This window comes from Microtus pennsylvanicus, chromosome 22 (assembly GCF_037038515.1).
Source record: "Microtus pennsylvanicus isolate mMicPen1 chromosome 22, mMicPen1.hap1, whole genome shotgun sequence".
NCBI lineage: Eukaryota > Metazoa > Chordata > Mammalia > Rodentia > Cricetidae > Microtus > Microtus pennsylvanicus.
Genome location: NC_134600.1, coordinates 36,040,213 through 36,311,036, shown reverse-complemented (window position 1 = coordinate 36,311,036; position 270,824 = coordinate 36,040,213). Strand labels below are relative to the sequence as shown.

General features: G+C 40.1%; 3 protein-coding genes across 14 annotated transcripts; 1 reads left to right on the top strand and 2 right to left on the bottom strand.

Moving 5' to 3' along the window:
- The first annotated feature begins 32,973 nt into the window (after positions 1-32,973).
- On the top strand, positions 32,974-203,450 carry Srpk2 (SRSF protein kinase 2). Of its 9 annotated transcripts, XM_075955885.1 has the most exons (18): positions 33,036-33,096; positions 33,180-33,234; positions 106,786-106,849; positions 151,816-151,970; positions 169,682-169,790; positions 171,023-171,110; positions 171,830-171,917; positions 175,394-175,500; positions 178,799-178,964; positions 180,045-180,070; positions 181,009-181,255; positions 182,483-182,950; positions 189,626-189,726; positions 189,820-189,927; positions 195,085-195,154; positions 195,652-195,744; positions 196,117-196,209; positions 201,861-203,450. In XM_075955885.1, the coding sequence occupies exons 3-18, from the start codon at positions 106,812-106,814 to the stop codon at positions 202,043-202,045; spliced, it is 2,142 nt and encodes a 713-aa protein (XP_075812000.1). In that variant the 5' UTR covers positions 33,036-33,096; positions 33,180-33,234; positions 106,786-106,811; the 3' UTR covers positions 202,046-203,450. The 9 variants fall into 9 exon arrangements, with proteins under 9 accessions (XP_075811999.1, XP_075811998.1, XP_075812003.1 ...); XM_075955884.1 differs by lacking the exon at positions 106,786-106,849 and having other exon boundaries at positions 32,974-33,096; positions 178,799-178,937; XM_075955883.1 differs by lacking the exon at positions 106,786-106,849 and having other exon boundaries at positions 32,974-33,096.
- On the bottom strand, positions 157,601-157,995 carry LOC142839738 (large ribosomal subunit protein eL42). Its single transcript, XM_075956014.1, has one exon. It carries the CDS (start codon positions 157,964-157,966, stop codon positions 157,646-157,648), a length of 321 nt encoding a protein of 106 aa, XP_075812129.1. The 5' UTR covers positions 157,967-157,995; the 3' UTR covers positions 157,601-157,645.
- A 3,087-nt stretch (positions 203,451-206,537) lies between the features above and the next one.
- On the bottom strand, positions 206,538-270,039 carry Kmt2e (lysine methyltransferase 2E (inactive)). Of its 4 annotated transcripts, none has more exons than XM_075955879.1 (26): positions 269,899-270,039; positions 255,063-255,247; positions 247,585-247,699; positions 245,793-246,022; positions 242,588-242,668; positions 238,197-238,255; positions 236,830-237,002; positions 234,775-234,813; positions 231,859-232,089; positions 231,624-231,754; positions 229,929-230,046; positions 228,518-228,627; positions 226,175-226,439; positions 225,316-225,414; positions 216,764-216,928; positions 215,789-216,097; positions 213,221-213,475; positions 212,916-213,060; positions 212,252-212,502; positions 211,859-211,915; positions 211,173-211,736; positions 209,904-210,190; positions 209,357-209,445; positions 209,132-209,257; positions 208,912-208,997; positions 206,538-208,170 (listed from the first exon to the last, which is right to left on the bottom strand). In XM_075955879.1, exons 2-26 carry the CDS (start codon positions 255,131-255,133, stop codon positions 206,662-206,664), a joined length of 5,565 nt encoding a protein of 1,854 aa, XP_075811994.1. In that variant the 5' UTR covers positions 255,134-255,247; positions 269,899-270,039; the 3' UTR covers positions 206,538-206,661. The 4 variants fall into 4 exon arrangements, with proteins under 4 accessions (XP_075811994.1, XP_075811995.1, XP_075811996.1 ...); XM_075955880.1 differs by lacking the exon at positions 269,899-270,039 and adding an exon at positions 259,048-259,120; XM_075955881.1 differs by lacking the exon at positions 209,132-209,257.
- Between the last annotated feature and the right edge of the window lie 785 nt (positions 270,040-270,824).

Below are 270,824 nucleotides of genomic sequence, written 5' to 3'. Positions count from 1 at the left end.
ACAAAACATAGATGGATAGAAATGGGTTAATTTAAAAATAAGAGCCAGTTAGTAATAAGCCTGAGCTGTTTGGCCAAGAATTTTGAGTGATTACTTAAAAGTGGCTTGGGACAGGTTGGAACAGAGAAACATCTATTTACAATTAACAGACACAAACAAGAAACAAGACTCCTAGTTTTCCGAGGCTTAGCGATTATTTAATTATCGTTATCAAAGGGAAGGCAGGGAGAATATAAGAACCAGAAGATGAGGAGAAGGGCTATGAGGTTCTATCTTCTGGAATGGCATGGCCATTACAACCATAAGTCACATAGCAACTGTGTATGTCAAGGGCCAATCATGCAGTGCGAAGAGATTCACAGGTGGAAGGGTAACCAGAGATTGATCTATGAAGTAGTGAGAGTAATCGATGCATTTTTATGTATGTGAAATTGTCAAACAGCAAATTTAGTTCAAGTGTTTTAAAGATGGTTGATTTCAAATATTCGTGTAGGTGGCCATTAATCTAAAAAGAAAAAAACAATTCCTAGCAGATATGGGAATTTCTGTAGTTGAGGTACTGAGAAATTGAGGCAAGAGAATTGAGAAATTGAGCAAGAAAATTGCTTAATTACAGGAGTTTGGAGCCAGCCCAGGCAACAATAGTGAGCAAAATCCCAGCTCAAATAAATGGATAAATAAATAAGCTTCTGGTTGATTCCTAGATAAACCAGAATTTGGCCTCAGCTGCAATAGTACATGTAGTATTTATATTAGGATAGATTCTGTGGCCAATTTGAATGAAAAGAATGTGTGCAAAAACTAAGTGGAAATAAGAGTTTCCCAAGTACTGCATATAAATGTGATCTTGGTGCCAGACTATGCTGGTTTGAGGTTTTGTTTTATCTTGGTATTTTGAAACAGGGCCTCATTAACTTGTGCCCTAGGCTGTTGTTAAACACAGTTTCCTTCTGCCATAACTTTCCAAGTGCTAGAATAAAAAGTGTGTACCACCATGCCTGATTGTGTATGTGCTTTTTATTTGTTTTTCTGAGACAGGGTCCCTGGTTACACTTGAACTCGTGGCAATCCTCCTGCACCACCCCGCAAGTGTGGGAATTAAAGGCATGTGTCACCATGCCCAGATTTAGTATGTACGTTTTTGAAACATGAAAATGAGTTAAGATTAGGGCTGAGAATATGAGTCAGTTGTGGGGGGGCTTGCTGAACATACAAGAAGTCCCAGGTTCCTTTCTCAGCACCACTTAAAACTGGGTAATGTTGGGTAGAGGCAGGCGGATCAGAGGTTCAGGGTTATCCTAGGCTGCGTGGTGAATTCTAAGCCAGCCCAAGCTAGATGAGACCCTGTCTCAAATGAAAATAAAAGCGGTCAAGAACATGAACCATGTCTTGTTTCAGACATCAGAAGTGAGATGGGAGCAGAGAAGTTCCCAAGCTGTGTGGCCAAGGTCTGACCTGTTTATTGAAAGGGATTTGTGGGACTGGCAGGGTAATTCATCTGGCAAGGCATTTGCTACCAAAATGGCATGAATTCCGTCCCCAGAACCCACATGGTGGGATGCAAGAACTGCCCTCCACAAGCTGTCTTCCAGCCTAACACACACACACACACACACACACACACACACACTGTAAAAGCTGTAAGGAAAAAAAAGAATTTGCTTACATAGTGAAGGATAACAAAGCTTTTTCTTTATTCAGTGAAATCACCTTTCTCACTTCATGGTGCTGCATTACCACAGGATAGGAGTTTTTGGTTTGTGATCATGAACTCTTTGGAAAATCTAGTGAGAAGAATGATACACTGTCTCCAGAGAAGAATGAGAGAGGCTTGCTTTTGTATTTCTACTGACTTTAGCTCCTCTGTCCCAGCAGCAACAATTCAGCCCTTCACAAGCAGATATGTAGGCAGCGACTCCATATTGGAGTGTAGTGCCCTAGTTAACAAACAATCGGCCAAGACACATTTCTACTCAGGGCAGGTCTTACCTGTGATGCTGATGACTAAAGGCAAGTTCACTGAGTTCCAATACGGCGCTGTGCAAGTGGGATTCAATTGCAATTAGATATTAAGGCTCAGGATCTCCCACTTGAAATAGAGCTCACTTAAATTTCAGCACTAGGGAGGCAGAGGCAGGCAGATCTCTGAGTTCCAGGGCAGCCAGGGTTACACAGAGAAACCCTGTCTTGGAAAACCAAAAAAATAAAAGAAAAAAATAGACCCCAGCAGGGCATGGTAATGCACACCTTTAATCCCAGCACTTGGGAGGCAGAGACAGGTGGATCTCTGTGAGTTAGAGGCCAGCTGGCCTACATAGTGAGTTCCGGGATAGCCAGAGCTGGCTGTTACACAGAGAAACACTATCTGGGAAAAACAAAAGAAGGAAGGAAGGGAGGGGGGAGGAAAGAGAGAAAGAAAGGGAGGAAGGAAGGAAGGAGAAGGGACCTCACTTTAGGAGTCTCCCTTTAACACACCTTGCTTCCAGGCTGCTTTTCCGACTTCCTCTAGGATCACCTGTTAATCCTTCTGTCCACCCTTCCCACTAGATACCAACATCCACAGGTTTAGTCAAAGCAGATTTAAAGCTGGGTTGCTTTGCTCTGTACCGAAAATGTATTCTCCAGAAAATCTGAACTATTGAAATTAAGAACTTCTTCCCCCTAGCCAGGCATAATGGAGGCAGAGGTAAGAGGAGGCCTGAGGTGCAGGCCAGCCTGGTCTATATAATGCCTTCCAGGATAGCCACAGCCAGGGCCACATTGAAAGACCCTGTCTCAAAACAGAAACGATAGAAACTTCCTCTTTCACTGCAGTTGGAAACTGTGTCTAGACTCTAGGTCAATGGTTCTCACAATGCAGCGACTCTCTAATACAATCCCTCATGTTGTGACACCCAACCATAAAATTTGCATTGTGACCTCATAGCTAATTTTGCTACTGTTCTGAATCACAATATAAATTTTTTATTTCTGATGGTATGTGACCCCGTGAAGGGGTCATTCAGCCCACAAAGGGGTCGAGACCCACAGGTTGAGAACTGCCGCTCACAGGGACCATATTATGGTGGTGTCTTGGGAGAATGCAGTGCTGGCTTTGTGTTGTGACTTTTCCACCTGTGCTAAAGACTCCTGGGAACTCACCAATATGTGAAAAGAGACAACCGGAAACTGTAACCTTTGATTCCTGGGATATATTTACCACCCCACTCAAAAACATACATTTCTTTAAGCCGGCTCTCCCCAAGAGAGATGGAATGTGAGCCACTTGCAGTACCATCCGCAGGAGGATGATCCCTGACCCTGAGCCTTGGATGGCAGTGACCCTAGACACAGTGGGTTTTTTCTTATCCAAACATGAGGCCATAATTAGATTAGAAATAAGAGAATGGAACAATTTTAACAATATTACAAGATTTGGATGCATGTGCTCTTTCCTCCCACAGCATCTTACTGCACTGGACTGGACTTTCAGATAACATTGGTTTCAAATAACTGAAACCCAAGCTGAAGAAGAGGGGCTGCGTAACTGAGTTTTCCAGTAACCACATGAGAAGTGAAATTAATTGCATGTAATTTGCTCAGCATATCCAAAATGTCGTTTTAACTCGTAATTGATATAAAGGACTAAACATTTTACCTTGTCTTTTTTGTTGTTTTTGGACAAAGTCCTCAAAACCTAGTGTGTATTATAATTAAAGTGCATGCTGGGCTGGGGAAACGACTCACTGAATAAAGGGCTTACTATGCCAGAATGAGGACTAGAGCTCAGATCCCTAGAACACATGTAAAAGCCAAGCAGTTGTAGCGCTACCTATAGTCCCAGCATTCAGGGAGACATACAGGAACCCAGGGCAAGCTGGGCAACTAAGCTAGTAAGAATTGGAGAGTTTAGGTTCAGCAAGAGCACCTGATGAAGACAACCGATGTGTACTTTGGCTTCCAGTTGCACATCCACAGAGGTGCAGCCACCCTCGTGTAAACACAAGGATACATACACAACACATACAAGAAACAATACAAGACAATGAGCCAATAAATCTTAATTTGGGCCTGTCCTATTTCCAGTGCTCAGTAACAATATATTTGCTTATCAACTTCAGAAAGATCACTTGTTCTTGTCACATGTCACCAGTGTAAAGGTAAATTATCTTGAGTATTGAAGTTTAATTTGAGGTCTGGAGAGATAGCCCAGAGGTTAAGAGCACTGATTGCTCAGAAGACTTAGGCTCAATTCCCAGCACCCACAAAGCAGCTCACAACTGTCCGTTACTCCAGCTCCAGGGAATCCAACACCCTCACACACAGACATACATGCAGACAAAACACCAATGCATATAACATATTTTAACATTTTTAATATTTAATATTAAAAATAAAAATTTTAAAAATAAAGTTTAATTATTAAAACTTGGAATATGTAGATTGGAAGTCAGGCTAGGTAAATGTGAAGCTTTTTGTTGTGGTGGTGGTCGTGTTTGTTGTGTTTTGAACCTGGGTTTCACTATGTAACCGTAGTGTCTGGAATGCACTGTGTAGACCAGGCTAACCTCAAACTCAAAGAGAACTACCTTCTCTGTCTTCTGAGTGCTTGAGGTTATAGGTTTGAGCCACCACACCAGACCTAAAACTTTTAAATTATAATTGTGTGTGTGTGTGTGTGTGTGTGTGTGTGTGTGTGTGTAGGTGCAGGTATAAGTGTAAATGCATGAATGGGTGTAGAGGTCAAAGAAATTTTGGGAGTCAGTTCTCTCCTTCAGTTATGTTGAACTCAGGGATCAAACCGTGATTTCAGGCATGGCAACAAGGGCCCTTACTCACTGAGCCACGAATGTGGTTTCTATAATCTGTGTACATACATACATTTATGTTTATTTGTTGTGTGAATGATGACTTATGTGGAGGTCAGAGGACAACCCTTGGTGTTGATGCTCTTTTTCTACTGGTTTTTGCTACTATTTATTGCAGGCTAGCTGGCCCGTAAGCTTCCAGTGGATTCTCATTTCTCCACCTCCCACCACACCATAGGAACCCTGAGATTACAGAAATATGCTGTCTGCCTTTCCACGGATTCTGGGGATCCAAACTTGGGTTCTCATGCTTGCACAGTAAGCTCTTTACCTTTTGAGCCATATCCCCAGTCCTAAATGTAATTTTGAAATGCTTAATGGATTATTGAGATTTATTGTGGCTGGGATTAAATAAATTTGCTCTCAGAGCACATAAACAAACATGGTTGCTAGTTGGTTCTGAAATATTTTAGGAGGCTTCAATTCCTGTTCTACAAACAATACTGTGTTAATCCTCAGCACAACTTGTTTAGATTTCAGATTACAGATTCACGGACTGTGAATTGAGGTTTGGGAGGATGAAAATGAGGACAGCATGAAATAATAAAATTGTGTGAATGGCTAATGAAGCTAATAACTCAGGCTAAACACAATGGTAAAACTATTGGAGACTGAAGTGTTCATCTATTTGGTAATTACACCTTTAATTCATGTGCCCACAACTCCCAGATTTAAAATATAATGCTTAAATATTTTTAGTGATTTGGAGTTCTACAGCCGATATCATAACCATTATTACTATCGTTTTATCACATCCCTAGAAGGACCTCCGTACTCCACTCACTTCAAACCCCCACACATGGAAACCAATGCTTTCTTGGTAGGAATTCCTTAAGTCTGTAGAGTTGTCTAGTCATAAATGAAAATACGTGATATTTGGAACTAGAGAGATGGCTCATGAGTTAAGAGTATTAGCTGCTATTTCAGATGACCCGGGTTCAATTCCCAGCACCCACATGGCAGTTCACAACGGTCTGTATCTCCAGTCCCAGGAGATCCAGTACCCTCTTCTGGCCTCCGTGGGAATCAGGCATATACATGGTATACATACCTACATGCAGGCAAAATGCCCATACACATAAAATAATAAAATAAAAATGTCTCAAAAATGTAAGTGCTTCCTTCCTGAGCATCTCAGCTTCGTTAGGGTCCTGCACAGTAATTAGGAGAAAGTTCCAAAAGTGGAAATCTGAAATTAGGTAAGCTTCTTTAAATATAGCTCAACTTATTGATATATCTATTTAGCGTCCCCCTTTTTTTTAATATTTATTTTATTTATTATTCATACAGTATTCTGTGTGTATGCCTGCTGGCCAGCAGAGGGCACCAGATCTCATTACAGATGGTTGTGAGCCACCATGTGGTTGCTGGGAATTGAACTCAGGACCTTTGGAAGAGCAGTCAGTGCTCTTAACCTCTGAGCTATCTCTCCAGCCCTTAGCTTCCCTTTTTTTTAAAAAAAAGGCATGCATTACTCATCCCGTAAACATTTGCTGCATTCCTCATTTGTGGAAAGCACTGTGCACAAGAGGTAGAGGCAAGAGGACCATCACCAATTCAAGGCTAGCATGATCTCCACAGTGAGATGCAGGTTGGAACAGGCTACATAATGAAAGTGTTTCAGAAAAAAGGCACTGTATTCATATCTATAGGGACATCTCATCTCAGGGACTCCTGAAATGAATGTTTAACACTCTCTGGCATACACCAACAGATGATGGGAGAAAATCAGTTTGAAGGCTATTGACAAACCAGACAGGAAAGCCTGACGGTATAAGAGATTTCATTCATGAGTCACTAAGAGTGGAGATTAGTTTGAATGAGAAAGTAAGTTAAGAATGTAGCTCTCAAGTGTGTTAGATAGTTTTATTCATCAGTTTGACACAATGCAGAATTACCTAGAAGAAAGACCACTGAGAAAGCCTGTGAGAGATTAATTATATTAATTAACGTGGCAGAATCTGCCCACTGTGGGCACAGCATTCCCTGTGCTTGGGGTCCAGGAATGTATACAAATAAAGAAAGCTTAAAATATTAAAGAGGGGTTGTTGAGGAGATGGCATGTTTTGCTCTTGTTCAGTTTCTAGCTCTCAAGTTAGGCAGCTCACCGTTCCAACTCAGAGGGATCTAATGTCCAAGGGCATCTTCACTCATGTGAGCATGCCTATGTAGACACACACACAAACACACACACACTTAAAAATAATGAAGAAAGATGTCTGAGCACCAGCAAGTTGTATGAATCCCCTGTTCTCTGCTCTTGCCTGTGATGTAATATGGCAGCTGATTCCAGTGCCTGCCTCCCTGACTTCCCCACAATAAAGAACTGTAACCTGAAGTTGTGAATCAAATGAACCCTTTCTCCCTTTGTTCGGGTATTTTGTCTCAGTAACTAATGAGAAAGGAAACTGACCCCTCCAGTCCGACCTATTGGTGCGCTCCTATAACACCAGGACTTGAGAGGTGAAGGCAGGAAGATTGGGAGTACACCCCGTGCTGCGTGAGAACCTGTCTTAACAAAAGAAGCTTTGGGGACAAAGATGGGAGGGCTCTGTTTTGTCTGATCCTGTTTTGACTCACTACGGTTTGGTAAGACCAGTGGAGCAGGTACTGGTGGTACAACCAGGCTTACAAAGTGAGACAGTGTCTCACAAACAAAAGCAAGCATTTGCTTTGGTAGCATATATACTAGAACTGGAACAAAACAAAGAAGTTAGGCTTTTATGTTGGTGTACAAAAGAGTTCCACAATAACTTGTAATGAAGTATAACAAAGGTTATTTTATTTATTTATCTGGGGATAAACTCACAGAGTAATGATCCACAGTTCTCTGCGTGTGCAGCCAAGAGGCCAAGAGACCTGTGCGTGTTTTTCATCTGCATTTATAGTACATGCAACCACATCCAAAATTGGCCCGTATCTTAAAGGCTATTGACCGATGGAGTTCTTACAGCACCTCCCCCTTTTGTCTAAATAAGAGACTTCTGAGCCTAATTCAAAATTATATACACTAAGGACATGTATCAAGCATTGTCTAGGAAAAAGAAGAGGCAGAACCATATATAAAAATTAGAATTGCTGAGCGGTGGTGGCGCACACCTTTAATCCCAGCACTCAGGAGGCAGAGGCAGGCAAATCTTTGTGAGTTCGAGGCCAGCCTGGGCTACAAGAGCTAGTTTCAGGACAGGCTCCAGAGAAACCCTGTCTCAAAAAAAAAATTAGAATTACAACCAGCATGAACAACAGCAGACAAGAAACATATGCTAAATGTTTCAATAGTTATCTTATTCTAAGGAGTCTAAATCTTAAAAATGGCTTGGCTAGCCAGGCAGTGGTGGCACACGCTTTTAATCCCAGCACTCAGGAGGCAGAGGTGGTCGAAAGTCTGTGAGTTCGAGGCCAGCCTTGCCTACAAGAACTAGTTCCAAAACAGACTCCAAAACTACAGAGAAACCCTGCCTCAAAAACCCAAAAGAAAAAAAAAAAACGGTTTGGCTCAGTCATTCATTCATTTCATAATTCTTTGTGTCCATTTGAGTATTGAGTATTTAGGAGGAAAAGTCAGAGTACCTCTGACTCTGAGAGGTACTCACGATGCTAAGTCCTTTGCCTGTACCTCCTCTCCTTGCTTATCAGTTCTGATAAGTTCCTCAATCAATTCAAATCTTTTTATCGCTATCTTTTGTAAAGCCTGAATCTCTTGACCTGTGAATATTTGTAATGATTTCATCAAATAAATTAATTTCTGGTTCTCATTCTGCACATGTGATTCCAAGTTTTTAAATCTTTCCATTAATGATATCTTCTCATCCTTAGCTGTTATTTGGATGGCATGTGGATTGCCTTCCTGGAGGGATGTTCTGTCTGATAGCTTATAACTTTTTAGCAGATTTTGAGTGTCTATTTCAACAGTATGAATCCCTTCAGATACTCTCTCAGTACCATTTTGTAAGGTTTCATAACCCATTGACATGGATTGAATTTTGCCTGTCAAATTCAGGTTATCATTTTCAATAGTATCCTTCGGCTAAATAAATAGAATCCTTTCAGCTAAAGACTGTACCACTCCTAAAAAGTTCTCACTCATGACTCTGTTATTAAACCATTTCTTTAAGGATATAATATGGGCCAGGCAGTGGTGGCTCACACCTTTAATCCCAGCACTCGGGAGGCAGAGGCAGACGGATCTCTTTGAGTTCGAGGCCAGCCTGGTCTACAAGAGCTAGTTTCAGAACAGGCCTCAAAGCCACAGAGAAACCATGTCTCGAAAAACCAAAAAAAAAAAAGGATATAATATGAAGAACAAAGCTCTTAGCCACCATCGTCACAAAAATATATGCACAAGGTAGCTCATATAGCTCTTACAGAATTCCATCCATAGTAGAAAAAAAGGTTGTTAAATTCCTGGATGGTGATATTGCCTGCATTATATTGGTGTTGGTGTACAATTTTCAAATTGATTTATTAATCAAATTAACTTCCGCTATAATTTTCAGGAAATTATTGTAAGTGTAATAATCGTGATTGGCCAGCAGGTGTCGCAGTTTCGGCACTAAGGCAGGTCCTAGATTAGTACCTGAGACTTAGAAATACTAACAAATTTAGTTAATTACTTAAGAGCAACACGTCTGCATACTGAAGTTTTAATATCATACTGAGGGCAGAATATCAAGGAACCCAGAGCTTGCAGGCAGTAAAGAGCCACGAAGTTAATGGCCAAAGTTCACGTCAGGCATTCGCAGACAGAACGTGCTTGGGAATGCAAGCCTGTGTTCCAGGTACATGGTTAGAGCCCCTATTCCAGAGTCAGAGCTCGGCCTGATCAGAACAGGCCTGGCAGAAGCCAGAGAAGCTGTAGAAATCAGCGAGGCGGCAGTAGCAGGCTGGACCAATGCAGGCCATAGGCAGCAGTAGGTGGGACCAAGCTATGTTCCAATTCACCACGGTGAGCCAGCAGAACCAACCCTTGCACAGCTGCCCAGAGGGGTAGTTACCAGATGCAGAGGGGGAGTTCAGCCGCGTGGTGTGGAAGAAGGTCGTGGGGGCCTGGGCAGGACCCAGCAGTGGCATGGATTCAGACCACATTGGCACCAATTCGTTGGCGAACAGAAGAGTTCCACAATACTCCAGAATGGAGCATAACAAAAGTTTATTTATCTGGGGATAAACTCACAGAAAGAGTAGCGATCCACTGTCCTCTGTGAGTGCTGGGAACTGGAACCGAATCCAGAAGCTAAGAGACCCAGGCACGCTTTTCATCTGCATTTATAGTACATGAGACCATGCCCAAGGTTGGCCAGTATCTTAAAGGCTCTTGGCTGAAGGAGTTCCCACTACACCCGTATTAAACAAAGATGACACACAAATTCGCAACATGTTCAATAATTTTTAAAGTCATTATTCCAGATTTTTAAAATTTACAAGTATCCTTTAAAATTAATATTAGCATGGAAAATAATGAATTTCATTAAAACGTTTTCCCTTTACAATTTTTCCTTGTTATTTTAAATTATATGCATACGAGTGTATGTGCACAGGAGTGCTGATGCGCTCAGAGGCCAGAGATCCACCGAAGCTGGAGTTAGAGGTAGTTGTGGCCCACCTTACTTACAATAGGTTTCAGGATTCAAACTCGGTCCTCTCAAGAGCAGTATGCACCCTTAACCACCAGCCCCCTCTCCAGCTCCTCATATGGGGTTTCCATATCGCTGTGTCTTGTTTATATTTGCTCACCTCTGAGTCCCAGCCCTCCTCCTCCCCATCCCCTTTACACTGCCCAGCTCCCTAGTGGCACGGGGTCCTTACAGTCACATTCCCAAGCCCTTTCTGCTGTGTATTACAATTCCCCAACCTGATGTTACTCTTATAACTCGGAATAGTTACATAATAGACTAACTGCCAATAAGAAATTAAGGGAACTACTTTAAGTCATGGCTTCTTCCGCGTGTTTGTTTCTTACTGCATGCACTTTCAAGTTTCTGGCAAACATCGTGTTCCTTTTCCATGAGGAGCACAGCATTACTTAAGTGACACGGGAGGGCTACATATGGGCACTTTCTTCCCTGAGTCAGATACGACTCTGCCTGGCTTGAGCATGGGGAGCATGGTTCTCCTAATTAACAATTCCAATCAAAATATGCATCCTAGCCCATTCTAACACAGATCTCCCCCTTTTTTCTCTTCTTAAAAAATTACACCTGCAAGGTCTTTTGCTACTGTTTTTCCACCTGAATCAGAAAAGAGCCACTCTAACTTTTTCCCATGATAAATAAAGGATCACTCTATGAAAACAGGTGTTTGGGGTGCCGGAGAAAACCCCCACTGTGTAGGGTTGGTGGGGGTGCTCCTTCAAGATAAAACACTGGTTAAGTTTTTGCCCTGCTGAATAGAGCCTTTGTTATAGAGAATATTTAAATATACTTTAAAATACTCTTTAGTTCTTCCATTGCAGAATTATGGTGTTTCTTGCCTTCTCAAAGTGAGAAGCCAGTCAAATTCCTGTATCTAAAAAAACAACTCTACCTACTATCCACAGAAGTTCCTCATTTTTTTTGAATAAGATAATTGTTTTACAAATGGTCTTTATTTTTACAATGGACACTAGAGCCTTGTTTCAAGGATCAAGCAGCTCACAATACTTTTATGCAGAATCCATTGATTCCAGGGGTTTGATGATGCCATCCTTTATCATGGATGCACTGGGGTTGACAACACACTTCAAGAAATGAGTTTCAGGAGTCTTGATCAAAGAAATCAATCACAATTCCAATTTCCTTCATGGTAGTGTTGGATCTTGTCATTGAATAACAGCGGGAAAGAAAATATTGAACAAAATAAGATGCATCTCTTTGTAATCTATTCTCACAAATTTTGGGGGAGAAAGCACAACTGCAGCAATTACCCAGGGTCAAACACACAGAAGTCTTCATTTTAAGTCCAAGCATAGAGGAATTCTCCCAGATGGCAAAAAAAGAATACAATGGAGAAATACAGATACAGCACTAAATACAAAGAAATAAAATAGAAAAATAAGAAAAGAAAACTCTCTAGGTGTGACCGCTAGAGAGCCTGTCAGGCAGAGTGAAATTCATCTTCTTTTCAGCTAAGCCAGTCCAAATGCTTATCAAAATCTTTTAATTCTGCTTGCTACAAAACAAACACTGCATCTTCTGAAGACCCAAGTTCCTCATTTTTGTGTGGAGCTGAGAGTTCTTACATCTTGACTCAGAAGCAACAGTAAGTGGTTTGGGTCACTGGGTGTAGTTTGAGCATATATGAGACCCACAGTGACACACTTCCTCCAAAAAGACCATACCTACTCCAGCAAAGCCACACCTCCTAATAGTACCACTCCCTTTGGGGGCCATTTTTTCAAACCACCACAGTTTCCTTCCCTTCCTTTTCATCATTTCTTCTGTTAGCAAATACTTGTGGAGCACATCAAAGTACGAGGAACTGCTGCAAGTGCTTCTGCCTGCAAAGGGTTCTCTAAAGGGTGGGCAGGTGGCTAGGGAAGACATGCCCCCTCCAACGAGAAGCTCACACCAGCTGAAGAAAGTCAAACTGACCTCGAGACCTGCTGTAGGACAATGATCTTGTACCCTGAAAAGATTTGTCAGTTGTATTACTTTAATAAAATGCTGATTGGCCAATAGCCAGGCAGGAAGTATAGGCAGGGCAGCGAGAACAGGAGAATTCTCAGAAGAGGAAAGGCTGAGTCTGCATCCAGATGCAAAGGAAGCAAGATGAGAATGCCTCGTTGATATTATGAACTAATATAAATTATAAGTTAAGAAGTTTGAGCTAATAGGCTAACCAGTTTATGATTAATATAGACATCTGTGTGTTTCTTTGGGACTGAATGACTGCAGGACCCTGCGGGACAGAAACCTGTCAACAGAGACCCAGCCCCAAGTGGGAAATGCAACTATGCTTTCCAGAAAAACACACAGGACCCCTTCCATCCATAGTATGGCCCTCCTTAATTTAGCAACTATGGGGCTTCTCAGCTGCTATGGGCTTCCTGCTCCACACACTGTTTACTTGGTGAGCCATACAGCTTCTACCTACATGGAAATGCCAAGCTCTCCCCATTCAGGCTACCTGCTGGAGAATAGACCTTTTCCAAAGAAATTCACAGTCACTTTGTCCCAGACTAGCCAATCTTTGAGAGTATGAAGTTCACTTTGAGCCTATGTTGTGTATCTGTCTCCTCCAATATCGAAACTTTCCATCTTGTAGGAAAGTTCCTTTATCAAGAGGATGTCCCTGAAACTAGTAAGATTCATTAGGCCCCTCCCTGCCAAAGTAAGCATTAGAAGCAGAACTTCCAGGAAGACTCAGACAAGCTGAGCTGCAAAGAAGACTCTGAGGCTAGATCAGCTGCTTGGAAGAGGCAGAAACCAAGCTTCTTGTAAGAGTTTTAAAATAGGGCTGGAGAGATAGCTCAGTGGTTAAGAGGATTGCCTGCTCTTCCAAAGGTCCTGAGTTCAATTCCCAGCAACCACATGGTGGCTCACAACCATCTGTAATGAGATCTGGTGCCCTCTGCTGACCTTCAGGCATATACACAGACAGAACATTGTATACATAATAAATAAATGTTTTTTTTAAAAAAAAGAGTTTTAGAATAGAGTTACTTCAACCTGTTGAACTGTCTGCAGTCTGAGCAGTATGCTCAAGGTTCCCAGCTTTGTGAGCTGTCACTCATGCTGGGGTGGGCTTTTGTGATGCAGCTGTCTTTGAGTTTCTGGTCCTGTAGATAACCTCTCACCCATATTTCTGCAAATGACTGCAATAAAACTCATTGGCTCACCAAGTTGGACTGTGGTGGTATGTTTACTTTGGTCTGTTGTGAGATCCCTATCTGGGAGGAGTTGATGTGTGCAGCATCCATACCATAAAAGTTTAGGCACACAACAGCCCTAGTATCAAGGCACACCAGACAGAAGGAAGAAAAGCAGCAGGAAGTGGAGGACCAAGATGAGCACAGAAATAACAGGACCTCATAGGCAATCAGACAACTCATGAAGAAATGTCCAGTCTTCAAACTCATAAGAAGAAAATTTAGAGCCAACAATTCTAACACTTAAGAACCCTCTGGGAAAAAAAAAAGAAAAGAAAAGTTAAAAAAGCCAGGCATGGGCCTTTAATCCTAGGAGGAAGAGGCAGGTGGATCCCTGTGAGTTGGAGGCCAGCTTGGTCTACAAGAGCTAGTTCCAGGACAGGCTCCAAAGCTACAGAGAAACCCTGTCTTGAAACACCCCCCCCAAAAAAAAAGGAAAAGAAAACCTCTAATGGGGTAGAGTGCTTGCCTAGCAAGCACAAAGCCCTGGCCGTTGGGTTCAGCCCTCCGCTGGAGGGGGATCCCTCTGATGCACTCTGAGAGTACACTTGTGTACCCCGGTGTCGTTGGTAGGCTGGAGCTGCAGTGGTGGGGAATGAATCACAGAACTCAACAAACACATGTGGGAGTTAATTGGGAAAAGACGGGTAAGGGAGAGGAAGTGTGGCCAACTGGGAGGGAGTGGAAAAAGGACTAATTCATGGGGGAGCTGACCTGAGGAGCTTTATTGGGCGAGGGGAAGGGAGTGGGAAAAGGAAGGGAGAAGGGAGAGAGGGGAAGATAAGAGAGAGAAAGAGAGAGACAGAGAACGAGAAAAGAGAAGAAGCAGGAAAAGTGTTCGCCTACAGAGCCTTAGGCAGCCAGCATGACTTAGCGATGTGCCTTGGTTGGTCGCAGAGCCCCTGGGCTGACTGTTTGCCTGAATCCTGGTAGGTGGCCAGCCCAGCCGAAAGGGTCAGAGTAATGCTGGAATCCTAACAAGTAGGGCATCGGAAGAGCTCCCCGAAAATTATGTCCAGCCACCACTTGGCCCAGAAATCAAAAGGAAAAGCAATAGTGGAGAGGAAGGACAGGAGTTTAATCATATAACCTTACTGAGGAGACAGAAGATTAAGCATGTCACCTTCACCTTGGAGGGGAAGGCTGACTCAACACTCACAGTGTCCAGGGAGAGGATGGGAAGGGGGTATGCCTAATTAAGGAGTCTTGGTCCAACTGTGGTTTGGTTTATCATTATCTCAGGACTGGTCATTATATCAGGACCCTGTCCTGATAAGGGTCATTGCTGCCTAAGGAGAAGAAGATAAGACTGTTCACACAAGATGTTTATTCTTCAGATCTGTTGGGAGGATGACTAAGAACGAGGTGAGCAGATGCAAAATGAAGACAGAGATGCCAAGGGTTTGTCCCGATTTTAGTTAATTAGACCTAAGTGGAAAGTCAGTGCCTTTGTCAAACGTTGCCTTCAAGTTCTTGTGAGAAACTCACACCAACCAAGCTCTGACTTCCCCAGTATCTTACAGTATAATTCTAACTGTCCAGAGAGAGCTGGTGCCAACACTGACGGCTCCTGTTCCAACAGCACCACGAGCCCAGCTTTCTTACTTCTTACCAACTTGTTTTCGTTTGTTTTTTGTTTTTGTTTTTGTTTTTCAAGACAGGGTTTCTCTGTAGCTTTGGTGCCTGTCCCGGAACTAGCTCTTGTAGACCAGGCTGGCCTCGAACTCCCAGCTATCCGCCTGCCTCTGCCTCCCAAGTGCTGGGATTAAAGGCGTGCGCCACCACCGCCGGTGGCCCTACCAACTTGTTTTCAGTCAGGAATTTCTACGACTCCCACCCTCAGACGAAAAGTGCACAGGAGCAGCTCACAGCAGACAGGTTTATTACACAGGACATGCTTCAAGGACTGAAGAGATGGTTCATTGAAGTTACAGGGAGCAGAAGAATAGAATTTCCAGGCAGATCAGCCCTTCAGTGTCGTCACTGAGTCCAACAGTCTAGCGGTTCTACAGCACTCCTGTCACAGGAGCATGGATGATTAAATTAATGATGTTGGGTTAAGTCAGCCCTTCTTCAGTGAAGACAGTCTAAAACTTCAGCCCTCCACTCCAACCCTGGCTGGTTTCCATGACAACAACCCAAATGCTGTGGTTGTCTAAGAACCCAGAAAAGCCTTATTTTGAATAACTATCTTTTTATTTGTTTTTCATTCATGTCTGTAATTGTTTTGCCTGCATGGATATTTGCGCTTCACATGTGTGCAGTGCCCATGGAGGCCAGATGAGGGAGACAGAGCCTCTGAAAGTGGAGTTGAAGGCAGCTGTATACTATCAAGTGGGTGCTGGAAACTAAATCCGGATCCTCCGGAAGAACAGCTAGTGCTCTTAACAACTGAGCCGTCTCCCCAGCCTCCAATAGCTGTTTCTTGTCACTTAGGAAATTCATAGTTTTTAGGAACACTGTGCCAGAGTTGAAAAAGACCAAATACACAGTTTCATGGTGAATTATATCACAAATACATAGTTTTGAATCATGATAAATGCGTGAGGAAAATTCAACAAGTAACAGAGGAAGTGGGTGGGAGGAAGGGTGCCCTCCCCGCTGATATGAGAACCAAATGAGAGCACAGGCCATGAAGAGGTGAGGCAGAGCCCTGGGAGAAGAGTGCACAGCCTGATGAGGTGGCGAGAAAATTAAGGTTTTGGGTTTATCCAGGTGCTTCTGTAGGTAAAGGCACTTGCCACCGAGCTTGATGGCTGGAGTTTGATTCTTCAGACCCACACGGTGGAAGGAGAGAACCAGTTCCTGCAGGTATCTCCTGATTGCCACATGTAAGGCAGGGCAAGTAAAATCATGAACGTGAGCATGGGCGTGCACGCACGCGCGCACGCACACACACACACACACACAATTGAATTTAAAAATAAATAGTATAAATGTATAAAAAGCGTATAGTTGTAGCATGAATAATAAAAACCCAGAGACAGATATTGGAGTTCAACCTGAAGATCAGAAAAGCAAGGCAGCCAGGCCACTAGAGAGCTCTTACCTCTATGAAATCCTCAAACTGAAGCAGCTTGAGTTCCTGTCTCATCCCAGTTTATATTCCTCTCTAGTGCTGGGATTAAAGGTGTGAGTTACCACTACCTGAATCTCTTTCTGCATTGATCTTGTGTAGCCCAGGGTGGCCTTGAACTCACAGAGATCTCTCTGCCTCTGTCTCCCGAGAGCTGGGATTACTATGTGTCACCACCGTCTGTCTCTAGTGGCTTAGTTTTACCTTCTGGTCTTCAGGCGAGCTATATTCATAAAACATAAATAAAATATCATTTTATATATAATGTTTTGTCTTGATAAAGTAGCATGATGTCATTGTTATACCCAAGTTTCTGGTCCCCAGATGAATTCAGAGTCAGATTTCTGATGCAAATTACATAAGGGTTTTTTTTAAATATTTAAACTCAAGTTTGGACCAACATCTTTCCAGCACCCCAACATGGTGGGTGCAGAAAGTGTGGCAGGGGCAGTTTGGTCCAGGGGGTGGAGTTGGATTGTAGAGTCTGTGACCCAAATAAAAAACACAAACCAGGGGTTGCATGCTCTCTTGGAAGGTGGACAAATTGGCAGTAAGCCACTGAAGCAAAAATGGCTCACAGCTTGGTTCCTCATCCTCTTGGGGGTGAGGAGGTCACAGTGGTGACAGGAATGGAGATGGTCTATCAGCTGGATCTGATTGGCATAGCAACTTTGTTCTGTCTTGTGAGTGTAATACACTGATTTTATCTGTTAAGAAACTGTAGTGTGACCCCTTTGACTTCCTTCATTAAACTGTCAGATTAATTTAGCAAAAGTGGAAAATATTTGTTTTGGTCCAGATTGCTATATCTGAATACCATAGAGTATAGCATAGAGCGGATGTAGGAGCAGCTAGGGGTGGGAAACAAACTGTTAAGCTCTTACAAAGGCAGTAATCCCTTTATCTGGACTCCACCCTCATGACCCAATTACCTCCCAAAGACCCCAACACACATTTTAGAGAACATACATGCTCAGTCTATAATACTTAATAGAAAATCTGAAGTTAGCATAACATTAATGTTTAAAACATATTTAATCTATAACAGATCCTAGTCATCAAAAAGTTGATGATCTGCTGAATAAGCCTTGGAATTCCATCAGTTCTAACTTAGTTAGGGTTTAGTCCATTACCATCATGGTGGGAAGCACCACATCTGCCTGCACGCATAAATGTGCTCCCCACAAATTCTTTCCTTGGAGGTAGTTATCTGCTACAGGTGTCTGAGAAAATGAGCTTTATCATTCCAATCAAAATCTCTGATTGACATTTGTCAGTTTCGTTTGAAGTATGATCTGCTTTTCTAAAATTGTTGTAGATAATGAGTACCTGAAGACAGAGCTTGCCAAGTGTGCGTGTGTGCATTAGTGTTCCTGGGTGTGCAATGGTCACTGAGACTGCGACAACCCCTGCATCTCCCTAACCCTTCCCAACTGTTGACATTTAACAAATGCTCATTGGCCAGTAGTGGGAGACAATGGCTATCCACCCTTAGCTTTCCTCAGCCAGCAATCAGTAAGATATATCAGATGGCAGGTAAGCATTGAGAAGATCCTAGAAACTGTACAGACTAACTTCTCGGATGAAGAAAATGAAAGCCAGAGCCCAGAAGAGGTTGGGGCCGGAGTGAGCGCCTCCCGTTCTCTCCGACTCCTTTCTGCCTGGGCTCTACGAAGGGCCAACGCTATCCTCTCAGTGCCTTGCATGTGTGCTGGGGAATGATGAGGTAGTATTAGTCTTTCTCCATTTCTCATACTGTCTTCTGTTAGGAGGGGTATCATCTAGTAGCCCAAGCTGGTCTTGAACTTGCTACATGGGTGTGAATGATCTTGGTCTTCAGTCTTTCTGCCCTACTTCTCCAGTGCTGAGATTACAGGTAAATGCCACCGCACTTAGTCTATGCAGTGCTAGGAATTGAACCCAGTGCTTCGTGAATGCTAGGCAATCATTCTACTAAGTGAGCCACATCCCCAGCCCATTGTGTCTTGGACTAACTCTAAGCAGGAACATGTGAGTCCTCTAGGCCTCTACACTCAATGTTAATCCTTGTTGGATCTGCATCCCCTATTTTTAGGAACAAGTGGATGTCCTATTAGAAAGAATTGCTTTCTTCATGAGTCTCATTACTCTGAGATGTTATCTGACCTCCCTGACCTGCTTCAGCAAGAAGCCTGTAATGTCAGTTTGGTCAGATACTTATTCCTGGTAGTTTCTCTGGTCAATTTCCTATCCATTGACTGCCTATTCTGCTTCCTGGCTTTGCATCGCACATACAACCCCCTCTATAGCAGGATTCACTGTGTAGTCCAGGATGGTACAACTCCTAATGCTCCAGCCTCAGCTTCCCAAGTCCTGGGGATAGAGTTATGTATCACAGCACCAGCTTGAAATATCTCTTGTATGTAACTGAATTCAAAGTTCAGCCCAACCTCTCCTGTAGAAGGAAGTTTTGGTACCACAGCTGTTCAGAGGCTTATATTACTTATAAACTGTTTGACCTATTAGCTCAGGCTTATTATTAACTAGATCTTACAAGCTAAATTAACCCACAATTCTTGTCTATGTTTAGCTTTTTCTTAGTAAGGTATTCTCATTTGCTTCCTCAGCTTCTGAATGATGACTACATCTCTAACTTTCCTCGTCCCAGAATTCTCCTAGTCTGGTTGCCCTGCCTATACTTCCTGTCTTTCTACTGGCCAATCAGCATCTTATTAAACCAATATGAGTGACAAATCTTTACAGCCTACAAGAGCATTTTCCCACAGCATTTTCCCCTACTAAAAACTCTACAACATTTCCTTGAATAAAGTTCTCCTTACTGATGTCTGTAACAACTTTCACCTACTTTTTTCTTTGATAATGTCTCTGAGCAAATCATGAATTTGGATCCCTGCTTCACACCTTTTGTAAGACAAAAGAAAAACAAAATATGAAACAAAAATATTAAAATTCTTAGACAAAATCAAGAACGGTGGTGCATATTGTTAGCCAGACTGAGTTACAGAGTAAGGTCTATCAAAACCAAAACAAAGAAGGTCCCGGGGCTGGAGAGATGGCTCAGTGGTTAAGAGCATTGCCTGCTCTTCCAAAGGTCCTGAGTTCAATTCCCTGCAACCACATGGTGGCTCACAACCCTCTGGAATGAGGTCTGGTGCCCTCTTCTGGCCTGCAGACATACACACAGACAGAATATTGTATACATAATAAATAAATAAATATTTAAAAAAAAACAAAAAAACAAAGAAGGTCCCAAGTGATCAAAAAATGAAATCCTATCATGTCTTTGACTTACCAAGTTGGAGGAAATTATAGGTAACAGACTAAACAAGACTTCCCAAATATGGATAATGTAGAATCTAAATAATGGTAACATGGGAGTTTTATGAGACAAACACATATCTATCTATCTATCTATCTATCTATCTATCTATCTATCTAGATATAGGTATATACATTTATATAAATAGATAGATTAGATAGATCTATAGATTAGAGCCATTTATTTCTTCTATACATATTTATATAATACATATTTGGGTTGTTTTTCTTTCAAGGTTTATTTTTATTTTCAATTATATAACTGTGTGTGGCTATGTTCACATGTGAAGGTGCTTATGCTGGTCTGAGAAGATGTGAGATTCCCTTGGAGACAGAGTCACAGTAGTTGTGAGATGAACAGTGGAGGAGCTAGAAACCAAACTCCAGTCCTCCACTCGAGCAGTACTGTGAAATGCTGAGCCCCTTTTTTAGGCCCTGGGTGTCAGCGTTTTGTTGATAGTGAAGTTTTTCTGATAATTTCAGAAAGGTTATATTGGGAAGAGTGGCCTCTGTTCCTTCCACCCTTTCCTGAACACTGGTCTCCATCATGGCACCTGCTTTTCATTAGGAGCAGAACTGTAGGATCTAGAACACGTGGGGATTCCCTTCACCAATACTCACAAATATCTGTGTTGATATACTATTGGATGTACTGCTTTAAAAATAAAAACAGAGCCTGTGGCATATGTATTTTAAACTTCCTTTTTAACTTACCCAAAAATCTTACAAAAATACATGAGGGCTCTCTCCAGTGACTAGGAGGAGAAAAGGTGATCTGGTCTTTGCTGATCAGGTACAAGTTTCATTAATAATAATAAGAAACAGAGCCAAGCTATAAAATACCTGCACAGAGCCGGGCGGTGGTGGCGAACGCCTTTAATCCCAGCACTCGGGAGGCAGAGGCAGGCGGATCTCTGTGAGTTTGAGACCAGCCTGATCTACAGAGCTAGTTCCAGGACAGGCTCCAAAACCACAGAGAAACCCTGTCTCGAAAAACTAAAAAAAAAAAAAATACCTGCACAGACCAAGTGATTATGACAAAATGTTGTTTTCAGAAAGTTTAAAATATGGCTCACAGAAATGTCAATTTATTAAAGAGGGAATGATGATACTGGTTCAAACTGGCTATTGTCCTTGAAAAGGAGATAGTTCCTTTAGGTTTTCTCCTCCCTCCCTCCTTCTTTCCTCCCTCCTTTCTCTAACCTCTTTTGCCTGTCTTTTCCTACTCTCTCCTCCATCCTTTCTCCTCTTCTTCTTCCTTCTTTTCCCCTACCCCTTCAAAAGTTGTCTTGATATATAGCCCAGATTGGCCTTCAACCATGGGCCTACTTAGCCTTATGAGTAGAAAATCAGGCATGTACCACTGTGCCCAGTCTAGAAAAAAAAATTTCAAGAAAAAATACTTTATTTTTCAACTACATGAATTTCTAGAGAATTATTTTGTGTGAACAGAACAAACTCCAAAAGGTTATACCCATACAATTCACTTAAATTTTGTTCGAGACGGTCTCACTGTGTACCCCTAACTGACCTCCAGCTCATGAAAGTCTGCCTGCCTCTGCCTCCTGAGTGCTTGATATATATGGAATATGACAGTAGCCAGAACTTTTGATGTTACATTTCTACCAGGCAGAAATTACTTGTACCTCTATTAGACAAAAATCTATAAATTCACACATAATTTCATAAATTCTAAGTCTTAACTTCTTGTGGTCGGTGATTTAAACAAAGGAAAGTCTGAATGGGTCAACAAAGCTCCATCCAAAAGTCAGATCAGACACTGACCTGGTTGGTTAAGTTAAAATGTTAAAGGCAGGAGGATTTCTGTGAGTTTGAAGCTAACCTCTTCAAAAAAGAGAAACCAAGCAAAGTGCAAGAAAATGTACATGCTTATACCGTGGTGGGATTCAGCTAGGAGGTCCCTTGTCACGACCAGTATGTGCTGTTTGGACTGCTAGCCTCTGAGTCTGTGAGGGAATAAATCTTTTTCTTTTCTTCTTCTTCTTGGGAGGTGTCATGTTCCATTCTGCGGCCTAGGATAAGCTTGAACTCATGGCAATCCTTTTGCTTCAGCCTTGCTTCTTGAGAGCTGAGTGTTAAATTCCTAGGCACGAGCCTGAGCTTTATTAGGGGAAGGAAAGATGATAAGGAGGACCGTAGTTTATCAAGGCGCTAAGACAGGAGAATTACTGTGAGTTAAAGGTCAACCTGTGACCCTCCGTGAGTCAGGGGAATCAGACATGTTAGGTGTACCTGTAGTGCCAAGCACTTGGGAAGGAGAAGATTGTTGGGAGTCAAAGTCAGCTTTGGTTACATAACAATATTGAGAACAGCCTCTGAGAGACCTTGTTAGTTAACAAAAGGGGAGTAGGGTGGGGTGGACTGGGAAGAAAGTTGAGTAGTAGAGTGCTTGCCTAGTATTTTTAAGGCCTTAGACTCAACCCCCAGCACCCCAAAACGAAGCAGAAGTTGTGTTTTGCTCTTCTTTTGAGCACACTGTATTGCTTCTGATGTATAGAATGTGGCAGGAATAATGGATTGTGACTTCTGAGGGTAGGTCATAAAAGGCATTGTAGTTTCTTTCTTCCTTGTTCCCTCTTGGGTCACTCACTATGGAGAAAGTCAACCAGTTCAGCAGCCCTATGGAGAGACCTAGGCCGTGAGAAGGAGACAGAGCCTGTTAGGGTCTGAAGTCTATTCACAGTCATGTGAATGAGCCATCTTAGGAACAGAGTTCCCAGCCTCTGTCAAGTCTAGAAGACTGTAGCCCCCAGCGACATCTCTTCTCATCAGCTGAGCTGTCCTGCACTCCCAGACCACAGAATCTGTGAGATGATAAAGTGTTTACTGTTTTATTTTTAGGGTTTTTAGGGGGTGGGGGTCTGTGTGTGTTACTGGAGTTCAAACCGAGGGTCTTGCACACATTCAGCCTCTGAGCTCTACACTGAACCCTAAATATTTGTTGTTTAAAATAATAGATTTGGAAGAGATGTATGTAGGAATACATACATCCCATAATGCCTATGCGAAAATGTATAAGATTAGCTTATAGTTACTGAATGCATAGACACATCCTGAAAGCTTTGTATGCACTGATTCAACATTCACAGCAAACATGATTAGATACTTCTCCAAGTTTTTGTTGTTGTGAAAGTTGGTTGGTTGGTTCATTGGTTTGATGTGCACACCAGGCTAGCCGAGAAAGTACTTATCTCTCTGCCTCAGTCCTCCCAAGTGCTGGGGTTATAGGTAAGTTCCACCACACCCAGTGTTCTTCAAGTGGAGTTTTAGTGTATATATGAATTAATTCATTATCAGATTTACAGGTAGATAACAGTGCTGTCTGCAGCCAACAGGTTAGGAAACTAAGGCACAAATATCTTATTCCAGCCTTCTTGAGTTACTAGAGGGAGAAGCAGCGTGAAAATTAGTGGTCTGCCTCTGCTGTCTCCACACTGACATCTGTCTGTCCACTGCTGCTCTTACGGTGTCAGCGTTACTGGGAAATTCTCTCCAATGAAGTAATAGTTCCAGGAAAGCCAAGGCCACAGAGAAACCCTGTCTCTATAGCAGGCTTTCTCGGACCACCAGCCCCCAAATCATAGTTATGAATGCTCAACTTATCTAATGCTTGCCCCACTAACTCTTATAACTGAATTTAACCTGTTTTTCTGTGTTTCGCCTTGGGCCTTTTCCCTTTCATTCTCTATGTTTTCTACTTTTTGTGCTTCCTCTGTGTTTGACTGGCTGGTGACTGCCTGGCTGACTGGTCCCAGGTGTCTCTTTCTCTTTCTCCTTGTTCTCACCCCTCCTAGATCCCTCTTCTTACTTCTTCTCTCTGTCTGCCAGCCACACCTATCCCTCCTCTGCCTAGCTATCAGCCATTCAACTTTTTTTTTGAGAAGAATCAGGGCCTTTGACAGGCAAGGTAAAACAAATGTAACATATCTTTACATTTATATCTAAATAAATGCAGCATAAATACATGTAACATGTCTTTACACAGTTAAAGTAATATTCTGCAACAGTCTAGAGAAACAAAGCAAACAAATGAACAAAAAATAGGCATAAGATTCTCAATAGAAATCATGCACTGGAGATGAAAAAGCCTTCCTAGAAATTAGAAGTATTTAGAAAGGAACCTCAGCTCTCATCCACTGAGGCTCCTAGGTGAGCCCGCAAGTCTTTTCAAGTCCATCACATTGCAAATACCTTTCAGTATACATTGAAAAAGCAGAATGTAAATGGTTTTACAATATTCTTTTCATTTCCTATTAAATTTTGTAGAAATGAAACATTGTAAATGTCTTGAACTTCACTGTGGTAGGTTAGGGGAAAGAGACCTGCTTATGTCCTGAACTTCAATAATATGTAGGTGTCCTGAGTTTCACATTCTAAAATGAATAATTTGCATCCATTCTGTTTGTTTTTTTGTTTCTTGTTTTTTAAAACAAGGTTCTTCTTTGTAGCCTTGGCTATACTGAAATTCGATATGTAAGGCGGTCTGGCCTCAAACTCAGAAATCTTCTCAACTCTGCCTCTTGAGTGCTAGAATTAAAGGCGTGTGCCACCACCGACTGGCTATTCATTCTTAACTATATGTATTGTACTAACTTGATGTATGCATCAACAAATGTAGTACAAAACATATTTAGAAAATACTTTCCCTCTGTCTGGGTGTGATGGCATACATTTGTAATTCCAGCATTCTGTACGTAAAGGCAGGCAAACTTCGGTTGAGTTTGAGGGCGGCTTGATCTACATAGGGAATTCCAGGTGAACTAGGGCTGCATAGTGAGACGCTCCTAAACTTTTTCCTTTAAAATGTCATTCTGAAGAGGGCTGGAGAGGTGGTGTCTTGGTTAGGGTTTCTGTTGATGAGAAGAGACACCAGGACCATAGCAACTCTTATAAAGGTAAACTTTTAATTGGGTGCCTTACAGTTTAGAGGTTCAACCCATTATTACCTTGGTGGGACATGGTGTTTACAGGCAGACATGGTGCTGGAGAAGGAACTGAGATTCCTACATTTTGGCCAGTAAGCAAAAGGAAGTAGCCTGGGACAGTGGGTGTGGCTTGGGCATATATGAGACCCCAAAGACCACTTCCACAGTAACACACTTCCTCCAATAAGGCCACACCCACTCCAACAAAGCCACATTTCCCAATAGTGCCAATCCCTTCGGGGCCATTTTCTTTCAAATAACTGCATTCTACTCCCTGACCCCCAAAGGCTTATAGCCATAATGCATACATGTATTCAGTCCAAATTCAAATGTCCCTGTTGTCTATCAATGTCTCAAGCTTATTTAAAAGTCTAAAGTTCAAAGTTTTCTGAGAGTCATATACTCTCTTAGCTGTAAAATCAAAAGCAAAAAGCAAATCACACACTTCAGACATATACTGGTGATGTGGGAGGTCCTTCTGTCTATGTGTTGCTTTTATTGGTTAATGAAAAAAGAAACTGCCTTGGCCTGTTGTTAAGGCAGAACTTAAGCAGGCAGGGAAAGCTAAACTGAATGGTGGGAGAAAGAAAGGTGGAGTCAGAGAGATGCAGAGAGCTGCAGGAAACAGACACTGGGAATTTTACCCGGTAAGCCACAGCCTCATGGCGATACACAGATTAATAGAAATGGGTTAAACTAATATGTAAGAGTTAGCCAATAAGAAGCTAGAGCTAATGGGCCAAGCAGTGATTTAATTAATACAGTTTCTGTGTGATTATTTCAGTTCTGGGCTGTCAGGACAAACAAGTGGCATTCTCTAACATACTGGCACAGGATATGCAATACCATTCCAAAATGTAAAGAAGGGAACATAATGAGGAAACACTGGACCACAGCAAGATGGAAAACCAGCTAGGCAAACTCAAAACTTGGCATCTCTACGTCTGATGTCAAATGCCCTTCAGATCTCCAACTCACTTCTTTCTCTTGGGCTGATTCCACTCCCTGATAGCGACTTTCCTCGGCAGTTATCCCATGGCTCTAGCATCCCCAACATCTTGGGTTTCTCCAAGGCAATCAATCTAAGCTTCAACTTCACAGTTTCACACAATGGCCTCTCCAGGCCTCCACTCAGGGACACCCCTGACTCATACCTGACCTCTGTGGCTTTCTTTAGATGCAGAGGCAAATTCTGTAATCTGTTTATTCTGTCCTTGACTCTAAAGTCAGCACGTGGCCAAAGCTGCCAAGTTCTGCTTCTTGCTGAGGCTGGAACATGGCCCCATCATTCAAGTATATCTTTATCAGCTCTCTGTTTTCAATGATTTCCTTCTCTGCCTAAACCTGACTGTCTTGAAACTGGATTTGCAGACCAGGCTGACCTCAAAATCAGAGACCTGCCAACCTCTGGCCTTGGAGGGCTGGAATTAAAGGTGTGTGCCACCATACCTGGCTCTAACCTTTTCTTTAATTCCTTTTCACAATTTGGAAATTTAGCTGGGTGGGATCTTGCCCTGATGTCACCACTGTCTTTATTTTATTTCTTAATCTGTTTATCTCCTTAAATATAGAATTTAGTTCCATTCTACTTCTTAGTGATGATCTTCTCCTCAAAAAATTTTTAATTTACCCTGCTTAGCTTGTTCCTTTTCATTGTAAATCTTAATTAGAGCTACCACTAATAACCACAGGACAGAGTCTATACTAGGCTGTTTCAAGATTTCCTCTGTCAATGGAATTAATCAAAATCTCTTTTTTATTTGGCTTCAGACAGATTTTTTGGACAAAGGTAAAAGACGCCACTTTCTTCACCAAAATATCACTAGAATAATTGCAAGGCCATGTACTAAAATTCTTCTCCTCTGAAACCTCTTTAGACAGGCTCCCACAGTTCAAATCACCCTCTGTATCACTGTCTTCCATGCTTCTACTAGTATGACCCATTGAGTCCCACTTAAGGCATCCCATAACCCAAAGTTTGCTTTCCTAACCCAAACTCCCAAAGTCCATAGTACTCCAAACAAAGACGTGGTCCAGATCCCAGTCCCTAATGCCAATTTCTGTTTTTTTCAATTTCTGTTTTAATTAGGGTTTCTATTGCTGTGAAGAGACACCATGACCATGTCAACTCTTTTAAAGGAAAACATTTAATTGGGGTGGCTCTCATACAGTTTCAGAGGTTCAGACCATTATCATCATGATGAGATATGGTGACATTCAGGCAAACAAGGTGGTGAGATTCCCTATATCTTGGGTGTGGCTTCAGCATATATGAGACCCTAATGCCCACCTTCACAGTGACACACTTCCTCCAGCAGGGCCACACTCACTCCAACAAAGCCATACTTCCTAATAGTACCAATCCCTTTGGGGTCATTTTCTTTCAAACCACCACAGATGAATCAGCAGTTAAGAGCACACTGCTTTTGGAGATGATCCTAGTCTGGCTCCCACATAGTGGCTCACAACCACCAGTAACCCCAATTCTAGGGGATTCAGCAGGCATGCATGTGGAGCATACACATAAAGCAAAATTTTATATACATAAAGCAAAATAAATAAATCTAAAAAACTATGTAAATAAATATGTCATCCTAAATTGTGATACACCTAGAAAAAATGTTTAATTTTTAAACCAGATAATGTAATGTATTGTGTAATATATATTCTTCTTTGAAGTATCTAATATGGTATGTGTAAAATCAATGATGAATTTGGTGTACTTTAATTCATTAAATTCAAAGCCATTTATAAATATTCTAGATAAGAGTATAGTCCTCTCTGACCTTATGGAAGTAGAAATAACTGATAAGGAACACCAAAGGACTTTCATTAGCTATTAGCATTTCCATCAAGACCCATCTTCTCAACAGATGAACTTTGTGTGTGTGTGTGTGTGTGTGATTTTAGGTGTGTGTGCACACGCATGTGTGTGCACATATGTATGTACACAAGTGCATATGTGCCACATGTACTAATGGAATCAGAGGACAGCTTTCCAGAGTGGGTTCTTCCCCTCCAATCTGGGTTCTAGACCTCAAACTCAAGTAGTCTGGTCTGCATGGCAAGAACTTTTATTTGCTGAGCCATCTTTCTGACTCTGCTTTTGTTTTATATAAAGCCTAGAGTTGTGTGTCTTAGGCTGGCCTAGAAGTCACTGTGTAGTCCAGACTGACTTGAACCTGTGACTTCCCTTCTGTTTCAGTAATTCTCTCTGATCTCTGTGCTGGGGATATGGGGGTGAGTCACAATGCTCAATTTTGGTTGCTTTGTTTCTTTCCTCTGCTCCTCCTCCTCTGCTTTATTATTTTCTCATGAAAATGTTAAGGTCCGTGGTTACAGCTGAGTGGCAATGTGCTTGTATAGCATCCATACAAGGTCCTGGATTCAATCTCTAGTAACCATGTGAAACAGCAACAAAACCAACCAAACAACCCTCAGACTCTACCATCCACATAGTATAGATTCACATCTTTTAGTTTCTGCCTCCTGGCAGTAGAGCTAGATTCCTTAAGGGTGGGATATTTTCCTATGCTTCCTTGACTGATTTGGTGAGCATTTGCTTAACAATAAAGTCAGGGCTGGAGACATGGCTTAGCATCTAAGAATGCATACTGTTCTTCCTGAAGATCCAATTTCATTTCCCAATATCCATGTTGGCTATTTCACAACCTCCTGCAGCTCCAGCTCCAAGGCACCCAAAGCCCTCTATTGGATTCTGTGGGCACCTGCACACATGTTGCACTCATTTTCATACATAAATACAAACAAGGATAAATAATAATACATTTTAAAAGGTTGAGGCAGGCTGTAGTGGCACATGTCTTTAATCCCAGCATACAGGTGGATCTCTGAGTTTGAGGCTAGCCTGATCTACATAGTGAGTTCCAGGACAGGCAGCTTTCAGGACTATGTAGAAAAAAACCCTGTCTCAAAAAAACAAAAAAAACAAACAAACAATAAAACCAGACTTTAGTGATGGTTTGTCAACCTCGAGAAGATACTAAAAATTTTAGTTTGTTGTAAGTAGTTTCTGGATAAAAAACTTACACTATATAAAATAGTCATATAAATGGTTAGTGAAATATTTAAAATAATTAATGAAACTGGTTTAAAATTCAGATCTTTATTTCAAAGCTTATAATCATCTCCTAGAAATATGTAAGAGTTGTAATGGTAAAATGCTGCGCAGTTTCCTGAGGGGTGGCAGCAGCAGGCAGTGGACCACACGGGGCAGCCGGGCAGATGAGAGACCTTGGCAGGTTGGCGGGGCAGCTGCTCCCACAAGGAGCTGTGGTGGGTGGGAGAAAGAGATGGATAGGACCTCCATGCAGAGTGAGTTTGGATATAGTTTATTCAGTAAAAGGGAAGGGGGAGAGAGAGAGAGACAGAGAGACAGAGAGACAGAGACAGAGGAGGAGAGAGGAGATGGAGAGGAAGGGAGAAGAGAGGAGGCCACAGCCACCTCTTCTGAAGAGAGACTGGACAGAGAGAGAGCTCTCAGGCTGGAAGTGGAAGGAAGATCTGCTTGCCTAGGCAAAAGGGGGAGTGGGCGGGGCTTGTCTCTTAAAGGGTCAGGACAGATCATTAGAAGATATATGCCTGTTTGCATGAGGGTGAGCCAGAAAGAAGCTCTAAATAACAAACAGGATACTGTTCAAAGAACACTACAAGATAGCCTGGAATTGACACTGTCAAGTTGTTATTAGTGGTCACCCTTATGCAGGTCTACCATGAAAAGATAAGCTGGACAAAGAGAAATAGAAGATATACAGTTTGATGAGAAAAAGAAGACCAGTGAAGATGATGTTGTAGACAAATCCTGTGCTCAAGAAGATAAGGCGTTTGAAGAAAAGCTGGTGCTAAGTGGAATAAAGGGAGTGGTGATCTCAGGGCAGGACCTCACCCAGCTAAACTCCAACCTGTGAAAAGGGATAAAAGGAAAGCTTAAGCAGGGAAGGAGAACCACCAACAGCTGATGCGAATGTACTCGAATAAGGGGGCCAAGTTCCAGTTCCAGCTAAGAGATACTCTAGCAGCTTTGGTCACATGGTTCCTCTTTTAGAGTCAAGCATACGAAAAAGAAAAAGGGTTTGTGTAATCTCCCTTTGAGGCTGACAGGCGTGTGTCTCTGCCTGGAGGCCCAGAAAGGCCACTGTGTAAACTGCTAAGGTGAAGCCTAGATTTTGTTGGAGACCCAAAGGTTTTGGAGATGCAAGAGTGGTAAGGAGAGATGTAGACCAGAAATGGGCCAGCCCAAGAGAGAGAAGTGTTCAAAGATTGATTGATTTTTTTTTTTTAATTCAGGAAATTGTCAAATAGCCCTGGTTGGTTTAGAACTGAGGCAGGCCTTGAACTCGTTTGTTTACCTTTGCCCCCTGAGTGTTGGCTTCATAGGCCTGTGTCAAAGATCATCTGTTTTTGTTAACTTTTGTGGAAACGCACCTGTGGATGAGATTGTTGGCAATTCTATGATTAGTTTTTGAGAACCTGACAAAGTTTTCTATAGTGAACACACCATTTTGTAGTTTCACTAGCAGCTGACAAAGATTTTAGTGTTTCCAATATGCAAGAGATCCAGAATGCTCATTTATATGTATTTTTTTTTCTTTTCTGTTTCTGGTATCTGGGAAGTGAACCTGGATAGGGCCCCGTAATAAACACAATAAACATCCTAGCCCCCCACCTTTCTGTTTTTCTGAGTTAGGATGATGTCATATGGCTGAGGCTGATCTGTTATGTTCTGGGTAGCCTAGGCTGTTAAGACAGCACCCCTACTTAGTCTCCTTAGTGCTTCAATCAAAGGTGTGCACCACCATGCTTGACTTTGTATTTTCTATTTTAAATAATGTGGTTTGCGAGGTGTGCAGTGGGATCTCGTCTTGTCTCGCTTTACACGTCTGTAATGATGAATGGTTTTGCACATCTTGTTATGCACTTGTTGGCTCCATATCTTTGAAGGAATGTCTATGCAAGTCCTTTCCACTCACACTTTACAATATAGACTTTTTTGCTTTTGTTTTTTGAGACAGCGTTCTCTGTGTAGCTTTAGAGCCTGCCCTGGAACTTGCTCTGTAGACCAGGCTGGTCTTGAACTCATAGAGATCCGCCTGCCTCTGCCTCCTGAGTGCTGGGATTAAAGTTGTGCGCCACCACTGCCCAGCAAATATATATATATATATATATATATATATATATATATATATATATGTATATATATATATATACACTATTTTTTAATACAAAATGGAAAGTTATCTCTTTTCTGGAGAAATGACATACTGTATTACCCATAATGGAGTAAACTGATATCTTAGCCTTATGTACTGAGACAGACACACACCATCTATGTGTATAGTGTACTTGACAAATGATTGAACTTGACGGTAATAGTAGGAAAACAAAATCCAAACTGAGGAACATTCTGCAAAACAGAACTAGAGTCTTTACAATGGCCACTGTTTATGGTTCATGCCTGTCTTCCTTGTACTTGAGAAGCCAAGGCCTTTATGTGCAGATAGACAAACTCAAGGTCAGCCTTTGAGACATTGTGAAACTCAGTCTTAAAAAATGTCTCAAGTAGAGATTTTACTTTATCTGGCATCTGAGAAATGACCCTGGGTAGGGCCCCAAAGATTAGGTTAAAAAAAAAAAAAGATGGCTGCTAACAACAACTGATGACATTGGATTAGAAAAAGATGTCACCAAATAGATTTTATTGGAATATTTCAGAAACGGGAACAATGGCTTGTAAATTACACATGGGTAGTATTGGATTTTCTCGCAGTGATGACAGTCTTTATATAGGAAAATATCTCTGTTCCTAATAGATAGCCAATGAAATGTTTAGGGATCGGGTGTAATAGAGTCTACAAACTACTGAATGACTGTGCAAAATAAACCTAATTAAAAAAACTAATGAATGTGGGCTAATAGTGCCGATCACTGCATTTTTTTCGTATGTTTCATATTTTTTTTTAAAAATAAAAAATGGAAGTAAAGTCTCTTCAAACTCAAAGCGGCCTTTTCCTGTTTGCTGGGACATGTTTATAGTAAGACTCAATGATACAATTGTAACCAAAGAAGGACTTAATGCTCAGGACCAGTATCTTTCAAAAACACTTTGGACAAGAGAAAACAGAGGTGATAACGATGTGCCAGTCAGCTTGATTCACGTCTTAGGTAGCCTGGGAAGATGGAAAGAAAAAGAAACCAGCCAGGCCTGAATAGGGATAAGGACTGGTAGAACTGTTTGACCTATTTAGGGTTCAATTTCCCCATTGTAGGAGGAAGGGGAAAAAAGGACTGCTTGGCATAATCCCTGTTTTAAGCTCTCGTCTCATGGTTAAGAAAAGTGGGCTTCATGCGCCAAACTTTCCTTTCAAACTATGTGCAGCTTTTCCTTCATTAACCTCACAAAGTCCTGTGGGAACAGGGAAATCACTTCTCCAAGGTCACACACTCAAGGACCCAGGTTCTCCAGCTCTTGGTCTCGTGCCCTTTCCACGCTCGCCAAAAGGGGAGGAAGCTGTGCTCATGGGGATGCAAACGGAGAGAAGAGGCCGCGGGAAGAGAGGTGGCGCGGGACCCGCGAAGGCACAGGCCACGGAAGGGCGCACGGAGAGGCGTGCAGCACGACCGGCCCGGGTGCGGAGCGAGGCGTGGCTGGGAAGAAGGGTCGTGCGACAGGACCCGCGGCGGCCGCAGAACCGAGGAGGCGGAGGCGGGCTGTGGGAGGACGAGAGCGGGAGGACGTGGGTACGCGGCCGCCTTTCCACACAGAGGGGCCGCGGAGCTGCCGCTGCGAAGGGCGCGGCCGGGGTCCCGACCCCTCCACGCGGGAGGTGCGGAGGGGGCGGGGCCGCGGGGCGGGGCCGCGGGGGCGGGTCCCATTGGTCCCCGCGGGAGCGGCCGCGGCGGCGCAGGCGCGGTTCCCGCCTCCTCTGCCGGCGAGCGAGTGGAGGCTGCATCCCTGTGCGGCTGGCTGTCGCGTCGCCGCAGCCTCCGCCGCGGAGCCCCCCGCCCCCGCCCGGCCGCCCCGAGTCGGAATGAGCTCCAGGAAAGGTGAGCGGCGCGCGCGGCCCCTGCCCCGCCTCGCGGCCCGCAGGCGGCCGACCCGACCGTTAATGTGTCTTCTCTCTCCTCAGTGCTGGCCATTCAGGCCCGAAAGCGGAGGCCGAAAAGAGAGAAACATCCAAAAAAGTGAGTCCGCGCGGCGCCCGGGCCCGACACCGCCCCGCCCCGCCCCGCCGAGGGTTGCTTGCGGCCGCGCAGGCAGAGCTTCCCGGTCCCCGGGCCGCGGGTCTCCCGGGACGCGGCGCCGGCTCTGCGTGCCCTGGAGGGGGAGGGGTGGGGGAGGGGCGCGCGGCCGCGGGTTCCGGAGCTGCGACCTGGCCCAGCGGCCTGCGAGCAACCCGGGCTCCGCGCTCGATCCCGCGCCTCGCGCCCCTGAGCCACACCCGCGATCCGCATCTCGGTCCCTGCCCTGCATCGGTCGGCTGGGGAGCAGGAGAGGGAGGCGGCGGCGCGCTGACACCTGGACTGAAGGAGCCAGTGCGCTGCCGCCTCTGCCACCTCCCGGTCCCGCCGCAGCCATCCAGCTGAAAGCCCGAGCTGCTTGTCAAGTGGTTTGGCCTCGGGTGTGTTCCTGGCACGACTTCGGCTCCGAGACCAGTGCGTTTCGGCTCTCGGGTTTTTCATTCGAAACTTTCTGCTCGGGTCGAGCGTTACTTGGGTGCTGCGGCTGCGCCCAGGTCGCTCTCCGCAGCGGGGGAGAGCGTGTGCGGGGGCAGGTCCCTCCCGCGTGGTGCTCGGGACTGGATCCATCGGCTACTGATATTTCAAATGTGCCAATCCAGCCACCTCCATCCTGGACGTGCAGCCCGGTTTGAGCGGCAGCTGCTGGAAAAGCCTTTCGCGGAGAAGTAGGCGCTCCGAGGCTTCAGAGCGCCGCCGAGTTTTCCTGTTTCCTCTCTCTTTGGGTTTGCTGGACCAGCGTTAAACATCTTTGCTCACACTGGTTGCCTCGTTCTTTCTTTTGTGCAAGAAATTTGTGTGTTGTCTTTGATACTTTGGAGAACAACGGAATTGCCTTTATTTAATAAAATCCCGAAATACTGTTTATCTATTTTGCAAGGGGTGGGATGCCCCTCAGCCCTCCTAGGTGGTGGTGGTTGTCACTCATATTGGCCCTAGTAGCAGCCTAGAGGATTTCCCTCCCATTTGGTGGCATCTAGGAAAATTGGCAATCATTGTTAGTGTGGAGGTAATTTTACAAGATTGTCCTCTTTCAAAATTGAATATAACATGACTGTATTTGTAGGTCTTCATAAGATGTGGACAGCTACATAAAAATCTTTTATTAGGAGGCAAAAAGTCTTGAAAACCGGAAAGTAAAAATTGAAAATGAAAAAACAGTTTTTATTATTCTGCGAGTATTTGGATTTGGGTGTGACACCTGTGGAAGTCAAGTAACATCTTTCAAGAGTTGATTATCTGCTATGTGGAGACCCAGTGATCAAACTCCGGCTGATAAGTAGCTTAACCTGTGAACCATCTCCCTGGCCCACATATGGGGTATTTAAAATATTGAAACCCAATGTCTGATAGTTTTAAGATGCTTTCTAAAGGCCAGTGCTATTGCTGGGCTGTGGTGGCGCAGGCCTTAATTCTAACACACTCGAGGCAGAGTCAGGTGGATCTCTGAGTTCAAGGCCAACCGGGTCTACAGAGTGAGTTCCAGGATGGCCGTGAAATTTACACAGAGAAACTGTCTCACAAAACTAAAAAGGAAAGAAAAAAGAAACAATTGAGAAAGCAGGGACCTGCCTTTTAGGATAGCTCTTTTTTCTGTATATAAACATGTTTATCTGTGTATATTACATGTGCACAGAGAAAAATCATTTTTTAATTGAATAAGCATGTATTTCATTTTCCTGTTTCAGGGTCTTTCATAATGGTCAAGGGTCTTTGCTCTATTATATTGGGATTTGTGGTATGTTAATAATTAGGAATAGCCGTATAAATTATCTAATCTTATGTCACTTTGCAGTCTCTTCCATTGTGTATTGTGTTTAAAGGAAAACACAGTTAATGATGGGAAGAACTGGCTTGATGAAGTAGGCGGTTATCAGTAAGAACCAGATCAAATCAGCGATTGTGTGGAGGTGTCACTTTTCACTTAGTATTTTTTTTAAGTATTTATTTATTTATTAATTATGTATACAGTGTTCTGGTGCTGGCAGGCCAGAAGAGGGCAGCAGATCCAGATCTCACTACAGATGGTCGGGAACCACCATGTGGTTGCTGGGAATTGAACTTAGGACCTCTTAACCACTGAGCCATCTCGCCAGCCCCTCACTTAGTATTTTTTTTGAATCAAGATATTATTATTTAAAATAATTTCTGGATATAATTATTCATATGTTCAGTATGTATTTGTATGCCTTAGAAGATGATATGAGAGCTTTGTACATAGTAATATTCCATGACACTTTAAATCTAAGGAGGTTTAAAGATAGACATCAAGAAAGTGATTTCAGATAGTGATACTATGACATTTGTGCTGTCAACAGTCATTGCTTGCTGTTCGCATGCATTTCCACGTGAGGTGGATGCTGTTCCCATCACCATTTTCAGATGAAGTAAGGACATAGCAAGTAACATGCTAGCAGTTAGGTTGTGTCTAGGCAGCCAGGGACCAGAGGCCACCTCAACTCTGAGGAAATGACATTTGGGCAGAAATTAGGGTGAAGAGGGGGAGGGATTGGGCTGGGGTTCTGTGATAAGGTGGTTAAGTGATAGATTCAGAGGTGGATAAGAGGCAAGCGAGACACACATAGGGCTCTGTAGGTCACTGGAGGCTTATGTCTGTGTAAGACGGTGTCATTCCTGCCTGAATAGTTTTGGCCGTGTGTGGGGATGGGGTGAGAGTGAGAACAGCTGGTCTGTGGTAATGGTGCGATAAGCCGGCAGCTGCGTTCTAGGTTCAAGGAGTGACACTGGTCAGAGGGGACTTCATTTCACAGACGTCTCTAACAGGTTAAAACCATACAGCCTTGTTTGGATCAACTCGAGTGTCCTGTGGCTAGTGTTTATGCATTTTAAGTCTGTAAGAGACTATTTTAAACTGGTAGAGACTGGCAGACTTGAGCAATGTGACAGTGTGGGCCTGGCCTCATGAAGTGTGATCTACTTTTGTCATTTCTTCCTTGTTATATGCAAATGGACATCTTTCTTCCTTTCTCCTTCCCTCCCTCTCTCCCTCCTTTTCTTTCTTTCGACAGGGCTTCTCTGTGTAACTTTCGTGGCTGTCCTGGAACTGCCCCTGTAGACCAGCTTGCGGAGAATACCTACCTCCTCTTCCAGAGTGCTAGGATAGTAAAGGCTGCTCATCAGACTTTTCATTAGGCTTTTATGAATTGAGCATGTGTCCACACCCCTCCTCCATGTTTATATAGTACAGATCAGTCTCAGAATGGAGGTCCTCTTATTTCAACTGAACTCCATATTGTAGGACATGAGGTGTGGGAAACTTTGCTGAGGTAAGAGGTTACTTTTTTAGTATTTCAGAATTTGTAGTTGTTAGGAATGTTTTCTGCCTAGTTGAGTCAAACTTTATTCTTTTGTACATTGTTTCAATGAGTGTACTTTGCTTATTAATTTTATTGCTTTGAGAGTATAGGTAGCAGGGATTTACTGTATTGTCATTCAGTCATGAAGTTGATCTAGTCCCTTCCCCCCATTTTTTGGGGTGGGACAAGGTCTCTGTGACTCAATCCTCCTGCCTCAGCCTGGATATTGTTGAGAATACAAGTAGGCACCATCATACTTCAATCTGTGTAAACTGTATTCATAACATACGGATTTTTGCCCTAGGGCATTTGTATATGTAGGTAATTAAAACAAATTTTTTAGATGGTCTTAGGCAATTTGGCTGACCTTAAACTTACTATATAGTTAGCATTAGTACTCCTGCCTCCACCTCTACATTGCTAGACACACAAGCCTGCATCAAGACATCTGTCTTGTAGATAAATTATTTTTAAGGTCTCTTCCATTTGTTGATACTTTTGTAGGGAGTGCAGGGATCAAGCTGCAGAGCCTCGTGAATGGTAGGCACATTCTCTGCTAATGACTGTGCCCAGCCACAGTACTTATTGAGACATAGTACTTAAAGAATAAACATTATCTTTTAGAGATCTGGGTGTGGTGGCATACTTTTATAGGCCCAGCTGCTTTGTGGAGGCTGAGACAGGAAGATTTCGTAAACACTGGAGTATGTGATTATCCAGGGTGGCAGGGAGATGATGGTCTAAGAAAACATGGTTGTAAGCTCCGTGGTGGTGGTGGTGGTGGCACATGCCTTTAATTTCAGCACTCAGGAGTCAGAGACAGGCAATTTTCTGAGTGCCAGGCCAGCTAGGGTTGTTACACACAGAAACCCTGTCTCAAAAAACAAAATTAAAACCAAAAACAGCAATACAAAAAACAACCCCCCCCCCCATGGCTTTAATGTTTTGGTGCTAGAGATGGAATCCAGGGCCTCACCCATCCTGATTTATGGTCCTTTTATGTAAGGTAGTATAACCATAACCATATTGTCAATATATATATATGACTTTGTTTTGGGTTTCTTTCATTTAACATATTTTCAAGATTCATCCATGTTCTATTGGCATTTACTTTATATTACCAGGTAACTTCTTTATATTATCAAGTAATCAAATAACAGTTATATTGATAGAATTTTATTTATCCATTCAACCATTATTGGTCATGTGGGTAGCTTCTTTTTTTTTTTTTTTTTCAACACAGGTTTTCTCTGCAGCTTTGGAAGCTTGTCCTAGAACTAGCTCTTGTAGACCAGGCTGCCCTCGAACTCACAGAGACCTACCTACCTCTTCCTCCTGAGTGCCACCACCACCTGGCTGGGTAGCTTCTTATTAAGAGCTATAACTGTATTTTTAAATTTTAAAAGTCTTTGGAACAATTCATTTGAAATAATTTGACTTAGACTGTTTTAAAAAATACTGAAATTGCCAGTGTACCCTTCATTTGGTCCTATTCCACAAAACTATAGAATAGTGTCAAAGTAGGAAGTTGACATTGACAATACACACACACACTTTTGTTGTGTACTTCTATGTTTGGCTTTTACATGAGTTCTGATAATTCAAACTTAGGTCTCTACCCACTGAGCTGTCTTCCCAACCAATATAAAATACTCTAGATAAAATCTACTTGAGAGTTAGGCTAGCTTTTCAGAGGCTGAAGATGTGTTTCAGGCCAATTGGGGCTTGTTAATGATACATTGTTTTAAAACAAGCAAACAAATGGCAATAAAAAAGTATTTGACTTTCACTAGTTGTTATATGTGTCTTTTCTGCTGGGTAGTGCTATCATATATTATCATCACCTCCAAGGGTTTGTGTAATCACCATAAGCACTATGCAGAACTGTTTCATCAGCACAACTAAGTCTCCTCACTGGTTACTGTCCTTTCCCCATACAGTCCTATAAATCACTAAAGGTTTTTAATACTTTGAGAATGTTAGTAAACAAAGTTATACAGTATCAATATATAACTTTTTGACATTTAGATTTTTTTTCTCTTTGCATGCCCTTTTGTTGTTGTTGTTCAGACAGGGTCTCCCCATTTAGTTCTTGATAGCCCAGAATTTGCCACATGAACTGCCTTTGTCTCTTTGCCTCCCAGGAATATTATAAAGGTGTGTATACCACCAAGCAGGACCTCTGTACATCTTTGAGCTTCTTGGTATTGCCTATATTAGTAGTTCCAGCCCCAACCCCCCTCCATTTTTGGTGAGTACCTGATATGAAAACAGGGTCTTAGCTTGGTAACAAAGCATCATACCACTTAGAACACCCATTTTGCTCCTGCTTTTGAGACAGGATTTCGACCCGCCCAGCAGGTCCTAAGTTACTCCAGGGTCTTGAGGCAGTATTGAAAGACATGGCGGAGGAGAGAAACGGACTGAAGCAAGTTTCATGTCTTAAATACTCCTCAGTAAGGAGCTCGGGCAGGGGGAACTGAGGAAAGGGGGAAGGAAGAAGGGGGAAGGGAAGGAGGGGCTTGGTAGCTAGGCAGCTAAGCGGGGCAGTTTGGCAGCTAAGCCTGGCAGTTGCAAGGTCAGTGGCTAGAACACCTGCTGTTAGTGATGAGCAGCAAGCAATGAAGACACTCTGTGGTGCTTTCCAGAGCTTGAGTCTCCAAGGTCAGCACGTAACGTTTTGGCCAACTTTAAGTTTTCTGTCTCAAGATTTTTACTTCAAGGCCCTGTGAGATGTGAGAAAGGAGAAGCCTGAAATGGCTCCTGACAGGGTTTCCAGTAACAGGACTGAGGCTGCTGTGAGCTTTGTTTTGCAGTTAAGGATGACCTTGAATTCCTGATATTTGTGCCCCTAGCTCTGGAGTGCTGAGTTTAAGGGCGTAAGCAGTCACTGCCCGGCTTCTTACTTTTTCTAATGTAGGTTTTGAGAATGAACTCAGGTCTAAATGCTTACAATGTAACTGAGCTATCTCTCCAGCCCTTAAATTTACTTAAAATTTTATTATTAGTCCAGCTCTCAGGAGTCAGACTTTGTGAGTTCAAGGCCACCCTAGGTTAAATAGTGGTACTCTGTCTCCAAAAAAAAATACATAAAAAGAAAATATTTGTGTATGTGTGATGTGTATGTGTACCTTTGGGCCTTGGGTGCGTGTGGAGATAGAGAACAACTGGTCTTTTACAACAAGCACCTTTACTTACTGAGCTGTCTTGCTGGCCTGTATTGACCTCCAAATTTTTTTTTTATGAGTGTGTATGTCTGAGTGTTTGTATGTGTACTACATGCATACATGAGCCAATGGACACAATGTTGGGATCCTCTGGAACTGAATGTAAAGATAGTTGTGTGTCTCCATGTGGGTACTGGTAATTGAATCTGGGTCCTCTGTAGAAACAGTAGACTACTCTTCATCCCCTAAGTCTATCTTTCAGAGGGATATATAAAAGTTGGGGAGCCAGAGAGGTGACGCATCAGTTAAGAGCACTGGGTGCACTTCCAGAGGACCCAAGGTGTAAATGGAAGTTTCTGTCCTATCTGGTCCCTTAGCCATTCAGTCCCAACAAAACACACAGGCTTATATTAATTATAAACTGGTTGTCCTGTTAGCTCAGCCTTATTATGAACTAATTAATCCATGATTCTTATCTATGTTTAGCCACATGAGTTGGTACCTTACTCAGTGAGGCATTCTCATCTTGCTTCCTCTGTGTCTGTCTGGTGACCACAGGTGAGCCTTCTGTCTTTCCAGAATTCTTCTAGTCTGGTCGCCCTTGCCTGTACTTCCTGCCTGGCTACTGGCCAGTCAGTGTTTTATTAAACTAATACATGTGACAAATCTTTACAGTGTACAAGAGCCTTATCCCCCAGCACTTCTTTTTTTTATTTTCAAAACAAGAACTCTGAATCTAATCTTATTTGTTTAGCTTTTTTTCCTGACCATTATCCATAACAAACTGTAACCAACACACTAAACAAAGACAAATACTCATAATCCATTTTTTGGGAATGTGGGCATAGTTTCTTAGGATACTTCCTGCTGATTGGGGATGCTGATAATCTTATGGGGACCCAAAGAGAATTTAGAATTATGGCTAAGTCCTGACTGGAATATTCTCTGAGTCTGGATCATCTCAGCCAGCAGTCTTGAGGCTGCTCTGGATGTAGAACTCAGGGGAAACTGCAGCAGAGGTGCTCTGAGACATTGGATCATCTGGGCCATCCTATCCCATTGGAGATTTCTCAGGGCGTCTTCTTCAATCAATCCTTACTTTTCTTAACCCAGAATGAATGCCCAGCTTCTCATTTCCTGTGGAAACAAAAGCAAAACCTCTTCTCCAAAGTAACATATCTTTTGATTTAAATTTTGAAGTCAAGGCAATTTTTAAATATATAAGTTAGATTAATCCAGCAGCATTTATAATCAAGTATCTTTTTAAAAAAGATTTATTTATTTATTATGTATACAGTATTCTGTCTGTATGCTTGTTGGCAAGAAGAGGGCACTAGATCTCATTACAGATGGCTGTGAGCCACCATGTGTTTGCTGGGAATTGAACTCTGGAAGAGCAGGCAGTGCTCTTAACCTCTGAGCCATCTCTCCAGCCCTAATCAAGTATCTTTTAGCAGCTGTTGCTCCTTCCTTAGCAGTCAAGCAATTAAAAACAACACAATAACATACAGTATCCAGACTCTCTGTGTGTTTTCCATCTTTGTGACTTTAAAAAAAAATTCTATTTTATTTTTTAACTTTTGGTTTTTTTGAGAAAGAGTTTCTCTGTTTTCTTTGGCTGTCCCAGATCCCAGATCTCACTCTGTAGACCAGGCTGGCCTGAAACTCACAGAGATTCACCTGCCTCTGCCTCCCAAGTGCTGGGATTAAAGGCGTGCGCCACCACCGCCCAGCGCATGTGTATGTTTTTAAATACAGTGTAAACCAATTAGAGGTTTTTTTCTTCTTCTTTTTTTCTTTCCTGGAATCTGTCTTTGTATCTCTATCTTTTTCTAACCACCCAAGTGATGGAGGAAGGTCATTGGTTAAAATAAAAGAAGCTGCTTGGCTCTCATTGGTTAGGAGATAGGTGGGAGGAGTAAACAGAACAGAATGCCGGGAGGAAGAGGAAGTGAGGTCAGACTCCACAGCTCTCCTCTCCGGAGCAGACACCTCAGGGAGAGATGCCATGCTACCTGCTCCAGGGAAGACGCACGCTATGAAGCTCCGACCCAGGATGGACTTAGGCTAGAATCTTCCTGGTAAGACCGGTGCTCACAGATTGTTAGAGATGGGTTGATAGGGATATCAGAATTAGCCAGTAAGGGCTAGAGCTAAGGGCCAAGCAGTGTTTAAAAGAATACAGTGTCTGTGTAATTATTTCGGGCATAAACTAGCCGGGCATGCGGCTGGGGTTTTGGGGACATAGCCCCGCCGCCGCTCCATATTACTACACCCAAGTCTTTAATCTGCTAAATGGTGTGGCCAGGATTAAAGTTACGGCTTTGGTGGCTGGCTCCAGTCTATTCCTTAGCTTTTTGAGAGTCTACCTTCATGTCAGAGGTACTGGCTGAAGCCATGTTTTTTACCACAATTCTGTGGAGATTCTAGCTCCATGCCAGCATCAAGAAGCCTGATACTGGCTGCTCATAAACACCATTTAATGTTTAGTAGCAGAGCCTCTTAAAAGAGCTATGAGGTTTTTGCTGCTAACACTGAGTCAGGAAGCCTCTGGAAAACAGAGCACACCTGAGAAAATGCTTCTACCAAGAAATTGTGCTTAACTCTGTTGTTTTATGTGTAGAATCCATTTTCAGTCTCTCTCAGGTTTTATGTGGTTGTGGTTGCTCCATGTTGGGCACCAAAATGAAGCAAGAATTAATAAAAATTCAGAGACAGATATTAGGGTTCAACTTGAAGACCTGAAAAGCAAAGCAGCCAGCCATTGGCTCTTAACTTGACCCCAGTTCCTAAATGGTGATCCTGCCTCCTGGAAACTGCAGAATAAGACTCTGCCTGAGAGCTGTCTCCTCCTGTTTTACAACCCTCTCTAGTTCTGGGATTAAAGGTGTGCACCCCTACCAACTGGTTTCTGTGGCAAGCTAGTGTGGCTACTGGTATTAAAGATGTGTGTCATTTTGGCTACTGGTATTAAAGGTATATGTCATTGCTGGGTGGTCTATAAAGCTGGCCAGTGGGGCTGTTTTTATTTCCTGATCCCCAGGCAAGCTTTATTCATTAAAATACAAATGAAATGCCACTTCACCAAGTTCATTTCCCAGCATTGATATGGTGGCTTACAGCTATCTGTAATTCAGTCCCAGGGAATCTGACATTGTCTTCTGGCCTCTATGGGCACTACAGACGTGGTGCAGGTCATACAGTCAGTACCTTATTTATTATCTGTATTCATTGTACACAGCACACTCGAGGTTTGTGGTCCCAAGAATGACTTAATACCTAACCAGGCTTGGCACCTGGTAAACCTTCATTCTGTTATCAGTTTTGTGAGATGAAACATTTAAAATCCCATGTGTGAGTGAGATCACGAGAACTTGTCTTTCTGTGCTTGGCTAATTTTGTGTACTGATCTCCATCTATTTTGTTGCAAATAACAGAGTTCAGTCTTTTTATGACCTAATATTGTTCTACTGTGTATATGTACATTTTTTATCCTTTCATCAGTTGCTAGACACCCAGGTTGTTTCCATTTCTGGGCTGTTATAGATAGTGCTGCAGTAAACACAGGAATGCAGTTATTTTGGGTATAATGATTTAATTTTCTTTGAATACATGAGCAGCGATAGTATTGCTATATCATATAGTAGTTGTAGCTCAACTATTTTGAAGACCCTTCAAACTATTTCCCTTGCCTGTACTAATATCACCCCAATGTGCAAGGGGTCTCTCTTCTGTACTCTTTGCTATCATTTCTTGTTGTTTTTTTCTTTTAAGATTTATTTTCTGTATATGAGTGTTTTGCCTGCATGTATATATGTGTACCACATGCATGCCTGTTGCTCGAGGATGTCAGGAGGGGCCATTGGGTATCCTGGAACTGGGATTACAGACAGTTGTGAATTGCCGTGTGTGTTGGGAATCAAACCTGGATTATCTTGAAGAGCAAAAAGTGCTCTTAGCCACTGAGCAATCTCCAGGCTCCTCCTTTGTTTTAAATCCATTAGTTTTGGACTGGGCATTGGTGGCTATAGTTGTACCAAAGAGTTTCACAATAGCCTAGAATGGAGCATAGCAAAGTTTTATTTACTTTGAATAAATTCATGGTAAGGGTAGAGATCTGCAGTCCTCAGCATGCTTTGGGAACTGGAACTGAATCCAGCAGAAAAAAAGGCCACATACACTTTTCATCTGCGTTTATAGTACATAAGACCATGCCCGAAGTAGGCCAGTATGCCAGTATCTTAAAGGGTATTGGCTGAAGGAGTTCCCACAACAGGTGGCTCACGTCTTTAATTCTAGCCCTCAGAGGCAAGTGAATCTCTGTGAGTTTGGGGCCAGCCTGGTCTACAGAATTAGTTCCAGGACAGCCAGGACTGTTACACAGAGAAATCCTGTCTCAAAGAATGGAATAAAGCAAGATAAGACAAAAAAACAAACAAAAATCCATTCGTTTTTTTCTTATTTTTGAACTTTGTATAAATCACCCAGAATATACTCACATGTGTCTCTTCCCCTTAATCTCTTTTTCAGACTTGTCCATGTTATATGGACCAAGTACCATTAATCATTCATTTTTATTGCTTTAGAACCACCTATTGAGTAAATATGTCACAATTTGGTTACTCTTCAATTAATAGGTATATTTTATAGTCTTATTAAGTAATCCCCAATCCTTTTCTGTAGTATAAAGTTATTTATTTTTTAAAAATGAAACTATCTTTTTCATTTTACATACAAATCCTAGTTCCAGTTTCTCCCAGCCTCCCATTTCTTCCACCCCCCCATCCCCCCATCGACTCCTTAGTGAGGGTAGGGCGCATTGCTTTGAGAAGGGACCAAGGCCTCCCTACTATATCTAGTCTGAGCAAGGTATCCATCCAAAGAGAATGGGTTCCAAAAAGCCAGTACAAGCAGTCGGGATAAATCCTGGTGCCATTGCCAGTGGCTCTGCAGTCTGCTCAGCCATACCGTTGTCACCCACATTCAAAGGGTTTAGGTTAGTCCAATCCTGGTTCCTTCCCTGTCTGGCTGGAGTTGGTGAACTCTCATTAGCTCAGGTAAACTATTTCAGTGGTGTTCTCGTTATGATCTTGATCTTTTTGCTCATAATGTCACTCCTCCCATTCTTCACCTGAACTTTGGGAACTCAGCCCAGTGCTCCGCTGTGGGTCTCTGTCTCTATTTCCATCAGTTGCTATGGTGACATTTTAGATAGTCATCAATCTGACTACAGGTCAGTTCAGGCACCCTCTCCACTATTGCTTAGGGTCATCCTTGTGGATTACCTGGGAATTTCTCTAGTACCAGGGTTCCTGCTAGCCCGATAATGACTCCCTCAATCAAAATATAATATCTGTTTCCTTGCTCTCCATCTCTGTCCTTCCTCCATCTCGACTCCTGTTCCCTCACATTCTCCCCCCTTCACCTTCTCCCCTCGGGCTCTACTTCTAGCTTCTCTCCTTTCCCCATCTCCATGCTCCCGATTTTGTCAGGAGATCTTGTCTTTTCCTCTTCCCAGGAGGATCTATGTATGTTTCTCTTAGGGTTCTCCTTGTTACTTAGCCTTTCTAGGGTTGTGGACGTAGGCTTATTCATTATCCTTTGCTTTACAGCTAACATCCACTTATGACTGAGTACATGCCATGAACATCTTTCTGGTTCTGGGTTACCTCACTCAGGATGGTTTTTTTCTCATTCCATCCGTTTACATTTATTTATTTAGTCTTTGAGACAGGGTTTCTCCATAGTTTTGGGGCCTATCCTATAACTTACTCTGTAGACCAGGCTGGCCTTGAACTCAAAGAGATCTATCTGTCTCTGCCTCCGGAGTGCTGGGATTATTTAAGGTGTGTGACACCACAGCCCGGCGTAAAGTTATTTTATAACTTTATGTAAATATTTCTGTAGATTTTAATTAGATTTAAGGAATTGCTATTCTTTATTAGATCTATGTTGTGCATATGATTCTTATCATACTATGAATATAATTTGTAATCTAAAAATATACTGGAAACCAGGAGAGTGCTTTGACTGGGTCTTGAAGAACCAGTGATAGTAACAACAGTAAGAGAAGGCAGGGCTTGAGCCTTCTACCAAAAGCAGTACTGAGTGGGTGTCAGCATATGGAGATGTACAATGGCGTGTTTGTAGTCCTGGAATGTTAAGTGGTGAGGTTGGGATGCACAGTATGGTAAGCAGTGTGTGGGGTTGCTGATGAGGTCACACAAGGAGTTGGAAAGCACATGTGTGCCAGACTGACATCTCAAAAGAGTTCCTAGCTTTGAAGTGGGGTGGGACTTAGTGGCTAGGAGCTAACTGGGAAGCCTGCAGAAGGCTGGAGGAGATGGATGGGTCCTGAAGGGGTAGATTTACTGTAATTCATGCCCAGTGTAAAGTGGGAGGATAGAGGGAGGGTATGGGATGAATGCTGGGTCATTGACGTTTGTAGATGCTTTTAGTTATCCCTCACTATAGTGTTTGTATGGAGTGCTTGCTGGGGAAGTGAATGATGGCTGTCCTGGAATGTTTGGTTGCCTTTTCGTGACTTGGTCAGAGTTTGTAACTGCAGAGCTGTTCTTCAGAGTTTTGTCTTTGGGGCTGGCACGTGGCTGACTGTCTCCTGGCAGAAGGTGATCTAGGGATGAGGGGTTGGTTCCAGGAGGAAACTGTTTCACAGAATCACATCTTGTAATGTTTTCGTATGTTTGTTTTTACATATATATTTACTTATATCTATTTACTCATTTTCAAATCCTCAAGTTATCATTTGCCCTTAGTTTGAAATAAAGCTGAATTTGTAGATTAAGGTTGTCTGATACCTTGAATTGAAAATGTCTTGAGAAAACTTGCTGGAGACCTTCTTTGGTGGGGGTTCAGGTCCCAGAGAGGATGCATGCAGTAGAGGATCTGAGGGCAAATCACGATGGCTGCCAGCAGCGTTTAATTGAGAAAAGATTACACCTGTTTTTTGTTTGTTTGTTTTGTTTTGTTTTTTGAGACAGGGTTTCTCTGTATAGCTTTGGAACCTCTCCTGGATTGCCCTGTAGACCAGGCTGGCCTTGAATTTCTAGAGATCTGCCTGCCTTTGCTGGCATCTGCCACCACTGCCCCTCCCCCGCAGAAGATCACACTTTCTATACTGTTTAGTTGCACAAATGATTCAGTGGGAGACAGAGGAAGTCTGAACTGGGTGTGGCTTGAGACCTGGGGTTGAGATGTTGAAATAGGCACCAGTCCTGCATTAATGAAGGACCACTAGTTTCTCTTAGAAAGAGGAACTTAGAAAGACTGCCTGCTATATCAAGCAGGTCTTTCCTCAACCTACCAAGGGAATGGACACCTTTATCCAAATGCCTAATCTTGGGAAAAGGACTTCTGGAGAGCTGACACTGATGATTCTGTGGGAGAGGGATCTTGGCTGGTGAGAGCCAGAGGCCTAACTGCAGGGGTGGGGGTGGGGTGGGGAGATGGGGGTGGGGAGTGGGCGAAATGTGCCCTGCAGGCAGAGTTTCTGTGAGGAGTTATTTATTTATTTATTTATTTAAGATAATAAAGAGAATGGGGGAGGGAAGAGAAAAAGAAAGGGAGAGGAGAGAGGCTGAGACCTGCTTTCCTCTTCAGAAGAATTGCAGAAGAGAGTCGAAATGGGCCGAGCTTGTCTCTTAAAGGGCCCTTTTACACCTGCCTACAGACTATGTAGTGATGTATCCATAGGACCCTGGGCTGGCCAGGGTGCTGCCTGAGTGTGTCGTGCTGGATGACAACATAATGCCTGAATCCTAACAACTATGCTACAGTTTCTTAGTCTTACTTTGTGGGCCCGTTCCTCTCACAACACTCCCAAAAGTGAGTTCCTGGTATTTTACTCTTTCCCCATTATACTGTACCAGTCTGATTTCTCTGTATTTATTAACTGAGCTCTTGCCTTTAATGACCTCAGGCTCCGAATCTGAATTGTAGGCATTTCATCCTTTGGATCAGGTGTGTATAGTAAATCTCCAGCATTCCCATTTTTGGTGTAATTAGGAATTACAATGGAATTCCTGGTTCTGTGGTAGCAGTTTTTTCCCAAAGAATTATTTTGCTGGGGGCTGGAGCGATGGCTCAGTGGTTAAGAGCATTGCCTGCTCTTTCAAAGGTCCTTAGTTCAATTCCCAGCAACCACATGGTGGCTCACAACCATCTGTAATGAGATCTGGTGCCCTCTTCTGGCCTGTAGGCATACACACAGACAGAATATTGTATACATAATAAATAAATATTAAAAAAGAATTGTTTTGTTTAGGCAAATATTATACATTATCTTCTTACCAAAGCCCACACAAAATTTCCCAAAGGGAAAGGCAGAATCATTATTGCTAGAGAAGTGTGGTCTACAATGTTGAAATGCTGGAACTTTTTTTTCCCTATTTTTTTTTCCTTTTTTGGTTGATTTTATTGAGCTATAGATTTTTTTCTCTGCTCCCCTCCCTTCCTTTCCCCTCCTTTTCTACCCTCTCCCATGGTCCCCATGCTCCCAATTTACTCAGGAGGTCTTGTCTTTTCTACTTCCCATGTAGATTAGATCCATGTATGTCTCTCTCAGGGTCTCATTGTTTTCTAGGTTCTCTGGGATTGTGAATTGTAGGCTGTTTTTCTTTGCTTCATGTCTAAAAGCCACTTATGAGTGAGTACATATGATATTTGTCTTTCTGGATCTGGGTTACCTCACTCAACATGATGTTTTCTAGATCCATCCATTTGCCCAGACATTTCAAGATGTTGTTTTTTTCTGCTGTGTAGTACTCCATTGTGTAAATATGCCACATTTTCCTTATCCATTCTTTGGCTGAGGGGCATTTAGGTTGTTTCCAGGTTCTGGCTATGACAAACAAAGCTGCTGTGAACACAGTTGAGCGAGCACATGTGCTTGTGGTACGCTTGAGCATCTTTTGGGTATACCCAAAAGTGGTATTCTGGGTCCTAATTTTCTGAGAAATCGCCATTCTGATAATCAAAGGGGCTGTATCAATTTGCAGTCCCACCAGCAATGCTGGAACCTTGTGAAGCAGCAGTTGTCACCATGGTCGATGGCATCTCCTCTTTTATTCTTTAATTTTGATGTCTGAAATCATGTTGTAGAGATCTAATAGGGCTCGCTAGTCGTTAGAGGATGACTGGAACAAGGATGAGAATGAGCACGACAGCGAGAATAATGTCCAAATTTTTAATAAATGACCAAAAGGTTTTTCCTGTTACAGAGGAATTTAAGGAATCCATAAATCTTTCCACTTCCACAGAAGCTGAGAGAGATTATAATTTAGCATGACTAATTGTAATAATTTGGCAATGCTTATATAACCAAAATGTAAACAAAATATTTGGATTATACAGGGAAGAGCCTTTGAGGAAAGGGCAGCCCAGCCCATGGGCTGCAGACTTCAGGGTAGAAGAAGGCATGCTATGTGAGCCATACCCTGTAACAAGTAGGGACTGAGGAATAACAGGAGAACTTGGCAGCAGGTCCAGCTATGCTATGTTTAATAGGCACCTTAACCTTCTGTCCTGGGTTTGAAACTTAACATCTCATTCTTTTTGCTGATGCTAAATGTAAGATCAAGTATGACAAAATCCATCTATGACTACTTCCTGCTGACATTGAATCATCGTTGAGGACACAAAAAGCTGGAATGTTGTCCAGGCTCTTCAGGAACGTTTGGAGCTTGAAAAGTCTAGGCAGTCATTGGAGCAATGTGTGCCGTCTTTAATTGATTTGAAATCTGTTTGAACAGATACATATTAGGGGCAGAAAGTAAAGGTAAATTTTCCTTGGGGGGGGGTACATTTGAAACTTTCAGATCCAAGGTCCTGGTAGTTGGATTAGAGGAGTCCCCAAACCAGGAAAGAGACGAGTTCCCACCCAGTAAGGAACAGGCAGGTGGGGAAACAAGCTCTTGACTGACTGTACTTATCTGGAGTCCTTTTGAGAGGTGGATCCAAGTCGATTCCCTGAAGCTTACAAGAACCTTTTTAAGTTCACAAAAAGTTCCAGATGTATTAGCATTATTATTGCTTGTAATCTGTATTGAAATTCACATTGTAGAAAAGTCAGTTAACTGGTGTCTGTAAAACAGCTGGAGTAGATTGATGCCTTAGAAACCTGGCAAAAGCTTGCTAGCTAGAGCTTCCATCCAGAGAGACAGATAGACTGGACAGAGATGTCTTTAGTCTGTTGAGAAACACCTCTAAGTCTGTCCTTAGAGGACTTCCAAAGGGAATGTAAAATCATGAACTTTTAACAATGGCAGTAGTAGTTAGTGTTTACCAGAGCTAGAGTAATAGCTTACCAGGACTCTTTGATTGTAAAACTTTGAAGTTTTGAAGTCTCAAATAACAGTAGCACAGTGAGGGAAAAATCTGAACCATTTTTCATATAAGCCATCTTTTTGTACCTTCACAGATTTCACCCATCTACACATCTGAAAACACTAAAGCAGTTGGACAACTGTTTTTTGTGGGGACAGTTTTCAACATAGAGTTTCTCTTTTTAACAGACTGGGTTTGGTGGTCCTGGAACTCTCTTTATAGATCAGGCTGGCCTCAAACTCAAGAGAGATCCGCCTCTGCCTCTAGAGTGTTGGGATTAAAGGTGTGCACCACTGCTGCCCAGAAGGTATTTTCTTAATGGGATCATTTGATGTGGGAAGACTCACTCTAAATTTGCCACACCTGGTGGCAGCCCACATAGAAGAAAGAAGCTTCTGTTTTTTGCCTTGTTACCCTCTTGCTGGTAAGTTCATCTGTCCTGTTGCTGGGGTGTTTCATTGCTGATATTAGAACTTAATTTCTCTGTTATCCTGTGGTAGACTGAGGAGCAGCAGCTCTCTAAGGATCTTCCCAGACTCTAGCATTAGATTCACTGCTGAGATATCCAGTATCATGGATTGAGCAGCTATCTGATTCTTAGTTTCTCTCGTGAGACAGCTATTGTTGGATACACAAATCACAGCTTGTAAGCTACTCTAATAATTCCTCTTTAATATATGTATTGATATATTCATTGTATTAATTCCATTTCTTTAATACCTTCACCTGAGGTGCTGGGCTTTTAAAAGTAGCTATTGGGTTGTCTGTGAGTATTATCATTAGCATGCTGTGGGCATGACCAGTAGCAGCAGAAACAGTTTCCACCAGTGCTTACCACCTGTGATCAGATAAGCTTCTCTCAGAGCACTCTAAAATTTTTACTTTATACTCTTCTAAGTTCTGTTACTAACAAATTTGTACTTCTCCTTAGATGAGTAATAGCTCAGAGAGATCTGCCTGGATGGGATTAAAAGCCACTCGTGGCTCTCCCTTTTCTTGTTTTTGTTTGTTTTGTGTGTGTGCGTGTGCTCACCCGCACGTGTGCACACCCAAACTGGCCTCAAACTATGGATCCTCCTGCTTCAGCCTCCCAAGGGCTGGGATTAGAGGTGCACACACCATGCCCAGTTGTCAGATGTTCCTAAGGTAGCTCCTCTGTTTCATTTATTCCTTTTACCAGCTGTGAGTAAGAGCCTCAGGTCCTCCACACCTCCAATATCCTGACAGAGATATTCTTTTTCAATATCTTGCCTTTTTTGAGGCTGTGCCTTGCTATATAGCTTTGTGTGTATATTCTTGGGTATACCTTGGGCATGCAGTTTCCTGGGTGAGCTTTTTTTTTTTATTAATTCTTTTTCATTTTTTTACATGCCAACCACAGGTACCCCTTTCTCTTCTCTTCTTGTTCCCCTTTCCCACCTCCCATCTACACCCCATCCGCCAAATCCACTCCTCTGTTCAGAAAGGGGCAGGCCTCCCATGAGAGTCAACAAAGTATGTCATATCAAGTTGAGGCAGGACCAAACTTCCCCCTGCATCAAGGCTGGGCTAGGCATCTCAGCATGGGAAATAGGTTCTGGGTGATTTTTATGTGGGCATACCTATCTGTTGAATGTTCTGCTCTTATCACCTTTGGACAGGCCTCATTGAACCTTGGCACCCAGCAGTCCCCAGTAGTCCTATGAATAACACAGGGGTTAAGATTACTCATATGTCACTGCTTGGCTTTCTAAGTGAGTTCTGTGCTTTGTACTCAGGTCCTCGTGCTTGGGTAGCAAGTGCTTCTGAGTGGAGAGCCATTTGCCTAGCCTTACTCTGTCATTTGATTTCCTTAAAAGTATGTGATGTGTGCTGATAATTTGTCATGTGTGTAGCCTTTCATGAAGTGCCTCATAAAGATCTTTAGGTCCTTTTTTTCCCTTTGGCATTTTTGAGACAGGGTTTCTCTGTGTATCTGTTTGTCCTGGTACTTGTTTTATAGATGAAGCTGGACTCAAATTCAGAGATCTGCTTGCCTCTGCCTTCCGAGCGCTGTGCCCAGCAGGTCACATATTTTTATTCTTGGAGAATTTCATAAAATGAACTGGGTGTGGTGGCTCATTTATTTAATATCAGCATTTGGGAGGCAAAGGCAGGTAGATCTTTGTGAGTTTAAGGTCAGTGTGTTCTACAGAGTGAGTTCCAGGACAGCTAGGGCGGTTACACAGAGAAACCCTGTCTCCAAACCAAATTTAAAAAGAGAATTTTATAAAATTATTTGATCATGTCCACTTTCTACTCCTCTGGCTAACTCTTCCCAGATCCACCTGGTTTTCCACCTTCTTCCTTCTTTGTCTTCCTCCATGGTTGAGTTTTAAGAGTTCTTCACATATTTTGGATTACAACACTTTTATCTTTGTTTTATTTGTTTCTTTGCTGGCCTTGATCTTATAGCAATCCTCAGGTCTCTGTCTTCAGCTCCTGAGATTATATGCATGTGTTGTCACACCTGGACTACATCATAAACCTTCCAGAGTCCTCTTTTGAAAATAGTTTTGCTCAGTTGGTATTTTGTCATTTCACGGAGGACATTTGTCATCATAGTGAAGTGCCTTTGGTGTTGTAGAGATTTGAGAAAGTCAGCACCATGCTCGAGACCATTTAGAATTTCTCCTGTGTTACTTCTGGGAGTTGCGTACTTCTCATTTCGGTCTGTGACATTTTCAGTTAGTTTTTCTGAGGGTGTGAGACCCACCAAGATTGTTTTGCATGCCAAGCACCACTTGTCAAAATCTGTATCTCTATTCCATTGCCTTTGTTCTTCTGACTGTATTTATATGAGTCTGTTCCTGGGCTTTCTGAATTATTTCATTAATCTCTTACTTTCTTTTCTATTACCACTCTGTTTTGATTTCTGTAGTCTTATTTACTTATTTATTGTTCGGTTTTTCGAGACAGTCCTGGAACTCAACTTTGTAGACCAGGGTGGCCTCAAACTCATAGAGATCCATCTGCCTCTGTCAAAGGCATGCACCACCATGCCTGGTTGATTTCAGTAGTTTTAGAAGAAGTCTTTAAAACAGAATCATTTCTCCAAACTTTTTGTCCCTCTTTTAAATTTAATATATTTTAATAGCAAGCTTATAGGAATAACACAGAGGACAGACAGCATTAAAAGCTCCTACTTGCTTATAGGAAAACTCAGAAAACCATAGTGAATGGATGGAATGTTCTGTATGATGAAAATGTGATAAACATTTAATTTGTCAGTAAGAAATTTTTACTTTTAATTAAAAATATAAATTTATGATGTGTTTACATGCATGCTCATTCATATGTTCACCAATATGTTCTTGCATCTGAGTGGAATGGCGCATGTGTGGAAGTCAGAGAACAGCTTCAGGGAACTGACCATGTAAACTCAGGCTGGTCTCAGAGTTCCAGAGATCAGATTTCTTCTGCTTCCCGACTGCCGGGATTAAAGACATGTGCTACCATGCCTAACCCAAATCAGAACATTCCATCCATATAACTTTTAATATATTTTTATTATTTTATGATTTTGTATATGCATATTATGTATTTTGATCATACTCGCCCCCAGTTCCTCCCAGAGCATTCCCCCAACTTCATATTTTCCCTTCCCCTCTGTTTTTTTGAGATGGGGAATTTATATATAGGCTGGACTGTCCTAGAACTCAGAGTGATCCACCTGCCTCTGCTGCAATTAAAGACTTACACAACCACATCCTGTCTTTTAAAAACTAACTCATGGGGTCCAATAATTTGTGCTGCTCATAAACTCAAGGATGTTGGGTCTGGCTCATCTGTTGGAGGGTGGTTGTCTTAGGGGCTCTGTTACTGTGAAGAGACCATGACCATAGCAACTCTTATAAAGGAAAACACTTAATTGGGGCTGGCTCACAGTTTCATTACCTTTATGGTGCTGTGCAGCAGACATGGTGCTGGAGAAGTTGAGAGTTCCACATCTTGATTCACAGGGCGCAGAAGCAACTGTGTGTCACACTGAGCGTAGCTTGACCATGAGACCTTAATGTATCGCGCCCCCCCCCCATACAGTGAGACACTTCCTCCAACAAGACCACACCTCCTAATACTGCCACTTCCTATGGGGGCCATTTTGTTTCAAACCACTCCTCTTAAAAAGAAAAAAAAAAGCCCTGATCAAAAGTATTAGATTCTTAATTCTTCTATAACTCCAGTTTTCTGAGTATCTGGCATATGGAAACAGTTTAGTTGTTTATAAAAAAAATGTTAAAAATATCATTATTAAATAAGATTTTTATGTTTTTTACAATTTATGTGGCATTTAAAACTGTCCCAATACACTGATGAAAATTATGTGAGGATATTGTTAAAGCCAACATCTTATTAATGTTTTTATTAGCATATACTAATTAAATAATAGGTTTCATTATAACATTTTTATACATGTACATAATATATTTAGATTATATTTATTTCACATTACTCTCTTGTTACTCTTTCCCACAAATCCTCTTTTGACCCAGTGGATTTCACTGGGGTTGTTTATAGGAGTGGGTGAGTTTGTTTAGAGGAGCATGGGCACTTTAGCAGTGGCTGCATCACTGCAGAAAGTGTCTCCATCTTCATCTGACCATAGTGTAATTCCTCAGGAAGAGGATGGCCCCTTGGTCCCCTCCCAATCCATGTCAGGATGTTGATGGTCCCTTGTGGTGGCAGTCACGTGTAGGTAATCCTAGCTGTTATGAGCTCAAGAGTTCATCAGCCATCCATGCAGGGACATCTGCATCCCTCGTATCTCATGCTCCTCCAGCTCCTTGAGACTTCTCCTAGCACTGGAGGTAGTTCTGCTTACAGCTGAGTATTTAACAGTTGTTCATTCTCTGTTCTTGGAGTGTTCTTTATAGTCACTGTTGACAAGTTGCTGAAAGAAGCTGCTCTGTCTAAAGCCAACAGCACCACTATTTTGTGGGTTATAATCACAATTTTTGATGGGCAGGCACATCATGTTTGTTAGTGACATCTTGCCCAGAAAGTCCTAAAACCTCTAACCGTGGCCTTTTGACTGGGTTTACAGTACCAGGTACACATTGTGTCTTGTGAAGTTTATTACTTCCATAATAGTTCCAATGTTGTACCAGTGGTGGTTTTATATACCAGGGTATTTTTGCACAAACATTTAAAAATATTTTATTTCTTAATTACCAGGTATCAGATTTCTGTATAATTTTCATAGATAGTTTTGGTTGATCTCTGGTCACTCACCCTTCCCCTGCATTTCTGATCAATCCCTGTTTTTAGATAGGACCTCAGTCTGCAGATCCTCAGGTCAGCCTGGAACTTGTAAACTTTCTTCCTTGGTCTTCCAAGGACTGAGATTACTGTGTGAATGAACCACCATCTGGCTTAGTCAGTATTAAATCTGATGTAGCTTTAAAAACTCCCTGTAGAGAAGTTTACTAGAATGGTTGAGTAAAATGTTACAGATAAGAAGAGAATATTGAAAAGGTACAACTAAGCTTCTTATATATGATTTGTACTAAAATAAACTAGATTTATTTTTTTGTACCAGTAAACATCATGTGCTCATGCTCTTATAATATATGCTTTTTAAAAAGTGGATATAGAGTTTATTAAGTGATATGTCTTGGAACTCATGGAGATTCCCCTGCTTCTGCCTCCTGAGTGTGGGATTAAAGGCATACACCACCAAACCTGAGTTTGTATAACTTAATCTGACCTCAAACTTACTAAGTAGCTGACAACGACCTCCCAAGTGCTGAAATTACAGACATGTGCCATCATGCCCAAAAGGCATTTTTTTTTTGTTTTTATTTTTAAAAGACAGAGCATTACTGTGTAGACTAGGTTGGCCTCAAGCTCACAAAAGTCTGCCTGCCTCTCTGCTTCTCAGTGCTGGGCTTACAGGCCTACACCACGACACTATTTTGTTTTACTATTTTCTTAATCCAGTGTCTCACTGTTTATCTGAGACCGACATGCTACTCTAGACTAAGTCCATGAAACTCAGTATATAGATTACACTTGCCTTGAACTCTTGACAGTCTTCCTCCCTCTGCTCCCAGGTTCTGGGATTACAGCTTCAAACTGAGTGATGATGTAGCTATTTGGGGCATTACATGATGACTATAAAGTATTTGTCGTAGGCTTAGGATTCCCCCCCCCCCCAAGTTTACAGTGGTTAGGATTTTAAAAAGGTCTGCAAGCAGTTCTATATTCAGCCAAATGATTTATTAGCTAGTATTTATCAATATTTGATTTTCTTTATCTGATTAATATATTTTATTTGATCTTTAAGTTAGAAGGTAGTTCACGGCTATCATTTGGTCCTCCTCACCGTTAGAATAATATTCATTCATTTGTCCTTTTTTTATTCATTGGCAGGTCTTACTATGTAACCCAGGCTGGGTGTGGAGTCCTGCCTCTCTGCCTCCTAGGTGCTGGGATGACAGGCATTCATGCTGACTTTGTGTTTTGGCATTTCTGTCTTGTTTGATGCATGTGGACAGCATCTTGTATAGAATCTTTACAGAGGGATTCTACAGGCTTCAAGTAAAGTCTTGTGAGAGCTCACATGATACCTTGCTGAACAACTGGAGAATGAGGTTTCTGTAATTCTATATCCACAGAATGTAACACTTGCCTTTGAAAGGTGGTAATGAATTGGTAGCTAATTTAAAGGAGAGCTTTCTTTGTTTCTCTCTTCTGAGGGGGCGTTTGAGACAGGGTTTCTATGTGTATTCCTTGCTGTCCTCAGACTTGCTCTGTAAACCAGGCTGGCCTGGAACTCCCAGAGATCCGCCTGCTCCTGCCTCCTGAGCTCTGGGATTAAAGGTATGTGCCTCAATACTCAGTTTAAAGGAACGTTTTCATGGTGAGGTGAAGACTTTTTTCTTTGATTTTGTTTTCTTTGATTAGTTAGATATGTGGTTCTCAACCTATGGGTCGAGACCCCTTGGGACAATTGAACAACCTTTCACAGGGGTCATATAAGACCATCTGAAATATCAGTAGCAAAATTACAGTTATGAAGTAGCAACAAAAGTAATTTTATTGTTGGGGGCACCCCAGCATGGGGAAGTGTAGTAAAGGTCACAGCATTCAGAAGGTTGAGAATATTCAGTGGTAACATGAGAAATTGCCACATGCAGTGTCTGATAGATGCATTTCTTCCCAGGCACTGAGTATCACAGCCTTCCTATTCACACTACATACGCTACACTAGCTCTTGCTTCAGTATAAGTTGAGTGGTCAGAAAGCTTTTAAGGAAAGAAAGGCTCTTTCTAATAACTTACTTTTAGTGAACATTTCATATCTGGAAAAGGGCTTCTTTAGGTAAGTTGTCAGTATTTTAGCACAGGCCCACCACAGGAAAGATAGGAATTGCACGTTCCCAAGACAGTTGTGTAGTGTTGAAGATGTATTATTTCATATTTCATTATGGAACTTTGACACTGTCTCTGTCTCTGTCTCTCTCTCTCTCTTTGTGTATGTGTGTGTGAGAGGTTTCTCTGTAACTTTGGAGTCTGTCCTGGAACTTTCTCTGTAGACCAGACTGGCTTCGAATTCACAGAGATCTGCCTGCCTCTGCCTACCGAGTGCTGGGATTAAAGGCCTGTGCCACCACTGTCCAACTTTTATATTTCTTAAAATACTCTAAAAGGGTAAGAATCAGGTCCTGTTCGCATGTTATATGCATATAGTGTCTGGTATGTATTGGTGCTGAATAAATCAGAGTGAATTGCTGAGCAGAAAGACTTGGTTTATCATACTCTCAACGGTGCCAGTGTTATAGTTCCATTTTCATTAAGGGTCAGCCATGGGTAGGAGGTGTCCTGGAGACATTTCTATATGGTTTTGTTTTGTAGTTTGCTCTTGGCATTTTGCAATACTTGTGGGTATGTGGAATCTGAAGATTTGCTTTCACTTGGGTTCACAGAACACTTATTCATTAAAAAATGTTAAGGAAGTATTTATTTTGTTTTATTGTTATAAAATAGTGTCTTGTGTAGCTAGCTCATGGTAGTCTCATTCCTGTGTAGCCAAGGGTGGCCTCGAATTCCTGATTCTGCCAACATTTCTGGCAGGAAGTTTTTTGTTTTTGTTTTTTTAAGACAAGGCTTCTCTGTGTAGCCCTGGCTGTCCTGGAACCCTCTGAAATCAGGCCGATCTCAGACTTACTGAGATCCGACTGCCTCTGCCGACTGAGTGCTAGGATTAAAGGTGTGCGCCACCACTGCCAGGTTTTGGCAGGAAGCTTTCGTGTATACTTTTCTGCAGCAGTCCCCTCTAGCATGAACTTTCAGTGTATGTATAACTTCTTTCTGTAAGTTTGTTTTTTGCCCCCTCTGGTTATAGGGGTGGAAGCTGGTGCCTTGGTGGTGCTAAGCAAATTCATTTTCAATTTTATTTAAAAATTTCATGTGTATGTGTGTTTTGCTTGAATGTATGCAGGTGCACGGTGTGTGCATGGTGTCCTCAGGCCAGAAGGTGCACTGGATTCCCCCAGATCGGAGTTACAGACCATTGTAAGCTGTCATGTGGGTTCTGGGATCAGAAACAAGGTATTCCGCAAGAACTGTCAGAGTTCTTAACCTCTGAGCCAGTTCTCCAGCTCTGGCTAATGCAGTTTTGACCCAGTGACCTGGCAAGAGTGTTTCCTAGGAAATGAGACAAGCTGTGGCACACACCTTTTGTCTCAGCCCGTGGGAGGCAGAGGCAGGCAAATCTTTGTTTGTAGCTAGCTAGTATGACCCTGTCTTTAAAGAGGAAGAAAGAATGTAAGCACTTGAAGTTAATTTATACAACAGAATATAGCCTGTGTACCATTATGGTGAATAATTAATTGGCAGTTAGTACATTGGTGCTGTTGTTCAGCTATCATGTGAATCTAGTTTCTAATATTTTATTGTTCAGAAATGGAACTTTACTCATTAGTCAATTGCTTTCTGTCTGTACTCTGGGAATCACCAGTTGACCTTTAGCTGTATTCTGTACATTTCATGTTCATAGACTTATACACTACATAATTGTATAGCTTCCTTTTTTAATGTGCTGTTTCTAAGGTTCATTTATATAGCATAGAAAGTTTTTAATTTTAATTTTTTATTTTTGAGAATTTCATACATGGGTACTGTATTTACATCATTTCCACTACTGTCTCCCCTCTTCAACTTCTCCAGTATTCCCTCCAACTTCCTCTCAAATACATGACCTCTTTATTGTTTTACACACACACACATACACACACACACACACACACACACACACACTCACACACACACACACACGAGCGTGCGCACGCGTGTATATATAAATACACCTTGCTGAGTTCATTTAGTGTTGGTCATATGTATATGTATTTAGGACTGACCACTTGCACTTGTTAACATATCAGGAACCTTTGGGCTTGGTTATCATCAGGGACCGCATTCCTAGAGGATACTAAGTCTCCTCTTAGCAGTTATTAATTGACGATAGCTTTTTATTTCTCCCATCTGTATTGGCATGTCTACTGGTGTTATCATTCATTATTCAGGTCTTGTTTAGACAACTGTGTTGTTGACGTGTCATGGTGTGGCCTCTTGTCATATATAGATTTTACATCATCAGATGTCCTAGTTCTCCGGCTCTTAAAATCCCTGCGCTCTCTTCTACTTGAGCCTAGGTGTAGGGGTGGTGTTGTAAATGTATCATGGGGATTGGGCACCCCATGGTCAGTTGTTCTCTGTAACAGTCTCCGTCAGGCAAGGTCAGTACATGAAAGCTGCAAGTCTAGGCCTGGGCCTGTGGAGATGACTAGGGTAGATGAGGTTCTCAGGACGCCTTGGCCTGTCACCCTGCCTTTTCTTCTGAGTGCTGTGGTTACAGGTGTATGTTACCATCCGAGGCTCCCATTCTCTTTCTTGGCTAATGAATACTCCCTCTTATGTTCGTACTGTAGCTGATTCATCTGTTGGTAAATATTTGGGCTGTTTCTACTGTGGCTATTATTGTATTGTTACAGTTTATGTGCATGTACATTTATTTAAATACCAGTTTTCAATTTGGAATACGAACCTAGGAATTGAATACTAGATCAATTACTAATCTGTTTAACTGTTTGAAAAATCACCAAGCTGTTTCCTAAAGCATCAATATTATTTTATTTTTCTATCATCAGTGTGCAAATTTTCCAGTTTCACTTATGTTTGACAATACTTGTTGTAATGGTTTAAGTAAAATGCCGCAGGTCCTGGAGGGCCAGCAAGTCCCAGGTAGCAGTCCACAGCTAGGGCAGGTGAGAGCCAGACAGATAGGCTCACTATGCAGAGTGAGGTTGGATATTTATTTAGTGGGTTATGGAAGGGAAGGGGGAAGGGGAGAGGGAAGAGGGAAAAAGGGGGAAGAGCAGAGAGAGAGAGAGAGAGAGAGAGAGAGAGAGAGAGAGAGAGAGAGAGAAGGGAAGAGGAGAGGAGAGGAGAAGAGAAGAGAAGAGAAGAGAAGAGGGGGGGAGGAGAGGAGCCGTGGCAGCAGCTACCTCTTTGGGAGAGAGACTGAAAAGGAAGGAGCTCAGACTGGAAGCAAGTCCACCAAGGCAGGCTGGGGTGGGGTGTAGGGGGTGGGTGGGGCTTGTCTCTTAAAGGGACAGGACAGACCATTGCACTTGTTGGTTTTAATTTTTTAGCATAGCTATCGTTGTGGATGTGAAATGACACATCATTATTTTTATTTGCATTTGTCCAGTGATTAATGATATGCTTGTGTCTCATGTTCTGATCATCTTTTTATTTATTTTATGTAGAAAAAAATGTTTACTGTTTTTAGTCTAGTAGCTTCCCTTGTTTAATTCTGATTTTTATGTATTTTAGGGTCTAGACTTATACCACATTTCTCAGTTTGTTAATACTTTCTCCATAGATTGTCTTTTTATCACCCCTCCCACTCCTTTTTGTTGTTCTTGTTGCTTTTGGAGACACAAGGTCTTCTTTTTGTAACTGAGACTGATCTGGTATTAATAATGTAGTCCAGACTGCCCTCAAACTCCTTGAGGTCCTCCTGTTTCAGCCTCCCTAGTCCTGACTGTATGTGTGTACTGTGCCCTGTTTTTAATTTTTTTTTTGGATATAGATTTTGTTGTTTTTTTGAGACAGTTTCAGTGTATGTCCCTGCTATCCTGGAACTTGCTTTGTAGACCAGGCTGGCCTCAAACTCACAGAAATATGCCTTTCTCTGCCTCTTGAGTGCTGGGATTAAAAGCGTGCATCACTACTGCCTGACTACAAAAGATTTTAATGAAACATTATTAGTTTTTTCACTTACTGAGTTTTAGAAACCATTTTGTGTGTGTGTGTGGGGAGCATAATGTGTGCCATCATCCACGCATGGAGGTCAATGTGCCGTCATCCACACGTGGAGGTCAGTGTGCCGTCATCCACACGTGGAGGTCAGTGTGTCGTTATACACACGTGGAGGTCAGTGTGTCGTCATACACACGTGGAGGTCAGTGTGCCGTCATCCACACGTGGAGGTCAGTGTGCCGTCATCCACACGTGGTGGTCAGTGTGCCGTCATCCACACGTGGTGGTCAGTGTGCCGTCATCCACACGTGGAGGTCAGTGTGCCGTCATCCACACGTGGAGGTCAGTGTGCCGTCATCCACACGTGGAGGTCAGTGTGCCGTCATCCACACGTGGAGGTCAGTGTGCCGTCATCCACACGTGGAGGTCAATGTGTCGTTATACACACGTGGAGGTCAGTGTGCCGTCATCCACACGTGGAGGTCAATGTGCCGTCATCCACACGTGGAGATCAGTGTGCCGTCATACACACGTGGAGGTCAGTGTGCCGTCATCCACATGTGGAGGTCAATGTGCCGTCATCCACACGTGGAGGTCAGTGTGCCGTCATCCACACGTGGAGGTCAATGTGCCGTCATACACACGTGGAGGTCAGTGTGCCGTCATCCACACGTGGAGGTCAATGTGCCGTCATCCACACGTGGAGGTCAGTGTGCCGTCATCCACACGTGGAGGTCAATGTGCCGTCATACACACGTGGAGGTCAGTGTGCCGTCATACACACGTGGAGGTCAGTGTGCCGTCATCCACACGTGGAGGTCAGTGTGCCGTCATCCACACGTGGAGGTCAGTGTGCCGTCATCCACACGTGGAGGTCAGTGTGCAGTCATCCACACGTGGAGGTCAGTGTGCCGTCATCCACACGTGGAGGTCAGTGTGCCGTCATACACACGTGGAGGTCAGTGTGCCGTCATCCACACGTGGAGGTCAGTGTGCCGTCATCCACACGTGGAGGTCAGTGTGTCGTTATACACACGTGGAGGTCAGTGTGCCGTCATCCACACGTGGAGGTCAGTGTGCAGTCATCCACACGTGGAGGTCAGTGTGCCGTCATCCACACGTGGAGGTCAACGTGCCGTCATCCACACGTGGAGGTCAGTGTGCCGTCATCCACACGTGGAGGTCAGTGTGCAGTCATCCACACGTGGAGGTCAGTGTGCCGTCATCCACACGTGGAGGTCAGTGTGCCGTCATCCACACGTGGAGGTCAGTGTGCCGTCATCCACACGTGGAGGTCAGTGTGCCGTCATCCACACGTGGAGGTCAACTTGCCGTCATCCACACGTGGAGGTCAGTGTGCCGTCATCCACACGTGGAGGTCAGTGTGTCGTCATCCACACGTGGAGGTCAACTTGCCGTCATCCACACGTGGAGATCAGTGTGCCGTCATCCACACGTGGAGGTCAGTGTGCCGTCATCCACACGTGGAGGTCAGTGTGCCGTCATCCACACGTGGAGGTCAACTTGCCGTCATCCACACGTGGAGGTCAGTGTGCCGTCATCCACACGTGGAGGTCAGTGTGTCGTCATCCACACGTGGAGGTCAACTTGCCGTCATCCACACGTGGAGATCAGTGTGCCGTCATCCACACGTGGAGGTCAGTGTGCCGTCATCCACACGTGGAGGTCAGTGTGCCGTCATCCACACGTGGAGGTCAACTTGCCGTCATCCACACGTGGAGGTCAGTGTGCCGTCATCCACACGTGGTGGTCAGTGTGCCGTCATACACACGTGGAGGTCAATGTGCCGTCATCCACACGTGGAGGTCAGTGTGCCGTCATCCACACGTGGAGGTCAATGTGCCGTCATCCACACGTGGTGGTCAGTGTGCCGTCATCCACACGTGGTGGTCAGTGTGCCGTCATCCACACGTGGAGGTCAGTGTGCCGTCATACACACGTGGAGGTCAGTGTGCCGTCATACACACGTGGAGGTCAGTGTGCCGTCATACACACGTGGAGGTCAGTGTGCCGTCATACACACGTGGAGGTCAGTGTGCCGTCATCCACACGTGGTGGTCAGTGTGCCGTCATCCACACGTGGAGGTCAGTGTGCCGTCATCCACACGTGGAGGTCAGTGTGCCGTCATACACACGTGGAGGTCAGTGTGCCGTCATACACACGTGGAGGTCAGTGTGCCGTCATACACACGTGGAGGTCAGTGTGCCGTCATCCACACGTGGTGGTCAGTGTGCCGTCATCCACACGTGGTGGTCAGTGTGCCGTCATCCACACGTGGTGGTCAGTGTGCCGTCATCCACACGTGGTGGTCAGTGTGCCGTCATCCACACGTGGAGGTCAGTGTGCCGTCATCCACACGTGGTGGTCAGTGTGCCGTCATCCACACGTGGAGGTCAATGTGCCGTCATCCACACGTGGTGGTCAGTGTGCCGTCATCCACACGTGGAGGTCAGTGTGCCGTCATCCACACGTGGAGGTCAGTGTGCCGTCATCCACACGTGGAGGTCAATGTGTCGTCATACACACGTGGAGGTCAGTGTGCCGTCATCCACACGTGGAGGTCAGTGTGCCGTCATCCACACGTGGAGGTCAGTGTGCCGTCATCCACACGTGGTGGTCAGTGTGCCGTCATCCACACGTGGAGGTCAGTGTGCCGTCATCCACACGTGGTGGTCAGTGTGCCGTCATCCACACGTGGAGGTCAAAGGTTCTTGCAATAGTGGGCGTTCTTTCTACCATGTGGGTCCCAAGGATCAAACTTAGATTTTCAGTCTTAGTGGCCTATGTCTTTACCAGCTGAGTCATTCCCCCCGTCCTTTATTTTTATTTTCATGTATCTTAAGAATCTATTGCTGAACTCATAAGACCCTGGAGATTTACCCTTATGTTTGTGTTTTTGTTTTTGTATTTTCCCCAAGAGCATTTTGGTTTCAGCTGTTATATTAGTTGATCTATTTTGAGTTTATTTTGTGTATGGTGTGTAGTTAGGGATCAAACTTATTTTTGGTCAGGAGGGATTGGCCATTCAATTGCCTTAGCAACATTTCCTAAAGAGATTGTCTTTTTAGATGAGTAGACTTGTGTATGAACATTGTTGTGTCTATTAACATGTATTACCTGTAATTCACTTAAGAAAGAGCTGTCTGTATGTGAAAGTCTTAAGGGCCATTGTGCGGCTTTTGTTGGGAGATAAGCTTTTGTAATACTTAAGTGTGAAATTAGTTTAATAACTGAAATAATATAAATGGTTAAAATGTTATGATTTTTATTTAGACCTTTGTGCCTTTATAAGATATATTTAATTTGCACATTGATTTTTATTGTGGTGGAAGTAATCCTAGTGTCCTTTTCTGGCTTACTTAGCATTAATTTGCTTTCCTATATTGACTTCCCTCTTTCCCCCAGTTCAAACTTCTCTCACTTCCCCTGCAAATTCCTTGCACATTTTATTTGCCTGGGTCCTGCAATTACTCCAGGTTATAAGCTTACAGTTAAAATTCTGGAACCATAGACAACATGTGGTATTTGTCAAACATATTTATCCTTTTGGGTCTAGGTTACCTTATTATGATCTTTTCTGTTTCATCTGTTTACTTGTAAAATCATGATTTAATTTTTTTTACATCTAAATAGTATTCCATAGTGTGTATGTATCACATTTTCATTATACATCTTCTGTTTACGGACATTTAGTTTTTTTCCATTTCCTCAGTCTTGTGACTAGTGTGGTGATGAACATGGTTGAGTGTCTGTGGAAAAGGATTTCAAGTCCTTGGTCCTTTGGGCCAATGGGTGGTGTGTCTGGGACATATAGTAGATTTACTTTTAGCACTTTGAGAGTTCTCTACACTGATTTCCGGAGTGGCTACACAAGTTTGCGGTCCTCTCAACAGTGAATGGAGGTTCTGTTTTCCCCATATCCTTTACAGCATTTGTTTTATTGATTTTTAGCCATTTTTTTTTTGACAAAAGATGAATTCTCCAAGGTTGCTTTGATCGGCACTTCCCTAATTGCTAAGGATGATAAACAATTTTTTAGCTATTTCCTAGCCACTTTTATTTCTTCTTTTGAGAACGCTGTTCAGACGTGTAGCCCACGTTCTGAATGGGTGGTTTGCTTTGTTTTTTGAGACTGGGTATCACCATGTAGCTCTGACTGGCCTGGAACTTCCTATAGTAGATCATGATGGCCTTGAATTTAGAGAGCCACAAGTTTCTGCTCCTTGGGTGATGAGATTAAAGGTGCATAATAGCACACCTGGCTCCTTCTTTTTCTTTTTTTTTTTAAGTAGTAGAATATCGTTTATTCTTTGAAAATTTTATGCATGTAACAATGCACCTTGACCATATGTATACCAACTTTCCCACCTACTCCCTTCAGAAACAGGGTGGAGGTTGTCCCCTCCACCCTGTTACTTCCCCAGGCACCTCTTTCCCCCTAATCCCCCCCTTTTTGATAAAGGAACCATTGAGTTAATTAGTGCTTCCTGTTACAATGTTTACTGATTTTGTTGACTTGATTCTGCGCGGGTCTTGTCAGGTATTCATAGCTATGGTGAGTATGTGCAAGGGCCATGCCTTGTCCAGCAGACAGTATTTCAAAGGTCTTGTTAGGTATTCATAGCTATGGTGAGTATGTGCAAGGGCCATGCCTTGTCCAGCAGACAGTATTTCAAAGGTCTTGTCAGGTATTCATAGCTATGGTGAGTATGTGCAAGGGCCATGCCTTGTCCAGCAGACAGTATTTCAAAGGTCTTGTCAGGTATTCATAGCTATGGTGAGTATGTGCAAGGGCCATGTCTTGTCCAGCAGACAGTATTTCAAAGGTCTTGTCAGGTATTCATAGCTATGGTGAGTATGTGCAAGGGCCATGTCTTGTCCAGCAGACAGTATTTCAAAGGTCTTGTCAGGTATTCATAGCTATGGTGAGTATGTGCAAGGGCCATGCCTTGTCCAGCAGACAGTATTTCAAAGCGCCCTTCCCATCCTCTGGGTCTTACATCCCTTATCTACTCTTCTGCTTCATTCTCTGAGCCTGGGTGTGAGGAAGAAGTTGATAAAGTTGTCCAATTTAGTGCTGAGCCCTCAATAGACACTCTCTTCAGGAGTTTGCCTTAACTGCTGACCACTATAGAAGGAAGCCTCCTGGCCTTGTTGGGGGCGGCACCAATCTGTGGGTAAAAGCATAAATAGGGGGGCTTAAAGTCTGAGGGTAAAGAAGTCTGCTCACAGTAGGTTCCATCTATCCATGTTTCTTTATTCTCTCTTCAATCCATCATTTCTTGTTGTTCCACCTTGTTCTCCCTCGTTCTCCCTGTTACAAACATTCCCAGTTGTATATATCCTTAGAGCCGGCAATCCCCAGCACTAGCAGGTGTCAGCACCAGAATACTTTTATACTTTTGCCCCCACAGAAAATCAGATAAAGAGTTTTTACACACACACACACACACACACACACACACACACACACACACACACGGGAGTGGCTAGTACACATCCGGTGAACTCCTTAATGGAGAATGTTTAAGGAAGGATTTAAATTATCAAGGAATTCTAGAGGGGAAGGCTAGTGCTTTATGCTACATTCTTAGATGGTTAGTAAAGGGATAAATGGTTTATTTTCAGTAAAATTTTGAATAGGGCACGAATTGTATTTTAAATCAGCGTGCCGCTTCTTTTCTCCCCATATACATAGAGGGTACCAGGTAACCAGGCAACCTATATAAACAATCGGGGAGAAGCTGATGGTTCTTGATCAGATAGTTTCTAAGGACCTAGGTCTGGAGTTTTGCTTTAGGCAGTAGAAGTAGAAACAAAGAACAAGGGACCCAGGCCTCTAAATCAGTTCTGAGGTTTGCTGTTATCAGCTGATCTGGTTGTGGATGTTGTGGGTCCCTGGCCCAGATCCCTTCTGCTGTCCTTGAGAGTAAAACACAGGTCGTAAATTTCCTGAACTAAAACCATCAGTAAACCAAGGTGAAAGTGAGCATAAGGAGTTAAGAATCTTCTGAGTGGGGTAAAACCAGAGCAGCAGCTTGGGCAGTAGTAATTCTATGTCCTTGGAGATCTGTGGATATCTTAAATGAATGCTCTTGCCTGGACCCTAAGCGCTGACCAAATGCCCGCTGATAAAGATAATTGCAGAAAGGCAGATCTCTGGCTTTCCTAGGAGAGAGGAACAAGACCTGGCAGTGGGAAACTGTTTTCACATGTAGCCCAAAGGCATAGGAAGCAGTTCTGAACTGTGGCAATTAATCCCCAAATATGTAATAGAAAGGGAGTTCAGCTACAGCCAAACATCCACAACAAATGACAGCTACTTACTCACAAAGCAATAACGCCAAAAGCCTTGCCTTTTGGTTTAGCCTTTACCTGATCCTTTGGTTTTGATAAATCACTCGTGGAAACGATGACTGAGCAATTCCTGTATAATGTTGTGACTTGTACATAATTGAGGACTGTATTTCATTATGGCAGAAAAGAAATTGTGCCAGGAGCGTGAGATGGTGGTCATACTGACACTGTGGCCAGGAAGTAGATAGAGATAACTAAATGTTGGTGCCCAACTTGCTTTCTCATTTTTAAAAAATATTTATTTATTTATTATATATACAATATTCTGTCTGTGTATATGCCTGCAGGCCAGAAGAGGGCACCAGACCCCATTACAAATGTAATGGTTGCTGGGAGTTGAGCTCATGATCTTTGGAAGAGCAGGCAATGCTTTTAACCTCTGAGCCATCTCACCAGCCCCTTGCTTTCTCATTCTTACTGTGTCTGAAACCCCAGTCTGTGAATGGTGCTATCATCAGGTTGTCTTTTTCTCTCAGTTAAACCATATAGAAATCCCCAAAGGGTTATCTTTCAGTTGATTCTAGATCATCACACTCACAGATGTAAGTTATAGTTTATAAGTTAGTTTGTAATAATTTGATTTGCAGCACTGTTATTGTGGTGGTTTAAGAACTTTACACCCAGAGTTCCAATACCTCATTTCTCTCAGTGTGAAGATTGTACACCAGTATTTTTCTTGGAGTAGATAGTGGAGTTCAGTGTTGTTAAACCCAGGAAATCTATGCATGCATAGTGTGCTTGAAACCTGTTTTCTGTAGAGTATATTATTCTTTCTGGGACTGACCAAATACTGGAAAGAAGCACCGTTAGGGAGAAGAACTTTTTTTGTTTTTTTTGTTTTTTTTTTTGGTTCATGGTCTAAGGGATTTTAGTCCATCACAGTGGGAAAGGCACAGTGGCCAAGGGCAACTCACCCTGAGAGATGGGTACCTGAGGGCAGTGTCATATTGTGATAGCAGGCATGGAAGCAAAGAGTTAGGCCTGAGAAGGAGGTACACATAATCTTCTGAATTCTAATAGCCTCTGTCGCTGGGCGATGGTGGCGCACGCCTTTAATCCCAGCACTCGGGAGGCAGAGGCAGGCGGATCTTTGTGAGTTCGAGACCAGCCTGGTCTACAAGAGCTAGTTCCAGCACAGGCTCCAAAGCCACAGAGAAACCCTGTCTCGAAAAATCAAAAAAGAAATAGCCTCTGTCCACTAACAAGGGGTTACTTCCCACGAGCGCAATAACTTTCCAAAATAGTTCCAATATTTCCAGAACTGCAAAGCTCAGTAAACTGGTGTAGAACTCTGCTTACATTACTGATGGAGGGGTACTCTAATTTAAAAAAGTAGCACAAGGGAGACAGACCGATGCCATGCGATGGAGTTCACATGGAGGGGTTTTTACTAGGGGAAAGAGAACATACAAAGAGGGAAGGGGAGGAGACTGACCTCTGGTGACAGGAACAGCAGAAGAGAAGAGAAAGACCGAGGGGGGGGGGAGAAAGAGAAGGGGAGAGAGACAGAGAGGCAAAGAAACAGAAAGAGCAAGAGAAAGGAACAGATAGAGGAAGAGACGGGAGATGGGCAGGGCTCTTTTAAAAGGGAACGTAGTGAATGTGCACAGGAGGTGCTCTTAGTAGCTGCAGCTGAGGATGTATCCTTTCAGAACCCCAAGGGCAGGCCAGTACAGATGCCTGAATACTAACAAGACGTTTTAAAAATTCAACCTTGAACTGGTGGAACACACCTTTCATTCCAGCACTCAGACCCGCCTGCCTCTGCCTCCTGAGTGCTGGGATGAAAGGTGTGTGCCACCACTGCCCAGCCTTTTATAGTTTTAAAAAGTTGATATTCATTCCAAAATGAATATCAATAAGATTATGAAAAGGGAAAAACAGCTGATTTTCACAAATTAGGGTTTGATAATAGTTGAGGGTGTTAATCTTCCTGATTTCTTGTGGGGTTTTCTGTATTAGTGTGTACTATTTAATTCTCAGATGTTATTAACATTTTTGACATAATGTTGGTATGTATTAAGTACTATATATTTGTCAGAGAATAAGCTGTTTATTCACATTCTCCACTTTTAAAATAGTGTCTTTGCAGCAGAATGATTCCTGCTGCTATTATTTGACAATGCTGTAATTTCCTCTGTCTGTAAATAATATGTAGAGATCTTCCACCCTACTTTGTTTGATCAGGAAGAAGTCAAAATTACCAGTATGCCAGAAGACCTTAGTGACTCAAAGATGATATTCTGTGTCTCATTCCCTGGGGATGATTGTAAGACTCAGTCAGGTTCGAATCCCTTGCAGACTACTGTTAAGGATAGTACTAATGCAGTAAGTACCCCCTAGCTTACTCTGTCTCTGTCTGGTCACTCCGTGCCCCCACCCCCATCATACATACACACAGTTCTTTTCTTCTTGCCTTGGAGACAGGATGTTGCTATATATCCCAGGCTTACCTTGAACTCATGCTTAGGGCCATGGGAGTTACGGGAGTACATACAGGCCTTCATTACCATGTCCAGAATAATACTTGATCTAGCTATCACAAGGCTTGATACAAAGTGGCCAGCTTTGCTGAAGTCAATTCCTGGCCATGCCCCATTCCTGGACTGAGCCAGCGGACTGTTCTGGACATTCTTGCCCATGTTGGAAGGCAGGGAGGTAGGAACCAGGTGCAGGCACAGTGAGGAGAACAAATCACTGGGTAGTTGTTGGTTGTTTTTATTCTTTATTCTTTACTATATATATATATTACTTTTTTTTATATTATATATTTTACTTTTTGGGGGTTAGGGGGCTGCCACTCAGCTCCCAAATAAATCGTGCAGAGGATTATTCTTAGTTGTGAATGCCTGACCTTAGCTTGGCTTGTTTCTTGCCAGTTTTCCTTAACTTAAATTATCTAGACTACCTTTTGCCTCTGGACTTTTTCATTTTCCTAGTTCTGTATATTTTACTTTCACTATTACTCCTTGATTGGCTGAGTGGCTTGATGGCTGGCCCCTGATGTCTTCTCCTCTTCGTCAGTTTCCCTTCTATTTATACTCTCTGCCTGCTATCCCTGTATTCTTGCTCCTGCCTTGCTCTTGGCCATTCAGCTCTTTATTAGACCATCAGGTGTTTAAGACAGGCAAAGAATCACAGCTTTATAGAGTTAACCAATGTAGCAGAAACAAAAGCAACACAAGTTTACGTCATTAAACAAATGTTCCATAGCATAAACAAGAGTAACACACCTTAAAATAATAGTCCCAATATTTCCCCTCTTTTTCTTTCTAAACAAAAATGAAAAGTTTTTACTTTAACATAGTAAGACTGTATACAGTAAGAACAATTATCAAGTAAAGATTACATTCACAATGTACTGATTTGTAGTTCATTTGTGTCAGGTAAATTTAAACTCCATAATCTATTATATTTTAGTAACCCCACAATTTTTTACCTAACTTACTTTCTATCATATCTAAGGAAAATTGCAACTATGCTATCTAGTGTTCAACTCTATCAAAGGCACCAGAAGGTTATAATATTATTTAAGTAAACAAAAGTGCATTGCAAACAACTCTAGAAATGACAGATATATCTGACTGCTTGGACAGTTACCCAGAGTTCCTTTGCAATGTTGGGGCATCCATCTTAAGCCTACAGGCCCATAGTATCTGAAGCAGGAAATTTGAAAGACTGTTCTGCCTATATTGGCAGTTTGTCAATCACTTTCCTGTGTCCTGAAGAATATCTGACAGTTTCTTCTGGGAAGCAGGAACCCTGAAGGACCGGATTCCCTTTTTGTTCTGGCAAGGATCAGGGGTCACTGTTTTTTCCTTTTTTTTCTTTTTTTTTTTTGGTTTTTCGAGACAGGGTTTCTCTGTGGGTTTGGAGCTCTGTGACTTAGAGAACAAGCCTGGTCTACATGAGCTAGTTCCAGGATAGTTAGGGCTACACAGAGAAACCCTGTCTCCAAAATGAAATAAAATAGAGAAGAAGCCAGATCTCAGTTCTCAGCTGTGGGGAATAACCAGAGATGAAAGTCAGTGAAAGTAATGGAATAGGCACAGGGAGCTGGAAAATGGTCTCAGTCCAGGGTCCCCGGGGGCATGCCCTCAGCAAGCCCACTGCTGGCAGAAGAGCCTGGCCCAGTCACCCAAAATGTTATCATTTATAAACAGGTGGGTTCTGAGGCTGGTGCCACAAGGGGCGGAGGTCCCACGAGGGGCAGTGGCGGGTCCCCTTTGTGGGTGGGAGACTGCAGTGGGTGAGAGATAGACAAATATGTCATACCTCTGTATGAGCTGGGGTACAGAGTTTTCTTAGTGGGTTATGGAGGGGGAACGAAAGAGAAGGGGTGTAAGGGGAAGGGGGGGAAGAGAGAGGGATAGATAGGGTTGGGTTATTAAATAGTCTGTTCCTTACTAAGCATAGTTGTAAATAAGAGAATTACAGTGATAGAGGCCATGTGGTATTAGCCTTTGTTTCCATGTTTAGATTGTAAGTTTATGGTCAAACATTTCTTTTTTCAATATTTAGCCATGTCTCTCTCCTGTCCCCCCCCCCCCCGCCCCGACAGGATTTCTCTGTGTAGCTTTGGAGCCTGTCCTGGCACTAGCTCTGTGGACCAGGCTGGCCTCTAGCTCACAGAGATCCGCCTGCCCCTGCCTCCCAAGTGTGGGATTAAAGGTGTGTGCCACCACACTGGGCTGTCTCTCTCTTGTTGATGTTGTTTTCTTTTAAATAAATGCTCCCGTGTTAGCTTAGTTTTGAGAAATTTGAAATATCAAAATGGATTGCCGATGAGGACATCTTAGAATGACTAGACTAAATGTTTTTTATCTGAACATGGTGCTGCCAGCAAGAAGGCAGCAGTTAGTGTCCAGCATGCTTTTCTTTGTGACTTCCTTCCTTTGTTCAGTAAGATTAGCACCAATTCTCCCATGTTTGTTCTCAGACTTCAAAAGAACGCTGTCTGCCTGGTTTAACAGTATTGAGCAGAAAATGACTGGTCTTGGCTAATTTGTGTGAAAATTCCTACTTCTGGGCTAAAGAGATGGGTTAACAGGAGCATTGACTGTTGTTACAGAAGATCTGTGTTTGATTCCCAGCATCTCTATCAGGTGGCTCAGAACCACCTGTAAGTTCAGTTCCAGGAGCTCTGATGTCTTCTTCGGTCTTTCCTGGGCAGTTGTTCACATGTGGTATATATGAACTCATGCAGGCACACGTATGTACACGTGAAATAAACCAACCTTTGAAAATTTCCACCAATATACTGCTTCTAGGAGGTTGTCCTTTGCAAAGTAATTTATAGTTGCTGTGGCTTTTATTCTCTGAACCATCTGATTATTGTAGCTTGAGTAAATGTATTTAAAGGCAAGCCTATAGAGACATATGGCCTTCCAGGATCTGATTAAGTCCATTAGAATCCTGAGACCCTGACAAAGTGATAGTGTCTACTTTTGTCTCTGTGCAAAGTGAAAAAGAACAAGATGCAAACTAGTACAGAAGAGAATTCTTGTGCTTCTCATGGCTTCTGAAGTATATCAGATACCAGTTAAAAAATAGTACTTCCCCCCTCCAGAATCTGTGATTGAATTTAAAGCCTTTAAATATACCAAGTGCTAATCTTCCTCCACTGAACCACATCCTCAGTCCCTCCTAGTTGTTTTTGTATCTCCATGTAAAACTTTTATTCCCAGTCCCTTGAAGGTGATCAGAGATCCTGTAGTATGCCATTTTGGCTTCGGAACTTTGGAACTTGCACTTCTGTTTTAAAATAAGATATACATTGTCACATGTACCATGTTCCACATTTCTAATAAGATACACATTGTCACATGTACCATGTTCCACATTTCTAATAAGATACACGTTGTCACATGTACCATGTTCCACATTCCTAATAAGATACACGTTGTCACATGTACCATGTTCCACATTTCTAATAAGATACACGTTGTCACATGTACCATGTTCCACATTTCTAATAAGATACACGTTGTCACATGTACCATGTTCCACATTCCTAATAAGATACATGTTGTCACATGTACCATGTTCCACATTTCTAATAAGATACACGTTGTCACATGTACCATGTTCCACATTTCTAATAAGATACACGTTGTCACATGTACCATGTTCCACATTTCTAATAAGATACACGTTGTCACATGTACCATGTTCCACATTCCTAATAAGATACACGTTGTCACATGTACCATGTTCCACATTTCTTTTCTAGGTGTTTCCACTTTTGCTTTCCCACAAATTTTCTTCCTACAAAACCCAAAACTTACTTTGTTTAGCGTTTTCTCCAAACTTTTTAGTCCTTTATTTCCTTTGTTCAGTTTCTCACACCACCAAAAAAGGAAAAATATAAAACTCAAATTGCGCCAGTTCTAATGCTGTATCATTTGTGTATATTGTGAATAAGCTTTGCTTCTATTCCTGTTACTCTGTCAGTTGATTCAGGGACTAAGTTAGAGTCCTTGTGTTGGGGACATAGGAAGAAGAGTTTTCCTTTTGGTAATTCAGCATTGGCCATCCCTCCAAAACGTACAAAATAGTTTAAGTAACAGAGGAAGGAGGAAGGTCATAGATTTGTCTTGCAGATATTTCTAAGAAAAGTTATTTCCAGAACTGGATGTGGTGCCTCAGGCCTGTAATCCTAGCATTCAGAAGGCTGAGGCTGGAGGAATACTTTAACCATAGGGCTAGTCTACATAGTGAGAACTTTTTCTTACAAACAAAAGCCTGCTAACTGAATGAAAAAAAAAATGAAATAAAAGGAGGACATGACTACTGTAATGGTTTAGATAAAATAGTGTGGCTCAGTTCCCCTGGGGCAGCTGGGTTCCACCACCCCAAGGCCTCTGTGGGTCCCAGGCAGGTGGGAGGCAGTGAGTGAGAGAGAGACCTCTGCAGGTAGGCAGGAGACCAGTCCAGTGAGGAGCTGCGGTGGGCGAGAGATACAAACAGATAGGAATGGAGAGGGTTTGGGTATAGTTTATTCAGTGGGGAAGAGGGAGAGACTAGGGGGAGAGAGGAGAGGAGACTGCAGCCACCTGTTCCAAAGAGAGACTGGGCAGAGAGAACACAGGCTGGAAGCAACTAGGCTGTCGATTCCAGTGATTCTGTCCACTGTCTGGAGATCTTCAGTTTAGATGAAAGGTACTTTGCCCAGTGGTCAGCACTTGGCGGTTGAAGCGAATTGCAAATGGATATTGTTTTGCACCCATTTGTCTTTTGTCTTGTTGGGAGGAAATAGAGTGCTGCTGCTAGGAGCCAACCTGTCTCTTTTTGTTATGAAAAGTCTTTTTTAATAATTAAGCATTTAAATGCCACATTCCCCAGATCTCTGAGCAGTTGAGGGCTGTTTACCGGGTATAGATAAGTTATAGAATCTGCTTGGAGAGCTGGGTCCGAGCTTGACTGTACTAGCTCTCAATGTAACAGGTAAGATTTATACTTGTAAAAGACAGAAAAAAAAACTGCTTGTAATTGAAGCTTAATGGTAGAACTGACAACAGTAGATAACAGGTTAATATGTTTTAAGCAGGGCTTGATTAAATATATGGTATTTTTATAAGAGACTTAAAAGTACATACCAATTTAAAACATCACACTTATTGCTTTGTTAGTCTGGAATGAGATATAATGGGCAGACAATTATAATAGTAAACATAGGTTGTTAGGTTATTGCTCTTTATGTTATTCTTACACTGCTGTCTACCCATCTCTTCCTCCAATCAGTACATGTGGACAGTGCTTCAGGGTGTCCCTCTTTCTCCAATTGGTGTAGTTGGGGGCTGTGGCTCTGTTGATTGCTCCTTTAGGTGCAGGCAGGGCAGAGCCTCTAGTGACCGCTCATCTATATGCATTGAGGCCTAAGGTTCAAGTGGCTGCTCCTCTTGGTGCAGATGCTTCTGAGGCACCATAGGTCGTTGATGTGACTGGATATCCAGAAAATGGCACTGGAGGCTCGCTGGAACACAGGGGCTCTTTCTCAGAGGGACTTCTTACTATAGTTTTTGGAAGCTTCTGCTGGCATTCACACTTGTGCTCCCCAGCAGGGCTGCCTCGCTGCTCTGCTGCTCAGGCAACTCCTCCCCGGTGGGTTCCACAATCTTTTTGTTGATGATAGAGAGTGATGTGATTTCTTCTGTAACTACTTTCTGCTGAAATTGGCGTATCTTTGTCAGGACACAGGAAGACTGGAATGATGGTCAGAGGATTGGAAGAGAGGAGTGCAGGTCTTTGGAGCAGTTTGGAATGCTGGACCACCCGTTACTAGCACATTGGAGGCAGCCTGGAGCAGTTTGCAGTTGATGTGAAACTTACTGGGACAGATTTTGTAGGGAAATGTAAGGTTAAGGAATTTAGGGAATAATACTTTTTTAAATTTTGGTTGTGCAGTTTAAACTTCCTGGACAATGGTCCTGATAGTTACAATAGGGGAATTCAAAGATCAGAGGAGAAAAAGATTTCACCTTTGTGAATAGACAGGTGGGGAAATTTAGGCTGTAGATTAACAGGAATACTTAATCTCTGGAGTACTTTTGACCTGTGAGAGGTAGGTGGATCTGAGTTGACTCCCTGACCCTTAATTTTTTTAAGACTGCAAAAAGAGATAGGAATTTTAGATATGTAAGCATTACTATTGTTTGTAATCTGTGCTGAAATCCCTATGGTAGAAAAGGGAATAGACTCACATCTTTGAGTCATAGTAAAAGCTTGGGAATCCAAAAGTGATACTGGGTTAACATAAATACTCCTTTCTTAGAGCTGGATTTATAGATTAGGCAGATGTTTTAGCATAATTGGGAAGCACTTTTATGTCTATGCATAGAAGACAACCATAAGAAATTCAAAATTCTGGGCTTGTGACTATGATAATAGTAGTCAGTGCTTACCAGAGCTAGGTCAATAGCTTATCAGAACTCCGTTAATTAATGTTAGAACTCTGACCTTTTGAAGTCTTAGCATAAAGAGGGGAAAGAAATCTGAAACATTTAAAAGACTGTTTTGTGAGTTTCTCTATTTCAGAGTGAAGTCTGACAGCCGGGTAAACTGTTTCTGCCTTTTTCAGTTGGAGGCCTAACAGCTCTAGAAAAGCTTGGCCTGCTTTAAGTATAGAATGAACTGAACAGGGATATGTGGCCTTGGTTGGGAGCTGGTTCCCTTGCTGTTGTTGTTAACATAAAGCTAATTAGCCATTATTATCATCAGAGATATGAGGATACATTATAGCAGGAAGTATAATTCAAATGGGCTACATATCAATTAGAATAATAGACTTATCACTACCTGGACGCCTACCCTGGGCCCTTGTGATCTGGATGGCTTCTCTGCGGTTAGTGGTTATAGGTTTTCAGCCGTCCTATAGGACAGCATTGAGCTTTGACTGTCAGACCGAGAAGGTCTCAAAAGGTTCCTGTGGAGGAGGAACTTGGGAAAATTGACCTGCCTTGGCTTAGGTAGAGTAGGGCAGTCAACCCCAAAGTGTCCTGTTTGTCTACAGTTTGGATAGGTACCTGGTGGCAGGCAAGGCATGTTGTAGTTTAGCTCATTGGTTAGTGTTACTACAATCCGGATAGAATATCTGTGCCCCATAGTCTTTGGAGGCCTTAGGGTTGCCAGTAGGATATGGTGTTTCCATCTATCATGGAAATCTTTTTTCACTATAAATTTTAAGCTCTTTTTCACTAAAAAAATTTAAATGCCATATTCAGTAGAAATCTGAAACTGTACCGTAATCTGTTAAGTGTACCCGATTTTAAACAAATTTTGATTTTAGTTATGAGGTTTAGACTTACCCTTGCAAACACATATAGGAGACAGAATAAAGCTTGTCATTATAAATGGATTATGTTTGAACTTAGCATGACTATAAGCATAGTTCTGAGAACATTAAAGAATTTCATCCGTTATGAGGTGGCTGACTATTAATTTGCATATCTTAATTATCTTTAGCAGTTTACAAGAAGTTAGTAGCTATTATAAGATTTGAATTTTACAGCTTTATCTTTGTTAAATTTATTCATTAAAATTGAGTTGATGATTTAATTGGAGATTCTTTAATATCAAAATAAAACGCCATAAATATAGACTACAGAGAAAGTGGGAACTTTGTTAGACCATAAATACAGTCCACAGAGAGACTGGTAACCTTTTCTTATCCTTTTATAGTGTATCATTACAGAATAGCCGTGTTTTGTGTGACTCAGGTTATCCGAATAGTTAAAGCTTAACAAAGTTAGCAAAGACAAAGAGGTTAGGCATTTTAAGTCAGTTAATTTTAATTTAAATAAACCTTAATTATCAAATATGTATTATTTATCAAACATACATTGTTTTTTATTTAAAATTTCTAGAAGTCTGGTTTTGAACACAACTGGCAAAGGCATAAGTAGTTAGACATACTTTCCTAAGTCAGTTTTTTTAAAATTTGAGTAGACCATAATACCTTAGGAATTTATAAATATTGATTATATTTAGTCATAAAAATTCATCCTAATTCAAAAATTTTTGGAAACCTATTGTCTTCTTAGTCTAAAGAAAAGGAGCTACTAATCATCAAGGAGAGGACTCAGTAGGACTAAGAAGTTTTATAATTGTTGCTTTAGTTGCTTTATATCCCATGGTCATCTTAGCCAAGACCGTGGTGAAGTTAAATGGCATGTACCTCTTAACCTTAGTAAAGATGGCTGCCACTCACATGGTTTCCATTCTAATGAGGTCATCAGCCAAGATGGAGGCAAGTTACATGGTTGCTATTTAAAAACATCTGTTTTCCTAGTAGATCTATTTTTTTCTTCTTTCTTTTTTTTTGGGGGGGGGGGGGTTCCAAGACAGGGTTTCTCTGTAGCTTTGGAACCTGTCCTGGAAGTAGCTCCATAGACCAGTCTGGCCTTGAACTCACAGAGATTCGCCTTTTTCTGCCTCCCAAGTGCCACCACCGCCCGGCTTGTAGATCTATTTTTTTAAACCAAAGTTGAATCCAGGATATACATATCATCATCATACACACACACACACACACACACACACACACACACACACACGAGTTGAATTACATATACTATTCTGTAGCACATTAAAATTACCTAGGTGTGCTGGTTTGAATGTAAATGGGGTGTGGCCTTGTTACTGGGGTCTGCTTTAAGTTTCTAGATGTTCAGGCCACGCCCGTTATCACTGTCTCTTCCTGCTGCTTGCTGATGCAGGTGTAGAGCTCTCAGCTTCTTCCAGCATCATGTCTTCCACTATGTGAGCATGCTTCTTGCCATGTTGACAATGAACTAAACCTCTGAACCTGTAAGCCACCCCATTAAATGTTTTCCTCTACAAGAGGTGCCATGTCATGGTGTCTCTTTACAGCAAGAGAAATCCTAACTAAAACACTAAGGTATAGATTTTTTTTAAAACCACACTTAAAGAACTTATAAATCCTGAGGCAAAGAATGTCTTTGAATAAATAATATTCTTAGAAGATTTCATGAGAACACAGTATGGAAAAATCATAGGGATAAGAGCCTGTTGGGAGTGTAGAACAGAAAAAGTTTAGATCTAAGAGATTTTGGGATCATTTTTGTGCAGTGGCAGAGGTTGTTACCATATGAGAGAATTTAGAAATTGAGTGTGCCCATTTTGGCCTTTGAGCTGTACTGAGGCCAGTCTGTTTGCGGTAAGACAGAGCAATACTTTGATGAAGTTTCTGAGTTAGAGGAGAAAAGGAGGAAGGGTTTCAAAACAAACTCCCCCATAGCAAGGGTTCCAAAAAGCTCCAGTAGACAAGGAGGAAAGAGGAACAACCAGAAACTCTACCTGAGGGAGGGTTCTAGTATTGTAGAGGTCACAAGGAGGTAGAGAAGCTGAGAGACTCCCATGAGGGAGTCTGAGAGACAGGGGACTTAGGAAGCTGCAGTATTTAGCAGACAGTTCTTAGTGGGAGGAGGCAAGGAGAGGATCACAAGCCCAGGAGGACAAAGAGAAGAAGCTACAGGGACTTCCAGGATGGAGCTGAGAGGGACAGGGTCACAAAGTATAGGAACACTTCCCGAGGGAGGACTTAGGAGGGCTTAAGGAAGTGGCCGAGCAAGCAGCTCCAAAGGGAGGACAGGAGAGGAAACTTCCAGAGGGAACTGCAAGCATGTCTGAGGGGGCAGCCCAAGAGCATGCAGAGAAGCTGTGGGACATAGCAAGCAGCTCCTGGGTGGAATCCTCGAGGACATTCCAGGAAGGAGCTGAGAGAGGTTATAAAGGAGCAGTAAAAGTAGAGAAAACAGGCAAGCTCCTTGGCAGCACATACCTTCTACAGGGGGAGAGATGAATTGTCAGAGCAGGTAGAGGAGGAAATGGGGAAGGGGGTATTCTAATAGAGGGAGAAGATTAAATACCCTTATTCTTTCTAAGGTTTTGAAAAGTTCAGGAAATAGTTGAAACTAGGCATTTGGCTTACAGCATTTTGACTAGTATTTCTTGTACAGTTCTAAAGTCTAGACTGGAATGATTGTTAATAGATCATCTATCTGTCTTTAGCTGAGTGTTAGTCTGCTAACACTTTAAATGGCTCACTTTGATTTATCTCTAGGAAAGCTTTTAGTCTTGCTTTTAAGCAACAATGTCTTGGCTCTGGGGAGCCTGTAAACAAGATGTGGCAGTTACTCCTTCCTTGTAGCTAGGATAGCTCAGCTCTGTGGTGCTCATGTGGGTTGTCTGTATTGAGGCTCTGGACTTCTGTTATCATAATTCTATAGAATGAAAAGATGGAAGAGATAGTTTTCATATTTTTCTCTCTGCTGTTTATTTTACTGCATCATCAGTTGAGAAATGAAGGTTCACTACTCTTCGAATAACTTAATGATATTCAATAAGCGTACATACATATTTTGTGTTCCATAAAGGAATAAGGTGACCCTGTTTGTAGGCCTTATGGTCTGAGTGGAAATGAATCTTGTTTATGAATGATGTGCACTTACCACAATAATACCACCATTATACTTCAAGTCTTGTTTACACCTTTGGGGTTTGAATATTTTCACTGCTAATAAATCTGAACCCTGCGATGAGAGAATCAATTTTTAGAATTAGTCATTGGGTGCCAAGTCTATTGAATAACTTGGGAAAGCAATTGGGGTTGTTAGTGCTTTTGGTTTATTGTTTTTGACTCACAGTATGTTAGCCAAAAAGTTTTTGAGATGATGAAACCAGTTTTCTGAGCAACAGTTAAGCCCATGTCATATTCAGTTGCTTGAACAATGAGCTGAATTGACTTCTGACCCTCAATACCATTATTGTGCCATTGAGATCAAGTAAATATCATCTCTGCTGAGTTTGAACTGGATGCTCTCTTGAGTTTGGACTACAGTAAAGTTTTCGATTGCAATTTTTTTCAGGTTTTAAAATATTTTTAATACTACCTTTACCAATTTTCTCAGATGGCATTTCTTCAGTTTGTAAACAGATCTTAGAGAACAAGTTGTAATTTTTCTTTGTCTCTAGTGTAGATGTTTAGAATGCTTCTAATTTGTTTATTCTCTGTAGTAATTAATTGAATCCAATTATTAACAGTGTTTTTATCCAATGAGGGAACAGGCTTATGGAAACTGAGACTTAATTTGATGCATCAAAGATAATAATAAAAATGAAAATCTCAACTTTCTGACATGGTAATTTGTGTTTATTATATAATGCTGCTGTAGTATCTGTGTCAGGTATATTTAATTTTCCTACAGGAATATGAAAAGTAAGAGGTTTTGTTTTGTTTTTGGGGGAACGTTGCTGGGAATTAAATCCTAGGATCTTGTGCACTGAAGCAAGTACTCTACCCAGCAAATTAAGAGTTTTATTTATTTTTTTATTTTTATATTTTCTGGCTGGAGAGGTGGCACAGCTGGTAAGGTGCTTGCGCAAGTACAAGCACCTGAGTTGGATTCCTAGCACATGCGAAAAGCCTGATGCAGTGGCATGTGCCTCTAGTCTTAAAGGGGAAGTGAGAACGGATTGCTAGGCTTGCTGGCCAACCACTCTAGCAGTTGTTGAATTCTGTTCAGTGAAAGATCCTGTCTCAAAAAATAAGGTGTTGAACAAGTGAAGAAGATACTTTGTAGTGCCATTTCATTTGTATTTTAATAAATAAAGCTTGCCTGAAGATCAGAGAGTAAAACAGCCCCACTGGTTAGCCTTACAGGCAGTGGTGACACACACCTATAATCCCAGTAGCCACACTAGTTTGCCATAGAAACCAGGCAATAGTGGTACACGCCTTTAGTGTTCTCAGACTTCCTACTAAAAACCACAAGCAAATAGTGTGTGCCACTAATACAAAGTCTATGGGGATTTCTTCCTGCTCCAGTCTTCCTGAACTGAATGTGTTACTTTTGTATTTTGTGGCTGCTTGTGGTTTCCCTCCCCAGGTTGTGTTTTGTGTCTGTTTTTTTTTTCTCGTTTTATCTAGCACTCATCACCATACCCCCACCCAGCTGTTAGCTTTTGAGTTCTTTCACTTGTTGAATTTACCCTGTATTTTAGTGACTTGGTTGGTTTTTTGACTTTCTGTTTCTTTATCCTCTTATTTTTAATCCCAGACTAAATAGAGATGTCCAGAAAAATAAAACAGAAAAGGTGTAAACTGAAATCTACCCTTGAAGACTATAAGGTAGATCAATGGGGACTTCATGTTTGTCGAGTTGGAATGTTAAAGATATAAAAGCAGAACTTTATTTTCTTTAAGCACCCACCTTCTATAGCTTTCCTAATACTCCTACTGAGTTACCAAATTCCTTGCTTCTATTATCCCCAAAGCTAATTATTGTCATTAGAGAACACCATAGGAAAACGTTATCCACTGGCTGTGTTGCGCCTGCATCACACAGAACCCCAGTCAAGCCCACTGGTGTTTGCTGATTACAAGTTAGGGGGCTCCAGCGCTCTGACACAGAGGGTGGGGGAGAATGGCCATGGCTTCAGGGTGTAGCACATTCTGAAGGGAGAAACTGCAAGCAGGGTGGCACACGCCTTGGTGTTTGGGATTGGGGAAAAGCGTAGAACTTTTGGATTCGTTGGGGGAAATTTTAAAACAGTGATTTTTCAGGATAAAGGAATTTCAAAGCAGCAGCTAATCAGACACCTCCAAGGACGTTTGGAGCAAGCAGATGTTGTTTGGACACCCTGGTGGGTCACTTTGACCAGGGCTGGTACAGTTTCTTGGGAATGTTTATGATTTTGCTGAGTTCCGTTAACCCCCCTTACTTAGGTCCTGTCTAAAATGGAGTTCTTCCTCAAAATGGAGTTTGTTCTGCTCCTTCAGCTGTGTTCTACCTGTCTGATGTCCCTAGCAGCATATTTAGTAAATGCTTTGACTTAAAACTTTATTCTCTGACCATAAAGATTTATGTACTTACATCTTTACTGAAACTTGTTATTCAGGAAAATTTAGATCTGTGTCCCCAGACCATGCACTCATATTTGGCTCAGAATAAACAGTCTTGTATTCCCACTGAGGTGAGAGCCATGCATAGGATCAACACCAGTAAATGCCATACAACTTTGGAGCAAATAGTAAAAGCAAAAAGAGTAACTGATACCTTGGATGTCTTACATAATAGATAAAAATTAGCTAAAGAAGGATTAAACTACCAGAAGAAAGTTTTTGTGATTTTTACATTTAGCAAAGGATTTTTAGATATGATACCTTAAAATACCAAAACACAAATAAAAGAAAGGGGTGGGCAGATATGGTGTGTCATGCCTGTAACCCTGAAACTGGGACTGACAGATTTTGCTAAAGGAAACTAAAAAGCATGATGAAAGCCTTCATCTCTGTCTTAATTTTGTGTCTGTCTGTTTTTCCCTTTGGCTCAGATTCTTGATTGACGCTACCTAAGTCATTTCATCTTCAGAGCATAAAGCACAAATCATTCTGTTAAATCATTTTTGATTCTGGGAAAAGCACATCCTGGGGGCTCAACCTTTCCCCAGGCCATTCATCCAAGAGTGTGAATGGAGCTAAAGTTTTTACTTTCTAGGAGTCAGGTCTGTCTTCTCAGGTGGTAACAGAGTTTAACACTAACAACTTGCAGCTAAGGCAGTGACCAACCAAGATTTCTTGTTCTTTGTCTCAATTCTCCTTTTAAGCCAAACTCATGCCAGTTCTCCAAAGATGATCTTGGTAAGTGGGCCTTGTATGTGTTTCTTTTCTCTTTGGCCACATTAAGAAATAAATCTTCTCTCTCTGCTTTTCATCATTATTCTCAATTTGCATATTGGGTATGGCCAACTTTTTCTGTTGACTTTTGCCTTAAAAATTCTAGTTTCAATTCCACCACTTGGGAGGCTGAGGGAGGAGGATTGTGCTGAGTTCCCAGTCTAACCTGGGCTTCAGAGTGACACCCTGTCTTAAAAGAAAAAAGAAAAAGAAAACAAAGCCTTTTGAAGGCAGCATGGGTCCCCAGCAGCTCTGTTGGATGTGTCTTCAGAAAGTTCAGCCAGGGTTCTTGCTCCTGCTGTGTCTGTTCAAACCATTGTCTTCTGATCTGGAAATACTAGTAGAACATGTGCCTGCTTGTAGCTTCCATCTGCACACAAAAGACATAGGCTTCCTCATGTCAGAATAAGTGACCTTCCTACAGTGGTCACTTATTCAGGGCCATCCAGCTATTAAAAGAGAATCTTGCATCTCTTTGAACATAAATTAAAAAAAAAAACTTTAAAAAAGATAAGTTGAGCTTCTCCCAAAGTCTAACTGCTCTTTGGAAGATATTTGTGACATAAAAGATAAGTCACAAACTGGCAGATAGTGTTTGCAAATCTCTTAGTTGAGAAAAGACTTACCCATATTATATAAAAGTCTTTCAGACTCAACAAGAAGATAAAACATCAGTTTAAAAATGGAATGAGGACTGAAGAGATGGCTCAGCAGTTACTTTTCTGTGGATCATATTACTTTGGTAGAATTATATGTCATTTATACATAGAAGTACCCTCAGCAAAAACCTATATTGTTAAGGGTATTCTGAAGATGCTTGTTAAAGAGCACTTGTGGGCCAAATTGCACAAAAGATTCTGTTGTTCTTTAGATCCATTCTTAAGAAGTAGAAAATGTTTAAGCTTAATGGTAGAATGCTAGTTTACCAGTCCTTTCTCTGTGGGGTTAACTCGTCTAGTGTTCATTAGAGATACTCACAAACCATAAGCTCATTTACCAGCAGTGTGTGTGTATCTTCCGTTCTGAAGATGTAAGTTGATAATTGATCTTCTCCATGGCCACCTTGCTGTGGAGTCTGGGCATGGTGTCTAGAATTCTTGGCATTGTCCACTAGAACTATCCTGCCAGCTACGTATGTTAATTATGTTAAGTTTAAATTTTGTTACTATACAGAACACAAAACCTTAACCATCTTAACCATTTTAAAGTATATCATTTGGTGGCATTAAATACATTAAAATTTTTGTGGTATGAGCACTGCTTCTTGAAAATATGCATCATCTAAAATAAGTTCTCTAACCATCAAACAGTAACTTTCTATTTCCCTTTCCAGTCTCACTTCTTATCTTTATGGAATTTTCTTATTCTAGATACTACACATAAGTGGAGTTCAGTAATACTATTCATCCTTTTGTTTGTGGTTTATTTTACTTCCCATTATATTTTCATGGCCAATCCATATTGTAGCATGTGTCATATTTCATTCCATCTTATGCCTGACTCTTGTATGTATATATAACTTAAATTATAAATTTAGCTCAGTGTTCTCCAAACAACATCATACATGTATGGTAAGAATAATAATTTTAGGGCTGGGTGGTGGTTGTGCACACCTTTAATCCCAGCACTGAGGAGGCAGAGGTAGGCAGATCTCTGTGAATTCAAGGCTGGCCTGGTCTACAAGAGCTGGTTCCATGGTTCCAGGAAAGGCTTCAAAGATACAGAGAAACCCTGTCTAAAAAAAAAAAAAAAAAAAAAAGGAATTTTAGTGTACTTTGTTTTTTTATTCCCAAGGGTTATTTAAATAATAAATATAAAAAGAATATGAAATGTTAAATAATGTGATCAAAATACTTACATTATTGTATATTTGTATACTAATATAATATATACTTGTATGTTCGATACATGTTAAAATTATTAAGTACCAGTCAGATATGTGCTTCATGCATGTAATCCCAGCTTTTGGGAGGTTGAGGCAGGTGGACCACAGAAGATTGAAGTCAGCCAACTACATAGTATCTACATGGTCCATAGGGAGTTTGAAGCAACTTGGGCTACATAGTGAGACCTTGTTTTAAAAAAATAAGTAAAATTAATTAAAACACATTCAATATTAATTTAAAAATTAAAATATTTTCTATTTATTTCTTAGTCCTTGTTTTAGAGTTTTTAAAAAATATTTATTTATTATGTATAATGTTCTATCTGCATGTTAAGCCTGCAGGCCAGAAGAGGGCACCAGATCTCATTACAGATAGTTGTGAGCCACTCTGTGGGTCCTGGGAATTGAACTCAGAACCTCTGGAATAGCAGTCAGTGCTCTTAACCTCTGAGCCATCTCTCCAGCCCCTTAGTCCTTGTTTTAAAATGTTGTTAATTTCTTTTTTTGGGAGTGTGTGCATATATGCCACAGTGAGCAGGTGGGGGTCAGAGCACAACTTTTGGGAGACTCCTTCCATCATGTGGGTCATAGGGATCGAACTTGGGTCCCTAGACTTGGAGGCAGGTGCACCCCCACTCATTCAGCTTTTGTAGTAAATGTAACTCAGTATTACTTGTTGGCCTTTGATTAAGTTAAGTGCAGTGTTTCAATAGCTAAATATAGCTGGTGACTACTGGGATAATGAGTGTCTGGAATAAAGAATTAAGAGTTTTAAAAATAGTTTTAGAGAAAAATTTACTATCGGCAAGAGCTTAAAAAAAGGAGAGGGGCAAGCCGTGCCGTTTGAGTTAGCATGGAGGTCAACCAAATGGTGGCAAAGCAGCTGCACAGCACACAGGGAAGGGAGGGGAGCTTCGGACAAAGAGTAAGGAAGTCTGGAAGAAGTATACTTAAGTTCTGGCGGGCATCCCTAAGCGATAGATGAGAGTAGAAAGCAGAATTGGCAGGCCCAACTTTATGGATGCCCTAGAGCACTTGTGAGCTTTTTGTTGGTGGCAGTTGGTTTTTAGTTTTATACCTTTTTTTTTTTTAAAGGTTGTGGTGGTGCAAGGTCTTATTTTGTAGCCCTGCCTGGCCTAAAACTATGTAGCTTAGGTTGTCTTTAAACTTGTGGCAATCCTCCTGTATCAGTCTTCCTCTGCAGTGCTGGGATTACAGGGGTGCATCACCACACCTAGAAGAATTAAGATTACTAAACAGCATAGATTATTTGATATTCTAAAAAAATTAAAAACCAACATTTTCTGAAAGTATTGGGGAAGAATTTAGACATCAGGCATGGGGGGAAGGTTGAAAATGACATAGGTTGACATAGTGTTTCCTTTTCATCACAAGGAATAGGAGCTTTTGGAGGAGGATTTCACATTAAGTGTTTTTACCAGACCTTTTAAAGAGAGGATATAAGGAATTCTTGACAGTTTTGACACCTTTCAAAATATAGTTGTGGTACCCCACATTTTGAGCAGACTTTGAATAATGAGTAAAACTGGAACTATAATTTGCAGTTGGTATCTTATAGAGCTTAGTTAGATGTCTTGCCTAAACTTTGATGGGTCTCTTCCCATCTCTCTTAATTCAGAATTTTTCTGATTTCTGTCAAGCATTCTTCTAAAGTTTTGGCTGTATGCAACAAGGGACTAAATGGGTGGAGATGTGGTTTGTGGATTCCCTTTGGCAGCTGGTTGGGATGTAGCAGTGTTGTGTGCTGTGTCAAACCGGGGTTGGATTATGTGGTCTACAGGTAGCTTAGCATCTTGTAGAAGTTATAGTTTGCTAAGAAGCATGAATTGAGTTTATTCATTTTCTACATGAGAGTAATTTAGATTTCAGAAACGCAGATATTAATAGTACTGACTTTGAAAATTGAATGGGACTGGGTCTCAGTTGTGGTTTGCTACTTGTTGCTTGGGTGACATTATAGATGTTGTTAACGTTACCTTTTAGCTCTCCTGTCTGTAAGGCGGGGGATATTTATATTATATATCTACTCAACAGTGGGGCTTTTTGTTTGTTTCATGGTGATGGGAATCAAACCTAGGGCTTTGTAAATGCTAGGCAAGTATTGTGCCAACTGAGCTACCTATATACCAGCCTCATGGTTTTGGCATTTTAAGATGGTCTTGTTAGAATGACCTTGAACTTGTGTTCTTCCTGCCTTAGTCTCCTTGATGTTTGGATTACAGGTGTGCACCATTTACCTGGCTTCTAATAGAGTTGTTACAATGACTTGTAATGCCTGCCAAATTGAAATGTAATTGTTATCACCATAATGTGAAAATAGTTACTATTTTTTTACCATCACACAAAGAGACCTGAAATACTTTTGTGTTCCATGTGAAAACTGCAGTGACAGAGTCAGTCACTTGGGGGAAAACCCAGAGACTGTAGCAGTGGACCCTTAAGAGAGCAAGGACCAGCGCTTTTGTGTGAGCCTCTTGTAGGACTCACTCAGCTTCTGCCGCACAGTTTAAGGAATACTATATATCATGTGGGAAACTGAAGCCACCTGTTGGTTGTTTTTGCACCAAATCAATCAATTTGGCAGACACACAAGTGTTGTTGGAGGCCACTTATTTGTTTCTGGCTGCTCAGCCCTGGAATAATCACACAGAAACTATTAATTAAATCACTGCTTGGCCCATTAGCTCTTGCTTCGTTTTTTTAAAAAAATATTTATTTCTTTAATATGTATACAATATTCTTTCTGTGTTTATATCTGAAGGCCAGAAGAGGGCACCAGACCCCATTACAGATGGTTGTGAGCCACCATGTGGTTGCTGGGAATTGAACTCAGGACCTTTGGAAGAGCAGGCAATGCTCTTAACCGCTGAGCCATCTCTCCAGCCCCCTAATTCTTACATCTTAATTTAACCCATCTCCATTAATCTGTGCATCCCCACAAGGTTTTGTCCTACGCACAACGTTTAAACTTGTCTGTCTCCAGCAGCAGCTCCATGGCTCACAAGTCTGTAAAAGTCTGTAAAGATTGAGTCAAAAAGCAACAGGAATGTGTGGGGCGACTGTTGCAGAAGCTGACCTTCAGCTGTACTTCAGAGGTTGTGAGAATGTCCAGGTAGCACCTGTGATGGAAGATGCCGAGGTGCCAAGAACCCGTTTTGTCGTCTTTATCTTTTTTTTTTTAAATTTTATTTATTTATTTATTTTAGATTTTATTTATTATGTATACAATACAGTGTGATGCCTCCATGTATGACTGCATGCCGGAAGAGGGTACCAGATCTCATTGTAGATGGTTGTGAGCCACCATGTGGTTGCTGGGAATTGAACTCAGGACCTCTGGAAGAACGGTCAGCATCCTTAACCTCTGAGCCATCTCTCCAGCCCCCTTGTCGTCTTTATCTAATGTCAGTGTTTCAGTCCAGAGTGACTTAAAGACAATAGACTCTTCCCACTCTCACCTACATGTGACTCTCAATCTTGGCACTGCAGTTTTGTCTGTGTTTCAGATGAGGAGATAAAAAAAAGAAGCCCTGGCATGAGAGCAGTGGAAAAGCAGAGGTGACTGGGTAGTCATTGGAGGATACGTTACTCCACTTTTGCCTTGACACACTTTCACTTTTTCCCATTGAAATATTTTAAAATTTCAAGTTTCCTATGTGTATATATATATATATATATCAGACAGCTTAATTATTGAAATGGATATAATAACAGTATGCCTAGTTAACGTTGTTAGCAAACAGAAGACTAGATTTCTCTTTATTTTTTATCTGGAAACAGAATGCCAGTATGCATTCAAGACTGGTCTTGAATTCATGATCATGTAAGTGATCTTTATCTCTCTTCTTTCATTTCCCTCCCTCTCTTCTTTTTAGGCTTGCCTCAGACTTGCTCTATGGCTGAACTTGATACATAACCCACGTGGGCACTGACTTCCTGGTCATCCTGTTCCTCTGCAGTGCTGGGATTATATGCCTGTGTCTCTCATGTGTCTGTCTCTTAGGGTGTGTTTTTGCATGGGTTAAGCTTGCTCTACTCCTCACCGTCCTCTTGCCTCAGTCTCCTAAGTGCTGTGAGTTCAGGCGAATAGAACTTGTCAGTGATCTGCACTTAAGGCATTGCTTCAGTGTTAGAGTAACAGCTCTGTGTTCTTCCGGTGTAGCACTCAACTCCAGTGTCCTGAGCATGTCTTCTTTCTCTTCCTGGTCTAGCAAGATGTGTGTTCTGACTTACAGATATGGTTTTTATACCATGATCTCAGGTCCTGGACTTTGTGGGAGTAGAATGTTTTTCATGAACATACTTTATGTATTGTATAGCAGAGTTAACGGATACTTGGTACTTGGGCTGCTAAATCAATTTATGTATTTTTATATTTATTTATTAGTTCTTGATGTACTCTGGTAACTTTGTTTAAAAGACTTCTGTGGATGGAATTAGAAGGGACAGCCTGAATTTAGATTTTAACGCTTGTCTTTTTAGAAATGTCAAATGTACAAGCTCCCTGTGACTACCTCTTTTTGTGACTGAACAGTGTCAGGAAAATTTAGTTCTTTTCCTTCAGTATAACACTCTCAAAATTCCAACAGAACATTGCTTTGACCTTGATTAAACTGTGAATTTTATATGAAAGTGAAAATTGGCCTTTCAGAGAGGCTATTTATAATGGTGTGATGGCGGTGTTTGACTAGTGCCCTTTTTAAGCTGTGCAATAGAAGGGACATCTTTAAATGGGACATGTTTTGGTCTTAATATTTAAAAATTGATTTTAATTTATACAGATAATACTTATAAAAAGTAAAGTTTAGATGGAGTAAAACCTCCCTGACTACATTTCGCCATGTCTATCCCAGAAACAAGGATAATATTTTTATAATAGTTTAGGATATATTCCTCTATATTTTACTTTAACATATAAATACACTTGTGAAATATGTATTTATTAGAGAAATAGTGTCATTTTTGTTTTCTGCAAGCTTTAAATTTGTTTTAGTGCGTTATTGCTTTGGATGTTTTTATGATATCTACTTCATTCTTTTTAAATGCTTTATATTCTGAATGAGTATAGGTCATTTACCATTGGATGTTATCCATTACTTATTAGACACACTTTAACTCCTCTTTAGATTTTTTCTTAAGTTACATTGTGCGTGAATGAAAGTAGATGGGCATATGCATGTCATGGTGTGTATGTTGAGTGCATAGGACAGTCTGGGGGAGATGGTTCTATCTGTCCATTGTGTGGATTTTGGGGAGTGAGCTCAATTGATCAAGCCATTAGGCTGGATGGCAATCTGCTCTGCATCTCACTGGCCCACGATTGAACATCTTCGTATGATTCTCCTTAGACACATGATGTATGAATAATTTCCCCTCCCTCCCTCCCTCCCTCCCTCCCTCCCTCCCTCCCTCCCTCCCTCCCTCCCCTCCCTCCCTTCCTTCCTTCGTAGTAGACCACAAAGTAAGGGCTTTGTATCTGTTAGGCAAGCGCTGTGTTGCTGAATACATTGCAGCCATGTGAATATTTTTTAGGGTAAATTAGGTAAAAGTGAAATTGTGAGAGTATATATAGTATATCTAGAATCCTTCATATTTAATTCAATAATAAATATTGGCCTGATTGACTAATTGTTTGTGCCTATAAATTGAGTTTTTTATGTTTGTATTCTGTTAGAGAGGGAAGTAGGGAGGACAAGGTCTTCTACAAATTTACAAGTTATCTATACGACTTTATTGGCATCATTGTTCCAAGAGGATGGTTTAGTGGGACTGTGAATTAGTGCAAATTTATGATCCCACATAGCACTTGAGTAAGACTGACAGAGTTGATTCAGGGAGAGGGGAATCATTGCCTTCAGTTATGTGACCAGTGGTGACCTCAGCAGGCTCGATAGTCACAATCTAGTAGTCACACATATGACCCTGGGTAAAGCAAATGAGTTATGAAAAACAAAAACTATGAATCTGGAAAGGGGACTGGTAGGGAAAAGGGGGAGGTGACAGATGGGAGGGAGATTAAAGAGGTGTGTGAGGAGAGGAGAACATGATAAGAATGTAATAGAGACAAGGTTGTCAAAGACCTATTTATCTTAGCCATACCTGCCTAAGATGCTATTTTTATGTGGCTGGATATCAGCTTAATACCAACTCTGCCATGTTGATTCCAGAGAACAAAACTAAGATTGGGTGTATGTTGGGTCTTTTTAAGGCTATGCTGATTCTTTATTATTCAGTGAGTACCTTAGCTGGGTGTGGTGTTTGAAGTCCAAGTATTTGTAGGACTGAGGCGAGCGTTTTTTGAGTTTCAGGCCATTTGCTGATTTACTGCAGACCCCACAGACAACAGTACAGCAAAGTAGACTGTTTGCTGAGGTGTTTTGGGGATTGATTGTATTTTGTGAAAACAACAAAGCCATGGAAGTTGTCTTTCCTGTTGCTGCTGAGGAAGATTTTTGTAGAAGGGACTACTGACAACTTGAGGTGAGAATTTTAGGATTTACAAATAAGAGAAGTGATAATTGGTGAAATTCCTGAGGGGTACTGTGTGGGTGTGCTGACACAAAATGAATCTTGATAAATTGACAAGCTTTATAAATATTCTATACAGTTTAATATATTTCTTCAAGCATGGTATAAGATGTAAAAATTTTGCTTTGAATTTTATTCATTTGGAGAGTCTTTTAGTTCTCATTCTGTGATTAGTTGGATTTCTGCTTCGTGAGAAGCCAACACAGAACTTACTTACCTCTGACTTCATTTTTCATCAGTAGCTCCCCCCCCCTCTTTTTAAAGGCAGAATCTCATGTTAGCCCAGGTTGGTCTTGAACTTTCTGATCCTTACTCGCCCTCCATAGTGCTGGCATGCACCACCACCTCTGCTTTTGCCATGCTATGGACGCAAGCAGGCATGTTAGTTAGGCAAGCACTGTACTGAGCTACATCCGTAGCCCTACCTTGTTAACTCTTGGATGTCGGACAAAACCACAGGGACATGTCATTTGGGCTCTGCTTTCCTATTTTCTTTTCTGCTGGGAGTGGGCTCATTCTTTTGTTATTTCCTTCCAGAGTTCTCTTTACACTCACCATCAAGGCCAGATGCCTTATTTGGCCACTCCTTTTCCCCCAGTCAAATCCTTTTTTCCCTGCAGCAATGGATCTAGGCCTCTGGAGCCACACCGAATGGGTTCTTATTCTAGTGGCACACATATTTGCTGAACAATCTTGTGGTTTTGTTTTTTAAATTGAGAAAATGTTAAAAAGACTTGTTACTGTTTAAAACTATGCTTTAATAGTTTATTAGAGAGCGACTTCCAGTGTTGTACATTAATTTGAGAGTATTTTTACCCCTCCCCCCCAAAGATTATATTTTAGCAGATACTCCTGTGTAAGTACCAGTTTATTCTCTGTCTAGATGAATGTTCCTATGTAGGACATTTTGTAAAGATGGAGTTTATATAATGTATCTTGTTTCTGGATTTTCTAGCTTAGCATAATGCTTTCAAGGTTTATATAGTAGCGTGTAGCAATACCCTTTCTATTCTCTCTCTTACCCCCTCTGTATGTATGATTTTATACACACACACACACACACACACACACACACACACACACACACACACTACATTTATAAAAGATCATTCATCAGTTGATAGACATATGGGCTGTTTATTTTCTCTATTGTCTAGTATAGTCCCTTGTATCTCAGGCTGACCTGGCACTCATTATATAGTTGAAGATGACCTTGAACTTCTGATATTTCTGTCTTTACTTTCCAAATGCCGGGAGTATAAGTTTACCATTTAAAATTTTTTTAAAGAGTTACATTTGTTTATTTATTTATTTATTTATTTATTTAATGTACATATGCATACCTCAGTGTTGTGTTTGGAGGTCAGAGGACAATGTGCTAGTCAGTTCTCTTTTTCAATTGAATGGGTTCCAGGGATCAAACTCAAGCTGCTGTAAGACTTGGCTGAAAGTGCCTTTACCTTCTAAATAATCTTGCTGACCCTACCTCTATTGCTCGCTCGCTCGCTCGCTCACTCGCTCACTCACTCACTCACTCACTCACTCACTCACTCACTCACTCACTCACTCACTCACTCACTCACTCAGACAAGGTCCCTTCTGTAGCCCTGCTGGCTTTCCTGGACCTGAACTGTAGACCAGGTTGGTCTCATAGTCACAGAGATCCATCTGCCTCTGTCTCCTGAGTGCTGGCTTTAAAGGAATGCATCACTAAAGTTGGCAAAACTGGAGTTTTTAAGATACAGTTGGGGTCCTGTGGGCCCTATATAAGCTACATTTGACCACTTATCCTCACTCAGAGGCACGTGATGATGGAAAACAGGGCGAGACTTATTCTGTGTGCTGTATTTTTAGGGTAAGAAGAGAGAATTGAAGCAAGGTGGGTACAAAATCAAGCATCATAGTGTTGGTATCGTCATTTTCTCACTCCGAGTCCTACAGAAGGGCTATGTTGCTGCTACAGTAAGGTAGTTTTCCTGGACTCATTGTGATAGGCAATAAACACTCATTTGGGAAGTATGTCTGTCCTCCCAGGGTTTTTGTTTTTGTGTTTTCTGGGAATGCATGCTGACTGATCAGAACAGGAGCAGATATCCAGAGATACCAGGTTTTCACTTTACCGTGGGGCTCCAGCTGAGGACGGCATGCTTGTGGCATTTCTCATGACATGTCTTAGAAGGTGTGCTCCAAGCCAGTTAGGAAGATTATGCCTTTTTCCAAGTGTTTCATAAGCCGAGTCCTTACATTTATTTAAAATTTTGATCCACTTTTAGTTATAAAATCTTAGTATTTATTGTGTGTATCTGTGAGCGTGTGTGAGTGCAGGTGTGTGAATGTGGTGGCTGATGTGTCTGAGGAGAACTGTCATGGGTCAGCTCTCTTCCGTCTTACATGCGATTATCCACTTGTTTAATTAAACCTTTTGTTAAAAAGACTAATGTTTTCCCACTGAATAATACTGGCTTTTTTTTTGGGGGGGGGGTGAGAATTGGTTGATTGTACTAAGATTTTCCTCGGTTTCAGGTCTATTCCATGGACTTAAATATCCACCTGTAGTTTTCTCAATACAGCTTTGTAGTAAATTGGTTTCTTCTTTTTTCTTTTTCAAGATTGTTTTGTTTATTCATTGTCCTTGTATTTTCGAATAGGATTTGCCCTTTTCTGCAAACATGGTAATTTGAAATTTGATAAGAATTAATGATGGATTTTTGATAATTCTAATAGTGTTTCTGTTTTTAATTTTTTTTCTCAATGTTCAGGTTTTGTGTTTATGCAGTCCAGAGTCCATGAGTTCCCACTACCTCAAGTCAGTTGCCTCTGGGTTTCCCAATCATGATCTTGACACCCCTTGCTCATTTTTATCCCTCTCCCTCTCTTGAACTTTGAGCTCCAGGAGCTCAGCCTAGTGCTGCATCTGTTTTCATCAGTTACTGGGTGTAGGGTCTGTGTTGTCAATTAGGACGGTCATTATTCTGATTACCCTCTCCACTATTGCTAGGAGTCTTAGTTGGGGTCATCCTTGTGGATTCCCCGGGAATTTCCCTAGCACCTGGTTTCTCCCTAACCCCATAATGGCCCCCTATCAAGATATCTGTTTAATTGCTCCCCCTTTCCGTCCCTCCCCCAACTCAGCCATCCCAAGTCCTCATGTTCTAATCCTCCACCTCCCTCCTCTACTCCCCTTCCCAGTTTGCCCAGGAGATTTGGTCTGATTTGGATTAAGGTGCATCAGCAGAGGAGATGCTTATCGGGGTGCAGAAACTTTTCAGATTGTAGCCTGGTTATCCTTTGCTTTACATCTAATATCTACTTGTGCTTGTGTGCATACTGTGCTTGTCTCTCTGAGTCTGGGTTACCTCATTCAGGATGGTTTTATCTAGTTCCATCCATTCATCTGCACATCGAGATTTCATTGTTTTTTACTGCTGGGTAATACTCCATTGTGTTTATGTACCACATTTTTATGCATTCTTTATTGAGGGGCATCGAGGTTGTTTCCAGGTTCTGGCTGTTATGAATAATGCAGCTATGAACACAGCTGAGCACATGTCTTTGTGGCAGGATTGTGCGTTCTTTGGGTATATATATCCAGGAGTGTTATTGCTGGATCTTGAGGTAGACTGATTCCTAATTTTCTGAGAAACTGCCATAGTTATCCAAAGTCACTGTACAGGTTTGCACTCCCACCGGCAATGGAGAAGTGTCCCTCTTACTCCACATCCTTTCCAGCATAAGAAAGATGTCATTAGTGTTTTTGATCTTGGCCATTCTGACAGGCGTAAGATGGTATCTCAGAGTTGTTTTGATTTGTGTTTCCCTGATGACTAAGGATGTTGAGCAGTTCCTTAAATATCTTTTGGCCATTTGAGATTCTTCTGCTGAGAATTCTGTTTTTAGAACTGTACCCCATTTTTTAATTGTATTATTTTCTTTAGCAACTATTAATAAAAGAATTGCATTAAATAGTTCATTCTACTGAATATTCTGTGGTATAATTTCTAAAACAATGTATATCATTAAAATTTACAAACAATAAATTTTCTGAGAGTAATGCAGAGAATGTCTTAAACTTGGTTTCTAATTGAACAGTCTTTGCTGTCATCTTGAATGTAAGAGATCCCAGCATCAGAATTTGTGTGACTTCTGTCTTAGGGCCTTTGCCCTGGGGAATCATGGCCTTTGGCTGTGGTGAGAAACCTGTGACTGCGTTCCAGGATTACTTTACTTACAGTTCATTGACAACAGAGCAGTCACAGCGAGACATATACAACTAAGAGCTTATTTGTAAAATCTCTGTTTTTATGCACTAACATATTTTTGTATTTAGTTCTTCTGATTGCACAATACCTGGACACTGACTGATGAAGGGCAGGTTTTAATTTACCCAGCAGTATGAGGCTGAGTAATATGGCACCCTAGGCTGGCATATACAGGCTGAGTAGGGGTCTCTTTGCCATGTGGCTTATTGCTTATCTTTTTCTTACTTTATTGGTTCTCTTATTCTTGGAGATGGGAAAGGTTAGGAATTAAAATTAGATGTGACTGGACTCACTTTTCAAAAGCCAGAACAAAATTTTTCCTCTAATGCCAACATTTCTCCTAGCTTATACTTATTATAGCATAGTCATTTCAAAATGATTTAGGACTGAGGATGGCCGTACCACTCTATAGTCCCTGTACTTGAGATGTTGAAGTGCAGGGTCAGGAATGTAACAACACCCTTGGCTACACATTGATTCAGGACTAACCTGGACTTCATGAAACTGTCTTCAACAAAACAACAGCAAAAGCAACAGAAGGAAAAAGATTTTTTCTAGTAAATGATAAGTGGCACAGCCATTGCCTTGGGAATTCTTCACCAGAAATCTAACTGGCCTGGGCCAGTGAGATTGCTTGCTGGGTTGAAGTGCTCTGAGCAAGCATGGTGTCTTGGGTTTAATGCCTGGGACCTACAGTAGAGAGAGAATCAAAAGCTGAAAGTAGCTGTCCTCTTATCTAGTTACATATGCCACGCTTCCTGCCTGCAGCAGTAGCAGTAATGACGTAATAGTAAATATAAAAATTAAGACAACCAGTGGTCAGCGAGATAGCTTAGCTGGTAAAGGTGCTCACTCATTACTAAGGCCAGTGACCTGAGTTCAATCCCTGGGACCCACATGGTGGAAGGAGAGAGCCCTCTAACCTCCACAGGCATGCACACCACCAGATGAACAAATAAATGAGGCAATTTTAAAACAAAAAAGAAACCTAACCAGGGCGAAACTACTTCCTTCTTTCCCTGTTCCCATTACCCCCCACATCCTATTTCATTTAAGTTTAAAGTAAACCTTTAGGAGAAATATAACCCTGTGTGTCCATGATTGTGTGTGGATGTAGAGGTCAGAGGTGTCTCCCTAGATTAACTCTTTTTTTTTTGGCTAATTTATTTATTTTGAGATAAAATTTAACTGTGAACTCCTCAGCATTAGCATTGCTTCTTGAGAGCCTGTCTCTTCACAGCACGGGCACATAAGAACTCAGCTCGGGTCTTCCTGCTTCTTACCAACTGAGCCATCTTCCCCAGCTCTCCAAAAAAAAGGCTACTTTTAAGGAAAGAGGTGATATTGGGAATTTATTTTGAAAAAGGGAATTAAAAACCCAAAGATAAGCTTATTTTATTGAACAAAATTTCAGTTATGTCTTAGGATTTCTATTGCTGTGATGAAACACCATGGCCGTAAAGTAAGATGGAGAGGAAAGGGCTTATTATTCAGCTTACACTTTTTTTTGTTTGTTTGTTTGTGTGTTTTTTTGAGACAGAATTTCTCTGTAGCTTTAGAGCCTGTCCTGGAACTAGCTCTGTAGACCAGGCTGGCCTCATACTCAAAGAGATCCTCCTGCCTCTGCCTCCCAAGTGCTGGGATTAAAGGCGTGCGCCACTATCACCAGGCTTAGTTTATACTTCTGCATTACTGTTCGTCACTGAAGGAAGTCAGGACAGTAACTCAGACAGGATAGGATCCTGGCGGCAGGAACTGATGCAGATGCTATGGAGGGGTGCCACTTACTGGCTTGCACCTCATGGTTTGCTCAGTCTGCTTTCTTATATGCCAGAACCAGCAGGCCAGGGATTGATACCACCCACCATGGGCTGGCCCTCCCTCAATGATCACTAATTGAGAGATGCCTTACAGATGTACCCTGTGGAAGCATTTCATTATCCGAGGCTCCCTTCTGGCAACTCTAGCTTGTGTCAAGTTGATACACAAAACCAGTACAAATTACAGTAAAAGTTACAACTGGAAAATATTCACTAACTTTTTTATGAACAAATTTTCTTGACACACATTTGTATATTAAATAATACCGGGCTAGTTGTATAACAGCACTATTTAATGTCTTTTAGGTGGTAATGAAATTGTGGTGAAGAGCATTTGCTAATTACATAAAGGCTTTATTGTTTTTGTTTGTTTAGTGTGTGGTAAGTAAGTATTCTTCATGCTTATCATGTTCTTGTTGATTAAAAAAAACTTTTTAACCTGCGTCTCCTCATTTCTCAGTGGTTTTGCTTGAAGTTCAGTGTTTTTTTATTAGTTTATGAATGTATCATTTGCAGACTGTCTGTTTCTGTATGTTCTGGACTTTGATTTTACTGAAGTGGGCCTGACTAGGACCTGTTTTGAAGAGTGAGGATGGAGTTAGTGATAATCAAGGACAGTTGTTTCAGTGTCCAGTTCATTAGTGATACTTTTTTTCTTTTTTTTAAATTTATTTATTTATTATGGATACAATATTCTGTTTGCATATATGCCTACAGGCTAGAAGAGGGCACCAGACCCCATTACAGATGATTGTGAGCCACCATGTGGTTGCTGGGAACCGAACTCAGGTCCTTTGGAAGAGCAGGCAATGCTCTTAACCGCTGAGCCATCTCTCCAGCCCCCATTAGTGATACTTTTTACATCTGTATAATTTCTGCCCTTTTTCTTTTCTGTATTGTCATGGTGGAAGTGCTGAGCTTTTTTCTTTCTTTCTTTATTTTTAAGGTTTTGGCCTCTCAAGATGCAGGTCAATTAACCCATCTTCATTTTCCCCACATTGCAGAGCACTGGCTTTACTCAGCACCTTTGTAAGGGTCTCTTATGTGGCATCAGAGTAAGCATGGCAGCCAGCAAAGCTACTGCAGTCTTTTTCCATTTAGTGGGAGAGCCTCAGAGAGACTCCTAGGCCTAAGCTTACTACACTGAGAGCGTAGATCACAGATAGTAGTCTATGAATATGTGAAACAGAGGTAATTGTAGTGATTTCAGGAATGGAATTGGAATCAGTGAGGTATTGATTGAGCACAGGGGTTGGGAGATGTGTCTCTGAGCTAAGTTTTCGAAGCTACTCTGCCTTTTTATCATTCATGTACTGAGGTCTATTGATAGGTTTTCCTCTTAGCCTCTAAATATACTAAAAAACTTTAAACATTTAAAATTCTTTTACAATTTCATTATTTGGTTATATTCTTCTAAGTCCCCTGCCCACTTTTATTTCTTTTTGTGGGTGGGTGCTCCATTACCGTTAGCAAGGGTGGTATACCATTTTCTCCAACCCAGCAACCATTTAACTGCCTGTTTGTCTTAATTAGGGTTTCTATTTGCTGTGAAGGGACATGGCAACTCTTAAAAGGAGAACGTTTAATTGGGGTGGCTTACACTTCAGAGGTCTAGTCCATTATCATGGTGCGACATGGTGGCATGCAGGCAGACATGGTGCCCAAGAAGGAGCTGGGAGTCCTACATCTTGATCTGCAGGAGACAGGAAGTGAACTACCACACTGAGCATAGCTTGAGCAAAGACCTCAAAGCCCACACATTGTAACTCACTTCCTCCTATAAGGCCACACCTACTCCCACAAGATCATACCTCCTAATAGTGCTACTCTATTTGGAGACCATTTTCTTTCAAACCACCACACTGTTGCTTCTCAGAGAGGGGTGGCGCCTTGTGAACTTCCCAGTACATATGGTAGTAGGCCTAGACTTGTGCAAACCCTTTTCTGTTATTGTTAGCAATTTCCAGACTTACTTTTAACCTTCCCCCATTTTTAATTTTGAAACTTTTTTCTGTTTTATTCTCTCTCTCTGTGTGTGTATGTACACTCAGGCATGTGTGCCAGAGAAAAGCTTTTAGGAGCTGGTTCTCTTGTACTAATCCTAGGATTGAGTTCAAGTCTTCAGGCTAGCGTGGCAAGCAGTTTTACCCACTGAGCCATTTTGTAGGTTCAGACTCTTGATAAATACTACCCTATCATCTTAGGTTACTTCAACACACGTGTGTTTCTTATGGCCTAAAATGGCTCCACACAAATATAGGGCAGCAATCTTAAAAAATCTTTCTTTAGGGACTGGAGATATATCTCATCAGTTAAGAGAACTCTGCTTTTCCAGAGGTTCCGAGTTTTATTCCCAGCACCATATGGCATCTAACAATATTCTGAAACATAAATTCCAGGGGATCCTGTTTCCTCCAGTGGACTCTGTGGTACTAGGCATAAACCACGGTGCATAGACACGTAGGCAAAATGCCCATACCTTAAAATAATCTAGAAAAATCTTTCTTAAGTACTTCAAGTAAAATCAAGTTTACAGATGGTTATGTAAGAAATTTGTCAAGTGAAAGGAAGATTTTGTTAGAATCTAGGAAGCACTATATACCTGATTTACTGAGTCACAAAAGTCAAGGGTCTCATGTTGAGTTTGTGATGAAATTGGCAGGAGCACCTCATGTTTACTGCACTCTGTCTCTTCTGCTGTCGTTATTATTAGTATTCTGAGAGGATTATGTCTTCCTGTTTTTCTCCTATGATAACTGTGTGATCTTTGTGTGTGTGTGTGTGTGTGTGTGTGTTTGTCTGTTTCTGGTCTTTGCTATAGGCTCTGTTCTGAATGTAGCAGGAGTTTTGAATGTCTATATATTCTGAAATGGAAATACTAGAGGCAGAAGGCCATTTACTACAGAGTCACTCTTACGTCACTCATCATTACCCGCAATCTCAGTAACTTTTAAGGCGGTAGTAAAAATTGTACCTAAAAGGGTACGTATAAGCAGAAAAGTCTGTGGGTGCATCCGAAAGGATGAACATAGAGGTTGAGGATGTAGCTAAGTTGGTGGAGTGCTTGTCTAGAATGCTGGAAACCGTGGGTTCCATCCTCCAGCACTGGATAAAGGTGTGGTGTTACACGCCTGCTGTCCAATAGGAGAGTCTTCATGAGTTCAAACTCTCATTCTTGGAGCTAAGTAGCCAGTTCAAGCCCAGTCCTTCAGATACCCAGTCTCAAAAAACTAAGTAGGGAAAGCTTTAGTTACCTTTGTTTTGTTGTTTATGAGACAGGGTTTCTCTGTATAGTCTTGGCTCCCCTGGAATTAGTTCTGTGGACCAGGTTGGCTTCCAAGTCACAGAGATCCACCTGCTCTGCCTCCCAAATGCGGGGATTAAAGGTGTGTGCTGTCGTCACCCAGCTTTGCTCTTCTTTGTGTGTGTGTGTGTTGTATAATGTGTATGTGCTGGATTTGGGTTGCGCATGCCATAGCATGCATGTGAAGATCAGAGGACAGCTTTGTGAAATTAGTTCTCTTCCACGTTTATTTTGGGTTCTCAGGCTTGCACAGCATCTAAGCCATTTTGACAGCCCAGTGTGTTTCTTTGATTTGGTTTACAAGGTATACGTTAGAAGTGGAAGAAGAAGAATATGGTGTTACAGACCACCTTATTTTAATCAAGGCTAATTAGAAGTGGTATAATTTCAATTCATATAAGGCATGCTAAACCTACATTTTAAAAGCCAGTATACGAGAAGGCTGAGGAGTTGGAAGATGGCTAAGCAGTTGAGACCACCCACATACTACTCTTGTAGAGGACCTGACTTCAGTTCCCAGCACCATGTTGGGCAGCTCACAACTGCCAAGGAGTTCCTGACACCTCATGCCACCATGGGCACATACACCTTTTTTTTCTTTGTTTTAAATGAAGACCAAATGCTCAACTTTGGTTGCTTGAGTCTGTGATAATTTATTTGTTGGAACCAAGAAACAGTTTTTTGGAAAAAGTGGAGTATGATCAACTTGAACCACTCTTCTTCCTGTAGATTCTCATTATAAATTGATGCAGTTCAGCTATATGCGCAATAAGCTGACTAGCTCAGTTGGTTTATGAAAGTATCATTCAGTTAGTCTAATGTTATATGGCTGGCTCTGCATGAATTTATGAAAAAGTTAGTTATATGGGTGAGCGGGATCTCTTGGTGTCCAGGAAAGAAAACTGTGTAGTGGTTGTGGTGTGAGAAAGTGTAGCGTGTTTGGGGTCCCACATGGAATAGAGCTTAGGGCTTACAGAGGATAGCATCTATAAAAGCGAGAATGTGGCAGTTATATCCCAAATAAGACAGTGGGATGCATCTGGGAGTCCTCAAAAAATTATTGGCTTGGAAGAGCGATTGTGCTGTTCACAGTTAGACTGTAAAGGGCATGCTTAGTGGCAGATGACATACTGAAGGCCGAAATAAAGTAGACATGAGGCCGAGTAGTTGATGAGTTCAGTTTTAGATACTGTACACACTCAGTGACTATTTAATGGAAAGTATTAGGGGAGATTGGGGATTTGGGTTGCACAAAATATACCAGACTGGCAAATCATGTACAGTATCATTAATGCCTTTAGAGTTGTTGAGAATTAGGCTACAGACGTGTTAGTGAATGTGGAAGGTTCTTAGTGTCACCAATATGTGAGAATTGGGTGGAAGATGATAATCCTGTGATGGATTTAGATTCCAGAGAATCACACAAGTAAAAGCATTAAGAATAAACAGCTGAGGGGTGGTGGTGGCGCACACCTTTAATCCCAACACAGGGGAGGCAGAGGCAAGATCTCTGAGCTCTAGGCCAGCCTGGTCTGTATACAGAGTGAGTTCCAGGACAGCCAGGGCTATACAGAGAAACCTATCTCCAAAAAAAGAAAAAAAACAACCCCCCAAACAACAACAACAAAACCCAATCCCCCCCCCCCCAAAAAAAAGAAGGAAAAAGAACAATGTCTATGCTTGATCATATATATCTGTAGACCCAACTACTCTGGAGAATGAGACAATAAAACTTATATTCTCCTATAATTTTATGCAGAAACTAAAACTTATTTTCTGTGAGGTAAAGAAGCATATTGTCTTTCCCTCCCTCCCTTCTGCTTTTTTTTTTTTTTTTTTTTTTGAGATGGGATTTCTCTGTAACTTTGGAGACTGTTCTGGAATTCGTTCTGTGTATTAGGCTGGCCTCAAACTCACAGAGATCCTCCTGAAGAAGCATACTTTTAAGCTGTGAGTAGAAGTAGGATCATGGGACCATGCCAAAGGATGAATTAAAGGCTTGGAGATGTAAGGAGCTAACTGTAATACCGTTGAGCATTCTGAGTGTAGCAGTGTGTTACACAGATGACAGAGGTAACACAGATGGAACCTGAAGGAAAACAATTAGGTTGACGGACTTTTTATTTTTTAATTTTTATAATTATTCTTTTACATCTCCATTTTGCATTGAGAGTGTTCTGTGTGGGCCATGGTATTTATTTGGAAGTTAGAACAACTGCCAGGAATTGGTTCTTTCCTTCCAGTATATGGGTCCTGAGGTTTGAATTCAGGTAGCTTCAATAATAGCAGGTGCCTTATCTATTGAGTCATCCCAGGTTGATGAGCCTTAAAAAGATGGTATAGAAATACAAATAGAGAGTTTGAGTAATGGTTGAAGTAATAGGTATTCGCAAGGTTGCAAATATATGAGAATTCAGTAGTGGTGGTGAAAAAAAGTATTTTTTAAATTGTTGGAGATAGGGTGGGGGATAATGTCTTAAAAGGTAACTGTAAACACACGTTGGATTTTTAAATGTTAATTTGTTTGTTTTGAGACAGTGCTTCTCTGTGTAGCCCTGGCTGTCCTGGAACTCACTCTGTAGACTAGGTTGGCCTTCAACTCAGAACTCCACCTGCCTCTGCCTCCCAAGTTCTGGAATTAAATGTGGGTGCCACCACAGCCCAGTTGCTTTGGAAATTCCTAATAGCTAACCAGACCCAGTGACGGTAACAGATTCAGTAGGGATAAACAGGTCATGGTGTAGGTAGAAAGGCACATAGGGCTTCACAAGGTATGACACTAATGCAGAGTTTATAATCATCAATGAAACTTTGTTTTTCTGGAACTAAACAAATCTCATGATTTGGTGGAAAGGTGAAAGGGATATGGGAAATTGTTTCTTGTATTGGTAGAGTGTTTTTTTATCCCCACAGTTACAATAGTTAAGTTTTACCTTGAAGATTTTTTATACAGACAAACTAAAATAAGAAGCTCAAAAATAAAATACTTTTTGCAACAAAATATTGTTAAAGTGACTGTGTTTCAAGATGTTTCACTATGAAAACATGTAGGGAGCCTGAGGTAGAGTACAGTTAGCCTCTTCATACAATAACATACTGACTGCAACAACAAAAACATGTTAAAGTTGATAATTAAAGGGAGAAGAAAGTGAATATAAAAATATGGAAATGTCAAGAAAGACAGGCCTGCGCCTCATTAACTCTAGGAGTGAGAGAGTGCTGTGCTTCGCTAGGCAGGCCTTAGCAGCAGGCAGGGAAGGAAAGCTTCTACAGGCCAGGCACATTTGCTGGACTTTGCATGGATTATTTAATAATAACTTGGTAGTGGTCTGCCAAGTTAAAATATTTATCTCTGTTTTATAGATGAGAGAGGCTTTAGAGAGTGCAGGCAGTTTGCTGAGGTCCCATGGTTACTGAAAATGAAGAAGTCCCAGGCAGAGCCATTCTCCTTTTGAAATTGGGGGGGGGGGTGTTGACTGAACAATTTCAGTGTGGCCCCTTGTACTGGGCTCTGTAAACTACCTCAGAATTCTCAAAGTATGTTTTATTATTATGCCAGTTTAGTTAATTTTATATTGCCTATGGGATGAGAATATAGGCTTAAATTAGGGAAATCCCTTAACACTTGGAAAGAATTTTCCTACTGTGTTGTATTTATGCAGCTAGTTTTTTTCTTTACATTTTTCATTATTTTAATTTTATTAGTGTAATCAGCATTTAAAAACATTGTTTTACCTTGAGGAAACACGCACGCACACATGCGCGCGCGCACGCCACACACACACACACACACACACACACACACACACACACACACACACACACACACACACACACAGAGTTCCTGAGGCCTTATAGTTTTATTTATTTATTGTTGGTTTCAGAACTGAGGACCCGGCCCAGGTCCTTGCACTTGTTAGGCCAGTCTCCACCACTGAGTTAAAACCCAAATCCCGATAGTTTTATTTTTATGTGAACTTTTTAAAAATAAAAGTATCCTGTAATTTAAAAAATACAGTTGAAAATACTTCTCAGGAATAGGAAAAACAGCTTTTCATATGAAGTAATAATACTAGGTTTTATTCACTTGAAATTGTGAGCCTTGGCTACTTGACAGTGTGTTTGGTCAAGCGTTGTGTATTTTTCCTGGGTCTTTACCTTTGCTCTGTTCTTTTCATCTTCCCTTTAAGTCCTTTTTCTGACTAACTTGGTTCTAGCAACCATCTTCTCACCTAAATTGAACTTGTACTCAAATTTCTGATGTAGGCAGCATTGCCGGTCCTTTCCTGAAAGGACAAGAGTATCATCTCTGCTCGGTACCTGGGTGTTGCTGTGCACTTGTATACTGTGAAGGAGGAGGGGAGAGCTAAGGTGTAAAAAAAGAAGACTCTTTTTGAAGGCATTAGGGACTAGATATTAAATATATCTTTAATTAAAGACAGTCAGGAAATTGTAACAAAGATTAAGCATATTTTAATCATTGAATTGGGGTTTTGGTTTAATATTTCATTCTTAAGTGACAAAAATGATTCACTGAGCCATATTTTTCAGGGCTAATCAAATAGAAGCAGGCAGGGGTTGCAAATCTGTTCATTGCAGATTTAAACATTATAATTTAGGCTTCTTAAATTATTTAGTATATTGAGTTTAGATATTAGCGTTTCTTGTTTGTATTCTAATTTGTTCAAATTGAAGCCTTTTTATAGAGCTCGGGTAGTTCTGCCTTGGGGAAAAAAAAGGACACCCCTCTGCTTAAAAGAAATGGTACTTCCTGCTTTCATAAACAGTCATGTGCATAGTTTAGCAAGGCCTGATGCCTCTGGAGCGTTTTCCCTTTATAGCACCATTGAATCCGAGTCCTAACAGAAGTACTGTGAATCTTGTGGCCTCATTCTGAACAAAAGGGATTAGAAGAAGAAAAATCTCTTGATATAAGGCTTATAAGCGAGAGCAGGCAATCTTGGTTGTGAATATTTTCTGATTTTTCCAGAAATCAAGCAGAAGATTGAGCTGCTGATGTCAGTTAACTCTGAGAAGTCGTCCTCTTCAGAAAGGTACAGCTACATCTCTTGCATGAACAATTAATGGTGTAGCATTGCTAAGAAACAAATAGGACATATTCTTTTCCTTGTCAAGTTTGCTATATAATGTTGTACTGCATGCTGGCATTGTGCTGTATTGAAGATGTGTTTGGGCAAGCTGTTCTGCTTTGCGAAGGGTAATTGTTTTTTTTTTTTTTTTTTTTAAAGAAAAACAGTCAGCTTAATCAGCTGCAGCATGCACACCATAACACAGCAGACCGCTGGCTCATGTGTGACAGCTGCTGAAAACTGAAAAAAATTTAACCAAGGAAATCTTGTGCTTTTTAAAGGAACTATTATGGGATTTCTGTTCCTATTTTTTTGAGGTTGCTGCTACATAGAATTTTCAAGGATATTTATAATATCTAGCTTAAACATAGTTGATTTTTTTGTAATAAGTATTTTTTTAATGTACAAAGGGAGTGCCATTTGTACATAGCTTAGGAATGGCAAACCCACAGATTAGTCACATTCTCTAAAAGAGATGTGATGTTTCTTCAAGTCTCTGCTAGGCAATGGAACAGTCACTGCATGCAGTCATGGTTCATGCCTGCAGGTAAGGACAAAATGACTCAGAAGTATTTTTAAAGCAATTATTTTATCTGTCATTCATATGATTATACCTGTAAGCAGATATTTTATGAAAAGTACTATTTTCCCTTATAAGCAAAATGAAGATACTTTTATTTACTGTAAAAATGAGATCAAAGTTCCCTATTTTGATAAATAAATTCTGTGTTCACTTCTGTTTATCAAAATTGTGTATATTAAATATGTATCTAAAATGTTTTGAATTGAGGTTCTTAGGCAAAAAGTTGACAGTTACCTTTTCTTTTGCTTATCTTATCAATTTGTACTTAATGTTAATTGTATTTAAGCCATGTTGATTCATCTTTTCTAGGGCTAATTTTCAGGGCTGTCTTTGTTCATACATTGAAAATTTAGGAAAATAATATGGAAAATTACTTGGTGATAAGGAAATGATAGAGGAAAAATATTGTTAAAACAAGAACTAGCTGATCCTTAATGGCAAAATGTGTATGAGTTTCAGGGCATGATCTGATGACAAGATGATACTGACTTAGTAGAAATAGGTAAATAAGCTTCTGCTTGCAACTTTGGTTACAAATGAGATGTAGCTACTTTCTGTAGAGTTTGAAAATAAAAAATAGCTAAGAAGGTTTGTGTTTATTTCATTTATTTATTTATTTTTGACCTTTCTAACTTCTGGTTTGTGGCTAGCCACCTGATCACAATCATTCTGTTTGTTGAGCTGCAAAACAATCTTGAGCCTTGTGGATGTTCTGCCAGTAAAATGGTGGTGATGGAACAGCAGAGAGTAGGTAGGGTAAGCAGCGAGCAGGCCAAGCACCGGTATAGAGTTTTGTACTAGAGTGTACTTAATGAGATGACAGCAATAATCCTGCAGACTCTTGCGGTAGCATGAATCCTTTATTGATAAATTGCGAGATGAACACAGTGGATGAATATTTCTGAAAAAGAAGTTAGAATCAAGTGAGTTCTGACTAAAACTCATTGTATTTGGGAAAACACTCTAAAATATTTTCATGATTTTATTTACTTAGGCTCTTGTATTTGAAAGAAAAGAGTGTACGTGTTGTCATAATTATAAAGCTTAGAAACCAGCTGCTGTGAGGATGTTTTTTGGCATGGTTTACTGGAGCTTGCCTTGTTGATTTTGATTTTAGTAGATGCATAGAGTTCTACTGGGCAGTTGTGATAGTCTTGCTAAGGTGGTGAGAAACAATACTTTGTAAGCACAAAATTTTTTAATTAATATAGGTATATTAAAATGCCCCTTTTTTCACCATGTCATTAAAAGCCTTATCATTTGACCTTTTAGCAGTGATTCTCAAGCTTCATAATGCAGTTCTTTATGTTGTAGTGACCCCCAACCATAAGTTATTTTCATTCCTACTTTATAACTCTAATTTTGCTACTGTTATGAATCGTAATCTGAATATCTGTGATTCCTGATGGTCCCTGCTGACATATTGAAAGGGACATTTGACCCCCGCTCAAAGGTATCATGACCCACCAGGTTGAGAACTGCTAATTTAGGGAATCTGTAAAAGATAAATCTCAAGTGTAAAAAGTTCATTATCTAATACCAGTGTTTTGCCCAGGATGTAATATCTTATAATATTTACCACAGTTTCAACTCATTGTCCATTAGTTATTATATATATTAATATTATATATTAATATAATTTTATATATAATATAATAAATAATATATATATTTTTTGGTTTTTTTGAGACAGGGTTTCTCTGTAGTTTTAGAGCCTGTCCTGGAACTAGCTCTCGTAGATCAGGCTGGCCTTGAACTCACAGAGTTCTGCCTGCCGCGTGAGTCACCACCGCCTGTCTTCATTAGTTATTATATCTTAAAAATATTTTATCTTTTAAAAAGTAGATTTTGTCTTTTTTAAAGATGAAAAGAAATGATTAATGATTCTATGTGTAGTAGCTTAAGTGTTAGTGATTTTTGAGATTTTAATAGGGCCAAGATTCCAGATGCCTATCAGTAGGTAGGGCAGAGACTTCTGGTTTCTTTTCCAAAGAGGGAGAAACTGTTGAGCTCTGTGCACCACAAGGTATTATTCCTGTACTCACCTCTGTGCCCACAGTTTGGTGGATCTTCTGAGAGCTCTTGTAGAAACAGAGTGTGGTAGGTATGGGATTTGTGCTGGGGTGTTGTTAGTAACCCTTTCACTTTATACTTTCAGTCCACTATGTAGAAAATGCTCATCTTGTTGAAACTAATATTTACTGCATTGATTTTGTTCATATACTTTTCTAAAATGGGAAAAGTATGATAAAGAAAAAAAACAACTTAGCTTAATTATGTAGACTTTTGAGAAGACATCTTCAATGAAAAATGAAATTGGTCCAAAATGAAATGTGTTTAGATAATGCAATGTATGAATGGATCACAGTAGTTCTTGAAATTAATTTTAAAGTTATGCTTTTAGCTCAGATGAAATAATGGAGACTCATAAGGACGTAATTTGGTGAGGAGACATGGAGTACATGTGCTCCATTTAGGAAGGCCACTCCCACGCCAAGCTAATTCAGCTACACTCAGCTATAGTTTTTCATGTTGTGTTTAGAAGGAATAACATTTTTTTTACCACTTCACCCCCCAGAAGAAAATTTTAATGTACCTTTCTAAAGATTAAAATCGTTTAATATTATTGATATTTGATATTATTATTTGATATTATTGAATGCATGACAAATTACAAAACAACTGGTATGTGTTGTGGCCAGTTAAGAGGGGACATCTGCTGCAAGAGACTGCCTTCTGGAGGTTCCAGGAATAATCCCACCACAAATGCTTCCTTTTTTAATTGAGTGCTTGTTGAATGAATGAACATACTGATTTGTTAACATGGTAGCACTGGTGCTTAGACACAGTTTACGCGTTTGTCCACTCCCGTTTAGTGTAATAAAGTAAACAGGATCGTTAATGGCAACAGTTAAGTTTTCACCCATTCCCCCCACCCCTTTTGCTTTGTTCTGGCTTTGCCACTCCTGGAGTTCATGAGGTAGAGCATGTGGTTAAGAGGAGGAATAAAAATCATGCTAGGAGAAGGGTAGCAATTGCTCACTAAACAATCCAGATATTATTTCTCCTGTTGGTTGGTTGGTTGTTGGTGCTGGGAATTGAACCGGATACTACTAACTTCTTAATAGGGACGGTGCGGGGAGGGGGAGAGAGAGTGCAGAATAAGAAGATGTACGTCCCACAGTCACTTAAAGACTAGTAATTCAGTGCTCTGATTAGGATTTGTGTTTTCTCAGGACAAGCTTTTTGTACTTATAATGTGATATTTTTATTGTCATAAAGAGAGTCCTTGTAGCCTCACAGATAGTCAGCAAATACTGAATCCATAAGTTGCTTGCTGCCTTTTCATGAAGGAAGAAACAAGTACCGGAAAAAATCATAAACGTAATGCTGTATCCTGTATTTGACCAGTGCTGGATAAACAGCATTGGTGAGAAGTAATAGGGATGATAAATAGATCCCTGCCCCATGTGAGAGCATTTATGTGCACCACTTGTGTTTGTTCCTGTGTCTTTTAATTTCCTTTCTTATTTTGGAGCAAAAGAAACCTTGAAGAGTAATGAAAGGAGGAACTTGATGGTAACGGTGGTCCCAGAACAAGGTGCTCTTCATCTACTCCAGCCTGCTTGGTGAGGTCTGAGCAGGACAGATGGACAGCCAGCCAAAGCATCTCTCGTCTCCTCACACACACTAGGCTGTGCATTCATTGGTGGCCCTGCTCTTTCTTCCCTTTGCCAGGCCCCACCCTGACACTGCTTTCCTAGTGTCCTTGTTTACAGGATAGATTTTTTTAAGTTTTGTTCGTAGGGTTTTTGTTGTTACTTTTTTTTAAGTTTAGTTTATTTTTTTTTGTGTGTGTGTGACACATAAGAAATCTTTGCCAAGCCTAGGCCCATTTAAATTTTCTGCCGGATGTATTTTTTGGAAGTTATATGTTTTTTCCCCTCCTCTTCTTCCTCAATCCCCACCCCCTTTTTATGGGGGTGGGGATTTTGAGACTGTGTTTCTCTTTGTAGTCCAGGCTGTCCTGAAACTCCAGTTTGTAGACCAGGCTGACCTCATCATATGATCTGTCCACATATGCTTGGTTTAAAGACTTGTGCCACCATGCTCAACTAGAAATTATTCTCCTAATGTTTGCTCTACAGATCCATTCGGGGTTTTAATATTGAGGTAAGGATTGATAGTGATGTTTTAATTTTTTTTTTGCATATGGCTATTCTGTTTCTGTTTTGAATATTGTGTAAATAGAAACCTTTAAAACATTTTAAAACTCCGTGCTTGGTTACAGGAAGCTAAATTGGATGCTTGGAAAATGTTCACATTTATATGATGGAGTACAATATTCGTTGAGATTTTTGGCATAAACTCAACCTGATTGTATGGTTTGCCCCTTCCTGGTTGCATTTTGGCTGTGAGCTGTGTGGGAAGTCTCTGAATGAAGACGCTGTGGATCATGAGTGACAGAGCCTCCTCTCAGAGTTCTAGATGGAAAGCAGTGAGTTTCGTTTGTTTGGGCAGATAACTCTGAGAAGGGAGACAGGACTTTCTCCTGAAAACCCTGAGAGACATATGGCACCTGTGAACTAAGGATGCAGAGATCTCCTGCACATGCGCCGGATTTTGTGCTTCAGTGTCTTAAAGATCTGAGAAGTAGGAAGATGGCTGGGTTATGGTCCTCCCTTCTAGAATCCTTGAGTACAGTGCAGTAGGAGACCTTCATAAGCAGAAGTAGTAGGTGAAAAGGAAGATATGGGTGAAAGTATACTTCGGTGGTTTTTGTTTAAACATGTTTAGCTTGACTGGGTTCCCTGGCTTAGTCCCCAGAATTAAAGTGATATGAGAGAAGACACATGCCTTCCCTTTGTCTCTCCCAGTGCTGCCCATGTGCTTCATGTGTGTGGTCACTGCTCTTCAGAGTTGATAGCTTGGGTCTACTTTTATCCATTTCACCTGTTGATGAGTGTTGTTTGTGGCTGTGGGCTTAGGTATAGTGCTGCTTTGAGCATTTGTATGCATGTCTTTTGATAAATGAATCTGTGTATGCATTTCTGTTGAGTATAGGTTTATAAACAGACAGGGACTGTTTTTTGGAACAGATGTTATAAAGGAGATGAACATTAGAACTTAGAGTCATAAGGGAACCATCCCCACTGATTATCATGTTCTTTTTCTTTTTTGGTTTTTCGAGACAGGGTTTCTCTGTGTAGCTTTGGTGCCTGTCCCAGAACTAGCTCTTGTAGACCAGGCTGGCCTCGAACTCACAGAGATCCACCTGCCTCTGCCTCCCGAGTGCTGGGATTAAAGGCGTGCGCCACCACCCCCTGACTTATTATCATCTTTTAACAGGTCTAGAGGCCATGCATGTTAACATTAGTTTTTCGATTCGGTTTCAATAGCAAAATAATTACTGAGGTAAATCCTCTTAGAAGCCTTTGTATAAACTGCAAGGAAGAGCTTACTTTAGAAACTGAGGAAATAAATCTGTCTTGTGGCATTTTCATAATTTATAAACTGTTTTTAAATTGCACTTGCTCTTGAAAATTTCTTGAGCTAGCATAAAAGTGCAGTCTTGCCATTTAATTTTTGGTTAAAAATAGCATTTATCTGAGCTGCCCTTTTGTTGATAACTATGTGCTTTACTTCCTACATTATTATGTTTGTTATTCATTTAATCTTTGATTTTGTCTGATGTTAGAATTGTTGCTCACATCATAGCCTATGTAAACCATTTAAAACACAATCTGTTGGGAAGGCCATTCACTGTAAAAACCCTTCACTTGTATTCCCATGGTTCTTAGGATAAAGGTAATATGAGGTCTGGCCTACTGAGTACCCATGTTTTTAGACTCATCTGACGACTTTATGTGTAGAAAAGAACTTTGTGTGAAGGCTTTTGATACAGGTAATAGTCTGTTCTTTGCCACAGGCATAGGTTAAATTATAGTCACAACAAATTAACTCATGTAAGCTATCAAGATTTCAATTCTTAGTTCTTTTGTATCATGTAGTTTATAGTTACAATTTTTACATTTATTTTAATGTAAAATAGAAATTAAATCTGAATGCTTTCCGTTTCTTTACAGCAACAACAAAAAGCATACATTTTCTCCTAGTGCCAGTGTTTTGTGTGTCATTTGTTGCTGTACTAATAGTTAAAGCATCATGCCTTTCTGTTACATTTAGTTGTAGTTAAGCACAGGAAATATAACAAATTCTTTCAAAAGAATTTTTCTGTTTCTACCTGAGGTGGGGAAACAGTGTCCTAGGTTTAGTCCAGATGCTCCTACATGAAAGACTGGAACCTGAGCCATAGCCTCTGTTCACAGTGAATCTCAGTTGGCAAGTGTCATAAGTGAGACTTGTGTAGGATTCTCTGAATGTAAGAAGCTTGTAAAAGAAGCAGAATCCTGAGTATGTTACCAAGTCCTAGTAATAATTTCCTCTTATCTTGGAAGCTTCTCTTTGTATATCTAGCCAGATGGTGGTGGCTCACACCTTTAATCCCAGCACTTGGGAGGCAGAGACAGGTGGATCTCTGTGAGTTTGAGGCCAGGCTGGTCTACAAGAGCTAGTTCCAGGACAACCAGGGCTGTTACACAGAGAAACCCTGTCTTGAAAAGCAAAATAAAACAAACAAAAAATATTGTGCATCCATATGTGTGCATATTGTGGGTATGTGGCACTTATGTGCCGTGATGAACATATAGTGGTCAGAAGACCGCTTGGTGCAGTCTGTTCTCTTCTCCCATCATTTTGTATGTTCTGAGATCAAACAGGTTGTGAGGCTTGTACAGCAAACACTTTACCTACTGAATGAGGCACCTTGCTGACTGGTTGATTTTTGTCTTTGTGACTGAGGTCCTTCTCAGTAACCAAGATTGTCCTGGAACTTGAGATCATCTTGTCTCAGTCTCCTGATTGCTGGGATTACAGGCTGTGACACTGTGTCCAGTGTGAATCTTCCCTTAATTGGTAAATTATATGAGTTTACCAGGAATGGTTCAGAACATACTGTGCTCAGCAGCTATTGTAATGACAATGACAATGACAAAAATAACTGCTTTTAATGACTGTAGTTCAGATTCCTGATGCAGAAGAATCCTTTATATATCATGGGGCTGAAAAAAAATCATGACTGATTTTTATAGATTATATTTATTTTCTGTCTGTGCAGCATTTATCAGCAGCTGCTACAAACCATTCACTCTGATTTTTTTTTTTAAATCTGCACACCCCAAAGACAGCACAAAATCATAGATTTTCTACAGATAATTGATGTACAATATTTCTACAGCAGATAATATTGGTGAGTGCTTGTGCTCGTAGCTTGGTTTATTTCTTGGGCATATAGCGCTGAGCACTGTTTCATGGATGATGCCGCAGTGGGTGGACCTCGGCAGTGCTTAAAAGTACTGCATGTAACTAGTAATTGCGTTTCTGTTTCAAAAGGCATTTTCTTAACATGTTTTTATTATCTTTACATAAAGATATGTTTTGCCTACATATCTATCTGTATGTGTGCAGTCCACAAAGGAAAGAAGAGAGTGTAGAATCCCCTGGTCCTGGACTTACAGATGGTTGTGAGCTGTCAAATGGGTGCTGGGAATTAATTGAACCTGGGTGCTCCTGAAAAGCAGCCAGTGCTCTTAACTGCTAAACCATCCCTCCAGCCCTAAAAATTACATTTCTGGACATAGTACTTTAAAAGATGAGAGGTATGTATGACAGAAGGGAGCAGATAACAGCCACAGCACACGAGGGACTGCTGGCTGTGTGGAGATACAGGCCAAGGTTTGCTGGTTCTTCCACCCGGGACTGCTGGCTGTGTGGAGATACAGGCCAAGGTTTGCTGGTTCTTCCACCCGGGACTGCTGGCTGTGTGGAGATACAGGCCAAGGTTTGCTAGTTCTTCCACCCTTTTATTTTATTTTAGTTTTTGGGTCCTTATGTCAGATCGCTCTAGTGGGAGAGCATCTGATTCTCAGATGCAGATCACAGGAAACCCCTTTCTCTGTGCCACAACATACTGACCCACCTGTGCAGACCCACTGAGAGGGATTTTCTAATTGGCACTTGGCATCACATCAACAGGTAGAAGGCATACAATTAAAGTTGTTTGTTTTTTGTTTTTGTTTTTTTTTAGATACGGTTCTTCTGTGTAGCTCTAGTTGTCCTGGAATCGTTCTGTAGACCAGACTGGCCTCGAACTTATAGAGTCACCTGCCTCTGCCTCCCAAGTGCTGGGACTAATGACATGACCCCCAGCTCCAGGCTAAACTATATTCATTCCAAGGCTAGATTTCCAGATTGTAACATTTCAGGCGTTCTGACCCTGGTGACCACTGCTGAGAACTATATTCTAAGATACTGAGGCTTTCCTGTCAATTAGAGCTTACAAACATGTACTTCAGAGTGGTTGCACCATTGCCAAAACCAAAACACAGTATTGTAGTTTACTTCCTATCCTTGTGCGTTTTTTCTTACATTCTTAAAGAATATTCAATAGCCTAATCTTTGTAGTGTAATTTTACGCACGCACGCACGCACGCACGCACGCACACACACACACACACACGCAATTTAAAAATAAAATAAATTTTAAAAATATTTAAAATTTTGAGTTTGTGTATCTCTCATGTGAATGTGAATACCTGCAGGGTCCAGAGAGGATGTAGGAGCCGCTAGAGCTGAATTTACAGGCAGTTGTGAACTGTCTGATGGTGGTTCTGGGAACAAAAGGGTCCTCTAGAAGAGCAGAAAATGCCCTTAATTAATTAATCACTCAGCTGTCTCTCCGTCCCCATGTAGGGATTTTTAAAAGGTGGTGTTAAACTATATCTGTTTAAGAGGATATTCATTCACTTTGTTTATTGAGTCTTGGTTTTAGAAGTGAAATTATTACTATGCAAGTTTGTAAGGTTTTGCTGATGAACACTAAATTGTCCTCAGAAGAACGCACTTTACATTGTCTCTGCCAATACACACAAGGGTCCTCACCCACATTTGGTTTTGAGTGTTGTATTGCTGATGTTAATGAATACACTAAGTTGTGCAGACTTTTCAGTCTCTGTCTTGTGGCTTTTGCTCCAGTAAAGGCTCTCTGTGTACATGAATTAAAGTGAAATTAGTATAACTGACTTTAGTAAAAGACTTGTAGATTCTTACATTCAGTCATAGATTTTTGAAATACCTAAGGTGTCCTTAGGGTGCCCTTGACTAGCTGCTAGCTACCAACTGGAATAATTAATCAACGAGGGAAAAATTGTGTATTTTGTTTGCACTAATGAATCTTAATTTTTAAAAGCATTTCAAGAAGTTATATTCAAACTTCTCATTTCAGACAGATGGTCAGACATTCAATACAGATGGTTAGCTTGTATGAGGTCTCTTGCTCCCTTCTTTTCTTTCCTTTTTTTCTCCTTCTCTCCTGTACATACTCCCCACTTCTTCTCTTTATGTACCCCAGGTTGGCCCTCTCTTTTCTGTTATAGCCCAAGCTACCTCAAACTCATGATCCTTCCGTTTTTGCGTCAAGAAAACTTTTGGGGTTACACATATGCACTAGCACAGCTGCTTTCCCCCTTGTCTTCTCGTTCATGAAAACTGGCTGTTCCCTTGATGGGCTCCCTTTCATAAGTTTCACCCCAATTGTCTAACTCATTTGCTCTTGTGTCCAGTAGTATTATACTGTCTGGGTAAAAGTTTATCTCCTTAGTATAAGGTAGAGTAGTCATTTTTTTAAATATAAAATCCTTTTTAGGATTTCTTAGGAGATGCTAAATTTCTCTTCTTTTAGTGAGAAGGTTAACCTCCCACATCTTACTCATCGAATGTAGCTCCTTTTCCTAAAATGATACAGAACTGTAAAATTGATAATGAAGATAAGTAGATTATTAGTTTATACCATTCAAACATTACCCATCTACCTATTCACTCACCCCCTTAAATACACACTGAAGAGAATTTAACTTCAATTTATTCTTGCTATACAGTTTTAGCCAGTGCTTTAAAAAAAAATTAAAACTTGGATAGATTTTTAGTTCTTGTCCCCCTCACTAGCTTTTGTATAAAATTTATCAGAGGTTGTAAAAATATTCATTGGGGCTGGCTTCATGGCTTAGCTGGCTAACTCCCTGTCTGATATATTATTCCTTGGACCTAGAAAGAACATGTGTTTCATGGGGCAGAATAATAATTAGCCTGGAGGCTAATTAGTGCTTGAGGATAAGGAAGCTTTATAATTGTGAGGGTAGCTATTTTCATTTGGTGAAAGGGAAGTGTGATAGGATTAAATCTAGTTTGATGAAAGTAACTTTTTGTTTAATCCAACTTTTTCCAGTAGAAATTAAAAAGGTCTGCCATTTTTCTTAAGTGAAAAACTTCTCTAAGAAATGTTTTATGATAATGTGAACAAGGTTTGTCACACCTGACACTCCCCTGGGTTGGGGTTTTGTAGTTTAAGGAAGAACCTGTTGATGTGTTTCTTGCTGTGGTATCACACTGAAAAGCTTATTTCTCTTTCATAGTAGGTACAGGTATTCATTGCAAGGCATGCAAATGAAGGAATTGTATTTGCTTGAAATTAACTTTTCTTCCTTATTTCTTTCTCTTTGCAAAAAATCCCCTGAATAGCTTTTGGTTCTGGGACTCTGCCTGGCTGTCCAACTTGCTTTGAAAGAAAAGCAAAGTTATTATCTACCTTAACCAGAGTTTCTGCGCAAGATTTAATAGCAAATGACAAAGATGGGAGCTAATTTTCATAGTAGTAAAATTGACTTGCTTCACATACCTGAGACATTAAGGACAGCCACAAATTATATAGAGGGCATTAAAGGCTTCCTGATTTTCAGAAAAGGTGTTCATGGCATATTGGTGTATAGAAAAGACTTTAGATCTGTGCATCAATAATTTTTATGACAGTTTGACAAATTAATATTTTAAAATAATATTTATTCTTTGGGAATGCCATATTTTGAGATCATATAAATGCTTTCCTCACTCTTCCCAGGTCGTCCTTTACCTACAACTCTATCTGCTTACTGTGCTCTTAATTTAAAAAAAATTATTTTTATCTATTTATTTGCAGTTAGTTTTGAGTTACTTTTACTATGTACCTTTATGTAGGGTTTCTGTTGCTGTGCATAGACATCATGACCATACCATGTATAGTATGAGCTTATGAAGCAGCTTTTATAAAGGAGAACATTTAGTTGGGACTGACTGACTTACAGTTTCAGAGATTTAGGCCATTATATCATGGCAGGACATGGTGTTGTGTAGGCAGACTTGGTGCTGGAGAAGGAGCTGAGAGTTTTACATCTTGATCCACAGGGAGCAGAAGCAAGCCTGTGCCACACTGAGCATAAATGAGACCTAAAAGTCCACCCCAATAGTGACACATTTCCTCCAAGAAAGCCATACCTCCTTATAGTGCCATTCCCTATGGGGACCATTTTCTTTCAAATCATCACATTCCTTTCTCAGGCCTACAAAGGTTTGTTGCTGTATCATAATGCAAAAAAAATGCATTCATTCTAACTTCAGAAGTCCCATAGTCTGTAACAATCTCAAATTTCCTGATGCTCCTTTTCTCCTCAAGTTGTACATTTTGTACTTTATTTTCTCAGCTTGTTCCTTTTCATTATAAATCTTCATTAGAGTTACCATTAATAACCACATAACAGAGTCTATACTAGTCTGTTTTGGGATTTCCTCTGCCAATGGAGTTAATTCAAATCTCTTCACTTTAGCCTCAGGCAGACTCTTCAGATAAGGGTAAAAAGCAGCTTCATTTTTCACCAGAATAACACAAGACAATCTGTAGGCAACATAGTCAAATTCTTTTCTTCTAAAGCTGCTTTAGCTAGGCTTCTGAAGTTCCTTCAGCACCACTGTGTTGGCAGAAGTTTCTGTCCTGCCCAGTCCCACAGCTGTTTAGTCCAGGAAAAAAAAAACCACACAGAGGTTTACATCAATTATAAACTGGTTGGCCTATTAGCTCTGGAGTGTTATTAACTTTTATATCTTAAATTAGCCCACAATTCTTGTCTATATCAGCGAGGCATCCTCATCCTTGCTTTCTCTGTGTCTGGGTGACGACTGCAGAGTGCGCCTTTCCTCTTCCCAGAATTCTCTTGTTCTTGTTGCCCCGCCTATACTTCCTGCCTGGCTATTAGCCAATCAGCATTTTATTTATTTGTGGTACAGTTTGAGAGGTTTAGTCCATTATCATCATGGTGGGATGTGGCTGTGTGCAGGCAGACATGGGGTTGGAGAAAGAGCTGGGAGGTCTATACTTTGATCTGTAGGCAGCAGAAAGAGTGTGTGTACGACTGGCCATACCTGATCTTATAAAACGTCAGAGTTCACTTTCACAGCGACACACTTCATCCAACCAGGCCACACCTATTCCACAAAGCCACACCTCTTAATAGTGTGTCTCCCAGTGGGAAAACATTCAGATACAGTGGGGCCATACCTATTCAAACCTCCAGAGTAGCTCTGGCTGTCCTGCAGCTCCCTGTATAGACCTGGCTGGCCTGTAATTCCTTGTATTGATCAGGCTGGCCTGGAACTGCCTTTGTGTCCTGAGGACTGGGACTAATGGTGGGCGCCAATGTATCTGGTACAAATTGACTTAAAAACAAAGAAATAGGATCTCATTGTGCTGCCAAGGCTGAAGTGTTCCTACTTAGTCTCCTGAATATCTGACACCATACCACTATGTGACTGTTATCTCTGTCCATGACATGATTTATTTTGGGGTGTGTTAGAAGCACCTGTGAGACAAGGTCTCACCGTGTAGCTAGTTGTCCTGGAACTTACCGTGTGATCCAAGCTGGCTATAATTTATTTTTACTGTTTTTTTTGTTGATGTGTTCTCTTTCTAATTTATTAAATTTTTTTTTAGATTTTATTTATTATGTATACAATGTTCCTCCTGCATGTACACTTCTATGCCAGAAGAGGGCACTAGACCTCATCACAGATGGCTATGAGCCATCATGTGGTTGCTGGGAATTGAACTCAGGACATCTGGAAGAACAGCCAGTGTTCTTAACCTCTGAGCCATCTCCCCAGCCCCTTACTGTGTTTTTAAAAAATTAATTTTAATTTTTTTTTTAAGATAGCGTCTTGCTTTAAATCCAGGCTGACTTTCAGCTTTGGGTCTCTGGATTACAGAACTGCACCATCTCACCTGACTCCTTTTATAGTTTTGAACTTGAAATTTCTCATTGATTCAGTGTCATGACAGCTTGTATGTAATATGTAAGACCTGTGGAAATGTCTTGCAGTGAATGGCTTGGGATCCTCCATAAATACAGGAACGCTTCATTTTTACTGTTGATACAGGAAATCTTGGCTAGTCATTTACCTCTTTTGAGGTAATTCCTCCTGCCTTTAGCTATGTGAGTGCTGGGGTTACGGGTGTGTATCACCAGCCTTGGCCTGGCTTATTCTGGCAGCTCACATTCTCCACACATCTCTCTTTATTTAGTTTTAATCATCCATACTCTCTCAAGAACATGACATATGCTGAACAGCGCTGAATGCATATGAATTATTGTTTTGAATGTCTTCAGGGGTCCTTAAACATCAAAATATTCTCTTATCAACATGTTTTCAACCTTGTGTTCTTTAAGAACTAATAGCAAAGCTGACCAGTCTATAATGTGGCCTGGGGAGTTATCTCGGGGTACAGCTCTTGCCGTACAAACATGGGACTGAAAGTGTAAACTTCCGGTGTATATTTGACCCATCTATCCTTCCCTACATGGTTGGAAGCAGAGGCAGGACACTCTTTGTCTCTCAGGTCGGCTAACCTGGTATGCAGTAGTAAACAACAGAGAGACTGCGCCTTGAAGAAAGTGGAAGGCAGAAACTGACTCCCAAAGCTGGACACTGACTTCTAGGCACACATTGTCACATGGCCCTGCCTGTTCATTTGCTCTCACATAAAAATAAATGTATATTACACACAGATACCAAAAAACCCAGCCGTATTTTGCAACACAAAATTACTTAACATTTTGTCTGAAGAGAAAAACATTGTTGATAGAGAAAAGCAATTGACCACAGGAGAAACAACCTTGGGAAATTGTAGATGGAGGTTGCTCATCATTTTCCGGTCTCCCAGGCCAGAAAAAACCACACAGAAACTATATTAATTAAGACACTCTTGGCCTGTTAGCTTAGGCTTCTTATTTACTAACTCTTATGTCAGATTAATCCATTTCTGTTATTTTATATTCTACCACGAGGCTCGTGGTTTGCTGGTAAGGTTCCCAGGCACCATCCTTCAGAGGCTGCAAGGACTCTGTCTTCTTTCCTCCCCATCTGCTTGGAATCCCGCCCTACTCTATCCTGCCCTGTCTAGGCCAAAGCAGCTTTGCAATACAGATACAGAAGGACTTCCAACACCAGGATCATTATCTTCAGTTTGAATATTATTTATCTGCAATCTTATAACCAGATATTTTCAGACTTAGAATATTTGCATATACACAAATAGTTTTGGCATGGGGCCCAAATATAAAGTTTATTTTTGTTTCATGTATGCTTTATGTATGCTGTATAAAAGTAATTTAAGTGTTGTAATTTTGTACATGAAACAATTTCATGGTGTGAAATTTTCTAATTTAGCATATTTTAAATAAAGTATTTTAAATTTCAGATTTTGGACATTTTGGATTTGGGGTTTCAGATTATTGATCAATTTGTATTTGAAAAGTGTGTTCAGACATTATTAGATCTGGATCTGTGGATCTTCATTTCTATTTCATTCATGTAGCAGAGTCCTATATTTCCCCCTATAAAATACTGAAATTGAGTGTACATACATGCCAAGACATCCCAGACCCTGCTTTTCTGTTTATATCTTCTCGCCCATTTGATTCTTGAAGGTGCCTGAGTATAAATTATCCACGTAAAAGACCCTGCTTCCTTAGTCTGGAAATGCAAGTGAAACCCTGGCTTTCTTGACAGATTGGGCAAATGAATTATTGTTGCCACTAATTGGAAATCTATATTGAGATTGGTAAGATATATATAGTTAGTTGATTTTTTTTTCAGTACTCACAATACCTCAGATAGATTATGTATATTTATCCTTTAATAGAGGTTTCTGCCTTTGAGTCACACGAATCTGGCAACCTGAGTTTAATCCTTGCAACCTACTAGAAAGGTGGAATGAGAAACCCACAAATTTGTCCTCTGACATTCACATGGTATGGTGAATACATATATGTACATACATATACATGCATTCACATATCCCCATTTGTCAATTAAAGAACATAGAAATTAAAGCAGTGAATGAGGATACCTCCACTGCTGCCACCACCACCTCCATCCCCATAGACTCATGTATTTGAGGACTTGATTTCTGGTTGGTGAAACCTGGTTCCCAGTTTAGGAAGAATGAGGAGGTGTGACCTTATTGGAGGAGGTGTGTCACTAAGGGTGTACTTTGGTTTTGCAAAAGCCCATACATACCATTCCTAGTTAGCTGTATCTCTGCCTATTCTTATGGATCAAATGATCAAATGTAAGCTCTCATCAGCTATTATTCTAGTGCTATGCCTGCCTGCTGCCATGCTTCCTGCCCTTATGACCGCAGACTCTTAATCCTCTGGAATTGTGAGTCCTCAAATTAAGTGCTGTCTTTTATAAGTTGCCTTGGTCATGGTGTCTCTTCTCAACAATAGAAAATTAAAACATAATACCTTTCGGTTTGTATATTGCTCTCCTTGTCTGTACTCGCCCTGCAGATGACCTCATCTGTTTTAGTGCTATTAAATACCATCTGCACACTGGTGGTTTCTATATTCATGTCTGCTGATCTCCATATGAACTATAGATGTCTATCTATATCTAGCTCCTCTTCAGACTTCTAATGAATGTCTTTTGACATCTCAGATTTAAAATGGGGCTAAACTAAACTCAGTAATCTCTTCTTTCTCTAGTGGTTGGTGTGTACTGTACTCATTTTTCTATCTTGTAAACTGTTGCAGGAGGAGGGGCAGGGAATAAATAATTCTTTTGATTTATAGCTACTCTTAGGATCTCTGAGGTGACTGAAAATAACTGCTTGATGTATCTTGTCTCTGTGGGTTTACGTGGACATTGTAAATATCTTTCAGAGAAAGTAGAAGGCAGCAGGAACATTCCTGGGGTCTATTGAAGGATAGAAGAAAGTTCTCTCATCTTTGTCTAGTAAGTAGGAAGGGGATTTGCTGGTATATCATGTGTATCATTCACACTCTTTGTGGCCCTGGCCACTGGGGCCCCTGACACATTCCTGCAAGGTATCTTGGCTGTTACTTGCTTTTGCCACCCCTTTATCAGTGCCCCTCCTCCCACCTTGGGATGACCTTTGTATGACCCCTGCTTTGGCAAACTCTGACACATCTTCTTTTAGTTTTAAAAACTATGTCTAGACTTAGTCTTAGAGTTACCTGTTCACCTCTTTTAATGTCTTTAAATATGTCTGTTTGTTTGAAACAAGGTTTCTCTGTGTTGTCTTGACTGTCCTGGAATTCATTAGGTAAATCAGGCTGGCCTTGAACTCACAGAAATCCTCCTGTCTTTGCTTTCCAGTGCTGGGATTAAAGGTGTGAGCTACCACCCCTGGCCATCTTACTTTTTTTGTTTTTGTTTTTCTTTCACTGTCCACTTCTGGTTGGTCCTTCACTGTGCTGTATGGCTTCTGTTCAGTGTTTCCTGGTGCCACCCACAGATGCTGCACTTACTTGCCTGACGGTCTCTAACCTGTTGGAATCTTCTGGCTCTGTGCCTTCCCTCTCATCTGAAGTCCTTACATGTTCTGCCTCCCCCTTTTCTGTAAGGTATGCTTCCTGTGAGTATAATGCCCTCCCATCACAGAGCATCCTGTTTCTCAGTTATACCCTTTCTGCTTCTATCAATTAGTCAGTGAGGGATTGAACTTTGTCTGGCCTTTGTGTCACTGGTACCTAGCACATCTCTGGACATTCTAGTGAGCACAAGTGTATATTTGAATAAAGACTTTTTAAAAGTTTCTTTCCTAATTCATAAGGAAGCATTCACAAAGAAAACAAATGCTAATGTTATTTGTATGGCTGAAGGTGTTGGTTAATATTTTAGTATCTTCTGAACTACTTTGTTTCCATAAGTGGTTTTGCTCAGCATCCCAGTGCTCAGGCATTTTGGAGACTTAACTCTCATTGCTCCTTGGGGTGTTTTTGTTTGTTTTTTGCCTGCCTGCCTGCCTTTGTGCCTTCCTTCGTTCCTTCCTTCGTTCCTTCCTTCGTTCCTTCCTTCGTTCCTTCCTTCGTTCCTTCCTTCGTTCCTTCCTTCCTTCCTTCCTTCCTTCCTTCCTTCCTTCCTTCCTGCCTACCTCCCTCCTTCCTTCTCTCCCTCTCTTCCCCCCCCCCCCTCATTCTTTTTTTGCTGGAAGGTGTGCTTGGGAAATTATTCTGATCAAATTGCCTGGATGTGGGCCAGTGCTCCTGCCAGCATGTTTGTTCTAAGTGGTTTCATTTTGGTTTTCCCCTTTTAGATCTACTTACTTAATATTGAATTGCCTGTATTATAGCATGGTGAGTTGTAGTTGCCTGTCTGCCTGGGGTCAGAATACTAGGTAGAGTTCTCTGCATCATACTGGCAAAATTCTGCTTCTGTCAGTTCCTTTACTGAATCACAGATGTTTGCTAATTTAGACATAAAAGAATCTTCATAGCTGAATTTAAACATTTCTTCAAATTTATGTTATTAACATCCTCAGCTTGCTTGTAGTCTTGAATTTACCATTATTCAAAGTTGTGTTTGAAATTTCTTTAGGATTTTAACTTTAGAGTCACCACATTTGGAGTTCTTTTCGTCTCTTCAGGTGTAAATGCCATTAGGTAGATTTAGGAAATTGAGATTAGAATATAGAGATTCTCATGTTTTTGAGTCATACCTACCTTCTACCAGAATAAACAGTGTTGTGAAGTAGATTTATATTTGGAGTGCTGCTTGGCAAGCTGTAGCAGTTTTTCATAGTTTCCTGCTTTCATATTCAGCCTGGAGCTGTTGCTAAGCCCGAGGTCCTGTCTGAGGACTGGAGACAGACTTCACAGCTCAACCTCCTACAGCTGCCTGCTGTGGGCTAGCCCAGGGCATGCATACCAGTACACAGGTCCTTGTATATGCAGTATAATTCAGTAATGGCTATTTTATTTTATTACTTACTGTGGGGCTTATCTATCCTTACCAGTAATTTCTAGCCTCTTCTTAAGATAGGCAGAGGAAGTGGGGATGCATATCCACATAATTATTGAGATCATTTTCATTTTGTGGGTGAAGTAGAACAGATCTAGAAATGCTATCAGCAGTTTAGAACCAAATCACACCGTGACTGTTTAAGAAATGTGCAGAACTTGACCTCATCCTTGTCTTATTTTATAGTCAGATCATGGCAGAAGGTGATACTGAACTCAGTGCCTTTTTAAAAAGTTTTTAATAATTTATTATTTTTATATTTATGTGCATGAACGTTTTGCCTGTTTGCATGTCTATATATCACACACACACACACACACACACACACACACACACACACACACACACACACACACACACTATCTTCAACAGCCAGAAGAGGGCGTCAGACTCCTCCCACCTGGAGTTACAGACAATTGTGTGCTGCCACATGGGTGCTGGGAATTGAACTCGGGTCCTCCAGAAGAGCAGTCAGTGCTCTTAACCACTGAGCCATCTCTCCAGCCCAAACTCAGTGACTTTTCAGTAAGCAAATTTCCTTTTAATTTCTTTCACTGTTTGTGACCATCTGCTTGAGAAGAATGGTAGGTAAATGGTCTAGTCACTTTTCTGTTGCTGTGACAAAACCTTCTAACTAAAAGCAACTTGGGGAGTAAAGGGTTTGGCATCCACTTCTAGGTCACAATCCATTATTTATGGAAGTTGGGAGGAAGTCAAGGCAGGAACTGTGGAGGTGCTGCTTTACTTACTAAGTCAAGTATAGCTACCATTTTACATTTTTTATTTGTGTTTTTTTTAAACTATCTTTTCTCATTTTACATGCTAAATCCATTTCCCACTCTGTTCTCTCCTCCTGCCCCCTTCACCTTCCCACTCTCATCCCCCTTCCAACCCCCATCCACTCCCATGGGCAGTCAGCAAAGTCTAGCACATTGCTTTGAGGCAGGACCAAGACCGTTCCCACATATCTAGGCTGAGAAAAGCATCCCTCTAGAGATTGGGTTCCAAAAAACCAGAACAAGCAGTAGGGATAAATTCTGGTCTCACTGCCAGTGGCCCCACAGTCTGCCCCAAACATACAATTGCCACCCACATACAGAAGTCCTAGTTTGGTCCTATGCTGGTTCCCTCGCTGTCAGGCCAGAGTTGGAAGGCTTCCATTAGCTCAGGTAAACTGTTTCAGTGGGTGTCCCCATCATGGTCTTGACCTCTTTGCTCATATTCTCATTCTTCCCTCTCTTTGGCTGGACATTGGGAGCTCAACCCAATGCTCGGCTGTGGTTCTCTGCCTCTGTTTCCATCAGTTGCTGGATGTAGGTTCTATGGTGACATTTAAGATATTCATCAATATGACTACAAGGCAAGGCCAGTTCAGGCACCCTCTCCACTCTTGCTTAGCATCTTAGCTGGGGGGGGGGGGTGTGTGTCATCCTTGTGGATTCCTGGGAATTTCTCTAGTGCCATGTTTCTTGTAAGCCCCCTAATGGCTCCCTCAATCAAAATATCACTTTCCTTGTTCTCTGTCTCTGTCCCATCTCAACCAGAAGACAAGACCCCACTATGTTGCCCTTCCTGGCCCTTAGCTCTCAGAGATTCACCTGCCTCTGCCTCTTGTGTGCTGGGATTAAAGACATGCACCACCACCCCTGGCCTCTAGCTTGTTTTGATTAAAGTCCAGGACCACCTGTACTTGAGAAATGGTAAGAAGCACAGTGGACTGGACCTAAATCAATTAATAATCAAAATAAAAACCTCGCAGGCTTACCCACAAACCAATCTGATATAGCTAATTTTCTCAATTTAATTTTTTCCTCTCAGATGACTCTAGGATGTGTTATTAAGGCTAACCATAAGAAATCAATTTCGGGGGCTGGAGAGATGGCTCAGAAGTTAAGAGCATTGCCTGCTCTTCCAAAGGTCCTGAGTTCAAATCCCAGCAACCACATGGTGGCTCACAACCATCTGTAATGGGGTCTGGTGCCCTCTTCTGGGCTGCAGGCATACACATAGACAGAATATTGCATACATAATAAATAAATAAATATTTTTTTAAAAAGAAATCAATTTCATGAGAAGCCGATCATTTTTCTTTGAGAAACTGAAGTTTTAATTATAGCTATTCTCTTTTAAAATTTAGATATTAATTTTATTTTATGAGTGTTTTGTTTGTCACAGGCCTACTTGATGCCCATGAAGGTCAGAAGAGGGCATTGGAACTGCTAGAACTAGAACTCTAGTGAGTTTTGAGCCACCATTTGAGAGCTGGGTATCTCACTGGGTCCTCTTCAAGAGCATCAAGTGCTCATAACTCTGACATATCTCTAGTCTCAAGTTTTGATAAAATGCAAAGTCAGGTGTGACATGATCTTCCTGTACATACAGAATCATTTTTTTCTTATAAAGGGAGATTTGAACATGAGCGCCGAAAAGAATGTGATAAATTTCAAAGACCAAATGAGCTTTGATTCATGAGCTTCAAAGGTCAGTCCTTGCAAGTTAGGTAACCTCTGCAAGTCCTAGTCATCCTGATCATTAAAGTAAAGATACCAATCTCATTCAGGACTGAGTAGATCTAAGAAGGTGATGTATATAAAGTCGATGCTGAAGAGAGGTGGTGGGAGGTATGGGCAACCCAACATGATAGTGTTACATGTTGTAGAGTCAGACCGTCTTTTCAGCTGAGTGTAGCCAGTTACTTTGTTTACTTGGCAACTAGTTGACCTCCAAGTTGGTAGTTTAGAAGATATGTTATTGAGTATTTGTAATTTCTGAGTAATTGTAGTATTTAAATGAAATAATGTATAGAAAGTGTTTAGGGCAAGAAACTATTGAATAGGTAGACTGGGAGCTGGTAAATGCTTCAGAGAAGGAACATCTAAATTTAGCTTAGTATTAGTATATGTCTCAGTATGTCACTGTCTAATTTTGATATCAGAATGAGAGTTCTTTAGAGCTATAAGCAAAAAAAAGTACAATCTTTTTGCAAAAAGTTAATTTAATTTTTACTGACATCATTTTTGCTCTTTAACGTTGAGCATGCTTTTCTTTGCCTTTACGTCCTTTGATTCAATTTAGCAAAAATTATTCTTGAACATTATCTGAATAGCAAGCAAGCAGAATAGATGATGAAAACAAAGTGTTGCAGATCAGAGCTGAAAGAGCACTTCCAGAGGCTGCTTTCACAGCTTAGACTGTCATAGATATTTGTAAATAAATGCTTTTTAAATATCGGGCAAATATTTTTGTGTATGTGTGGAAGTTTAAGGCCCATAAGAAGTCAAGAGTTTATTTAAAATGCAACATATGAAGGCTGAGGAGGAAATAAAATATTTTTATTTTATTTCTACTTTGGAGACAGGGTCTTAGTTTTTATAGTCCTGACTGGCCTGATACTCACTATGTAGATTAAGATGGTCTTGAAGTTGCAGAAGTCCACCTGCCTCTGCCTCTCAAGTGCCGGATGAACCATAATGCCTGGCGAGGCGGGGGAGCGTAACTTAGTGTATTTTTTACCTTTATCTGTATTTTATTTAAATGGATGTTTACCTGTATTTTATGCGCATGCATTGCCAACAGAGGTCAGAAGATGGCATTGGATGTCCTGGGACTGCAGGTGGCTGTGAGCCATCATGTGGGTGCTAGGAAACAAACCCTGTCTTCTGGAAGGGCAGCCAGTACTCTGCCTGCTGGGCTGTCTGTTCAGCTCCAAGACAAACTATTTTGAGCATTGTTTCAAAGAATACTTTGACCAAAAGTATTTCCATTTTGTAGTCCAATGATTTTCAAAGTTGTTAGTTCATCCTGTACTTAACTGACACTATAGACAATTATGTTTGTGTTTAGGTTCACAAGTTTTATTACTTACTTTTTAATATCTGTTCCTCTGTTCATTCCTCTGCCCTCTTTTTTCTTTTCTTTTTGTAATTACTGTACAATGTTAATACTTAGAGAATATTTTAAACCAGGATAGTATGTAAAGTGCCTCACATGGTTTCTATACTTGCTCAGTAGTTTTAAAGAAACATTCTAGTAAAAGTTAGAATATTTCCACAATGCCTCTAGATAAAATAATTACTTTATCATCAAGCAATAAAAGGATAAAAATAAATATATAGAATATTTACTTCTGACTTGGCTATTGTCTAAGTGTTTATATTCCTTACAGATTCATATGTTGTAATCTAAGCCACCAATATGTAATATTTGGAATATGATAATAGGAAGTAAGGCTTTGTAACTCTTTACTTATCTGAGTTGAAATATTCAAGTTTTGAAATGTATATGATGGTCGTAGCAAAAGCTGTATGGCCTTTCTTAAGTTGTCTCCATCCCCAGCCGAAGATGAAGTGAGATTTAAGATTTCAGATAAGAAAATCAGGCCCCAGAGGAATTACCAGCTTAGCCTGTTTGTTCCTGAGCTTTGAGTTGTTTTAGTGAGGATTGTTTGATGAACAAGAATATTTGCACATTCTTCTCCTAAGAGAGCATTTAGTTGATCCAAGGAAGGTGTAAGTGAGCTTTTCTGAATGTGCATAATTTAATGAATCTTTTATTAGTAGGCTTTGCAGTAGAGAGTGGGAATATGCAGGATGTTATGACAAATATCACTTAGATTTTTTTCATTTTGCTTTTTTAATTTTTAACTCTAAGGAATTTCCATTTCAGAAATAATACTTCTCCAAATCATGTTGGATCAAAAGCCACACTGATGCTTTAGAGAGGTGTGTCCTGTGGTCCTGCGGAGACACATAAGTGTCTAATTGTCTCTGGGAACACTGGTAGTGTATGCTGTTTTGGCCACTCGCCAGGTCCAGTGCCTATACTGATACAGCCTCATTTCATGCTGTCACCGTCTGTAATTTGAATTGAATCCTCAAACCAACGTCTGTCTCTTCGAAGACATTATGTCATATTCTGTGTCTTGAAGTACTACCCTGATTTTATGTAGATATTGAAGAGATTGCTCCTTCTCCTTTGTCTGCTTTCTTTTAGTTATAGTGTTTCTTTTTTATTCTTGCTTACTAGATTTTTTTTTTTTTTTTTGTGGAGGCACAGTCTCAGTATGTGACTCTGTCCTGGAATTCATCATGTAGACCAGGCTCCTTGTCTTAAACTCACAGATATCCTCCTGCCTCTGCCTCCTGAGTGGTGCCATTAAAGGTGTAAGTTTCTTAATTGTGCTTGCTTAGATAATATTTCTTACCTACTGTTCATAAAATCTCCAGCTATTTATCTTCCTTCTGTTGGTATGCTCTTTCTCTTCCTCTCTTCTGTTTGGGGAGCCATACTGTGGGTTATCATAGGAAACAACATTATCTACTGGGAAGATGTTTGTTTTAGGTGGCAAAAGTTTTGGGGCTTTTTTTTTTAATCACGGACCTATCATCTACTACCCACGTGATTGTGAATGGTCTTGTGTATAGTCCTAAGATTCACCTCCACATTTGTGAAATGGTTTTTCCTTTCACTGTGCCATTGCACCAGAAGGAGTAACAGTGCTTTTCACTGAATCAACAGTCTGTAAATTATGGTTCACCCTGTTTGTCTTTTGTCCAAGAAAGTAGTCAGCTATCAGTTTATCTATGTATGACATTCCACATGTAAAAGTATGTGTTAGAATACAAGCTCCATTCTCCATATTTGTTTCAGTGTTATTTTAAAACCCTCAACTCTTGTAATGTTTTTCCCCAGCCAGAATTCTTTAGACATGAAATCTAATTATCAACAAGGACGATTAATACAGAACAGCCTGTGTGGCGTCGGCTGAAGAGTTGACATAAAATCCCCACCTGCCCCCTGGGGGATGTACTCAGCTCCTGTGGTACCTGAGATGCCAGGACAAACCCATAAGTCTGCACTTACAGTCCTGGAAGAGACTGCTGCTTGTTAGATGAGATGTTTCCTGGTCACCCTCCCCTTCTGTTGCTCATGTGGATGTTAATACTGTAAATGCTAGAATGTAGCTAGCTGAGAACCCTTGGGTCTCTCATCTTAGGAGGAACTGTATCAGTGACTTAATTCTGAACAGCAAAAGGACTTTGTGATGCCATCATAGATTGAAATAATAACTGTCTTTACTAGTTTTAGATATATTTTAGAAGAGGTAGATTTACTGGTGAGTTATGGGGTACCTCTGAATGCCAGGCTCAGAGTCCCCTTCAGGGCTCAGAAGAAGACTACATACAGCCAGTGTTGGACTTAGATCTAAGGGGAAATGAATTCCCCACTACATACATACTTTTTCTCCTCCTGTTCTCTTCTTACTTCGTAAAGTTTCCAGTTTATATACACATGTCAAACAAAGACAGTTCTCTGAGCTTGAATCTCCTTTTATCTCTGAAGGTCCCAAATATGATCTGTATGAAAGACTCCTTTCCTGACTGATGTCCTGCCAAATGGAAGACAGTTGCAGGGAGGTGCCTTCTAATGTATCTCAGGGAATGAAGCGGAGATTAGACTGTGGGAACCAAGGTTATTGACCGTGTGACTAAATTTCCCACTGGAGGTCCCACGGAGTGGGGGGGTGACTCAGTATACCAGTACATGGGAAAAAGTTGTGCCCGATAATTCATACTCTGCTGAATATTGCACCAAGCTTATGGCTTCACAAGATCTAAATGTAAGAATCAGCCGACATACAAAAGGTGATAGGCCCAGCGTCTTGCAAACTGGGTTTGCCTCTGTCAGAACACTGGTTCCTTCTGGTTGGTCAGCCTTCCTCTCTGTCAGCTGAAATCTCACTGCATGATTCCTGCAGCCACAGCAGTGAGTGCAGTGGTGAAAGATGCATGCCTGGGAAATGAACTTTGCCTTTATTTTATTTCACTGTAAAATAAAATCATCTAAAATCCTATATCATGATTTCAACACACACACACACACACACACACACACACACACACACACACACACACACTTACTTAAAATTCACTTATTAAAAACATTGAGTACTTTAGTCCTAAAAATCTGTGAGACTTTTAGGATAAGAAGTTGATAGATATTTATCACTTGCAAAATCCTTAATCGTTCTGTCTTCTGAGAATAGTCTTTGACTACCAGGTGAGTTTAGCATTTTGGCATTGAGAAACACATCTACAAAGTTCATGTTTGAGAACTACACCATCAAGTTATAAAACAAACAGAAATTACAATCTCAATGTTTTAAGCAAATTTTTACATTTTGTGGTATAAGTTTATGGCTATTCAGTTACTGTGCAGCCCTCATGCCATGGGTTGGACAGTCCTTCCAGAATTCCTGGAAGCTGTTAACCACTTCAGTGTTTGTGATGCTCTGTCCCTCTGTGTTCCCTTACCTTCTGAAGCATCTGGTGCACCTAGCTTTACTGCTTTGTTGTTGGTACTTCTGTTTCTCCCACCAAAGTGTAAGTTACTCTTTAGGGTAGTCTTGTAGCATAGGTAACCAAGTAAGGACATGAACTTTGTAGGCTGCCTTGCTTTAAAAAGATATCAACTATTTTCTTTTGTATCTTGGGCAAGTTACTTGATTTTTCTCAGTTTGAATCAATTGGTAGTAGTTTGTAGGACTTTCGTTTTTGTTTTGTTTTTCGAGACAGGGTTTCTCTGTAGCTTTGGCGCCTGCCCTGGAACTAGCTCTTGTAGACCAGGCTGACTTCGAACTGATAGAGAGCACCTGTGTCTGCCTCCTGAGTGCTGGGATTAAGGTGTGTACCACCATTGCCAAACAAGTAGGATTATTTTAAGGACTGAGTGAAGTAGCATTTAGTATCAGTAAATATATTACATTTTGTCTTTAGTTTAGAATTTCATAGAGACCCCTTACATATTTTTGAAATAGAAGTTTATCTAGAGATTCATTAAAAATAACTTATTCATAAATAAGATATTACTATAGAACTGTTAAAATTGATGTGTGCGTGACATACATGTGTGCATGTGCTTAAACATGATGTTCATACTTGAGTGTATACACTTGTATTCCTGTGCATGTGGAGGCCAGAGGTTGACTGTATTTCCCTAGTCACTCTCTACTCTGTTTACTGTAGCGGGGTATCTTGTGGAACCTGGAGTCTTCACTATCACGCTTGCCCTAGGGATCCTCCAAAGTGCTGTGGATTACCTCGTGTGTTTTTGTATGAATGCTAGGGGTTTGAACCATGTTCCTCATGTTTGTATGGCAAGTTCTTTATTTACTGTGAGACACACACACACACACACACACACACTTAGTCCTAACTGTATCCATTATAAAAACTTTAACCTACAAGTTAAACTTCCAGTGACAACTGCCACTCTAAATCTTTGCAGCTTTTTCTGGCCTGTTTTTCTCTTACTATGATTGAAAAACTGAAATGCAGTCTCACCCTAATTAGTATAGCAAGATAACCCTTGCATGGATATATTGCCTGTTTATTTAATATATGCAGAATATTACTCTTAGCTGGGTGGAGCTGGTGTATAATTTTAATCCTAGCACTTTGGAGCCAGAGGCAGGTGGATCTCTGTGAGTTCAAGGCCATCCTGGTCTACAGAGCGAGTTCCAGAACAGCAAAAGCTACACAGAGAAACCCTGTCTCAGTCCCCCACCCCACCAAAAATTTTTTTCCTGAACTTGCTTAGTGACAGTAATATATCTCCAGTTCAAGAAGGAAGAGGGTAGTTGTTAGATTTCAATAAAGTAGACTTACAGATATGGAACCACTCGAGATTTTAGTGGCAGTTCTAGCCTGACTCTTGAAAGACTCAGCCTGACTAAAGAATAATTTCACTTAATATTTTTATATTTGAGTTTACACATGTTTTGAAAGCATGGCTTTTTCTCATGAAAAGTTTAACTTTGTTTTAGCAAATATTTAAAATTTTTCTGGGTCCGGGAGAATGTTTGTTTTACCTGTCAGTTCTAGTTCGTTTTCTCATATTCATGAAATAAAATGGAAATAAATTAAAGACTGTATTTTGATAGTTTGGAGTTTGATTTGAAATCCTAAATGTTCTCTATAAATAAAAAATGGTGATAAACTGAAATGAACCAGTATGCTAACCTTACTTTTCTGTAAAACACAGGATTCTAAATTCTGAGGAATAACTAACAATATCAGTTTATGATGTTTATAGAGGAATTATAAAACATTAAATGACATAAAGTCACACACAAGCTTACACATATGTACACATGGGTGTGCTAATAACATGTTATTTCTTTTCAAAAATTCTTAATTTCATTTTCTTTTAAAAATATCTAAAGTCAATGTATATGAGTATCTCGATAATCTGATCTAGAAATAAATTGTGATTGTGACAATTGGTATCCCTGTAGAAGTTAGCTTGATTTGGGAAATAACCAGGCTAGCTAAAAGATAAACAATTACAATTTTATTTATTATAAGGGGAAAAACTCATGAAACAGGAACGAGAACTCCAAGCTCAGCTGTGCTGGGAGTGAACCACAGAGAGAGAGCACCTGGGCCGTACACCTGTTTTTTTCTCTGGGTCCCTGAAAACCACACCCTAATTTGGTCCTGTCTCTTAAAGATAATTGGTTAACAAAGCTTCCCCATCATATCTCCACGGCATTCAACTAATTTTATTAAACTAGAGCTCTGCCTTGTCACTTAGTGACATTTCAGGTAGAGAATTTGCAGACCTGAAGATGGGCATAACCTGCCCCTTAGAGTTAATGTTTGAATGCATGTCCTTGTTGTTTGTGTAAGCAGGGCGCACACACAGATTTGCTGTGTACTTTTACTATGTGAAATATACTTAGGCATTTCCCACTTTACTCATTAAAAACAAAGGCTACAGTTTAGTATGATTTCATGAATTGCTGGCTGTAGTAACTGACAAAGACAGATGTATGTAAAGAGGATGTTAGGATGAAGTTTTAAAATTTGGAGAGGAATATACACCAGGAACAAACTACAAGTTAGCCCCCCTTTATTGCCTGGGTTATGAAAACGTGAAATGAAATTTTGTGGCTTTTGGTAGCATGTTAAGAAATCTCTGGTGGTCCTTTCTTCTTTTGTTGATGCTAGGAAAAAGATCTAGAATACTCATTACAGTTGAAATTTGTTAGATATCATTAGGGAATTATTTCTTAATGACCCTAGCCTAGGGAAGTGGGTTGGATTGTGAGATCATGAATTTTGGATGGGGGTCATAAGGAGGGGGCTCTGGGCAGTTGCCCAGAGTTGTCTGTGCAGCTGTGGTAGGCAGGGCCTGTTTGTCTTTCACCTTATTTTGTTCTTACAGTTACTGTCTCAATAGTGAAACATTCTTCTGGGTCACTCGTGTCTTTTTAGTAATTAGTTTATCTTAAAAATGTTTTTTTTAAAAAAATATGTATGAATGCAAATAATATCTGACCCACAGCAAGTACTGGAGTTTAAATGGCTTTATCCAGCAGTGAAAATTATAATCTTGTCCTAATTCCAATATACTTCCACACAGTATGCCCTGAATTCAGGGACCACGTCACTTTGTTCACCATGAAACAGACAGATTTGTTGTTAAATGTACAGTATGATCATTTTGTCATAATTTTTATTTTTTGTTTTTGTTTTTCGATACAGGGTCTCTCTGTAGCTTTGGAGCCTGTCCAAGCCTGTCCTGGAACTAGCTCTTATAGACCAGGCTGGCCTCAAACTCACAGACACCCACCTGCCTCTGCCTCCCAAGTGCTTGAATTAAAGTTGTGCACCACCACTACCTGGCTTCTTACTATGTCTTGGTACTTGGTCCTTCCTATGACAAACTTCCCATCCTGAAGCTGCTCAGGACTGCAGATGTCTGTGAACTGATTCATAAATGTTAGTGCTTTGGAAAATCCAAGGAATTTAGTAGTTGTATGCCAGGAAAATGGAGATTAACACCAAACTACATCTTTCAATATCCCAGTTATCTCAGAATAGATATCAAAGTAGGCAAACATCAAAAATTTAAAACTTATCAGTCAATTTGCTATTAGAAACTTACTTTCTGCCTAAGGCACTTGATTTTTTACAATATTGTCTTCATTTGTTGATCATACTAAGTTTCAAGTATTTCCAATTATGGTGTCTTAATATTTTCATAAACTGAGTACTCTTTTTGTTTATTTGTTTGCTTTCAAGACAGGGTTTCTCTGTGTGTAGTCTTGGCTGTCCTGGAACTTCCTCTGTAGACCAGGCTAGCCTCAAACTCACAGAGATCCTCCTAAGTGCTGAGATTGAAGGCAGGTGCCACCATCACTTGGCAAGTATATTTGTAATGTGAAGAAAAGCACTACTTTTCAAGCAGGAAAATCAGAGATTATCTTTTTGTGTAGCTATCTGTAGTGAAGGAAGGAAGTTGAATAGGACAGGGATGGGCTGGTTTATGCAGTGGAATGGATTAGGGGTGCCGTAGAAGAATAAGCATCATAACTTAGGGATTGGGTAAGAATAATTAAAGAATGTTCTGTGTCAACCTTAAGAAGTAGGCTTAATGGAGAAAGCAGAATGCTAAGCCCCCATTTAAGCCAAAACTTTATTTGACATGTTTTCTGAATTGGAAGCCTAATGTATTAGGGTATAGTTACTTATATTTGTCTGATATTAACACACACTTGATTTTATTGGTATAATTGAAAACTATGATTAGTATGATTCACCACCTACCCCCAATCAGGGCTTCTCTGTTTAGTCTTGACTGTCTCCCTAGTGCTGGGTCTAAGGTGGGCTCCAACAAGTGTTGTCCTCTAGTATAACTAACTTTTAAAGAAACGTGTAAGGTTAGAAGTCCTCCTTCTGAAATCCTTTGGTCTGTTGTAGCATGATTAATAAAATCCCAGTTCAACCTTGAAGGTCAGAAAAGCAAAACAGCCACTGGCTCTTACCTCTGCCTTAGTCCAAAATGGTGATTCTGCCTCCAGAAATCCTCAGAATGAGACTGTGTGAGAGCTGTCTCCTCCTGTATTCTATTCCTTTCTAGGCCTGGAATTAAAGGCACGCACCACTGCTGCCGCCCAGATTTTATAGCAAACTATTGTAGCCACTGGGATTAAAGGTGTGTGTCCCCACTGCCTTACACTAGTCTGTAAGGCCAACCAGTGGTCTTCAGGCAAGCTTTATTAAAATACAAATAAAATATTGCATCTCCCTGTTGGTCTAAAATAAAAAGGCTATAACTAATATAAGAAAAACTATATACAATAAGTACTATAACTATATACAATATATACAGGCAATAAGTGCACCAACAATGTCTAGTTTTTTTACATTTGACAAATTCAAAGAAAATGCTCCATATCTATCCTATCTTGGTGAGTCCAAAGTCCTGTATCTATTACTTTCTATTGTTCCAATTTACTTTCTATTATAACTTGCTTTCTGCATCAAGTAAACAAGGAAAACTATTATATATATATATATATATATATATATATATATATATATATATATATATATATATATATATATATATATTGGTTTTTTGAGACAGGGTTTCTCTGTGGCTTTGGAGCCTGTCCTGGAACTAGCTCTGTAGACCAGGCTGGTCTCGAACTCACAGAGATCCACCTGCCTCTGCCTCCTGAGTGCTGGGATTAAAGGCGTGTGCCACCATTGCCTGACAAAAGTAGATAATATTAACTGTGTAAGCAGGAAGTACGAGCAAGTGACTTCAAAAGAATGTGAGAAATGACAGAAACAGATGGCTGCCTGGACAGTCACCAAAGTTCTCTGCAATTTTGGAACATCTGTCTTCAGCCTATAGTCCTAGCATAACCAACAGACTTTTTTGTGAAGCAGGATATTCTGAAGGGCTGTTCCTCCTGTCTTGACCTTGACAATGTTTGGCAGTCACTTTCTTTTGTGTCCTGCTTGTACAATTAGGACAGCATACTGTCAGCAGTTGAGGCAAGGGCATTTTCTTGCCCAGTGGCTTACTTTTGCCACAAAGAAAGTAAATTCTGGGTAGAGTCTTCAGTGCCCATTATCTTCCCTGCAGTAGATTAGTGCTACCAAGAGCGGACTTGTCTCATTGTCATAAAAAAGAGCCTTCTTTTGCTTCATCTGTATCTGCTTCCTTCATTTGTATCTGGATCGCAAACATGCTTCGATATATTGCCAATAGATTTCTTTAGAGATAATATGACTTTTTTTTTCCTTAACGATTTGCCAAAGAGTTTCATCATGTAGCCCTGGCTATCGTGGGACTTGCTATGTAGACCAGGCTGGCCTCAAACTTATGGAGCTCTTCCTTCCTGCTTCTGCATCCCAAATGCTGGAATTATAGATGTTTTTGCTATGCCCAGTAGATTATGACTCATGGTGATACATAACTTGGGTGTATGTAGTCTCCTAGTGACAAGTGCCCAGACCACATTCCAGACCTATTGGATCAGACTCTCCTTGTCTTGCTTTTTTTTGCATTTTTGAAAAAAAAAAAACAACTACAGATTGTGGTAGATAGTCCTAATTAGTACCTAGTGTACTACAACTTTCAAGATGAATTTAATTTTTGTGTTTTGTTTTATTTCCTACCCCAGGTGAACTTGAGATTTTTCATGGTAGAATGTCAAAACATGACCCAACCTTTCTAGTATTTTTGCCACTATTTCATGTTGTACTTAGTATATTGGCAGTGAAAAAGTAGACCCTTTCTGCTGCCATATATGCTTACACACACAGTTCTCCTGACTAGAATTTTCATTGCCTAGATCTGTTGGTACCTTATTCTTTCTTGTGTCCTTTCAATTCTCTATTCTTTCTCTAAGTATTCTGAAAGACTTAACAAGCAAGTGAGCATCCTCCTTTTTACCATGTTTTGTTATTGACATAGACCTTATAACAAGCTCTAGAAACTGTATGATAATTAAGTAATTTGTGGGTTTGGAGAGATGGCTGAACAATTAAAAACCCATGTTGTTTTGCAGAGGATATGAGTTTGGTTCCCACTACTTATGTCAGGTAGCTTACCACTTCCTGTAACTCCAGCTCCAGGTAAACTGATGCCTCTGACCTCTTTGGTAATTCTTATATGCATATTAACCACTCCCCCCATTAAAAATGAAAAAAATACTAAAAGAATTTGTTAAATACGTTCTGCCTTATTGATTTTGGTTTATATATTTGTCACAACTAATATGTCCAAGTCCTGGTGGCATGAGAGAAGACTTACTCAGTTAAGCAGTATAGTTTGAGCTTTGTAAATATTTCTTGAAGAAATAAGGAGAGAATAGCACAGCATTGAGTTTACTTGACGTGTCAATGGGATGCTTAGAAAAGACTTAGTTCTTGTTCTGGCAGGTCTATGGAAGACTTCAACTGTCAGATTCTCTGGCCTTCACACAAAATGTCTGTCCTCTGATTCTTAGAGATAGAAATTTTAGTTTCTTGGGTACCATTCTCAGCACCACCTTATGTCTTGAATTTGTGTTCCACCTAAGGCAAATCTCCTTTGTACCAGGCATGCCTGTGTGTCTAAAACAGGTCTTAAATCCCTGATTGTCCTGGAACACATTTTATAGATCACCCTTTCCCTTGCTCCTGGAGTGGTGGATCTATAGAAACATGTTACCATGCCCAGGAAAGGTTTTTTGAAGTCCAACTTTATTGTTTTGTTTTGTTTGTTTGTTTGTTTTTTTCAAGACAGGGTTTCCTTGTATAGCCCTGACTGTCCTAGAACTCACTTTGTAGACCAGGCTGACCTCAGTCTCATAGAGATCTGCCTGCTTCTGCCTCCTTTGTGCTGGGATCACTACTGCCTGGTTCTGAAGTCCAACTTTAAATATTTTGTTTTTTTATTTTGTTAATTACTACTCTCTCAAGGTAGTAAATGCTTTAAAATTTGGATGACCGGCAGTACTGTTTCTCATGTGTAAATGTAAATTGCTTGGGACAGTTTAAAGAATAATTCTTCTTCTTCTTCTTCTTCTTCTTCTTCTTCTTCTTCTTCTTCTTCTTCTTCTTCTTCTTCTTCTTCTTCTTCTTCTTCTTCCTCTTCCTCTTCCTCTTCCTCTTCCTCTTCCTCTTCCTCTTCTTCTTCCTCTTCCTCCCCCCTCCTTCTTCGTTTTTGGACTGAACTCGTTGGAATGTGATGGGAATGTATTATTACCAACTCACAGAAAACAACTCAGTGACGCCTATGTTTGCTTGTTTTACACGAATAATAACAAGGCTATATATTTTTAGGTATATAATTCAATAACGAATGTAACCACAATCATGAGTGAACATTTTGTGGTCAGTGATCTGACTTCCTGGTTCTTAGCACCCCTTGGCTGCTTTTGATTGCTAGAGCTGTACTAGTCTAAAATGGCTTGTTGTGGTACGTAGTTTTATTGTGTTTTGAGTTCCTGCTGCACTTGTTGTTTGTTGACCATGATAAGTTGCAACTTATCCCGTTTATGGTAATTTTTTAAAAATTTTTTTTCATGTGTAAGGATTCTTTGCCTGCATGTGTATTTGTGCACTACTTGAATGCCTGGTGTCTACTGAGGCCAGAAGAAGGTATTAGATCTCCTGGAACTGGTATTGCAGCTGTGACCTACCATGTGCGGCACTGGAAAGACAGCAAGTACTCTCAGTTGTTGAGCTGTCTCTCCACCCCTCATTGTTGTTATTTTTTTAAAAAGATCATTAAAGTTAAAAACACACACAGTATATTAGAATAAAGACGCCTGTGTAATGGTTATGGTACTTGCATGTGTCTATTGATTCTTTACTAGCTCCAGAACCACCTACATCAGAATCTCCTGGAATGCCGAGCCCGGACCTACTGTTAAACTCTGTTAATATTTTTGTGGTAGGAACCGTTAAAATCCTCGAGAGTATATGTGGTGCTGTCGTGACTCCTATTACAACCCAGTGGTTGTTGTGCCTGGTCCAAATTTCCGTTCATCCTGTCTCAGTGCCAGCAACCTGCTATTTACTGTTCTGTCCCAGGATTTGCTGGCCTAGAAATACTGCTCTCTTCCAGTCTAGCTGTTTGATAAGGCAAGCTCACTTCCTTCCTTTTCACTTACAGAGTGTCTTCAAGCACACCAACCCCCACCAATATCATTATTTCTCAGATAAAATAGGGTGAATAATTGATCTGTGTCACAGAGTTGTTTTGAAGATTGAGTTAATTTGAACAAAACACTTTAGGAGAGCAGGGTGGTAAAGTGGTGTGTTTGTGTTTGAGAAAGGGTAGCTCTGGTTAGCCTGGAACTGGCTGTTTCGACTGGCAAATCACAGAGGTCCACTCGTTTCTGCCTTTTGCTCTTGGGGAAAAAAGGCACATGCTGTCATACCCAGCAAGTGTTTGGTTTTAAAAATACTGTTGTTATAATGTGTTTATTGCCAGCCCAAAGATACATACTACATGTATTCAAAACAAGGTTTACCGTTTGCTAGTATGCTGAGTGTTACCTTGCTTCCTTGGACTTTAGACCTTCCTTCTTGACCATTTCTTGTTCTCCTGAAAGTTGTTTTGTATTAGTAGTTCTTTTAGAAGAGAGCCTGTGGATGATAAATTTAGTTTTTGGGGTTTTTTTTTGAAAATACATTTTCTTTATATATAAATGTTAGGCAGATGTTCACCAAACATAATTAGGTAGTTGGTCTTTATTTTTACTACATTGGGGACTTAAGCATTGAAGCAGCTTTTGTTCTTTGTTAATTCTGAACAATTCTGAGCTTTATTACTTCTCATAAAAGCCTCTGTTTTGTTTTCTATCTTTTCCAAAGCCTCTAGGAAGTAAGTAGGTAAAGGTTAGACCTTATCATTACCTACTCCAAGCCTTACATTTTCCTTATTTCATTTAATTTGTGTTTGAAACGCAGTCTTTATTATTGTAGTTTAAACTAGCCTCAAATTCATGGATCTTTGACCTTCAGCCTGCCAACCACTAGGATTACAGCTGTCCACCACCATGCTGGCTTCAGTTTTCTTTTATATTTTTATTTTCTGGTTCTATGTTCCTCCTAGATAGTGTCTTCAGATTCACTTTCCAGTTTTGTTTGTTGCCTGGACAATTCATGTTTAACAAACATCCCTCTACCATCCATTGATTTACTTTCATTTCTAATAGAATTATGAAGTTATTTTCTACTTATCCATGGACTTCATAATTGCTTATTTATCCATCTGTAGATTGAAAATTTTGGAATAAGAGGCAAAAAGATAATAATGCACTGTACCGAACACTTACAGATCATGACGCATAGCTACTACATAAATAGCATCTATGTTTTATTAGACATGATGAGTAACCTAGAGATGGTTTAAAGTATATGCACAGATTTACAAGCATATACTGTGGCACTTAACCTAAGAGAACTGAGTATTTGTAGAGTTTGGTATTCATAGATATTGGGGAAACATTATACTTTTTTTGTAGCTGTGTTGGTTGTGTTAGATAATGCTAGTATCTGATATCTGATTTTGGTTTTTTATTCTGTTAATTACTACTCTTGCAAGGTAGTAAATGCTTTAAAATTTGGATGACCGGCAGTACTGTTTCTCATGTGTAAATGTAAATTGCTTGGGATAGTTTAAAGGATTCTTATTTCTTTTGGCTTGCTCTTGTGTGGTTTTCATGTTTATATTGTGATTAAAAAATATTAACTCGGGCTGGAGAGATGGCTCGCTGGTTAAGAGCACTGGCTGCTCTTCCAGAGGTCCTGAGTTCAATTGTGAGCACCCACATGGTGGCTCACAACCATCTGTAATGAGATCTGGTGCCCTCTTCTGGACTGTGGGTATACAAGGAGGCAGAATGTTGTATACATAATAAATAAATAAATCTTAAAAAATATTAATTCACATTTATACTATATAATTACTTTGTTTTTACATTGCTAGGTCCAGTGGGATTACCACTAACCCAGAAATACTCTAAATTAATTTCTTGGTGTAAAGTCTGATACGTTAGCTGTGAATTTAAATGCCTTTTCCAAGGGAAGAGGTTTGGGATTGCAGGGAAAGTTTCTGCTTGTGAAGAAGTACAGATTGTATTCTGAGCATACTTTGTTGGTTGGTGGCCAGAGAGGGTTCATTCTGGGGCTTGTGTAGTTAGAATCTAAGCCTGCTCACATTGATGCATCGTGAATGGTCTTATGATGGGTTTTCGTGTGTTCACCATCTTCAGCTGGAGTAATAACGTTTATTTGCAGTTCAGAGATTTATATTCAATTTCTTTGGTAAGGTTGACATTAGTGTTAACTCAAGTTGATCCGAAAGTTGGAATGTATGAGGATCTTAAGGTATAGCCCAGTTTCAAGTGCAGCATCTATGAGTGACAATGGTTCTAGCCATTTCCTGGAAGAATAATTGGGCAAAAGGACCTTTGTTCTACAAACTTAAAAAAAATGCTCTGTCAACAACCCTCAAGTGGCAGGAGGTTCTGAGGCTCAGATAAGAACTGCAAACTCAACTGACACCTTAATTTTAGTCCAAGAAGAGAGCTGCCATCTCCAACACACAAAACTAAGTTAATGAATGGATGTGGTTTGAAGCAACTGTGTTTAGCAATTTTTTACTGTAACAGAAGAAACAAATACAGCTAACAAGTTCCTCAAGATGTACTGGAGCAGCTCATGTAGAAGTAGCAGTCTTCTCAAGAGGAAGATTGGAGTCTGTTTAACATAAAGGAAATGGCAGAAGGACCTCACCTGGGTAAGCAGGAATGAGAGCAGGTTCTCTTTTTAAAATGGGCAGGTTAAAAAGCAAAAGCTCTCCTCAAGACCAAACAGAAAAAGAGCAATGAGTTTCATATTTAAAAAAATACTAGCTTCCCTGTAGTCTAAGATGGCATTATTTCCTAGCAAGTGTCAGCAAATCAGACTTGCTTCCCAGGTCCTCTATATTTTAGACCCCAAAGGTGATCATTTCAGAGCTGGAGAGATGGTTCAGCAGTTCAAAGCACTGACTGCTCTTTTAGAGGGAAGGAGGAAATCTACCTACTCTAACTACAATTGAGGGCTTCACACGGCTCAGGAAATGCTGCAAGATATTCCACTTTGAACAAAACTTCTGCAGACTCTCATAAGTCTTAAAACTAAAGGCAGCTACAATTACTAACAAAATTACTTCAATAAAATTCAAATACAATTTATTTTCTATACTCTGAGACAATTCAAAACACATAAAGGAAATAAATGGAATGCTATTGTGGTTTATATAATGTAGTAGCCAGCAAGCACATTAACTGAATTATAAATTAAAGATGCAGTTGATTAATCACTCCATCACCATCTTAGCTTCACATACACATTGTCCGCAGTCTAAGAGCAAAACAGGACCATTTCCATCACCAGCTTCCGGACAATACTGCTTTGGGAAAATTTTAACAAAATGTATCACTTTTGACACATTTGGTAATGTGATTAATGTATAAAGAGTTTATAACACTTTTTAAATAACTTGAAATTTTAGAAGAGACAGTAAAATGGTAAGTAGACAGGATAATCAGTTTAAATTAGGCAACTCCAATATCTAAATGCTTATTGGTTCAGGATGTTTCCTTTATTGAAATTTGTCCTCCTGAAACAGTAATACTGGAGCATCATAATGTCCTTCAACAGAAGGTTCTATTTGGAGTAGTGCTTAGTATACTTAAGTAATACACTATATGGTTCTTTGAAAATTTGAAGTACTAGCAGAACTCTACTTTTAAATGTTTTGTTATTTAACTGAAATATACGGTTTCTTATATAAAAATGTGTTTCTAGTGCTTTATATAAACTGTACTGTTGGGTAGCATTTCATTCTGGCTTAGAGAACTGCTTAATGTCTTTTTTTACTGAGAACGTAGTTGGTCAAATATAAGAGCATATAAGTTGTTGAAATCAGAATATAGTCACTTTTAAATATCTTTGAAAAATACACTTCACAAATGTATAATAGAAAAATTCAAATAAATTATGTAGCTTTATATAGTTTTGTATTTTAAATAGCCCCCTGGAGTATAATTGACACAGAGTTTACTCACTTAATGTATGCAGTTTAGTCTCACCTCTTTCTTTCTTCCAGCAACTGTTTGTTTGGTACATCTGTTTTGCAGTGAAATTATAGAACCCATGGTCTTAGTGACTGGCATCTCTTATTTCCTGTCATGCTATACCGCTCTGTAGCATTGCTTATATTTTGAAATAATATTTCATTGTAAGTCTGTGACACATGTTTAGCAGTTGATAGACATTTGGATTGGTTCTGAACCGTGTTTATGATGTATAATAGTACCACTGAGGATAATAAATAGTTCCACTGAGAAAACTCTGGATAAGATTTTCTGTTGAGATATTTCATTTAGGAGCGAAATTGTTGGATCATATGTTACTCATGTTTAACCTTTTAAAAATTACCTTGAGCCGGGAGGTGGTGGCCACGCCTTTAATTCCAACAGAGGCAGGTGGAACTCACAGAGATTCTACAAGAGCTAGTTCCAGGACAGGAACCAAAAGCTACGGAGAAACCTTGTCTCGAAAATCAAAATAAAATAAAATAAAAATAAAAATTACCTTGATTAATCTTAGTTTTGGGAGCCAATTCATTGCAATTTTGATTTCCTTTATCTGAACACTTGTTCTAATTTCATTTCAATTTCTATGACAAAACTCCCTGTCATAAAGCAACTTAGGGAGAAAGGATTTATTTTAGCTTACAGTTTCAAGTTATAGTTCATTCCAGGGAAATGAAGACAGAAACTTGAAGCAGCGAATCATATCACATCCACAGGAGCAGAGAGATAGAGGCGTGTGTACCTCTTAGTGCTCAGTTCGCTCTTTTTTATTTTTATTTTTGAGACAGGGGTTCTTTGTAGTTTCTCTTCTACCTTTATCAAATAAAGATCATTTTATTGAAAAACCAAGCAGCAAAATGTAGTCTTAACTAATTAAGAAGTCCAGTCATTATCTTAAAACAATAAACAGTAAGTAAAACTTGTTCCTTTTATATTTACTCTTATTTTTTTTTTTGTTGGATTTTTGAGACAGGGTTTCTCTGTAGTTTTTGGTGCCTGTCCTGGAACTAGCTCTTGTAGACCAGGCTGGCCTCGAACTCACAGAGATCCGCCTGCCTGTGCCTCCCGAGTGCTGAGATTAAAGGTGTGCGCCACCACTGCCCAGCTTTTTTTTTTTTTGACAATTTGATCTTTTTACACTTGGAGTTCAGAATCTCTTGCTTAGGGAATGGTGCCACCCATAGTGGCCTTGGGCCTTGTTCAATAATGAAAATAATCAAGACATGTCCCTCCCTGACACCACAGACCAGTTTGATAGACAGTTCCTTATTGAAACTCTCTTTCCAGATAATTTTAGAGTCTGTCATGTTAACAGTTAAAGCAGTCAAGGTGATAATGAAATTATCTTTTTGTATTTTGATCATTCATATTTTTTGTGAGAAATATCCATTCTAATTCTCTGCTCTCTTGGTGTTATTGAACTTACAGCCTTGTTGGTGATGAACAAGTACCCTACAATTGAAATATATTCTTGGTTTCTTTACCCACTTTTATTAATATGTCTTTTTCATTAGTTGTAAGAGATTTTTTATATATTCCAGGATATAAACCTCTTTTCAGTTACAGAATTTTGAAATACTTGCTCTTGTTGAATGGATTCTTTATTTTCTTGTTGGTGTTTTCCAAGGAATATAAACTTTTCCTTTGAAACCCAGGCATGGCCGCGAGTGCTTAAAATTCCAGCAGTATTTGAGGAGAAAGGCAGAAGGATGTCTGGGCTTACTGGCCTGCCGGCTTAGCTAAGTCTGCTGGCTCCAGGTCCCAAAGTAGGGTGAACAACGTCTAAGGAATGACTGAAGATTAACCTCTAGCCTCTATGTACAAGTGTTCCTACACACACACACACACACACACACGCGCGCGCGCGCGCGCGCACTCACATACACACTAAAATTTAAAGAATTCATTGCATTTACTTATTGAAGGTGGGAAGATGATGTGTCACAGTGTATGTTTGGAGGCCAGAGGATAATTTCAGATTATTCATTCTCTCCTTCCATCATGTGTGTCCCTGGATTTGAACTCAGATCTTCAGGCTTGGCAGTAGGTACTTTTACTTGATGAGCCATTTTTCCTGTTTAGAAGTTTTTTAATTGTGATAAACTATAGTTTGTCTTCTTTTCTTTTATTCATTTGTTTTAGTATTGTGTGTAAAAGCACTGCTTAACTCAAGATCATGAAAATTATTCCTATTTTTTCTTTTCTGAGTTTAATAGTTCTGACTCTTTCATTTAGTTTTTAATCCGGGGGGGGGGGGGAGGGCTGGGGATGGAGAGGAGAGTCAGGTATTCGGTTTTTAAAAAGCATTTATTTTTATTTATATGTATACATCTATGTGATTATGTACCACATACCTGGTTGCTGTCAGAGTTTGAAAGAGGGCATTCGAGCCCCTGTAGCTGGAGTTATACCTAGTATGAGTACTAGGAACTGAACTTTGGTCCTAGAAAAGCAGCATCAGTAACCACCTAGCAATCTCCCCATCTAATCCCCACCCCATGCACCCTTTTGGTTATTTCAGCATCATTTGTTCTAAAGATTCTGTTTTTAAGCCATTTGTCTTGGTAATATTTAAATTGAAATATTTATAGTTCCTCCCCATTCATTTTCTAATATTTCTTCCATAGAATAGATTCATAGCTTTTTTTCTTTTCTTTTCTTTCTTTTTTTTCTTTCTTTCTCTTTTCTTTTCTTTTTATTTTTCAACAGACAGGGTCTCTCTACATGCCTCTGGCTGTTCTGGCCTAGATTCCCTGAGTTTGCCTTAGGTGCTGGCCTCAAAGGTGCCCACCACCTCGCTTGGCCCTGGAATAGCTTCTTGTTACAAGTTATCTTTTGATCTGTCCATACACTTCACAAGCCTAGGCTTGGTGAGATTACTTGACCCTCTTGGTCTTTTAGGTAGTTGATATTTCAGCACACTTTACAGTGCTCTTAGAAACTTATTAAAAGAATGTCACCTCAGCTGGGTTTGTGGAGCGTGCTGTAATTCTAGCATTTGAGAGACTATGGCAGGAAGTCTCTAGTTCTTAAGCCAGTCTCAAGCAAGTTTGGAGACCCTGTTCCCAAGGAAAGGGGAAACCCGCTTTCCTTCAAGTGTTAGGTCATACATCAGTGTGTATTAAAAACAAATAATTGGGGCATAATGTTGTATTTTACATTGACTCTTGCTGTTCTGAACTGATATGAGAAGTAGTGTCAGTTACTGTGAGGTGTAGGTCATTAAGAAAAACTTTAGAAGAAACTACCATCATTTTTGTAAGCAGGAGTGTAAATGGAAGGCTGAGCGACTGCTCTGCTTTGAGTGAGTTCTGCAGGGCAGTTCCATCCAGTAGAGATGCAATGTCACTTCCTTGTCACTTAAACTTCCAATGACCACATTAAACAAAGGAAAAAGAGTTGAGTGAAATTAATGTTAATAATATACTTTAACTCATATATAAAACATCTTAAAATGTAATACATAAAAATGCTAAAATATTTTATCTTTTTTGTACTACTTTAGAAATTCAGTATGTATTTCACAAAATGCACCTCAGTTCTGACTAGCCCTGCTGCCGGCTCTCAGTTTTGTGGCCAGTGGCTGCTGTATTGGGCAGCATAGTTCCAACTATTTTGATATGATAGACGGGGAACAGACTTTGCATAAAAAAGTCTTAACTTACTCATCATGGTCTACTGACCGTCTTCTAACTGATAGAACTAGATTTCAAGTGCTTTCTGTCTGTGTGTTCAATGTAGTCCTTACTGTCCTCTTAACATAGAAAGTCTGGGACATGTAAGCTGGGTAGGCAGTGCAGCGTTTGGGTGAGGAATGTAAGGCACAGACAGGTGCCTGGGGGTTTCAACTGAGAAGCAACAGACTCATTTTCTCCTGCAACCACAGGGCTTTCTGTTCTCTAAGAAATAGATAAGAAATGCCAGCACTCCTTAGTGGGATTGCTGTTTGACCTTCACTTTTGGACATTTGTCAGTGTCTAGATATGTTTTTGGTGTTCACAGCTGTGTGTATTGTCTGAAACCACTGATGGAAATGCATTCAAGGAATCTGTCTACACTAGTCAGATATGGCAGCTTTCTAAGTGTATCACTGAACAAAATCGGTCAGATGGATCTGTCCACACTCTGGGAAAATGTGTCATGCTTGCCGTTCTGACCGACTTCTCTGCTTCCCCACTTCCCTACGTCCTTGCGGATTCTAGGGCCCTGTGGTGGAAGGGAGGCCTGTGTTGATGATTCCCTTTCAGTGGTCCTGTAGTACAGCAAGTGGGAATGGCTGTAAGCTGTGTTTTACTTAGCGTTCTTGAGCATCCCGCTAAAGGTCGCTTGGTCGTGTTCCGTGCTCTTTGCAGTCCTACTCCGTTCTAGTGACACTGGGAATTTCCCCTGGTTTCTACTCTTCCTACCTTCATTTTTTATTTGTTTTTTGTTGTTGTTGTTGATAGGTCGTAATAGTTAACGCACGCCAAGGACACTATAGGACAGAAAGTGTGGTGGGGCTTTCCTATTCAGCCAAAGAGGTCTTATTCTCCTTTTTAAAACTGAATAAATAAAGTAATGATTTGAACATTTCTCTGGCCCTAGCTTTACACAGCATCTCAGTACAGCTAGCACCTTACCTCTGATAGCTGATCTTGTTAGGGTTCTAGGCTGGAGCAGGAGCCTGGCTGGGTACCTCAGGAAAGATTTGGAATTATCCTTCTACATGAAGGGAATAGTACTGTCCCAGAGGGAATCCATGTGCTTTTAGAAAAAGATTGTGTGTACCAGGCAGTGGAAATTACACTTACCCAGCACATGGGTGCTATTACAATTCCCCTTGCTCCTTAGCTGTGCGCCTCTCATGTTAGGGTTCTATTTGTTACACCTGGGAGTGACTTCCTCAGCCCGGCAGGGGTGATTCCCGCCAATACTTCCCCTACCCCTTGCAGAGGTCAGGGAAAACGATCAAAGTCCCATTTGGAAGATTGCCGAACAGCCAGGAGGGCTTTGACATCCAAACTGAGTTATGCTTTTTTTCTATTGGGACTTGGTTAGAAATATCCATTAACTTTTATGTAAGTTCATCCTTTATTTATTTATTTTTTTCTTGAGACAGGGTTTCTCTGTGTGATGTTGGCTGCCCTGGAATGTTGGCTTTGTAGACCAGGCTGGCCACTGCATTCCATTTTATAGACCCTCATTATGAATAGTTTACTTTTAAGTGAATAAAAATTGGTATTATGTATGTTATTCTTGATAACTCAAGGTTTTATGTGAGTCCTCTAAGCTTTTGCTTTATATTCTGAATATTTCTGTGCTTTATAAAAGTATATTATATATTACTTAATCTATTGGGAACTGCTAGAAATTGCAAAACATGTTTATATAGGCAACATATGATATATTTGACAGTAGTGTTTTTCCTTTATTTCTGGTTTTGCAGAATGGCTGTGATAAGCAAGGTTGAATTTTAAAATAAATGTAACTTTTAACCTAAACCTAATCTTATTCTAGTTATTTCTGTGGCAAGCAAATTCTGATTTTTTTTTCCTTTTCTTTTTTCTGGGGGAGGAGGTTTTGGTGATCAGGGTTTTTTGTTTTTGTTTATTTTGCTTATTTTGTTTTGTTTTTGAAGACAGGGCTTATCTATGTAGCTCTGGCTGTCCTGGAATTTGCTCTGTCGACCAGGCTAATTTCAAACTCAGAGATTTGCCTGTCTCTGCCTCCTGAGTGCTGACAAATGCCACTACCACCTGGCTAATTCTGATTTTTCAAGTAAGAGCAAACTAACTCCTTTACAAGCTGACGGCTGCATGTACTTGCCTTCAAATAATCTCCACAGGATATTTTCTAACTTATAAAGGTGTACATCAATGGCTAGGGTACTCTTTCATTACAATAAAATCTATAGCATTGACTAAAAAAATACTGAATCTCTGAATGAAAAGATGCTTGTAAAAGATACTCCTTCGTTAATAAAGGAGAAGGGCGCCACCCTCCCCCAGCCCATGTGGTGAAGCACTGTTTGAATTCAACTAAAATGAGTAGAATGACTTTAACTGTAATTTCTTCTTAATGTGTGACAGATTCTTTTTCCCTCATACTAAGAGACTTAAATTTTCCTGAAATGCATCATTTGCTTTTCGTAAATACGATTTTTTTTTTCTGCTGTTTCAGGCCGGAGCCTCAACAGAAAGCTCCTTTAGTTCCTCCTCCACCACCACCGCCGCCACCACCACCACCACTGCCAGACCCCATTCCCCCAGAGCCAGAGGAGGAGATTCTGGGATCAGATGACGAGGAGCAGGAGGACCCCGCAGACTACTGCAAAGGTGATGTGGTGGAGTGCAGGGTGGGCCTGCTCTCTTTGTCGGGCTGCCCAGTAAGATGGGGATGGGCCAGGGGAGTTAGTGCTGTAAGTACTTGATATTTATTAAATTGGTCTCCTAAATTTACTATAGAATGATGCCAGAAAGTGTAGGTCATAGAAATTGTAAGAGAAAGAAAAATATGTTCGTTTATACATACTCTATGCACCTTCAAACACATTTGATCTCTTACAATTAAATATAAAGGGCACAAGAAACCATCTAAGAATAGCGTAGGGAATAGAAGGTACCAGGCTCCTGAGAGAAGCTAACTATAACTTTTATATTTGGTTTTCAGATTTCTGCATGTTAGGCTAAAAGTAAAACTTTTCCTTTTGTCCGTAGCATTACATAGTGCTCATTGTTTGTGAAAAAAAAGCATGTATGTTGTTTATAGAGAGAGACTTCCTTAGCATTGTACTTAGTGAAAAAAGTCGTGCTGTGAGTTGGTTCTTCCGCTTTGTGTCAGAGTAGGTTTTACTTTTATCTGTCATTCCACAGAAGACACAGAAACTATAGATGTAGAATGTTCTTGTATTGATGCTTAAGATCAAAAGTGTGCAGTTAAAACTCCTAAGCAGCAAGCATGTTGCATGATCAGTATCGAGAACACCAGGAGCTAGAAGCTGGCTGTCCTTTAGAGACTGGAATCTGAAGGTCTCTCTTTGGCTGTCTCTCTTGTCTTGCTCACTTGGATTTTTATTCCGTGCAATTATGAGGTTCTGTGTTGTTGGTAAGATAGTTTACCTGCTGCCAGGCGGTGGTGGCGCACACCTTTAATCCCAGCACTTGGGAGGCAGAGGCAGGCGGATCTCTGTGAGTTCGAGACCAGCCTGGTCTACAAGAGCTAGTTCCAGGACAGGCTCCAAAACCACAGAGAAACCCTGTCTCGAAAAACCAAAAAAAAAAAAAAAAAAAGATAGTTTACCCGCTACAGATTTCAGCGTGTCATTCAGATTCTGTATAACATAAGGGTAAGATGTTCATGTGACCAAGCTATTCCCTTAGTGGCTCTCTGGACCTGTAGTGTCTTAGCAGTCAGTCGTGCTGTTGACTAAGGAACAGTGTAGTTCAGTTGTCTCCTCAGAGCATGACTCTGTTATATGGGTGTGGAAGTATAAGAACTAAGTTCCTGTAATCTTATTCTCTGATACAGACAGGTGTTTGTCCATAGAATTAATGTTTCCTTTCCTCCCTCTCTCTGAGATTTTAAAAATTCTGTGTATGAGCATGTTTTGCCTGCATCTATGCATGAGTGACACATGCATATCTAGTGCCCTCAGAGGTCTGGAGTTTTATAAGTGGTTGTGAACCACCAAGTGGGTGCAGGGAATTGAGCCTAGGTCTCCTGGAAGGCATATTAGAGATGGTGACCGTGTACACGCTTACAGTTTCATGCTCATGCTGGTGTGCTTTCACTATCTCTTATTCTCACAACAAATAAAGCTTGACTGAAGATCAGTGTGCGGAACTAAGCCACTGGTTAGCCATAAGGCCAGGTGGTGGTAGCGCTCGCCTTTAATCCCCGCACTCAGGAGTCAGATTGATCTCTGTGAATTCAAGGCCCCCCTGGGCAACATTAGATCGATCCATTCTCAAATTGAAACAGATTAAAGATGGTGGCACATACCTTTAATCCCAACATTGGGTAGGGGGAAACAAGAAGGGACATGGCTGGTGGAGAGAGGAATATAAGGCAGGAGATGATAGGATCAGTCTGTTTCATAGAGGTGCAGTTTGAAGATTCGTTCTGACCATGCAATCTGAGGATTCGTGTAGTCAGGATCACCCCTTCAGTCCGAGGATTCGGTAGAGGCTGTAAAAAAAATCTCTAGTGACTGGCTGCACTGCTTCTCTGATTTCTCACCTTTTACCCCCAGTACCTGACTCCAGGTTTTTATTAGTAAGAGCAACTAGAATCTGTGCTATATTCTTTTGCGGTCACTTTTGTTCATCCTTAAACTTGGTAAGTAGCTTGTGCCTTCAACATTGCATGTATCAAATAGATGTTTCTGAAGTTTTTTGTTAGGACTCCAACGGTTTGTCTAAAATCACTGATGGAAATGCATTCAGGGAATCTGTCTACACTAGTGAGATTTCTGTTCCTGTGGCACAATACTTGAGATAATGAAAAGGAAGAAACGGTTTATTTTAATTCATGATGTTAGGTTTCAGTCCATGGTGAGTTGCCCCTGTATTGTGTCAGGGTATGTCGAGAAAGTGGCCAGGAAGGAGAGAAAGGAAGATGTTAGGTTCCTAATAATCAGTTCAAGGATATGCCTCACAGTGACCCACCTTCCTTCCTTCTAAAGGTTCTTCTGTTTCCCAGTGGCAGCATGGTCTGGTGACCAAGCCTTTAACACCTGGCCTTTGAGATACATTGAAGATTAAACCATAACAAAATCCTAAGAATGGATTGAGGATGTCTGATGGAGAAACTATAGCTTTCTGTTCTTCTTCTTCATGGATAGAAAAAATGAACAATTCACACTAAAACTGGGTGAACTAATGTTCGTTGCCTCCTCTGAATACTTGTGAATATTTAAAATTTTTTTAAGGTTTATTTAACTTTTTTTAAATATTTATTTATTTATTATGTATACAATATTCTGTCTGTATGCCTGAAGGCCAGAAGAGGGCGCCAGACCTCTTTACAGATGGTTGTGAGCCACCATGTGGTTGCTGGGAATTGAACTCAGGACCTTTGGAAGAGCAGGCAATGCTCTTAACCACTGAGCCATCTCTCCAGCCCAATATTTAAAATTTTTGCTTGTAATCAAGTACATTCTCCTATAAACTATAGTGTAGCCATCGGATCAGGAAGTTAACACTAATTTTAGCCCTATTCAACCAACTATTACACTTCATTTTGAATTTGCTAGTTGCCTGATATCTCTCAATATATAGAATGATTTGATGATAGAATCATATTATACATTTTGCTTACCTGTTTATTTAATCTATTTGGAAGGTATTTGGTATTTGCTTGGATTTTGTGATCTTCACTTTATTTTTTTTTTTTTAGCTAATGTTTTTCAGAAAACCTCCAAAGTGATTTCTGTAATTGACAAAACTTTCATTGTTTACTTAGCTATTTTCTCAGTGTGTGGTAGACGACACCACTTTATCTACTGTCTTTTCCTTTTTTCTTAACCTGTCATGTACTTGTTGCCTGATCCTGACCAGTAGCTTTTAGACTGGCCTGTTAAGAAAGGGCTTCCTTCTCAGGGCAGAATTCTATTTCACCAAGCTCCATCTGCTCCTCTTGTTTATATTGTCTCTATTCACTTCTCCCCGAATAAAATAAGACATCAGGCAGCAGAGACACTCTTACCCTGGAACCCCATCACTCCACAGTATCCTCATGCCTTTGGGGTCTGCTCTTCTTAGTCGTTCATGGCCAACTATCTGATTAATCTTTTTATTGCCTCAAGTTTTCAGGTATACTTAAAAATCATGAACTATACATTTTCACATAAAGGCCACTAGTTACATTTCTGCTGTTGCTAAAACATATCCATTGCTTCTGTCTGTTTGCCTTGGCATTCTCTTTAGAGTGGGACTTTTCTTGCCCTTTCTCTCTGGCCAGCATGCTCAATTTTAGCTGTCCAGGGGATTATGGGCTGGTATCTGAAAGACCTGTGTCCTTTGACAAGTATTTTTACCTCTAGTCTTTGATTTTTCATATATAATATAATATAATATTGTCCCCTATGTAATATGTAGTATACTGTTTAATATTTTACAGGAATTAAAATGAGATAAGCATGTGAGGTATATGGTTTGCCACCTGTCACGCCGATTATTAAAGAATATAAATTTCACTTCCTTGTGCCTGTCTCTATCTCCTGCTATGTTTTTCTGATGGTCCCCATCGATAACTGGTTCCATTAGATTGTACCTGTCTGTCTTATGGAGGAGGAATTCCTTAGTCTGTAAACAGCTGTCAGCACTGGTTGTCTGGGCAATTTTCTGTAGGAACCATAGTGATAGGCTGTGCGCTTTATTCAGTTTCTTGTGTTTGTTTTAACAGAGTGATACATTTATTGAGCAAAACAAAGCAAAAGCCAAACATTACCAAGTCAATTTTCTGTCCATGCATACGTGGGAAGATTGACTTTTGTTGGAACAAAAGACAGATTTTATTTTTCTCATACATATGATCAGGATTATTTAAAAGATGCTTTTCAATTTTATCCTAACCTATAGAATATTTTACAACTGTAAAATATGTGGCTTGATATTTACCCACAGCATCTACAATACTGCACTTTCCCACACTCCAGGGTTTAACATTAAGAAGGCATCATAAGTTCTTAATGAAGACAATTTCTGAATGCTCTATTTACATACTCTAGTTCGTACATCTCAGAAGGAAAATTATTAAAAATTGCCTAGTAAATGTTAATGTTTTCAACTATTAGTGTGGGACTTCGTAAGGTATATTTTGTGTATTTTCAGAATCTCTTAAATCTGCACTGGATTCTCCTGAAACTAATTTTTTTCTCTCATTTTTGTTTGTTTAGTTAATTAATTTATTTAATTTCTTATATTCCAACCAAAGTTCTCCCTCCCCTTAGTGCACATCCTCTCCAACATAAACTGTTCTCAATGTTTTTGGTCTTAGCTATTCTAACAGGTGCAAGATGGTATCTCAGGGTTGTTTTGGTTTGTGTTTCCCTGATTATTTAGATTCCTTAAATGTCTTTTGGCCATTTGAGATTCTTCTGTTGAGAATTCTCTGTTTAGCTTTCTACCCCATTTTTAAATTGGAGTATTTGGTATTTTTTATTGTTTCTAAAATATATTTAAGTCTTGAACTGTTTTCTTCACCTGTTTGATTGCTCTTTCTTGGGTTTTTTTTTTTTGAGGGTTGTATTGATTTCTTCCAATATTTTGTTATTTTGTTTGTCTTCTTCTCCATTTGTCTAAGGGGGTTTTTCACTCTCTCTTTAAGACCCTCAATCATCTTCTTCAAGTTATTCATAAGGTTGTTGTCTTGTGCTTCATCTGTGTTGTCATGCTCAGGTCTTGCTGTTATAGAACCGCTAGTTTCTGGTGGTGCTGTATTGCTCCTCACGTTGTTGAGTGTCTTCTTGCACTGTTGTCTACCCATCTCTTTCTCCAATCGATACAGGTGGAGATACAGGTGAAGCACACCTGTGCCTCAGGGTGTCCCTCTTCCTCCAGTTGATGCAGTGGGTGTCTGTGGCAGGCAGGGCAGAGCCTCAGGTGATAGCTCCTCCAGGTGCAGGCCTGCCCAAGGCTCAGTGGTTGCTCCTTCAAGTGTAGGGGGTTCCTCTATGTGCTCTGGTGGTCACTGATGAGGTGGGATATCTTATACAGATGATGACACTGGACACAGGTGCTCTTTCCCAGAGAGACTTCTTAATGAGAGCCACTCCCACCATGCTTTCAGGCCACTATGGCCGCCACTGCCCATGCTCCTTCTCTGATGCTTCCGGCTGGGGCAGCTGCCACTGCTGCTGCTCTCCCTCCCTCTGACATTTCCTATCTGGGGATTAACTTTCTAAAGTTAGAATTTTATTGCTGTGAAGAAACACCATGACCATGGCAATTCTTTTTTTTTTTTTTTGAGTGAAATCTCATGATTTTATTGTCTTCATAACAAGATCAGCTTAGAACTGGATCACTTGGCCCTTTCTCTTCTTATCACCACCCAGTTCAAAATGCTTGCATCTCTTAATAGCCAGCATCCTCTTAGATCTGCAGTTGGGCTCCACACATTCCAGTCTCAGCACAATCTTCTTTGTAGTTTTTGCCTTTTTGCGGAAAATAGGCTTAGTCTGCCCACCATAGCCACTCTGTTTCCTGTCATAACGCCGCTTTCCCTGGGCATACAAAGAATCTTTGCCCTTCTTGTACTGGGTCACTTTGTGGGGTTGGTGTTTTCCACATTTCTTGCAGAATGTACGGCGGGTCTTAGGAACGTTCACCATGTTGGCGGGTGCGATATCGGCACAGAAAGCGGCAATTCTTTTAAATGAAAACATTTCAATTGGTTTATTCAGTTTCTACTTCCAAACCAAAGCACGAGTTGGACATGATACAACCTGTGAACAAACACTTTCTAGTAGGTCTTCTGTAATATGTACTTGCCTCATGAGACCTGCAGCAAAGCTCGTGTCACTGAGAGTTCTTAAGAGTCTCTAGAGTCTCCTGAGTTGGAGACCGTTGGGCATCTTGCAGGTCCTTAATCAAGTAATTTTAGTGTACATTGAAGGCTGTGGTTCGTTTACCTGAAGTGTGTAGTAAACTCTGTGTGTGTGTGTTTGTGTGTGCATGTGTGTATTTATATATGTGTACAGGTTGTTCATCTGTGTGTGCCTTTATGTGCATTCGTGGAGATCAGAGGAAGATGTTGAATGTCTAGCTCTGTCACTCTGCCTTGTTCCTTTGAGACCCGTCACTTACTGAACCTGGTGGCACTCAACTGTTTTTGACTGGACTGACTGGCCAGCTACCTTTTCTTCTGTTCTCCCCTGTAGTTAATAGGTGCATGAAACTACACCTTGCCCTTATGTGGTTGCTGGGATCTGCACTCAGAACCTCATGTTACCATTGCGAGAGCACTTACCCGCTGAGCCATCTCTCCAGTTCATGTACCATACTTCAAAAATTCTAAAACTGCAACTAAGCGTTGGCCTTTTATTCCACTCTACACTTTTTGTGAGTCACTACCTAAGGCAACACTTTAAATACAGTTCCTCATGGTATGGTGACCCCCAACCATAAATAAAATTATTTCCTTGCTAATTCATAACTTTAATTTTGTTATTGCTATAAATAGCGATGTAAATATCTGATATGTAGGATATCAGATATGCAACCGCCAAGGGGGTATCCACCCACAGGTTGAGAACTGTTGATCTAAGAGTAAGTGTTACTTTGAATGTTCTGATGTTCCTTTCTGGAACCTTCCATACATACCTGCTATAAAGCCCTATTGAATAGCAACAATAAGAACATGATTTTTTCTTCTTCTGTCTCACGATCTCTGCTCTGACTCTGCCTAGGTTCTCCTCTTGCAGTTCTTAAGTCATTCTTTGAGGAGCTGGCAGCTTTGTAGTGTTTCATCACTATACCATTTCTTGAGAAACTGTTTCAACACAGTTGTGGTCTGACTTGGTATGAAAACATGTTGTTTCCTTGGACACGTCTTCATGAGACCCTAATTAACTATTAGGACCTCCCCTTTACTCACAACAGTCCCCTCCAGCAGAGCACTGTCATGACTTCTGATCTCCTTTTTACTAGTATGAAATGTTCTTGTGGTTAAAGATTTTGTTGATCTGATAGCATTTGAACTACCTAAGTGCGCTAAATACTTTTCTGTTTTGACAAAGGAGTTCTCTTGAAATTGACATTGTGAAAAAGCCAAGAGGAGGTGACTCATACCTTTAATTCCGGTACTTGGGAGGAAAAGGCAGATTGATCTCTGAGTTCAAGGGAAGCCTGGTCTACAGAGTGAGTTCCAGGACAGTCAGAGCAAACCAAACCAAACCAAACCAAAAAATTCCAACAAATCAAAAAGGCGGTATGTAGATGCTCTGTGTGAGGGTGACAGACCCAAAGGACTTGTAAACTCTAGAGTCTAGGTTTCTTATTTCCTTGTTAAGTCTTAAAATTGTCCCCTGATGTTCTTAGCAGTGTTTTAGTGGCACACAGATTATATATCTGGAAATTGAAACAGTGTCTTTGAAAGCCTGCTATAAGTAATAGTTTGTGAACTTCCTTTCTGAACATTCTAACTTTGCACATGCATGTCTGCTTTCCATCTTTGGGAAGTATAAACTGGCTGGATTTTGATGTTCTAAATTTTAATGCGGTTTTACTGGCTTTATATTTCATTCGTTTTTTTCCCCCAGAGTACACAATTTACTTTATTACAGCATAAGCTTCTTCTTTACCATTAAGAAAAAGTAGCACTTAGATAATGTGAAAATTATCTAAGTCTGTCCTGTGTCAGGGACTTCATTAGGGAGGGGAGGGGTTTCTTGTTTGTGATTTTTTTTTTTGTTTCTGTTTTCTCTTTTTCTTTTCTTCCTTTTGCCTGCCTTCCTTCCTTCCTTCCTTCCTTCCTTCCTTCCTTCCTTCCTTCCTTCCTTCCTTCCTTCCTTCCTTCCTTCCTTCCTTCTTCCTTGTTGTCTATAGTAGAGGCTGCTTCATTGGCATCTACTGGTTAGAGGCCTGGGATGTTGTCACTGTTCTGTATTTAGTACAGTTCGTGTCCTTTGGGTTATCTGGTTTTATTTTCCTTTAAAATGGTGTTGTGTATTCTCCAGTGTGGAGAAGTGTGGATGAAACAAAGACCTTGTTGGAGGTTGGCAAACTCCTGAATTTTTGAAGACAACCATGAAGAAGCCTCTCAAGCCTGGTATCACAGTATCTGGAAGAGTGGTGCTTTGTGGACATTTTGCTTCTTAATGGACCCTAAATTACGAACTGCTTGTTATTTCTTCTCTGTTTTATCTTTTGTTTGCTCGACAGAAGTTCAGAGACAAATGTCTGTCTCGCTCAGCTCTGCAGGTGAGCAGAGGTGCCTTCTTTGTCAAGCCATAATAGCATTATTCTGTTGCTTTTCTGGGCCATTTCTTCCTTTAAATTTTGTGTTTTGTAAGCTACGATAGTTGGAAATAAAACGTTATATACATCAAAATGTTATTTTGTGTATATATTAAGAAACTAATATGACTTGTCAGTTAAATACTCTTTTTTTAAAAAATTTATTTATTAAAGATTTCTGTCTCTTCCCCGCCACCGCCTCCTATTTCCCTCCCCCAATCAAGTCCCCCTCCCTCGTCAGCCCAAAGAGCAATCAGGGTTCCCTGCCCTGTGGGAAGTCCAAGGACCACCTACCTCCATCCAGGTCTAGTAAGGTGAGCATCCAAACTGCCTAGGCTCCCACAAAGCCAGTACGTGCAGTAGGATCAAAAACCCATTGCCATTGTTCTTGAGTTCTCAGTAGTCCTCATTGTCCCCTATGTTCAGCAAGTCCGGTTTTATCCCAGGCTTTTTCAGATCCAGGGCAGCTGGCCTTGGTGAGTTCCCGATAGAACATCCCCATTGTCTGAGTGTGGGTGCACCCCTTGCGGTCCTGAGTTCCTTGCTCATGCTCTCTCTCCTTCTGCTCCTGATTTGGACCTTGAGATTTCTGTCCGGTGCTCCAATGTGGGTCTTTGTCTCTGTCTCCTTTCATTGCCTGATGAAGGTTAATATTCAGGAGGATGCCTATATGTTTTTCTTTGGGTTCTCCTTATTTAGCTTCTCTAGGATCACTAATTATAGGCTCAGTGTCCTTTGTTTATGGCTAGAAACCAAATATGAGTGAGTACATCCCATGTTCCTCTTTTTGGGTCTGGCTTACCTCACTCAGGATAGTGTTTTCTATTTCCATCCATTTGCATGCAAAATTCAAGAAGTCCTTGCTTTTTACTGCTGAGTAGTACTCTAATATGTATACATTACATACTTTCTTCATCCATTCTTCCATTGAAGGGCATCTAGGTTGTTTCCAGGTTCTGGCTATTACAAACAATGCTGCTATGAACATAGTAGAACATATACTTTTGTTGTATGATAAAGCCTCTCTTGGTTATATTCCCAAGAGTGGTATTGCTGGGTCCAGGGGTAAGTTGATCCCGAATTTCCTGAGAAACCGCCACACTGCTTTCCAGAGTGGTTGCACAAGTTTGCATTCCCACCAGCAATGGATGAGTGTACCCCTTTTTTTCCACAACCTCTCCAGCAAAGGCTATCATTGGTGTTTTTGATTTTAGCCATTCTGACAGGTATAAGATGGTATCTTAAAGTTGTCTTAATTTGCATTTCCCTGATCGCTAAGGAAGTTGAACATGACCTTAAGTGTCTTTTGGCCATTTGAACTTCTTCTGTTGAGAATTCTCTGTTCAGCTCAGTGCCCCATTTTATAATTGGGTTGATTAGCCTTTTATGGTCTAGTTTCTTGAGTTCTTTATATATTTTGGAGATCAGACCTTTGTCAGTTGCGGGGTTGGTGAAGATCTTCTCCCAGTCAGTGGGTTGCCTTTGTGTCTTAGCGACAGTGTCCTTTGCTTTACAGAAGCTTCTCAGTCTCAGGAGGTGCCATTTATTCAATGAGGCCCTTAATGTCTGTGCTGCTGGGATTATACGTAGGAAGTGGTCTCCTGTGCCCATGTGTTGTAGAGTACTTCCCACTTTCTCTTCTATCAGGTTCAGTGTGTTCGGACTGATATTGAGGTATTTAATCCATTTGGACTTGAATTTTGTGCATGGTGATAGATAGGGATCTATTTTCATTCTTCTACAGGTTGACATCCAGTTTTGCCAGCACAATTTGTTGAAGATGCTCTCTTTTTTCCATTGTATACTTTTAGCTCCTTTATTGAAAATCAGGTGTTCATAGGTTTGTGGGTTAATGTCAGGGTCTTCTATTCGATTCCATTGGTAGACTTCTCTGTTTTTATGCCAATACCAAGCTGTTTTCAATACTGTAGCTCTGTAGTAGAGTTTGAAGTCAGGGATGGTAATTCCTCCAGACAATCCTTTATTGTATAAGATTGTTTTGGCTATCCTGGGTTTTTTGTTTTTCCATATAAAGTTGATTATTGTCTTCTCCAGATGTGTGAAGAATTTTGATGGGATTTTGATGGGGATTGCATTGAATCTATAGATTGCTTTTGGTAGAAATGCCATTTTTACTATGTTGATCCTCCCAATCCAAGAGCAGGGGAGATCCTTCCATTTTCTGGTGTCCTCTTGAATTTCTTTCTTCAAAGACTTAAAGTTCTTGTCAAATAGATCTTTCACTTCCTTGGTCAGAGTTACCCCAAGATATTTTATGCTATTTGTGGCTATCGTGAAAGGTGATGCTTCTCTGATTTCCCTCTCTGTTTCCTTATCCTTAGTGTTAAATACCCTTTTATAAAAGAAAAATAGTTTGTGAACGGTTAGCAGAAACCGTGAATTCACAGTTATCTTGGCGTATGTTTGGTAAAGGTAATATTTGGTAGGACTTGTTGAGAAAGCAGCTAGAATTAAGAACCTAGAAACCAGAAAGAAATATAAACAAATAGTACAGTAAAAACTTTAACCTTGCCCAGAGAGAGGTCTGTGGTTCATTATTGTATTTTGTAAAATGAAACCTTTCACAAAATTTCAATGTCGTTTTTGAAAAATACCTTAGATCAACCAAATATTTTACCTAAAGAATATGAACGTGACCTCTGGAGGATGTTGTCCTCATTTTTAGCTGTTGCTGCCTTTTAAACTAAGGCTGTCCTCATAAGCAGCTGCAACTCTGTAGCTGTCAACAGGAGTTTGGCTGCAAGAGTTGCAGCCTGGGGAAATTCTGCCTACATAGGGAACTTATCTAAATCTCTTTCCCTCTAAAGAACTCAAGATTCAAAAGTTGAGGCGGAATCAAGCAGCTCACCTCCTTGCATCTCCCAGGAAGTTCTCATGCGGCTCCCCTCATCCCTCTCTTCATCCCTCCTTAAAAACCTCTCTCCATCTGACTCCTCCCTTAATCTTCTGGTCAGCTACTTGCCTACTTTGCCTCCTGTTCGCACTTGAATTTTATTTAAACACATCTTTGCATCATTAAAAAAAAAATGTTCCAGAGCATAAAGAAAAGTAACACACCATAAAATAATATTCTACAACAGGAGGAACTGAAGATTTGGTTTAGCTTGAGGCAGTCAGCCATGTCTGCATGCCAGAGCCCTAGGAGCAGAATCAGAATGTGAGGCTTCCGTGAGCAGTCCTGGTAGGAAACGTTCTGTGGTAACTCTTGACTTCACTAGGTCAGAGCATGTGTCAGGTTTAGTGTCAGAGCTCTCCCTGATTTCCCAGGCTTATTTTAATCCTTTTGCTGTAATAAATTGTATTATGATAGCTTTTTGTGAGTTCTTCTTGCCAATTATTTATCCTGAGTGCAATCTTCAGGCACCCATTTCTCTGTAGTTAGGATGTAAAGAGTCTCATGGGCTATTCTTGTGAAAGACTTGATAGATAGAATAGACTTGTAAAGGCTGGTAAATGCATTAAAATTGCCTTTTAGCGAGGCTGTTAATGATGAGTCTTTGAGAAATTTTATGGACTTAGAGAAAGCACAAGTAAAATGCAAGTGAAGTCAGGACAGCAGGAGAAGAGCCAAGCTTTGTGCTCACCTTTCTGTACACCAGATTCAAAGTACAGATAGCATTAGTATGATTCTGAGTGAAAGTTTGAGTGCATTCAACTGTATAGTCTGGGTGTCGGGTGGTTTTGTGCGTCAGCTTGACACCAGCTAGTCATCAGAGAGGAAGGAGTCTCAGTTGAGGAAATGCATTCCTGAGATCCAGCTGTAAGGCATTTTCTCAGTTAAGTCAGCAGCCTGACCCATGGTGGGTGATGCCATCCCTGGACTGCTGGTCCTGGTTCTGTAAGAAGGTGGTTTGGACCAGCCATGAGAAGCTATAGAAAGGAAACTAGACAGGAATTTATGCCAGGAGCTTTGACAACCCCAGCCATGTTGTTTTAGGAGGAATTGTGGAAAAACTTTAACTTTGGGCTGGAAAAGCTGTTGAGTGCTTAGAGCTTAATGAGCTGCTCTTTGGGAGCTTGGAAGGATGCTGAGAGCAGACCAGCAGGGTTCTCCCCTGATCTCTGCCCCAGTTCCTGTTTTCCAGGGTTTCGCCTTGAGTTCCTGCCTTGGCTTCCCTGGGTAGACTGTGACCCAAGACGCATAAGCCACATAAACTTCTTACTTTCCAAGTTATTTTTGATCATGGTATTTTTCACAGCACTAGAAGGTAAACCAGGACAAGTTTCAGAAGTCAGTTTTATATTCTATACATATGGGGAAATTTTTAATTTTAAAATAAAGAAAAATATGCTTAGTTTGAAAAGCCAGGAAGATGCTTTAATTTTAAAAGTTTTGGTTATTAAATGAATGTTTTTGATTTGTTAAAATCCTCAGTATTTCTCAGTATTTATGAACTGGATTTTCATCCAACTAAGACTTTTTTATTCTGAAGTTGGTTATGTTTCTCCTGTTCATAATTTGATATATTCTACTTCTATTTATCTAGAGCGTAATTAAGAACTAAGAAGTTAGCCCTAAGTCTTGGAGCTCACCCGTGTCCCAAGCTGATATTTATAAGTGTATGTTCTTAATTAATCAGTTGGTGATTAATTGCTTAATTATGTGAGGTTGTTTAATTATATAAAATTAATGATCTCTTATAATGCTGCTATTCTACTGTTTCCCACATTACAAGTAAGAGGAGGTAAAGAACAGAAAAGACAGGGCTGAAGTGATAGGTCAGTGCTTAAGAGCACTGACTGATCTTGTAGAGTCCTGCGTTCAGTTCCTAGAATTTCCAGGGAGTCTGATGCCCTCTTCTGTCCTCTGGGAATACCAGGAATGTTCGTAGCATGCACCCATGCAGATAAAACACTAATATAAATAGTAAAGAAATTATAAATTTAAAAATCCATAAAGATATTAAAATATGAAAGTTGCAAGGACTAACAAATGTTGAACCAGGTGTAGTGATAAAAATTTGATATAAAGGTGGCGTGATCATATATTAGATAAAATATGAAAACGCACTCACTCACACACTCCCCATCTATTTTTTTCCTGTAGATAATGTTTTTTCAGGCTAAGGACAAATGACATAACAGTGTTTTTCATAGAACAGTGCTATAGATTATTCTGTCAAAGGAATACTGAGAGAGAAATGGTTATATCTCGTATTTAAGAAATAATTGTTTAATCCGAGACTTGGAGGGAATTAACATACTTAAACATTCATCAAAATCATATATTGAATTGCATGTGGGCACATATAAGAAGCTTGTAACAAATTCCTATGTTAAAAAAAGAACAGAAACCTGAGAACTGTTGAATTTACATAGATTATTTGAACTAGAAAGAGATTTTAGAACTGGGCAACATTCCAGACCAAACATGGAACAGAATGCCCCACTCTGTCATATTTATATCAGGAAGAAAAGGAAGCGGCAAATAGAAATAGCCTGATTGCCTGCAGTTGGCATTTACCTTACATGGCCATGTTTGGCAGCCTTCAGCCTCCTGTTTCCTGAGACCCAGTTTTTCTGTTGCGTGGATGCACTCTTAGGCTGGGCTACAGTTTGGCTATACATCCATCATACGAGGTGATGTTTTAGTTTGTGGTATCTACTTGGGAAAGTGTAGAGAGACTGGTTTAGGATAAATTAATTTTGTTTCAATGAGACTCAAGTAAACCTATAGACAAGGGATTTTAAAAACCTACCCATTAGCCATTTATGAGCTGATGTTACCTAATGTGCATTTTTAGAATTCTTAACAGCCCCACCTGAGTTCCTTAAAAATGTGTCTAAAGCAGCCTGACTTTGTGGTACATGCCTGTGATCCCAGCCTTTGAGAGGTAAAGGTAGGGGGATATTTTGAGGGGGGAGGGGAAGAGGAGAGAGGTAGAGGAGAGAAAGAAAGAAAAGGAAAATAAACGTCAATGTGAGTATGTTTTAGAAAATTTTTATTGCATCCACAAAACTGTTACAATGACATATAAAACAAATTGTTTATTTAGCATCGTCTCCTGTCTAACCCTAATTTATAAGGACAGAGCCAGCGGAGTCCCTTAATTTCTTAAATGTTTGTGAATACCATGATCGCTTTTCTTGGGTCTTGTAATGTCACGCTCACTATATTTTCTGTTTTTCTTAAGTCCATGTTTTTTAAATTTTGCAGACTGGTAAAGTATATCCTGTGGGTTTCTTTTTTAGCATTATTATTGGATGATACTACTTGAGGCACATTGGAATTATTGACTTTCTCCTTGTCCATAGGTTTTAAGAAAAATAGTGTGGGAAATTCTTCTAAGAATTTGCTGTGCTAATTTCTCCCCCTAAAAAACAAAGTCTAAACTCTTTTATAATTGGGAAGAATCTCCTTAGCTGAACCCCAGTGTACCTTTTTTTCTTAACGTCAAACAGAACTACTTACTTCAGTTAAACATGTCTCCATGATTTCTTCATGCCACCCAGTCTTTTGTAAGGCCCCTCTCTTGTGGGGTGTGTGTGTGTGTGTGTGTGTGTGTGTGTGTGTTGTTTTCAGACAGTCTCGCTGTAGTCCTGGCTTGCCTGGAGTACTCACTGTGTAGAACAGGAAATTTCTACCTGTCTCTGCCATCCAAGTACTGAGATTAAAGGCACATGCCACTAAAACCAGCTGAGTTGGGGGCTGGAGAGATGACTCAGCGGTTAAGAGCATTGCCTGCTCTTCCAAAGGTCTTGAGTTCAATTCCCAGCAGCCACATGGTAGCTCACAACCTGTAACGAGATCTGGTGCCCTCTTCTGGCCTGCAGGCATACACGTAGAAAGAATATTGTATACATAATAAATAAATATTAAAAAAAAGACCAGGTGAGTTTAGCTTATATTTGAAGAGAGCACTCTCTCCAATTGTCATTTTACACAACAAAGCAAACCTCTGTCTCATCCATGTCTATCTGCTTGTTCTTAAGTTTTTATATGTTCTGTGTATCATGGTTCAAGTACCATGCCCAAGGTGCTGAGGATAGTGTCTCCATAGAAAGCCTGTTCTCCCAAGAGTTTACCATCTCTTGGGGAACCTAAGGGTGAAATAGCAGAACATAAGATGGCTTTATTGGGGGTGGGGTAAAGAAGAAAAGTGGAAATGCTTCTTAGATGTATACTTTGCATGAATTTACCCTGAGAAGAAAGTAGTGATATTCATATCTTAACACTTACTTAATCACATACTTGGGAAATTTTACAAATAAGTATATAGAATACAATAGGCAGGCAGATGAAGCAGTTATACCATTGAAATAATGCTAAGTCATTTAAGGATTAATAGAAATCTGTACAATTTGGGAAAGTATTGTTTCTAGGTTTCTTAGTCATCAAAGCAAGAAAGGCAGTATAGTTTTAAGACTGTTTTCACAAGACGGAAAACTAGCAATTTTTGTATGACAACAAGATTTTATTTTCTGGTGGAAAAAGGTAATAAGAACTAAGAAATTTTAATTCTTTTACCCTGCTATAGGCATAAAAGCTTAACATATTACAGTTTTATATACATGTTTGCAGAAGCAATGAGATTCCTAGATCAGAAGAAAGGACTTGGCTCACAGCTAGCTACTCGAGCTTCATGTTTATGGTGATACTTCTGGCTTCTCAAAACTAAACCTGTAGCATGGGGGCAAGTGAGCAGGATACTCACACAGTGGGTTTCTGCTACATAGAACTAGATTCAGGTTTAGAGATCCTTATCTTTTAAACAGTACTATACAGCATCTCCTTAGAAGAGACACTTCTGCCCTGTGGCAGTTCTCCAGTGGAATTGTGTCTGTTTTTCAGACTTGTTCACTGGAGAAGCCTTGGAAACGGACTAGAGATGGCCCTCAGTGTCTTCAGACAATGTGCACAAGTGAAACCATATACTCTTGATGCTCTTATATTTCATAAAATAACACCATAGTACTGCTCTTTAGCCTAGTTCACTGTAAATGTAAGGTAAAGCTAGACATGGTTGTGCCTGCTTTTAATCCTAGCACTTGGAAGGCAGAGGCAGGTAGATCTCTGAGTTTGAGGCCAGTCTGTGCTGGAGGAGAGGACCCCTTGTTTGTCCTGGCCACCCAGCTAGCTTACACCCAAAATACACAGAAACTGTATTAATTAAAACACTGCTTGACCCATTAGCAGAAGAACCTTCTACACCAAGTCTGGTCTATAGAGTTCTTGGCCATGCAGTGCTACATTGTGAAACTCTGCCTCAAGAACATAAGGGAGGGAGGGACTACAGCAAAGTGTTATTACTGTCGTTATTTATATCAGGTTCCAATGATGCACCCTTCCTCCCTTGACAGTCCCTTAACACAGGGCACCTACTATCTCTCTTCATTTTAAAGTGTTTCCAGGCAGAGTTTGAGGGTGGAGGAAGGGTACTGAGAAAATGGGTAGTTGGGAAGTAATTAAGATGTACAGTACACAATTCTTTATACACAAACTATTGATGTACACAAAAGTATGTAGAGTTGAAAATCTAATTCAGCAGCTGGGCGATGGTGGCACACGCCTTTAATCCCAGCACTCGGGAGGCAGAGGCAGGTGGATCTCTGTGAGTTCGAGACCAGCCTGGTCTACAGAGCTAGTTCCAGGACAGGCTCCAAAGCCACAGAAAAACCTTGTCTCGAAAAAAAAAAAAATCAAGTCAAGAGTACATCTGTCTGCACTTCTTGACTACAAGGGTTCTGCAGTTTGTTGTCTTTTTCATATTTCATTAAAATAATCAAACAAAAAGCCTAATGAGAATTTATAGGATATTTTTCTACTTAGAAAGAAGTAATTTTAGCTGTTTGGTGGCACACGCCTTTAATCCCAGCATTTGGGAAGCCGTAGGATTGAGTTCTATGAGTTCTACAGAACAAGTTCCAGGATAGCCAATGCTACAGAGAAACCTTGCCCCATCCACCACCCCACTCCCCATAAAATAATCTTGAAGCATTATTATTCAAGCATTTTAATCTGATTGTTATTCACTGCTTTCCTTAATGACATTAGGAACCAACAAAGGATGTGATGAGATAACATTGCTGATTTCCTGAGATGTGCAATTTCCTTTTTTCCCTTTCAGGTGGCTATCATCCAGTGAAAATTGGAGACCTCTTCAATGGTCGGTACCATGTCATTAGGAAGCTAGGATGGGGGCACTTTTCCACCGTCTGGCTGTGCTGGGACATGCAGTAAGTGTTCTTTGTTATTCTGTGCTCCTGAGTTTTAAGACAGTGTAGTCAAGAGCCATCCTGACCTGTGGTAACAAGTTAGGTACAATTTAGCAATTTAGCATTGGCCCCTGCCGCCAACTAGACTGGTCCCCTTCAACCTGATCTTACATTCCTTTGCTTGTATTTTGTTTGTTTGCTTGCTTTTCCAAGACAGGGTTTCTCTGTGTACCAGCCCTAGCTGTCCTGGAAGTCCAACTCTAGTAGATCAGGCTGACCTCAAACTCAGAGATTCACCTGCCCCTGCCTCCCGACTGCTGGGATTAAAGGTTTGTGCCTTTTGTTTATATTTTAAAAAATACTAGGTGAGCTTTGTTTGTGAGCTTGTTACTTTTCTAGTAGTTCATATCAGAGAAAATCAATACAAATTGAAAATGTATAGACCTTTCAATTCAATATTTTGTGACCTTATTTTAAAGCCACATTCTATATTAGGAAATGTCACTGTTTCTTAGCATATATATTTGTGTGTAGTTTCTGTTCATGCACATACATGAATTAAAACAATTGTAAAAGACTTCCCCTTAGTGTTTGTGTTTGCTGTTTTCTTGTCTACTCTATGTTAATTAGAATTGAAACAACAAAGCATAAAAGATATTGTTTTAACCTATGATCCTCTATTTGTGTCATCCAAATTTGAAAAAAGGCTATTTTGAATTAAAATTTATTACTGTATATGTGTGTGCATGATGTCTGTATCGAAGCCATTTGCCATTGCATAAAGACAGCTTTGTGGAGTCATTTCTTTCTTCCACATAGGTTGTTTACATAGGTTCTGGGGGATCAAATTCAGTTTGCCATGCTTGCCTGCAAATGCCTTTACGTGCTGAGCCATCTGGATGGCCTCCAAAATACCATCTATTTGTCCCTCCCTCCCTCCCTCCCTCCCTCCCTCCCTCTCTCTCTCTCTCTCTCTCTGTTTGTGTGTGTGTTTCAAGACAGAGTTTCTCTGAGTATCTCCAGCTATCTTGGAATTCTCTCTGTAGACCAGTCTGGCCTTGAACTCACAGAGATCCACCTGCCTCTGCCTCCCAAGTGCTGGAGTAAAAGGCATGTGCCATCATATTTTATAGGAAAGCTTATTGAAAGCCTCAGTGTTTTGGCTACTAACTTGGCTACACCTCACTGTAACAGTTGCTTCATTTGCTAATTTGATAATGTAAATAACAATGCTTTTTTTTCTTCTTCTAAAGAGGGAAAAGATTTGTTGCAATGAAAGTTGTAAAAAGTGCCCAGCATTATACAGAGACAGCCTTGGATGAAATTAAATTGCTCAAATGTGTAAGTAATCAACAAATATGAATGATGTAAAAAGGTGACTAGCTAATGCTTTACTCTTGTGATCTCTGGATTATAACACATTTTTTTTTTTTGCTTTTACTTCTTAAAAATAGTCTTATTTCTGGTGCCTATAAACTTTTTAACTCCTGCTGTGCCCCCTCTGTATAAAGTTTATAGGGTCATTAAAGTTATTAAGTATGTACCTCTCCTGCTCCGATTGGCTTAAAAGGTTTTTCTGGGTGATACTATATTAAAGAAGATTTTTTTATAAGTTCAAATATAAATCTTTTATTTGGGAAAAAAAAACCTTGTTGATTGGTATAGTAAAAAGCTCCATTTATTATCATCATCACCATCTAGACTTTATTTAAGTATGTGTCTGTACTCATCAGATGCTGGCTTCTTTGTAGCTGTAGTTACTGGCTGCTCAGCTGCCACACGTGGGTGCTGGGAATTATTGAAGTCAGGTCACATGGAAGGAAGAGCAGTACACATTCTTAACTGCTGAGCCATCTCTCCAGCCCCAACCTCCATTTTAAACTTCTGTGGTGGTTGGACATGTGGTACACATTTGTAATCCCAGCACTCAGGAAGCTGAGGCAGAAGGTGTGCTGAGATTTAGGCTATCTTTGGCTGATAAACAGCATTTCATTTGGGAAAACCAAGAATGGAAATAAGAAATTCAAACTCCTTTGTTTTTTATTTGTCTACCTGTGTAGGTTCGAGAAAGTGACCCCAGTGACCCCAACAAAGACATGGTGGTCCAGCTCATTGATGACTTCAAGATCTCAGGCATGAATGGGATACGTATCCTTTACTCTTTTGCTTTCTGAATTATAACACTTTTTTTTGTTTTTACTTTTTAAAAATGGAGTTATTTCAGGTGCCTGTAAATTTTTAATTGCTGCTGTGCCCCTCTGTATAAGGTATTCAGGGTTATTGTAAAGTTTTTAAGTATGCCTCTCCTGGTCTGGTTGGCTAAAGCTTTATTTTATTTTTTAGACTCTTTTGGATGTATTAACATCTTAGAAACATAAAAATACTGACTTGATTTGGAATAGAGTTAACTATTGTATTTATTAATTATAGAAAATGAGATTTTACATATTTTTGTAGCTGTATCTACTGTATGTAATCTAATAATGCATATAATGTCTTCATTCTTCTATTACTGTCCTTTCGTCTTGTTCCCACTATACTAATTTTTTTATTTGATCAATCTTTATTTTGGTTATCTATATATAATACTATTGACATTTTAAAATCATTGTAGTTCTTTCTTTGCAATGGTAGATTATAAAATATTCTAGTACTTTTTCTTTATAACCACATGCATGACTCATGAATATTAGTGCATGTTATGGCTAAGGTCTTCTGTCTTTTCAGGTCTTTTGTTATTTTTTTTTATATCTTTTTGGAGCAGATCCAACATTTATTGTCGTATTTGACTTTCTGAAACTTCAGAAACCTTATGTCAAGGCCTCTATCTCAGTTAAAGCCTAAGAATTACATCCAGGGGGCTGGAGAGATGGCTCAGAGGTTAAGAGCATTGCCTGCTCTTCCAAAGGTCCTGAGTTCAATTCCCAGCAACCACATGGTGGCTCACAACCGTCTGTAATGGGGTCTGGTGCCCTCTTCTGGCCTGCAGGCATACACAAAGAATGTTGTATACATAATAAATAAATAAATATTTTTAAAAAAGATTACATCCAATGTCTGCACCTTCTTTATCATGATCTTTTGGAGGAAGAAAATTCCTAGTGTAACAGGTCTTTCTTTATATTTCTCCTAGAAATCTCAAACCCAGCATGGTGGTTCATGGCCATAAATCCCTGCACTCTTCTTGAGGCAGAAGACTCAAGAGTGCAGGGTCAGTTTTACCACCTAGCTAGCTAGAAGCCAGCCTCAGTTACATGAGACCCTGTCTCAGCAAAGAAACCAAAACAAATACTGGGAAGTATAAAACCCTGCTGACATTATCTCAGCATTTGCCCCCAGATGACTCCTGGTAGCTGATAATCTCCTAAACAGTAGGCGAGCAGGTAGGCAGATGATCATCACCACAGTCTGAGTGCTCCCTAGTCCATAGGAGCCTTTCTGCTTAGGGCAGGGCAGCTACTCATTGAGTTTTAAACTTGTAGAGCTTTTCCTGAGAGGAAGAAGAAAGGAGAGATTCTTTAGAGAAAATACAGGATATTTAGAGTTTAAGAGAAACACACACACACACACACGCCTCCTTTTCCTAACAAGTAAAATGCTAAGAACCTATCCTAATCTGGGTACGTCAATGCTTTGAGGAGATTTGGTACTTATTTTGGAAACCCTAGGGTTGGGCCCTGTATCTAACTTTAGATTTTAGTTCCTATTTTTTTATAATGAGACTGGGAAGTAAGACTTCATCTTTTCAGCCTGTGGTGTATAAGTTCTTTAACAGAACAGAAACATGTACAACTTTTTCACCAAACTATTTATATAAATAGCTATCCATGGTAAATCCATGGGTATTATAAAAATTGAGTCAATAATTTTGTGATGCTAACTTCAGCAGTAAGCCTCTAGCTATGAACCAAACCAGAACTACTTGACAATTGTGAACATCTTCAATGTGTATGATCTATTTGCTGACTCATGTTCTAGAGCAGTGCTTCTTAACCTTCCTCATGCTGCAACCCTTTAGGACAGTTCCTCGTGTTGTGGGGACCCCAACCATAAAATTTTTTTGTTGCTACCTCATAACTATAAATTTGCTACTTTTATGAGTTGTAATGTAAATATTTGATACACAACCTCAAAGGGGTCAAGACCCATAGTTTTGAGAGAGAATCACTGGTTTAGAGGGTCAGGGATTGGGCCTAGCGCTACTGGGTTTGTTTTTGTTGCTGATTTTTTTTTTTAAGATAGGGTTTTTCTGTGTATCGCTGACTGCAATGGAACTTACTCTGTAGACTAGGCTGGCCTCAAACTCAGAGATGCCCCTGCCTCTGCCTCCCGAGTGCTGGCATTAAAGGCGTAAGCTACTACCACCCAGCATAGAGCTTCTGTTTTTGAAAAATCCACTGACTGGCGCTGTAAAGATAGATTCGCAGTTAAGAGAACTGGCTGCTCTTCTAAACGACCCATGTGTTTGATTTCCAGTGCCCATGATTCAGAACATAACTGTCTGTAACTCTGAGTCCCTCTTCTGGCTTCTGTGGACACTAAGCACACATGTGCTGCAGAGACACACATGCAGGCAAAGCACCCATAAAAATAAAAAAATAAAGAGCTAAACATATCAGTTAAAAAAGAAATAAAAAAAAACCCACCACTGACCACTTAGTCTAATTGAATCAGTGAACTCCAGTGTCAATAAAAGACGACATCTTTGAAAAATAATGTGGGGCTGGGCAGTGATTGCACATGAGAGGTGGAGGCACATGGATTTCTGTGAGTTTCAGGCCAGCCTGGTCAGTTTATTTAGTGTGTTCCAGACCAGCCACTCCAAAATAAATTAATTAATCCACTGCTCTCACAAAACTGTGCCAAGTATAGTTTGAGTGGGCTTTTAAAAAGGTGGTTGCATTTTATTACTGAAAAAGAAACAAAAAGCAGTACACATTTCTAATAAATGTGGGCTTTTGTTTCTAAAAAATCCACTGTTCTTTTGCATAAAATAATATTCCATTGTGCATATGCACATGCATATATTTTCTTTATCAGTTCACACAGTGGTGAATGGGTAGGTCATTTCTGTATCTTGACTGCTCGTGGTCATGCTACAGTGAACTTGGAGTTATTGATACCTGTTTGAGACCTTGATTTCAGTTCATTCGGGTGCTTGTATGGCCTTGAACGATAGTGATGTTCTCATAATTATATCTTGACCTCCAAATGTGCCAACTGTACATTGAAATATATTAATTAATTAATTAATAGATTTTCATTGAGACAGGTGTCTTATATTGCCTAGGCTGGTCTTGAACTCACTGTGTATCTGAGGATAATCTTAAACTTCTGACACTCCTGCCTTCACCTCCCAGGTATTGAGATTACATGTGTGTGTCATTTTTTATTTCCTGAAGGAGACTGCTATACACATTGAATAATATATAGTATATGATTGTCTGTAGTGGAAAAAGTCAGATCTTGTGTATTTAAGTGAAAACAGCAACTGATCACCTGATAGTATTAATATGGTATTTTATTAGGAAAACAATGTTTTACAAGTGATACAATGAAGTCGCTTTTAGTGACCACCTGCCTTGAGGAAGTGCATCCTCAGATGCTCCTTAACCTTATCCCAGATGTCTGCATGGTCTTTGAAGTACTTGGCCACCATCTCCTCAAATGGATCATCAAATCCAACTATCAAGGTCTCCCAGTTGGTTGTGTGAAGAGTATCATTCGACAGGTGAGATTTCAGAAAGCAACCCTACCCCTGTACAGAACAATCCCTCCCCTAGTAGCCAGTTTGGTTGCTTTCAACGTGTATTTTAGTTTTTTAGTTTTTAATGAAGAAATTAATGAATCAACAACTGTTGAGCTGTTATCAAATCGATTATGACATGCATCTCATGTTAGAAAGGAAGGCAATATGTGATCACTGCCATTCATCTCTTGGCATATAAGCCTTTGTAAAGATAAATGATGGGGGGATTTAATCAGAAATTATTGTATTCTCTATAGTTGGCACAAAACATTCACTTGGTTTCTGGGAATATAATTAAGAAAAAGCAATTTATTGTATTGCTTTTTTTGATAGATGAATTAGTTGTTTGTGGTAAGTATAACATAGTGTACCTGTATATGAAAATATTAGGTATCACACAGTAAATATCAGTGTTTTTGATCTTGGCCATTCTTACAGGTGTAAGAAGGAATCTCAGAGTTGTTTTGATTTGCATTTCTCTGATGACTAAGGATGTTGAACATTTCCCTAAGTGTCTTTCAGCCATTTTAGATTCCTCTTTTGAGAGTTCTCTGTTTAGGTCTGTACTCCATTTTTTTTTATTGGATTATTTGTTCTTTTGATGACCAATTTCTTGAGTTTTTTGTATATTTTGGAGATTAGACCTCTGATTGATGTGGGGTTAGTGAAGATCTTTACCAATTCTGTAGGCTGTTGTTGTGTCTTGTTGACTATGTTCTTTGCTCTACAGAAACTTTCCAGTTTCAGGAGGTCCCATTTATTAATTGTTTCTCTCCATGTCTGTGCTGCTGGGATTCTATTTAGGAAGTGGTCTCCTGTGCCAATGCATTCAAATGTACTTCCCACTTTCTCTTCTATAATGTTCAGTGTGGTTGGCTTTATGTTGAGGAGAAAAATCTTTCTTTAAACGTTTGCTGTTAACATGGTGTTTTGTTTTGTTTTGTTTTTTTCTTTTTTTTTTGGTTTTTCGAGACAGGGTTTCTCTGTGGTTTTGGAGCCTGTCTTGGAACTAGCTCTTGTAGAGTAGGCTGGTCTTGAACTTTTTATGAAAATATATAATGCTGTCTTTCTTACTTTTGGTCTTTTAGTGTTTTATTAAGGTTTAATTGTATTTTTCCATATGAGGTTTTACACGCGTTTATGCTAATGTGTGGCTTCACAGGCATGTTGAGGCCTGAAATTGATGTCAGAAATCACCCTATATCATTCTCCATATTCCTTGAGTTGGAGTCTTTCAGGTAAATGTAGAACTCTCCAGTCGGGCTAATCTGGCTAAGAATTCTGGGGAATTCCATGTTCTGCCTTCACAGGAGAGTCCTGCTTTCCCCATCTGACAGCACATGGGTTTCCAGGGATCCAAACTGAGGTCCTCAGGCTTACAAGGCAAGCATGTGCTAAGTCATCTCCCAGCCCAGGTTAAGCTTATTTTAATTGAGGATTTTTACCTTGGCTTTTGTTCTTTGTGGTGCTAGGGATTGACCAGGGCCTTACACAGTAGGTTAGGGCTACACAGCCAACCCAAGCCACTTACTGAAAGCACACACACACACTCACACACTTTTCAAGTCAGGGTTACTTTGTGTAGTTTCAGGACCTGTCTGTCCTGGAACTAGCTCTGTAGACCAGGCTTGCCTTGAACTCACTGAGGCAGAGATCATCCTACCTCTGCCTACTGAGTGCTGGGATTTAGTGTCTGGGCTACCACCGCCCAGCTTTGTCAACTTTTGGGGGTTTTGTTTGTTTGTTGTCTTATCCATTGCTCCGTGGGTAAGAACACTTGCTCTTCTCACAGAGGACCTGGGTTTGTTTACCAGCACTGAGTGGTGGCTTATGATCATTCTTATCTCCAATTCCAGTGTTCATGTGTTCTGATGGTACCAGGCATCCATAAATGTAATCAAAATAGTCACATACATAAAAATGAACAAATCTTTAAAAAGTGCCATGTCTCTTCATAGAGGAATACTGTTGAGCAACAAAAGGAAGTAAATAACTGATGTTTGCTACCCAGCATGAGCCTCAGTCTTTATGCTCATTACTAGAGTGCTTTGGGGTAGGGGGATGGCTCAGTTGGTAAAGGGCCTGCATAGGCTTACGGGCCTGAGTTCCGATTCCTAGCACCCTCATAGAGAAAGGGCCTGGTGTAGTGATGTGTGTCTGTGATCCCAGCACTAGTGAGTCAAAGCCAGGCCAGCCATTCTACCAGATTGGTGAGTGCCAGGGTCAGGAAGAAAACCCAGTATTTTTTATTTAAAGAAAGTAGAGGGCTGGAGAGATGGCTCAGTGGTTAAGAGCATTGCCTGCTCTTCCAAAGGTCCTGAGTTTAATTCGCAGCAACCACATGGTGGCTCACAACCATCTGTAATGAGGTCTGATGCCCTCTTCTGGCCTGCAGGCATACATGTAGACAGAATACTATTACAGATAAATTGTTATACATAATAAATAAACATTTAAAAGAAAAAGAAAGTAGAGAGCTATTGAGGGACATACCTGATTTTGAGCCCCTTGCCTCTGCACATATGCATATAAGTGAATGCACATCATGTGTTTTCCCAAACACACAGGCAGAGACCACTTGGTATGAGTCACACACATAGTTTAGTGTTAGGACTGTAGGAGTGGAAGGGGCATATGAAGTCACTGCTCAGAGTGTGGGATTTCTTTATGGAGGAGGAAATGATTCTGAGTTGTGCACTTAAAACATTAAATCATATAGATTTGAAAAATTTTAAAGACATATATAGATATTTATTCATTATTTTATGAGTGTTTTGCCTCTGTGTGTGTAGTATCTGCAGTATGTCTGCCTTGTGCCTGCAGAGGTAAGAGGGTGAAAGTGGACCTGTTAGAACTGGAGTTACAGATAAATTGTTATTAAAGACATATGGAGAGATTCATTTGGGTCTGTGAGCATGAGTCCCAAAGTGATGCACATTGGTTGCCTATAAGGAAATTCTTTTTTTAAAAGTAAACATCCATCTGTGCTTATAAAATTGTATTCCATTTTACACATGGAAATAATATGTGGAAAAATTGTAGATTTCGTGGTGAAATAAGTTACATAATAAAAATACTAATAAGTGCCGGGCAGTGGTGGCGCACGCCTTTAATCCCAGCACTTGGGAGGCAGAGGCAGGCAGATCTCTGTGAGTTCGAGACCAGCCTGGTCTACAGAGCTAGTTCCAGGACAGGCTCCAAAACCACAGAGAAACCCTGTCTCGAAAAACCAAAAAAAAAAAAAATACTAATAAGTCCTTTCTTATTTTACTATGACCAGGTTCTTCAAGGGTTAGATTATCTACACAGTAAATGCAAGATAATCCACACTGACATAAAGCCGGAGAACATCTTGATGTGTGTAGATGATGCGTACGTGCGAAGAATGGCGGCCGAGGCTACTGAGTGGCAGAAAGCAGGTGCTCCTCCTCCTTCTGGGTCTGCAGGTGAGGGAGCTGAGCCCTCATTGCTTCAGTCCACTTGGGGGCTGGAAGCTTTCAGACTTATGCCTTGGGGACAGTTGAGTTTGATGTGTACATATTAGTAACTTTTTCTAAGAGTTTGGATACTGAAAATAACTTTTTTTCCCCAAGAAGATGCCCTAGTTAATTTATTTTTAATTGTTTGTGCTATCTTTACCCTCTACTGAGCATGTAAATTCTCAGCTGTTGTTTCATCTACACAGGAGCATAGGTAGCAGGTTTCTTGTAGCCTACCTGCAGTCATCTGAGTTTTTTCTGGCTTAGGTTTTATAAAACTCTTTTTCCTCTCTAAAGTTAATGTAGTTGCCCCCATCTCAGTCTGACTGATACATTTGGTATTAGCTGTGAAAGATCGAGGGATGTGGAGTGGGAAAGGGGATCAGGTCATGAGCATTAGCATAGTTTTTCTTCTGAATTTCGTAGAATTTATTGGCAGTGAGGAGCTGGCTGTGCTTTCAGTGCAGTTACATTGCCTGTGTGCTGGTACATTGCTGAACAGATGTGCAGACTACAGGTCTTGTGACCTCGTCAACGGCCATCGTGATGGTCTTAGCTCATGCAAGCAATTCACAGTTTTTATGCTTGTAATGCTGACTTTTAGACTCATTGCTGAATGTGCTGTGCTGTGTGATTTAACTCTGTGATGCTTTCCAAGTAGTTTTTAAACATAGCTGGGTGCCTTCTCTTCTAAAATGTTCATTGCCTTGTTTGTGAAACACATTTGGTTCTATGACTGACTTATAAACTCTTCTTCCATTTCTTTTTCTTCTTTCTGCTGTTTTCTCAATTTTCCAGTCATTGATTTGAGAGAGGCTGCAAGATGAGTGACTTTATATATGAACAGCTTCTCCTGTGTCCTGGAAGAGTCAGTCATGTGCCTGCATTGCATAATCTTTTTCTAGGTTCCTATCTTTAGAAATCTCAAAGGTTTAAGTGTTTTGAAGTTGTGAAGTTGGGTAGTTATTAGAAGACAATATTATTTCATGTTACAAATCAGATTGTCTGTTTTTCTCTGAATACCCATTTTGTTTTGTTTTGTTTTAGTGAGTACGGCTCCACAGCAAAAGCCTGTAAGTATTTTTACATGTATATTCAGCATGTCAGCAGGGACTTTTTACTAGTTAGCTTCACAAATTATATAGCAAATGTTGTAGTCTTAACTAATTTAAAAGTGGACATATTTATAAGTGCTCCATATCTGCTACCCACTCCCCCAAAAAAGAAAAACCTTGGGTTCAGGTATGGGAATAGCAAAGCTACTGCAAGACCAGTCTCCTCCTGTGTTCTCTGGGCTGCAGTTGGCCAAGTTCAGTGAATTGCAAGGTTTTAGATCAAGTTTAAAAGAATCTTTTAAAAATTACTTTTGCTTGACCTCCAAGTATCTTATTTTATAGCTAGCTGTTATGTGTGAGTGGGCATTCTCTTTTGTCTTGGAAGAGAAATTCAAGTCTGATAAGTTGTTGCCAGAAAAATCTAAATCACTTTCATAGTTCTACCCTGATTTAAGGATTTGGACTATGATGCTTTAAAGGTTCTCGCTGCTGGTTGCCAGTGCTTTCTAAGGTATATGGCTGTAGCTGGAGGTTGACAAAACTGTGGCTTTTCCTTTTTTGTCCTTTTATATTATATCATTATTTATGAAAATTAATGTTATATTGGCTGTTGATGACAGCTTGGTTTAAGAGCCAAACTCAGTGCTGTTGGCCACCTGTCTTGGTAGGTGTTTGTGTTGTTGAGGAGCGAGAATGTCTGGATAGAAGAGATTCTTGCTAAGAGCAAGGTCTTTCAAGATGCTCAGTTCTCCTAGACTTTCTAATGGAAGTTATGCACCTTCAAGGGGAAGCCCAACAAAGTATAAGCACAATCCTACCCTAAGGCAGATCTTCTGACAGTTTGTGACTAGAACTAGAACTAGAGCAGGAATTTGCCGTGTTGCCAGCACTTATATTCTTGAATAGTGTTTTAAGAAGAAGCACCTGATATATGGTATTTTCTTACCATGTTGTAGATAGGAAAAATATCAAAAAATAAAAAGAAAAAGCTGAAAAAGAAACAGAAGAGGCAGGCTGAGTTGCTGGAGAAACGCTTGCAGGAGATTGAGGAATTGGAACGAGAAGCTGAGAGGAAAATCATAGAGGAAAGCATCACTTCCGCCATACCCTCCAACGAACACGATGATGGATATCACCCAGAGGAGAAACTAAAGGAAGCAGTGCTAGAGGAGGTGACAGAAGATGAGGCAGCAAAGGATAACGGTTAGTATAACTGAGCAGTAGGAAGGGCTGTTGGGCCGGTGTCCCGTACCCCACAGCTTGGCTCCGTGCTGCTGTCTCAGATAGGAGAGCGACTTTCTCTAACTCCTGTATTCCTTTTGTAAAGTATCTGCTAGGCATATGTTAACATTTCGAAGTAGGCTGTCAAAAAGCGGAGAAGGAAGTCTGAGAAACATAGTGTCTTTTTCCTGTTGATGATGACCCCCCCTTTTTTTTCTGTAATTAATGTTTGCCTAGCTTTAATGCACCTCAGATCTTATTCTGAAACGGCAGAGGAATCAGTTAAGGAATGGAAAAATGGATCGGTAGTCTTGGAAAGGAACCAAGTTTTGTTCCTAGTACCGCCTGGGTCATGTAACTCTGGCTCTAAGGGGATCAGAGGCCTCTGGCCTCTAAGGCCATGCGCGTGTACACACATGCACACCACACGTTTAAAATTAAAATCTTAAAGATCCAGTACAGTAAGCATCTCTGAAAAAAGCAATGGGGAGGGACTGAAACAAAAGTCCAGTTTTACTCAGAATTTTACCCCAAGAGCTAACTTGTTCCTGAAAATAGAAGGCTAATTATTAAATAAGCAGAAAACAAGATTTTGTGGTACGCTAAAAGCGTCTTTTAGTTGGATGTGGTGTTAATCGCACCACTTAGGAGGCAGGTTCAGTTCAGCTCCAGCCTGGTTTACATAGGGAGTTCCAGGACAGTCAGAGCTACACAGAGAAATCCTGTCTGTAAAAACCAAAACCAAAAAAATACTAAGTATCTCTTGTTGCAGAAGCTAACTAGTACTACTGTGCAGGAGAGTCATTATTCCTACTCTAACTAGTACTAACTAGTACTACTGTGCAGGAGAGTTATTACTCCTAAGCTGACTAGTACTAACGTGCGGGAGTCATTACTCCTAATCTAACTAGTACTACTGTGCAGGAGAGTCATTACTCCTAATCTTACTAGTACTAACTAGTACTACTGTGTGGGAGAGTCATTATTCCTAATCTAACTAGTACTAACTAGTACTACCATGCAAGAGTTATTACTCCTAATCTTACTAGTACTAACTAGTACTACTGTGTGAGTTATTACTCCTAACCTAACTAGTGCTAACTAGTACTAACATGTGGGAGAGTCATTACTCCTAATCTAACTAGTACTAACTAGTACTGCTGTGCAAGGAGAGTCATTACTCCTAATCTTAATCTGATATTTTTTAAGGTGAAGCTGAAGACCAGGAAGAAAAAGAAGATACGGAGAAGGAAAATGCTGAGAAGGATGAAGATGATGTTGAACAGGAACTTGAAAACATAGACCCTACATGGATGGAGTCCCCTAAAGCCAACGGCCATATTGAAAATGGTCCCTTTTTATTGGAACAGCAGCTGGAGGATGAAGAGGATGATGAAGATGACTGTGCAAACCCTGAGGAATATAACCTAGATGAGCCAAATGCAGAGAGTGATTATACGTATGGCAGTTCCTATGAACAGTTCAATGGTGAATTGCCAAATGGACAGCATAAAAATCCAGAGTTTTCCACGTCATTATTTTCTGGGCCCTTAGAACCTGTGGCCTGTGGCTCTGTGCTTTCTGAGGGATCACCTCTCACTGAGCAAGAGGAGAGCAGCCCATCCCATGACAGAAGCAGAACAGTTTCAGCCTCTAGTACTGGAGATTTGCCAAAAAGTAAGTATCCCTTTGCATCTGCTTTCCCTGGGCAGAGTCAGGCCTTTGATAAAGGGGAGAAGATATGTAAATAACCACCAACCCTTGAGTTTCAGTACTTTCATAGTCAAGAACACATGAAATGCGTTAGCAGCGTATCTATCGTGTGTCGTCAGGGTTTCTCTTACTCTCTGAAATCCTATCCCTGAACATTTTCATTTATTGCTTTTTCAGTGACGTCGGATACTTGAAACATCTTCACCACTAACAACCTCATAGCTTGCTACATACAACCCTTTTCTAGCTGGTGGTAGTAGTATCTTTAGGGGTTGTTTTTTTCTAGTCAGGGGAACACCTGCAGTTTTCAGCTATACTAAGAGACAAGTTATATTTTATTTGATGGTTGTCCTTGTTTATATGATTCTACTTTTGATAAAGCATGATGGCAGATTACAGATTGGATCTTAGGTTCTTATCTGTCAGGGGCCCTTTCTGCAGACCCATATTTTAGGAGCAAATACCATGTAGCTAACTGCATATTAACTTAAGGAAGGAAAGATTGGATATCACTGTTAATGTCCATTCTGACCCTTAGTGGAAAAGTTCAGAATCCTCCTCTGCCCTCTGCTGCCAAGAGTGTTTTTAACACATGGCAAGTAATTGAGCCAACCCACGAAATGGCAGAAGATTCTACAGCCTCTTCAGTTGCAGCAGGCCAGCACCTCTGTTACTCACGGGCTGTAATTAATCGTCCCACTTTGTGTCTTGCTTACGTGGCAGTGCATGGTTTATTGCCTCACCCTTGTTTTAGCCAGGGAGTGGTAGAGTTCACATAAAATAAATACAGGTTCATTCTGAGCAGGGACACTAGTAACTTGTATCTTCTCTGCTTTTATTGTGTCTATTGCAGCTTGATTTTTCACACATTTACATATTTATATGCAAAGTAATTTATGCAATAGCTTTTCATTATTTTGCGCATGACAATTTAGAACAGTGGTTTCAAATATAGAAAATAAAACCCCATCTTAAAATCTAATCATCGGGGCTGGAGAGATGGCTCAGTGGTTAAGAGCATTGCCTGCTCTTCCAAAGGTCCTGAGTTCAATTCCCGGCAACCACATGGTGGCTCACAACCATCTGTAATGAGGTCTGGTGCCCTCTTCTGGCCTGCAGGGATACGCACAGACAGAATATTGTATACATAATAAATAAATAAATATTTAAAAAAAATCTAATCATCATGGGACTTTAATTTCTTAACCTCTTTGTGCCTCAATTTCTTCTATTAAAGGGAAGCAACAGCCACATTTAGTGTTGTTACTATTGAAAGCAAATGCTATGTATTATTAAATTCAGTCCCTGTACCTTGGTTGTTTAAAGTCCCCTAACAGGCATACTCTTTACTGTTCTGCCAGATTGATGGTATCTGAGGCTCAGGCACGGTGGGCAGCTCATGGGTTTTGTTTACTTGTTTGATTTCACCTACCACGTTGTTATTCACTCATCTGGTGAGCAAGGGTAGTTAGGGATAGGTTAGGGCATTATGAAAAACAGAATTTATGCCGGGCGGTTGTGGCGCACGCCTTTAATCCCAGCACTCTGTGAGTTCGAGACCAGCCTGGTCTACAAGAGCTAGTTCCAGGACAGGAACCAAAAAGCTATGGAAAAACCCTGTCTTGAAAATAAAATTAAAAAAAAAATTTATGATTGTAATGAGTGAGTAAGGGATGGTTCTAATTTAGGCAAATCTAAAATTCCATTGCAAAAAGTTAACTGAAAATTGAGAGCTTTCACGTAAAGAACACTTACTTGCACACTGTCAGAGAACTAGTTTTATTTCTTGATTGGTAGGATAAGCTAGCTACTTTACCTCCTTTGTCTTGGAAGGAGTGCGAGGTGTAACTCCTGCTTGGGCCCTGCGGTCTCCACACAGCAGCCTGTCTTCCTCTATTTGCAGTTTCTGTTTACTTTGCTGTTCCTTTGGGAAGTTTACCAGGTCTATACATCTTAAGTGTTGATACCACCATGACCTCTGTTCTGACATTGTTCTTCTTATGCTGTGGTCTTTTTCTCACTTACTGTGCCTGTCCATGATTTCCTTTGGCTGCTATGGCATTGATGGCTCAATCCCTGTTGACTGACTCAGTTTCTACTGAATCATAGCAGCATGTAGGGCCCAAGGAGAAAGTGGTAGATCTGCCCCAGTGCTTCCCTTCCCAGTGAGAGTGGGGATGCTGTGGGTCTTAGCTAAAACATGCCTGTATTGTGTTGGTTATCTTCATGCCCATTCTTTTCTGTCATGTGGTGGTTTTTGTCAAGTTAATACAAGTCACTTGGGAAGAAGGAACCTCAATTGAAGAATTGCTTTCATTATATTGGCCTGTGGGCAAGTCTGTGGGGGCATTTTCTTAATTAATGATTGATGTGAGATGCCACAGTTCTGGGCTGTACTGGAAAGTTGAACAAACTGTAGGGAACAAGTCAGTAAGCAACATTCCTCTCTGGTCTTTGCTTCAGTTTCTGCATTCGGGTTCCTGCTTGAGTTTCTGTTGTGATTTCCCTCAATCATGGTCTGTATTGTGGAAGTATAAGCCAAGTAATCTCTTTATTCTTCCAAGTTGGTTTGCTCAGTGTTTTATTATAGCTACAGAAGGCAAACTAGGTCACCCTTGCCAGCCACTTCACACAATAGGATCTTACCTGCCTTGGCCCTCAGGTCCAGATGGTTGTCTGGCGGTATTGTTTCAGGGCCTTTTGGCTTATTTCTGTGTATTGTGCCTCCACCTGCAATTCCTGACTTCCTTCCGAATCACTCTTGCAGTTTTCAGATCAGTTCCTTTGTTCCTAATTCTTGACAGCTTTTCATGGGGTCCAGCAGTCATCTCCACAGTGCTGCCTGTGCCTGTGAGCAGCACAGCAATCAACTGAAGCACAGAAATGAATTATTAGGGCACCTCTGTGAAGTAAAGTAGTTACACTGAAAGTCTCGCTCAATAAATAGCTATACGTATAGAAACTGCATGCTATAAATATTAAGGATACTTTTAAATATTTAAGCATTTATTGTCTGAAGAATTAACTAAAGTTTTTTTGTTACTCAGTCCATTCTCAGTTCTCCTCTTTAGTTTGAAAATAGTTTTTTATTTTCCCTGATCCAAGGTGTGGTAAAACAGTGTACCTTCACCACCACCACCCCCACCACCACCCCGGAAGTAAGCAGTGATGTGAGTTTGTGCTGTTTTTTGCCATTAGAGCGAGATGTATACATTATAGAAGTGTAAAAACATGTCAGGGCCAAATCATGATGTTTGAAGAACTTAGATGCCAGGAGAAAGGATATAGCCTTCCAAGTACCTTGATAGCCCTTGATAGTTGAGATGAGGAGATTGTCTTAGCTGCTAGAACAGCCATGGCAGCCAATGGACATATCTTGTCTTACGAATCCGAAGGGCAAAGGCTCAGAGCAGAGTGATCTTGTGGGTTTGGCTGCTGGGTCTCTTTGGAGTCCTTACTCCATAATCCTTTTAGTCGATCCTGATCAGGTTGCCATGGAATGGACATTGTATTTTATCTCTTCATCCTTAGGATATTCTCTATCTAGAAATACACGTGTCTTTTAAAGCATATCCTATTATCTTCTCCCTGTTCCCCAAATGATCTGTCTAGCTTCTGTTTCTCACATACTTGATATTCTGAATCATCCCTCCATAAATACTGAGCATTCCTCATTGTGCTTCCAAACAGCCTGCTGATGCCTCTGGGCCACCCCAGCTGGCGGTCTTTTAAAACTTTTGCAGATTGTGAGCTGGACTGTGATAAGGGTCTCTGAAGTGCCTGCCTCTGCCTGGGAGTTCTTTCTCCTGTTCCTGCTTTGTTCAGTACCAGTCCTCCCAGAAAAGTTTTCTCAGGGGCTGGCAGAATGGCTCAGTAGGTAAAGGCACTTTTCCTCCAACCCTCGTAACATGGCTTCAGTCCCCAGAACACACAGTGTGCTTGTTCTCTGTGTGTCACCATACAGGTGCTGTGCTCCTCCCACCACACCACATGAAAAAGGAAAAATAGAAGAAAAGATTTTCAGCATCACTTTCGCAACCATATGTCTTCTTAGTTTTGTTTTTCTTTGTGGCAGATAGTTTTCTGGTATGTTAATATGAATTGCTTGTGTGCTTGCACTATAACCTATATCTTCTCTTTTTGTCTCTGCCTCTCTCGTCTTTATGAGACAGGGTTTCTCCATGTAGCGCTGGTTGTCCTGAAACTCAGTCATGTACACCAGGCTGGCCTTGACTCAGATCTCCCCGACTTTGCCTCCTGAATGCTGGGACTAAAGGTGTGTGCCATCACTGCCTGGTTATTACTGGCTGTATTTTCAACCAGTGTATGACATGAGTTTCCTAATTCTAGTGTGTCTTTTTACTGTGTTCTGGCACCATAATGGCATATAAAAAGGGCCTTGGTAAGTGTTTGTCAAAGGAATTGATCAGGTATCAGCATTGATTGTCCTAGTTCTGACCCTCGTCTAGACAGAGAGGCTGTTTGTACCTTTGTCCTAGCGTGTTTTAAACATGTAGTGCACAACCGAGTGATGTCGGCTGTCTCATCACCTACCATCTTGCTTGACAAAAGAGATCGGATTTTGAGAAAGTAGCTTCAAATTCCAGTGCTTCCTAAACTAAAACCTGCCATTTTTATTCATGTTCTAGTGGAGGCAGAGAAAAGTTAGCAGCTTTTCATTTTGGAAGGGAAAGAGTGCCAGTAAGTCATTTGTGTTAGCATCATCATCAGAAAGAAAGGCTCTGGCAGGTCACTGCGGGGTAATTAAATCTAAGCAGTGTGAGTCCAGACACACGTAGGAAGAAGTTTGCAACAGGTGTGGGTGTCTGTTTCAGTGCTGCAGTCAGGGCCCTCCCTCACGTGGAAACTGAGACACTCGAGAAAGAAAATCAGAGACACACAATTATATTTTATCACCTCTTGTGTTCTCATACAATTAAATTATTGAAATAAATTGCCTATAATTGTTTAAGACACATTGTAATCTGAATAGCTTAGTTTGAATAACAAAACTAGAGGATAATAGCATGTTACCAGATTTAGTTTAGTGAGCATTATAGACAACTGTTAGCTGCAAAGAAACTATTTAAACACGTGGCAATGTTGTCCTGAAAGTAGACTTCTTCTAATACATTTGAATCACACAGCTTAGGAGAAATTAGTAGATTACGAACTAGCTGCTTCCCTGGTACCGAGATCCGCCAAGCCAGCTACCTAACCTGAAGTCTAGCACCGAATGTCTATGTAGTTTCTTTACTCACTGACTAAAGCAAAATTAAGTCCTGGCCATTCAGGCAGGACTGTCTTTGGGGGTAGAGGTTATTCCATTTCTTTCCTTCCTGAAAATAGTCTCAAAGAATTTGTCATTTGCTAGGCTTGCAATTCATAGGTGTCGAAACTAAGATTTGAATTTGTTTGAACAAAATTGTTCTTGACGGTGACAGTGGGGGAGGTGGTGTTGCGGGTGTGTCTCCAACCAGTCTCCTCCATTGGTCAGAGTACTGTGCTTAGTTAGGTCGGAGCACTGCCTTCTCTTTCATTATCATTTTTTCCTGAGTGTCTGTGTTTCTTTTATTTTCCCTAGCTCCTACCTAGTCTTTGATAAAACCCGGTGTTTTATGTGACCACCCTCATACAGGGGGATGGGCAGAGGCAAGTGGCAGGAAGAGAACCTCTTTGCCTGTCTGGCCCAAGTTGATTCATAAACTCAGGGAAGGGTGTCAGAGTTCAAACCCTGACCAGAGTTGAGACCCTGTGGCCTGCCTCTGGATTATCTGGATGTTTTAGGTCCTGGTGGCCCTGCTTCAGTCTGCCCTGCTGTTATGTTAGCAAGATTGACCTTGCCTCCTCCATGGGATTTACCAAGAAACTGAATCCCCTTGAGCACCATGACTCCTCAGTTCAGTACACTGAACGACACAGTACACACAAGCATTAACCTGGCATGAAAAAAATGACTCCCCAACAAGGGCGTTAATGTTCTGCACTGAGCTGAGTTTTCTCAATAGTCTTAATTTTGTAAATTCCAATTCAATATGACCAAAAAATGTGAGCATGGAAGGGCTCAGATTAAGTACAAAGATGGACGTGCTGACCTGCGTTAACTGCTTACAACATAGCTAAGGCTGAGCCGAGAACTTTCCTGAATTCAGTGACCCTAGGCCTGGGCCTGCTATAGGTCATCGTGTGTGTGTGTGTGTGTGTGTGTGTGTGTGTGTGTGTGTATGTCAAATCATCTGAGTCTGCCTTAATGGCCTACTTCAGCTATTGAGACGCTGGTTTGGCATCTTCCTGTTCAAAACTAAACCATAAAAGATAGCCTCTGCCTATAATCTGCTTTTGCTTATCAGTTGTCAAATAACCCTTGATATCTTTGAATGTTCAGTTAAGGAAGCTGTAGTAGGGAATGCTCTCAGTGTTGAGGTGGTATTCATGGTCACATGGCATCGGTGAACTGCATACTGCTCAGAACCGACTGGTTACCCGTGTTTATCTTTAAGTGGCTTTAGTGTTTCCGCGGTAGTTGAACCTGCAGGATTCTAGGCTTATCCTACAGAGAGGCTGTACTTGGCAAGCACTGTGCTCACATGTGCTAGGCTCTCGTCCTGTGCTAACTGTCCTGCTGTTTGCTCATGGCAGCAAAAACCCGGGCAGCTGACCTGTTGGTGAACCCTCTGGATCCACGGAACGCAGATAAAATTAGAGTAAAAATTGCTGACCTGGGAAATGCTTGTTGGGTGGTAAGTAGGGTTTTCATTTTGCATTTTAATCATGATTTTATGTGAGGAGATGCTCTTTTTGAAACAGTATTTATCACATCTCTTCCTTTTCAGCACAAACATTTCACAGAGGATATCCAAACACGTCAGTATAGGTCCATAGAAGTTCTGATAGGAGCCGGCTACAGCACTCCCGCAGACATTTGGAGTACAGCATGCATGGTAAGAGCCCCCTTTGCCACTTTCTTCCCTAGAAATGACTTCTCTTTAATGCTCTTGATGGGGTAGAGTCTTGCTTTTAGTCTCTGGAAGTTTCTGTGCGTTTCCGGCTCCCTTTCACATCGAGGGGTAACGTCAGATGTCTTCTCACAGGAGAGGGTGACTGTACTGGGAAGCTTGTAGCACTGACAGGTGACCTCTCCCAGAGCTTCAGGAAGGCTCTTTCCTCTTCGTTGCTTTCTTTCTTTTTTTTTAAATATTTATTTATTTATTATGTATATAATATTCTGCCTGTGTGTATGCCAGAAGAGGGCACCAGACCCCATTACAGATGGTTGTGAGCCACCATGTGGTTGCTGGGAATTGAACTCAGAACCTTTGGAAGAGCAGGCAATGCTCTTAACCTCTGAGCCATCTCTCCAGCCCCGTTGCTTTCTTTCTAACTCAAGAGTTCTGCCTTGTTTTCTGGCTCTCCTGAGACAGCAATGATGGCACAAATGTCCTCAGTTTGAGTCTGTTTCCCCAGGAACACAGTGGTCCTCCCCTGGGGGCATTCTAAACTAAACCCAGAATCGGCACACATCATGTAAACAGGTGTGTGTAACTGTATGTACACATATATGCACGTGCATGTGGAGGGACAGGGATCCTCAGTGTTATTCTGGATAACTCATTCTAGAACTCTTGATTAGGTTCGGTTGGTCTGCTTCCCTAAGTGCTGGTTTTACAAGCACTGATATACCAGTTCTGGAGATGAAACTCATGGGCTTCTATGGCAGACACTTTACTAACTGAGCATCTCTTCATCATCTTCAGCTTAGTATCTTTTTCTTTGTTTCATTTTTGAAATGTAGCCCAGACTGGTTTGAATGCTGAGATTCCAGGATTGCTGCCGTTTGCTCTAAACTGTGAATTGAGAAGCATGTGTTGTTCCTCACTCATAAGCAAATACCAGGCTGTCTTTCACCAAGTTCAGCCAGTTTGGCACATTCCTCTCAGTCAGCTTCTTGTTGTTCTTTGGTGGGAAAGGTGGCATGTGTGTTCTTGTAGTTTCCAGTGCTACCATGTTTATCTTATTTAGTATTACTTAATTTTATTGTAGTTCTAGGGATGGAGCCCAGAGGTTCACACCCAATAGGCAAGTATTCTTCCTACTGAATCACTTCTTCAACTCTTCCAATCACTTTTTAAAGAAATTCTCTTTGAATATCTAAATGAAAGGGTTCCCATACAAGGCTTAGTGCTCATCTTCTGAAAGGGGAGAACAGAGTAAATATTATGTTTACCTGTTGTTCCGAACTTAATCATTGTTTTGAATCTTCTGTATTTTATGTCCAGTAATGCTAATATAAAAAGCATTTTAACCATTTCAAATTTTTTGGTCAGGTGGGATGGTCTTTAGTCCCAGCACTTGGGAAGCAGAGGCAGGCAGATCTCTGTGAGTCCAAAGCCAGCCTTGGTCTCCAAAGCGAACTCCAGAACAGCCAAGGCTACACAGAGAAACCCTTCTCGAAAAGCCATAGATGCCCCCCCCCACGTGTGGTATGTCTGTATACCCGTTGTACATGCCTGGTGTCTGATTCCCTGGGACTGGTGTTACCACTGATCTGCCTTGTCTACACTAGGAACTGAACCTGGGCCCTCTGTAAGAGCAGCAAGTGCTCTTAACCGCTGAGTCATGTCTCCAGTCCAGTGTAAAAGCATTTTGTTAAGCAGATAATGCTAGGTGATGTGAGAGATATGAGATGCTTTTATCATTATCTGAGATGATTGATGTGGCCAGTTAAGAAATACGATGCCTTCCTAGGTTCTTGTTCTAATAATTCCAGAAAATGAATTTAAAATTATTTTAAAATTTTGTTTTTCAATGAGATCCTAAAATCCAGATATAGTGGCTGAGAGAAGCTACTGGCCATGTGATAGTTAACTTTTATTTTCAGGGTCGGTGTGGAGAGGTTTTTGCTTTGCAGTGTGAGGGTAGAGGGAAGGCAAAGGCCAGATTAGAAGGAAAGGATGCCTTGACCAGATGGGCTGTGTGTGCTGGGCAGGCTCTGGCAAGGCCAGTTTCCATTTGTCCCCAGCAATACAGAAGTCCATGTGCCAGGGCTGCAGTGAGTCAGGCTCTGAGAACTCTGAACCCTGAAATCTTGTGCTTCTAATTTTGGATGTTAAGGTTGGTGATATAAACCAGAAAAGCAGGACATCACAGGTTATGTGGGTAGCAGTTGAGCTGTTGGCAGGCATCCTCTTATATCCTCTTTGTCCCTGTGCTCTGTGCAGCCTTCTGACCGTCGACCACGCTCTGGCTGTGAAGTGTTTATACATCATGAGACACTAAGGAAATGCTGACTCTGTCTCCGTTTGTCCCAGTGCTGTTGGGGCTGCTCCGAGGTTGTTGCCAGTCCAGTTCCCTCCTAACAAGTCACAGAGGAGGAGCCAGAGCTTGTTCACCTTTTTCCCCCTCTGAAGTTTAAATTTGCCCGGCATTGAAAAGGCCATAAGTAGTTACTGCAAAACTCATAGCCCTTCCAGTTTTACAAGTGGTATAACTCGACCAGAGGCTGCATTGGAAACAAGAAGTTCTAGGTGTGAGGAGGCCCCTACTGCTGTTGGGAGGACAGTTTGGGCTCTGTCGCTGGACAAGTACAACCAAGAAAGGCAGCAGGATCTCAGTTCATGGCCTTTGGCACCTTGTGGGTCTAAATGTGTAGTGTATATCAACATGAAGTCTGTGTGCTCACTGCTTCCTCTTTGTACAGTGTCTTTGTTTAAGTAGGGGAGTCCTCGTCACAATCAGAATGAAAACACAAAATTTTAATTCTGACAAATTTCTCTAGACTTCTCCAGCAATGGTCAGAGCAGAAAAGGAAGTACCTGTTCTCCCTGGAACTTAGAACAGTGATGAGGAAAGTCCTCAAGGGACTAAGAAGAGGAAGAAGATTCCAGAGTTGCCTAATATTGAATACTAATAATAGAACTTGCGGTGGAATAGCTTAGTATATCGATGGGCTGGAGAGATGGCTCAGCGGTTAAGAGCATTGCCTGCTCTTCCAAAGGTCCTGAGTTCAATTCCCAGCAACCACATGGTGGCTCACAACCATCTGTAAAGAGGTCTGGTGCCCTCTTCTGGCCTGCAGACACACACACAGACGGAATATTGTATACATAATAAATAAATAAAATATAAAAAAGAAGACATTTGATTTAAAAAAAAATAATGTTCCCTACTTCCACAGCTGCTAGCATCAAAACATGTTTGTGACCACAGTGGGGGGAGGGCTGTTTTTATTCTAACATGTATTTACCCTTATGTATGTCATATTTATTCTAACATGTTATTTGCCCTGCTATATGTCATATTCATCCAGGGATCTATTCTCCTTTCCTCTTCTTTTTTTTTAATTCTCTCTTTTTTGTTTCTCTCTTTTAAAAAAACATTTATTTTTATTTTATGTGTATGGGTGCTTTGCCTGCATGTATATCTATGCACCACATACAGGCAGATTCCATGAAGGCCAGAAGAGGATATCAAATCCTCTGGAATTGGAGTTACAAAAGGTTGTGAGCCTACCATGTGGGTGCTGGGAACTGAACCTTGGTCCTCGGAAAGAACAGCCAGTGCCCTTAATCCCTGAGCCATCTCTCCAGCCCCAAGCTCTTTTTTTATTAATAGTTTCATCGATAGTCATCTTTAAGTACTATACTGGAAACCTGAGTGCTGTTCAAATAATCATCTTCTTAAAAAAAAAGTATCTGATAATATCAATGCTGGGCAAAGAGAAGCACATTGAGGGTTCTCCTTAACCCGGATTCCAGTGGCTTCTCCAGTGTCTTTCATCCTGTTAGGGTTCCAAATTTCCCTCCTGGCCTGCAGGTTATTTAATGGTTTTTGCAAGCATGAAACAGTCTTGTCCACTTGGAATTGGGGCCCAATAAATAATTTTCTTTCTCAGAGGTTGTTTCAGCTGCCATGATTGTTAATTGGGTAGCTGGGTTGTGTGTGTCCCCCAACCAAGAGTCTGTGTGCACTGTGTGTTCTTGTTGCAGCTGCAGTGCTGGGCTGTCAGGTTGTCTTCTGCTGAGATGATATTGCTGTGCCCTCTCAGACCCAAGTTGCTTTGGGACCTCCTTCTCAATCAGGATGTAATTCATGTATTTAAAAATTAAGGGACTGTGGCTGTGCTGTTAGTTGGACAGCTGTTACCTGGTAAATGAGCCTCCAGGAGCCTGCTCGGCACCCTGGCCATTAGAAGGGAGAGAGAGGGGTGACTAATGTTGGGAATGCTCTTCAGCAGGGATGCGAAAAGCAGTCTTGCGAGAAGGAGAGACGTTGGCATGGTTGCCTGTTCACCAGCATCAGCAAGCAGGAAGAGTTTAACCACAGTAGCATTAAATCTGGGAGAAGCTAAAAATAGGAGTTAACCTTTAAAAAAAAGTTTTCATTATCTGCACAGTAGCGGTTGCTGTCTTTGCATAGCTCACAAAACCAGATTCCTGTATGTATAATGAAAAAGATAGTTTGTTTTCTTTCTTTCCTTCTTTCCTTTTTTTTTAAAAAAAAAATAATCAGACTTCTGGTCCTGAGCCTTTTTCTGAGCAAAGTAAGTAAAAATGAGTGGACTTCTCTTCACGCTGATGTTCTGAGGGATAGTAGGTAGCAGCGTGAGGGCCTGGAGGGTAGAAGAGAAGGGAGTCTTGGTTCTAGGTGCTCCTCTGGTTGAGTCAGAGATGAGTAAACTGATAACCAAGATGCTGGAACTAGTCCTTGATCCTAAGTGCATCGAAAAAGCCCAGCAATACCTGATCTGATGGGCCTTGGACTCACAGGCCTGCCTGAGTTCCGAACTTAGCCTTATTTCACTCTGTGTAGAAGCTGCAGTGTGCAGTGACCAGAGCTGCTGCTGACTGCTGGATAGCTCTGTTCCACTTCCTACAGTGGGAGGAGAGCCTCAGCTCTTCCCTCTCCCATGAGAAGACGTAAAAATATCCCTGTGGCTTCTGTGAACTTTTCTGGAAGAAAGGAAAACTAGGGGTTGGGCTTTTCTAGGATGTTCTTTGGTCTGCTTGTGGTTCTCTGCAAAAGTAGGCTTCCTCTAGCAAAGAACTGCCGGCTCTTGAGCCACCTCTGAAGTGTTCAGCTTGTCGTGTGTTGTGTCCTAGGCATTTGAGCTGGCAACAGGAGACTATTTGTTCGAACCGCATTCTGGGGAAGACTATTCCAGAGATGAAGGTGAGTGCTGTTGCCCAGTGACTACCTTGGTGTGGATCTAGAGAATATTGTTTACTGTCTGACTGAAGCAGAGACAAGTTTTGCTTTGAGTTTGAAGCCCCCTAAGTGCTGGTGAATGGGCAGCACCCACCACAGTTTTCCTGGTCCATTACGGTCACTCTGTGGCTCTGCTGCCCATTTCGCTGCCCTGTTTGGGAGCTCAGTTGAAAACCAGGGAATTCAGACTTGAATTCCTTCTGTGAACCTGCCCATCTTCATGCTTCCTTGCTTTCAATGCTGAGGTAGCCTGGGGTGAGCTGGCCTCAGTCACTGTTGCTGCTCCAGTTGGTGTCTGAGGCCTGCCATTCCTATGAACCTCTGCATGGATGTGCTGCAGACATTGTTGATTTGAATCTAGTTCTGATTTTTTACTAATTTCACTTTTCCCCTCTTCTTTTATCCCATCTTTCCCTTTGCCCTCCCCATTCCTATATCCTTTTTTTTTTCTCTCCTCATAGACCACATAGCCCACATCATAGAGCTGCTAGGCAGTATCCCAAGGCACTTTGCTCTGTCTGGAAAATATTCTCGGGAATTCTTCAACCGCAGAGGTAGTACCTCTTCTCTTTGAAAAGCGCCACGATGCAGACAGAAATGGAATAGCTGCAGGAGCAGCAGTAATGGTGACCAAAGCATTGCTTCTAAATTCCAAAAGCAGCTGAGCAGATGCCTGTGCTGGTGTACATGCCGACGAAGACTAAGTGTGGTCTGTGCTGTGACGCACTGACACTGGCCTCGTTCTGGCACTCAGGACAGCTGGTTGCCCTCTGGCTTTTAGTTTTGAATCAACTGGACAAATCCTGTTTTTGGTCATTCAGGTTGCGCTCCGTTTCTGTCTGCGCGGGCAGTGATAGTGTCTGCATGCAGTGTACTGATTAAACTGTCGTGTGTTTCTGTTTTGCTGGCAATGTTTCCCAATGCAGATCACATAGCATTGATCATTGAACTGCTGGGGAAAGTCCCTCGAAAATACGCTATGTTGGGGAAATATTCCAAGGAGTTTTTCACCAGAAAAGGTAACGGTATTTATGCAACACTGATTTTCAGCATAATCCTCTCCCAAAGGGAGAAGTAGTGCACTCATGTTTGGGCAGTGGAAAAGATCAAGACTTTGCAACTGAGGAATTCTTCTGAAGAAGGTACTCACGAAATAATCTGGAATCATCTGGTATCTGTGGAGCGAGACTTTTGTGAGAAAACAGGCTTCCAACAATCCTTACTGACTCCACACACTATCTGTTCAGATATCTGTGGAAAGGAGCTCGATTGAGCTGAGAGGATGGCTCCTCTCTAACCCCAGCACTCAGGACATGGGCATTTTCTTGGAGATGTCTGAGTTATCTGGCACTGTGTGGGGCTGTGCTATGCACATGGTGATTGGTCTTAAGGACACCGTTCTCACTGACCGTCCCTTGGCCGTGACGTCGAACCCTTGTTTGCCGTTTGTGGTCTCCAGTCAGTATCAATGCTTAAAAATACCAGGAAGCCCCAAGGGTCTCCCCACACCCTAAAAAGTGACTCCTCAGAAAAAGCTGGGAGGTGGGTGTAGAAGGTACGGAATTCAGGGCCATCCTCAACTAGGTTAGCATAGGCTACATAAGATCTTGTCTGATGACAACAAAACTCTCAGGTGCTGTTGCCTTTTGCGCCTCTTTGGTGTTGTTAATTGTTTTTACCATAGGTTCAGTTTTGTTTGCATTCTCCTTTAAAGAAAGTTTGAGTGAGGACTGGGAAGAAAGCTAGTTGGTAAAGTGTTTGCCACACAAGCTTGATCTGAGCTCAGTCCCAGCACTTACATAAGAAAGCATGTGTGTTTGTAATCCAGTGCCTGGAACCCTGGGGCTCTTCAGCCAGGCAGTCTAGCAATCAGCTCCAGGCCCCAATGAGAGACTGCACTCACAAGAAGTTAACCGCTCCTAAATAAATTCAGGGCTCCTATTAAATTGCTCACCAGGTAAAATTTGCCCCCAAGTCAGATAGCCTGACTTTGACCCCAGAACTCAGGAGAAGGAGAATGCCTACTGCTTGCTCTACGTACTCCTGCATGGCACATGTGTTCCCACACACAAAACAGATGCTTCCAGATGCTGCAGATGTAATAAAGGGACTAGAAGGATGACTCGGCAGTTAAGAGCACTGGATGCTCTTGCAGAGGACTTGGATTTAATTCTCTGCACCCACATGGTAGCTCACGATTTTCTGTAATTAAAGTTCAAGAGGATCCAACAACTTCTTTCAGCTTCCTTGGGCTCTAGGCATACATATGGTGCACAGATATGTATACAAGCAAAATGTTAATGCACAGAAGAAAAAAAAGTTAATAAGAAAGTAAAGATTTAATTAAATTGAACTGAATATGTCAGAAGTGCACCGAAGTTCACGTGCGACAGCGAGGGAGGTGAGTTTCACAGAAACCACCACGAGGTTCCCTGTGCGCATCTCAGGCTGGCCTCACACTCTGGAGTCCATATCTTTAATTTACATATTTAAGCTGAAACTCAAGAATGTTTTAAACTTAACCTCCAAGGCTTCCTGAAAAGTAGCTGACCTGTAAGAACTGTGAGGAGCAGAGCCTGTGGGCACAGGCTTCTCGTTGCTAGTACTGACAGGCTTCATGTTGGCAATGTTCTGCTCTGTTTTCTTGGTTTCAAGTTTTAAAAGAATCAAAAGATTCTCATATCATTCCAATTTTCCATCTGCACGGAGTGTGTGACTATCATAAGGCTTTAGGAACATGAGGAATACCTCTGGGAAGGAGGAGGCTACCTCAGAAACAGCTGGGAACAGAAAACAGGTCAAACCACAACCGTGTGACTGCTCTAGCACTTCCTCTTGCTCACACGGTTTTGCCTGGCAGATGCAGGACAAAGGCCACTGAGGCCGTGGACGATGGGAGCGCACGTGGGTGACAGCACTCACCATAGGCTGCACAGATGAGTGTGGGTGGTCTTAGTCACTGTGTTGTTTTGTTGTATGTGAGGTGTTGTTTATGTGCACCATATGTGAGCTTGGTTTCTGCAGAGATCAGGTGTCGGGTCCCCTGGAATTGGAGTTGCAGATGGTTGTGTATCACCATGTGGATCCCAAGAACTGAACCTGGATCCTCTATAAGAGTGACAAGTGTTCTTAACTGTTGAGTTTCTCTAGCTCTGATTGTAGGGGTTGTTTTTGTTTTTGTTTTTTTTTTCTTTTTCGAGACAGGGTTTCTCTGTGGCTTTGGAGCCTGTCCTGGAACTAGCTCTGTAGACCAGGCTGGTCTCGAACTCACAGAGATCCACCTGCCTCTGCCTCCCGAGTGCTGGGATTAAAGGCGTGCGCCACCATCGCCCGGCCTGATTGTAGGTTTTAAGGACTGTTTTGGTACTTAGTCTAAAGCTGTGTGATCAGAGCAGTGAAATTATTGTAAACTTGAAATAATTTCCACCATATAAGCAGAATGTTCCTTGTTCAAAGTGCTTCAGACTGAAAGTGTTGTGGATTCTTGAAGTCCTCAGACCTTGAAATATTTACATACCCATGATAAACTAGATGATTTGACACAAGTGGACGTGAAACTCACTTCTTTTTCATGGACATGTAAATGCACATAGGCTGTCACAGCTGGCGTTGAATGTCACTCATCATATGAGATCCAGTGTGTAATTTTCTTCCTTATCATGGTGGTGCTCAGAGTCTCAGATTTTGGACTGGGGATCATAACTCAATGATCTTCCTGTTCCTGTTAAGTACTTTTTTCACAGATGGTGACATGGTGCATCTTTTAGTTTCTCTTGTTCCATATCCAAAAATTCTGTCAATAACAGAGCAGAAATACATTTATTAAAAATTATGTATGTACTGTTTTCTTTGTCTCTATCCCCAGTTAGTAGAATATAACTATTTCTCTGGCTCTTGCATTGTGTTCAGAGTTACACTGTGGAGGTGAGTGTCTTGTGTAGTAATATAAAGCTGTAATCCCATCGTTGAGGATACGAAAACAAGATTGACGATTCCAGGTCAGTCTGGGCTACATAGTTATAATGCTGTCTCAAAAATATATGACATGTGTGTGCAGTGTGTGTAGGTTGTATGCAAACGCTGTCCTATTTTCTTTAGGAGATTTGAATATCCTTGGATTGTTGATGAAAGTACAGTTTCTGTGGGTTGAGAGATGAATGTACTAAGTTTGATGCCCATTGAAGGAAGGACCTTACCTTAAAAAGTTGGTAGATTGCATCAGTAAGTTCTGTTCTTGTGGACAGTACTTGCCAGCATTTGCATTCATTGGGAACTTATGTCAAGACAGAATAATTAAATGTCAAGAAAGTTTCTTCTGTTACCAAAGATTGAGCCTCAGTGTTGTGTATGAACTGTAATCTTAACCTGTTGGGCAGTGATGGCTGTCCTCGTTCTGTGGTTAGGCTACTGAAAAATATACCTGGGAGGTGTTTGCTGCCTGGAGAGCTGGGTTCTAACGTGCATCTGCTTTCCATTTTCATCAGTATATTTGAAGTCCTGTGACTCTGTAGAGCAATAGCTTTGAGACTTTTATCACATACATCACATCATATGTAGGTTAACTTCAAGAAGTATATATGTTTTATATTCAGCCTTTAGCCTCCATCCTAACCCTGATCTTATTTGATTATGTCCCTAGAGCTAGACTTCAATGATTTTTCAGATTTGTTTCTAAATTTTTCTTAGTTTATGTATGGTATGTGTGGGCGCCATGTGCCACAGCACATGTGTGGAAATCAGAACAACTCTGTGGAGTCATTTCTTTCTGTTACACTTCACAGAGTTCCAGTGATCAGACTCAGGTCCTCAGGCTAGCACCGTTTTGTGGCAAGCCCACTTACCCTTTGAGCCTCTAACCAGCCTTTGGATAGACCTGATCTTTACAAACTGTTTTTATTTGAAGGTCTTCCTTTTCCACTACTAAAATTGTGGGTCTGTTTCCTTACTAAGCCTAGAGATCTGATCTCCACTATTGAAGCAGCACTTAACTTTGTTGCTAGAAGTTGGAAGCTTCTTTGTTACTCACCTTCTTTTTAACCAGGAACCATCCCAAAAATTTCTTTGTGGAGTCCTGTGTATAGCATGGTGGTAATTCTGCAGACAGCCAAGAGTAGCCACTGAAGAAAGTATAGAAAGAAAAGGGCCATGGGTGGAGGTTGGTGTGGGATTGCTGTGATTCTTGACTTGTTTTTTGCATTTGTAGGAATCCTATCTTCTTTTTGTTTGGGTTTGAAAGTGGGGGGCCAGGGTATTTCTAATTGGTTTGCATGAGTGCAATAGTCCAGGCCTCTGATGCAAATCACCAGAGCACCCCTGCAGCAGGGGTTCTCAGCTCCTGGGGGGCAGGAGTGTTGCATGTCAGAGAACCTACAAATCAGATATTTACATTATGGTTCATAAGAGTAGAAAAATTACAGTTATGAAGTAGCAATGAAATAGTTTTATGGTTGGGGGTCAGCACAACATGAGGAACTGTATGAAAGGATCACAGCATAAAGGAGGTCGAGAACATATTACAGCAAGTGGCAGAGAAGACATACTGTTGTGGTACCAGGGCTTGAGTGCTGGGCTCCACTCACCTGGCAGTGTGCCACTGAAGGCCTGGTATGGATGTGGCTGTCAGTTGGCATAGTTCCTCGATGTGTAGGAGATGCACAGGGCCCAAGAGTGGACAAACAGAAATGGAGTTGTTCATAGAGTGAAAGTGATCTGGAATACATTTTTTTTTTTACAAGGGTCTTTCTAGCACACAGGCTACCTACTTACTGTTCATTTCCCTGCTGTGTCAGGGAAATTTGGGGAGCTAGTGACACTTTCATAGTACAGGTGACACATTAGAAAATTTTTAACTTCATGTTTTATAAGGAATTGTCCTTGAGGTCGTACAAAATGTAGAGAAGAACAGCATTTGTTTTGGGTCTCCACTAGCTCCTTGTGGCTGTTTATCTAAATTTAGACAAATTAGAGTTACTGTGTTCTTTAGTCACACTGGCTGTGTACATGTGCCTGTCAGATCGTGTAGCCCAGTGGACATCTGTACCGCCAGAGAAACTTATCAGCAATGTTCTAGGGGCACAGACTTCCTTCTCTTTGCATGGTAAAATGCAGTAGTATAAGGCCTTCAAATGGTAAGCATCGGGCTGGAGAGATGGCTCAGCGGTTAAGAGTACTGCCTGCTCTTCCAAAGGTCCCAAGTTCAATTCCCGGCAACCACATGGTGGCTCACAACCATCTGTAATGAGGTCTGGTGCCCTCTTCTGGCCTGCAGGCATACACACAGACAGAATATTGTATATGTAACAAATAAATAAATGGTAAGCATCATACAGGTTTTGCTAAGCAAGCTTACAAATTACAACAGCACCCAAACTGAAGTGAGAGTGGCTCTCGGGTGGTGGAAATGCAAATATGCTGTATACTTTTGTACCTCAAGAAGCTCAGAGCTGTTTATACAAACTCTTAATCCGTTTACATCCACCTTGCTAGCTTGGACAAAATCATTAGTTCTTCCATGAGACTTGCTTATGAGGAGACAACTAGTTTCCTTTGTTGTTTCCAAAGTTTTGAGAGTTAGATTGCCTGCTAAATTGAAAAAAGTCTTGTCTGGACCAGTTAAGTTCAGGGCTGTGCAAACCTGAGCTTTTGTAATTGTGTGCGTCTTTTTCTGCAGGAGAACTGCGGCACATCACCAAGCTGAAACCCTGGAGCCTCTTTGATGTACTTGTGGAAAAGTATGGCTGGCCCCATGAAGACGCTGCACAGTTTACAGATTTCCTGATTCCAATGTTAGAGATGGTTCCAGAAAAACGAGCCTCAGCTGGCGAATGCCTTCGACATCCTTGGTTGAATTCTTAGCAGATTCTACAAATATAGCGTTCTGAGCTAGCAAATGTTTCCCAGTCCACTGGACCTAAACAGTGGTTCTCATTCTTTAACAGGATCACAAGTGAGCTGGCTCCACACTCAGACCTTTGTTTGCTTTGAGGTACTGTTGTTTGACACTTGGCTTTCTGTGCACCATGATCCTGGGGACGGGTAGTCTCTGTCTTCAGCTAAGTAGTTTACTGGCCATCTTCTGGAAACAATAACATGTCTCTAAGCATTGTTTCTTGTGTTGTGTGACATTCAAATGTCATTTCTTTTTTGAACAAAAAATACTTTCCCTTTTGTGTTTTGGCAGGTTTTGTAACTATTTATGAAGACACATTTTAGCTGAGTATTATATAATTTACAATCTTAAGAAATTATCAGTTGGAACCAAGAAAGAATGAGGAAATACACAATTTTTTTCTTCTGGCAAAGGGAAATCATTCCTGTATTATAGTGTATGTAACTGTTATTTTGCATAAATAGGGGACGGATTCACATTCAGAAAAGCTACCCAGTCCTGAGTGCTTCTTAGCATACATTGCATGTTGCAGATTTCCACTGCTTCAACAAGTTGCACAAACTTTTCATTCCATAACAGTCCAAATGGCTCTGGATTCGGTGCCACTTGAAAGGAAGGCTTTAAATTGTGGCACTTTAAAGGAAGAAAAACTTGGTTTTCATTCAGAAATTTATGCTATAATCTAGCAGTCCCATTTGTATTTTTTCATATTTTTAAAACTACTTTTTAAGAATAAGTCATTCCCACTTAAAATGTGATGGCCCAGTGCCTCCTATCAGCACTGTAAGTTAAATATGTAGATTAAATTGGACAAGAGAAATATGTTGTGTGTGGAATGAAAATAATAATATATTTTTGGAAAAGCATGATCGTGTTTGTCTGAAACACAAGGTGTGGCTTATAGTTTGCAGCACAGTGGACAGAACACTCCTCACAGCTTAAAGGTAACAGTGATCATGTTCATTCCATAAGCAGCTTTACTCGCTACAGCAGTTTTACTCCTTTTCATTGTCTTTCCATGAATGATAAAATAATTTCCCCTTTGCAGGCCGCGTACAATTTTAGTTTATGCAGTTCCTTAAAATTAATTGTAGAATTCAGGATACAAACCATTAGTAGGCAATACAATTTTAGAATGTAACATAGAGAGGTATATTTAGCCTCTTAGAAGTCAGTGAATTGAATGTCCTTTTTTAAAAAATTTTTATTCATTAAGGTGCCTCGTTTTTCTTGACTTTGTTCATTAACATTTATCCATATGCCTTTGCAATAATTAGATTGTGAAAAGCTAACAAGTGTTGTAACAATAATCCTTTGTTTGGGGTGCTTGCACTTGTCTAAAAAATTAAAGTGTTTTGGGTTTTTTTTCCAGACATTGCCTTGGTCATTGCCCTGTATTTGCTCAGTAGAGTCACCAAAGCTGAAGGAGGCACAGATGAAGGCACAGGACACACTAAAGCTTACTATCAGGAGATTACTTGTGGATTTTAGGAATGTGGATGGTCCCCTTTTTAAAACCAGTGTTTCATCATAAGTGCTCCATTTTCTTCCCTCCTACCCCTTATCTTTCACTCTGAGCAGACAAGACACATATCTTTTAGGAGTTAGCATTGTTGTATCACACTCTTGTGAGGTAGAAGGTTCCACTCATTTATGTACTATGCATGCTGAGTTTTTCTAATGAGGCTGTCCATGTAGAGCCTATGACAGATGGTGGCAGTTGAGTGTTATCATCATAGAAACACGTGTATAAGAACCACAAAGTATATATTTATGTCTTCCCTATGTCTGAAAGACTTTTTACAATTTGAATGAAATTTGTCTAATGTAGATTTAGCTCATGTTGGAAAAGAAAGCTAGAATATAATTTTAAGGTGGTTTTCCTGTTGAATACCTTAGCTACTTTACATACAAGAAGTTCTACAAAGAAACACATTTGTGATTGGGTACCAACCATATCGTTATATCAGATTCTTGGTAGCATGCTGATAAAAAAATACAAAGATTGGGTGTCATGGTGCTGGACTTTAATCCCAGGGATGCAGAGATAGGTGGATTTCTGAGTTCTAGTCCGGCCTGGTCTGCAGGCCAGCCAAGGCTAGTGAGATCTTGTATGAAAAGTCTAAAAAAAGAAAAGAGTAAAATATTCAGAACACTATAACCAACTCAGTATTTTTAGTTCAAAGACCCTGTGAAATCCTCATGGAAAATTTATAAGCAGTAGGTCATGTATGATTCAGAAACAGCTAATCTGGCAGAACTTGCCAAAGAGAAAGTGGGTATTAAGAGTTCCAATGAAACATACTTTTTAGGTGAGATCTGCTTGGTTTTTCATATTCTCTGCACCATGAATGATTTATTGTAGATAAGGTAATAAGTAGAACTTTCATTGGAGTGGAAAACATGCTCAAATTATTTTCTTCCTTCTTTTTTTTCCCTTAACCCTGGCTGGTCTTAAACTCAAGAGATCTGCCTGCCTACCTGGGTGTACCACTCCTTCCCCCCGCACACACACTTCTAATTAATTAAAAGCTTGGTAGAGTGTCCATCAAAACTTGTTTCTAGTTAATATCCTTCAGGTAACAGCTTTCATTCTGAATTTCTTAATATAACGGTTTATTTTGACAGTATGTGGATTAAAGATGTTGAATAGAGGGTAGTCCATTATAAGGAGTTGAATATTATTGACGTTTTTATGCTAGTTAGCTTTGGTCTGTGTCTGATACTGTCTGGAGGAACAATGAAACTTCATTTTTTCAAACTGTTTCTTTAGTGAACATCCTAAGAACTTTGACAAATATGGCAAAGTTATGCTGGGCAGTAATGGCCACACACCTTTAACCCCAGCACTCAGGAGGCAGAGGCAGGTGGGTCTCTCTGAGTTTGAGGCCAGGCTGGTCTACAGAGTGAGCTCCAGGACAGCCATGACCGTTTCACAGAGAAACCCCGACTCAACCCCCCCCCAAAGGGGGGGGGCAATGTTGACTGATGCTCTTCAGAAACTTGAAGAGGGTTACTAGGGTCAAACCCTAAGGGAGCTGTCTGCCCATGTTCCATCAGCAGCTGATTTTCAAATGAAAATTAAATGATGATGTGATTTAAGTCACTACCAGAGCTCAGTCATTTTAAACGTTTACTTTTGTCCCTGGTGAACATTTGAATGTTGATAAATAGGATCACTGCTATTGATAGATTTCGTACTTCTGATAGGTAGACGGCAAAAACTGGAAATTAAAAAAAGAAAAAAATCACGACTGATATAATTTTCTTTCAGCAGTAAGATATTCACTGAGGCCCTCTTCATTCTACTTGACATATTTCAGCCTGCCTTTCCCCTTTGTTTTAAGAAATCCATTTTCTACAACTTAAAAAAAGCATTAAAGCTAGATAGTAAACATTACAATTTCATATCAATTCTGTTAGTAGGGTATTACAGTGAGATTCTAAAGTGCAAAATAAATCTTTTTGTGTTTTAGGTAAATTATTTCTTTTCAAACTGTTTTTTTTTTATTTTTATTTTAAGCTGCAGTGTGCATCTGTTTAGTGTGTAATACACGAATAATCTGGATTGATTGATTAATTAATTGAAAGTCACACACCTTGGCTATTTAATCTCCTGTGGCTCATGAAGAAAAGGAAATGATAGAAAGGACTTTGGGAGCCACCCAGATTCACTGCTGGAAGCCTGCCGTGCAGTTGAGGTAGCAGTTACTAAAGAAGATGGAAGGTTCTTTCCTCACAAATTATATTTGAAAATCGTTAACTTTTGTAAAATCATTAAGCAGATCTCAATCTCAGAAGTTGTACAGAACAGTTTAGTAAAACTGACATAATTGTGATTTATTAACATGAATTAAAATGCCCAACCAGTGCTTCAATGTGACAGCATATTTGAAATAAAAAGGAAAGGTCATATACTGTACTACTTTCACAGAGATCACACTTTTGCAAAAGACTTGCCATATGTACAATGCTATTACCAAATGAAAAGGGCTGGAAGGAATTATATATGCAAAAGAAATGTAGTATTTACAGTCTGTCAGGAATCACTAGAAATTATCTATACATTAAATTACATTTTGCTTGCAAAAAATTGATAAAACAAAATGAGCCATGTCCACACCAAATTATAAAAACCTGTATTGCATTTTCAGACCTAAGATGCACTCACAGAACTGCTGACCATAAAAAGAAACCCTCATAGTACTTTCCTTATTTAATGCATATGTATAAAATAATATAGAAAATACTCACTAAATGAATTTAACTGCAACAATAAAATTTAAAGGTCATGTAGCATCAGATCTATGGCCAGAAAAACAGATGGAATGTTCACCTACAAAATAAAGATGCCTATGACTGGCTTAAGAGCACATTTCTTAAGAAATCTTAAAAGCAAAAATGGGAAAAATACAATGAAAGAGCACTGGTGTTTTTTTGGTTGTTTTTTTTTTGTTGTTGTTTGTTGTTTTGTTTTTATACAAAGTTTCATGTACAAGCTTTAAAAAGTACCTTAATAGGTACATATGAAATATACAGTTTATCTTACAGAACATTTTAAAAAATGTTATTAGAGTCCATTTTAATGCCACCCTGAACCGTGGTAATTGTTTTGAAATGTTGGTGGCACCTGTGCTCTGTGAATTGGAATCTGTCCAGGCACTGGAGATGCCTGCTGAGGTCCTTGCACCCCATGTGGCAGGGCCACAGAGCCAGGATGAGGATGAGGACAGAACCCTGAAGCAGGAGGTGTTGGAATACTGTTAGGTCCTTGGGGCTGATGATGAGGACCTGCAACTGGTAATGGACAATGTGGCCCTGTTCCGGAAGGCTGGTGTTGGGGTCCTGGTCCCAGAGTGGTATGATGCGTGGCTTGTGAGGGATACGGTGGTACAGCTGGATGAGCACTTGCAGGAAAAAGTGGAGGTCCTTGATGAGGTGGGTGGTGTAAGGCTTGACCTGATGTTGAATGGTGCCCAGAAACCAGAACACTGGCTGGAGGAGGGGGAGGTGGTGGGGGTGCTGAGTTTACCACATGCTGGTGTTGTGCTTGTAGACTTGGTAGTCCTGTGGAAGGATGGGGCGGTGGTGGGTGGTGATGTGGGGCAGGACCAGGAGGTGGAGGGGGTGGTGGTAAATGATGTCCAGTAGTTTGAGAGTGAATGTGTGCCCCAGGGGTGACAGCATGAACTTGCCCGACTACATGTGCTATGGAGTGCTGCTGATGTGAGCTTGGCTGTTGAATGAGGTGTGGTCCTGGAGCAGGTGGTGGTGGAGGTGGGGGTGGGACCACAGCAGCAGCAGTTGGATGGTGAATGCTGGGGTTCTGAGATGGCAGAAAATGCCCTGCAGTAACGTGGTGTCCTGGAACTGATTGCTGGCTTGCGGTGCCAGGAAGTGCTTGATTTGGTCCAGATGTAAACACAGTTTGTTGGGAAAGACTACCTTTTAGCTGATTATAATTCTGAAAGTTTGCAGAGGGCTGCTGGTTTTGATAGTATGATGGAGGCGGAGGGGGCGGAGGGGGCGGTGCCGTGCTGTTGAGACTTTGTTGGTTAAACTGACTGTATGTTGCTGAAGATTGTCCTGAGGGTGTCTGTGTAAATAATGCTCCAGAAGTTGCCTGCTGAGTATTGGCTTGAAGGTTCTGTGCTGCTGGATAAAAATTCCTCTGAGTCTCTCGCTGAGGAGTTCCAACTTGAGGTGACTGTGAATGGTGAGGCCTGAAGGGAGACCCTAAGTGCTGTGAAGGAGGCTTTGGTGAGAGGTGACCATGCTGCACGGCTGTGTGAGGCGTGCAGGACTTGGCAGGGTTTTCTACGTGAGGTGATGGAGGACAGTGCAACTTTGTTGGTGCAGAAGGCAGCTTTTGTGGAAGTTGCTCGTTTGCATTGCGAACATGGGCCTGAGGAGGATGGTTCTTGGAAAGTGCTGGGGTGTTGTTTGACAGCTGTTTCTGCTGGAGCTCTGTTTTTAGGTGAGCGCTGTTCTCAGCTTCTGACACAATGACTGTTGCCTCCCAGTGGGAATCTGGTTTTGTGAGTATTTTCCCATGTGACTGAGCAGGATTTATCGGCCCCGGTGAACTAGGCTATGAAGAAAAAAAAAACAAAAACAAATCACAGAAATGTTTTGTTTACGTAAATTTTAAAGATATATAAAGTACCTTGAAGTTCACTCTCACTGCTTACTATATTTTAAAAGAGGGCAGGAAACTGTCAACATGACAAGTTCAGAGGCCCTTGACGGTGAAAGGCGAGGGTTTCTGAGTACATTTTGTAGGTTCTTACAGTGAGTTAGCTTAAACTGAATTCTTTCAATTTTGATGAATTAATGGTCTTTAATTTGCCTTTTCTTCTTCAAACAGAGAGGTGTCTTTCGACAACCTTAAAACTCAGCAAGTTTTAATTTCATAACTCTAATTTCTTGACCCAACTAAAGATAAACTGCTTTGGATAAATAAAAATTGTTCATAAAACGTACCATTTAGACCTTTAATGCTTTTTTTCAACTTTAGAAGGGTGACACCAGTGTAAGTTTATCTAAATGCCTATGATCCTTTAATTTAAAAGTCCCTCACCTTTAGTTTACAACAGTATACACACATTGGCTCAGCCTTCCTTTTGACTATCACCTGAGCTTTTGTTTGTGGAGTGCTGACTGGCAAGTCATAAAATTGTTTCCCATGAAAAGAGGAGTAGACACTGCAATGTTGAGCCAGAGCTGTTTGTCATAGCTGAGCATAAGAATAATAAACAGGAAGGGTGTGGAAGGCATAAACTAATACTTGATATAGCAGGAAAAAGTCTGATTTAAAGGTCATTGTTATTACCTTGCTCATTTTTGATGGGCTCTGAGAAGTGTCAGGGGATGGACATTCACTCATGGTTGTGGGTTCTGGATTTTCAGGATCGGGATCTGTAAAGCATAAGAAACCCTACAGTAAAGGAAAGGTTACAAGACAAGTAGTTCCTCCCATGCAGACACACAGTGCTTGCTGTGTATAGCTTCTTTCTAACTACAAAGTACTTTAAAGTCATCTACTTACTGACCTGCTATAAGTTCACTCAAAGAAGGGACTAGGCTCTTAGCGTGTACCGGGGGAATGTGATTTGAATGAGATGAAGGTGAAGACTGAACATGACTCGGTGAACATGAGACACATGGTGACTCTCCCCCTGGAGATGAAGCAGAGCAGACCCAGAGAGAGCATTAGTGCTAACAGAGAACAGGGGACAGTCAGCTGCACTTGGCAGAGAAGAAGCAAGCACGCTCACCACTGTCTTTATCTCTGCGGTGGTCACTGAGCAGCAATGCTCGCTGGTAGCTCCGTTCTCTCACTTGTTCCACTGAAGTGGAGGCGGTCCTTTAAGATAAAACACATCCTCAGGTCAGAGATGCTGCTGCCACCTAGATGACACTTTCTGTCTCTTGATGAATGAAATGTCCTTTAGATGAAGGGACAGCATCTTGGTATTAAGCTTTGAGAAAAGCTGTCTCATTGTTAACCACACTCCAAACTGAAATTTTTATTTCTATTTACTTGAAATTAGACTAACATTAGTCTTTGGCAATTTCCTGGTAAAAAGGAAGTATGTTGGAAATACTGTGTTAACATTTATAAGGTCATGTCAGTTTAACAAAGGGAGCAGAAATACTGTAGTGAGAAGCTACATTGCAGAGGTAACTGTAGGGATGTAAAGAAATAAACTGTAGGATGCTGACTGGGATGGCAACTTCTACAGAAAGGAGTATTTACATCTTTCCAGGTCATGACAATAAACAACCAGGAGGAGTAACTCTTGACCTTGTGGAAGGGCTTACCACTGAACTTCTGGGTCTTTCTTCTCAGTGGCATTGGCGTCTTTAACAGGACAGGTACTGCCGCTCTCTTCACAAGAGGCATTGTGAGTGGCAGTTGGCGGTGGCAAAGGCAAGCTGGCCTGGTTTTCTCCCGGCTCGCTGTTTTCACTGCCATGGACACACCCATCGCCACTGTTGCCCAGGTTCCCACTTGTGTGAGGTGATACACTAATCAAAGCAAAGTTTTCTGTCTTAGAACCACTTTTCCTAGCTTCCCGTTGTCTCTTACGGTATTCTAACAGAGAAACCTTAAACAAGAAAAAAACAAAAGTAAATCTTTTATTCTTGTGCTGTATATCAGAATCAATTTTAAAAAGGATACTGTAACATTTATATTAGGAAAATTATGTAAAAATAATTGAATTTTCCATAAATAATTAACAATTATTAAATGCCTACTATATGCCAGGCATGGTATATAGATGATTTATATGCATTATCTCATTTAATCCTCACAACAACCCTAAGAAATAGGTATATTATCATCCCCATTTTACAGATGAGGAAATTGAGTAACTCACTCACTCCAGGTCACACAGCTGGTGAGTGTTGGAGCCGGGATTCGAACCTAGGTCTTATTTGAAAGCCCGTGCTCTCTCCACTATACTACATTGCTTCCCACAAAGTTGCCAACTGGACTCTGTTATAAAAATTAAAAGCACATATCACTAAAATGCGTTGACTTATACATCAGTTACTTAACAAATAAGTGTGTTTTCTCCCATTCTTGCAAAATAAGGCATTCTGTCTCAAAATTAGGAACTTGTGTATTAAGATAGAATCTTATCTAACATATCATACTTCCCAAGCACTCTTACATCCATGGCCTAAACACTGTAAGTATTATGAGATGGTGAAGAGGCATTTCTTCTCTCCAAGGCTGCCTGCTCAATGTAAAATAAGAGAAATAAGAACAATTATCTACCTATTGTTTTGGTCTTTGGTTTATTTTTTTAAAGGTTATTTGTTTTATGAAAGAAATTACCTTGAGTCTTTTACCTCAAACTACATTTCTTATTAGAAGTTTCATATAACTATAATTTTTACTTTCTTAGGAACATCAAATTATTTACAAGAAGCTTTAAAAAAAATTACGCACACACACACAAAAACACCTTAACTTACATAACCAAGTTACAAATGCCTCATACAATGCTGTAACTACCAATAAACCCTTAGGAGCACTGAGGAAGAACCCATTCAAAGTACTATAAATTGTTAAATTATAACCTTTTTCTTTTGTGGTGGATTCTGGGGGGTGGAACTCCCGTCGATCAAATTGTCACTAACAGTCCGTCCGAAACCAGAGACAAGCCCATCTTCAGAAGTACAAAAGACAGCTGTTTCCACGAACATGCCTCTAGTGTCGTCCTGCATCAGGCACTTTGACTCACTTATTCGGAAGCCGCCTCCAATCTCCAACTGATGGGAGGGTGTCAAGTCCCTCAAATTGGAGTTGACTGAGAAGTTAACTCCTGTTCTGTCAGGACTCTTAACCCAGGAAGAATACACTGGCCCTCGCCCAGAGTGGGTGGAGTCCAGTTGGCTGTTGGGCTCAGTCCTGTCATGGGCTGGTATTTCCATGGTTTTTTGTAAGGCAGCTGGCTCGACTGCATCGAGTCCCAGTTGAAGGTCTGACACAGATTCTTTTTCCCCTGGGCAAGGCCTGCTAATTTCAGTCCTACTCCTAGGGCTGGTATATCCAATAGTTTTTATTTCTTGAAGGCCCAGTTCAGTTAAATTGGAATTTCTAAAAGGCGCCAACGTTAGCATGGTTGAAGATCGATCATATCCCTGTTGGTGGTAGGACATAGGGAATCACACAATGCCGTTTAGAGACAATTTACTATCTAACAGGAATTTAAGCAAAATAATAGTAGAGAAAATCAGCAAATGGTTTTTTGATAATTCCTTACCTCTTGGCTGTAAGTGCGTCTCTTTATTTCTGGAGAACTTTCTGGGGAGGAAATATTCTACATAAAAGTAATGAGCAAAGTTAGAAATTAAAATACAATAATATAGTTTGTAGACATGAAAAGTTAAAATGAAAAGACTGATGCACGGATTTTAGATTTAAACCTTGTTGAAGACACTTGCTTTTAGGTCAATTTGATATACACATTGCAAAAAAATTCTCATTGTGGCACAAATAAAAATGTTTAAATTTATATAAATGTAAGTTCCCAATTTTCTCTTAGTTTCTTACCACACTAGTTAACAAGGCAGGGACAAGGATTTGCCAAAGTTCGATAACATTCATTCCCAGGAATGGACATTCCTCCTCCCCTCACCCCATTCAAATGTCTCACCTCAAAATGCATTGTGTTTCCTGGTGTGCCAGGAGTTACTGGGGTCACTGGTGAATATATGGGTTTATAACCATTTCTGTAAGTTTCGTCATCTGATTTGATCCGTGGAGGAGTCGCAAATGCTGGGTCCACAGGAGTGATGTCTGTGTGAGTTGGTGTAGCATACGGTGAAGGAGTAGGGGTGGAGCTTTCTGAATAAGCAGGATCTAGCAATTGATAAAGTCGTCTTTTTTTTAGTGGTGTAGTTAAATCTGTTGGAGAAATAATAATCTATAAGAAACTATACTGCTGGGACTTGCTATAAGATAAGTAACAGTAATTACAATGGCTTTGACCCCAAAACTAGTGTTCTTAAAAACACACTAACATGACGTCTTCCTTGAGTCTCCAAGAGTTTCAATGTTAGCAAATAGAAGCCACACAGAAAGGCTTCATCATTAAGTGCTAACGTTACTGCAGCTGATGTCTGTCCTAGCCCCACACCGCACTCCAACCACGGTTTTATGTCTGTATACATGCAAAGGTCTGTTGAACAGAAAGAGGAAGCCCACAGCAGCAGGCTGCTTTTCTAACGTTCACAGCAGTGAACAGACTGCCTGTCACAAAACTACAGCTGTCCCTGCCACAATTCCTCACACTAAAACACCACCGAAAGAAACACTACCTGGGAGGGAACAGCTGTCATTTAACAGTAGTGGACTTTGATTTTCACCATTAACTATAGGACTTCTGGATCCTTCCTGACAAGGTAAATGATATTTATGTAAAATTGTTGAATTTTCTTCTTCTAGGGCTTGTTTCAACCATCGCTGAATAAAACAAAACATAAATAAGAATCAGTTTTAGCTATTTATATAGCCTGTAAAATGCAAAGCCAATCACAAAAGCATTTCATTGTGAGGCGCTGTAGTAAGGACTGAAATTTGCATTTGGCTTCTCCTAGATTTTTATATCCAAAGAAAAGTTTACCTTTTTGCATGAGCCAGAAATGTTTTCAGTAGTTTCTTTTCTTCTCTTTTTTTCCGAAAGGAATGGTGATGTAAATCTAATATAATGCTTAGGAGTAGAGTATACATGGGGGCTGTAAGTGAGACCTGGCAAAGAATTGAGCTGTGTAGCTAACACCTCTGGATCTGTAGTTATGCGCAGAGGCCTTTCTGAAAGGCTGTCTGAAGGTTTTCCTGTCTTCTCATTCTTCTCACTTAACCATTCATTGACCAAGTGCTAGAGAACAGAAACATTTGGATCACTATATAGTAATTGCACAGATTCCACTACAGAATATTCTAATATCAAATTAGATATTGGCACATCGTCTAAGACGATAAGTTGGGTAATTTACATTATTCATATTATGGGGCTGGAGAGATGGCTCAGCGGTTAAGAGCATGTACTGCTCTTTCAGAGAGGACCCAAGTTCGGTTCCCAGCACCCTATCAGGTGGCTCACAACCGCCCGTAACTCCAGCTCCAGAGGGATCTGACACTCTGGCCTACATGGGTACCTGCACTCATGTGCATATACCCCACAGACAGACAGACAAACACACACATAATTTTAGTAATAATCTTTAACAAGAATTATTCATATTATGTCATAAAAAATAAACCCCACTATCAGTATTTTCATTTTCTCGTTTACTGTTATCTTAAGGATTATTACATAATATTTTATAGGGATAAAATACATGAATACATGTAGAAAATTTATATTACAAAAAGACACTAATTTTTGGCAGGTCATGATGGTGTACCACCTATATCCCAGGCTGAGTCACGAGGACTGGCACAGTTTGAGGCCAGCCTGGGCTACATATAGTAAGCACCTAGCCAGCCAGCCTTTTTTTCCCCTTTTCTTTCTGTTTTTGTTTGTTTGTTTGTTTTTGTTTTGTGATATAGCAAATCTAGGAGATACCAGTAAGTACCACAAATAATGCAAGCCTGTTGCTTCTATCTTACACGAGACTGCTGGTTGTTAGGAAAGTCTGTTTTTCAAGCTGTGTATCTCTAAACAAGGTGCATGTCCACATTGACAATCATTGGGTCATTAAGAAGTTTGAAATCCCCCATGGACATAATTCAGCCTTGGTGGTGGTGGTTTTGTTGGAAATGCTTAGGCAAGTGCTGTTCCACTGAGACACACCCCAGCCCTCACAATCTAGTCTCTCCTGACTCCCTGAAATATACCTGGTCCTGAACACTAATAACCTCCTCACTGTTAAAAACAACAAAAGTTGGTTAGTAACATTAGCTTTTGCTGTTGGAGTTTTTAATTTCATAGCTTAAATGTAAATTCTAGAACAAGTATTACATATTGATACACATACAAATGGCCTACCTTCCAAAGCATTTTTGGATCCTTTCCCTCTTCCTTTTCTTAGAATTTTTTCTATGTGTCTTTGTAGGACTATGCTATTCTATGTATATTAGACAGAATAATAAAATATGCTGTAAATAAACACATATCACTGCCAACAATTTGCTTTTAATGAATATATTTAATACATATAAAATGTGATATTTGTAGTTGAAAAAATGTTTAAAAACTTGTTTTTTATTGTAAAAAGAAAAGTTTGCTCCTTCCAAATGTTGGTTAAAAAATACGCTTACTAATGAAGGCAAGTATCCACTTGCTTGTTTAAGGTATGTGGCACACAAGCTGTAAATGAGACATTACTGATGTTGCTAACAAACCCTCTGACTCTCTGACAAGGAAAGTAGAGTCTGCCACTGATGAATAATCTTGATCTCATACCAGAATACACCAACCACACTTTTCATTGTTTAGCAGCCTGGCTACAAGCTGTGTGAAATTAGGTTAAAAAATAAAAAGTTCCAAGATAAGTACATTTATGGCCTAAGTCACCTATCCCTGTATGCTGTAATTTAGAGAAAAATAGTAGCCCCTAACATTGCACTGTTACTTTCAGCTGAAAAGTTCAAGTTGATCAAATTCTGTGAGCAGTTTTCCATAAAGTTTTTCACTAACTCTGATAATTTTCCAAAGATTTCTATTAGTGATTTGATCTGAAAAATCTTCCTTATAAACAAGAGAGCCAGAATGAGATGATGGCACGGGTGCTTTGCTGCCATGCCTGGAACTGACTCCTGCAACTTCTTCTCTGGCCCCACAGAAGCGCAGACAAATAACCAATACCACATTCTTCGTACATCACATCTACCTACATAGGAAGTGGTAAAACAGACAGTGCAGCAGGGCTGGGCGTGTGGCTCCGGGGTAGAGTGAGGGCTTACCTATCCTCCCAAGGCCCTGGATTAGACCCGTAGGTGGGGGAGAGAGGAGGTATGTTTGAGTATTTTATACATTGATAGACAAGCTTATTTAGCAAAATCATGAACTGCAATACTAAAGGTCTTTATCTTTAATCTTCATAATACAAACTACTAATGCTCTTGACAATTCGGTACTTCTAGTTCTGAATCAAATACGTACAAGTTTAAGATGTAAACTGAACTTTTAACAGTTCTTCAGTTAAGAGACACTTGTTGCAAATGGCTCTATCATTAGGAGTCATACCTTCTTTGTTTTGGGGTACTTTGTGGGACATTTATTAAGTGCTGGGATTTCCGCCTCAGTAATTATTTCTGCTACTGCAGTTTCGGTTTCTGGCTCCACAGCAAGTACAGTGTTTTCAACCTCATTCTGCTGTGACGTAACTTCAATGTCAGGAGAAGAGGGCTGTATATCTGAACACATGCTGACGGTCCTGTGTCTCCGGCGCTGCTGTCCAATGTGAGTCCGACTGCGGGAAAAGCTTTTTCTCTGCTTAGTTCTATTCACTTTGGCAGGGGTTGGCTTGATAGTAGTTTCTTCTTTTACTTGTTCCTAGTTAAAAATACAATAGTGGCACTTTTGATGCTTAGAGATACGTTTAGTTTTAATTATGGCATTATCTATTTTAAATGCTAGCTTTCCAGAATCTTTTTTTAAAAATTAAGTATTTTTGGCTGGATGGTGGTGTTCCATACCTTTAATCCTAGCACTTGGGAGTCAGAGGCAGGTGGATGTCTGAGCTCAAGGCCAGCCTGGGCTATACAGACTATTTTCTGTGTGCGTGTAAGAGGGCAGTCTGTGGGAGCTGGTTCTCTCCACCCCCACACAGGTGCTGGGGACCAGGTTAAAGTCTGCAGGCATGTAGCAGCTTTAGTGGATTAGCCAGCTTCGATAACAAGCCAAAATAATTCATCACTTTCTTACTTCAAAGCAAGGGAAATATATTCTTGTTTAAGTCTAAATTTCCCATAAGTTTTGAAAATGATTTAGAAGGCTAATATTAGATGGTTCAGCAGGTAAAGCACATGTGCATAAGTCTGAAGACTGGCACCGAGCCCAGAAATCCACAGTGACCAAGGAGACGAACTGACTCAGAGTTGCTCTCTGGCAATGGTATGCAAGTATACAGACATAATTTTTGTAGATGTAACTCTAAGGTGTAGAAGCTACTTTAAGGCACTTAACTATGAAAATAAAGGTAAACCTAAGTAACGGTACCTGGAGAACTTCAACATCAGTGATAATCTGTGGTTCTTTACACTCAGGCTTAACTTCCGTCTTGGCTGTGCTGATCCTTTCCAAAGCTTGTTCTCGTCTTTTCTCTCTTTTTTCAAGTCTGGCAAAAGCTTGCAAAATTGCTTCCATTTTCCTTTCTTCTCTTGTCTATGGAATTTAAATTTGAAGTGAATAATATCATTATTCCAAAGGAAAAATTCTAAATGTCAATTGTTCATGACAGATTTTAAAAACTGCTGTGATACTGTTAGCATAACAAATCAATTTTTGGTAGGATGGAGGAACAGTTTACTACTAGTCAGCATGTGTATGAATCTCAAACTTCATCACAGTGAACTGTTTTTATGAGTGTATGCCACAAAAGAACAATAGAGCAAACAAGCCTTAAAAAACAAACAATAACTTCCTTCTTTTACCAAACCAAAAAAATTATTAAAATTTTAAATTTATTAAAATTAAAATGTATTAAAGATGTCTGCCTTTTAAAAAAAACTGAAAATCCCTAAGGAATCAATATGTTGAAGAAAAACTCAAATGCACTTAAGGAGCCAATGTACTGTTATACTGTGGCAAAGTCTTAATTTTTAGTGAATAGCTGTCACCCTGGCAGATTAGTTTTGATGTTTCTGAGACTGTAAAAGCTCATACAACGCTCAACACTTCAATGGATGGTTACTGAGTTCCAATAGAAAATGTGGAGCTTTGAAACAATACTTCAAAGATAGCAGGCAATCATAAATGTTTACTCTCCTTTCCCCTTTCGCCCTCATGCCCTCCGTAACAATTCTTTGAAGGCATGTCTCCACCTCCTGCTCTTCCTTCCTTACACATCAAGGGCTGAGGGGACAGAAGAGTTCGGTTCTCTGGGGAGAGAACATTAAAAGCAAAACCCAGAGCCTTGAGCAGAAGGCCTGGCAAAAGTTTGTGCTCTCAACCAGAACCAGGAAGCAGGTTCATCAGCTGTCCAGTTCTCCATGTCAAAAAACCAGGTCCTAAGGCTGAGAACCATTTGTCATGGATGTGGGGCAGAAAGAAAGAACTCAAGAGCCAGCTTCCAAAGACTGCAGCACTGGGGCTTCAGCTGTAGTTCCAGAGTGACAACTGTTGCTTACTCTCCTGTATGTAAACATACTCAGTAAGAGAACAGAAGGTGCTAACATAGTTCAGCTGCTTTAAAAAGTTTTTAATTTCCACAGAGGTAAAAGTGCATCTGCTTGCACACCCTGGCGTGGGAAATTCAAAACATGGTTTCAGTTCTTCACTGGGACTGAAAATTTTAAAACCAAATTCTTAGACAATTTTCTGTCTCTACCTTAGTAATTCCTTTAAATCCCCCATAAAAACCTCTATTTCTAAAAAGTTTTATTTAGAAATCTAGACTTCACAAAAGTAATTCTTAAAATTACCTTACCTATTGAACCTGGTGGGAGGGGACACTTTATCTACCATAATTGCTTCTTCTCAAAAATGCTTTTAAAACTTAGGGAAAATATTTTTTCAGAAGAAACAAGGTTGTTTACAAAAAATTGTCTTTATAAATTTTTGTGTGTTTGTGTTTGCCTGTGTGAGTTTCTGTGGACTATGCACATAGCCCTTGGAGGCCAGAAAGGGGCATGTGATCTCCAAAATCCGGAGTTACAGGCAGTCATGAGCCATGGATGTAGGTATTGGGCAATGAACTCAAGCCCTCTACAGAAGCAAGCAGTAAGAATTCTCAAATCAGGAAAATCTCTCTTAAGGAGCTGTGGCATGCTGCCGGCAAACAGCAGAAAGTTGTGTTAAACTCTGTTTTGTTTTTTCTAGAATTCATTTTCAAGCTTCCTCAAGTTTTTATGTGGATGTCGTTACCCACATTGGGTGCCAACTGTTGTAGGGAGGCGGCCCACTTGTTCTTCCAGGCCACCTGGCTAGCTTAGCCCCAAAATAACCATACAGAAATTGTATTAATTAAATCACTGCTTGGCCCATTATCTCTAGCCTCTTATTGTCTCTCACATCTTGATTTAAGCCACTTCTATTAATCTGTGTATTGCCACATGGCAGTGGCTTACCGGAAAAGATTCGGCACGTCTGTCTCTGGTAGCTCCATGGCATCTCTCCTACTCTGCCTTTCTTCCTCTCAGCATTCAGTTCTGTCTTCCCCGCCTACCTAAGTTCTGCCCTATCAAGTAGGCCAAGGCAGTTTCTTTATTCATCAGCCAATGAAAGCAACACATGGGCAGCAGAACCTCCTTCCCCGCCTACCTAAGTTCTGCCCTATCAAGTAGGCCAAGGCAGTTTCTTTATTCATTAGCCAATGAAAGCAACACATGGGCAGCAGAACCTCCTACAGACCACTGATGCTCAAGACCCTTTTTATGTGTGAGTAACTCTAGGTAGATAGGCAAGGAAGACATTTTCTTTATTATAATTATCCTAGAACTTCAGATTTCTTCGACATAATCCAGTATTTCCTTCTTTTGGATTGTGAGATTGAGGACCCAAGATAAAACTGTATGATGAAAAGAGCTAGACTCAGTGAAGTTTGAACTTCCTTAAAATTGGTGTGACTACACACTGATTAAACAGAACCTTTTAGAAGTAGTTCCTCATCTTTAGTGGTTAAGTCCTTCTAAAATATGTCACATTACATACTACTGAGGGAACAAAAGTGCACATGTACGTTAAGACAAACATAGTGCCTTTCCATAATTTACAAGTTTCCTGGTTTTCTATTTCACAAAGCATGAGTCTTACCACATTTTTATGTGTTTATTATATAGCAATAAAATTGAAAGTACTAAATAAATGTCTAATAACTTAAGATTTATCTTAAAATTCTGCAAATATTTGAGAATAAACGATTGGATAAATGAATAAAAACCACTAGCAGATATTTATTTTAAAAGATGGGGTCTTTCTGTGTAGCTGAAGACTCAATACTAGATCAGGATGGTCTTGAACTCATAGAGATCTGCCTGCCTCTGCCTCCTAAGTGCTGCAATTAAAGGCCACCATGCCCAGCCCAGGTTCATTCAGCTTTTATACTCACCACTGTATCTGATGCATCTCTGAAAAGTATGTTAACTCAAACCTGATATAGCTTATAGGGAACTGGAGCTGGTGAGGAGATAGATACTGGACACTCTAAATAACCCTAGCAAGACTCTGTATAGCTTCTAACGGTTGTAGTTTAGAACTGTGATACAAGTCATGACCCTATCTGAGTCCAAAGCTACTTCATTATCTGTGAGCTGGGAAACCGACAGGTTCCGATTCACAACTGTTATGCTGGAGTGTTAGGTGTTAGCTAGAGTATGTGGGGTATTCCACATGACCTGCCTATATACTATTCTTGTGATATTTCTTAGTATATTATATCTCACTATCACAATTTCTTGTAAGCAGAAGAAAATAATAATCTGTTTCATATCTCTTTCCATTTGGGTGTTAATTCAAAATTTTTAGTTTATCCATAAGGAGTGGGTAGGAGTGGTATACATTCCAGCGTGCTGAAGGGCACCTTGAAAGAGTCACTTCTCTACTTCCACAATGTGGGTCCTCGAGATTGCATCCAGAGCCATTAGGTTTGGCAGCATATGCCTTCACCAACTGAGCCATCTTGCTATGGAAAATTAATTGCACCGTGGAAGCTGTAACTCATTTGAAACAACTGAAAATAAGCCTTGAGTCTGAGCAACATAAGTAAGGTAAACTTGGAGTAAGAATAAATGTATGTTGCTCTTGATGTGCTTTTTTACCTTGTAAGTATGTGCCTTTTCTGAAACAAAAATCCTCCTCAAGAGCAATACTCCTGCCTGGGAAAGCACAGCTCTGCAGCCTTACAGTGTTAGAATCCAGGAGCTGAAAATATTCCAATAGTAAAATATTCCTAATTCCAGAACTGAGAAACACAAAACTGCCTGTAAGAGGTAGAAGATGAAACCAGAGAGCACCTACCAAATGGTCCTAAAAAGAAAAAGACCCCTTATTTTAGAAATACAAGCTTCCTCAAACCCCCTTTAAACAGCAATTAGAACTGATAAATGAACTTTAAAGATGACAGATTATTATGAATAAAAGTCATTCCGAAGTAGCAAGCATTGTTGCATGGTTTTCCCATTTCCTCTATCACAATTCAACACACCCTAACAGCCCGTTATTTGACATTCAGATTTACTAAGCCCATTCTCCATGAGAGCTGCTCTGCCTTCTCTATCCACCTAGTTTTTACATAAGTAAACCTACCTATGTATCAAGCACTTAAATTTTTCTTAAATGAGTAATAATTATGTTGTATAAAGCACAGGTCACTGCTGTGTGAAGAGGTATTAATTTGAAGCATTTAAAGATTTTGAATATTTATTACAAGGCAGCTAAACCATAACCACCTCATTTTGTTTGGACAGACTATAAAAATAAACGTATTCAGTTTGACCAAATCATTTTAACAAAGATGATTACAGATTTAATCAAGAATTAGTCAAGTCAGTTTAGTCATAAAGAAAAAGCAGTGGTGAGTGAGGATGAAATCCCTTATACTTCTGGCAACAAATTTGCTTTCATACTTTACTTTAATAATAAAATCTGGTACCTTCTAGCCTGTTTTTTCTAAGTTAAATCACTTCTAAATGCTTCAGAACTAGGAATTCCATAAGAGTCATCATGCACCCTAAAATTTGCAAGGTATTCAAGTGCAGATAAGGCTTAACAACAGAATTCCTAAGTGGCAACATACTTTTTCACAGACATCAAATTAGATGTCTATGAAATACATTCTATAGGAAACATCAGAAAGTCAATAATTATGCATAATCAAGCCTACAAACCTTAGCTCGGCTGTGAATAAGTTTCATTTACCTTGTACTCATGAGCTATCTTTTCTAAAAGGCTCATATCTAAGATGACTAAGATGCTTCTATTCTAAAAGCCAACTACTCTTTTCTACCTTAGCAGCTGGCATTATGACAAACAAGTTCTCATAAGTTTATGTTTCTATCCTGAGTGAGATAACCCAGACCCAAAAAGATGAATATGGTATATACTCATTCATAAGCAGATACTAGCTACAAAGGACATTAAGCCTATAGTTCATGATCCTAGAAAGAAAAAACATAGACCCACCTGGAAATTGGAAACAGACAAGATCGCCTGACAAAATTGGGAGCATGGGGGTGGGGGGGAGGATAGAAGGGGAAGAGGAGGGAAGAAGGGGAGGGTTGAAATGGAGGAAGAACAGATATGAGAGCAAGGAAAGAGATATCTTGATTGAGGGAGCCATTATGGGGTTAGCAAGAAACTTGGCTCTAGAAAAATTCCCAGGAATCCAGAAGGATGACCCCAGCTAAGCAATAGAAGAGAGGGTGCCCAAATTGACCTTGCCCTGTAGTCACGCTGATGATTATCTTAAATATCACCATAGAACCTTTGTCCAACAACAGATGGAAACAGAGACAGAGACCCACATTGGAGCACTGGGCTGAGCTCCCAAGGTCCAGTTGACGAGTGGAAGGAATGAGAATATGAGCAAAGAGGTCAAGACCATGAGGGGTTCATCCACTGAAACAGTTTACTTGAGCTAATGGGAGCTCACCAACTCCAGCTGGACTGGGAAGGAACAAGCACAGGACCAAACCAGTCCCTCTGAATGTGGCTGACAGTTGTGTGGCTGGGGCAGACCGAGGGGCCACTGGCAGTGGCACTGGGATTTATCTCTACTGCATGTACTAGTTTTGGGATTCTATTCTCTATGGATGTATGCCTTGCTCAGCCTAGATATAGTAGAGAGGGCCTTGGACCTTTCACAAAGCAAAGTGCCTTACCCTCTCATAGGATTAGATGGGGGTGGGGTGGGAATTTGGATTGGTATTTTTTAAAAAAAAAATCGAATGAAGAACTTTATGTTTATTCTGTGAACGTTATCTGTCACCCCACTGATCAGAGTTGATTAGTCTTACCTGGATGCCTAGCCTAATGTCCCTTTCCTCCCACACCAATGCAGTTCCTTGTGAATTTATCCTTCCTGAAGCTGCATACTCAAGTCAAGGAGGACAAGTCTTTGATAAAGGGTATGAGTAGTTGTGCTGTCAAGGATCACACAAGTCTCGAGATCTCCTAACTTCACTGACTATCATTCTTGCCTCAGTGTGAAGACCATCTTGAGTTTAAGCTGTTTGACTATTATAGGCATCGCGAGGCAAAGGATTCCAGGCAGTTATAGTCACATAGTAAAAGACACCACACAGTATGCCCTCGCATACCAATATATTTACTAAAACTGAGCAAGGTATTATCTATATAGGTAAAAATCAAAACAATTCTGTTTTGCTAAAATCTTACTACAAAAGATTACATGAAATTTGTCTTGGAGGAAAGAATTACTGATTCCTCTTTATCCAGGTATGGTAAATGAAACATATTAACGAGTAGTTCCTAATGAAGCCCGTAATGTTCTTAAGACTGCCTTGCATGAGAGAAAATTTCATCAGTTTGACACAAATTTCTCAGAAGTATTGCTACCATCTGTACTTTACTTCCTTTGTAAGCTGCCTCTTTTCCATTTGCTCTCTTCTACTCAAATGCTGGTATTAATATAACCAGTATAAATGATAGTGTCTACAAAATTATTTTTTTCCCAAGTCAAATAAGACGTTGAGAAGAAAAACCATATTAATTATTTAGGGACCAATTTACATCAATAAACTAAACATCAAAGTAGTGTTTCAGTTAGAATTAAGCCTCAAACTCGGGATCCATCTGCCTCTACTTTCCTTAGGATTAAAGACATGTACCATCATGCATGGCTTGATTGGCCTTTTAAAAGTAGCACCATAATGATAAGAAGGCAATCTGCATATTGAAGTCTCCAGTGCCAGTTTATTTTTCCCAGAGTCCTTGCTGTATTTGTGGGAGAGAGACACCAGGCTCTCCTCAAACCTATTATGTAGTAGAGGGTGATCTTGAACCTCCTAAACATCCATCATCCACATCCCAAATGTTGAGACTACAGGCATCTACTACTATTACCAGCTGCCTGTTAGAGTTCTTAAGTCCCCCCAGAACCCATACTTTACTGTAAACAGATCCAAAGCTTCTACAGAAATACAAATTCAAAGGTGCACCAGTTGGGGAACGAACAATACTGAAAATACTGGAGAGCTGGCTCAGAGGTTACGCTAATTTGTTGCTCATCAAGAAGACCTGGGTTTAGTTCCTGGCATCCACATGGCTCACAACCATTCTTAACTCCAGTTTCAAAGGAGCTGATAGTACTCTTCTGACCACCGATGGTATCAGGCATGCATGCAGTGTACATGCATCAGTGTGTGCACACACACAGGCCATAGGTAATTAAAGCGCAAGTAATTTAAGGAATAACTGAATCTTTAAAAAAGTTTGTGACAATCCCTTTAGATGTAGGAATCAACCTTTTTCAATCTTTCACCATTATTTACCTTTAGCTATGAAACAGTTCTCTGTTGTTTTCACAATGCAGGTGTTAGCAATCAGTTGAGGATGACCACCATCATGATTTTAAAAATTCTACAAAGATCCAATATCCCCACTCAAGTTATATTTAACACATAAGATCCCATGGAATAAAAAGTATTAAAACTCCAAGATCAACAAACATAAAAGAATGTGGGAAACCTACACTAAGGCCATTATGGTTTGTAAAGTTACTTTTCAATTCTTAAGCCAGAAATTGTATTGAAAGTTAACTGCCATTATTAACTATTTGTGTGTGTGTGTGGGGGGGGTATCAGATCAACCCAGGCCCTAAAGTGCTATTTTACCAAACTATACCCCAGCCCTGGCATTTACTTATCTACGCACCTCATGGTAATCCTAATGCTTCATTCCTGCAAATTCTTGAGACTACAGGTGTGAGTCACCACACTCTGCTGTGAAAACTGATTTACAATTTCTTGTTCTACATTTATACTGACATTTGCAGATAAATCATTTATGATTACAATGTGAGAATACAGATGCAATGGCTACTAAAGAAACTTGAAGTTTTGCTAAGTCATTTACCCGACTTAGGATTAATACAAAGCATGAAGTTCTGTTTCTGTCTTTTTTTAAAACAGTTTTTTAATATTTATTTATTATGTATACAGTGTTGTGTCTGCATGTATCCCTGCAGACCAGAAGAGGGCACCAGATTTCATTATGGATGGTTGTGAGCCACTAGACCTCAGGAAGAGCAGTTAGTGCTCTTAACCGCTGAGCCATCTCTCCAGCCCGTTTCTGTCTTAAATCATAAAAAGAAGTAATACATTTAGCTAATGAAAATACATACCGAGTAATAATCATGGTATTACATTTATTAAAAATTCTTGGCTTTAAAAATGTTATTATTTAAAGGTGGTATACATTATTAAATGCCCAATAAAAGTGAGTTAAAAATACAAAAAGAGGTAATGGCAAAGCCAAATAAAAATGCTCAGTCCCAAATTTGCTAATGTGAAGTGTGTAGAAGTAGTTAACTTGTAGAAGAGCAGCTGATCCAGCCCAAGGTACCACAAACAGCCACTAGCTTCCCAACTCACCATCTTCCTTTTTCTTTCTGCAATTTGCTCCTCAGATTCCATTTCTACTTCATTGGTAATAGGAGTTTTTTCTTCCATATCATCAATAAAATCTGGTTCCTGAAAAACAGAAATGACTTATTTATGGAAATGGTTATTCAGTCTATAAAATAGGAAACACTGTATCTTTTAACCACAATTCAGTATGTGAAATAAGCCCCATTAAAATCTGAATTTCTAAACAAAGTTATCAAACTCACACAAGCAATTTTGTTTTATGAAGTTTCTATCAAATATAGTGGGGTGGTTTTGTTTGTATTTATTCCAAAACAAATTTTCAGCAATCTCCACTGTTTGATTTAATTAAATGTGGCACACACCTTTAATGTTGTACTCTATGGGCAAAGGTAGACAAATCTGAGGGCAAGGCTAGCCTGGTCTGTGTAAATTCCTAGCCTCAGAGTAAGATACAGTCTCAAAGAAACAACAAACACCCACGCTATCTGGAATGTCTTTAATTACCCAGTTTTAAGAAAATATTCAACTCCATAACTAACTTTGTAAACCTCAAATTCTCAAATTCAGAGATCTGCCTGCCTCTTCCTCCCGAGTACTGGGATTAAAGGCATGCGCCACCACTGCCCGGCTAACATGGTTATGTTTAATAATTTGGTATCTATTATTGTAGGAAATCATATCTCAAAGTGAGCAGCAGAACAGGACTGGGGATAGAGCACTTCCAAGCATGTGTTAGGCCCTACGTTCAATCCCCAGTACTGGAAATATTTAAACTATTAAATGATTTTATGCTTAAAAAGGTGTTTAAATACAACATTTTCCTCTTTAAAATAATTTCTTTGAGAATCAGGAGAGTCAATACCTGATTATTTGATACTGACAGTCTCAGTGGAGAAAGCTTTCTCTGTTTTGTTTCCGGACTCTTTATTTTGTTGTTTGTTCCTTCACAATCTAAGGTAACATTCTGATTTTGTGTATCTTTTTCTTTTGAAATATCTTTCTCCTTTTTTCCTTTTTTTCTTCTGGTCTCATAACCACTATTGATGTTTTCTGTGGATTCCAAGCTCCGTTTTAAAACAGGGCACTCTGGATTTTCCTTGAGGCATGCACAGTCCACCTTGTATTTACTGAAATGATAACCAGGTAAATATTAATATATAAAACAAGACTGAGTTCATAATATCTTTAAAGCTATAACTCCATAAAATGCACGTTATTAATTACAATTAAGACTTAATGTTTTACTAATTTGAATTCCTAGTAAATATGACAAAATAAATGCTTTTTCATAAGAACAAAATATTAGATACTGATTTTTTGTTGCTTGGTGCTAGTAGGTATTGCACCCAAAGTCAAATACTTCCAATACGCTAGGGAAGTGCTAACCCTCTAAGCTGTAGCCCCAGCCTTGAGATGTTGGTTCTGAACAATGTTTTAAAGTAAAAGGATGCTGTAGCTTGTGCAAGATAAACATTAAGGCAAAACCACCCTTACTTGGTCTTGAGCGTGTTATGCTGACTCTTCAGTTAAAAAAAAAAATGTTAGCTATGATGAATACCAGATCTTACCTAGTTTGTAATATACTTTAAGAAATGATTTTAATCACCAGTTTTCCTTAAAAGATACCTTGAAGAAAACTTAATTCTAAGTCTTCTTTCTTTTAAATGAGGACCTGAAAAATTATACTATCTCTCATCTTCTCAGTAATTATGAACACTCTCAATTTTATGGATGGCCTTACAGTTTAGACTCACGTGACGATGATATTAAGTGAGTAGAGTAGTCTCAATCTTGAGCTAAGGAATCACAAAACAATGCTAAAACTGGTCTACAGTTATATACAAGTAACCCACAGATCTTTAAGAGTTTATGTTCTGAACTTCTGTGGGATAACAATCTCCTAAAGCAGTAAGCACAAACTACTATGTTACACTTCCTGTTACACTTTCTAAGAGGTTAAAAGCTTTTAGAAAGCTGGAGAGCCCCTGTCTTTTAACAGGCACCACATGTTAAAACATACATGCTGCCTACTAACAGGCTTTCAAAATAGCCTATTTCCTGGGACTGGAGAGATGGCTCAGCAGGAAGGATCACTTCCTGCTGTTTGCATCCCTGCACCCACAGAGGGGACCATCATAATAGAGCTCCACCTCCAGGCCTCACAGTCTTCTGGTCACTGCAGGAACCAATAACCATAAATATACACACAAAAATAAAAAAGAGAAAAGCCTAGATTGTTATGATAAATTCACTCAATAGTAGAAACACATATTGATGGTAAAGGTACTGAACACTAAAGGAAACCATAATGCGCACTTTAAAACTTAATTTTAGAAATGACGTCTGTCATCCATTTTTAACATGTAGGAGGATGGGGCTGAAGAGATGGATCAGAGGTTAAGAGACTTTGAGAGAACTGAAGTTCCCCGCAGCCATAGTTGGACAAGTCCCAACACAGATCTGGCTGCAGCGCCCTCTTCTGGCCTCTGGCATCCATACACATGCCGTATACACTGACATACACACACAAATGAATTCAAAAAGAGTGAAAGAGTCTACACGCGGGGCACACCTGTAATTCCATCAGAGTTCAAGGACATCACAGGGAGTCTGAGGCTAGCCTAAATCCTCCTAACTACAGAGCTACATCGTCTGCTTTATTTCTTAATTTGGAAAATAAGTACAGGGATATTTATATCAATTGCATTTCATATTATAGTTTTAAAAATACAAATAGGATTTTTTACCAAAAATTAATGTTTTTCCTAACATTTCAAAACAATATTAAGAACAATACAAAACATTTGTAGAACTTAAAGTTTTACTGTAGGATCTCCAACAAACCATTTCTATTACAATGCAAAGAAAACTTGATATAGTATCTCTTGTTTTTAAGAAAAAAAATCATGTGTTAATAGCCAATGACCAAGTAAGTTGTTTAACAAGTTGAAGTATAAGAAAGTGAGGGAAAAAAAATTCTCCCATAATAAAGTCTGTATAGCTGAACTAGAGCTAATAATTATAAGGTCTGAACAGTCACATTACAATAAAGTTTAGGAAATAAGCAACAAAATGTGATTCCTGATAACAGCATACTTAATTTCAGGTACTTTTAACTGTCTCCTGAAAAGTAATAACAATGTCTAAATTATGATGAAGGCAATCTATTTGAAATAACATAAAGCACTTAAAGACTTGAACTTACCAATTCCCATAGTCAAAATCAAAGGCAATAGTAATTTCAGTCCCTTTTGGAATAGTCTGTATAGAATAAATGTAGAGATGTATGGTCCCATCTTCAATTTCATGCCTTACCTGTTAAGAAGAATAATTTTACATTTCCATACACTATTTAGAGCATCTTTATCTTGCAATTAGGAGAGTTATTCATTAATATTAGGTTATGTTGTTGCTTGTTTTTGAGACAGTGTCTCACAATTGAGCCCAGGCTTGCTTAGAACACACAGAGATCCACCTGCCTCTGCTTTCTGAATGTTGGTGTTAAAGGGGTACACTACCATGCCCAGCTGAAAAATATTCTTAAGAACATTTTATGAGCATGACATGGGAAACTGCCATTCATCACAAGACTTGCAAATAGCAGTTGTCACCTGAAAGGTCCTCACAGGTCCACTGGTAGCACTCACCCTATAGCCTGCCATCTGCATTCTCATCTTCTCAAAAGTATAATTTTTGAACCTGTCAGCATGTGGGGTTTTCAAGTAATAGGATGAGTATGAGTGTGCACTAATGCACAGCTAAGAACACTTTCCTTTGACAGCTTCGCTTTCCATGGAGCTGTTCTTCTGAACTACCGTTTCATACATAAAAGCAAGGCATAGAAGGCTGGGAATGTAATTCAGTGGTAAAATATTTGCCTGATATGTGTAAAGTCTTAGAGTTAGTCTCCAACACCACACATACAGACACACACAGAAGAGTAAAAAGGCACTGACAAGGTTATAAAACTAGTAAGCCACAAAAAAGACAAAATTGTCCCAAGCCTACGTCCAAATACTACAAATTTTAGCCTCAAAATTGATAGCACATATAAAGTATACTTTAGGGCTGATGAGATAACTCAGGTGGTAAAGGATCTTGCTGCTAAACTTTTTTAGACTCAATCCTTAGAACCCACATGGAAACTGATTGTCCCAAGTTGAACTCCGATTTCTGTGTGCAGGCACGTACACACATGCGCGCGCACACACACACACACACACATTATAAATGGAAAATATTAAGTCTACTTTAGGTTTTAGCTATGTGGTACATACAAGCAGAGCCTCCAATATAAACAGAAATATAATATTCCCTCTTATAAGGAACATCACAGTTTCATAGCTCAGGAAGTAAAAAAATAGCGAGACAAGGTCTCACTATATAGCGGTGGCTGGCCTGGAACTTGTTGTGAAGAACAGGCTAGCTTGGAAACGCCTCTGCCTCCCAAGAGATTAAAGGAGTGGGTGCACAACCATGCACAGCCTATGGATAGTAATTTAAGATTAGTGTTTACCATCTAAATATTGACAAAAGAAAAATAATGAACAAAATAAAATAGGCGCTGACTTTGGTACTTTGTGTTCCTGCTTCTCCTAAGATGTCAATAAGCTTACCTCTGCATTGGGTGCACAAGAACGCCTGATGAATCGAGCCTCATTCCCAAAAGTCCTCGCATCAACACACATTTCTAGCCCATGAAACTTAGAGTAGAATAAAACAAAAGGGTATGGCCTACAAACAAAGAAGTATTAAAAGCTTTTAGTAAACAGGACTAGAGGATATAGTTTAGTGGTAAAGTGCTTGCCTAGCAGGGAAAACATCCTCAATTCAGTCCCCAGTGCCATAAAACAAGCAAACAACAAAAATTTTACAATTTCCTGTTATTCATTAGAGGCAAATAGATAAACAACAGATTAAGGCATTTCTAAAAGACATAGTTGGCAATAAAGCAAGTATTTGAATATTGGCATTCTGATTCCAGAAACCACTTTTCCCTACTTGAAATTAATAACACTTGTGTCTGCTTCAAGTTGCCTAATTCAAAAGCAATTAAGGTTGAAATTGTCTTTTTAATGAAATTCTTAATCTTGACTTTTATTTTATGTGTATGGGTATTTTACCTGTACATGTCTGTGTACCATCTGTAGCTTAGTACCCACAGAATTCAGAAGTCTTTGAGTCCCCTGGAACTAGAGTTACAGATGGTTGTGAGCCACTATATGGGTGCTGTGAATCCAAATCATGTCTCAAGAGAAGCCAGTAATTCTTAACTGCTGAGCCATCTCTCCCACCCCCTTTAGGCATAAATTCTTTCGAGACAAAATGAAAAAATATTGCCTTTACAAGATAACTCCATGCTTTTAAAGTCCATTTCTTGGCGTGGCAAAAATTGATTTATACTAGATTCCAGATAAAATATGCTACATGTGAGGTATACCTCTTATGTATCTTTCATGGCTTAAGTAAATACTCAAGTTATAAACTAAGAATGTTAATGTGTTAAACAGCAGATTTAAAAATAGCAACATATTTCTATACCTCTGAAAAGTAATGACTATCAGAAGATCAAATTAATTCAAACAAAACCCCAAACCAGAACAGAAGTCTCCAAAACCATTCCGGTGGTAGTAGCATGGGAACATAACTAACTTTTTTTTTTTTTCAAGTTCTATCAAGTATGTTACAACTTAGTAGATGGAAAGGTTCTCGACAGTCTTAGGTCATGAAATTTCTGACTGACACCCTAGATAGCAAAACTATCTTGCTTTTACTTGTTTCAAATGGCTTACTTTAGAGTTCAGCAACACAGAGACGGACAAGAGGCTGGGAAATCTCTACATGTTAGCACTCTACAAAAGTTATCCCTTTCATCCCAGCATTTGGGAGGCAGAGGCAGGCAGATCTTTGTGAGTCTGAGGTCAGCCTGGTCTACAAAGCGAGTTCTAGGACAGCCAGGACTGTTATATAGAGAAACCCCATCTCCAAAAAAAAAGTTACCAAGCATCTAGGCACAGTATTTAATAAAATCAGTGATCGACTAGGAGATGGCGCAGCAGGCCACCCTGGGTTACAGAGTAAAAACTACAAAAACCAAAACCCACCAGGCAGTGGTGGTGCATACCTTTAGTCCCAGCACTGGGGGGCAGAGGCAGGCAGATCTCTGAGTTCAAGACCAGCCTGGTCTACAGATCAACTTCCAGGACAGCTAGAGCTGTTATGCAGAGAAGCTCTGTCTCACAAAACAAAAAACAAAGCAAGCAACTTTGAACTATAGAAAACCAACATGGGTAAAAAAAAAATAAATATACCTTTTAAAGAAATATCCATTTGCTTCAAACTGTTCTCTCAGCATAAACTTCCCTCTGTATTCAATGATAAGTGCATCGGGAGGCAAATCTTTGGCAGATTTCAGAATTTTTTTATTCTTCTGTATATGGCTCTAGCATCATTAAATGTAGACAGTAAATTGGTTAATTTCACTCTAAACAAAGACATTCAGACTACATAGGCAGTCCCACAATTTTTTTGACTAGTAATATATACCTCTACAGGAGGTTTGAAGAGTGAATTGTTGGTACTTGGTTCTGATTTATTCAAGTCTCTGTTGTCATTCCCACTGCCTAGTCTTTGCGCTATTCTCTGTGCCTCCCTCTGAACACCTTCACTATACTGGTTATTATTTGCCTCTTCATAGCGATCCATCCATGTTTTGATTTTCGTCTCCCATACAAAATTTGAACCATCAGATGAAGGATCAATTTCTGGTGCCGAACCCTAAAATTGTAGCAAAATAAGGATTACTATTTGAATTTAAGCATACATACACACACACACACACACACACACACGTAATGATTTATATAAAAGAATAGAAAACTATAATGATTGGTAATCTAAGTTAATTAAAATTAAAAGGTCATAATTTAGCTCATTAAATTTTTATGCTACATGCCAAATTCATGAAGCTAGGAAATTCATGAAGGCTGAGTTACATAGAAATAGCAAAAATTCAAGAGCCGTTGCTATGGTAGCCAATTTAAAGATATCAATAAAACCAAATACTTTCTGATTCTGTATATTGCTGCTGTCTACTTCATAGCAGCAAGTTTATATGTTTTAGCTTGAATAAATCTGTATATACGCCTCTATTTGTAAGGCGATCCACCAGGCACATTAGTTGTACAAGCATGCACCTTCAGCTAGCTGTTAAGGATGTTAGAGGCACAGTAAGGTCAAGGTCAGATCAGGGCAACAAAGTGAGACTCTGTCCCAAAAATTAAAAAGAGTGAAAGGCGATGAGAATTTAGCTCAGTGACAGAATATCTGACCCATGCACAAAGCTTGAGATTCAATCTCCAGTGCTGGGGGAGGTGGGAGTGGAGAGTAACACACTACAAAAATGTACCAACAGCTCATCTGCTACATAAATAATCTTTATTACAGCCCTTTTCTATGACGAGTAATAAACAGTAATATGCTCATCAACTTTGATGGAAATAGGCTTATTCTATCAATAGTGATTTTATGTGACACTGGGGAGTACATCAGCAGTAGAATGCTTGCTTTGTATGTATAAGGCCCTAAATCAAATGACCAGCACTCCAAAAAATATATATACTAACAAATAGTCATATAAACATATATATATTAAGAATTAAATGGATATGTTATGTATATACATATACATTAGTGATAAATTATTTGATGAAGATTTATGAACCACAACTTTATACTAAAGGAACAAATTCAGTGTTAAATTATTTTTTAATTATCAGCAACAATCTACTAATAACTTGATATATATCTTTAATACAGCTCTTCAGTCTTATAAATTTAACTCAAGAATTACTGGAGATGTAATGCTTTTGAAAATTTCCATTTTCCTAGTCACTTTATGTAATAAAGGGAATTGTTTCAGTTCTGGAAAAGGTATCACTTCCTTTTTAAGCCTAGTATTCAATTAGATAAAATAGAAAAAAAAAGAATACTAGAGTACTGGTAATTAAAAATGTTTAAAAATTTTATTTTTATTTAATGTGTATAAATGTTTTGCCTGTATATATGTAAATGAACCATGAATATGGAGGGCAGAAAAGTGGGGTTAGATCCCCTAGAACTGAAACTAAAGCAGCTGTGAGCCATGTGGATGGGATGCTGAGACCTGAACCCAGATCCTCTCCAGGGGCAGCTCGTACTGTTGTTAACTTCTGAGCCATCTTTTAGTTCCCTAAGAAAACTTTTTTAAAAAGTTCAGACTTCTTTACTCTGTTAGAACAAATTCAAGTAACAAAAAAGTAGGTAACTCTCTAATATTCAGAGAACATTTGAACGTGCAATATAAACATCACATAATAGTGTTCTTGAGAGAGAATTACAAAATTATTTAAGAGTAATCATTTAGAGAGTGCTAATATATAGAATCTAGAGAGTACATATCAGAAATGCAGTTTCATATTATAGGAACAAAAAGTACTGTAATATATTCATTGTGTCTTTTTTTAATACTAAGCCGGAAATTTAAGAAATTAATGCTAGGTGTGGTGGGAACTGTGCCTTAGGAGACAGGAAAGATGACCACTGATAGTTTAAGGCCCACCTGGTCTACATAGCAAGTTCTAGGCCTGACAAGACTACATACAAAGCAAGACCCTATCTCAAAACAAAAGCAAAAAAATTTTTTTTCCTTTATTACCTAGCTCAGAAAGATACTTCTAAAACAGTATAAACCTGTGTTTATAGAAAAAGCAGAGGTGGAGAGCCTTGTTTCTGCTGGGAATTTAAGCACCCCAAACACTCAAGGATATAGGCTAATAATTCAAAATCTGTGACTAGTTTGTATTACCAACAAGGGACTAAAATGACTTTATAGTACAGTATTTAGCTTGATTACCGCAGAATTCCAACTGCACTTTTCAGTGTGACTCTGGATTAATGTGTAGAGTATAGTAATAAACCTTAGTAGCATCAGAGACATGAAATACAATGACAAATGGAATTATTATAATTTTTAAAAATTATTTTATTTTTCTTTTATGTGCACTGGTGTTTTTGCCTGCATATCCATCAGTGTGAAGATGTTGGAACTCCTAGAGTTGTAATTATAGAAAGTGGTGAGCTGCCATGTGGATGCTGGGAATTGAATCCAGGTCCTCTGGAAGACCAGTCAGTACTCTTAACTGATGAGCCATCTCTCCGGCCCCCAATTATCCCAATTTTAATATTGGTATCTATATACCAATATTAAATACCCTTCTTATTAATACGGTAACAATATCAATAAACTGTAAGAGTGATTTATTAATCCACTTAGAAGTTTAAGGCCCTACTTCTTGTTAATGTACTAAGCAATGAAATAGCAGACACCACAGAACATAAAGTACCAACATAAAGAAGGAACCTACTCAGCAAGCTCTTGATTTAGCACTAGTTAACAATAATGCCTTAATTTAATATAATTACCTTGACTCTTGATGATTTCCTAGATCCTTCACGAAAGGCCTAAAATAAGTGTGGAATTCTGAGTTAGTTTTTTGCTTTTGTTTTTTAACTGGATATAACTAAGAATCAACTGGTTCACTGAAGCATTTTGCTGAAGTGATAACGTGGCAACAACAATAAAGCTAAAACAAGGGGAATTAAGAAGTAAATAAAGATATACTAGAATACTATTTTACCACAAGTATAATGTAAACGATTTAAAATGCGTTTATAATGATGCTAAGATAAAAACTTCAAAATCTTATTTGTGGTAAATATTATAAGCATCAAATTATATAGGTGAACTGTACTACAAGACAGTGGGGACTTGGACTAAATTTGTAATAGCACAAAGATTAAAAATATACTAAGACATTTCAACAGAAAACTCAATAGAGCTATTAAGAATAAATTTGATATCAAAGACAAATATGACTTACAAATTTTAGAACCTGAATATTGGCTATGTTGCTGAGACACACACACAATCAAGTAAGATACAAGTTTGGTGCAGAAGGAAACACAAAGAAAAACGGTATTTGGTACACATGGTGGAGCACACCTTTAGTCTAAGCAACTAATAACAAAATAAGGCAAAATATGGCTGAGTACTAGAATAAAAGGCTCAAATGTCATGACAGGATGCAAAAAAAGATTTTATTTGCTGAAGAAAAGCAGCATTCCTGTTAACTCAGTCTAGTAGTTTAAAATCGTAAAAAAAAATGCAAAAATTCACCATTTCAAATGGTGAACATGAGCAGAGTAAAAGAGATGTGGCTATGAACTGTGGGTGCCTCTAGTAACATTTGAACTGTCTAGACTGGGTTAACAGAAAAAGAAGCAAAATAAAAAGGAATGGACAAAGACTTCAATAAGTACAGAAAGATAAAATTAGAAAATGAAAAACTTTAAAGTATATTATTATTACTCAAGAGAAAACAAAACAAACAAAACCCCCCTTGATTTTAAAGCCATAACAGCTACATGTAATTGATTTTTCCATAGTAATGTAGTCAATGTGAAAGTCTTTTACCAATAGTCATGACACTTAAATGGACACATTCTGAGAACTGCATTATTAAGTTATTTTGTTCTTATTATTAATAATTATTAAATTATTTTGTCATTATTGTAAATACTATAGAGAGAATACGTACATATGATTATGAGATATAACCTATGAACCTAAGCTACACATGGTACCTATCATTTCTGGTCCTGGATATAACCCTGTACATTATGTTTCTGTGGACAATTGTAACCTAATAATAAATATTTGCATGAAAATAATGATAAATATTGTATGTTGCACCGGGTAGTGGGGGGTGCATGCCTTTAATTTCAGTACTTGGAAGCAGAGCCAGGCATTGTGAGTTTGAGACCAGCCTGGTCTAAGTGAGTTCCAGGATGGCCAAGTATACCAGAGAAACCCTATCTTAAAAAAAAGTATGTTTCTATATCAAAACATAGAAAAGGTACATTAAAAATACTTGAGAAAATGTCTTCACTTTATAATCTGATAGGGTCATGAATGCATTTGCTGTCATTGAGAATTTGAAATTAACAAATTTAATGAAACATATAAACTATAAAGTCTATAAACTGCAGTCTGCCAGTAGACCTTAGGGATCATATAATAAAATTCAAAAAACAAAGTAAGAAATTCAGTTCAGTAGGAAGCCTTTATTGAATATTATCCAAAACTAGTAAGAGTTATAAGTAATCAAGCTTCCTTATGTGGCAAGTTATTGTTTCTGTTTTCAAACAGTCTGCTCTGCCTCACTTCAGCACTCACAATTCTGTCTTCATCTTATGATACAGTGAGTCCAAAGCAAGAGCTAAGTTCTTTTGTGATCCATCTCAGTCTTTAAAATGCATTGCAATTTTTAAATAATACTTAAATTTTTTAAAATAATTTTTGTGAGAACTTCCCATATATTTGGCTGTCACCCACGTTCTCCCTGTATTAATTTCCTGCCTGTAACTCAGCTCCTATCAGCTTTATCTACTCATCTGAAATAAAAAGGCAAAACATACTTTTTTACATTTTGAAAAGTTTTGTTCTTTCTCCCCACTTTTTTTCCTTCTCTTGTCAGTAACCTTGGGAACTCTGGAAGCAGTTAAAGTGATTGATGTTGGAGTATGCTGAAACGCAGTGTATAGCTCCACAGGGACTTCATCGCCACTTTCAGTTGCACTGGTATCACCATCTTCAATGGAAAACAAAGTCACCACACTTTAGTACTCTACTTCAGGCAGGAGAAGAGAGCAGCCCTGCACCTGACAGAGTCATTTCCTTGTTCCTAAAGGAAGCACATGTTCTTACTTCCTTACACATGACATCTTCAAGGACAGATGCCTGACGACACACTCTGGTGGTCTCAAGAAACTAGCACTAGTACACACGACTAATGGAACTCATTTTCTTGGTAGAAATTCAGTCATATCTATAAAATTTACTCACTCAAATGTTAGTCTGTCATTCCATTAAATAGCTAAAGTATAAAAGCAAACTTATACAACTCTGTCCAAATAAATGAACTTTTCACAACAACAAAACAAAATAACTGGAAACAACCCACAATGTCTACCAAAGAGCAATGACTGAATAAAAAAATTATTATTTCAAACTGGTTGTGCTGGTCTTAATCCAAAATAAAATGTGGCAAGCTAGGGCAGAGTGGCACCTGCTCTTAAAACCAACACTTGGGAAGGAAGAGGCTCACCCAGGACGAGACAGGCCTGTACTATGCATGACATCACTGAGTCACATCAGGGCAGTGACGGGACTGGGCTAGTGAGCTCAGATCAACTTGGGCTAAATAAAGGACCTATCTAAAAAACAAAAATAAAAGAAAAATCCTAAACAGAAAAGTTGTAGCATATATAAAATTAATAAAATGGTATCCTAAAAATTAAAGAAATACTATCTCATTAATATTATTCTGACTAATATACTTTCCTTTTTTTTAACCTACATATGAGAACAAAGGTTAATTTAAGCTTCTTATTTGCTTTGTTCTGGTTTCTTATGTCTCCTAAAATATGAACATGTATATTCTGTAATCAAAAAAGCCTATACCTGAGATTATAAATAAGACATACACTCAGAATATAATCAAAAGGTGCTGTAAGCTGTAGAGATGGATCCGAGGTAAAGAGTACTAGCTGCTCTTCCAGAGGAGAGGGGTTTGATTCCCAACACCCATATGGTAGCTCATAACTGTCTATACTTCAGTCCTAGGGAATCTAATGCTTCCTCTTCTCCTCTTCTCCAGACACACATGTTGTTCACAGACATACATTGAGGCAAATGGGTGTTTTTACATATAATTAAAAATATTCAGACCATTTATTTTCCTAATCATACTAATTTTAGTTTAGAATAGTACTTTTTTACATACCTGACATATTTTCTCTTTTCCGGCGTTGTAGTAGCACCGCTCTCTCTTTATCCAAATTCCTATATTAAAACATTCATTAACATGTTTCTCATCAAGCTTCCAGAAGCTTAGATATGAAGATGTTTTACATGTGATGCACTTCAAAATTTATGTTTTTAGTGAATAATAAAATACATGCAGCAGCCCTGACAGATTATTTATAATCCAGTATACATACACATTTCCTATACATTTATAGAAACAGTAGATATCAATTAAGTTATCCCATTCCATATTCTATTAAGAAAATGTTTACCTATGAAGTGAGCACATTTTTCAAATTCAAATTTATAGCAAAAAAATCTGAAAAATAAAACTCCCATTACAAATTGTAACTAAAACAAATTGTTTTAAATAAATGTATGAGTAAATTAGTACATATTATACATTTCCCTATGCCTTAAGTTATTTCTCTGACTTATGTTTATTTTTAGACAGGGTCTCACTAAGTAACCGAAACTGGCTTCAAACTCTGTTTTAGCTGTCCTCTTCTGGGGCTACAGTTGTATGCCACCACATCCACTTTATTTCTACTCTTGATAAATACTGAAAGGCATGATGGGAAGCAGAGCCATAAGATCTCCATGAGTTTGAGACCAGCATGATCTGAAAAGTTCCAGATCAGCTAAGCCACATCGTGAGACCATCTTAAAAAAAAAATGAATAAAAAATAAATCAAAACAATTCCTCCCCATCTTTGGGCGGTGGTGGCACACCCCTTTAATCCCAGCACTCAGGAGGCAGAGGCAGGTGGATCTTGGAGTTCGGGGCCACCCTGATCTACAGAGAGAGTTCCAGGAAAACCAAGGCTACACAGAGAAATCCTTCCTCAAAAAAACAAGTAACAAAAACAAAAGAATCAATTGAAAAAGGTCTGGAGTAGAAAAAATAAGGCAGAATTTACACTTACTTGAAATACCTTCTTTTATATATTTGATTTTAGTATGACAATTATTTCTTACAATGAACTATGTAACTGCAAAAGTAAATTTTTTTTAAAAAGCAATTCTTAACATTAAAAACAAACTCAAAACTCTGAGTAATAGTACATATCTCTAATTTTAGTACTTGGGAGACAAATGTAGGAGAATCAGGAGTGCAAGTTCAGCGAAGGCTATGTATGACTCTCCCTTCACAAATCAACCAGCTAGCTGGGTTATTTGTATATTCTTGGTGTAAACATAAGACCACATTAACCATTTCAGAGAATTTTCATGGTCTCATTCATTTATTGATAGCCTAATGTGAAAATCCTTTTAAAAATATTTTATAAACAGTCTCACAAGGTGTTACTACTAGGAAAAAGTAGGTAAGAATATATACAAGTTATCTGCATTACTTTATGTAAATCTTCAATTAATTAAAAAAAAAGTAACTTAGAAATGCAAAAGACTAATAGTTCAAATAAAACTAATAATCTAAACAACTTCAAGTGTGTGTTTAATTGGCACCATATCTACATAGTGACATTCTTTTCAGGGATTTTAAATATAATAAATTGATTTTAATATCCATTTGTGATATAGTCCAATTGAGTAATTATGAAATCCTAATTACATTATTCTTTCTTATGGAGAAATTGGGTAAAAAGATGTACTATAAGAATATACAGACAGATGTAGTCCGGTGGGGGTGGAGCTTTTAATTGCAGCACTCAGGAGGCAGAGGCAGTTGGCTCTCTAAGTGCAAGGTCAGTCTGGTCTATAGAGTGCCAGGACAGTCAGGGTCACAAAGAGAAATCCTGTCTCAAAAAACCAAATCTGTGTGTGTGTGTGTTTGTGTGTGTGTGTATACACATACATACTCAAACATTATTATATATTACACAACACACACATATATATAAGAACAAAATTTTATATTCTTAACTTTAACTGCAAATATAAGTATTAATTCATTGTTTTTCAAAATAGGGTTTTTCTGTGTAGCACTGGCTGTCCTGGAACTGGTTCTGTGACCAGATTGGCCTCAATCTTGGAGATCTGCCTGCTTCTGCCTCTCAATTACTAGGACTAAAGGTATGCATCAATATGCCCAGCCTGCATGTATTTTGTCTTTAAAAAAAATAAATAAAGCTGGACATGGTGGTGCACGCCTTTAATCCCAGCAGAGGCAGGTGGGGGGGGTGGTCTCCAGTTTATTCTTAGGAGTGAAGTCCTATCTGAAAGTACTAAACTATGGAGCCCTTTTCATTTTCGTTACCTTCCAAGAAATGAAGAGAAACGATATGATGTTCACCTCAGGAAGATGGCAATGTAATGCCATTTAAAAAAAAATTAGGAAGCCGGGCGATGGTGGCGCACACCTTTAATCCCAGCACTCGGGAGGCAGAGGCAGGCGGATCTCTGTGAGTTCGAGACCAGCCTGGTCTACAGAGCTAGTTCCAGGACAGGCTCCAAAGCCACAGAGAAACCCTGTCTCGAAAAACAAAAAAAAAAACAAAAAAAAAATTAGGGACCAGGCAGTGGTGGTGCGTGTCTTTAATCCCAGCACTTGGGAGGCAGAGGCAGGCAGATCTCGTTTGAGGCCAGCCTGGTCTACAGTGTGAGTTCCAGGACAGCCAAAGATACACAGAGAAACCCTGTCTCAAAAATAAACAAACAAAAAAAGTGTTTAAAAAAAATAAGACAAAACAATTAGTAATTACTGAAGTGGGGGGCAGAACCTTTTAAAAGGAGGTGTTTGTGTTGTTCTTATTCAGTGTATGTATGTTCATTTGGAGCATAGGTGCACATGCATGGAGAGGGCAGAAAACAATCTCAAGTCTCATTCTTGGGAACACCACTACTTCCTTTCAAATGGTCTCAGTTTCCTAGAGCTCACAAATTAACCTGCACAAGCTTGGCCAGTGAGCCCCAGGGATCCTCCTGGTTCTGCCTCCCCAGTGCGAGGGTTAAGTCATGCCATAATATGCATCTTTTTAATAAGAGTTCTAGTAGATCAAGCACTTTACCAAGGGATTTCCTCAACCAATTTTATTAGGTTTTAGGTATCTATAATGAAAAGATTTGTTGTTGTTGTTGATGATGATGATGATGTTTGAGACAGGGACCTCATGAAGTATAGGTTGTCCTCACACAAACTTGCTGTGTAGTCGAGCTGGGCCTTTAACTCCAGATCCTCCTTCTCTACTTCCCAACTGCAGAAATTACAGTAATTCCTGCCCTTTGCCTGGCTCCACAATAATGAATTTAAAAAAAAAACAAATCAGACAATGACCCATTTGGTCACTGTTCACCCTCACCCTTGAAAGTGCCTCAGTTTACCAAGAAATAAATTGTCTGTTTTCCAGGCTACATTCTGCCATCCTACCAGATCTCATGTGACAGAAAACCCAAGACTAGGAAACCAAGATCAGAACAAGATCCCAGAAACATCTGGCTTTTCTGTCCTGTTACAGTTGTCTTTATATTCCTGTGCAAGGCTGTACTCCCTCCCATGGGTTGAGACTGTGGGATCCCCTGCAATTTCCTTTCCACCTACGTTTCTCCATGTTTGCACTTCTGGGTCCGGCCATTCATGTAAACATAACTCAGATACTCTTTCAAAGGAAGTATGTGGGCAGCTTCCTATCATATTTTCTGCCATGTAACAAAGACTTTTCTGTGACTATAAGTTCTAATAGATTGTGGAAAGATAAGTGGCTTTCTTTTTTTGATTCCTACTGACCTCTCCAGAACCTTACAAGAAGAAAATTTCTATGTGAAAGAAATATTGTACCTTTACTATTTGTTTAAAAAAATTTTTTTTGATGGGAGTTGAATCTGCACACTACACACAAACCCAGCAAATTCTGTCTGTAACTAGGAGGGTGCTCTGATAATTCATTTGGGGCAGGGGTAGAAGAGGGGTACCAGGATTGAACTCAAGACCTCTCACATGCTAGGTAAGCATTCCATCTCCATAAAGTTACATTTCCCACTCCCCTTTTCTGGGGTGCTCAAACTTGAACTCAGTTGTCTCGGGTATTATGTTACACAAGCACATTACCACTGAGTCACATTCTTCCTCGCTAGATTTTTCTGCTTTTATTTAGAGGACAATCACATCCTTCTAATGACTGCCAAAAAGATGCCAAACATTTAGAAAATAAACTATCATCATCTTGATCACTAATAAAGTTAAAATTACATAGTGAACTACAATGCACTTATCAATAAAAAAAACCTTGATTTAGGTTTCAAGTTAAAAAATAATAAACATAAGTGGAAAAAATTTTAAAAAGAAGTACCTTTTTAAAGGGTACTTCCCAAGAATTAATGGGATTTCATTAATTTGAAACTCATGAATAAATTTCTGTGGAAGTTTTTTCAGTGAAATAACTGGTAGTCTTATCACGTCTGATAACTTACCTGGGCTGACAGCGTTCACACAGGTATGTGTCAGGGATGTGCTGCCGGTCGATCCCCATGCAATCAATATGTTGCCAAACACTTAAAAAGAAAAAAAAAATAACAAAAGCAAAAGCATTAAGACCATTCAAAATTAAGATGTAATATTCTACCATTTAAGAGGTACCAACTTTGAGCTTAGTACACACTAAAATGTGTTCTCAGGCAGAAAAATTTTAAGATGCAAAAATGGCAAATACAGAATGCATAAATTAAATTTCTGAAGCAAATGCAATTTAAAACATAAAGAGTAACAGTTGAAAATGTCATTACAAACCTGAAGATGTTAACACTAAAACCCCTAAATAATAATCAGTGTGATAAGAATCTGATTTGGGAACATAGGAAGGAAAGGTATCATTGAAACACTTACTGATTACCAGCTATGAGAAGATGACCAACGGTGGTCAATATACACAAAGAAAACTTTTTCGAGTTCAAGGAAAAGTAGCAAAGCTGGATTACATCTTCTGTTAACATTTAACAATTTTGGTAGCATACAGTATTAAATGAAAGATAAGGAAACAAAGAATTAAAAAAGACTTCTAACATTTATACTTAATAAAGAACAGAGCTAAAATAATTCCAAAAAGGTCAAAGAATTCAAGAGGCATTCCATTGGAAAGAAATTCAACTTAATTACTTTGGATGGAGTATATGGACATCTTGAAGTAAACTTCTAAATATATTGTTACTGATAAAACCTCAAGTACCTGAAAGTGATATACATTCCTCTTTTTTAAAAAAAAAGGCAAGAATTTACTATCTATTCCTTACAAACAATCATCCACTTTTTTAAAAATTACATGTGTGTGCATATGAGTGCGTCTGTGTGTGCGCACATGTCACAGCCCAAGTTGGGAGGTCAAAAAACAGCTTTCTGAAGTTGGCTCTCTCTTCTACCATGTGGGTCCCAGAGAACAAGCTCAGCTTGTTAGGCTGAGAAGCAACCACTGAGCCATCTCCCAGCCAGTACATACTAAGTGGTACTGTGTTATTCTTTACTTCTCAACTGAGAACCTCAAGAAGATTATATAACAAGTTATGTTAAATTATGTCATGCAGATAACAAGCAAAGCTAGACAAAAATAGCAGAGTTTTAGATGTCTGAAGTCAAAACGCTGAATATGGGCAATAGGAACATTGAAAAACCAAAAAGAGACGATATAAAGAGAGGTAGAGAAAGGTTAGTCCTTGGAGAACAACATAGGCTGAATACAAAAATGGAGGGTGGGTCAGAAACAGACAGACACTGAGTCATAATAAGAGTCAATTCAATGTAAATACCTTGAATCATCCAAATACTGTGCCTTCAACAACATGTAGGTAGTTAGTAACCTAAGGGTACTACAGGGATGTCTAAGAATGATAACCATTTAGTACATGTCCTTCTGACTAACTGGATTCTTTCAATAAAAACACGGCTACATTTATCACATTAGATGAGAGTGGCTACAGGAAAGCTCTTTTAAATAACTAATACAGTAAGAACGGGTATTTTCTAAGCCGGCAGAAAACACATCCCCAAAGTCATTTAAGTTTTGCAAATTTCCCTCCTCAATAAATTTACCAAAGTCATTATTTACATTAATATCACAGGTAAAGAGAATTTATTTCTAAATTTTAAAAGTACCATAACATATTATTATTAAAATAAAATTATTTACAATCTTCCACTTAAAACCAATTTCACACTCTACATTCATATCCTACTTATTTATTGACAGAGATAAATGAACCTTTTGAAATGTACACATGCTACTACTATCAGTAACAACCAAAAGCTGACCATTTACTCTAACAGAATAATTTACAAACAATACAAATTGACAGTCAACTCTCAGCTGCAGTTTAACTCAAACATGGATTTACACAGCCATGCTACATACGCCAAATCAAATAATGAAGCTATGCCATAAGGACCAGGAAATTCTCTGAAGCCTTCAAACTTTCTTGCCCTCTACAATGTATTTTTTAAATATTCTCTGCTCCCCATCCTATGCAAAGAACAGACTTAATAACCTTAAAGCAGAAATCCAACTGTTCCATCTCCATTCTCACTAAACCTCTCCCACAAAGAGAAAGAGAGAGAGAGATAGACACAGACACATACACAGAGAGACACATACAGAGAGAAAGAGAGGGAAAGAGAGGGAGGGAGGGATGCAGAGGGAGGAAAGAAACCCCACTTTCTGTTGCAATCACCTTCTCTAGGGGAGGAGCCTTTCTTGGTGGGTGAACCAGGGTTGGGGGAGGGAGACTGGTTCTGGCTCAAGAAGATTCCAGAATGCTGCAAGGTTCAAGCCAAAGGTTGTAAGAAAATAAGATCAAACACTGATTAAATATTTAATTTCCCCAAACTGGAAAATCATAACTGACTACACAATACAATAAAAGACTCAATCATTCTTTTTTTTATATCTTGTTATGTCTATATATGCACCGTTTTTTATATATCTTGTTATGTCTATATATGCACTTGCACTACCACTGAACTAAGTGAAAAGGAGATGATCCTATAATATAGTTCAAAACTGATTACTGCTTAATTCATAATAGGGGTCTCTCTCTCTCTCTCTCTCTCTCTCTCTCTCTCTCTCTCTCTCTCTCTCTCCAGGATATTTCTGCATCTCGCTGGCTCTCCTGGTACTACTTTGTAGACTAGGCTGGCCTTGAACTCAGAGATCTGCCAGCCTCTGCCTCCCAAGTTCTGGGATTAATGGCCTGTGCCACGTATGCCCAGCATCATAACAGGGATTTCTAATAATAAACTATAAAATAGCTTCTTTCATATTTTTTAAAGATTTACTTATTTAATTTTTAAAGTGTATATGTGTTTCTGATTACAGAGGCCAGGACAGGACAATAGATCTCCTGCAGCTGGAATTACAGATGGTTTTGAACTGCGCCATGTAAGTGCAGGGAACTGAGCTTGGGTCCTCTCCAAGATTAATGCGTGTTTGTCTCTAGTCCTAAAATAGATTCTTTCAAATAAGGACTTTATTCTAAAAAAAATAAAATAAATTGCATCAATAGAGGCAGATGTCCTACTTTTTTTAAAAAAAAGGAATTAATTCCTTCAGAAGACCTAACTAGCTTTTCCAAATTAACAATCAAAGGTTAAAAGCAGTCAAGAAAAACGAACTAATCGTGTGAAATATTTTACCTGCATTTGTCACAACAGATCATGTATCCATCATCATGTGTAAAACCACATATGCACCTGGTTACATCAGTACCGTAACTTCCATCCTCAGATGTGCTGATTGTAGTAGCACTGGAAGTTTCGTCAAAATTAGGAGTGGTAAATATGCCTACTTCGTTTTTGCTAATGAGACCTGATGGAGGAGGGGAAGCTGGAGGTGTTGGAGGAGGACGAGCACCATAATTGTGGTCCTGAATAATAGAAGACAAAATAAGTACAATATAAATCTCAATGACATAAATCAGGCAAATTAAATGAAATTTAAATACTTAACATAAAATTGGTCCATTTCTTAATAAAGATAAATCATGACATAAAACTAATAAGTAAATCACAGTGGTGAGTTAATGTCACTGTCTAGAAGGTAGTCAATGACCTTCAGATCAATGGCATTTCCCTTCCCTTCACAGCAGAAAATGACATTTCCAGTTTTAAGATTGCATAGTTTCACTTTCAAGAAGAAATTAAGTACATGATGTGATAATAAGGGTAAAACCCAAATTCCACAGGAATAGAAAGCTAAAGAACAGCAAAAACTGGGCTGGAGAGGTGACTCAGCAGGTAAAGGTGTCTGCCATAGAGCCTAGCAACCTGAGTTCAATACCTACGACCCATGTGAAGGGAAGAACCTACTTGACTTCAATACATGTGCCATAATACACATTCTATTCCCCCAAACAAATAAATGTAGTTAAATAGTAAATATAGTAACAAAAGGTACATCATTACTGTAAAGTATATAATATGGAATTTTACATTTCTGGTCATTTTTATTCTCATTTAGGTATTAAAGTCTCTCAAATGTTTGTTCCTGGTATTCACAAATGTATAGAGTCCTATAATTCTTTGAATTAAAATACTACAGAACTCTCAAGTGGAAATAAATTAAGGGAATAAGCTTTTATCCTCTCAGTTGTGAAACATGATGAAAACTACTTTTGAAGAGTTTTAAAAATTAAGTAAGATACATAGTAAATGTGTATGCATTTATTATATAGGTATATATACCTATGTATGTATGTATGTGCTCAACATAGGAATAACTGAAACAATAGTTTGGAGCCAAAGAGATGGCTCAACAGTCAAGAAGGAGCATATGCTGTTCTTCCAGAGGACCCAAGCTCTGTCCTCAGAACGTCCATCAGTTAGATGTACAGTTAGAGTACATCAGCACTCTAACTCCAGCTGCAAAGAACCTGATGCCTCCTCAGGCACTGTATAAACAAACCCACGTGCAGACCACATAACTAAAAATGACAAACAGCTGGGTGTGCTGCTGCACATTTTTAACCCTAGTACTGGGGAGGCAGAGGCAGGCAGATCTCTGGGTTTGAGGCCAGCCTGGTTTACAGAGGGAGTTACAGGGATACACAGAGAGACCCTGTCTCCAAAACCAAAACCAAAACCAAAAAAGTAAAAGTAAGTCTTTAGGAAGAAAAAAAACTACATAATCTACTAATTACTATATAACTTGGAATTAACATCAAATAGTACAATGTAATCTTATCCATAGACTTTTCGTTGAGCTTAAAAAATATCAACATAAATACAATAACAATAAAAAATAACTATAGACTTCCTATCACAGAATTTTATTTTCTTAACAGTATAGTTAAGTAAAAGTATAAATTACATACCTCATTATTCAGGAAATATGAAACAGCTGTGTTTTTTAAATTACTGTTTTAAGCACAATACCACATAAACATATCTATTTTATAAAAGTTCTTTTGAAGAGACATTCAACACTTACCGCATAGGGCAAACCAATATAACTGTGTGAGTGGTGGGAGCTGCTGGTGTATAACTGGTGGGGATAACTGTTGGATTTTTCAACTACCACAGGGCTAGCTTCTACAGATTCTGGTCTAAGGAAAAGAAGTTCCATAGATTAGAATTCCATTCATTTTTCTGTTTTAATCTATTAAAATGTATAAGTTCTTATTCTAAAATATTGTCAAAATAAATACAATGTCTATTCACAACATGTGTACAGCTTGTGAGTAGATTCATCCTATGTAGATTCTGTGCCATAACAAAAGTTTTACTTAATAAAATAAATATTCAAATGCAAAGTTCAATTACAGTTTCATTAGAAAGTGTCCATTTGCTGAGGATGACGGTGCAATCCTAGCACTAAGGCAGGAGAATCAAAAGACAGTGCTATCGTGAAATTCAAAACCAAAACCTCCAAAGACCAAGCTTTACGCCATTTTCCCAGTGTCACTAAGAAACATGCAAAGGGTGCTCAGAGTAAGACTTAAGGTAGACTGAGTCTACAGAGACTCAATGGTCAAAACGTGTGTTTTGATGGTCAAATGGTCAAAATATGTGCTGAACGTGCAGAGCAGCTTCTGGGAAATGTCAGGAAGTAAAGGTCAGGGACCCTCACACTGAATCAGTATTTATGGCTGTACTGACCAGCTTTGTAGTGATGAACCACTGCTGACACTCCTGAGAGCAGCGGCTTACACACTTGCTGCTTTGAAAGCTCCTGCCCCAGCATCTTATATATATATAACACTTTCCAAACATCTTCTTTCTTCTTCTTTTAAGACAGGGTTTCTCTATGTAGCCCTGGCTATCCTGGAACTTGTTCCATAGACCAGGCTGGCCTCAAACACAGAGATCCCACTGCCTCTGCCTCCTGAGTGCTGGGATTAAAGGAATGCATCACTACCACCCAGTTGATTTATTTTTATTTTACATGCCTTAGTGTTTTGTCTGCATGTATGTGCAAGACTGTCAGATCACCTGGAACTGGGGTCACAAATAGTTGTGAGCTGCCATGTGGGTGCTGGGAACTAAATCAAGGTCCTCTAGAAGAGCGGCCAAACCATTTAACTCTTGTGCCGTCTCTTCAGCCCCTTCCCCCAGGTTTCTGTAGGAGTGACCCACCATGCCGGTGGAAGTGGGGAAATTGTACATGTAGCACAAGCTGGGAATCACTCCTAATCCTCCTGCCTCCATGTCCTAAATGATAAGATTACAGGCATGTGCCATCATTCCTGCCTACCTTGACAAAAAAATAAAGTTAAAAACATTGAATTTTAGCAATGATCTACATACCATCATTAAAGCTACATGAAGATGCTCTGAAGACTCACTTCTTATTTTTATTTACTTACTTACTATTTATTTATTTGGCTTTTTAAGATAGGGTTTCTCTGCATAGCCTGTCCTGGAACTCCATCTGTAGACCAGGCTGTCCTCAAACTCACAGAGATGCGTCTGCCTCTACCTCCTAAGTACTGGGATTAAAAGCATGCACCACCACCACCTGACTTAAGATTCACTCTTAAGTATGTACTCAAATGGCAGTGTTACTGGGTGCTAGGGAGTAGCTAATAAATAAAGTTAAGCTTTCATGTAAATGTAGATGAATCGAGCATATGAAACAGCCAAATTCTTTTTAGAATATCACAATTTAAATACATGGTGCAATAATGACAAGGTGGTCATGTAAAAAAACAGAAAATGGTTTAAAGCAGATAGTTGTTTTGAATATTTATACTTACTACATGTGACTTTTAAAGTAACTTTAAATTTACTTACTTACTGTGTGTATGTGTAAACATTCGGGAGTCAGCTCTCTCCTACCACCATGAGCATTCTAAGAACCCAGAGAGACCGTCAGGCTTGGAGGCAAGCACTGCTACCCACTAAGTCTTCTTACCAGTCCAATAAAAGCAATTTTTTAAAAAAATATTTATTTTTATTTATTTATTATGTATACAACATTCTGTCTGTGTGTATGCCTGCAGGCCAGAAGAGGGCACCAGACCCCATTATAGATGGTTGTGAGCCACTATGTGGTTGCTGGGAATTGAACTCAGGACCTTTGGAAGAGCAGGACCTCTGAGCCATCTCTCCAGCCCTAAAAGCAACTTTTAAAACAACTGTTATATAAAAATGATTGACACTGATTAATTTAAAATTGTTGTTATTGTGTGTGACACATATATGTGCTATGCAGGTTGTGCATGTGCCACAGTGGCACACATGGAGAGCAGACTTACAGGCCTCTCCTTTCTCCTTGGGGTCTGAGGATAGAACTCAAGTCCATTGGTCATACACAGAAAGTGTCAAGTACTCCTACTTGACAAATTTTTAATGACTTTCCTTAACTATATGTAGCATTTAATTAAAATAAACAGACCAGCACTCAAGATGCTAAGGCAAGAGTATTTTCAAGTTTAACATCTGTTTGGGCAACATAGTGAGTTTAAGGTCAGTCAGCAATACATGGGCATAACTGTCTCAATAAGCAAATTAAAACTAAACTAAAATAAATTGGGGTTTGGTAATGGGACATGCTCATAATTCCAGAATTTGGAAACTGAGGCAAAAGGATCTGTTCCAGCCTAGTCAGAATTAATGAACAACAACAAAAAGTTAACAAGGTAATAGATCTAACTAAAATAAAATCCCAGGCATAAGTATCTCTTCATTTCTAGAGTAAATTTGAAATCAAAATCAAGCACCCAATGATTCAGTAGCCCCATTTTGTGTAATTTATACTAAGGAAGCAATTTCCAGTAAAGATAGACCATGGATTTGACCTGTCTGTTATATCATTATTCATGAAACTAGAAAACTTTAATGTTCAAATGGAAAATTATTCAATCTAAGAAAACCTGTTATTTTTGCATATGAATAATAGCTGAGTAGAAACTAATAGTAACAAACTTCGACAATCAAGATTATAGAAATTTTTCCTTCTAAAATCTCTTAATTAAAATACTTTAAAAAGCTGAAATGATCATGAAATAAACTTCTGAGTAAAAAGCAGCTAGTGTTTGTGTATCCAATTTTATATATCTGCATAAGTGTAGATAATACATAGACATACTGTGTCATTAATAATTGCATTAGGGTCAGTGAGATGGCTCAGTGCATAAAGACTTGTCAAGACTGACAACATGGGTACAGGCCCTGGGGCCTACATGGAAGGAGAACAGACTTCCTAAAGGCTGTCCTTTGACCTCTACAGATGTACTGTGGCATTGGAGCCCAGACACATACACAAGCACACAATAAATAAATGCAATAAATTGTTTAAAAACAAACAAACAAACCAGAGCTAGTGAAGTCATGAATCTTAGAGGGGAATCTACAACTACCACTTTACTAAGCCAGCACAATCCCAAACTACATTTTAAATATTTGTCCTTACACCCACAGATAAGTATAGTCCCCAATGAAACTTCTCTATGCAATGGAGAGACCATTACAGAAAAACACAGCCAATCAAAATGCAGAGTTATAGAGTCCATTAGCAATGGGCTCCACATCTACAAAACAACTTCCTCACCTAAGGCTCAGGGATCACTGAAGAAGAATAACGCAGAAAGACTGTAAGAGCCAGAAGGTCATGTAGTTTGCTGAGACAGTGTCTTCTAGTAATGTCAGAAGCTAGACCAATGAAGTCTCACCAAGATGACAATCTAAGCATGAACTGTACAAGGATAACAACAACAAGCATGCCAAAGTGGATGGAGAAAAGACTAAATGGTTTCAACCCTACACAGAGAGGGGGGGGGGGGGGGGGAAGCAACTAAGGAATGCTGAGAGAAAAAGAAATAGTCTTCAATTGGTCATATAGTACCAAAAGGTCAGCCCTGAAAACATACTTACAAGTAGCATTATATAGATTAAGTTCTATTTAAGTACTTAGGAATAAACAGACACACACGCACACACACACACCAATTAATGAAAAGAGGCCATGAATTCAAGAAAAAGAAAGCAAGGGATAGGGGTATGGGGAATTGGGGTTTCCATCACCCACATCAGGTGGTTTAAAACCACCTGTAACTACAGTTCCAGAGGGATCTGACACCCTCCCTGGCCTCTGCAGGCAGCTGCACTCATGTGCACATACACTTGCACATACAGCTTTTAAAAATTACACCAGGAAAATATGCCATGCACAAGAATATAAACATTTTATGACCCTACTTATAAAAGGGACCTAGAATAGGCATACACAGAAACCAAAATACAATTTACAAGGCGCTAGGAATAAAGGGAAAGAAGGATTATTATTTAATCAAATTTGTTTAGGTTTAGGAAAACATTTAGAAATTGGTGACAGCTGCTCAACATTCTGTATACACTTAATATCACTTGAGACTGTTCATCTAAAGATAAATTAAAAAATACACTTATTTTTACCATAATAGAAATCTTTTCACTAAAGGCAAAGGTAGAGAATCCTGTCACATGACCAGGTAATATAGGGCTGGGGTTGTTTCTCAGTGATAACATGCTTAGGATAAGTGAAGCCCTGAAGTCAAACTCCAGCATCCCCCACTCCCTTCTCCAAATGAAAAACAGATTAATATGGTAATGGCACATGTGTCAAGAAAGCTAATACAAAGGAAAGACAAGAGTCCAAGAATCTGTACAAACCTACGTATTCAGACAGTGGCCAAGGAACTGCAGAAATGAAAGATAAAAATGACATGAAGTCAAGTGTTAACACAGTTGAGCCATGCAGGCCAACCTGGGGTAGTATTGGGACCTGGAGAAGGTGAATGTTATAGTCTAGTCAAGCTTTGGTAAGCAAAGTATAATAGTGTGGTAAAGCTGGTTTGCATCTGGCCCTAAGGGAGTTTCAGGGTGTGGTTTCCTTTCTCTCAGAAGACTTGGAGACCAAAAATCCTATAGGCTGAGTATAGAGAAATAAGAACTAGTCAGGAAATGGTTTCTTTGTCCCTATATATTGTTCAGGTACTATTCTAGGAGGTATGGTCTTTCTGATTGACACTTAGATTGAGTTCTAAGTGTCTCAAACTCTCAAGTTCTAATCCTACTACTAGAGGCACTGGCTATCACACTACACAGTGATTCTGGGTCTCAATTTCTACATTCTAAGTGTAAATGATGTAAAGTGATGTCCTAAAGACATAGAAGGTTTTGGGTTTTATGGTTGTTTGTTTTAAACTTAATGTGTATTTTGCTTGCAAGTATGTCTGTGCATCATGAACCAGAAAAAGGTGTCAGATCTCCTGGAACTAGTTGTGAGCTGCAAAATGGTAGTAGAAATCAAGGCTAGGTACTTCTGAAAGAGCAGCCAGGGCTCTTCAGCACTAATGTTCCAGCCCTAACATTGTATTTCAATAAAAGAAAAAATACTCAAGTCTAGATCTCTTAAACTGGTCCAACATTCCACCCATCAAACTATACTGTCCCCACCACTCCTGTACAATTTATTAGAATGTTATTATACCTATGAATTACCGATCTAAGTACTTTTAAGTTATTAAACAGTAATTGGTTTACAGGGATTTTTAAACCAACTAATGTGTGTGCTGGTCCTCTGAAAGAGCAGCAAGCACTCTAACATACACACACACACACACACACACACACACACGCACATGCACACGCACACGCCCAGCTGGGTAATAAGAAAAACAGTTCCTGCAAGTTATTTTCTGACCTCTATACAAATGTAATGGCATGTGTGCACCCACACACATAATAAATTAAAATATAAGAAAAAATTTTAAAGAAATCAGAAAACAGTTAAGTACTTGTAGAAAATGGGTAAAATATACTGAAAACACTTCATTATAGATAAAATATTTTAGTGTATTAAATTATGTAAGTTCATACTCAGAATATCCAAGTACCAACAAATTAATGAATTCTGTTGGCAGTTGACTTTAGTGACACATAAATGTCACATACTACAGTAAAGTAAAACAAAACAAAAAAAGCCTCAAATTTGAAGAAAATTTTATCTACCAAGACTTCAAACTTCTTTTTGCCAAACACGACAACAAATTCTAGAATAACCTATTGGCTGTAAAAGTTGCTGCCATATTAGTATCTGAAGAAGGTGGAAAGAACTTAGTTATCTTTGTTTAGTGATTTTAGTCATGGTATTCAGCTTTCACTACATTACTGGAGACAGAATGAGGAGTCCTCATTCAGAGAAATCGGTTTCTTTTTAAATAAAATTTATTATTTTAAGTTATGTGTGTGTGACACATGAGAGAACTGCAGGTGTCAACAGAGGCCACAGGCAACAGATCTCCTGTTACAAAGCAAGAGCCACTGATATGGATGCTGTGAACCAAACTCAAGTTCAGTTCCCAGCACCCACATCCAGCTCCAGGACTTCCAGTATCTGCAAGCACAGTCCCTTACATGCAAATGTGCAAACTCAAACAATGCAAACAAAACAGCTAGATGGTGTTCAACTTGTTACAAGACCAAAGACTACTTGATAATTTGTTGTACCAAATTTACCACTGCTAGAACAGAAGCTCCTATATATACAAATCATAGGCCAAAACACAACACTGTTCTACTACTACTCAGCTGTGCTGTCACAGAAGCATAAATCCACATCACCAGACTCTGCTGCAGCCACTTCTTTGATCTGTGACTCAATCTTTAATGGAAGGAGACTGACAACGCCCACTTAACCTTAGAGAAAGGGCTAGGATGGACTATTATAGCCCAGCTATCAGAGCTTTTCTAACTAGCCTATTTTTTTTCTCTTCTGAGATCCTGTTTTCTTATTTGTCTAGAGTTGTCTTATTTAGTAGCCACTATACACACATGATGATGAGTATTTAAAGCAAGGCTCATTTGAATTGGCATGTGTTGTAAATATAAAATCCAGAAGAGTTCAAAGAAAAATAATAAAAGGAATAAATATCTCAATAGTTTTATCTTGCCTGGTGGTGGAGGCACACACCTTTAATCCCAGTTCTTAGGCGTCAGAGGCAGGTGGATCTCTGAGTTTGAGGCTAGCCTGGTCTACAGAGCAAGTTTCAGTACAGTAAGGGCTACAGAGAAACCTTGTCTTGAGGAAGAAACAAACAAACAAAAAATCAAAACAAAACAAAAGAAATAGTTTTATCTTGATTATATGTCAAAATATTTTAGATATATTTAATTAAAAAATATATAACAAATACATGCAAAAAAACAAAAAACTGGCCCTTGTCAGTCATTGTGGCACACACCTTTTGAGCCCAGAATTCAGTTCTGGTCTACACAGCAAGTTCACAAAACGGCTATGTAGAGAAACCCTGCCTCACAAAACAAAAACGCAAAGAAAGTAATCTTAAGGGAACGTTGTTCTTTTAACTTCTGATGTCTTAGCCAAGAATCCAAAATGACATATATAAATAAAGACTGTTTGGACGTGACAACTGCATGATATGCCTTGCCTTTCCCTATCTAAAGTTCCCGTATTTAAATACTTACTCTGAGCCTGCAGCCATTTCCAGGTATGATGTTTCTGTTGTATCAACCCCCAAAGGGATTGCTATGCTCATGACGTTCGCCTCTGGTAAATTCGATTACTATGGAGTCCTATGCATTGGTATCCAAAATACTGGGGCATGCCAGCCACAGTGCTCATTGCAAACATCTAAGTGCATCCACAAACCCTGTTTAAAAGAAATGGGAACACAAGAGTTAAGAATCACCTGAACTAGCAAAGTACAGTAGCAACCAGTTATACTGAAATCACAGTAAATAAAATAGGTGAAGAAAGCATTCTTTATTAAGGTCCCAATACAAAGGTAAAAGTGTTCACAGAGTAGTTTTTCATGTTCTTCCTGGGATTACGTTGCATTGTTTATGAACGAAACAAAAATTTCTGGAGGTACAGCTCAGCCGAGAACGTGTGCTTGGCATGCATGAGACTCTGGGTTCAATTTCAGCACATTAAAGAAGGAAAAGAAACAAGAACTTTCTGAATCTAACATTCTCTTTTTTTTTTTTTTGGATTTTCGAGACAGGGTTTCTCCTTAGCTTTTTGGTTCCTGTCCTGGAAGTAGCTCTTGTAGACCAGGCTGGCCTCGAACTCACAGAGATCCGCCTGCCTCTGCCTCCCGAGTGCTGGGATTAAAGGCATGCGCCACCACCGCCCCACTGAATCTAATATTCTTTAAGGAATGAAACTAGAATGTCACAAGAAGGATTACTAAAGCACACTAGTCAGTGAATAACTGGCAAACACTTATTTTAAAAGTCAAAATGGAATTTCTTTTTGTACAAGTATCTAAAACCAAGTCTTTTGGAGTAGTGATCTGATAGTACATTTACAAGTGGAGCAATAAGCAGCAAACTAACTTTCTTTATGAGGAGTCCATTTATTCTACACAATTTCAAGTTAGGAAGTTGAGCATGGTATAGCACACACCTTTAATCCCAGCATTCAAGAAGCAGAAGCAAGTAGATCCATGTGGATTTCAAGGCTAGCCTGGTCTACAGAGCTACATAATACCTGTCTCAAAATACAAACGAAACAAAATTCAAGGTAGGTACAAAAAGCTAGGAAAGACTAACTTATCCTTGGTTACTCAGCTTAAGAAACAACCAGACTTGAAGTCAATTCTATTCTACTGTTTATAAATATATACAAGAAAATTTATTTTATTTGTATAAATCATTCATATCAGGGAGAACTCTTATTTATTCAGTTGGAGTTAATACTCTCTAATATAATTAATTAGTAGAGAAAACAGTGATTTTAAAAAAACAAAATTTACAGGAGTGACTAAAAGATTCAGAGTTTCAATGTCAAATGTTCTAATCTAAATTCACTCCACTGCGCTTGTTCCATGTACTGTTTATAAAATATCTACTCAAAGTCTGTTCTTTAATGACATAATTCAACTTAGGAACAAAAGGCAATACTACAGGACAGTATCTGTTAGGATTCTTTGTCTCTGTCATGTTATACCTGGAAAAAAAAAGTAGTATTTCCTCAAATAATTCTTACATTTACCTTGAAGTTTTACAACTGAGCTTCAACATGTCTACTCTAATTTCTATTTCACAGATGATACAAATACTGAATCAGACCTTATGTGGAAGAGTTATCAAACGGAAAATAAGATAGTTAAAATTGTTTGAATTTTGTGAGAAAACTTGTCCATACTTTTAAATCATGTGTGACCAGAAGAAAGCTACTACATTTCAAATTATTGTAATATAAAAGTAAACAAGACATGATAGTGCATGCCTGAGTACTAGCTGCTTGAGTCTAAAGCTGAACTGCTGTAGCCAAGGAGCTGAAGACACTGAATGATACTCATCTTAGAACAAAACAACACCAGTAAAAGATCCAAAATAGGCCTCTAGTATTTAAGGTCCTTGTTTATAAAACAGGAATACAAAAATCAGAGTTTCTGAGAAGAATGTGACATAATGAATGTAAAGAATTTCAAAGAAATAGTTATACATATTTGGCAATCAATACATATAGTACAGGGTGTACATCCCTAATTTTAAAAAATCTGACATTTAAAAATGCTGTGAAATATACTCAAGATTTCAAATTTTCCACCAGGGACCCTCAATCTGTAAACATTACAAACTCTGAAAGATTTCTGGTGGTCCCAAGCATTTCAGGTCACGAGGCTAACTACAAGCACTGCTCTTCTTACTCTCTCGGGAAACAGTGCATGAGATTCTTCTACAACCTTGAAAATAAGCTCATCATGTCATGTTTTCTAATTGCTTCACAATTAAAGACAACGAAAGCCAACTAAACAAAAGCACTGCCCTACTCTTTTCCTATACCCAAGGTCTTATTAGAATTACTTCACAATGCTGTAGTTATTAACTAGACAACAAATTACAACATTTTATTGCAAAACGCAAGCAATGCACAAAATGAGTTTGCTTTACTGAAACATTACTGTTCTGTATTTCCTCACAATGGTAAAATTTTAAACTTAACAATCGGCAGTAAACTATAACGTAAAGAGCCATCTTCCCTGGTAGCATATCCTTGGTATTGTTTTCTTCAGATCAGCTTATTTAATTTAGTGGAGTAATATCTCTAATCTAAAATGATGTATTGATATGTAATAAATAGTATGTCCTTTTATACAACCTTCACTAAATACATCTATCTGATCTGTTCTAAGTAACAATAATTTTTTTGTAAGTAACAATAATTTTAAGTTAAAAAATAGAATAAAAAGCTTGTAATTAGCTTAATTCAAGCAATGGTTTATTTATACCTGTGTATCTCTTGCTGTGTCTGGAACATAATGGTCCTCTATAAAGAGCTGATGAACAAATCAGAGAACCTAAGATGAAACTGCAGTTCTAGCCTCACAAATCAAATGAATTATCAACCTACACAGCAAGAGTTACAAAAATTATCACACGCATACCTAGAATTGCATCTCTGTAAAAACACTCATGTTCAGGGTAAAACATGGAATCACATATGAAATGAAATGAAAGACTTCTAGATTCATTCTGAAGAAAAGATCTCAACAATTCATTTACATGTCATCATTAGACTATAAAATAGAAACTCACTTTCTCCATTAATATAAAAGTTTCAGTCAGATAATTCATATTGCTGAAAATAATCAAGTGATAATAAAAATTGCAATTTCACCAGGCGGTGGTGGCGCACACCTTTAGTCCCAGACAGAGGCGGAGGCAGGTGGATCTCTGTGAGTTCGAGGCCAGTCTGGTCCACAAAGTGAGGTCCAAGACAGCCAGGACTGTTTCACAGAAAAACTCTGTCATGAAAAACCAAAATAAAATAAAATGCAACTTAATTATGGTCAAATTATTATTTCTAAAATAATCAAGAACAAAAATTTGGTATGATGTCTTCTGTGGATAATCCTAGCACTCAGGAAGGTGAGGCAGGGCTATTGCAAGTTCCAGGCCAGTATGGGCTATAGAGAAAGACATTGTTTCAAACACACACACACACACACACACACACACACACACACACACACACTGGAGTGTAATGGTAATGTGAACAATGGGGAGGCCAAGGCAAGAGAACCATGGATCTGAGGTCAGTTTGCACTACACAGAGAGTTCAAAACCTGTTTAAACTACATAAGGAGACTTTGTTTTGAAAATCAAAGGGCTAGAGACATATAGCTCAATGGGAGACCATCTGCCTAGCATGTGCAAAGCTCTGGATTCAATCAATAGCACCACAGAAAAGAAAGACAGATAGACAGACAGATAAACAGACAGAGGGGGAAAGGAAGGGAAAGAGGGAAAGTCAATGTAGTAAGAAATCATAGCACAAGTATAAGAGGGGAACAGTGAATTTCAACACAATCCATACAATTATTCCAAATTTTCATGTGCAAGTTAAAATCCCTAATATCACCAACTGGCAAGTCAGATAAATGCAAAATACATGGAAATTAAATAATAGCCAAAAAAAGAATAATATAAAAGGAAATACCATGAGATGTCTGTGATATCTGAGGTCCAAGAAAGAATAAATGTCTTCACAAAACCTGCTATCCAGAATAGACCTAGAAACCAAGTGAACATAGAGTATTGAGCTAATGTTATATGGTATACATTCTGGGTACTTCTGATTGGAATGGTACCCTTAAGTAAGGAAAACAAAGTTTACTAGAACAAATTCATTCTTTTATTTTTAAATACAAATGAATAGAAACACAAGCAAAGGCAATAATTAAATACCAAATAAAACTGAAAAGAAACTGGGAAATCAAATACTAAAAATAAAAACAAGAATAAAAGTAAGAGTAAGAAAACACACACATCCCTACCTAATAGAAAAACTGACAGAACCAAGAGAGGCTGCTTTTAAGATCATGGCAAAGGGGAAAGGGCTGAGGCCAGAGCTTAACAGAGTGCTTGCCTAGCAGGAAGGAAATCCTGTGTTTGCTCTCTATCATCACATAAACCAGGACTGGTGGTGGATGCCTGGGTTCCAATACTCAGAAGGGTCCTTGACTACATAGTGAGTTCAAGACTAGACTGGTAGATATAAGATCCTGTCCTGGAGGCTGGGGAGAGACAAGGGTAAATTTCAAACTGCATGGTCTATGTCATAGCTTCCAAGTATAAAAAGAAAACATTAAACTGGACATTTTCAGCAATATAAAAGAATGAAGTATTGAAACATTTCAAAGTATTGAAAGCTGGAAGAATCTCAGAGGAACTAGACTTGAGTTTTTAAGAAGTCAGTCTTAGTCCTGGGCATGATAGCTCAGACCAGTAATTCCAGCCCTTAAAAGACTGAAACTAGCATTTTCTTGAAATCAAAGTCAGAATGAAGTACAAAGTGAGACCCTTTCTAAAAGAGTAAAGAGCTGCATGACTTAAAAGTCATTATTTTATTTTAATAAGTTATTTTATTTATAGCCGGGCAGTGGTAGTGCAGGCCATTATGAGACAGACAGATTTGTGTGAGTTTGAGGTCAGGCTGGTCTACAGAGGGGAGATAGCCAGGGCTACACATAGAGTAAAACCTGATTTGAAAAAAGAAAGAAAAAGGGCACATATTTCTAAGGACCCGAGTTCAGCCTTCAGAATCCATGTCAGGCAGCACACAACTGTCTACAACTAGAGCTCCGGCGGGATCTTACACCTCTGGTCAACTCGGGTCAATCTGGACACTCACACACGTACAACTGAGACACCGCCTTCAACACATAATTAAATCTTAAAATTAAGCAACAAAAGATTACATACTGTGAAATTTTATGTATATAACATTCTTATTAAATTATAGAAATGGAGAACAGATATGCAGGGGGAAGAGAGAAGTGGGCACAGTTACATAAGAGGAAAATACCAAGCACCCTTGTGATAGAATTTTTCTAAATGTGATAGTGGAAAAAGGTACCCACATACATAGTAAGAAATGCACACAACAAAGGGGTACAAGTAAAATGGGGTCTCTGAAAGAATGGGAGTTATAACAATGTCAGTATTCTGGCTGCATTATAATTTTGCAACAGGAAAGCTGAGTTAGTTACATTATGTCAATGTTAGCATTCTGGTTGTCACACTATATTATAATTTGGTTACCATTGATGTTAAAGGAGATATGGAATCTCTTTGTATCCTTTCTTGTAAGTTATAGAATCTATAGTTTGAAATTAAAATTTTAACTAAAAAATAGCATTGAGGGCTGTAGAGAGGTCACAGTGGTTAAGAGTTGCTCTTTCTGAGGTCCTAACTTCAGGTCCCGCATTCGCTCACAAGTGCCTATAATGCTAGTACCAGAGAATTCAAAAGGCACCAACACATGTGGTACAAAAACACACACAAATCACATGAGAAAGAGAGAGGGGGGCAGGCAGGCAGGCAGACAGACATAAATAAGACGAAATCTTTAAAAAATATCACTGTGGTCTTTGTTTTTTTGGGGGGGTGGTGATTAATATAGGTAGTAAGATCCTTACTATTAAGATCTTATACAGAAATCATAAGCATAAGTAATACTTTGATTCTAAATTTAAAAAATAGTTTTAATCTCCTATACTTTTTCTAGTGTTTGTCAGTATCAATCTGAAGGGCTCTGTTAATATGGATTCTATTAATCAAACAAAAACAAAAACCTAGAAGACTAAGGCTGCTTTTAAAATCATGTCAAGGGCAAAGAGCTAGGGCTGGGATTGTATGTAGCTGAACAGAGTGCTTGTCTAGCACGAAGAAGGTCCCAGGTTTGCTCCCCAGCACCACATAAAACGGTGGTAGTGGTGCATGTCTGTAATCCCAGTACCCAGGATTTAGCTATAAAGAAACACTAATGTCTGTTAATGGGGATATTAAGCATTTATGCCTCATTTTCTTTATCTCTACGGCTAAAAAAAAAGGGTGATAGCATAGGAGAATGTCCTAATCTGCACATCCTCCAAACTATTAGTTAAAATACAAGAGATTAGACAGATGACTTGGAGTAGCATCCTGCAGATGACCAAAGTCCAGTTCCTAGAATCCATCCAGGCAGCTTACAACTCCCTGCATAAAAAGGTCTCTTCTCACCTCCACAGGCAACTCACACACATACGTGTACACACACATATGTACGTATGTGTATATATGTATATATACATATATGTATATATGTACATATGTGTATTACATAGCTTACAGTCAAGTTCCTAATCTATCAAGTTGATAATCTATCAGGTTACAGTTCCTTTGGGTATATAAGGGTTCGTTCTTTCCTTTTTGCATCATTGCATACCCCAATCATTCTGCAAATTTTCTAAAGTCGTTCTCCTTTATATTTGTTTTTCTTCCCCACTATATTAAAACACTACTGGACTTTCAGGAACTTTTAATTTTTCTCCACTTTCAAACTTAAAAATCTGTGCCGCAAAACTATTTGGGGATATATGAGACTCAACTTCCTCAGGGCAGTTTTTTGGTCATACACATACACACACATACATACACACACACTGACAATATTATTTCAGAAGACTATTCTAGTTATAAAACCTGTTTCACACAATCTTTTCGATCTTCTTGGGCATCTCAAAGAATATACTACTTATACTTTTTAATGACAGTTTAGATTTTGTCACATTATTTTGAAACATCTACAAGATATATAGTTTTCACAATTAGATCATTTACTTCACCCCGTACCCCCAAAAAAAAAATTGAGATATTTATGCATTTGCCCTCAAAGCCTGGAATTTGGTGGCTAAGAAATCCACTTTAGTTAACAAAACCACATCTTCCTTCTCCCACACTTGTGAACATTCGGTGAATGTCCCTGAAGGCTCAGTCCTCTCAGTCATGAATTCAACAACCATTCATCTTGTTTGGTTTTCTATCCCCAATCTTCTATAAAATATACTTTATTGAAATGTCATCATTTCAAAAATCAAACCTTCAAATTACAACTTTCTTTTTACACACACTTTCTTCATTCATTAATTCATTTGGTTTTTTTTCTGCATACTAGAAAACCCTCTACATCCTCAGAAAATCCTGCCTTTATATGATCTGCACATGCAGTATATGTATATATGTGCATATTTATTTAGTTTGATTGCACATGCGTTTGTGCTCAAGTGCATAAACACATGTGTGTACCAGACCACTTTGCCTTTTGTTGTTGTTGTTGTCTTATTATGCTAAAAAGTGGAGCCATCAGTTTGAAATGTCAATTATGTGGTTCTGGAGGTAAGGCAAGTACCTCTGAACATTGCTCCTCTACCCCAACTCCCCAAAAAAGCAATTTTATGATGTAGAGTGAAGAACAGCAATCAAGTCACATACCATGACAATTATGTATGAAAATGTAATAAGACCCATGATTTTGTTCTCTAAAAAAATATAGTAAGAAAAGCAATATTTGGGGCTCTATTATAGCCACCCCTCCACACAGTATAAATACCTTCCTTGCCACCACCTCGTATCGAAGCACAGCTAGTAACAAGAAGCAAAACAAATGGAACCTCTAGGACACCTTGCTACTTTTTGTGAGATTCACTAGATTTCAAATAAATTCTGAGATTTCCCTAGATAACCTTATAACGAATCCTTTCCTTAAGCTAGCTCTGGTCGATATCTGTTCCCTGCAGCAAAATCAAGCCTAAAATAGACTCATGAGAGGTAGAAACAAACTGTGATCTCCCTCAAGGTGAAGATGAGCTTACCTATCTCTGTACCCTTAGTGCCAGGGAAAGAGAGGCTATTCAAATTCATCGTTGTCTAGCCTTCAAATTATTAGGTGGAGGCTTAACAACACAGGCTGTCAATCAACCAATCAAGAAGCTTTGTTCTAAAAGAAACAGCAGAGAATAGTTCCAAATGAGCATTATATATTTTTATTTGACTAGTCTCAAACCCCTGTCAATTCATGGCTACTAAAGCATAGTTCCAATCATTGAAGTTAGTACCATTAAGACCCTTCAAATCTTTATTTTTATTTTTTATTTTTTGGTTTTTAGAGACAGGGTTTCTCTGTAGTTTTGGAGCCTGTCCTGGAACTAGCTCTTGTAGACCAGGCTGGTCCCGAACTCAGAGATCCGCCTGCCTCTGCCTCCCAAGTGCTGGGATTAAAGGCGTGCGCCACCACCACCAGGCTCAAGACCCTTCAAATCTTGTATCACTTCAGATGCCTGCGTAAACTCACAAGCAAGTTATATTTATTACTTGTATGAAACAGAAAATAAAACTATTAGAAGAGGAGGGTATCTTCTTTATATCCATTCTCCTTTTCTGTGAGCCTTTTGGGGGGGGGGATTCAAATCTATATCAGAATACACTGCACGCACGCACACTCACACACACACAACTATTCTTTTTTGGGGGGGGTGTCTAAAAAAAACGTTACTTACAGAGTTATTAAGATAGATGGTTCTACAGTAAACAATGAACAAGCTTAAGGCCTGAGAGAATCAACTACTTAAGCTGTCCTAAGGCATACACATGCCCTCACCCATACATACTGTGCTCGTGTGCATGCACACACACACACTCAAATAAACTTTACAAAATTACCTTACGCACAAATTAAAATAATAAAAATGTAAAAGTTATCTTCAAATGCCATAAATGGCAGCAAACTAAATCCCACTGTCATATTTCAGCGTTCTGTCTCCGGCTTGGCTCAGACCTGAAGTACCACAACCAAGCTGGCATTGATACAATATTATTTCTCAATAATAAACTTCAGGGATGAAAGTGCTCCTTCTTTTGGATCAATTCTACATTAAGCAACCTAAGAGTTACTAGGAATTGCTTTCTTCCCCCAGTTGTAAAAATACAAGAGAAATGTGGGAGAATTTGTTTCTATAGTGGGGGCAGGGAGCAGAACTAGGGATTGAGAACTTCATGCATAGCAAACAGTGAGCTGCAGCCCTAGCCCTCTTTCATTTTTCTTAATTAACTCTTTAAATTTAAATCCAACATGATATGTTTCATTACATTTTCCTACACGTGTTCATCATACTCTCTTCTAACTCATCCCACTCTTCCCCTGCCCCTCTCTGGCTGCTTCTTTCCCCTTAAATAGTGTCCCCTCTGTTTTCATATCACATGTATTCTATTACCCTTCCCCCACTCCCTTGTTTCTCCTTTTCTTACACCCAGATTTCAGACTTCACTTTTAAGAACTAAAAAACCAGCATTTTAAAATTTTGAATAAGTAGCTGCTTATTTACAAATTATATCAATGTATTACAAGTCATTGTCTACAAATTAGAAGACTCTTGGGTCTGGGGATGCAGCCCAGTGAACAGAGGGCTTGTTTCCAATGTGTAAAATCCTGCTTCCAACTCCTAACACCAGGTCTGGTAGTGCACAGCTGTAATCCTGGTATTTAGTGGAGACAGACAATCACAAGTTTAAGGTCATCCTAGGCTACATAGGCAAGTTCAGGCCAGTCTGGGATACATGGGGCAGTGCCTCAAAAACTAAGACCCTAAACACTTTAGGTAAATAATGAAATGAGATTTCCAAAAACGCTGTAAAATTTACCCAATAACATGAAAATGGCTTTCTTAAACTGTCTACAATAAATTGATCAAGAGAGAAAAACAACTGACTTTGTATCAAATGAATTTTAACAAGGATTTTTCTGATTCTAATTTAAGAAGCACTGTAGTCACTAAAGATTAGTAAAAGGAACTTTTCATATGTTTAAAGGTACAAATACGATCTACTTAATCTGGGTCACCACAATTTGATTTTTGTCTAAAGATTTATTTATTTATGTATTTTATGTATATGGTACTTTGCCTGCATATACATCTGCACACCAGAAGATGGCATCAGACAGTTGTGAGCTGCTATGTGGGTGCTGGAATTGAACTTAGGACCTTTGGGAGAGCAATGAGTGCTCTTAGCCACTAAACCATTTCTCCACCCCATTTAGTTTTTAGTTTAGCACTTAGCCTAGATGTTCACAATAATGAACTATTTCTTTGCCTCATAATATGTCCTCTATAACATACTTATAACTTAATAGCAATAGGATCTTTGGTTAATACTGTCTACTTCTAACAGTGCAAAACAATTTCACTCACAAATACTGCTCTTTTATATTAAACAAATATTTAATTAATACAAAACAATCAGTTTAGCATTAAGGAAATAAGGCTCCTTCCGATATTTCTTCATGACAAAACAGACAATAAATCTGAGTCATTTGGGTTCTTGAACTCAGCCCAAAGCTAATAATATCACATAGCCATGTTTGAAGTAGATAAATCTTTCCTATTATTGGGGAAGTAACTAAAAAGTATATCTTGCTATAAAGTAAAAATAATTCTCATGGAATACATGTATTTAACATTTTCTCTGAGACATAATAGAAACTGTCTCTGATTAGCCCATTTTTAAGTACATGTTCACTTAAACTAAAGCTTTACATTCAACAAATAAGTGATCACCTATCATCTGCAAAGAATAGGGGTTTTAGCCGGGCAGTGGTGGCGCACGCCTTTAATCCCAGCACTTGGGAGGCAGAGGCAGGCAGATCTCTGTGAGTTCGAGACCAGCCTGGTCTACAAGAGCTAGTTCCAGGACAGGCACCAAAACCACAGAGAAACCCTGTCTCGAAAAACCAAAAAAAAAAAAAAAAAAAGAATAGGGGTTTTTTTAGAAATAAAAGCTATTATACTTTATTAAAATATGTTTTTAAAATAGTATACTGTCTTTTCAGATAACTGCATATTCTGATAACTCTTCAAATTCCATTGCTATTTAAATATAGAAATTTAAGAAGGTAAAGCATAGCAAATGCTTTACATAAATGAAAATATACATAACTCCTTCATAACTAAGTAAAATTAAGCACAGTAGTACACATCTATTTTTCAGTAGCAATTTCTAAAAATGCTTTTCTTTTCCTTTCTTTCTTTCTTCTTCTTTTTTTTTTTTTTTGGTCCCTCCAAACAGGGTTTCTCTGGGTAACAGTCCTAGCTATCCTGGAACTTTCTTTGTAGACCACACTGGCCTTGAACTCACAGAGATCCACCTGCCTTGCAAGTGCTGGAACTAAAGCTGTGTGCCACCAATGCCCAGCCAGAATTTTATAATACACCTTTAAAAATAAGACTACAGGTTTAAGAGATTAATACACAAAAATGAGTACATTATTCTTATAAATTATGATGCTAATTTAAGAAGTAATTGTTGCCCTCATTAATAAGATATATAGTGAAACTTCTCTAGGAGCATTACTGCTAGTCATAGCCACCATTAACAGCTATCACTTCACTATGACACTGGCGTTGAAGGAAAAGGAAATGGGCAAAAGTTCTCAATTTAAATAGGGACCAAAACGATACTTTATAATGACAACAAAAACCAAGTATGATCAAAATGTAGTCGCTAAAAATAACTTTTTTTAAAAAGTAATTTTATTCTATTACAGGTTTCCTACAAATCCACTAAACAGATAAATATGTAATCGCCCAAACTCAGCTATCATAGAAACAAAGACTTAGTTTCCTCCCAAGAGATCAAATGTTTCAGAATTTTCTGGGAACAGAAATTAAACACAACCTGTTAATAAATTTGCCTCCCCCATCCTAACTTGTACAGCAGCTACGTTGTTTATATACTGAAAATAAGGTACAACAAACCCTTAAAATTATTCCCTACTTTACAGGAGTTAAAAGAGAAACAAAACCCAAAAGAAAGATTTTCTTATTTCTAACAATGTTTATGTGAAACCAAGTTAGCCAATTACTTGATGTTTAGACTTGATCAACAACAATAACAAGAAACCCATAGTATGTATAGACAGTGTTTTCTCTTATTGTTACCAACCTTGTTCTAAATCACAAATCTTAACCACGGATCCCATATACTCTATCTAGGGTCTAGACTCACACACTCAGATTATTATGTAAATAAGTGACCCTGGAGCCCTGTACAAACTCACCCACTACCCACCAACATTTCATCATATAATATTTCAAAGATTCTAAGTATGGTTCTGTACTCAATCATCAGTCTTCAGGGATGAAACTCACTGGGATGTAAAACTACCTAATCCCATTATTTCCACACTTATTTTGCAGGATGTACCCTATAATCAGCTAGTTCATATATTCACAATATGAGTGCTGTTCTAAGGTTGCTATAATGGAGTACGACTCACAAAGGGATGTGTGCTCTCCAGCCTTTTTAAGTACTACTGGATTGAAAGGCACTCATCTTCCAGTTGCTACACAATCAAGGAGGTCATTAAACCCCACTAATGGCCCAATGATATCTTACTACTTATACTTAGTTCAACCCAGAAAAAAGACATCCCTCCCACTATGTAAATAAATTGCAATCAACCACACTTTTGAAAGTCCAGCTAAATGACACCTGACAGTTAATCTTCTGTCTTGAAGATTTTGACAATGGCATAAAATGGATTCAAGATCCTATTATAGCAATGGTTTTATTAAGTTCTATTAAAACAGACTAAGTCCACAACCCCATAATAGGCAAATGGGCATGGGAAAGGGAATCAACATCTTATTCTTTTAACTTACATAATGATGATAGTATGCAATAAGACAAATTTAAGAGGCAGTAAAGCGTGGAGTGTCACCTTACCAAATATACAAACAACTGAAAATTATTAAAGCTTTAAAAACAAAAGAAAATAGAGACAAGACACAATATTGGGAAGAAAAGCATCCTTATATTCAGTTACGTTAACAGGTTTAGGTCTGTTTATACAGCTCCCTAAAAAATTTACTCTGAAACAAAATATAAAAACCAAAATACACAAAATTAGCTAAGAGTTGTATGTTTAACTGAAGATAAAAATTCTCAAAAATGTAAAATGTGTTACACTTAGCAAGACATTTTACTTTGACATATTAGGTAAAAATGGGTGATTTAAGGCCAACGTAAACTATTATCTGTACCTAAATAAATTTTTAATGTTTAAAAGTCCCTTGATGGTGGAATTTCCAAGACAAAGTGTTTTTTATTTTTTTCAAAAGTTGTGTTTTGTTTATTTGCCTTTCAGGAAAAACCAATAAAATTAATCAACTAAAAACAGCATTGCAATTTGCAATAAAATTGACGCATTTTTGTAAACGGTTTGGAGAAGGGGGGCAAGCCCAATCTTTTTCATGTAAACATAATAAGCCTGTAATATGCTGCAGACAAACGCACTGCATGGGGTGTGGAGGACCCGAGCTGATTAGATTACCACAACATCAGCCTTGGGGCCGCCATTTTTAGAATCTGTAAAGGACAAAAGAGGGAAATTACAGTTTTTACTCTCCGTCTCAGAAATTAAAGGGAAAGGGGGTCTGTTTCCCAATTAGGTATTGCTAACTCCAACCTACAGCTGAATGCACCTTACTTAATTCTTCCCAAGGTCTCCAGAACTCCAAACACCTTATATTATCCACATCTCTAAAGACTGAATAAAATAAGCAACACAGAAATTTACTCTAAGACTAACTCCACTGATTTCTCTTTGACTTTAAATTTGATCATTCTCTAGACAGCCTTCTAAATAGGGCGGATCTAGGCGGAACTAAGGCCAGTGAAGCAAGCACCCGGGATTGTTTTTTCTCTCCCTCCTCCCCGGTTTAGCACAGGGAACCGTTTGTTTCTCATCTCTAACTGCTGCCACTGCGTTGGTGCCAACCTTTCGGTCAAAATAAGCTTTTCTGAAATGAGCCATATTGTGAATTCTAAGGCTTTGGCACAGTAGAGGACGGCAGTAATGCAAGAAGAGCGGGGGAGGAGACTGGGAAGGCTGGGGTGACCACCTTAGGGGCGGGTTTACCCTCTCCCGGAGAGGATGAGGAGCTGTCTCTTTCCTACAAAGAGAGATGCCCAGGGAGTTTTTTTTACCCCCTTCCATGTTTAGGAGAACATTATGCCAGAAAGTGACAAGAAATAAAGGCAGGAAGAAGAAAACGAGGCCTAAACGTCTTCTCTCCGCACCCGAAACAAGATGCAGCTAGAAGAGAGAGAGATGGCAGCTCCCGGGACCTCTCCGACACAAGCCCCAGCAGTCACAAGCCTCCTCCTTCACCCCGGTGGCCTGAACCCGCTGCCAGGGAGGAGGGCGCCCCCTCCCTAACTCCCACTCTCTCAAGGGGGTTTAACTGCCAGTTTCCCCTTCCACTACCCCAAAACCCGCCATAATGCCCCCACTGCTATGGACAGGCAGGATAAAGGACAAATCCGATTTCCACCAGCGACGTCCGGCCCCAGCAAAGGCGCCCCAGCCTCAGTGTGGACGCCCGGCTCCCGAGGGGCAGCGACCCCTTCCCCGGAGCCCTAAGTGCCCCCCACCGCAGACCCCACGACTTCCACGGACACGACAGGCACTGACCTGTGATGGTCACACACCAGACACCCGAACCCTCTGATCGGCTAGACCCCCGACGAGTCACTCCACACCTCGGCACTCCGACGACCCCCGACGACAGCCACTGCGGACCCGAATCGATTCCACACCCCCTCCCCAGGCAGCGGCGCGCAGTGTCTTCAGTGGGAACCCGGGAGTCGGGCGCTGCGGGCCGCGGCAGGAGTGCTGGGGAGGCGGCGAGGCTGTCCCGACTGTCTATGCCCCGTCTGCTGCCGCTCCCGAACTCAGGCTCGATCTCCGACTCGGCCCCCTGCGCCCGCTCAGTGTCACTGCTTCTCGCTCTGGGAAAATGGCGGCGACGGCGGCGGCGGCGGCGGCGGCGGCGGCAGCGGCGGCGGCGTCGGCGGCGGCAAGCGCACGGGGCCCGCCCGCCCCGCTCCGCAGGGGCAGGGGGGAGGGGACGAAGCTGCCCGCCGCCATCTTGTTTATGGGCTGCCTCCAGGCGCGGCTTCTCCGCCGGGCCGTGGGGACGTCACGCGGGGGGCCGCGAGCTGGCCAGACGCTCGGTCTTTTTCAGCACCGGTGCATCCCGCCATTCGCCGACGGTGGTCGCGGTCTCGCTAGCTGGCGGGCTTGGCTCTCGCCCAGTTGTCCCTGAGTAGCCCTCAAGTCTGGATGTCGGTGAGCCTGAGGATGCCACTAGGAGGTAGAAGGATGACAGCAGGGACGGGGACGAGCCCCCTCCCATCACTCCCTAGAGCGCTGCCCTGGTTCCCACCCCTGAGCGGCCCTGGTCCCGGGCGCCCCCTCCCCCTCCCCGGTCTGGCCTGCCAGCGCCGGGCGAACCGGCTCGGGCTGTCACTCGACGCCTACTAGCGGCCGGGGAGGCTCCAGTGCGCAGGCTCCGGGCACCGGATAAAAGCGGAGCTGGCGAGTCCGGCGCGGTCACG

What these genes read in the sequence shown, in the direction of transcription:
- Srpk2 (XM_075955883.1), top strand. An exon ending in TGGCTGTGCTGGGACATGCA is followed by an intron (nt 169,791 to 171,022) that starts GTAAGTGTTCTT and finishes CTTCTTCTAAAG; the next exon opens with AGGGAAAAGATTTGTTGCAA. An exon ending in TGGGAAATGCTTGTTGGGTG is followed by an intron (nt 189,727 to 189,819) that starts GTAAGTAGGGTT and finishes CTTCCTTTTCAG; the next exon opens with CACAAACATTTCACAGAGGA.
- LOC142839738 (XM_075956014.1), bottom strand. Translation starts at nt 157,966, where the DNA reads ATGGTGAACGTTCCTAAGACCCGCCGTACATTCTGCAAGAAATGTGGA.
- Kmt2e (XM_075955879.1), bottom strand. Translation starts at nt 255,133, where the DNA reads ATGAGCATAGCAATCCCTTTGGGGGTTGATACAACAGAAACATCATAC. An exon ending in AGTACCCCAAAACAAAGAAG is followed by an intron (nt 213,476 to 215,788) that starts GTATGACTCCTA and finishes TCTGTTCTCTAG; the next exon opens with CACTTGGTCAATGAATGGTT. An exon ending in TGACAGCTGTTCCCTCCCAG is followed by an intron (nt 212,503 to 212,915) that starts GTAGTGTTTCTT and finishes TTTCTCCAACAG; the next exon opens with ATTTAACTACACCACTAAAA.